This window comes from Vidua macroura, chromosome 9 (assembly GCF_024509145.1).
Source record: "Vidua macroura isolate BioBank_ID:100142 chromosome 9, ASM2450914v1, whole genome shotgun sequence".
Lineage (NCBI taxonomy): Eukaryota > Metazoa > Chordata > Aves > Passeriformes > Viduidae > Vidua > Vidua macroura.
In genome coordinates, this window is record NC_071579.1 from 1138130 (window position 1) to 1390429 (window position 252300).

General features: G+C 51.3%; 14 protein-coding genes across 33 annotated transcripts; 8 read left to right on the plus strand and 6 right to left on the minus strand.

Annotated features, from left to right (window-relative positions):
* The first annotated feature begins 784 nt into the window (after nucleotides 1–784).
* Nucleotides 785–83710, plus strand: NOTCH2 (notch receptor 2). 2 transcript variants are annotated; one of them, XM_053984758.1, is made up of 33 exons: nucleotides 785–866; nucleotides 10257–10338; nucleotides 19896–20155; nucleotides 20888–21223; nucleotides 27014–27136; nucleotides 40288–40521; nucleotides 41307–41462; nucleotides 42522–42710; nucleotides 43858–43971; nucleotides 45036–45149; nucleotides 48381–48614; nucleotides 49112–49222; nucleotides 50861–51053; nucleotides 52492–52637; nucleotides 53141–53260; nucleotides 53372–53524; nucleotides 56400–56628; nucleotides 59001–59202; nucleotides 61717–61870; nucleotides 62795–62979; nucleotides 63795–63927; nucleotides 66498–66743; nucleotides 68760–68872; nucleotides 69397–69926; nucleotides 70667–71014; nucleotides 71264–71406; nucleotides 72178–72388; nucleotides 72998–73094; nucleotides 73597–73765; nucleotides 77990–78291; nucleotides 78626–78773; nucleotides 79024–79121; nucleotides 80042–83710. In XM_053984758.1, exons 1-33 carry the CDS (start codon nucleotides 785–787, stop codon nucleotides 81380–81382), a joined length of 7296 nt encoding a protein of 2431 aa, XP_053840733.1. In that variant the 3' UTR covers nucleotides 81383–83710. The 2 variants fall into 2 exon arrangements, with proteins under 2 accessions (XP_053840733.1, XP_053840734.1); XM_053984759.1 differs by lacking the exons at nucleotides 42522–42710; nucleotides 43858–43971; nucleotides 45036–45149; ... (21 more) ...; nucleotides 79024–79121; nucleotides 80042–83710 and adding an exon at nucleotides 42080–42220 and having other exon boundaries at nucleotides 801–866.
* A 2906-nt stretch (nucleotides 83711–86616) lies between these two features.
* On the plus strand, nucleotides 86617–88412 carry REG4 (regenerating family member 4). 2 transcript variants are annotated; one of them, XM_053985426.1, is made up of 6 exons: nucleotides 86617–86703; nucleotides 87394–87501; nucleotides 87620–87717; nucleotides 87799–87936; nucleotides 88016–88121; nucleotides 88286–88412. In XM_053985426.1, the coding sequence occupies exons 2-6, from the start codon at nucleotides 87438–87440 to the stop codon at nucleotides 88357–88359; spliced, it is 480 nt and encodes a 159-aa protein (XP_053841401.1). In that variant the 5' UTR covers nucleotides 86617–86703; nucleotides 87394–87437; the 3' UTR covers nucleotides 88360–88412. The 2 variants fall into 2 exon arrangements, with proteins under 2 accessions (XP_053841401.1, XP_053841402.1); XM_053985427.1 differs by having other exon boundaries at nucleotides 86633–86703; nucleotides 87426–87501.
* A 910-nt stretch (nucleotides 88413–89322) lies between these two features.
* Nucleotides 89323–92812, plus strand: HMGCS2 (3-hydroxy-3-methylglutaryl-CoA synthase 2). Its single transcript, XM_053985377.1, has 9 exons — nucleotides 89323–89561; nucleotides 89801–90240; nucleotides 90503–90628; nucleotides 90897–91061; nucleotides 91132–91300; nucleotides 91385–91555; nucleotides 92075–92181; nucleotides 92271–92396; nucleotides 92478–92812. Exons 1-9 carry the CDS (start codon nucleotides 89449–89451, stop codon nucleotides 92582–92584), a joined length of 1524 nt encoding a protein of 507 aa, XP_053841352.1. The 5' UTR covers nucleotides 89323–89448; the 3' UTR covers nucleotides 92585–92812.
* Nucleotides 92813–93290: 478 nt separating this feature from the next.
* On the minus strand, nucleotides 93291–97019 carry PHGDH (phosphoglycerate dehydrogenase). The gene is made up of 12 exons (XM_053985376.1): nucleotides 96773–97019; nucleotides 96369–96520; nucleotides 96121–96186; nucleotides 95991–96045; nucleotides 95816–95914; nucleotides 95580–95712; nucleotides 95352–95500; nucleotides 94976–95128; nucleotides 94724–94856; nucleotides 94335–94462; nucleotides 93911–94139; nucleotides 93291–93597 (listed from the first exon to the last, which is right to left on the minus strand). Exons 1-12 carry the CDS (start codon nucleotides 96908–96910, stop codon nucleotides 93440–93442), a joined length of 1593 nt encoding a protein of 530 aa, XP_053841351.1. The 5' UTR covers nucleotides 96911–97019; the 3' UTR covers nucleotides 93291–93439.
* Nucleotides 97020–100818: 3799 nt separating this feature from the next.
* On the plus strand, nucleotides 100819–108262 carry LOC128811180 (collagen alpha-2(I) chain-like). Its single transcript, XM_053984564.1, has 3 exons — nucleotides 100819–100913; nucleotides 107465–107523; nucleotides 107709–108262. The coding sequence occupies exons 1-3, from the start codon at nucleotides 100894–100896 to the stop codon at nucleotides 108260–108262; spliced, it is 633 nt and encodes a 210-aa protein (XP_053840539.1). The 5' UTR covers nucleotides 100819–100893.
* Nucleotides 108171–136673, plus strand: LOC128811178 (myomegalin-like). 8 transcript variants are annotated; one of them, XM_053984562.1, is made up of 41 exons: nucleotides 108171–108439; nucleotides 108872–108948; nucleotides 109618–109741; nucleotides 109818–109972; nucleotides 110246–110363; nucleotides 116367–116486; nucleotides 118007–118126; nucleotides 118369–118461; nucleotides 118574–118789; nucleotides 119310–119468; nucleotides 119830–119943; nucleotides 120178–120315; nucleotides 120609–120788; nucleotides 121021–121215; nucleotides 121541–121684; nucleotides 122661–122739; nucleotides 123265–123353; nucleotides 123528–123644; nucleotides 124098–124235; nucleotides 124561–124676; nucleotides 125369–125496; nucleotides 129355–129443; nucleotides 129565–129713; nucleotides 129813–130128; nucleotides 130220–130388; nucleotides 130509–130625; nucleotides 130705–131179; nucleotides 131417–131652; nucleotides 131870–131921; nucleotides 132194–132405; nucleotides 132568–132762; nucleotides 133303–133518; nucleotides 133673–133804; nucleotides 133910–134029; nucleotides 134119–134296; nucleotides 134378–134502; nucleotides 134714–134815; nucleotides 134957–135534; nucleotides 135605–135743; nucleotides 135845–135891; nucleotides 136116–136673. In XM_053984562.1, the coding sequence occupies exons 1-41, from the start codon at nucleotides 108299–108301 to the stop codon at nucleotides 136146–136148; spliced, it is 6441 nt and encodes a 2146-aa protein (XP_053840537.1). In that variant the 5' UTR covers nucleotides 108171–108298; the 3' UTR covers nucleotides 136149–136673. The 8 variants fall into 8 exon arrangements, with proteins under 8 accessions (XP_053840537.1, XP_053840532.1, XP_053840535.1 ...); XM_053984560.1 differs by lacking the exons at nucleotides 108171–108439; nucleotides 108872–108948; nucleotides 109618–109741; nucleotides 109818–109972; nucleotides 110246–110363 and adding an exon at nucleotides 111591–112920 and having other exon boundaries at nucleotides 134957–135144; nucleotides 135391–135534; XM_053984561.1 differs by lacking the exons at nucleotides 108171–108439; nucleotides 108872–108948; nucleotides 109618–109741; nucleotides 109818–109972; nucleotides 110246–110363 and adding exons at nucleotides 111776–111861; nucleotides 111960–112920.
* A 196-nt stretch (nucleotides 136674–136869) lies between these two features.
* Nucleotides 136870–144462, minus strand: PRKAB2 (protein kinase AMP-activated non-catalytic subunit beta 2). 3 transcript variants are annotated; one of them, XM_053985542.1, is made up of 8 exons: nucleotides 144427–144462; nucleotides 141770–141947; nucleotides 141371–141537; nucleotides 140436–140529; nucleotides 139747–139867; nucleotides 138464–138597; nucleotides 138108–138176; nucleotides 136870–137764 (listed from the first exon to the last, which is right to left on the minus strand). In XM_053985542.1, exons 2-8 carry the CDS (start codon nucleotides 141929–141931, stop codon nucleotides 137687–137689), a joined length of 825 nt encoding a protein of 274 aa, XP_053841517.1. In that variant the 5' UTR covers nucleotides 141932–141947; nucleotides 144427–144462; the 3' UTR covers nucleotides 136870–137686. The 3 variants fall into 3 exon arrangements, with proteins under 3 accessions (XP_053841517.1, XP_053841518.1, XP_053841516.1); XM_053985543.1 differs by lacking the exon at nucleotides 144427–144462 and adding an exon at nucleotides 142862–143814 and having other exon boundaries at nucleotides 139753–139867; XM_053985541.1 differs by lacking the exon at nucleotides 144427–144462 and adding an exon at nucleotides 142862–143814.
* Nucleotides 144463–144756: 294 nt separating this feature from the next.
* Nucleotides 144757–149619, minus strand: LOC128811348 (flavin-containing monooxygenase 5-like). The gene is made up of 8 exons (XM_053984923.1): nucleotides 149189–149619; nucleotides 147870–148058; nucleotides 147628–147790; nucleotides 146818–146960; nucleotides 146383–146582; nucleotides 145950–146299; nucleotides 145490–145562; nucleotides 144757–145413 (listed from the first exon to the last, which is right to left on the minus strand). Exons 1-8 carry the CDS (start codon nucleotides 149558–149560, stop codon nucleotides 145059–145061), a joined length of 1845 nt encoding a protein of 614 aa, XP_053840898.1. The 5' UTR covers nucleotides 149561–149619; the 3' UTR covers nucleotides 144757–145058.
* A 337-nt stretch (nucleotides 149620–149956) lies between these two features.
* Nucleotides 149957–156013, minus strand: LOC128811349 (flavin-containing monooxygenase 5-like). Of its 2 annotated transcripts, none has more exons than XM_053984925.1 (9): nucleotides 155763–156013; nucleotides 154271–154428; nucleotides 153873–154061; nucleotides 153631–153793; nucleotides 153242–153384; nucleotides 152700–152899; nucleotides 151369–151718; nucleotides 150976–151048; nucleotides 149957–150762 (listed from the first exon to the last, which is right to left on the minus strand). In XM_053984925.1, the coding sequence occupies exons 2-9, from the start codon at nucleotides 154400–154402 to the stop codon at nucleotides 150417–150419; spliced, it is 1596 nt and encodes a 531-aa protein (XP_053840900.1). In that variant the 5' UTR covers nucleotides 154403–154428; nucleotides 155763–156013; the 3' UTR covers nucleotides 149957–150416. The 2 variants fall into 2 exon arrangements, with proteins under 2 accessions (XP_053840900.1, XP_053840899.1); XM_053984924.1 differs by lacking the exon at nucleotides 155763–156013 and adding an exon at nucleotides 154866–155256.
* Nucleotides 156014–157770: 1757 nt separating this feature from the next.
* On the minus strand, nucleotides 157771–160956 carry PLPP6 (phospholipid phosphatase 6). Its single transcript, XM_053984935.1, has 2 exons — nucleotides 160373–160956; nucleotides 157771–158576 (listed from the first exon to the last, which is right to left on the minus strand). Exons 1-2 carry the CDS (start codon nucleotides 160773–160775, stop codon nucleotides 158206–158208), a joined length of 774 nt encoding a protein of 257 aa, XP_053840910.1. The 5' UTR covers nucleotides 160776–160956; the 3' UTR covers nucleotides 157771–158205.
* Nucleotides 160957–161273: 317 nt separating this feature from the next.
* On the plus strand, nucleotides 161274–166713 carry FAM78B (family with sequence similarity 78 member B). The gene is made up of 2 exons (XM_053984934.1): nucleotides 161274–161536; nucleotides 164692–166713. Exons 1-2 carry the CDS (start codon nucleotides 161274–161276, stop codon nucleotides 165212–165214), a joined length of 786 nt encoding a protein of 261 aa, XP_053840909.1. The 3' UTR covers nucleotides 165215–166713.
* A 3501-nt stretch (nucleotides 166714–170214) lies between these two features.
* Nucleotides 170215–178418, minus strand: PRDX6 (peroxiredoxin 6). 2 transcript variants are annotated; one of them, XM_053984939.1, is made up of 6 exons: nucleotides 178254–178418; nucleotides 176440–176596; nucleotides 172004–172150; nucleotides 171440–171586; nucleotides 170708–170862; nucleotides 170409–170425 (listed from the first exon to the last, which is right to left on the minus strand). In XM_053984939.1, the coding sequence occupies exons 1-5, from the start codon at nucleotides 178343–178345 to the stop codon at nucleotides 170731–170733; spliced, it is 675 nt and encodes a 224-aa protein (XP_053840914.1). In that variant the 5' UTR covers nucleotides 178346–178418; the 3' UTR covers nucleotides 170409–170425; nucleotides 170708–170730. The 2 variants fall into 2 exon arrangements, with proteins under 2 accessions (XP_053840913.1, XP_053840914.1); XM_053984938.1 differs by having other exon boundaries at nucleotides 170215–170862; nucleotides 178254–178417.
* TADA1 (transcriptional adaptor 1) lies at nucleotides 178399–209688 on the plus strand. 7 transcript variants are annotated; one of them, XM_053984926.1, is made up of 10 exons: nucleotides 178449–178552; nucleotides 178805–178896; nucleotides 179945–180010; nucleotides 186025–186122; nucleotides 188254–188463; nucleotides 189454–189605; nucleotides 190487–190649; nucleotides 192178–193643; nucleotides 195084–196862; nucleotides 197553–197910. In XM_053984926.1, exons 1-8 carry the CDS (start codon nucleotides 178479–178481, stop codon nucleotides 192328–192330), a joined length of 1008 nt encoding a protein of 335 aa, XP_053840901.1. In that variant the 5' UTR covers nucleotides 178449–178478; the 3' UTR covers nucleotides 192331–193643; nucleotides 195084–196862; nucleotides 197553–197910. The 7 variants fall into 7 exon arrangements, with proteins under 7 accessions (XP_053840904.1, XP_053840905.1, XP_053840906.1 ...); XM_053984929.1 differs by lacking the exons at nucleotides 195084–196862; nucleotides 197553–197910 and adding an exon at nucleotides 191006–191082 and having other exon boundaries at nucleotides 178399–178552; nucleotides 192178–192281; XM_053984932.1 differs by lacking the exon at nucleotides 192178–193643 and having other exon boundaries at nucleotides 178402–178552.
* A 7195-nt stretch (nucleotides 209689–216883) lies between these two features.
* TNFSF4 (TNF superfamily member 4) lies at nucleotides 216884–229140 on the plus strand. Its single transcript, XM_053985733.1, has 3 exons — nucleotides 216884–217081; nucleotides 222929–222971; nucleotides 226258–229140. The coding sequence occupies exons 1-3, from the start codon at nucleotides 216884–216886 to the stop codon at nucleotides 226605–226607; spliced, it is 591 nt and encodes a 196-aa protein (XP_053841708.1). The 3' UTR covers nucleotides 226608–229140.
* Nucleotides 229141–252300: the final 23160 nt, after the last annotated feature.

The window sequence follows — 252300 nt, forward strand, 5'->3', positions numbered from 1 at the left end:
CCCCATCCCGGGTCCATCCCGGGTCCATCCCCGCTCCCCCATTTCCCCATCCCGGGTCCATCCCCGCTCCCCCGTTCCGCCATTCCCGGGTCCATCCCGGGTCCATCCCCGTTCCTCCATTTTCCCATCCCGGGTCCATCCCGGGTCCATCCCGGGTCCATCCCCGTTCCCCCATTTCCCCATTCCCGGGTCCATCCCCGTTCCCCCATTCCCGGGTCCATCCCGGGTCCATCCCCGTTCCCCCCATTTCCCCATTCCCGGGTCCATCCCGGGTCCATCCCCGTTCCCCCATTTCCCCATTCCCGGGTCCATCCCGGGTCCATCCCCGTTCCCCCATTTCCCCATTCCCGGGTCCATCCCGGGTCCATCCCCGTTCCCCCATTTCCCCATTCCCGGGTCCATTCCCGGGTCCATCCCGGGTCCATCCCCGTTTCCCCATTTCCCCATTCCCGGGTCCATCCCGGGTCCATCCCCGTTCCCCCATTTCCCCATTCCCGGGTCCATCCCGGGTCCATCCCCGTTCCCCCCATTTCCCCATTCCCGGGTCCATCCCGGGTCCATCCCCGTTTCCCCCATTTCCCCATTCCCGGGTCCATCCCGGGTCCGGCCCCGCTCCCGCCCCGTCCCCGCCCCTCCGTCCCCGCGGCGCGGGCGCCCCCTGGCGGCAGCCGGGCGGGGCGGGGCGCGGCGGAGGAAGCGGGGGCGGCGCGCGGCGTGTCCCTCCGCGCGGGGCGAGCGCCCAGATCCCTCCGCCGAGCCCGTGGCGGCGGGAGCGGCCGTGGCCATGGCCCGCGGAGCGGGGCCCGCGCTCGCCGCGCTCCTCGCCCTGGTGCTGGCCGTGCTCCGCCGCGCCGAGCCCGCCGCCGGTGAGTGCCGGGGGGCGCGGGGAGGGCGGGGGGGAGGCTGCGGCGGGGCGCCGAGCGAGGGGCGGCGCGGGGCGGGGGGGGGCTCTCTGCCGGTCGCCGCTCCCGCCGGGGAAGGGCACCCGCGGCCGGGTGACATCGCGCGGGGGGCCCGGGGCCGCCGGCGGCGGGCTGAGCCCCGTGGGAACGGCGCTCCCCGGAGCCGCTGCCCGGGGGAGCCGCGGGAGCCGCCCCGGGCCGCCCGTGCGAGGGATGCGCTCGTCCCGGGGAGCTGCGGGAAGGGGCAGCCCCGGAGCGGGGGAAAGCGTTTGCGGCGCCCGTCGCTCCGCATACCTGCGCAGCGAACCTTTGTTGGGGACATTCCTGCACACGCAGAGAGAATCTCTGCGTCTCCTCCTCCTCCTCCTGCTGCTGCTAATCGGTCCGGGCGCGATAAAGCCATGTGTGCACATCTGAGGGAAGTGCCGCTTTTTGCCACCGTTCCCCCTTGCACGCTGGCGCTCGCATTATGTGTGCAGCTTGTCTGGAGCGCTGGTCCACAGCCATAACCGGGGGGTTCTGGTGGGGATCTCATGGCGTTTTCCAGCAGCTCCTGCTCCCGGAGTAAAGCTTGCGCACTCCTGCGCCGCGTTAAAGCTGTCGAGGACCAGCAGTCATTGATGGATTGCGTGCCTTCTCATTCCTTCTTTTTACTCTTGAGAGGCTAGATTGGTCTTCAGATGACTTGTGAAGAGTGCAGCCATGGGAGAAACTATTAGTGGGAGTTGTTCAGGGATGAGCAAGCAAGACACTGGCATTTTCAGTACTTTTCTCGTTCAGTATGGTTTTGGAGTGGAAATCGTTGAATGCGGAGTTTTGACCGCTTCTTGCTGGTTTGGATACAGAGTAGTTGGGTCAGTCAATCGATCTGTTTTGACTTTGAAATGGTCAAATTAAAAGTGCTCAGTATTTGTCTCCTGGGAGAAACGTTGTTGGGGTTTTTTTTCCCAGTAATCCCCTCTGAAAGCCGATTTAGTTTTGCTAATATGTTGCAAGAAGGTAAGTTGGAGTTTAGAAAAAAGCTGTTTCACAAATGTGTTTTGGCTCGGTTTCTTCAAAAGGAGAATTCAAGGGCCTTTCAGGGGTAGGTGTCTTAGAAATACGCTTTTGTGGTAGCATGGACTTGTGGTGCATAGTGGCACTGTCATTTCTGGAAATGGCTTACACAGTCCAGTAAGATGGCAAAATACTAATTTTGCAAAGACTAAATGTCGTGTCCACTTAGTGAAACTGTACTTTCATACGAGCAATTTAGCAGCTTATTGCTGGCCCTTTCCCTGAGGGGCTGAGAGAAGTAGCTGTGGCATCACCTGTTGTCACTTGCCTGGGTACGCACGCCTGAGGTGGCTGAGGTCCTGCCGTGCTGCCGAAATTTTTTGCCTTGGTGGGCGAAATCTCTTCTTGGTGCTGAACAAAGGCTGGTCGGCAGAGGTGACAAATCCAGGCTGAAAGTGACTCCTGTTGTTGTGAGATACTGACCTGCATCTGGTCAGTGTCGCTCCCTGGGAGTGGGAGCTGTGGCTTCAATTAATGGGAAAGGGAAAGATGAAGTCACCGAAAGGGTATTTTCGGGTGCATATTCAACTGGCTTGATGCTCTTGTGCAAGAGAGGGCAGGTACCTGATGTCAGCCCTCTTGGTCAATAGAGAGGAGGCTCCTGGATGCACGGAGCGCTATGGTTTGGACTACTCAGCCTTGTCTCATCATGCAAGCCCCATGGTGCAGCAACTCGCTTTTCCAGTTTAGTTTTGCAAAGGGCTGCAGTTGAAGGTGCAGTAATCTGGGGTGGGGCAGCAACACCTGCGCTTTTGGTGAGGGATACTTACCTGATAATTGCTGTGAACCAGTCCCTTCTCTTCTGGGAAGGCAGGGGGATCCCGGCTGTCAAGCCCACCCTAATTACCCGCTGTGCTCTGGCTCACCAGGCTGCTGCTGCTGCCTGCCAGCCAGTGTTTCTAACAGGTTACAATCCGTTTTTAATCGGTGCTGTGCTGGCGTGGACTGCAGTCTGAGGTCTTTAGTATTCACCCGGCGAAATTTGGAGGACTTCAGACAACGCTGACAGTGCTGGTCTGCTTGATATGGATTTGCTTATGGGAGAGCAAGTTTGACTTGATTTTTTGAAGGTGTTGCCATCTATCAAATTTGTTCTTATCAAAGATGCTGATTTAGACTTTCAAAAGGGAGGGTTATGAAAATCTGGCTAACTCGCATCACTTCCTGCAGGGCATCACTTAGTCAGATTATAAATACGTGAAGATCCTCCTGCTCATGTTCTCAGGACTTGAATCCTTGGGAAAGGAGGACTCGCACCTCTGTTGGCATTTGAATCTCTTTCAGTGCATGGGTTGGGTTTTTCTCAACTTCCACAGCTACTTCCCCCCCCCCCCCCCTTTTTTTTTTTTATTTTTTTATTTTATTATTATTATTATTTGCTGTTGTTGCACTAAGTGGGTGATTACCTTCAGAAGACCCTGTTTGGGTTCTCCCATTTCCAAAACTGGCGTCTGTGCCATGAGAGAGTATGGGTGGCTGGCCTTTGAACCCAGGACGAGGAGTAGGTGGAAAAGCAGTAGCAGGACTCTGGCAGCCTGTTTCTTCTGGGAATCTGTCTTAGCATCAAAACCAAGCAGTTACAATAGTAGCTCCAGGTGTAACATCGTTTCCTTTGAGTTTGTACTCTTGGCTAGTGACTCTTCAGTGGAGCATCGATACAGTGGTTATTGTCATCCCTCCTTTGGGACACCTTAGGGAAACATCATCCGCATTGTGGCAAAAAGAGCTTTTCCTAAGCACGTGCTAAAAAGTAATTTTGTGGATTTTTTTATGTCTTCAGTTTCTCCAAATTTGCTTTGAAATCGCCTCTCCAACAGAAGTCGAAGGCTTGTCTAGGAGAAATGGTGCTTGTATCATTCTAAGCAGGGTCATCTGAGATCTGCAGAAATAATCGTTCGTTCTGTTTAGAAAATAGTCTGTTCCTAGGGCACATGTCCTTTTTTTAGCCTGCCATGGGGATGAAAAAAGAGCTTTGTATCTCAAAATGGCACGGGCGCCTGCTGTTTGTTCCATGCAGCAAGCCTTCCTCTCTCCTCTCTGCCATCACCCGGGCTGGCTGCGGAAGCGCTGCGCGGAGCAGGCGGTGGGATAACATTTCTGCACGGGCAGACATGCTCAGCGTTCACATTAATAAAGATTTAGTGCTGCAGAATGACGGAACACTTGGGAGAAGAGGCAAGCATGGCTCCCGCCTGCCAGATTGCCATGGAAACACCAATACCTCTTCAGCTCTTTAATTGCCCTCCCTACATTTTTTTTGTTGAAAACTTTTTTTTTTTTTTCCCCCCTTCTAACTAAGTGCTTTATATTGCAGTTCTGGATTTTAGGCATTTTGGCTTTGTTTGGAAAACTGCAAATGGGGGAAGGCAGAGGACAGTAGCTGGATGGGGAGATGGAGAACATGGTGACTGACAGCCTTTCAAACTGTGTGACAAGTTCATCCTAAATTCAGTATCTATTACAATGCGAGTTTTTATCGGTAGTTTTTCAGTGGCAGCAGTGTCACATGAACTGTAGCTGCATCTGATATACATATCAGTGTTCCTGCAGCTTCCTGGGCCTGAGACCCCAGTGATGAAAGACTTCAACTCTACCTGTGAATCTACTGGATGGTTCCCAGCTCTGTTCTTAGGAGGGTTAATGAGGCATTTTTTGGGGTCCTAGGTGTTTGGAAGAGAGATTTGAACCAAATGATGACAAGGCATGGGGTTCTGCATGTCCAAGAGCTTTGTGTAGTTAGATTTGCTGTTGGCATCCTCAAAAAAAAAAAAAAAAAAAAAAAAAAAAAAAAAAACCCTGATTCATTTCTTCATGTTTACAGGCTTGTTCTTCTGAAATCCACTTAAATATTTTTCTTTTCAAAATTGTTTGCACTTGTCTAGAGCATTAGTGAAGGAAACCAGTTTAGATAGTAAAGTTTTCTCTCCCAAAAGGTATAGAGTGTTGGTTGAGTGCCTTCACATTTCTCTGAGCTCTGCTTTGCTTCTCGGTTGATGAATCTTGCATTATACAATTGATTTCAGGCTTTTGTGTGTAAAAACAGTGGAGATGTCTTAATCTGATTAAAGCAATTCACTTTACAGACTGTTTCCATGCCCTGTAGACAAGCTTTGTCTTTACTACCCTCAGTGTGTGAAGTGCAAACCGGCCAGCTTGTTTAAATTCCCCAAATGTTAATGGTTTCTAAATCTGAGCTGGGTATAAGGCTTTGCTGCTTTTTCACAGTAAGGATTTTTTATCAGTTTGCTTCCTTCCCCCTCCATGTGCCTGCCATAGGATGATCTGTTCTTCAGAAAAAAAAAGAAAAAATAGAAAAAGCTATTTTCCTATTTTCAGCTAGCTGGTATTTACTAGTGGTTTCTTCCCTGCTGTATAATCTCACTGGAGCTGTAATCTCTTGAGGCTAGTGAACAGCCTAATTAGTCCTTTGTGGTTTTCCTCCAAAATTTGGTTATCTTTGGGTATTCTCCCCATATGTACAGTGCTGCTTACTCCTTACCAGCTCTTCCAGCAGTTGTGTGTTGTGCTGCTGTGGAAGCATTTTGTCCCTTTTCTGCACATGGAGGATCTTCCTACGGAACGTACCTCATGTTTCAGCATTAACTGCTTTTTTCACGCTCTGTTTTTCCTGAAGGGAATCAGCAGCTGTCTTTCTCTCCCTTGGAATTTGAGACCCCCTTGATTTGTTGTGTAACTGGTGTTTCTGGCCACGCTGATGGTTGTCCTCTTCAGAGCTGATCCACCTCTGACAAGCAGCCCTGAGCATGGGATTTTCTATGCCTCGTCTTGTGTTGCTGTTGTTTGAGGGCTCCAAATCCTTTTTCCTCCTCTCCCTTCACACATAATGGGTAGCACAGTTGAACTGACAGGCTGAGTCTCATGAATCTCAATCGAGACAGAAAATTCACTGGCTGCATAAAGGTTATAGAAACCTATTTTGTCCTTTACTTTCTGTCTAGTCTTAAAGGCGTTTTTAGCTTGACTTTTTTCCTACGTTCAAGTAGGTTGTTTCCCACCCACTCCTGCCAGAAAGCTTTTGAACCTATGGGCAAGCTTCAACCACACAGGAGAGAGGTCTTGGTTGATTTTCTATGAACATAATGAAACATTTATGGACAGAAAGAGGAGAGAGGCACATGTAGTGTCCTCCTGAGAAGAAAGCTGTACCAGCAGCTCTCTGCCAGGACATCAGTCTCCCCTTATTTAAAGTAAAACCTCTGGTCAGAGCCTGCACCTTCTGAAATGCAGGATAATCAACCACAAAGCTGCAGGAAATCAGCTTTATAATGTCTCTTTCTCACAGCATTAATTGTTTTGGTGTTTTTCATACCTATTTCTGCTTGACATTCTCTGAACTTGTGGGCAAGGAGTTTATTGGCATTGCTTTCCTTTGGGTAGTTAGAACAAAGCCCCTTCAGACTTGCTCTGGTTATGGCTCAAGTTCCCTATAGCAAAGTTCTCTCAAAAGCTGAACTCTGACACAACTTCTGATCTTAATCCTACACTATTTCTTTTAAATTTATAGCCCAGAAAATATTTGAATTTATAGTAGGCAGATGACGTGTGGAAACCAAATCACAACATCCAGATAATCTTGGCATCGTAAAAAACACTGAGGCAGAAGCAAAACCTTTCCCCCTAGATTTTAACTGTCTCTTTAGCCAAAAAGAAAAATTAAATCTAGGCATAATTGTGCCCCAGTTGTGAGCTTCAGATGTGGATGTCGAAAACAGCGGTGTTCCCTGTGGTGTATCTTGTGCTCGTTTTACAGCAGTGGTTATCTGGGTTTTCCCTCTGGCCTTGGAAAATAGTCTTGGTAGGATGTTAAACGTCGGGTTAGAGTTTGCATCTCAGTGCAGCAAGGGTTGGTACGGACTCCAGGCTGGGTAGTATCACTTAAAGTGTTCGTCTTGCCTGCGCTCAGGAGCCCTTTTCTGAGAACTCCTTCAACCTTGGCCGCAGTGGCTGCTAGAAATTGGGTGCTCCTTTCTGGCATGGCCTGCCCTCTCCAGGAGATGCCAGTCCTTTGAAAGCCAGAGAGTGTCTTCCCCAATATCCCTGTAATGTGCCTAAAATTCACGAGGCTAACCTAGCTTCTGGCAGGCTATGGCAAGCCCAGGAAACCACCCAACAAGTCACCATTTCTGTTTGTGTTAAACGCAGAAGAAAACTGTCAAAAGCAGCTGTCAGAGCCTTGACAGCGTGCTGATGCTGTCTATATATGGCTTCTAGAAAAGTGGCTTTATCTTTTCAAGGCGAGGCTGCCTTCTCTCATGCTGTACACACCAGAGTATTTCCAGTGCACACAATGCATGTAGCAAAACAAACTTTTTATGCTGGCTGAGGTAGGAGGTAGTTTCTGGCGCTTTTGACTCTTGATCTCAACATGGTCGAGTAGCAGAGAAGTAGCTTTTGAAGTGATTCATGATGAAATGCCTTGGTTTTGCATGTGTTATGAAATTTTTATGAAAGATATAGTGAAATACAGGAAGACAGTGCTTTGTGCACAGAAATGCTAATTTTACTGTGAGAACTGTAGTCTTCTATTTCCCTTGTGATTTCTTTTTTTTTCCAAGAGAAGTCACATGACTCCTTAATACTTATTTTAATATAGAATATGGCTACATTTACATTTGCTTCAGCTGTTGTTGCATTTCAAAGTATTTCTATTCAGTCTAAAGGCCAAAAAGTAAGAAGCATTTTTGTATTTGTTTTCTTAGCTTCTTTCACTACTGAATTGCGATAGGCAAAATATATCCCATTGTCTCTGTGAAGGAACTCTAAAGGCTGGTAGTAGTTTAATGATCTGCTAAACAGCAGTTCAAGGTGGGAATAATTTGTCAAAAACCACAGAAAAATTAATCATTACTTTGCTAAAGCCTCTCTGCTGTGTCTGTATTTGCCCTAGCAAAGCAAGCTGGAATCCTTGGTTGGGATCCTCTACTGTGACCCCGTCAGTCTCTTGTTCCCCTCTGTGTGGCTGTGCTGGAAGGTGTTTTTGGCCAAGTGCTGGTTAAGCTTTTACTACGTGGGTTACAAAATCAACTGGCTGCTCAGTTCTCACTGGGGACGCGGGTACTCGACGAGATTACAAAATTGTGTTTGAAAGCACGAGCACAAAAGAAATAATCCTCTGAGTATTTGCTTCACTGGCTCGACTGGTGTGAAAAGAATGGAAATTCAAGGTGGTGAGATGAGAATCCCAAGGCCGGGTCCCCTCCTGGCTCTCTGAAACGTGGCATGGCTGCCTTTAACCCTCCTCCATCTCCCTGGAGTAGCCTGGGTGGTGGGAGTCACTGGAATCCCGGCACTTTCCCTTGGACACAGAGCAGTTTCTCTTGGACACGGTGAAACCGAGCCCTGCTAACTAGAGCTAATCTTTGCTGTGAAAACAAGCTGCTGCAGTGTTAGACAGCAGCAGATGAAGTTTGGAGTCAAAGCCGTGTGGACGTTGCGGTTAAATGGGATAGAAATTGTCAGACAGGTGCAAGTCAGCCTGAGTGTTTCTGCCCGCTGCGGGGGGGAATGCCATGCAAAATCCGTGTTAATATTTCTGTCGCTTGGTAACCCTGACCTCGGGGGTTATCTGAAAGGGGCTCAGAGTGGAATTTTGTTCATTTCCTGAGAGCTCTGCAGAAGCAGCGCCATCCAAGTGCCCCCTTTTCAGAAATCAAGTTAACAGCAACAAGCATACTTGTATTGTGGGAAACACTGATAATTTTCCCGGGGATCTGGGTTGAATTTAACTGTATTCTCTATAGGGATTGCGAGCGTGAAACGTTCCTATAGTGCCTTGTAGTGCGTGTGACCTGTTTATGTGCTCCAGAGTTATTGAGAAATAACACTTCAAGCCCTGGACTGCAGAACCAGAGTCTGTTCCAAGCTGTCCAGTTGCTGGACTGAATTTGGTTGGTTTGCAGGGAGAGCTTAGTGGGACTGCTGTGTTAACTCTTCCAAGTCCCATTCCTTAGTCACCAGCATATCAACCTCAGTGGTGCTTTGCACCAGTTTTTCCCTGATGCCCCTTGCTGAGTTTGTATTGGAAATTTAGAACCACTTAAGGAAAGGAAAGCCATCCTTAAAAAAAAAAGTGGGGGGGGGGGGGGGGGGGGCAGTCAACCCTCCAAAAGTTGGCTGACAAGTGGGCAGTTTAGGTGGTTGGATATTATTGATGCCTTTAGGTGCCTTTAAGGTTGGTTAAACACTTTCCCAAGTGCAATAAGGTTGTGGAAAAGGGGTCTGTAAAGGCATGGAAGGGTGTGGGTTTGGGAGAGAGACAGAACTAGAGGCTGGGAAGAGCTTGTGACTTTTTGGTCTGTGGATAAGTCCAGGACAGGACCTAGCTGATCTGGTTCTGAGAGCTTTATCTGGTAGTTTGGTGCAATTCAAATGGCAGGCTGTGGTCTAAGTGGAATGGCTCCATTTTTGTGGTTCCAAAGTGCCCTCTGCTTCTGCAGAGTCTCCATCCTTCTGATCACTTTGGAGTGCTGCTTCAGGTTCCTGTGAAGGGAAAAGCACTTGCCAGAGCTGGAAGTTCCATCAGGACAGACCTCACTAGAGTTTCCTGTAGGCTTGGATAAAAACTGGCTGGCCCTGAGCTGTGTCATACTTAATGCCTTTTTAAAAACAGTAGCAAAAACGTCAAGTGTGAGTTACAGAGGATCTCCTTAGAAATACTACATTCTTTGCTGAAAGTTGTCAACTGCTCTGGTGTTTTCCACTTGCTTGCAAACACGATCCTGTCTGAAATCAGAGAGCCACAACAGTACATGTTGCAGCAAATTCTGGATTGCTGGTGGCAATCAGCAGGTCAGCTCATGAGGGACAGATGCCCCTGTTTCAGTGCCAGCTACCCCTAGAGACAGTAAAAAAGAAGGAAAGGATTTGAGACAAAATATTCTGGAAGAAGGCTTTGGAGTAGCTGCTTTGTATTTAAGAGAATTTCAGTCCAGAATTTTGATCAGAAAGCAGTAACTGAGGACACTTAACCCAAAGTATGCAGGTGCTGACACGAATGTCTTTGGAGCTTGCTGAAATTACTGCACACTTTGCTTTGAAAACCCACCTTCAAGAAATTCTGAAAAGATTTGGTTGCCTGATGAACAAATCTGTATTTGATTCCTCCTTCAGTCTGGCTCTTTTGATGCTGCCAGAGATGAAATTAAGCTATGTGATAGTGTCTTTGTTTTTGTTCCAGTGCTATAAAATTTTCCTTCCCCTGAATATGCTAATGAAGCTTTGACCTGACATGTATTGTAGCGATGGGTTTGATAGTTGTTTTCTTTTCTTTTCTTTCAGCTCTGCAGTGTATGGACGACTCCAAGCCGTGTGTTAATGAGGGAAAGTGCGTTCCATATCAGAATGGTACAGGATATTGCAAGTAAGTTGGTTTCATTTCTAATCAATTTAATCACCTATTTTCTTTCCTTCAGGACCTTCGCCGGTAAGGAATTGTGATTTTTTTTTTTGAGATTTTCTTACAGGGTTCTTTCAGCATAACATTTTCAGCACATTTGGTGTTTCTTTATAACACATTAGTTCTTGTGTGCTAGCTTTTTGTAACGTAATAAATCTGGGATTCTTGTTCAGTATTTGGGTTTGGATCTCGTCAGTTGGATTTCTTTGCTCCAAGTTGGGAACTGAGGCCAAACCCATCATAGAGGTAAACTCTGTACCTTGTTTCCAGACCCACAAGCTAAGTTGAAACTTGCTCTCCATCTTAATAGCTCACCTTACTTTATACAACTCCAGCCTCAATTTAAATATTTTTGAGGTTTTTCAGAACTGTTTTGCACTCTGAAGTGTGCCAATTCCCTTCTACTGCTTGAGAGCAAGTAATACACGTGAGTTGCTAAAACACACTAACGACCCCCCCAACCAAACATCCACATTTGCTTGCATCTTGTAAACTGATTTTGGTAAGTGCTGACACCCATCTTCACTTTGTTGCTGCATGGGAAGCTCATCAGCAGGAGCTTTGGCAGGGTGTGTGTTATCTGGAGAACATCACATCTATTTAAATGCAGTTCACCTTTCAAACTGCAGTACTTCGATTTTTTTTTTTTTTTTTTTTTTTGGCCAAAAGATGAATCCTCTTTGTTTGGCTGGGCTAATTTATTACGTCTGCAATAATCAGATTATTTTCTAGAGGTTGTTTACTTCATCAGTTCAAGTTGTGTCATTTTCTAGCATGCTAAGACATTATCTTAGTGCCAGCATTCTTTAAATATTAGTGAATTTTCTCCTGTTGATTTGGCTTGGCTAACACAGAGCTATGCTCCTCACACTTCTTTACACTTCCATCTTCCCTAACCACAACCTTTACTTCTCTATTAATGTGGTACGTAGAGCTCAATGTACTGAAATTGCACCTGTGGCACACAAAGGGGAAATCATAATCTAATTGGAGGTTCTCTTCAGGTTCAAATCAATCCTGAGGTACAGAAAGGCCACAGAAAAGCAAATACATAACTTGTTGTTCCCTGTAAGTCTCTCTTAAAATTTCTAACTTGCTGGTTCCTAGTCTTTTCTTTTCCATGCTTTTATATTGATGTCAGCTTAAAGGAGCTGCCCTTTTGAAAAGAGAGCAGGAACGTTTCCTGCTTTTCACTTGTATTTTAAGACTGAAACAAGAAATAGGTGTCTTCTGTAGGTCTTTCTGATGTGCTCTTAAGCATTGTTAATCTGGAGACAAAGTATGTAGGTCGCAATAAAGGTAAGAAACAACACTGGTATTGATGTTGGTTCTGCTTTTACCTTCCTCAGGACATTCTCTCCAACTTGCATGTTCCTCTTAACCATGTCTTAACAATTGTTTTTTACGGCCTCCGTTGGTTCATCTGATTAGCTTCTGCACTATTTGTAGTGCAGTTCAGATCTTGACGCATTTCCCTCATTACAATGGCAGCTTTGACCAGTGTTACATTTTTTTAGCACACATTTACAATAATAACGTTGCCTTCCTCCTTGTTGTGCAAAGCGTTCTTGCAAGGTTTTAAACAGAGCTCCCCTTCAAGAAACAGCTCAGCTCCTTTGCAGGTGCCGTATTAACTGGAAAGATTAACAAAGACCTGTATACAGAGATTAGTAAGTGTCTTTTAGTTCTGGCTCAGGAACACTTTTTTTTGCAGAAAGGAAGGAACAAAATAGCAAAACCCACCTCAATTGTGGAGTGTCTACCTTTAGCAAGCTGATTCTAAGCATCCTGTTTTGGTTTTAACTTTTTTCTTTTTTTTTTTTTTTTCTTTCCTGCACTATGAGGAACTCTGAATAGGGGAACTTTCTCTCCGGTTTAGTGACCTAAATGACTTTCTGAAATTTTGATGGTTGTGATAGTAGAAATGTTCTGCTCAGGAAACTGAATTTATTACTAAAGCAAGTGCCTTGGCTTCTAAGTCTGCAGGATCTCTCAATGATTAGCAGCATCTCCACCCCTTCCACTTTCTTAAAGTTATCTGCAGCACTTCCTTTGCTGGGCAATAAGTTATTATAACTGGCTCTCTTCCTCTTTCTGTATCTCCTCTTGGCCGAGTTGTTTGTTGTAGTGTGTGGTCGGGCTGTCCCGTCAGCCTTGCCGTCTCCTAGGTGAACTGCCGAGGGAGAACCTGCATCAGCAATAACCAAATGTGATAAGATATGAGTAAGCACTGATAGCAAAACACCTAGTCTAGATATTTGGCCCAGCAGTGGATGGCAGCATATTGCTGAAGCAGCTGCCTTTGAAGATCCCGTAGCATCTACTGCATTGAAAGAGTTTTCTGCTAAGAAACGCCCATGGTGGTGTATCTGGCATCTGTTATGGGAACAGTGATTGTCACCCCTGTGAGGAAGCTGGGGTTGGAGCTTTATCAGATTGCTCCTGCGAGTGCCCTTTAAGTAGCTCTGTTCCCCTGGTGACGCTGCTGGCCCATGGCTGTCGTTCTGTGGCACTGCTCGATAAAGTTATGACCTCCTCTGACCTTGATTTTATATTTAGACAACTACACGTTCCTGTGTTTGCATCTTCCAAAGACAGATTTTTTTTTTTTTTGTGTGTGTGTGTGAGAGCTCTTTTCTACACTCATTCAGCGACTCTCATAGTGAGGATGCAGGCTTTATTTCAGAGAATATGTCTGTATCTGCAGCAGCACTGAAGGGGACCCGTCCTTCCAAGCTTTCTTGGTCCTGCTTTGACAAAAGGCAGGCTCATTTTGGACTTTGGCTTTGCTTTGCACTGTGATGGGTGGGGTTTTTTTTTTCCCCCTCAAAGCATCTCTAGGTAGCTTTTTGCACACTGCAGTGTCAAACATGAAGGAACCTTCTTGTATCCTCTCATATCCAAGGAGAAGCAGGGTAACAGTTCCTCGTTGCTTAATGCTGATTGTGACCATCCCAGCAAAGCAATTTCTTCTCTCCCTGCTGCTGGGTGACTGGGAAGCAGTAGTGGGAAGAGTCCATGGGACAGTGCTGTGAACTTGCAGCGTTTCTGCAGTTGCAGCAGGCTGGGGAGGAAGGTGTGGGCACAGGGAGCTGTTTCAAGGACAAGCAGAGCAGAGATTTTGGCATCGCTGCCTGCTGTTTTCTGAGCACGAGGATCTGCTCCGCTGCAGGTGGATGCAGGCTGGGGCAGCGCTTGGGATGGGGCAGGACCCTTGAGCAGAGAGTCTCTTAACTGAGTTCCCCATGTTCCACCAGCTGTGGCCTCTCACAGCTTCCCACCCCAGTGGCAGGGAGCAGAAGCAAGACTGTGCCAGGGAGAGAAGCAGAAGTGGGAAGGGAGTTGACATAGGGGTGCTGCAAGGTTTAGGGAGGAAACTGGGCCTTGCTACTTGTGCTTGGCAGGCTTTGAGGACTGAATTTTTGACCTTAGGATTGTTGCAATTTGTGTATCCAAGGGATAGCTGTACCTCTGTGAAACCAAGTGCTGCTTTAACACGGAGGTCTCCTGTTACTCCTGATGGTGTCAAAAACCTTCAAGCTATGCTTAGTCAAATGGGGACACTGGAGTGCCAAAAGGACAGTCTCCTGCAGCACATCCTTTCCTGCCCCAAGCTGCCAGGGTCTGTACGGCTTCGTGTGCCTTTGTCTCTTCAGTGAGCAGTGTTTCTCTCGCTGTGTGCTGAAGTTTGTGCACCTTTTCCATGGCATGATACAGTTTGTGTCTCACGTGTAGACAGGCAACAGGAGGACCTCCAGAAAAAGCTAAGCTCAAAGCAGCAATGGCATGGCCGCTATGGGCTTCTATCTTAATTGTAGCTGCCAGTAGCTTCAACTCCCTTGCAAGATTTTTGACCTACCTTTCCTTCAAGATGGACCTTCATAAATGAATTTTAACTTGGATTCAAGAGGACTTCTGGGGCTGAAGGCAAGATCCAAGACCACAGAACTGCTTCTGGGACTGCAGCTGATATCTGCTTAGGATCTGTCTCGAGAGACTAATCACTCCTAGGCTAGTGAATGAGGAATACCCATAGGAGACCTTGTAGCAGGATGAGGTCTGAGAGTTTTCCAGAAGAGGCTAAATGCAGAAGTTGAGAAGTTGTCCCTTTCTGAGAATGGTCTGCCCTTTTCTGTTTCCTTCTGTCTCCTTCCAGAAGTTAAAGGAGACCCTTGAGACCAGGGCAGAGGAAAAAGGGGAGAGTACACACACACTGCTAGCCTAGATTCTGGGAACAGAGTAGTGATTTTCAGTCATAATTTTCTATTGTGAGTTACCCGTGCGCACAAAAAGCTCTTCAGAGCTCTGATGGGCAAGAAAATCTGAGCTAAAGCGTGTCTGCTCAGACTGTGGCTGCTGTTGCTGCGTGGGGCACTGTGGAGTGGCTCTCTGCAGAGGCACTTTCTGTGGGCTGGGAACAATAGCTGTGTGCTGCTTTAAAGGCAGGGCAGGGAGGCCGTCCCATCCCAGCGCTCGCGTTCAAAGTATGACGCATAAATGGGCGCCTTGAGACACGGGAAGGAGCGTTTGTAGAGCTAACCAGAGAATCCTGTTCTCCCTCCTGAGAGGAGGTGTAGGTGTGGGAGTCAGAACCCGGGAGCCAGAGGGAAGTCTGGTTAAAATCTGTAACAGAATAGCTGGGACCCTTCTCGCCTTAGTCATCAGAGGGAATTTTTTACCCTCTTCGATGAAGCATCTTCCAATCAAAGTGGAGGGAGCGCTGGGTTGGAGGGGGGAGAGGCAGGACTGTGAGGAAATGCTTCCCTCCGCTTTCTAAATGAAAACCATCTGCTTTCTTCTGTGCATCTCCAGATGATATCATGGGCCTGAGCAGAAAACTCCCATGAAAATCAAACATCTGGAAGCCTGGTTAAAATTGTCTATAAGGTGCATTTGAAGAGACTGTCTTATGAATGTGCCCAGGCAGACATAGTACAGCAGATGAGGAAGTTTTTCCAACAGACCAGACATATTTTCCAGAAGTCTATTGAAAGCAGGAGAGAACTAAGTTTTGGAAGGTAACTTTGGTGTAGTTGTGTGGCAGAAGAACCAAAAGTACAGCTTTTGTGAGTCTTCTACTTTGATTTGCAGCATGGGGTTGTTAGAATGAATGAAGCTCTCTGGATTTGTGGATACTTCAAATTTGGATGAATACCTTCGTTTTGTTTCTACGTCTCTTGTTTAGCCCCATGAGAGCCTGAGCTAAGGCAAATGCAGGCTGGAGCTGAAAAGGAGGAGGGGAAAAAAAAAAAAAAAAAAAGAGGCTGAGCTCTAAAGTATTTGTGCTGGAAAGTAGCCCAGAGAGAGTAAAGGAGAAGCTTTAATTAGAAGCAGCTGCATAGCTGATGCAGCCCACAGGACATTTTCCCATTTCAAACTCTAGCTTTCAGAAATCATGATTTGAATTAAGTTGTATGTGAAATTTGTTCTTAAAAGATTAAATTCCTGTTGAAGTAGGCTAAGAGACCTCATGTGCTTCCAGAAAGTGCCAGAACAAACTTCATCTTCCTGTTTCTTTTTCTGAGTGCTAAATGGAAAACTGAGGAGAAACAGTGGCTTTTATTTGGAAAAGATTTGGTTTCCTGTTCTGATCATGTCATTTGGAGCTGACACAAGCTGCTACAATTTTAAGCTGCTCCGTAGACGAGTGGGTTTTTTTTCCTCTCCTAAAGAGAACTTGAAAGAGTAGGTTGGGATGAGAGCAGAGCAGGGGTGGTGGGAAGCTAGAGCTGCTGTTGAGTTTAATCATATCCTTTAAAAAAGTCTGGACTTAGATTGCATGTTTTCAGTGTTTGCCTCTGTTCTTAGAGAAACGATGTGGTGCTCAACGTGAATCGGGAGCAAATATTTGCAGTTTTGTCTACACCAACATTTAGAACTAAATTACTAGTATTTGTGCCTAGAAATGTTTTTGACAGGAGACGTGGTTGAAAATCTGGTCTGTAGGTTTTTTGTCCTTTAACATTCAAAAAGGATTGCACTGAATTGCTGGAGGGCAAAATTGCATCACTCTGTGACCAAGCACTTCTCCAGGAGGAGAACAAAATGGTGGGTACAAGGGCCGTGGCTACCTGACCTACCATCTTTCCACAGGCAGGCAGGCGTGTTCCTCTTTCCAAATAAAAAGAGCTCAAGTTAAAAGAGCTTTGCTCTTCCCTGTCGGGAGCGCTCCCCCATGTTTTTGTGATTACCCTCAGAAGATACCAGAACAAGCCCAGTCTTGGAGTGCTCTTCAACTTTGTACCAGAACATTTGTGTACAAAATGCCGGGCTGTTTGTTTGTGGGTGATGGTTGTCTCGGAGCACATATCTCAACTTTCCTTTTAATTCACACCAGCAATACTCTTAATCAGTGTTTAGGCTCCATTCTCCCTCTCGTCTAGAGGCAGCAGCCAAATGCACCTTCCAGTGTCCCTGAGCGTTAGGGACTGGAGAGGAGACCTATTTGGGGGTTTGTTTCCTTGTGGACAAAACATGAGGTGTTCCTCTAGACTTTCTGGTTTGCTTTACAGCCGTTCAATGAAAAAGCACTTTAGACCGTGGGGCTGAAGTTCAGCTTGTCTTGACACAACCGCGGGCTGCGCGCTGATGTCCAGAGACGTGACTTAGCTGCGGTTGCCCAGCCGGCCTGGGAGCAGAGGCAGAGCTCTGTGAGCAGGCTCCGGTGCCGTGGGAGTGGAGCCCTGCTCCAGCTCCTGGCACGGCTGTCTCTGCTGGCTGCCAGCTCTCGGTGCGATCCAGCTCCTAAAAGCCGTGCTGCAGCCCGCTGGCGTTTGGACTGCTTTCCAACCCGAAGCAAGGAGAGATTCTGGATGTTGAAGGAAGCCTCTAGCCCGCGTGGTTTAGGCCCAGAATAGCCCAGGACTGCCTCTTGTGTGATGTGGCTGTGGCTCACGCTGACACACGGCCTTGGGATGTCACACTGAGGATGGCACGGGAGGCAGAGGATATTCTGCATTGCTATTGTCTCAGGATTTGCTTTCTGTGACTTTATTAATCCTGCCTTGCCCTGCAAAATCTCTCCTTTCATGTCTGCTCTTGGGTATGAAGTTGAAAGTATTAAGGTATGGTGAAAGGAGCCTAACTTGGGTGTGGGCAATGGTAAATTACAATTATGCACGTCTGACTTTCCTGCTTTAGACAGATGACTGAAGCTAGTTAATAAATTTTAACATGAGAAAAAACAGTTGTGGTCATCTAGTAATGACCCCTTGCATAACTTGGATAATAACCTCTCTGAACAGCTCTGTTTGAACTAGCGTGCATACCCTCCCTGAAACAGCCAATCCTGGTGTTCTTTTAAACAAGCATGAGTGATGGAGAAATTCCACTACAACCTTAAATGCGTTGTTCCAGTTGTTTCTCTCCGCTGCTGAGAGACTGTGTACAAGTCTGTGTCTGAAAATAAAGATACTACCCTGTTTCTAATTTCAGTTCATCTGGGTTAAAGTTTTAAATGCTCAGTTCTGTTATCCCAGATCTTGTAGATTGGGAATTACTGTTAAATCCATGTTTCATAGTGGACACTTGGAGATTTTTATTAACTGTTTGTTCCCTTTTCCCTTTGCTAAATAGACTGAGCCACCTGAGCTTTTCATTGTGGCCAGAGTTTTCTATTAATCATGACTTGGCTTCTTTGAATTCATTTGAGCTCTTCCCTCTGAAAGAGCAAAAACCAGAACTGATGTAGTGGTTGTACCAAACATTTATCAGGTGTAGCATAATCTCATTTAGTCCTTCTTGATATTTGCCATTTGTACATGTAAATTATCCCTGGCCAAATTGTCATGCTAGGAACTCACATTTATGTGGCTGTTAGGAATCCCCAGAGCAAGTATGTTGTTCCCAGCTCAGTTTCCTGTTTTGGGGGGGATGCCCTATGTTTTGTTTCTAGATGTATGACTTTGCAGTGCTAAAGTGCATTTTGGGTGCTGACTGCCTTGTTAAGAATGTTGCTACTCTCTATCAAGAACTTGTCTTCTCTCCTATCTACATATTTGACCAGCATTGATGTTTCCCATTGTTAATAATCAATAGATGTGTTGAATCGCATAGGAACAAAGGCGGATTCTTGTAGGATTCTGTTTACTACAACTTCATGTCCATTCTTTGGTTTTGCAAGTTGTGGGGTTTTGTTGTGATGTTTTCGGGTTTTTTTGTTTTTGTTTTTTTTTTTTTAATGGTGGTGGTTGTTGCTGTTGATGTGGTTGTGCTTTTTTCTTCCTCCAATCTACCATACACTTTTAAGTGCATAAGGAAAAAAGCAGTCTTTTTACTGTTACATTCCTGCTTGAGGACCAGAGACTGTGCATTTCTAGCTGTTGGAATCTCCTCCCTTCAGATATGAGTAACTCACTGATTTAATAATTGCCCCTTTCCTGATCTGAAGCATATCTAATGTTCATCTCTGTTTTTTTTTTTTTTTTTACAGTGAAATACGTGTTCTCTTGGGCTGTCTCTTGGGTTACTCACAGGTTAGAGCAGGCAGCTGTGCACTCCAGAAAGAGCTGCAAGGGGACAGTCCTGTGTGTTAGGTGTTACTTTTATCCAGTACGTACCCTTGCAGCTTTCTGCTACCTGATAGAAGCAAATGGACCTGGGCGGGGGGGGCACGGAGGTGGGCTTTGCAGGCTTGCTAGCCTGGATCCTCTGTCCCTGGAAGTTAAATGGTAAATCTGTAGTACAAAGGCCAGTTAAAAGATGGATTACAGCTGACAAGCGTAGTCAGACTGTATTGACATAAGTTTAGGTTAGAGAGAAGTAACTGCAATTATTCTGCAGTCGGAGATCTTTGTATAAAATACTGCCCTGGCTGTAGATAGTGTGTGTGTACTCATTTTTCTGTGGGAGACAGAGGAACAATGACCTTGTCGTTAGGGTGCTCGCCAGGGGCGTGGGAGACCTGACTGCAGCGCTTGTGTTGCTATTTGAGTGCAGGCTGCAGCCAGTCCCAGTCCCAGATGCACTTATCAGCATGAGGATAACAGTGTATTCCTGTCTCACGGGAGCCTTGTGGAGAAAGGGTTGCTGCAGATCTCCAGGTCCCCAGACACTGCATTTGCACGATGTTTAGAAATATTCTTGGAAGATGGATAATACCTGGTGTTAATGCCTTATTGAAGTGCTTGATTTTCTTCCAGAAAAGGGTGCTTGTTAGAATTGGGAGTAGGTGTAAGGAATTGTTACTCAGCAGTTCTTTAACACGTAGGCTTTTACTGAAGTTTTGAAGGGAAGTGCAAAAATGAGGTTCTGCATTTGATACAGCCCTGATTGAATGTGGTATTTATTTTGCAATGAGCGATTTCACCATTTGCACTTTAGTTTTCAGTGCTCTCATTTGAGACAGTCCCACAGGAAGTCCCTGTTACACGTGTGACGTCAGCCTTTAGGTTTGTTAGTGTCACCATCAATTATGGCAAACTTCAAGACTTTTGGTGGTCATGGGACTTAATTCCTGGAATCTTCCCAGAACAGCAGGGCTTCAGGTGGGACCGCTGCACTTCATTTCTCCTCTCTTGCAGGTGTCGAGAAGGCTTTCTTGGAGACTACTGTCAGTACCGAAACCCCTGTGAGAGCAATACCTGTAAGAATGGGGGAACCTGTGAAGCTGCATCCCTGATAGGAAAACCAACCTGCAAGTGTGCCCCAGGATTCACGGGGGAGGAATGTCAGTACTCAGAATCTCACCTCTGCTACGTGTCCCAGCCCTGCCTGAACGGAGGCACTTGTCACCCCCACGGCCAGGACACGTACGAGTGCGTCTGTCTTCCAGGTTTCACAGGTGGGCTTCTGCATCTGTGCCTCCAGACCCCCTCCTTTGGGAACAGCTTCGCCCTGGAATGTTCTGGGGCAGTTGTAATATGCTCTCAAACTTTCTAGCTCCAGCGCAGGAAATGAGAGGAAGTCTAAATGACTTCATGACCAAAAAAAGCAAAGGGGAATAGGGAATCAGACTCCCTACCCTTTACACGTAAGCAGAAAAATATTTGGATCTTGTGGGGTTGTCCACATGGGAAAACTGAATGCAGAATCTACTCTGGAGTGGCTATTACACTTTGAATTCAGAGTCTAGTTTCTAGGGGAAAGAAAGAAAAAAAAAAAAAAAAAAAAAAAAAAAAAAAAAAAAAAAAAAAGGCAGCTAATTTGGCCAGCAAAATCTTTCTATGGGAAAACAATATTTTGATGCTGGAGGGGAAGCATGGAAATTTATTCCTTATTTATTCCTTTCACTCTTGAAGGGGAGGTTGAAGAAGAGTGGCTGTCAGTGTGTGTAGTATGACTTCAGGTAATTTTAAAAATCATAACATTCTGTATCTTGCTGCAACCTGGTCAACGGCTTTGTACTGTAACCACAAATTCATTTCCATTTCAGGTATAATACGGTAAAATGCAGACATCAGTTTTCCTGTAGTAATGTAAAGATCTAATTCAGTAAAAATTTTGAGGCAGCATAAAAGGCATACTGTTTTCTACAGAAATAACTTCTTTGTCAATCTGCCTTGATTTCTTAAAGGAAAGGAATGCCAGTGGATTGATGCCTGCACATCTCAACCTTGTGCCAATGGAAGTACATGCACTGTGTCTGGAAATAAGTTCTCCTGCACCTGCCTGGCGGGCTACACTGGCCAGAGGTGTGAGACAGACGTGAACGAATGTGCCACGCCGGGCCTGTGCCAGCACGGTGGCACCTGTGTCAACCTGCCCGGCTCCTACCGGTGCCAGTGCAAGCTGGGCTACACGGGCCACCGCTGCGAGAGAGTCTACGTGCCCTGCTCCCCGTCCCCCTGCATGAACGGGGGCACCTGCCACCAAACCAGTGACTTCACCTTCGAGTGCAACTGCCTGCCCGGTAAGGCTCCAAGGAGCTCGGCGCCGCAGCCTTGTTTCTACACCCCTGCCTGCTCCTCCAAAGAGCTTCTCTCAGGGTTTCTGTGGGACGTGTGTGCAATGTCAGGTGCAAGGGAGAAATCTCAGCAAGGTGGGGAGCTCTGTAGGATGTTCGTTTCTGAGTGCCAGGATTTCAGGACACAAAAGGAAGGAAGGGGAAGACGGTTAGAAATTACAAATTTCTTTGGAGCCCAGTTCATTGGAGTCAGAGAATCAAATAGGTAAAGTCTACGAGGTAGATTCAAGGAGATTAGGGTGGCATCTCATAACACCCATTTGGAATGTGAAATTCCATGAACATAAGCATCTACAAGTACATTGTTTTGTGTCAGTAAAGGTCTCAGTTAACTTCAGTGTTTGAAGATTGCATGTGTCTTTTTCCTTCTCTGTCTGTAGCCCTAAGACACACTAAGTTCTGTGCTCTTATTTTTTTCTTTCTCCAGTTCTTCCAATTCTAACAGAACATCAGTTCCAACTCACCACACCCTTTTTGTCTCCAGATAAATTTTGATTGCTTGTTTTCTGCTGCTGTTTGCTGCCCTGAGTTCATGCACAGTAGGGGTGATATGCTAGCTCAGGATCAGGGGCTGCACTGGTTTTGTGTCACCTCTACAAGTGGCCATGTGCCACCTGGTTGGGATGCTGGTCTCATGCTGTCCTCTTCCCTATCCACTTCTCAGCCTTGACCACAGGGCCCTACTAGTTGTCTTTGCATATTCAGGGTATTTTTAGGCTGATTTTTTTTTTTTTTTTTTTACGGAGTAATTCAACTCCATGGGAAACTGACTGTTTGGAAATGCTTTTGCCTAGACTTCCTACTTGAGTGTATTGCAGTTTGGCACACACAGACTCAGTGTGTGGTAATCTAGAAAAGTAAACTCTCTTCCCTTAAGCATGTCTCTACTGTTATTTATGTGAAAGATGCAGCTACCCTATACTGTTTGGGATGGAATAGAGTGGCTGTGTTCTCACGAAGATAATCTAAAGTCACAGGTCTGTGTGGAAAGGGCATTTAGAACTCGTGAAAACTGTTCCCTTTTTGGAGACCCTTGTCTTGAGGTGTTGGCTCAAATGACCTTAAACATACATTGCCAACCTTAGTGTCTGCACAACGACTTTCTGGGTTGTCTGAGCAGGCATGTGACTTTGAAGAATTTTGCCAAGTTAGTCTAAAAGTAGAAGGATGGATCCTTATTTTTGAAAGCGATTGTTCTAACTATGCTTGGAGGGAGAGCGCTCTGAAAGAGTCTTTGAAAATGCAGTATCTTAACTAACCATTGCCCTGGAGGAATTTATTGCTTTTCTGCTTTGCATCTTTTTAAAATGAAATTATAAACCAAGTATCTCTGGATTAACAGTCTTGTCCAGAAATTCAGAATTTCATTTAAAGGCAGATCTGTTCATCCAATTCAAGGACTTTAAGGTCTCATGCAGGTGCAGTGTAGTGGGAGGAAGAAGAGAGAAAGATGAAGTTGGAAGGACTTGATCCTGTCAAGCTGATGAGTTTGCTTTAGAGATTTTCTTACAGGGGCACGAGACTGAGTAGGAGCAGACTTTCCCTTAGACAAGTGTGTGGGCTGGCTGAAATATTGTCAGGAAATGGAAATGAGATTACTATAGTAACAGTTACACACCTACTCTCCTCACACGTTTTGGATTATTAGCTGTCTTTTTAAACTTGTTACACAGTGTGTATTGTGGGGGTGAATTGATGTGGCTCTGAGCGCCTTTACTTTTCTATTTCCTGTATTTGTTTAAGTTGGCCATGCTGTTTTGCTAGCTTGATTTTTTTTTTTTTTTTTTTTTTTTAAACCAGTTATTTGAAAAACAGCAAAAAAGGGAGCTGTTGGAGAGGCCCAAATGCTTACATTAAACTCTCTGATAAAGGCAGGGCACCCGGCCATTTCTTTCCCCCCTTAGTGCAGAGCATGCAGAGCAGAATTTCTGAAGTGTTGGAAAAGGTTCTGTCTGGGAAGGAAAGGTCAACAGAAAGAGAAGAGAAATGGTGGCCTGTCATGCCTGGGGAGGATGTGAACAAGGCCTGCTCCTCTAGAAGACAGTGCCAAGATTATGGAGGAGAAATTCCACTTTAGACTCCCTCTCTGAATTGGAGCGATGCCGATGATGCTGTGACTATAAATGGAATTGCTCTGGCCCTTCTGGACTGCCTTCAGATGCTGCCATCGCTGAGTGTTCTGGCCACAGAGGCAGGAGGCAGTTACATCTCAAACTGCTGGAGTGGTTTTTGATAGGATTTTGCATCTCATGACCTGTAAAAGTACTTTGAAGAAACTGTGCCCAAGCAGCAGTTTAGGCATAATTAGGCTATTACTGCACTGGCCTTGAAATGGGTTCTTGTTTCCTGTAGATGTTTCCTTCTTAGCTTTTCAGTGAGTTTAATCTATTTGTAAATACAGATAGGTGAGAATGAGAGCTTGAAAAAGTGGGAAAAACCTAGAACCTGGAGCTGTGTGTCACAGCAGCTTCTTCTACTGTCACACGAGTACTGTTTATGTACAGTGCAGTCCAGCTGCTATTTAAAATTCCCAGGTTCCCCATGTCACTTGTGGATGTACACAAACAAATCCTGCATTAGGTAATCCTTGAAGTCATGTGTGTTAAGTCAGAGTTTGGTGGCAAGCATCAAGTGAAGTTGCATATATACACTACTGGTTTTGCATCTCTCTGGAAGGTAACCACATTTTTTTTATCCGTTTGACTTAATAATTTTTCCTCTGGGCTTTGTTGATTTAAGTAGGAACAGGATTGTAGGCAAGTGAGCATGTTAGGTCAGTCATAACAGTGTAGTAGTGAAAAGAAAATTCCTTGTAGGAGATGTAACCTGAAGCATTAGCAACTCCTTTGAATATAAGAATGAGCTAGTAGTTATAAGTATTTGACAAAAAAGGGCTTCATTTGGCAACTAACCTTTAATGGAATGCTAAACAAGTCAATAGAGGAAGTTCTTAGCTGGGAAAGTGATTATTCATTGTTATCCATCAAAATAATTACCCATTAACTAGGATAAGGACCCTAGGGAATTCCAAGGGCTTGTTCAGGAAGCGATCTGTCAGGCTGGAGCGAGCTGTTTGTGAGAGCTGCAGCACTTCCCGGGAAGAGGAAGCAAGCTCACAGGGGTTCCTGGCCGGGCGTCACGCCGCGCCACCGCTGGGGCCCGATGCACACGGAGCTCCCCGTGCTGCCCCTCGGGGATGAGCACCTTCCCCTGAGCCCTGGGCTTCTCCCTGGCCGCAGCCCTGCGGTTCCAGCTGAGGTGGGTGCCCCTCTGCTCCAGATGAGCAGCCCAGGTGCTACCTGGAGTAGTCCAGCTTAAGTTTAGCTCTCCATCCCTGATTTCCTGTCAGCAGGCCCTAAGTCTGGAAATAACATGACATTTTTCAGGCATAATTTCCTGTCCTCAGTCCTAACTGGCCCTGAAACCAGCCTAGAAAGTCTGAGGTGTGATTTATAGGTTGAAATAAGGCTAGAGGACTAAGATTTAGAGGGAATTGGATCAGATCCTCTGCAACAGGGTGGAGATTTCAGATGACATAGGAATAAAGTTATCTGCTTGTGTCAGTCTGTGTACTAGGGGAAGAACAACATGCTGTTAGCAGTGGGAACGCTTTTCCCCTTGAGGTTCTCATTCCTTAGTTTGATGTGCTTTGAGATACGGAGCAAAAGTCAGGATATGGATTGCAAACTGCTCTCGTGCAGGGAGAAAACACAGGACAACATGTAAGTCCCAGCACAGGGGGGAGCAGGAAACAGTGCCAGGTGTCCAAATACATTAAAACAGAGAACTCTGGCTTTCTGGAAGAGAGTCAGGTTATATAACTGCAGAATTAGATCCTGGGACCCAGCTAGAGAAAAGGTCACATATCTCAGAGCAGCTCTTTGGTAGTATAACCGGTCAAAATGTGAAAATATAGAACAGCTTGGTGAGATTTTAGTAGTGGGGTGACTTCCATGCTTTATTCTGCAAATTATTGAGCCTTTTAAAATTTGTGTGAAGTACAGTGAGAGAGTGTAAATGCCTGCTGTCAGAAATTTGTTTACTAGAAAGTAGGGCTGGTCTTCATATTATACAAACCGAAGAGATAAGAACTTAAACCTTTTGTCGTTGTGGGTGTTATTTCCATCCTGATCATGTGCTGGCATGAGTGCAATATGTGATCAGTGGGATGATTCCTCCCAAGCTGGAACACAAGCTGATAGGACACCCTTGTGTTTTACAGCTGAGCCTTTGCTCAAGCTTGGTAGCTTTATACACTTTTAAACATGGGGATCTAAAGCTAATTGTTTTCCCTGGTGGTTGTTCTTCAGCAGCTTTTGCCAGGAATGTGCTGCTGTAATGATGAGGACTCTGGGAAAGCATGTTATATTTCCTCTTTGTTTTAAGCTTCCCTACTGTCACAGAATTTCTAGGATCTTGGGTGGAGGTTGGAAGGGCTTTGAAGGGATGGAGTAATATTGAAGGTCTTGTAGTTTTGGGTGGTTTTTTTTTTTGTTTTGTTTTGTAACGTTGAGTCTGTTGTTCCTTGCTGATGCTAATGCACTTGATACAGCTTGGAGCTTCCCAGCTCTTCTGTAGAGCTGGAGAAGTTCAAGAGATGGGAATGCATATGAATCACCTCAAGTCTCTGGAGAGCAGCAGTAGTCTGGAGAAGCTGGCTCAGAGCTTTATAGTCTCAGTCTCATCTGCCACACAGCACGATCTGTGCTGGAGCAGATGTTACTGAGAGGGTCTGTGTGACTTGACACAGATGTTGTGGAAGCGTCTGGAACAGGGCATCAAAAGTAGAGGGGTTGAAGCATGATTTTGGATGAGAGAACTGTGTCATGTTAATATTGCATTCCAAAGCAGTGAAGAGGCAGAGCTGGTGTTTGAAATTAACATGTGTGTTCTGGAATCATTTACTTCATCCATATTAGCATGCATTCCACTTGTGCTTTGATAAATAGCTCTCTCATCCAGCAGAAATGGCAGGTTTATTTAATGAAGCATGAAATAAATCAGCAAGGGAAATCAATGGGAAGACACATCACTGACAGCTCCCTTCCCTAATGTCCCCACTTCTCCTTCTTCGAAAAGGAGAGGGAGCTCTAGCAAGACTATTTTGTCAGTGTGTTCATTAGGATTTTCATTGGGGAAGGGTATCTGATTTCTTCTGCTTTTCAGGCAGGGCTTAGTATGTAAGCATCACTTGGGTGGTGGCTGATTTGTTGATTGACTGACTTGTCTAACACTGAAGAGAGCCAGATCAAGACTTTAGAAACTCCTTTTCAAAGGAAGGACTTTTCTTTGAGGTATCCAAGGCAGACTGTGCTGAGGTATCCATGAAATGAATGCCAGCCCTTTTTTTACCATGGGAAAAACTTGTCCTGGCTGATGCTTGGTGGGCAGTGACAAGTTATCTCATGGTAATGGAAATGTCTTGGTCTTCACTTTGTTTGCTTTGAATGACAGTGCTCCTCAGTCACTTAAAGAGAAACTCCTCAAGCCCTTGGGGTTGTGAAAGCACAGTTGGCCATCTACCCACGGTGGAAGTGTTTTAACCGTGTCACCTGACCCGCATGCTATCAGCAAAGGCATTCAACAAAGTGGTGCTAGGTGGGGATTCACCAGGATTAGGTGAACAGAGCAAATGTTCAAGGAAAAGAAAAGGAGGGGAAGCTGCGTGAGGGGTGAATTCTCTCCAAAAGAGCTTGGAAGCCCTTTTCAGCGTGCTGTTGTTTCTGCTTTGTCCAGGTTTCGAGGGGAGCGTCTGCGGCCACAACGTGGACGACTGCCCGAACCACAAGTGCCTGAACGGGGGTGTTTGCGTGGACGGGGTGAACACCTACAACTGCCGCTGCCCGCCCCAGTGGACAGGTACGTCTGGGGGGACCAACCAGGCATGATGGCCCTGACCCCATGCCTGTGCCTGTGCAGTCAGGGCCAGCTGCCAGTGCAACCCTTCAAAGAAAAGCTGTCGGCATCAGAACCGCCACAACGAGGGACAATTTCCCCACGAGTTGCGCTTCTTGTGTGGATTTACTTTGTAAATGGAGAAGCGTTTTCCAAAAGCACCAGACGTGGCTTTGCTGTTACACCTGTGGGCATTTGCTGATACATTTCAAAGTTGGGATAATGATCATGTTGATTATAGTAATGCTGCTGAGAAACAGGGCAAATCTGAAAGGTAAGGGGGAAAGGAGGGAAGAGTAGTGTATATATGGGAAGCTTATGGTTTTGATACTGTTATTTTCCTGCTTGACTTTTTTTTATCTAGAGTTCTCTGACTCATAAATGAGTCTGAAGGGGAAAAAAGTGTGAATTTCAAGAAAGTGTTATGCACAATATAAGGAAGCAGCTTACAGGAAACGGTGTCGTATTTAGTTGCAAAATGTCTCCATACCTCAAAAATAAACAAACACCTCCGGTTTTGGGCTGAGTTTTTTTGAGTCATACTAGTCTTTCTTAGCTGACGCACTTTTTCAGCTGAGTATGGTTTTGCCCTTATTAGAAAATCATAGGGAAAAAAAAAAAAACATCCTAAAACCAGTTTTTAAAATGCTTTTTTCCTCAGAGAACATTAATTCTGGTTGTAAAAAGTTTGTCATTAAATGCGAAGGAGGCTGCCAGTTAAGAATCCTCATTAACTTAAAAGAATTATATATTCTTAAATGAAGTGAAAACCACGTAAGAGTGAAGTGCACCACAGTTTGCATAGCTCTTTGAAACCATGTGCAAATAGGAGAAAATGAGTCCTTCCCTCAATGAGCAAGTGTCCTTGCTTCTGTACTACTTCTCCATGTCCTGAAAGCCTGCAGAAAGTGAAACCCGCAAAGGAAAACATGAGAGCTTGGGTGTGGAGCAAACAAACCCTTAGTGACCCCTATAGTCTTGCTCCATCCCACAGAAATTATAACCCTTGTTATGATTTCTGGCGCCTGTCAGTAGCAAATTAACCTGTCTTGCTCCCAAGCACAGAGGGTATAATGATCATGAGCATACAATCTCCAAGGGATTATTATTCCAGCATCATAAATTTAGCTTGGCTTCCAGGATTTAGGTGGATGCCTGCTGTCAGCTAGGGATGACTTCTGCAACTCCCCTGGAAGAGACCTTGGTCACTCTACCAGCAGCAATAGGCTGTGATTCTGTTAGGCTTTGTGGTAGATTGTCTCCCCAGGCTGCTCTTTGCAATGCAGTTGTGGTGGTTCCCTCTCTGAACCTCTTATGGGCTCTGAGTGGCATTGGGAAAAGTGGTGAGGCAGCGTTGTGGCCTTTCTTGTGCCATCTTTCTCCTGTGTGGATGGCACTTTCAGAAAACCTTGCGTGTGTGAAGGATGCTTCCTTCCAGGGAAACCCTGGAAAGAGAGAGGAGCTCCCCCAGCATTAGGTCCCCTTGGCTCTCTGGCACAATTTAATGGAATGGGCTTTCTGAGAATTTCCTTGTTTGTGGTGCAGCTGAAGTTATCAGTGCAGCAGTGGATTTAGCTGATGGCTTCTCAAGGCCGTTGTCTTTCTAGGATTAGGTCAGTGTGGAAATAAAAATGATCTCACAATTTAGGAAGCAGCAGCTTGGCTGTTAGAGCAATGAAGGTTAGAACCTTTATGGAACTTGACTGTTCTGTCTGGAATGCACAGTGCAAGTTTCTAGGACTCCTCTCTGTCATCTCAGTAGCAATTTTTGTGAAAGAAGCTTTTTTTTTTTTTTTTTTTTTTTCCTGAATGGACTCCAATCTCTTCCCTGCATCTTCAATTAGAGACCAAGAGGGTGAGGAAAGCACTAAACCACTACACATCCAATGCAGAGACATGAGAGGTGACACTGAGGCAGGGCTCAAAACAGGGAGGATGGATAGAGGACTTCTGCAATAGTTTGGAGAGAAAGATGATCTTTTTTCAAGGTTAAACTGCAGTTAGTGCTGACAGGAGTAAACAATAGAACATCAGTTGTTCAGCAGTAAGGAAATGCATGAGTGCAGGTCCATCCTTTACACACAGGGGTTTATAACATTCTAAATCATCTCTAAGGTAAGTAAAGAGGGGAGAGCTGAGCAGGCAGCTCTTTTGGAGTCTGTCCTGATAAATGCTATAGCTCAACAGGGCTAAACTGTGAGAATGAACACTTCAGGAAAACAAAAGCTTCCAATGAGATCATGAGATTAGAGGACATTATGTACTGCCTAAAAAAAACCAAAAGCCCAAATACCCATACCTGTAAGGAAACATCAACCAAAAATGAAAGGATGTTAAGTTTTCTAAGAATACCTGACTGTGTAGATGTGCTGTATTTGTAACAGTCTCTGATTTCAAATACTTGTCAACTATTCTTGGGGAAGATTGAGTTTGTCTGCAGTTTTAGTCTTTATTTAATCTTTGTGCTGTGGGTGATGCTCACTAGTGTTTGTTAATATGGTTTGTGCTTCATGGCACAGAGAAAGGAGTCCCATTCCTTGCTAGAAAAATTAAGAAGTTGTACTGCATCTGATCAAGAAAAGTTTTGTGTAAAATAATATTGGAGCAACCTTTACTGAGACAGAATTTGTCCTAGTTCCTTTTGGTAACCATCTGCCTCTTGTAATTCCCTGACAGGGGGTAGGCTGGACTACGTAACTATGCTTTTTTTTTTTTTTTTAAATACTCTTTTCTTTTGCTGCTTGCTCCTACTTTTTGTGATGCTGTTTGCCTTCAGTCTTTTTTCCTGCTCCTCAAACAGAGCTCACTGCTCCTTTTCTGTTGAAGTGCCTGCCTTCTCATTCTCATTTTGCTGTTTTTTCCGGAAAGATAAAATCTTGCCTTTCAAAAACAATGATGTGAAATTCCTGCTGTCACCAGTGTTTTTGTCACCTTCAGAGTTCTCGTATTTCATATGTTTACAGTGATTATCAATCTCATAAATTTGTAACTGGCAAGGCAGTCTCGGGTGTGTTGGGGTGAAACTGCCCCAGATCTTTCCTGTTGCTGAATGTTAACTGATTGTTGGTTTGTTTGAAGATGACTTTATCTTGTCCCAGGATACTGCCTTTGTTAGAACCAGTGTTTGTTGGGTCTTTTCAAAGATGTGTAATGAAGCTCCACCTTTCCTTGGAAACAGTCCTGGGTGCTTTTGTGAGAGTGTGAAGTCTATTCCTCTGTGCATGACAGGACAGAGAATTTGGTGTAAGTGTGGTTTGAGTCAAAGTTAGCCAAAAATCCTGGCTAATATCAGGATGAAGTGCCATGTGAGGACTTTATGCTGCTGTTTTATGCTGCTGTTCTTCAGCCTCACTGTGGTCTGAGGAGGGAAGTCACCACCTTCTCTCCCTGCTCACAGACACTCTTCCCCTTCCCTTGAGCTGGCTCTGGGATTTGTTGGACTGTGCCACTTTAACTCACTAATCTAGTAAAAAAACCTGTCCAGTTTGCCTTTTTTTTTTCCCCCTTTCTTGCCTTTTTTTTTTTTTTTTTCCTGGGATCAGAAATTAAAAGTCGCAGAGCAGTCTCAAAATGACTGGATGCAGAGGGAAGTGATGGCAGTCCGGGGCTGAAAGTCGTATGGAAGATTAGGGTGTCCTTCCACACACATGAGGAAACCATCTGAGAATTTAAAGGCTACTCAGTCATTCAAGCTACAATTAATCTAAAGAAACATAGCTTGGTTTAAACTGTACCTGTTGATTCTGTTGACCTAACCTGTGCAGCTTTGGGTCTAGAAAGATGTCTTGGGTGCCTATGTGATTACCAATACTAAATGCTGTAAATGCTTACGCTTTTCTTGTATGTCTAAGAAAGACTCCTGCTCCCCTGGAAAGTCTGCAGTGTTTTAGAGGCTCACCATGAATTTGTTTTTGGCCCAAATCATGTTTCAGGAGCAGTGCACAGCACAGATAAAGATTTGTGCCCTCCATGGAGTTAAGTCTTTTGCACAGTTTGCTGCATCAGAAGCTGTGGGGTGAGTCTCTGGGTTTGGGGGACCCCGTGCCACTCTCAAGCAGGTTCTGGAAGATCTACATTATCATACTTCACTTGCAGGCTTGGCCTGCTTGCTCCCTTTCATTGTTTCTACCCCTCTGGCTGGGAAGGCAAGACTCCCATGGCAGTTATATTTGTTTAGGCTTTGTTTTCCCCTGAAAAGAGGGCTCCAGTGAACTGTATATTTTAAAATCTAGGCGACCTTTGTCTCTAAGGGAAGCACAGTGTGCTAACAGCTGACTCCACCAAAGAACTCCAGCACTGGGAGCTAGCTTAAGCAGCAAATGTTTGTCTTGAGCAGAAAAGCTCTTCAGGCAGCAGGGCTGTGCTTTTTAATTAAAATAGCTGTTAGCCTGGTCATATGCTCTTAAACACTAGCACAAGGGTTACTTTTTCTGCAGAGCTTTAGGCAGGAATTTTCAAAGTGGGCGTTAAGGGTTTGATGCCTATTTAATTAGAGTAATATTTGCTCCCTGCCTTGGTTTTCTTTGAAAGTCCCAGTCTTAAACTCTGGGCAGACGTGACTTTCCTTTTCTGAGAAGGAGGATAAACATCAAAAGGCTAATATGTAACATTTTAATGTAAGATCATATGCTCCGGTATTTTGTTTCTTAAAACTTTCTTTACCAAATATCACTTTCCTCAGGTCTTGTGTCACCACAGTACACAGTGACAAGTCATGTTAGTTGAGTGTTCCAAAAAATGCTGCCTTCTTGGAGTACTTAGAGGGTCAAAATGTAGAGGAATTAACTCTGACAATAGGTGACATGGATGATAAATATTGAACATGCCAGTCTCCTAAATCATTAAACATACATCCTTGCTATTTTACGGAGAGTGTTGATGGTTATGTGACAGAGAGCCCTGTCAGGGCTGTTCTCTTTTCCCTCCTGGTGATGTCCCAAGACCTTTGTGTGAGCTCAGGGAGGCTGGGTCATGCTCCCATGAGAACTGCAGTCATCTTCCCCAGCAGCGCAGCAGTGATCAGCTTCCTGGTGCTTTTCCAGGCTTTATTAAAAAGCAGAGTGGCCTCTTTGGTACTGGCTGGGATCTGTCTATGCCAAGCTTGACCAGTTGGCTGGTATCACTGCAGTGCTATCTCCAAGAGACAGCTCTGACAGAGGCCAAGAGGGATCATGATTTGTTTTCTTCCGTCATGTTTGAACTGGCAGATACAAAGGGAGCAGGGAGCACGTGGCAGCCTCCAGAGCTGGCAGCTCCAAGTTTGAGTGTACAAGTGATTCGAAGTTCTGGACACAAACAGACTTTATCCTGTATGTTGTTGGTTTCTCTTGTGGCCCTTGATCTTGGTGTCGTGCAGAGGGGATGGATTCCAGAGGCGTTAAAGGTTACACCCTTAGTCCTTTATCCGGTATGGATTCTGGGACACCTACCACAACCTCCTGTTTGCTTGGTGCTGCTTTTCATTACCAGGCCTTGGGTGGGAGGCAGCAGTAATAAAACACCTGAGGTGTTAACAGCTGAGCTGATGTGATGACAGAATGGCAGCATCCAACGCTGCCGCCTCTTCCTTTATGCCTTTGGTGGCTTTCCAGCTCGGGAAATACTCTGAGCAGTCAGATGTGCCAAATGATCTCTTATGGAGATGTCCTTGGGTTTTCAGTACCTCTTTTATGTGCTTGGCACTAAAACAGGATGGGCCAGACCCCTCTGGTGAGGCTGGGTTGGTGGATGTCTGCTGTGAGACCAGGCTAATAGGTAACAGTTGTTACATCTCCAGCTGACTTGTTTCTGGCAGTTTCTGTCCCTTCCCTTGTACTTGAAATGAGGTGATTTGTCTTTGGGTAATTACTGAAGATGGGTTGCTGAGATAGCTTGAGAATATGAAGCTTTCATTGTAAGTTTTGGCTCCAGCTGTTGAATTTTTTTTGCCTTGCAGATCTTTTCACTTGTTTGGTATTTCCCTGATTCACTGGATTTTCCAGAGGAGGTAAAGAGAAGGACAGAGCAGAGAGTAGTTTGGTGATATGTATTTCCTGTGGGTTACTTCTCTGTCCTGCTGCTGTCCCCAGTCATTTCACCTGCCACCGCCATATTAAATCAGTCTGTCATTAGTGCATCACTTTTAATGAATTTTTAATGAATTTTGTTCTGATCACTTGTATTACTGCCTCTGAAGAGCTTGGTCAGGACTGCTGTCTCTACCCAGTAGTCTGTGGGGAGTGATTTAGGGCAGTATTTAATGGATCAGGCCGTGCATAAGTCTCTTAAAGCCCAGAGTTTTGTATTTGGGGCTTGTAAAATCCCTTGTAAAAGCCCATTAGTTCCACTGCATGCTTCCCAGTGTGGTTATGAAATTAAACTCTTTTCTCTACCATATTAGCCTAAAATAAACACAGATGCTTGCTCTGCTCATTACAATTATAGATTCGTCTTCAAGTGTTCAAATTATGTATTAAGCTATTAAATTTTATGATTTCTTTGATGGTATTTGACATCTATTTGAGATCTAATAAAAGCAAAACCGAAACCCCAGCACCTGAGGTTTGGGAATGGCTGCTCTGGAAGAAAGATGCTGTGAGATCCTGGGGAAGGAGCTCATTTTTGAGAGCTGTGATGCTTGTTCTTCAGAAAATTCCTGCAAGGGGAAAATAGTTGACTTCAGTCCTTTTTTTTTCAGGGGGAACTACTGTAAAACTTAAGCAGGGAAGACCTTTACTAGACACACATGCAACTCTGGCAGGTGCAAACAGTGTGTGGAATTCAGTGTGCCCCTGAAGCCATCCTTGGGGATCAGAGTATCAGTGTCATTTGTTGGATTGCCTGCAGGGAGCTGTGGAGGTGGCTTGGTTGTAGGGTCTAGAACTTGCATGTGATCTGGGCATCACACTTGAGATCCCTTTCAGTATTGCCTGTTTATTGCTCAGAACATTTTGGTCTGGATAAAGACTCTCTCCTTCAGAGAAGTTTGCAGTTCTTTGCTTTGAGATATCTAGTGTCAATAAAGCAAATTACGTGACCAATCAAATATTTTCTTTTGTAGGCTTTGCCTTGTGCTGTATCCTCTCTGCAATAACTGATGTATTATGCTCCTTATTAGCTCTCTTTCTCCCTTTATGAGTCACAATTCCTTTATAAGTCTCCTAGGAAATTCTTCTCTCCAGTAGTCTGTCAGACTATGAACTCTACCTCTTTTTTATTCAGAGATGGTGGCTTCAGTACTGCAAAATGTATTCCTGTCAGAGGCTGTGCCATCACCATTGCACAACGAGTGTTTGCATTAGTTATTGTTCCTTGCAGTCAAATGTCTGCTCAGAGGTGTTTATTTTGCTGATTAAAGCTGTGATTGAGCAGAGGTCCCTGCTGAGCTCTTCTAGGGAAGCTGGTGTTTCCTCAAGGAGTGCCTAACCCAAACCTACTGCAGCAGGTCTGTTTGCCTTTGTGTTTTGCTTGGCGTTTGTGCCTCGAGCCTCGCCTGCTGTTGCACTGCCCAGCAGCCTCACTTGGTTGAATCTGTCTGAAATCCCTGGCTTCCTCTTGGAAAATATAAATGTTATTTTGTTAAAGCCACCACTGCCTACTGTTTCATCACCTTCTAGGTCATTAATTAGACACTCCAGTGCCTGTATGTGTTAAATGTTGCTGGACTATTTCAAGGAGCATGGATAGTTCTGTTGGGTTAAAGATTGAACTGAATGCTTTTACGAATGCACATTTCAAAAAGATGGGAGCTAAAGTATTTTCATAGATGCCGTTTTCCTGGAAGGCTCAATGGTTCCATGCAATTTTTCCCTTTCTGTTTGCTGAGGAGGCTCACCCAGGAGCATGAGGAAACTGTGCTTTGGGCTGCTGGATACGTGTTGGCTTACGCTGTCAATGCAGACATTTTTCTGGCGTTCCAAGAACTGGACAGAGGAGTGTCCTTCTCCAGCCAGCTGTGGCCTGCCAGCTGGCATCCTGAATAGACACACGTGTGGTTAGAGAGGAGGAGAAACTGCACGGTCCTTTGGAGTGTGGCACTGATGACCTTCTGCCACTATTAGATTTGGTCATTCATACAAATACTGGTCCTTATCTCTTAGCCCCTTCTTGAGTCTTGATAAGATGCTGTTCACCTTCTCACTTAGTAGTCCTTTGAAACTTGGATTAAAAATGCAAACAGTTCTAGTGAGCCATGCTTTTTTGAGCTACCCTGGTTGTATTCAAAACCCATACAGCAATCTTTGGAATACTTTGTGAATTAAACTACTCTTTCAAAGAGTTTTTGTCTAGATCTGGGCTATAGTTCCCAGGTAGCCCTTTCAGGAGAGCTAATGACCTCTTCCCTGTCTGCTGTGTCTGAGGTAAGTGACAAACTTCTTGAACTGCTGAGTGGATGATGGCATAAAAGCTTCTTGACACCTGATGCTCCCCTTCCAGTGAGTCTCTTAAGACCCCGAGCACCAGTTTGTGATTGTCACCAAGTTGCCTTTCCAGTATCATTAAACTTGTAAGATATTCTGACTTCCAGTTCAGTCTGAGCCCAGTACCGGGGTGGTTGTGATTTTGAGGGAAATGGGATATTGTCATCTCCTCCCAGCTCAGTTTTCAAGGAACTGATTTTTTTTTTTATTCAAGGCACAGGAAAGTATTGCACCCTTTGCCCTACAAAATATTTTTAGTGATTAAACTGTATTAGATCTGCTGTCAGGAGCTTTAGCCTCTGATACTCCAGCTGTGCATCAGCAGACTTTCCTGCTGTTAAGAGGCCAAGAAAATGTTCTCCTTTTTGGAAAGTCTGTTCTTCCAAAGATGAAGTTCTCTGCTTGAACTGTCTGATGGTCCTGCATCCAGCTGCAGGATCAGTGCAGCTGGAATTGAGGTTAATGCAAGCCCGCTAAGGTTTGGTAGGATCAGCTTTTTGGAGATGTCTGGTGCTGCTTTCCAGGGTGACTGTTTCACTGACTGCTTTGTTCAAGCTAATGCTCCTCTCTTTTGGTGTAGCATTGTTCTAATTTTGTGTGCTGCTTTACCTGTATAAATCAGGCTTTGTTTTCTTTGTAACATAAAGAAGGAGAAGGGCTGGCTGTCATCTCATCAGTGACATCTGGTACAACTGCTTGAGGGAGGCCTTGAACCCTGTGTCTGCCAAAAGAGAGGCTCCTGGAGTTCCTTGCAGTTCCGGAGGCTCTGAAAGTGGGAGCAATCAAAGCAGCAAACATGTCTGACTTACTCCATATGGCTTTTCTGAGGGGAAATATGCAGGAAGTAACTTAGTTTCATAGTGGGCAAAAAGTGCTAAGAGTTGAATGCTGTTCCCTTTTTCTACTTCTAGTTTTCAATTTTGAAATACCACATGGACTAGCTGTTTACTTTGTACAAGGTCACTTAGAACCTGAGTCGGCATTTTACTCATTTCCCAGGCTCTGCAAATATCAAGGTCAGGCTAGGTTTTCATTACCCTCTTAGAGTAAGTTGTGTTTCCTTTCTTGTTGTCTTTTATGTGTATGTTTCCACATTTCCATCAAAATATTGTACTGTAAGTATATTCACACTTCGCTAGTTCAGCCTATGTTCACTATGTGTCTTTTAGAAATGTAATTGAAACTAGTGAGAGCACAAGGAAAGAAGTACCCACACAAAGGTGCAGCTAGATGAATTAACATTCAGTAGTTGTAGCAATCAGAAGTGACTTGGGTTATGGACAAGTGTATTACACGGTGCAGTTTGTACAATCCATAATGGATTCCCTTGGAAGTTGAATTTCTGTTCTGCGAATGAAAGACTTGATTCTTCCTAAAACTCTTAACAAGCAGTAAACAAGCTGGCCAAGTACATGGCTAGAAATAAATGTATTTCTTTTGTTACAGTTAAGTCCAAGCAGCATCCCATAAGTAAATTGTTTCAGAGACCTCATCTCATTTGATTTTAAATCTAACTAACCTGGCAGAGAGAAGTCTTCAATTAGGAACAAGGTCTTTTCATTAAAATACTCAATAGTAAAATGCAATAGTTAATTGCTCATTTATACCTCTTAATATATTGACTTGGACTTCCTTTTTTTTTTTTTTTTTTTTAAACAAACTGCATTAAGCTGGAGCTCTGATTCATATTCATAATTAAACACAAATACAATTGTATTGCAAAAGGGGAATTAGAAATTGGAGAAGCCAAGTGAGAACCAGATTCAAGGAGCTCAAATGTGATATGTCTTTATAATACAGTTCAAGTGCTTGAAGAAGCTGAAGCTCTGTATTCTTCTTCTCTTGTGGAGGCATTGATAGACCTTTTAAAAGTTTATTTTAGTTTAGGGCTGCAGAAAAATGGAATAGCCAAGGACATAGGGTTATTGCAAGGACCTCAGTGATGTCACTTGGTACTTTCCTTTCTAGAAATTGAGAGTGAGTACTAGAAAAAAAATACTAAAAAAAGCCTAAGTGTTGATATTACCAGTGACACTTGAAATGGGAAGTCAGAACCAAGCCCTGATAGTTTATATGGGCAATTAGTTAGCCCATCTTTGCTAAAAAAAAAAAATCACAAAAAAAAAAAAAAAAAATCCCCCAAAAGCAAAAAAAGATGCAAATTAAAAGCATGTACTCCTATGCTCACAAAAGCCCAGAGAATGTTGCATTTCGTGTCTGGAGTTTTAGGCTGCGTTTCGTGTCTGGAGTTAGGCTGGGTTTTGTATCTGGAGTTAGGCTGCGTTTCGTGTCTGGAGTTCTGTTCAGCCAGTCAAAAGGCAAATGCTTTTTTGAGAGGCACCACACTGTGGGGTGGCGTGGCTGAAAACCTCTTCACGCTTTGGTGGCAGCAGCTCAGCCTGGCTGAGCCAGAAGGATGTGAGCACTGTGAGGGCTCCTCAGAGAGGGAGTGCTTTGATCTGGGCCGGGCCCCTCCAAGAACAGAAGGAAAATCACTTTTATAATAAGCAAATAGCACCTTGATCATTTTCTCCTGAAGGGAGCCGATCGTGTTGAGCTGCGAGATACGCGTGACTGCTCAGAACCAGCCCCAGCTCTGACTCTTTCTAGGGTGGCCACTGATAAGCCAACACTGAAAGCTCCTGAACAAACCACTTCCCGTGTGGCAAATTCATGGTTTGTTTGTTTGTAATGCGCAGAGGTGTTTCACAGATAACAATAGCAAGGGATCGAGTTCTCCCCAGCTCTTTCACTAAGCAAACCGGGAACTGAAGATTAATTCTGAAAACTCTACTGTAATTATCATTACCGTCGAAATTTTGTAATGGTTTTCTAAGTGATAAAATTAATGTTGTGAAGTAGTCCTACCAAAGAATGGAACATATGCACAGAACACAGTTGTGCAACTTATTCTTTTAATAATAATTTTATTTCTTTGCCCTTAAGTGGGAAAAAAAAATTGCAAGTCTCATGGGATCAAAGGCTAGGATTTATCTAAGTACTTTGAAAACAAAAAGAATCATGAGGATAGTGGATGGAGATGGTTAAGTTTGGACATTTTCAGATTCCTGCTCAGGATAAATGTTTCAGTTTGGTGTATTGGAGGAGGGTGTGTCTGTGCTCTCGCATCGTTAGTTCTGTGCCATTAATAAACAATGGGACTTATCAGTATCTAGTAAGTATTTTTAATTTGGCAAGCCTGAATAAACTGGAGCCCAGGTGCATTGGCAGAGAAGACCTGTGGCCTGCTCTTGAATTTCTTATTCTTGGAATACCAGGGGAATTCCATGCAAATGTAAATGTGCAGCAGATAGAGTAGCTGAGGAAGAGAAATCTTGTGGTAGAAGCGCATTTACTGAAGAGCCTTGACCCAAATAACAGAAAGCTGCTGGAAGCCAGTGAGAGAGGAGATGGTGTCAGCTGGGGAAGAGGGGAAGGTCACATCAAACAAATCAAACCTCACTCCCTGATAAAGGGCCATCTTCCCATGCTGTGTGCATCCTATCAATGTTTTAGGAAGGGTGGCAAAAGCAAGTTACCAAGAAGTGTTAAAAAAAAAAAAAAAAAGGCAAGCTTTCAGTGCTTAGAGGTTTTTAATGTAACTGAAAGGAGAGAAATAGTTTATCAAGAAGAAGATTGTGGACTGTGACCAGTACTCTGTGGTTGCACATGTGTACCCATATGCCAGCCTGGGAAGAAATGAGCTGGTGTTTGTAAGGTTTTATCTGTTCAGGAAACTCAAAATTACTTGAAACTTCAGCTAAACAATTTTGGCTTAAAAGTAAACTATACAGCTTTAATGGGGAAGATGAATAACTGTTGAAACAAAATATTATTGCAAGTGGTAGGTTATCCAGATTTTGATGTCAAAGCAGGATGGATTTCAGCAAAAAAATACTTCACTAAATGTGAATTGCAAAGCTTTCCGTAGATGTGACTGTAAAGTTCAGCATCCTCTGAAAATCATTTCATACTTACTGGTTCTTTGGTCCTTTTCCTTAAATCTCCCTGAGAGTGTACATTCGTTTTCTTCTCTCTAATATCTCTGGTCATAAGAACATTTTTAGATTACTTATTTTGTTACTGAAAAAAAAAAAAAAAAAAAAAAGAACTTCTCAACAACCAAAAAAATCCCCAAGTATTTGTGGTTGTCTGTACAATACCTGGGGCAAGGAAAGTTAGTATTTCAGGTGGAAGTGTTTTAAGAATTCTATTCTTCCTCACTGGGTAATCATCGTTGAATAACTATAGAGGAAAGAATTAAGTTCTCCTGACAAGTGTGACCTTGCTGCTGACCTGTTGATACTCCTTTGGCCACGATTTTCTTGTCATGCCATCTTTCCTCTTAGTCCCTCTGGCTGCCCTGCAGGCAGCCCTTCGTTCTTTTTGCTTCTCACCTCCTTGCAATGTATCTGCAATGTGCTGCAGGCTGCCTGCTGGCTCTCACACTGCTCCTTTTTAAAGTCATTCTTTTTAAAGTCATTCTTTTAAAGTCATTTGCAGCCCAGCTCCTGCTTTGGGGTTGTTTAGGGCTGCTGGTTGTCTCTGCCTGATGTGGTGGCAGTGCTGTGGAAGTTCTGGCACCGGAGCATGCTGGAATTGAGGAGCAGCAGTCGGGGGACAGCAGCGCTCCCTTTGGTCACGTTGTCTGTGCAAGAACCTCCTTGAGCCCGAGCGTCTGAGGTGCCATTAAACCTGCTCGTTTCTGTGCCCCAGGCCAGTTTTGCACCGAGGATGTGGATGAATGCCAGCTCCAGCCCAATGCCTGCCAGAACGGGGGCACCTGCACCAACCACAACGGGGGCTATGCCTGTGTCTGCGTCAACGGCTGGAGCGGGGACGACTGCAGCAAGAACATCGACGACTGCTTCACTGCCTCCTGTGCCAACGGCTCCACCTGCATCGACAGGGTGGCTTCCTTCTCCTGCATTTGTCCAGAGGGAAAGGCAGGTGAGGGTACACAACTTGCACAAGCCTGGCACTTCCACGGAAGGTGCTTCTGGGGGTTTACGCACTTGTTGAAAGTGGCGTGTTTATTTTACGCACTTCGCTACCAAAAGGAAAAGCAAAGAGCTGTTAAACCCCTCTAGCCTGAGACAAAGAAGTATTTGTGCCAGGCTAGAAGGCAACCTTTGTACAGTTTAGGTTGCAAGGAAAGATCTTTTCCTAGCCCTTAGCAGAATCTGTATTTGCTTGAGAAGTGTGACTTGGTCTATGCCCTTTATGATAACTGTATGAATCCAGAAAGCAAATTTAGATATTTTTGTGTGATTGTGTTAGGATCTGGCCATCCTCACTGGTATAGTGGAAAATTTTCTAGTTTAGGTTAGGTGAAAGGGTATCTCCTAACTACATGGAAATAAAAGTGATCTGCGTATCTGAATTAAAGTGAGCTTCATGTGCACCTTTTTGAATGTCAGAAAAATTATCATGCTGGTTTGAGAGAAGAGTTAGTTAACTGCTCCAAGGATGAGATTTGGATAATGGTCAGCCATTTTCCTGCTCCAGAAGTGCTGGAGACACCTCTAAAGTAACAGAATTTGTATTTGAAGATGATGGTCTATAAGTGTGTGATGAATTCCCTGTGGTAGTTCATGAGCTCGAGCCTGTAAGATACTGCTCAAATTTCTCACTGTGGGAGTCTCCATCTGAAATACCAGGGCACAGAATTTGTGTAAAATACAGTCTGACTGCTTCATCTCTCTATTTTAATAAATTCTTGGATGCTTCTTTAGGTCTTCTGTGCCACTTGGATGATGCCTGTGTTAGCAATCCGTGCCAAAAAGGTGCTCTTTGTGACACCAACCCTGTGAATGGAAACTACATCTGCACCTGTCCCCAGGGCCATAAGGGAGCAGACTGCACTGAGGATGTGGATGAATGTGCAATGGGTGAGTTCCTGTTTGCTCTCTGTGAGTGCAAGAAATACACATTTTGTCATAGCTTCTCCATATACGCTGGACTCCTTTTGTGCCCTCCCCCTTCCATTTCAATGTCTTTAGATGCATTTTAAACCTTGTGTGAGACCTGGGGCAAAGGGCTGAGCTGGGATAGTTGTCCATGTTTGAACTGGAATGTGAAAAGCAGGGGCTGCTTAACCATTCTTCCTTGAGCAAGAGGGCTTTAGCACTGTGTGGGGAGTGCCTGCAAACAGATGTGATAATTAAGCTGTCCCTTAGAACTGCAGGGTACAATGAAAGCACCACAGTTCATGTGGGAGCTGTTGCAGCTACGGCCCGGGTAGAAATATATCAAGGCTGTTTGACAGCCAGAATATGGCTGGATCTTTTGAATGCCTTCCAAGATTGGTGACCACGTGGGCTTTTAAAGCTGTAGTTCTCTGATAGCATGCTGTTGTGTTGTTTTGGGGATTAACTGGACTCTTACAGGCTTACTTACAGTTTTGTGAGTGCTCAGTCATGCTTCTAGAGTGTGATGCGTGAAGGTAATGCCTAACCAGCACATGGAAGGGTTGGAAAGAAGCACTTCTTTGAATTTCTTTCCTCAGTCTGCCCTGGACAAGAGTGCTGTTCCTTTCTGAAAACGCAAGAAGGACAAGTTTGGCCGTTTTGTCGCTGTGGCGGCATCTTGTCGGCCTCAGGAATGAAGTAAATGTAAAATGTGATCTGGAAATAAAGCCTTGAAAACATTATTGGTTCTCTAATCCCTGCTAGCTGATACTTTTCTCTGAAGAACTGTTGTTAATGATATGAAGCAAGTTACTCCTCTGGTCCCTGATGGTGACAGCAATCCTTCTTTTTGCCCCTGACAGGCCAGAAACTGCCACTGTTTTCTTCAGTGGCCTTTCCCCAGAAGGATGAACAATCTTTCCCCAATGTTACTTGCCAGAAAGGAATGCCCATGAAAAGAGCACGACTAATAAAGAATGCTGTGGCTTTCCTGCTCTGGGGAGAGGTTTTGACACGCACCCATCTACACTTTTCTTGCAGCAAACAGCAATCCGTGCGAGCACGCCGGGAAATGCGTCAACACCGAGGGCTCTTTCCACTGTGAGTGTCTGAAGGGCTACACAGGACCTCGCTGTGAGATGGACATCAATGAGTGCCACTCAAACCCGTGCCAGAACGATGCCACCTGCCTGGATAAAATCGGAGGATTCACGTGTCTCTGTATGCCAGGTGAGGGGGGGTTTTGGACAAGGATGGGACTTGCAGCAGAGGAAGAGACCAGAAGGCAGAGCTCAGGGAGGGCTGCAGCTCTGCTCAGGTGGAACACGAAGCTGCAAAGGGCTCGGGCTAAATGGTGAGAGAGAGCCTGCTGTGGTGGCACCAGCCAGGAGGACCTGGCATGTGTGTGTGGGAGGGAGAAAGCAATCAGAGGGCTGAGAAAGAAACCAATCTCTGCCTCAGTGAAGGAAGTTAGCCTTCTGAGCTGAGTATGTGTGGAAGTATTTGTTACTATACCTGGTAAAGTGCATGTGCAGAGTCTTCTCTTCGTGAAAGCAAAGCCGGCGCAACCTTTAAAAGAGCGACTGTGTTTTGAGGTATGCATATGGTGATTTCCAATAATGGTGTTTGGGGTTTTTCTTTGCTTAAAATACCCCAAAAAATGCGAGCTCCCATTGAACTGAGGAAGTCACTGTAATAAAAGCTACTTGATTGCAATTGTGCTTGTAAAATTTGCATGGGCAATGTTACCAGTGACCAATGTTAGTCTTGTATTTTGTACTCTGATAGAAAGGAGTAAAAAACCAAAAGGATGCAAGTTGCCAGTTGCACAGACTTATAAAGTACTAAAATCATAAATATAAATAAATAATTGTGACCCGTGCAGGAGATCAGATGATACCCTGACAATTACAATGAGTTTTTATTAGTATAGTATTTATTAATATGTAATATGTTTTGAAAGGTGGAACAGGAAAGGCTAGTTTCAAGTGTTTCACCCTTTTTAATGTTTTTCTTGTACTCTGCTGTTAGATAAAAGCCCTTGAGCTAAAACTGTCTGTTGTGCTTGTTTATGTACCTTTTACAAATTAATTAACATAAGCCCTTCTCAAGTGGAAGAAAACATTAGATGTGCATTTAGCATTGACTTCTGCTATTGCTGGTTAGGTGAACATCTTCAGCAACAGTGAAACGCACACAATCAACATCCCTTTTTAACCTCTGGTGTATATTCTTACTTCATAGTTTCTGTCCAGACTGCAAACTTGCAATGAAACTCTGCCTAGACTTTCAGCACTGGTATAAGAGGCAGTTACACTCTCAAGGGCACTTTCTACAGCCTTCAGTCACCTCTTCTTATGTATTTTTATTTTTACAGGTTTTAAAGGAGTTCACTGTGAAGAAGATATTGATGAATGCCTAAGTAATCCCTGTGTGAACAATGGAGTGTGTCTTGATAAAGTCAACCGCTTCCTCTGTGTCTGTCCTCCTGGTGAGTTCTTATTTCTGGAAGTTTTCCTGTTTCACCCTACCAAGAGCTCCACAGATGTTGTGCGTGATACATTTCTTGTGAGTTTCTGTTGTTCTTAGGGCAGCACCTGTTTGAGTGAGTTGCAGTCACTATTAAATCAGAATAGTTTCATGTTGGTTGTAATAATGCTGTGTCTGTAACTGGATAAGCATTGACAAGCACACAGTTGGACACCTCATCTAAAAGGGTAGCTGGCAACATGAGCTTCTGTTGTTGTGGAAACTGCAGTGAGATTCTCAGAACATTTTAAAGATCAGACCCTCTGCACACTTTTTGTCTTTTTCTGAGGTTTTTAGGCAGAAGCTGCTTTTGCATCAGGATAGTTTATGGTGCTTGCATGAGGAGTGAGATGAATTGGGCTCCACTAGAAAAGAAAAAGAGCTGAGCTGAGGGATTAATGTTAGCTGTAGAGTGAACATCTTACAAAAAATTTTGAGTTCAGAATTTACATGACAAAAGCCTGCATCCCTTCTTATTGACTAATGATGTTCAGGCTCTTGCTTTGGTTCCTTCCTCCTAGAAGATTTCCTCATGTTTTTTTTTCTCAAACTGCCCAAGGATCTGCATCACCTGACATCACCTGTCACTACTTTGTTAACTATTTCAAGAGCTGTATTGAAAGTTCCAGTGCTGTGCTGTAGCACATTCCATACTGCTGTAATTCTAGTCTGAAGGCTCTAGTGATGTATGCACTGTTATTTTTATTTTTACCTACTTGCTTTGATTGCCTTAGAGATTTTTGTTAATGGGCTCTCAGTTTTGCAGGCAGGCATACTGTCCAGTGCTGGACACCACTTGAGCTCCATCTGCTTTATTTCTCTTTGACTTGGCCATCTCAGTTTTCAGGGAGGGTTGGACAAGGAGCCAGTGGTGTGTGTGCTTCGTGGTGCCACTGAATGTAGGTTCGCTGAGCTTGTGTTTGGGTGGGCTCGAGGATTTGTTAGAGGTAATTCCTGACAGTGCAGCTGTCTAGATGGACTCCTTCCAGTGGCTCCTGGGTCTCCATGTGTTTCTGTGCCTTTCAGGATTCAGTGGGGCCGTGTGCCAGATTGACATAGACGACTGTTCCAGTACGCCGTGTCTCAATGGAGCCAAATGCATTGACCACCCCAATGGCTACGAGTGCCAGTGTGCCACAGGTCAGTCTGGTGTTCAGAGCCCCTGGGGGGAGATAACATGGAGCCCAAATACGTGAAGAGCTGGTCACAAAGATGTCACTGGTTTTGCTTTCTTTCTCTGAAATGCTGCTCGTTTGCTGCAGAACTTTGTCCACTCCTTTGTGCAGGGAATAGTGTTTAAGCAGAGAAAGGCTTTCACTTGTGGCAGTTAGGTTCACAGCTGATGGGAGTTCTGGCCTCCCTAGTTCAGCACCATCTTTTGCTTCCCAGAAGATGAGAGCTTCTTCTGTGCTAGCTATGACATCCACATATGGGAAAACATCAGTATGAAGGCTCTTATCTGTGATTTACCCCCCCTCTCTCCCAAGTCAGATTATATCGTGTGCACTTGAAAAACAAGAGATGGGCAGAGCAGTGCCACTGTGCATTCTGATTTCTGTTGCATCAGGCAATTCTGTGTCAGAAGGCTAAGACTGAAATGCAGGAACAGTCGTGGAAGAAATTTCCAAAATTTCAAAATTTGAGTGGAAATTATTTGAAATGATTTGTCAGGTACCACACAGAAATTTTGGCAGAGCTGTGGCCAGAACTCAGGTGGTTTTATTAATGCCTGGTGAATTACATATTCAGAAGCGTCAGGTTTAATTATAGGATTTTCTTATCTTCAGACCTCCAGGGGTGATGTAGATATGTTTTTATCTTCATTTTTACATCTGGTCAAATAAGAGGGTTCAGAGCTGTTATATTCTAATTCTCAGTAAGGAGCTACACTTGGTTGCTGTCAGTTAATGGTGCCTGGTACACTGCTCATGATACAGGTTCATACCTTGGCTCTAGCTCTTCCATTAAGGAAGAAGCTGAACAATTCCTGGAGCTGTCTTAGTCCCAGTAATGTGCAGTGGTGAGGTTGGTTAGATTTATGTGCAACTTTTTGTGTTTTGAATCATTCCAATAATCAAATTATTAAGGCAAATTTGGCTTCACTGCACAGAATGTAGCAGAGATTAGCCTAAAAATAGCCTGGTTTTTCTCACACGTGGTCTCCACCATTCCCAAAGTTCCTGAATAGGCATTGAATTTGTTGGAAGAAGGAGAATTCAGTAGTTCTGACCAGGAGAGGAATAATTACTGTGGTCAGAATTTTCTTTTTGACTACTTCATGTGACAAACTAAGCAGGCACTTGCAAAAAGAAGGAAAAGCTCAAATCTTCTCCAAACTTGGAAACTGTTTTAGTCTTTCTCAAGCTGGTGTGTGTTCTGGTTGCTTTCATTCACTGAGACTGCAGAGCTTATCAAGCCTGGGATGGGTTTGGGTAGTGTAGAGGAGGACAAGGTGGAGAGCTGTGCCTTGAAAAGCAAGTTCTGAATTTGGCACTAAAACTGCATAAATCACCTCAATACAGAAATTCTAGGTATGACGAGGGAAGGCAATTGCTTCCATGAAGGCAAATGATATAATGAAGCATTTTCAGGCTGGAAGCAACCAAATGCATGTTACTGAAGCAGCAGCTCTTAGTAAAATCCTTGGTTAAATATTTGACTGAAAATGGAAGAGGGGCTCTGTATTAGGGCTGTTTTCCACCCTGTCTGAAGGATTCTCATATTCTGTATTCAGATGGTTTTTTTCCTAGTCTAACTCTTGTCTGCAAAGAGAGAAATCATGTTTTGGTGAGGTATCTTCAGTTAAGAGATCCAGAAATATTCCTAATCTCTAAGTGGCTCAGTTGAGCTACAACAGCAGGCGACGTAATGACTTTTGAATGAATGTGTGCTAAGTATTATATTTAATATTGACAGCCTTCTGTAAGACTGAAATGTGGAATTCTTCCTGGGGGCAGGTCAGTTACTGGACAATAATGTCTGAGTATGTTCTTGCTCTGCTAATCTCATGGTCTGAGTGATGTGTTGTTCCCTGAATGGTAATCGCCGGCTGCCGACGTGATTGAAAACTGCAAAATGTTTGGCCAAATGCTGTACAGATAGCTCTATTTACTGCTTGCTTTTTGTCTTTTCTTTCCCTTCTGGCATTATTCCACTTCTCCTTCCCAGTGGTAGATCATGGCTTTTCTTTTCTTGGGTTGTTTCAGGTCTTTCCTCTTTTATTTGTCTCTGCCCTCTTTTTTTTTTTCTCCCCTCTGCCACCATTTGTCCCCTTATCAGTTTGTTTTTCCTCCTTCCCTAACATCTTTTTATATCCATCTCTCTAACTAGCTTCCCTTCCCTCTCCCCACCCACTTCCACACCCATTCATCCAAGCATACGTTTGCAGAACTTGGAAATGTTAGCCGTCACCTGGTATGTTTGACCACAGAAATAACCACAAACCTGTATGAAAAATGGGGAGCCTCTTATCCACTTATAATACTCAGGTGAGAACCACTCTTCAGCTGTTGAAATTCCCTGCAGCTTGGTTTGTAGCAGTCCCCGGTTGGTGTCTTGAAATTTCAAGTTCTGCCTTCCCGATCTTCAGCTGCTGGAACGCAGCGTGAGCTGTTGCTCCAAAACCTCAGCTCTGAAAGCCATTTATTTGAAATTGTCCCAGTCTTATAAAGCTCTGCTCCAGGGACTTGTTTGCTGCTCTTAGTTTCCTGAGCCCTCTAGCCCTTTTTCCCCTCTCTGTTGCTCAGGATGTTTCCCAGCTGAAGCAGAATGGAGCAGGCCAGATTGCTGCTTGTTTCATTGCTCCTAACCAAGAGGTTGCATGCAGCCTTCAATAAGTTTGCAGTTGGTGCTTGATTGCAGTTACTGAAAAGTTTCCCAGTGAAGGAGGCAAGAGACTTTCTAATAAGCAGAGCTGCAGAAGCTTTGACACGAGCCAAGGGAGTTCCCTTGGGAAGGTTTCAGCAACGTCTTTGCAGTAATTTCTCATTCTAACAAGGTCAGCCCCACTCTGTCCCCCTGCTACTGTGTAGAGGAAATAATGGCAGGGGCGTGCCTCCAGATAGTTTATAGTGATGCAAGTTAATATTTCTGATGGAGATTTACATGTTTCCTCTCATGGCTACTGTTCCAAATAACCTGAAGGTGACCACTTGCAGTGCCAGCGTTCTCCATGCATGATGCTGTTCTGTAATGCTGTGAACAGTGGAGAGTGCTGTGTTCCAGGGCTGGAAATGCACTTGAGGTGCCCAGTTACCCTTTGTGCTCTCTGCCACTTTGCTGATTCTTGATACAATTCTTTCTATACCTGCAATTATAGTCGCTGCAGCGCCCTACCAGTGAACTCCTTCCTTACTCGTGGCTTTTCCTCAGGTTTTACCGGCCCTCTGTGTGAGGAGAACATCAACAACTGTGATCCCGATCCCTGCCACCACGGGGAATGCCAGGATGGCATTGATTCGTACACGTGCATCTGCAACCCTGGCTACATGGGTGCCATATGCAGCGAGCAGATCGACGAGTGCCACAGCAATCCTTGCCTGCACCAAGGGCGCTGCATCGACCTGGTCAATGGCTACCAGTGCAACTGCTTGCTGGGCACCTCAGGTATGTAAAACACAAGTGGAAGGCTTGGATTCAAGCAGAATTCAAGCATGTAATTATTTCTTACGTCTGCTCTGGTGTGTACTAAGTTGAGAGTGTCATTTTCACATTGCTTTTCCATGCTGAACTTTGGTGTGTTTGTGTGGATTGCCTAACCCTCACTGGTGCTGCAACTGATCTTGGGAGAATTTGACTCCTCTTTACTCCAAAAAATCAGGCCTGCAGAAAAATCAGGCATAGTGTTCAAAATGTTTATTCCTTTGTTTAAATTAGTACAAGTTCAGGGTCATATTCAGTCAGCACCCAGTGGCTTGGGTGACATTCCTTGGTGTTGCAGTGCTTCTGCATCATCACCTGTTTAAGTTGTCCCCAGTGTGACTTTGAAGCAGGTGGGATTCTTAATTTGGCTATTTTGGGAAAATAGTTTTGTTGCCTTCTTTGTAAGATTTACCCTCCTTATTCCTCTAACTCCTTTATTTTTTTTTTTTTTTTAAATCCAGGAGTAAACTGTGAGAATAACTTTGATGACTGTGCCAGTAACCCGTGCATTCATGGGGACTGTATCGATGGCATCAATCGCTACAACTGCGCCTGCAAACCTGGATTTACAGGTGAAGTCAGCTACCCAAGGGCTCTGAATTGTTTTGAAGATAGTTGTCCGAGTAGCCAGGGAAGTGTTCTTTGCATACTGACTGCAAGGGATTCAGTTGGTGTCTCAGTAAATCCTTCAGTAATCTTTGGATCTTAGCTTCTTACATTACAGCCAGTTCTACCAAACAGGAAAATGGCCCGATCTGTGCTGTGAAATGCCATTCTTGTTAGGTAATTAAGTCCAATTCATGGTTCTTGGGTTTATAACAAATAAACCCACGTGACTTTGGTTTATTATTTACAGCCTCTTTCCAGGGACAGAGAGATTGTGGACAATATGGAGAGGTGTTTGATTAGACTCTGCCTTGGGCTTTGACCATGAGCAGTATTTCTGTCTCTCTGAAATCAGAGCATTAACTTGGTGTTCTCTTGAGTTGCTTCCCACTCTGAAGTCTTCAGACGAATAATCTGATTTTTTTCAGTACTTCTCTGTCATAGCATGGTCTGTTCTGTTTTCTTTTTAAACTACAAAATTTCTCTGGTACAGTCAAAGTGGGGCTGAAAAAAGAAGTGGTTAGACACCTCTGGATCCATGTTTAGAATTCTGAGCCAACATCAGACTATTTCTGATGACTAAAGCACATCTCACCACTGTTTACAAGGGCATTTGTGTTTTGAGCCATGCAGGGTAATACAAAATAACCACTGTGAGGCAGTTGGTACTGTTTATTACAGCTTTCTCATCACGTTTGTTACTGTTTATTACTGAATGATTCTAGTGAGAGAAATGCATTAGGGCACTAAAATGTTTCGAGTGTCTTGTGGTTTTCTCTTGGGGTCTTTCTAAACTCCTGATGCTCCTTCCTTCCCTCCTGTGGCTCTGGCATGGTGGTACTCTCTAGTCCTCAGAATAAGATGAGGGATGATGCTGATCACTCGTGCCTACCACTCTCCTGGGTTGCTGGCATTCCATATTTGTTATCCTGCTGTTAAAATAATTCAGTAATGTGATGAATTGGCGTATTCCAGTCTTTAAGGAGCTGGCTTGCATGGGGTCTTGTTACTCTGTCATTGCCTTCTGTTAAAAATGCTTTCGGCTTACTGCATCATTCACTCTGTTTAGCTTTCCAGCCTCACAAGTCCTTTTGGTCACTACTTCAAGGATCTTGCAGTCGTAATCAGAGGCAGGCAAAACAGGAAACGGTGTTTTTTAGAGCCCCTTTTGCGCAATAAACCACAAGAACTGTATTTACTGCAGACATTTGGGCACTATTGGTTGTTCAAAGGGTAGGTACTTCAAAGCAGAGGAGCAGGGCTACGGCAAGTGGAGCTCAAGAGGTTTGTTGCAAGCATGATACAGCTGAGTGGTTTTTGCTTTCCTAATCAATATTAACTGGTGATTTTGGTGGAGATTCTGGAGTGGTTTGTAAATACTTGCTGAGTGTAAGTGCTGTTTTCCAGGCACAGGAAAGTGCTGCATCTCTCAGAAACGCTTCTCTTGGCTTGAGTTAAAGCACGGAGGCATGTGAGCTCCATGCTGCTGCCTTGGCTTCCCTGAGCTGTGTCTCAGTGTGTGCTCTTGCAGAGGTGCAAAGCAAGCACTCTTTTAAGAAATGCCACTCAGGGAGTGTCGATTTTTCCCTCTGTTTTCCCTCTAGGCCCCCGCTGTAACGCGGACATCGACGAGTGCACGTCCAGCCCCTGCCACAACGGCGGCACATGCATAAACGAGGTGAACGGCTTTCGGTGTGTGTGCCCCGAGGGTTTCCACCACCCCCACTGCCAGTCCCAGGCTGATGGCTGCCTCAGCAACCCCTGTGTGCATGGCAACTGCACACACATTGCCACTGGGTAAGGACTCCTTAAACCTACCTGCTGCCCTCTGGGTTATTGCCTTGCTCTGTCCAGACTTCCAGCTCCCGATTTTTCTCTAATTTCTCAGAGTAGGATCCCAATTTATCTGATGCCTATGACATAATCAAAGTAAGGTGTGGACCTTCATTCACCAGCTGGTGTTTCAACATTGGTTTTTCTGTCCTGCCTTGTGTTGTTGGCTGGTTTTGCATGGGCAAGTAGTGTAGGGTGTACTGCCACCATCCAGAGGGAGGGTTTGGTGATTCTAGTGAATTGAGTGAATGCAATTAAAATAAAGAAATGGTTCCAAGTTAAATCTTAGGGGAGCAGCAGTAATCTATTCCATCAAAACCTAAAGCACTGAGTGTGAGGACCGTCTTTATTGGCTAGTGCTGTTCTTCCTAACCAAACACAGGATGAAGGAACAGGCTGGCATCTTTTGCTCTAGGGATGGATATTTCACCCAGGACACTTTGTCCACTGCTGAGATTTTGTCAGCTTTACTCATATTGTTGCATGTCTGAGAAAAGAAAGGAAAATTCTCTCTGGGTCTTTTGATGGCAGTAGTTGCTTCTGAATCTTCCCATCCAGGAAGACCAAATGCTGATTTTGGGAGCCCTAAATCAGACTTCAATTTTGGTAATGGTAAGTCTAGGGATGTTTTGTTTGTGAAAGTTCCCAACTATACATGGAATAGCCTCCCAAATATGTGCTGCATCCTGGGAAGTGTTGTCAGCATTTGGGCAGGGAAGTGATTTGTTGCTGCAGGTAGCTCTGTAGGGCAGGATGCAGCACTTTCCCTGGAGCTGGCAGGAAAGCTGCCTATAATGCTAATTCAGCCTCCTTGAAAGCTCGGAAAACAGATTTTTGTTCATCTTGTCGTAAAAGAAGCCGTGTTTGCAGGGCAGGGACAGAGGCCTGTGTGTGCTGTGTGGCCTGAGTCCAGGCTGATTCACCAAGTCCTTGCTTCTACGTCATGTGGGTGGGGTGTGCTCTACTTCAGATTTTGAAATGTGATGGAGAAGATTGCTCCTGCTCCCAGCCAGCTGTTTTCATTTGAAACCACTATTTGGTATTAAATCAGTCTAGTTATCTTTGGAACCTATTGTTCCCCTCCACTTCTTTTTTTTTTCCAATCTTTTTTTTTTTTTGTTTCTGTCTTTGTTTGAATATGTTGAGATGGTCTTATCAAAGCAGAAGCATTGCTGGTTGACTGAACACTTTGTGAAAACTGCAGCGAGGGAAGTGTGGTTTTAAGGGAGGGTTTATTTTCAGTATTTTCAAAACTATACAGCTGGGGTAAGCAATCTAAAGTAACTTAGGGCTCTTCTCAAGAGGGTTCTTCTGGTTTTCTCTACAAAACTAATCTGCAGGAGAAAGTGGTAGAGGAGTTACTTCAAAATGCTCTAAAATTACTGCTGTTTTGCCTTTCAAGGTACAAGTGTGTCTGCGACCCAGGCTGGATAGGAGATTACTGTTCAACAGAAGGGAACGAATGTAAATCAAACCCATGCCAGAATGGAGGAACTTGTGAGGATCTGTTGAATGGATACAGATGTACCTGTAGGAAGGGATTCAAAGGTGAAAATTCAGAAAAAAATTGTTATCTTTTCCCTTTTTACTTCATTGCACTTTTAGAGTAATTTCTTTTCATTAAACTTTGTGGAAATAGTAATCAAGATGAGATATGCCATGGCTGTATGAGGTTAAATTAGTCAGTTCCTGTAGACATGATATAGTAATAGAATACTTGGCAAGGGCTTGTCTAAGCCTTGCTTGGAATCCTTAAAAAGTGTCCTGTTGGAAGCTTAGCTTAATTTTTCTTTGTAAATTATGAAATTTACATAAATGCCCTGGAAATTGGAGGGTCATTAAACTCAGAATGACCATGGCTGCTTCTACACTGAGCCCATGAGGAGCGCTCTGCTCTCCTTTTCCTTCTGCTGAGATTTTTCAAAATGTGGCAGTGCTGTCCACTGCAGTGTGGGATAATCATGTGAGTTACAACCTCTTTGTTCATTCTTCCAAGAAGCACCAAGCTCTTAGCAGCACATTCTTCTGCTTTTTCCCATTCTGTTCACCAGGTGTGAACTGCCAGGTAGTGGTTTCTCCTTGTTCCCCTAATCCTTGTGAGAACTCGGGAATCTGCCAAGAATCTCCTGACTCTGAAGGCTACACCTGCCAGTGTGCCCCTGGCTGGGAAGGTAAGGTGGATGGGGGAACATGCTGTGCTTTCAGTGCTGAGCAGTGCTGGCACTGAGCCTCCTGGCCATTGCTTTGTGAGGGGTCTCACCCTTGGACTCTGCACATTTCAGGGGAAAGATGCATGGTGGATATTGATGAGTGTCTCTCCAAGCCCTGCAAGAACCATGCCCTGTGCCACAACATCCAGGGCAGTTACCTGTGCGAGTGTCGGCCTGGCTTCACTGGAGGGGACTGTGACAGCAACATCGATGACTGCTTGTCAAGTGGGTATCAGCACTTTGCTCAGGGTTTTCCAGTCTTTCCCAAAAATAAATTTGCTGACTGCTGTTTGACAGATTCCTAAAGGTCTTTTATGACCTCTTGCCAAAAGGAAAAATACCCCAAACTTCAGTTTTGTAACGTTTGAGGCAGTGAAAATCCATCGTGTTCGGCTGCTGGAAATGGACCGCGGTGTCCTAACTGATGGCAGCTGTTGTTCCCAGATCCTTAACTTGAAAAGGCCCTTAGAGTTTACATACTTTAATAAGAAGCACTGTTAAATGCAAAATTGTATTTGCCTGAAATTTTAATCCATCAAGTTAATGTGCCACTGCAGGGCTTACCTGTATTTCAACGTTCAGTTTGATTGAGGTGTGGTGGGAATCTGGGGTATAGCAGTCCTTCCTGAACTGTCTGTCTGACATTAATATTCTGGGAAGAGTGGGTCCTGTTCCAGTTCCAGTTAATCCATATTTGAAAACAAATTAAGCAGCAGGAAGGCCCTCTCTGCTGGAATAGGTATCAGTTGCAGGAGGGCAGCCCATACACTGATGAGTACTGGAACGGCTCAAATTGCAAGAAAACAAGTATTAATTTCATGTCCTTGACACTGCTGTTTATAAGGGAACCCAAATGCATAGTAGCTTCCTTTTCTTACTGGGCATATTCTGTATCATCATCAGATAAAATCAGAGTCTCCTGAGAAATGTCTCATGTTTAAAATGAGAAATGCCTCGTGTTTAAAAGTTCATCTGTTACTATTTCAAAAGTGCTTTATCAAACCTTGGAGGAGTTCACAATGCTGTAATTCTTAGATTGGCCAGGTCTTTAAAATAACCCAACCAAATGAACAGAAAAGCCCGAAACAACCACCCCAAAACAACAACCAAAAAAAAAAAAAAAAAAAAAAAAAAAAAGCCCAATCCCCTATTTGTTACTATCAGCTTAAAACCAAAATGGAGTTTTGAAGACTTTAGGCATGAACTTAGCAAATTGTGTTTTGCATTGGAAAAAAAATGTAAATTCATGACTGCTGTAGAGAAGGATCCAAAAAAGTCTATTAGCAAAAGTTACCGTGGGAGCCCCCAAAGCAGCACTCAAGAACTTCTGAGGTGTCTGGCTCGGCCTGAGCTTTTAATTCCTTCTTTCTGAGCAGACAGGTACAGCACAAAAAGTGTCACGGTGCAGTGACCCAGAGCTTTGCTTACTGAAGCCAACAAAATCATTGCCTGTCCTGTTAGTTTTTGTGTGGGTGCCTGAAGATAAAAACGTTCTCCAAGTGTTCATCTTTCCCTCTGGAACAGCTGGGACATCTCTCTCCCTCCTCCTAAGTGTTCTGAGAGCTGTGGGATTCACCCCCGTGTTGTCTTAGGCAGCACACCCATGAGGCTGAAGAAGCATTTCACATTGCTGCCACAGCTGATTTCACTTAGCATAACAAAAACCTTCCATGCCTTGAGCCAAATGTCTTTAATCTATGAAGCAAACAAACCCTCCAACAACAGGAACTTATTGAAAAGTTGATACCCAAGTCTCCTTCTTCTGTCAGTAAATGTGTGGCACAGAGAATTAATGCACAGCTTTTGGCTTCACTCATACATGGCTGACTGCCACAGACACAACATTTCATAGCTGCTAGAGGTCTTGCTTTGAATGTGCTTTTTCTCTGCAGTAGTCAAATGACCTTTAAATGGATGCAGGTGTGTCTCATAATACAAATTCTTAACATGTGAGCATATTTCTCAGTCAGAAAATGAGCTTTAATTACCTTTCACATTTCTTTTCTTCATTTCCCAGTAAACAGAATTAGCTTATGATACTTATGATAAACAACAAATTTTTGGTGCAGTCTATTTGCATTTTCAAGTTCATATTTTAGTAGTACTTAAAGTGTACTAAAAGTACTACTAAAGTAGTACTTAAAGTAGTCCTAAATCCAAAAAAAAAAACCACTCAGTAACCTATTTTTCAACCCCCTTGCTTTCTCCCTTTTTCCTCCCCCCTCCCAGTTCCCCTCTCTGCCTTCATATATTAGGCTTTTGCTCTGTGGAATGCAGAGTAGAAAAGGAATCTGGCTTCAGGAATGTGGGTCTTAAATCCAAACGTGGAAGGAGAAAAGCAGGAAGAAATTACTGAACGGCAGAAATCTTTCAGGCAGATCGGTACTTGTGGAAGCAGAAGGAATACAGTAGTAGGAGGTGGCTTAGACCAAAAAACAGTGCTATGTAAGCAGCAGGAGCATGGCAGGGATAAGGAAAATACCAAGAAATGCAGTGATTGAAGAGAATCCATGGTGGTGTAGGAGTTTGTGAGCTTTTCTGCCAGCCTTTCCCCAACCAGTCCGTGATGCTGGGAAAAATGTCAAGTGCTCAGTAATGCATAAGTGCTCATGTATGTGCTAATATACACATACACATTTGATTTTACTGGACTGCTTTCGTGCTGAAAATTAAGCACACAAGTTCTCTCTTGTGTTAAGCAGAATCTGGAAAAGAGAGGATGTGCTGAGTTCTCTGATGAATCAAACTTGGTAAAGGAAGAAGAAAGAGTTGCTGCTCTGTTTTTCTTGTATCAGTAGGCATCTGTCACAAAAGCAGTATTTGAAATTTAAACTGAGAGGCTTTGGGTTTTGGTTGAACGAATTCCAGCAGAGAAACATTTAGGCTCTGAAGGTTGGCCTTGATCCACACCTCCTTGTAAATTTCGAATTGATAATGCTTTGCAGCTACCTGTTCCACAAAGAGGCTGAGAAAAAGCTGTCAGTACTCTGTCCCACTCTGGGCTGTGTGACCCCTTTTTTTTCCCCATAGAAACGCCTGCTCTAGGCCTGGCCCCTCACTGTCACCCATTGTAACGCTCGCTGTGGTGCTTCTGTCCTAGACCCCTGCCAGAACGGAGCCTCGTGCGTGGATGGGATCAACTCCTTCTCGTGCATCTGCCTGCCCGGATTTCACGGGGATAAATGTCAGACAGACACCAACGAGTGCCTGAGCGAGCCCTGCAGGAACGGGGGCACCTGCACCCACTACGTCAACAGCTACACCTGCAAGTGCCCGCCGGGCTTCGAGGGAACCAACTGCGAGAGCAACATCGACGAGTGCACTGACAGGTGAGGCACCTGCACTCTGCTGCTCCTGCCCTCCTGCTCGGGAGCAGTTTCTGACCAGAGCAGTTCTCCTTTCCTGCCATTTGTCGCAGGCGTACTTGTGGTTCTCGCAAGGAAAGCTGGCTTGGCTGAAGCACGGTTGCCTGGTCCTCGGTTTCTTCTAACGTTCTTCCAACATGGGATGAATGTGACAGTGTTTAACGAAAGTTAAAACAGGGATGCTAGCTTATTGAAATGTAAATAATTCATATAATAACTCACTCTCACATAGGGGAGGGGAAATAACTGGTTATGAATGGTTACTCTGTTGAGAAATACAAAAGCTGCAAAAATGGAAGCAATGGCCAACTTAGAAAAGCAGCAAAAATAAATTAATCCTGAGTTGTTGACAACAAATAGTATGAAGAAGAAACCAGGAGAAACACTAAATCCACTAAATTCTGTATTGGAAAGATTTAATCGTCAGAGATCTTTTAATGCTCGCAAAAAAAAACAAAACAAACCAAACTGGATGTGGTTTAGCAGTGTCTCGATAAAACCTGAGGTCGTTCCAAAGGGGGAGGTGTGGAACTGAGTTAAAATGCTCAACAGCTGGTCCTAATAGAAATGCTTCATGTGGTAGTTTTAAGAGCTCTTTGAGCATTAAACATGTGATTCCATCATCTGCCTGCATATTTATTTTAAGCTTTGTTAGGATTGATGTAACTTCAGATTGTCAAATGGAAAAAAAAATCTAACAGTTTCTTTAAAACTTGCAATGGTTAAAAAAACAATTAAGAAGTACTCTTTTCTAGTCTAGCTACCAGAGACAAGTTATGCAAAGCTCTTGGTTTTCTCAAGTATTTTCTGCACAAATAGAAAAGATCTTTCCTTCCTTTTATAAAATAGCATTTGAGGAGGAGGTATTTCAATATCTTTTTCTTAAGAGCAGGATTGTGTCACTGATGAGGGTGTGTTTAATTTGCACAACAGTTGTTGATGGGAGTGAAGTATGCTGGGTGTTTTAGCAGAACTCCTGGCTCTTCCTTGAGGTTCATCCTGTTTTTGTTATCAGTCAGGACAGGAACCAGTCTTGCAGGTATGAATTAAGGATGTAGCAATTTTCAACGCTCTGCCAAGCTAAACCAGTCACACCCTCTCAACCAAAATTACCGAGCTGTGTTTAAGAGCACTGTGGTGGTTGGCTAATTTGAATTTGGGTCAAATGATTCTTCCGTGTGTTGTGTGAGAAGCTGCCTGTGAGAGAGTGCCCTCTCCTTTTGGTACCTGGTTTCAGTGAAACACGCCAGGTGAATGGCAGTTCCTCTGTCTTCCCTGCTTTGCCAAAAGTGGAAACAGCAGTTTGCTCTCCCTCTAAAAGAGAATTCAGCCCCCGAGACAGAGGAACTTCTCTGCTGAGCAGTTTAATGTTTCTAATGTTTGATAAGTAGGTTAATGTTGACGTCTCTACCGTTATCGCAGTCGGAATTTCAATATTTAAAACTTGCTTTCCTGCACTGTGAGTTCAGGGAGGTGATTCAGGGGCTCCTCTCGTGGAAATACCCTTTGACAGGCACAAAGCAGATAGCAGACATGAATTTGGTTCGTGTACTTGATCACACTGATTATCTCAAGTCTGATCTAGCATTATTCTCAGAGGAGCAGGAGTTCCTTTACAAGGAAAACGGAGTCAATTTTGCATGACACATCAGTTCTCCAAACTTTCCCAGTGCCTTCTCCCTAGGACACCTAATCTGGCAGAATTTCTTATGATCAGAAGATTGGGGGGGAGGGGGATAATTCCTTTGATCTGAATTCTGCCAGGGCATGTATTATGAATAGTTTTACAAATCAGGACTTAAGATTCTCATGAGAAGAGAAGGAAGGGATTTAGCAATACCAATACTTTCACATAATTTCAGTGAAGAACATGCTTGTGTTTTGCATGTTGTATGAACTTTTTCCTTGAGAAACCATGCCCCTGATTCCTTTGAAGATTTAAAAAAAAAAAAGGCCAATTGTTTTGTTTCTCATAATTTGTAATACAATTGTAATTTGTAATAAAATGTATCAGTTTGAGCAAGCCACAAGAGGTAATGTTTGTGGTCACATTGAAGCTGGGAAGGTTTCATTAAATTAGTTGCATCCATCATAATGACTCATTAAAACCCTGCTTTACTTTCTTGTTCTGCTGAGGTAAGAGTGAGCTGGAGGGCGAGCTGGAATTCCCTAGGATTGCTGTTTTCTGGTTGATACTTCTTCAGCCAGAAGTTAGCAGTGATCAAAAGATCCTGTTATCTGCTTTTCTCCCTTATTTCAGTCATGTTTATGTTCCCTTTTGTCTGTGAGCTAATTGCATTTTGTCTCAGCTTACCTTTCTTCCTCCTGCCTTGCAGCTCCTGTTTCAATGGAGGCACTTGTGTGGATGGAATCAATTCCTTCACCTGCCAGTGCCCCCTGGGCTTCACGGGAGCCTTCTGCCTGACAGAAATCAACGAGTGTGACTCCCATCCCTGCCTCAACAGGGGCACCTGTGTGGACAGCCTGGGCACATACAGGTGTATATGCCCCTTGGGCTACACCGGCAAGAACTGCAAGGTGGGTGACTTTGTTGTTTGAGCTGTCCAGCAGCAGAGGTGACAGGGGAGAGCTGTGAGGTGCCAAACATGGCTGAGCTCTTGTTCCTTCGGTCCTGGTGAGGGCTGGTTGGCCCATTAGGTGCCCCTGTTCAAAACTGGAAAACACAGAAGGGCTGGGAGAGACCTTAGAGATCATCTAGTTCTATCCCCCGTCTATTTGCAAGGAGGAGAAAAGTGGTTATTTATGAGAACAGGTGTCACTGGAACTTTCTAGATTACTTTTCTTAGATGTAAACCAGCTGTTACCCTGGAAAATGGCTCCATTTCATTCAAAGCATAAAATTGTCCTGATTGAAGACAGTCCTGTACTTAAAAAAAGAAAAAGAAAAAGAAAAGAAACAACAAACAAACCAGCAAACAAGCACAAAACAAAACCAGAATATCAGTCTGATTAGCAGGACTTGGATTTAACTGGTTCATTCTTTACAGTTACAAGGAGGTGAATTTTAATCAGGGTTGATAGTAAATCTTTCTTCATGAAAAGCCAGAAAATGTTTTGAGGCAGTAAATGACGTGCTTGTCCTATTCACAGCCTCAATAAAAATCTCCAGCCTACTTGCACACTTAAGTTCAGGCATTTTCCAGTTTTCCACAGGAGCTGCAAACCCTGTATACTGTAAATGACTGACTAGTGCCTATTAAAAACTCTGACTTGGCATGGCACAGTGGAAACAGAATGATGTTTTTCAAATCAGAATTCTTTCTGATTCTGTTCTTATCAAAACAGCAAGAATGATGTGAGACTATTTTTGCTTTTGGAATGGTAAACTCTGTATTGGCTTCCTTTACCAGCAGTCTTAAGTGCTGCCATTAAAAAAAAAAAAAAAAAAAGGAGAATTTCTTAAATTGCTGGAAAACAGTGCAATTTTGTAAGAATTTTGCAGCTCTCTTTCATGCCAACATGTCTTTGTAAAGCAGTGAGTGTCAGAAAGAAGCATTTCGGTGGCAGTGGGGGAGGTGCTTTTTCAGAAGTATGTTGCTAGACATTAAATTGTCAGGTCTGCTTCTAGGTATTGCTAATGGAGGAAGTGAATGCAAAGTAATGAAGTGATAGAAAAAAGCAACCCCTCTGCTACCCTAATTATGCATTCTGGGCACACCACTTAAACCTTATTGGGAGAATTAGCATTGAGAGTGATCGTGAAGTACTGTGAAGCTCAGTAGTTCCTCTTCTGTTACGTTTGCTTTGTTTTTACTGGAGAAAAGGATTAATGTTCCTTTCCCCAAATTAAACACTGTGCATTCTCAGAAGGTCTGCTTTGTGTTCAGAGAAGCTTGGTTGTAATGTATTACCCATTTTATACAAGGAACCAGAACTTTCTAAATTTAGATGAGTACTACTCAAAGCTGTATTGGGGAGATTTATAGATTACAGCTACACTGTAGTTCTTGTCTTAGTGGTAAACTGGCTTGACCTAATTAGCAAAGCTAAATAAGCAGCACAAAATCAGACAATGATTCATAAGTTTTAGAATTTGCATGCAAAACAGTCAGCTACTCATTACAAATGCAGAAGCAAGAGGCTCGGTGTTTTTTCTTCTTCACGCTCAACTACATGTGATAAAACTTAATTCCAAGTTTCCTTTTGGTTGCCTGTGAAAGCACAGATTTTTTTTTTTTTTTTTACTTTAATCTTTGTGAGGAGGCAGTTTGCATCTGAAAAGCAGAACTTTCTGCAATTGAAATTGCATTTTACAGCCAAAATTTGGTGCTACTCACTTTAAAAACCTCACTCTTCCCCTCAAGTCAGCTTGAAATCAATCAAATAGCTGTATTAATTTGAAGATGAAATGCTTAAAAAGGAAATGATGGTTAGTGGCTAGTTGATATTACAACAGACAGTTATTTTGGGTCTTCACTTCCATATGGTGATTTAGTGAGTTTTAGACTCTTTGTTTCTATATGAGAAATCAAGAAAAGCAATATACTTTGGCCCATCCTCAGTTCACAAAACTGTTGTGGGGTTTCAGTTGAATCTTGGAAGACATAAAAAGGCAGAGGGAACATAGTGCAGCAAGTGGGGCCAAAAGGAGGTATGGTGAGCTAATGATAGAAAGGGAAAGTGTGGATCAAAATGTGGAACACATCTGTCATCCTCAGAAAGCAGTGAAGATGGGGGCAGTTAGGGAGAATAGCTGGGAGCCTCCTGCTAACGTGGAACTAGAAAGCTAGTCCGAGATAAAACCCAATTTTCTCAAACTGAGCCAGTCAAAGATCCAACTTCATGGTGAGGTGTGAGGATTTTGAAATAATGCTGCCATCTGGGGTTTATTCCTCTATACACTTGCACTTTCCCAGGCACACGAGACTGTCAGTAAAGTACCTGGCTTAGCTTGGGAAGGACCGTCCTGCTCTTCCAGGTGCCACAGGGAACCCGTATTGCAGAACTCCCGTTCCTTGCATCTTGAACTTGTTCTCTGAGTGCTGTTTCTCCTGCGTCTGCCATGTTTCACGGGGGTTGTTTGCTCTGCAGTCTCTCGTGGATCTGTGCAGCAAGTCTCCCTGTAAGAACAAAGGCACGTGTGTGCAGACCCTGGCCCAGACTCGGTGTGTGTGCCCGCCCGGCTGGACCGGCGCCTACTGCGACGTGCCCAACGTCTCGTGCCAGGTGGCAGCTTCACAGAGAGGTAAATCAGCATCCTCTGTGCTTCAGCCTTCAGCATCTCCTTCCCCCCTGCACCTGTGCACAGCCCAGAGAGCTTTGCCTCTAGCTGGTCGCTTCTCAAGTAAAAATGCTCTCTGCCAAGGGTGTGTTTGGCAGTCAAGACTTCCTCGATTCCCCCCGTCACAAAAATATCAGAAAGGAAGAATTAAATATTATGTGAGGTCGCAGAGTTTCAGTAGTACCGTTTCACACGGACTGCCTTTTTGGAAAATGCATCGGCTCTTCATGCTAAACCTCAGGTTTCTGCTAAACCCCAGGCAGGCCAGGTTTAAGACATGGCCTTCTACAAGAAAGGCATCTTGGAACTCATAAGTATTTTTGTAGAGAATACTGATTACTGAGTGCACTATTTAGCCTTATAGGTTGTACCATGGCCCCTCAAAGTAGTAATTTTCTACTTCAGATGATGTATATGTAAAAGATTTGGTTTTTGAGGGAATTTTGTCTGGCAACATGGCTTGTAGCCCCAGGCAGATGGGCACTGTCATGCCACTTTTGTCCAGGAAATCCAGACGAGCAGATTCAGTGTCAAAGGAGAAAGGTGTCAAGCTCCCATAGTTTTTGGGGACATTCTAGGTACAAACACTGAACCTTTGTAGAGCAGCAATAGCGTTTCAGATATGAATTTACCAGCCAGTGCTAAAGTAACACAGCTGTACAAATTGTGCCGGTGTTGAACCCAGTGATCCAAAGAGGACAGAGCAGTGGCTTTGTTTGTAAGCCAGTTTTGGTTTTGATCCACTGTAATTTAAGGAGTAACTTTTCAATTTTAAACTTGCAACGTTTCAATTTGTTGGGCCTACCCATATCCATTCCTGTGTGAGCTACCCGCGCCGGCAGCAAGCGCATTTTATGTGTTTGCTCACTTGATTTAACTCTGCTTCAGGAGTCCCTGTGGACCAGCTGTGCCAGCACTCTGGTCACTGCCTCAACGTGGGGAACACCCACCACTGCCAGTGCCAGGTGGGTTACACGGGCAGCTACTGCGAGGTGCAGCTGGATGAGTGTGACTCCAGCCCTTGCCAGAACGGAGCCACCTGCCGGGACCACCTGGGCGGATACCAGTGCGAGGTAAGCCGGGGCTTTGCTGGGAAGAGGGGAGAACACCTAGGGCACAGTGAAACAAAGGCATCAGAGGAAGTCAGAAACACCTGCAAGTGGTAAAGTACCTTCAAAGAGGGGATAAAAGCAGCCTGCACCTGGAAGGAATTTTTAATTTGGCTGTAGCAAAAACGGTGCTCCTGAGAGGTTTTTAAGAATGAATTAAGAGGTGTGGTTGGAAGGAGCTGTGGTTGATGAGCGTTGCACTCTTTGTGTCATTGGAGAGGGGGTTCTTATCTGGAAAGGCTTTTTGCCTGAGATGTGGTTTATATTAAAATATTTGTAAAGTGTGTTAAAGGAATATTGTATTTTCCCTGTTGGATGGGCAAAGTATCCCTTGCCTCCCAGGGTGGGAAATGCTTTCCACTGCTCTCTGTTTCCTAACGCTGATGCAGAGAGCAGCGTAGGCTATGAGATTGCTGTATATCAGCCTCCCTAAGCTTTTTGGAATGGTAGAACACCTTGGAAGCCCATGTCCAGAGGGAAAGGATGAGTTTTATCTAAACCTTAAGCCAAAACTACTAAGCCAGTTTCAGTGCTGGAGGGTATCAGCATTTGATGTGCTCTGTTTTGCAGCAATCTAATCACTTGAATTCAGATTTGCAGTGCCCTGTTACGTGTCACAGGTCGAGCTGTGTGTTTAAGCTGCTGGCTGTGCAATCCTCGAAGTTGTTCAGCTACAAAGGCACTCCTAACCTGCCCCACTGAGGGCTCCTCTGTGGGTGTTAGCCTCTCTGAGATATCTGCTGAAGACAGACCACTGACCCTCCTTTCTGTGCCGGCAGTGTGTGGCTGGATACCAGGGTGTCAACTGCGAGTATGAGGTGGATGAGTGCCAGTTCCAGCCCTGCCAGAACGGAGGGACCTGCATCGACCTGGTCAATCACTTCAAGTGCTCCTGCCCACCAGGAACTCGGGGTAGGAAGCTCAGCAATTAAGTGAATGTTACAAGAGGGGAATTTTCCTCTCTGACTGCTGGTTTCATGAGACACAGTTTAAAGGGAATGCATTCTGTTCTTTGAAGAATGTTCCCAAAGTACACTGGATCCCTTGGGATACATATTTTCTCTTTAAAAATAAATGCTGCTTTTTTTCCTCCCTTTTAATTTTTTTTCTTTTAAAGGAATAGGTCGTGGCAGTGTCCCTTGGGAATGTATGAGCCATCTTTGGCAATGTGTATGCGTGAGATTGCTGTTAAGGTCTCTCCCAAACCTATCTGTTTTGACACAGTAAATCCAAAGTTTCTTTTTGGCTGAGGTGCTATGAAATAAGTAGGAAACTTTTTTAGCTCTTGCACAACTTCCAATGTCCTATACTTGCTTAAATTTTTGCCCTTCGTCGTCCTCTGTCCTGGAGTCTTTTGTGGAAAAGAAGTTGAGTGCCTCCAGGCTACCCTAAACTATTTCAATATATTTGACTTTTTTGATTAAAAGCTCCTTAGGGGGAAAAAAGTTGAAAAATTAAAAAAAAAAGAAAAAAAAAGTAGTCCACAGTTTATATCACTAGTTTTCAGTAAGCATGATTCCACAGCCTGTTTATTGTCAAGTTTCTTAAAACCTAGCTTTCCCTTTTATATCTTGCCTATGAACCTGGCTTCTACCTTTGAAAATATTCAGAATTTAACATTTTAACCCATCAGTAAATGCTTTCTCACTTTATGTTCTTTTTTAAGCTTATTTCTCAAGTCAGTTAAAAATTTTACATTGCCCTGAACTTTTTCTTTCTGAAGTGTGTCATCTCAATGTTGGCAAAATCTTCAGATGTCAGATAGAACTAAATTCTTGTTTCATAAAGTAAATTTAAGTACAGTTATAAAATAATATATTTGCCTCTTGCCTTTGCATATCACCAGTTCATTCACTTAAGTGTGGCTCTCAGCACATCTCCCCACCCTGGATAAATGTTTATTTAATTTTAAATCATTTCAGTACCAATTCTTCATGTATTGTTCTTAATATTATTCTTCAATTAAAAAAAAAAGTGCAATAAAACAAAAGCAGAAACAAACCTGCTTTTTTAGGTCTCTACATCCAAGAATGTATTTAGGTACCAGTATCTGCGTTGCCAGAATTTCTGTATTCCACTAAATCGCCCACCATCCTTTGAGAGGTTCTGACTGTACTGCTTTTAATCCTTCAATCTTTCTTTGTTTTTCTTTGTTGAGATGGATTACTTTCTGGATGTGACAGTTTTGTGGGTTTTTTTGTTTGTTTGTTTTGTTTTGTTTTCCTTTTTTTTTTTTTTTTTTTTTTGTAAATGAAAGGAACTGGAGGAGACTTGATACAATTATTTAGGATAGTAAAACTTAGCTTTTGTCCCTTGCCCAGTTTGCAATTAGTACTTCACTGATGTCAGTATAAGCATCCTCCATATTTGGGTGAAGGATTTTACTTGCTCTGGTTGGAACAACAGCAATAAACTTGCTCAGCTTCCTCTCTCTGCCCTTGTACAGTGAAAGCAGAACCAGCACCAGACCTTGTCCCTTGAAAGGAAATCCCACAGGGAGGAGAAGAAATTGCCCTCCCTGGCTGCTGGTGGGGGTTTGCTGTAAGTCCCCAGAAGCCAGACTGGAGAAATCAGTGTTTTATCACAGCTGCTTTTTTTGTTGGTTTGCTGTTGCTTATTTTAATGCTGTTGCTACAAATGCTCTTTGCCCAGTTCCAGGGTAGCCTGGTGGCAGCTTGTGGCCTGTCAAGGCCAGCACAGGGCTGCCAGGCTCTGCTGGGTCTCAGGGCTAAATCAAGTGCATCTTTTTTTGAGCTTGGTTTGGTTTTGTGTTTTTAATTACACCCTTAAATTAAGTCAAGTATGAAAGCTGCCAAATATCAGCACAGCCTAGCGTTGAGGACAGCCTGGATGTAAAACACATGTACCCTAAGCCTGCTCTGAAGCTGGCTGTCTGCAGAGGGTGTGGAATGTGTTAAACTGGGATCTTTACCTGCTTATTTCAGGGACTGTGTGTGACATGGCCTTAAAACTTGATAAGCAGTGCAGGTGATGCCTGAAGAGGCTCCCTGGAGCAGAGGCTGGGCAGAATTAAAGGACTAAAGTAGGGATTTATTAAAAGGCCTTCAAAGGACACACTTTGGGCAGCACAAGAGCCCGGCTGTGGTTACACCCAAGATGGACCCCAGGTCAGGAGTTTTCACACTTTTATAGGTTTTGGTCCATTTCCATATTGGGGTTAGTTGTCCAATTCCAGCTCCAGGTGATGCAATCCCATCCTCCCAGTCTGCTCTCCTCAATTCCCTGTTGTTTGCACTTTTTGGGCCTGAAGCTGCAGCGGTGTCCTTGGTTCTGGGGCTGGAAAAGGATTGCTGTGTGTGCCTGAACTGCGAGGAGAACTCGCCAACACTTCATATGAAGCTCAGAGTTACACACTAATGCAGTAGAGAATCTGGAAAACATGAAAGCTCAAACTTAAGGCATCATAGGAAAGGCAGCCACAGCACGGTGTCCCCAAGCTGTCCCTCTTTCCTGTGTCGCAGGCCGCTTCTGTGAGGAGAACGTGGATGACTGCGTCTCGGACTCGGGAGTTCCCCGCTGCTTCAACGGGGGGCAGTGCATTGACCAGGTCGGGGGCTACAGCTGCCTCTGTCCCCAGGGCTTTGCAGGAGAGCGCTGCGAGGGGGACATCAACGAGTGCCTCTCCAACCCCTGCAACCCTCGAGGGAGCCTGGACTGTGTCCAGCTGACAAATGATTATCGGTGCATCTGCCGTAGTGCTTTCACTGGTGAGTAGTATAAACATGCTTCCCATTATTTCGTGGCAGTATCTTGAGAAATGGTGGTTCTGTCCCTTCCTGGCAGTGCTGTTATCTACCCGCTTCTCTTCACAATGCCTGATTGTTTCCCTACAACATGGTTCCATTTTTAAACTGCTCTTTCTTTTAAAACTTCTAAGAAATTTGGCTTCCAGAGCTGTCTCAAATGAAGGAATCTCCTGAGATGCTTGGCTTCCAGGACTTCTCTTTCCTTGTGGTACTTTTCTTGCCTTCATAATTTCACATTTCTTGAAAGTGTAACAGTTCATGTGTCAGCTTATCTGTGACTTCTCCTTTTGCAAAGCAGCCACGTGCATTTTCTCTATAAATCAGTGTTATGGCATCATAATTTACATTTGGCCTCCTTTTCTACTCCTTGCTGCCTTTCCTCCTTGCACTGGTTACATGGTCAGGATGGAGTATTCTATGCAGAGACGGGCTGTACATTCCTAGCTTGGTGATCCTTCCACAATCCAACTTTGAATCACAACTTTGCAAGAACTTCACACTGTGCAGACTTATGTCTCACTCTCTCTAGACCTCCTCTTTGTTAGTATTGCTGCTATTCTGCTTTCTGCCTCCCACTGGGCTTAAGTTTGGTCTAATAGTCTCCAGATGTGTCTTAACTTTCAGCTTTCCATTTTCCATGTCAGTTTAACTTCTTATGCATTCAGTTTTCCTCCGTTAAAACCTTGCACTTTCCCTACTTACCAGTCACTTTTCCTGCATGCTTTACCAGCAGTTTTTACTCTTTTTCTTGAAATTTAGAGATGCTGTGATTTTCCACTAAATTTGTGAGTTTCAGATGCAAAGAAATCACAAAGATATATGTTTGAAGACTTCACATAGTAGCTTTTGAATGCATTACTTATCCTGCCAAAAGAAGTTCCTGAAAGAGTGATGTATGAGGGAAGTGGAGCTGGTGGGACACTGGTGCAGGCCACCAGATGGGTTTATTTTAAGCCTGTCTGTTAAGGTTGCCTTTATGAATTATGCCTCATGTGGCTTCTGACCCTCATGGAAGGGTTGCTGGATCTTGTGCTGCGGGGAGTGCAGGCCTGCTGCACCCCAGGAGGAGCAGAGAGAGCTGCTGTGTCTCAGACATGAAGTCTGTCTGGAAATGTTAGGCACAAAGGGGGAACATGCTTCCTCCTCTGGCTGTCTGTCTTCTCCACATTCCCCACTGACCCTTCTGCCTGGGAGGGGACAGGGTGGCTTTGCTGTGGTCTGTGACTGGTGGGGTGCCAGAACTCTGTGGGCCATCCTGCCCTGTCTGCTCCTGTCTGGAGACTTCTATTAATATTTTCCTAGGGGGTCCAAGTCATGCTGAGATCATCCCCAACTTTTAGAAGTTTGGTGTCAGCTTGACTCTGGGAGTTGCTGCAAAGCATGTGAGTGCAGTAAGATCTCTGTCTGGCGGATCAGTCTGAGGAGACTCTGCGTGGTTCTCCTGTTCACTCATGGTACATCTGGTCCTGAGGGTTGTTCCTTCATGTTACAGTGTGATTTGCCATTGGACTCATTAAGCATCTTCCAAAAAGTAAAGAAGTCTTAGGAACCCCCAAACTGGTGTGGTACGTCACTCTGTGCCTGGCTGACCTGGGGATGACAACAGCACCATTCTGTCTTTGTGCTGTGTTGTGTGTGTTCTTGAGGAGGCAGACGTGGTCAGCTGCATCCAAATGCACCTTGTGGATTCTGGGGCTGTGCCTTCCTCTTTACTGCTTAGGCAGCCACGTGGAGACCACACCTTATCCAAAGGGATGCTCCCTCCAAAAAGGTCTCACTGGGGAGACCACACCTTATCCAAAGGGATGCTCCCTCCAAGAAGGTCTCACTGGGGAGACCACACCTTATCCAAAGGGATGCTCCCTCCAGAAAGAGTGCTCAGCTTGCCGGTTATTGGCGGGCGTGTTTTGTGTGGTGATGCTTTCTGCAGTGATCACACCCAGTCTCTCTGCTCTCTCTCGCTGTGCTCCGTGCCAGGCCGTCACTGTGAGAGCGTCATCGACGTGTGTCCCCGGAAGCCGTGCCAGAACGGCGGCACCTGCGCTGTGGCCAGCAACATGCCCGATGGCTTCATCTGCCAGTGCCCCCCGGTAAGCTCGCGCTGCACGGCCTGCCCCAGCTCCAGAGCCCTCTGCCTGGGCTCTCCCTGCTCCACTGCCGGTGAAGACTGGGCGCTCTTTGCCGACATCCCTTAGTTTATCTGCTCAGTGGGGAAACCCAGGGCTTCCAGCTGCCCCAGGAGAGTGATGCTGCCTGTTGCTACCCCAAACAAGTATGGTGTTCAAGTGTCACAGCTGGCTTTTTTTGTCTTAAGTCTAGCATTAAATTACATTAACTTAATTAAATTTTTTTTTTGCAGTCCTGTGTTTTCTGTGCTTGCTGCATGCTTCCCCTTGTTTGTGGCTCTTCTAGGCTGTTTTCAAAACATAACAGAGCCTTATGATTTCCTAGCTTATCCATGAGGTTAGGTCCAGAAAGTCACGGCTCCTACAGTGAGGCTATAAGAGTTACAGGGGAGAAAGGATTTGCACATATCACCTTGCCTCCAGCCCTCAGAGTGTTGAAGAATATGTTTGTGACACTGATTGTTTTGCCTTTTTTTTCCACCCCATAGGGTTATTCTGGAGCAAAATGTGAGTTCAGCAGCCACAGCACCTGTGGACAAGTGAAATGCAAGAAGGGGGAGCAGTGCATCCAGACGTCTTCTGGTCCGCGGTGCTATTGCCCCAAGCTGTCTGTGGGAGAGGAATGCCAGACACACCCAGGCTGTGCCAGTGCCCCCTGCCAGAATGGGGGCAGCTGCCACCCTCATTCTCAGCCTCCTTACTATTACTGCCAGTGCCCTATTCACACCCAGGGCAGCCACTGTGAGCAGCCCGTAACTTTCAGCCCGGAGCCTCGAAAATGCCTGGATTTCCAGTGTGCAGAAAAAGCCAGGGATGGCTACTGTGATGAAGACTGTAACACCCATGCGTGCCAGTGGGATGGAGGCGACTGCTCCCTGACAGTGGAGGATCCTTGGGCCAACTGCTCCTCCTCCCTGCCCTGCTGGATGTTTTTCAATGGACAGTGTGATGAGTTCTGCAACACGCCCGAGTGCCTGTTTGACAACTTTGAGTGTCAGCAAAATAGCAGGACGTGCAAGTAAGGCTCGATGCTGAGAATGTTTTCTCCGTGTGACTAACATAGCTCCTGCCTGTTGCTCCCTTCTCTTGCAGTGTTTCTCTTGCTATCCTTGCTGAAAGCCTGGCATCCAGCAGTTTCTGCTGCTTTGTGTACTTCTTGTCTATTTTTGGAATTTGCGTGCTGTGCGCTAAGTCGATAACCTGAGCAATGGTAATGTGTTAACCTTCTTGATGCATGTGCCCTGCTTTCCCTGGAAGTGTAAATAGGAGGCATTTTGCTTTGTCCTAGGTTTTAAGTGTGCTGCCTGCTATCCTGAATTTTGTTCCATACCAGAAATACTTGTATTTTAATCCCAGCTGTGTTTGCTGCCTCTGAACATGTTTTCTAGCTTGTTTGTAGTGGCACTTCTTTCTCTTCAGTTATTTTTGACAAATGCTAACGGCTTTGCAGTGATGATTCTCCTTCGGTGAGGCAAGAGGTGTTAGTATCTTAGCAAACAGAATAAGCAGTTCTCTTACACTGTTACCAGAATTAAATAATAGGTTCTTGGGCTGTGCTGTGCTTCCTATTTTCGCCCTCTCAGGCTGCAAGCTTACAGGGTAAGCTGGGTAGTATTTCTTCTCCCGATACCCTGATTATGAGCGTTGTCTTACCTCAAACGATGCCGAAGAGCGTAAGACCCGGGCCCCTAGAGTGCAGGTGTGCTGTGCAGAGCACGTCAGCGCCGTGTGCTGCCCATAAGCCTCTCCCTGCTCCAGGTATGACAAGTACTGTGCAGATCACTACGCAGACGGGCGCTGCGACCAGGGCTGCAACAGCGAGGAGTGCGGCTGGGACGGCCTGGACTGCGCCGGCGACAAGGCTGAGAAGCTGGCAGAGGGCACCCTGATCATCGTGGTCCTGATGCCCCCTGACGAGCTGCTGGGGGACGTCCGCAGCTTCCTGCGCACCCTGGGAACGCTCCTGCACACCAATCTGAGGATTAAGCTGGACTCTCAGGGAAACCCCATGGTGTTCCCGTACTACGGGGAGAAATCGGCAGCGCGGAGCCGTCGGTCGCTCGTGGTGGTTCGCAAGCACAGAGAGCTGGAGCAAGAGGTCATTGGGTGAGTGGATCCCTCTGTCTCCCTCTGGCCTGGTTGTGCTGGTAGCTCTTGCTTGCAGTTGTGTGGGGCTTTCTAGACTTTCTAGGGCTGTAGGCTGTTTTTTCAAATGGGAAAATGCACCGCTATTGCAACTGCCCAGTTCGGCGCTGGGGTAGAAAGATTAAGGTAAAACACTGCTGCAGTTTGACCTACTGCTTTGGCATGAGTTTCTGTCACTGACTGCTGTGCCCTCTTACTGTGTCTCTGCAGCACCAAGGTGTTCCTGGAGATCGACAACCGCCAGTGTGCAGAGGACTCAGAGCAATGCTTTCACAACACAGAAGCTGCTGCAGCTCTCTTAGCTGCTCAGGCCATCAAGGGCATGTTGCCCTATCCTTTTGTGTCTGTCCAAAGTGAGTAATTGGAGAGGAAAAGTTGCTTATTGAGGGAGGCAGTCATCAAACTTGGGCTTGCAAAATACTCAGATTATTGATCACCATCCTCTTGTGTCTTGCTGTTCAGTATGGTTTCTGGGAGGTAATTTGTTTGTCCCCAGTTATAGGAGTATGTTTGTGCAAAGTTCACAGAGGGGGTGTCTGGTTAGTAAGGCAGGACATTTATTTAGTCACTTTAATACTTGTAGAATCAGTAATCTCTCATGCTACAGCACTGCAGTGGTGATCTCCACGCTAAAACCATTCATGTGCTTTAAGCCATGAATTCAATGGAAAAGGTGCCATTTAGAGAGAAAGGCTGGGAGGCATTCCTCATTCCAGACCACCAGATGTTTTCTCCTCTGGCAATATGTAATCTCTTTGTTTTCTGCTCCATCTCCCTCAGTCTGAGGCTCAGCTGTTTTAGGCTGGCATTATTGCTTTTCCTAGTTGGGTCATTCTTGTATCTTCATGTAGATCAGCTCTCTCTATGCCAAGTAAGCGTGGCTGGAGGAAGGAGCAAGATCTTTGATTCAGGAGCCATGTACACTAAAAAATACTTGGAGAAACCAGACCAAGGGAAGTCAAAACGAAGTGATATGTACTTACAGCAGTCTCAGTGGAGCCTAAACTCTGTAGAGACAATATGCTCCCTGTGGGAAGGACTGTGCTGAGAAAAGAAGAGTCTGTAGGTTGAAGATTGTTGTCTCCACTTTGTTAATCACACTGTGTTTTAAATGGAATTTTTAGGTGAGCCCTTGTTACCACCAAAGACCCAGCTGCTTTACCTGCTTGCTGTGGCAGCTTTGATCATCCTGCTGATCCTTCTCCTGGGTGTGATGATGGCCAAGCGCAAGCGCAAGCACGGCTCTCTGTGGCTCCCAGAGGGCTTCATCCTGCGCAGGGATCCCAGCAACCACAAACGCAGAGAGCCCGTTGGGGAGGATGCTGTTGGACTCAAGTAAGTTTGCATTTAGGCCACTGACATTGTGTTTATTAGTGGCTCGAGGATTTTGAGAATGTGGCTGAAATATGTTTCATCAAAGGCAGTTAACTCCTTAGAGGAAGCTTCCTTTTAAACTAGAACTTCTTAGGCTATTCCTATAAATTTAAAAACATCTGGTTTGGACAGAAGAATTTTAATTAACTGTAATGTATAAAATGCCAGCAAGGAATCTTTTGTTTGGTTTTCTGACACTGAGCAGTATAGATCAGCAGCCAGGCACTGTTTGCCTAATTTTCTCCTGGAATAGGTGAGACATTTTTAGGTTGATAGATGACAACAAACTTCTAATATCTCTAGCTCAATGCATCAAAAATGTGACTCATAAGTAATGGAAAGTTTCAAAAGTTTTATGCAGTTTTGGCTTTTCACTGAATTAAACAACTTTGCAGTTCTTAGTGCATTTAATGCCACTATTGGCTGCCTGAAATTTGTGATTTCTTGATTCCTCTGTTTGCAAGCTACCAAACTTACAAGCACCCCTTTGTTAGTCTCTGCAGGGTAGTGTAAGTAGCAGCAGTAGCACCTGCTCAGGCTGCAAAGTGATATTTTCTCCTTGTTTGTCAGAAATCTGTCAGTCCAGATACCAGAGGGTAACCTGGCCGAGCCTGGGACGACTGAGCACTGGGCAGGTGATGGTGGACCTCAGCCAAAGAGAGCTAAGGTAGGGAGCTCCAAGACTTAAATACCACCTGAAACTTGTTGGTGAGACAAGCATCTGCATTACCTTCCCTTGCTCAAAACCCCCCTTGGCCTAGGGATTGGTAATATGTTATTAATGGTGTCTGAGGAGCAAATCCTCAGGTTAACACTGCCACCATGGGCTGGTGGAGAAAGTCAGTGCCTTCTGTTTCAGTGTCCCCTCCCTTCAGCAGCAAAAGGGACAAGAAGGTTAATGTCATGTCTTGCAGTTCAGGCCTGATAATGTGTGGTGGGAATATGAAAGCTGAGAATGCCAAGCAGAAGTAAATGGAGACCACCGTTAACTTGAAAGAAAACAACCCCCCCCTAAAACAACAAGAGAGCAAACAAAAAACCAAAACACAACAAAAATCCCCACCCAAACCCTGAGAAACCCCACCAAAACTAAGAACACCCCAAGAACTTCAAGTGTCTCTGGCCACTTGATGGGTATTTTGAAGCAGCTGCTTGTGTGCTGTGCTCAGGCTGAGGACCAGGCCTTGCTGCCAGAAGGGGACGAGCAGATTGACCAGCGCCAGTGGACACAGCAGCACCTGGAGGCAGCAGATGTCTGTGGCAGCACCTCCCTGGCCCTCACACCTCCTCAGGCAGACCAAGAAGTGGATGTTCTGGATGTCAACGTCAGAGGGCCAGGTCAGTACTCAGTGTCTCTGTGTCCTACCAGCCTCCTCTGTCGCCCGTGGCTGGGGCTGCGAATGCTACAAATTAAATGGAGTATGCAGGAACACCAGCAGGAATTTTATGGTGCTCGAGGAAAGCACAGTGTGCGCTTCTGAAAAGAAAAGCTGGAAAGGTTAAACCATGGTCTGTAGCACATGGAATATCGTGGAGCCAGGAGGAAAAGTTCACTTAGCAAGAACCTGTAGAATCTCATTTATAACAGTATGTGCCTAAGTGATATTTGTCAGCAATTTTGAATGCTTAATTGTGCTGGAAATAACCCCCAGCTTCTCCAGTTGGTTCACTGCAGATATCTGTGCCAGACTTTTCTAGGGGCCAACTTAGCAGATTCTGTACCTGAGGTGTCTGTTACCAGTTGAGGAAGCGAGGATGGCCTTTTCCTGAATGAGATGACTTTTTGGCAGACAGTCTATCCTCATTAGCAGTGTGTGAAGTGTCTGTCCTGAACAGAGCGAGCAATGCAGCAAGATTGTTCATTATTTTTTTTTTATTCCCTGATTTATATCTTCAGCTTATGATGATCAAGTAATTGAATTTATAACAGAACTGTGGACTTTGAAGGTTTATTTAACATGCAGGCAGGTTTCCTCTCTCTCAGTTTCAAATGACTAGATGCCCTGGGAACCCTCTCCTGCTTTTTATGAGTGTAGTACTAAAGCTGTATACGCTGGTAAGGGGCTGGGTGGGTCATCTGGTAATAACTGGTCTCTGGGCTCTGAGAGGAGACAGTTGACCAAGAACTTTATTCTGGTTGGAAGAGCTGCAAACATGGCTCTTGTTCATATGCAGAGAGGTGATGCTGATAATATTGCTGCAATTCCTTTTTCTACTGCATTTTGTGGGAATATTTCCATGCAATTTAAGGATGACTGGACCCATTCTCTCAGTTCCTTTCTATTGTCTTTTCTGCTCATTGACCCGTTAGCTCTCCTAAATGCAAAGGGAAGGAGAGATTTTTGTGTAACGAGTGTGAGAACATAAACCATCAGTTTCTGCCAAATTTAAGCTTTTATTTATTTCCCCTATTGAAATTTCGAGTTGTGTGGCAGGGTAAAAGCTTTCCAAGTGCAGGCAATAATGTTCTTAAGACTCCAGACTGCTTATTTTCATGTTCACCCAAAGCTTTGTCCAACAACAGCAATGAAATTATACTGACCTGTGAGTTGTTTTCCTGCCATCCAGATACAATTGTGAAGCTTGCAGCAAGCTGCTGTAAGTTATTTCTCTCTGTGGCATCAGAAGCAAGCAGCTGTCAGGGGCAGGAGTAATTTTAAAAGTCTGAGAGATATTGGACTAATGGGTTAGTAAGGAGGGGTGGGATTCCTCACAGTTAATGTGGCTGTTTCTCTGCCCTGGCCACCCTCGCTTTTGCAGGCAGATGGAAAAAAATGGGCTCTTCTGAGAGGTAGTTCCCCTCTGTCCCAAGAAGTCTGAAAACTGGATGGTTCACAGCCCAGTGATGCTTTGCTGCCCCTAATTAATTACAAAGGGTGTTCAGGCTGACTGACTGGAGTGCAGGTGTCTGGGCTGGAGCCACCTGAAGCCGGGTGAGTTAGATCCTGGCTGCAGGTGCAGGTTGAACAGCAGAGATCTCTTCTTCAGAGGGGAGAAACATCTCGTTGTACCAAGGGTTTGTGCCCTCTCTTAACCCACCACCTTCTGCAGTCTCTCAAATTTAGGGGGATCCAAGATCTCCAGTGTCTTCCAGAAGCATTGCCTAGAGATTTTTTTCTGTGGGTTCCTTGTATCCCAGTTTTCAGTGCCTTGTGCCTGACCTTCAGGAGTACCTGTCTAGTGAACTCCTGACTTTACTACCTCACTCTGCATTTTACATGTACTCAGGGGCTGTCCTGCTGAAAGACAGAAAACAGAAGAGTTTTTAGAAAATGCTGCCACCACCTTTGTCTCCTCATGCTATTCTTTTGCTGTGTCCCCCAGAGCAGTGAGGACATTCTTTTCACTGGAGTTATTGTGAGTGTGTAACCAGGGTAATGCAATTATAGGCATAACTGGTAACACCACCTATAATTAAAATTGATGAACTGTCTCTATTATATGCCCCTCTTTTTCTCAGTTACTGAAACTTCAGTGGTTTAGACTGGAATTTTCCATGCTGGGTGTCTGCCTCTAGCTGGATGCTTTTGGGTTCTTTTCCAGCTCTTTGAGAGAACAAGCTGGAAGGAGGAAAAAAGACATTGTGTCCACAGCTTTTTTTTTTTTCTCTAGTAGTCCATCAAGCACTTACTTTCGACTGTCTAGCTGGATGTGCTTTTGCTAGCCTCATAAAACCAGCTGTGTGTGGCCAACTTGCAAGGCTCTGAAAAGAGCTGCACGTACCTGAGAAACTCTGTGGAGGGTGGCAGCTAATTATTCCAGGGATTTAATGCTGTGCTGTCCCAGTGGAGAAGCTAGGCACGAAGATCCAGGATAACTGCAATGATTGAGCAAGCCAGACCTATCCTGTGAGTGGTTTTTCCCAGAGCTGTGGTGCTGGAGGAAAGGCAAGCTCCTTTCTGTGCCCTGTCTCTCTGCTCTTTGTGTTGTGGCAGTACGGAGGAGACCACAGCCTGACTGGAATACTGAGGAGTGTTCATTTGGGACAAGGGAGCAGAGCCAGCAGTGGGAGGGAGAAGCACAAAGGGGAGGTATAGCTTTGGAGAGCAGCAGAGAAGGGTCTTCAGACAGAACTGGATCGTGGAACTGAACCCGTGCCCATACATTAACACTTTGCTGCTGTCCGTCCAAATCCTGGGAAAGGAGCAGGGTGGAAGGGAGCCTGTGTGTCCCATGGTGGGGAGCCACTAGGAGGAGCGTGCAGGCTGCTGGAGCCGGGGCAGAGCCTGCTCCTCCAGTGCCCCTGCTGGAACCTAGATTTCTAGAAAGTTTTGAGGCTGTCCTAAAGCAGAGAGCCAGGAAGACTCAGTGATCAGAAGCTGGGAATGGGAGCAGGGCATTAGAGCTGTGTGTTATTCCAGTAGGAGATATCACCTTGTTTATGTGCACAGAACCCCAGTTTGGCTTTGTGCTCTGTGATAGAGAGCTGTGCAGGTAGAGAAGCTGTTGTTTGTCCCCTGCTTGCCCATGGGATAAATCAGGTACTTGCTGAAAAAATTGTCTTGTATTTCTGCTGGCGGGCTCCAGTGGAGCGATTAGCAGAGTGAGGTTCCCTTCTGACATCTCAGTCCCTCTTGCTTTCCAGGTGCCTCTGAAGGATGTGCAGGGAAGCAGTAAAATCAGCAAGGAAGCCTCACTGTCTGCAGCTGCAGTTTTGAGGTTTTAGGGAATGTCACGTAACGTTCAGAGGCTGCTGGAACTGAAGCACTCAGCAATTTTATGCATTGCTGAAAATATATGGAGATGTTTTAAATCTTAATTATCCTGCATCAAGGAGGGTATAACAAGGGTGAAAAATCAGCAGCATGAGGTAGTCTTCCTGCACTGTCCTCTCCGATTGGCAGAGAGGGAGATTCATCAGAGGGAGATAAGTTAAATTAGAAGTTTGTAGGAGCCTTTCTCCTTCCACTGACAATGCAGGGATCCTGGATGGATGAGTGTGACTCTAGCCTTTGTGGACATCCCATCACTGGAGGCTTGAGAAGAGTAAGATCAGTATTTCCCAAAGTACTCAGACTGTGTGAGAGTATTCATCCTGGGGCATTTGTCAGCTTTGAGTGCTTGACTGTCACAACTTCAGGATCCTTCTCGTGGTAACCATGCTATAGATTTGAAGGCTTTTGTCTGCATTTCACTTCAGGTTAATATCTGAAGCAAATGTCAGCTATGTCACCAATAATCAGTGGCTAGTTGTTGAATAATTTCTCCTTCAGCTGTTTCTCTTCCTCAGGGATGTGATTAGAACATCCGTACGAACAGTTACACTGAGTGGTCAAGTTACTTCGATTCTTCTAGCCTTTGCTTCTTTCAGCTAGCCTTTACTTTTTGTGGAAGTTTTTTTTTGTTTTATGATGATCTTAGTCTTTAGAGGAATATCTTAAGTTCTGTTGTGTTTGCAGTAGGTTACTCATGCTTGGAAGGAAGACAGCTCGCTAACTGTGGGGCTTTAAGAGGTGTGGGTTAAAGCAACTGGAGGGATTGTCTGTAGCTCAGGGGAGAAGGGTTGTAGGAAGCTTTCCATGCCTTTGCCAGGTTACTGTATCCCCATCTCCCCCTCTGCAGATGGCTGCACTCCGCTGATGTTGGCATCTCTGCGTGCGGGCGGCTCCGACATCAGCGAGGATGATGAGGACGGGGAAGACTCCTCAGCAAACATCATCACGGATCTGATCTACCAGGGGGCCAACCTGCAGGCGCAGACAGACCGCACCGGGGAGATGGCTCTGCACCTGGCAGCCCGATACTCCAGAGCCGACGCTGCCAAGCGGCTCCTGGATGCCGGGGCCGATGCCAACGCTCGGGACAACATGGGACGGACCCCTCTGCACGCAGCCGTGGCTGCTGACGCCCAGGGCGTCTTCCAGGTGTGGCCACTGGAGAGCTCTGTCTTTATATGAGCCTGTCCAAGCTGAGTTCTGTTCACTCACAACTCTCATGCCTTCCACAGTGTGGTGGTGAGGCAGAGCTATTTTACATCCAGTTTCCTCGGGTATTCACAGCTTGAAGAGCTCAGCATGCATAAATCGTCTGGCATGTATTTATTTGCTCCGTTTGCCGCTGTCACCTGCTTTCTGAGTCCTTGCATTTCAGTGCTCAGGCTGCTTTGTAAAATTGTAAAATTTCTCTTGAGAATCTGCCAAATCCTCAGTTTTGGTATGTAGTGGTATTGAAAAACATCCATCTTCCCCTGTTGTCCAGATCCTGATCCGTAACAGAGTGACAGACTTGGATGCTCGGATGAATGATGGGACGACCCCGTTAATTCTGGCTGCACGTCTGGCTGTGGAAGGGATGGTGGCTGAGCTCATTAACTGCCAGGCTGATGTGAACGCCGTGGATGACCACGGTAATGTGAACACTATGTGCCAGGCTGGGCAAATATTTGCCACGGTGTGAGCAGGGAGGGGTGGGTTCTGCTCTCCCAGAGTGGAAGCTCTTCATGAGTTCTGTAGCTAAATCACACACTGGGCTCTCCTGCAAAGTCCTCCAGTGGTAATAAACTACAGGTCGCTGCACAGTGGTTTGGTTAAACAATCCCGGAGGAGAAGTAAAACAGCTCCTTGGTTTGTTGCTGACGTTGTTGTGTTTCCCTGCAGGTAAATCTGCTCTTCACTGGGCTGCTGCTGTCAACAATGTGGAAGCAACACTAGTGCTGCTGAAAAATGGAGCCAACAGAGACATGCAGGATAACAAGGTACAGTGTGGCAGTGCTCAGCAAGCCTGTGCTTCCTATCTCAAAGCTTCTCTTCACTGTTGCTAGTGAACTAAGTTCAGATTTTCTTAACTGGGTGCTCAGTGCAGGTCTTCCAAACCCGGAGTGTGACTGGAGCTCTCCCCAGGTGCTGAGTGTCTTACAGGGTTTCTGATATGGGAGAGCAGTTCTCTTCCTCGCTTGGGCAAGTGCTGGGTATCAGTGGTGTCCTGCTTTCCCTGCAGGGAAGGAATGTGAGAGACAGTCAGTGGTGTGTGAGAGCAGCACGTGACGTGCTGCTGCTGTCAAACAGCTGGATTCCAGTTAGCAGACAGAAAAATACCCGATGGCACAGCAGCAGTGGTGTCCTGTGACATTTCCAGGGATCTCAATGCAGGGTGGAGATGGGGGACAAGCCCCTCTGTTTGACAGACTGTCTGCACTGTGCAGATGTTCTGTAGCTTCACTGTTAGTTTTTGCTGTGTCTTAGTCCTTGATTTATCTCCTCTGCCTAAAGCATCTTTTTTGGATTATTATGTATGGCTCAGTGGATTTTAGAGCCACCAACAAGCTCCAGTTCCTTACTGGGCTGTTTTAGCCTTTTGTGTCTTTCCCTCATAGGAGGCAATAGGAGAAAGGCACCAGGTGCTTTCATGGTTCCTCCAATGATCTAGGGCAGAGCAGTGCCCTTCCTGGTGGGAAAGTTCAGCCTGTGCTCCGCTGCTGTCTATGAAATTATCTGTAATCTGCCTTTTTCCGTGGGCAGCTCTCAGGGTGGGTGGCTCTTGGAGGCTGTTAATGTGACACTGCATTATGCAGTGCTTGCCAGTCTGCCACACCATAAGGGATTGTGAGTTGTAAATCAGTCCCCCCACACTGAAGCTGCTGAAATATTTACTCTCCGTCAATTTTAAACTTTCCAGGAGGAGACTCCACTCTTCCTTGCTGCTCGGGAAGGCAGCTTTGAAGCCGCAAAAATCTTGCTGGATCATTTTGCCAACCGAGACATCACGGACCACATGGACCGGCTGCCCCGGGACGTGGCCCAGGACCGGATGCACCACGACATCGTGCAGCTCCTCAACGAGTACAACGTGGCCCACAGCCCTGCCGGGCACCCCGGGGCCATGCTGAACTCTGCCCTCTCCCCAGTCATCTGTGGCCCCAACAGGTCCTTCCTCAACCTGAAACACGCGTCGCTAAGCAAGAAGTCACGAAAACCGAATGCCAAAGGCATGCCCACCAGCCTCACCAAAGATGCAAAGAGGAGAAGGAAGAAGTCCCTCAGTGAGGGCAAAGGGCAGTTTTCAGAGAGCTCCGTGACCCTGTCACCGGTGGATTCCCTGGAGTCTCCCCATGCTTTTGCATCTGAACCGACCTCTTCTCCTGTGATGCCGTCACCGGGGGTGCTGCACTCGTCGCCCAGCTCGCTGCTGACGGCTCCGTCGGTGCAGGCTGCGCACACCATGTCCTTCTCCAACCTCCACGAGATGCAGCCCCTGGGGCGCGGGTCCAGCACGGTGCTCCCGTCCGTCAGCCAGCTGCTCTCGCAGCACAGAACCACCCCTCCCAACAGCGGGCTCGGCAGGCTGCGGCCAGGCAACGTCTCCAGCGAGTGGATGAACCGCATGGAGGTCAACGAGTCCCAGTACAACGAGATGTTTGGCATGGTGCCCCAGGTGATGCATTCCCACCCCAGCGTTTCTCAGCAGAGTGGCTTGGTTCAAGCGGACGCGAAGCACCTGGGGGTGTCCAGGGAGTCTTTGCCCCCCATCATGACTTTCCAGCTGGTTCCCAAGGGCAGCATAAACCAGCAAGCACTGCCACAGCAGGCCCAGTCAAACTGCGCTCAGAACATGGCTGGCCCTCTTAGCTCCATGTACCAGATCCCAGATCTAGCCCAGCTGCCCAGCGCCTCGTTCTCCATGGCTGCCATCCCTCAGCAGGACGGCCAGGTGGCTCAGACGGTCCTCCCGGCCTACCACCAGTTCCAGAGCTCGATGGGCAAGTACCCCACGCCTCCCTCCCAGCACAGCTGCTACTCCTCGGCCACAGAACGGACTCCTAGCCACAACCGGCACTTACAAGGGGAGCACCCGTACCTGACTCCGTCGCCCGAATCTCCAGACCAGTGGTCAAGCTCTTCCCCACACTCTGCCTCTGACTGGTCTGACGTGGCAACCAGTCCCAGTAACAACCAGCGCGGGCCAGCGGCCGCCCACATGACGGAGCAGCAGCGGAACAACATGCAGGTGTACGCCTGAAGGCTGCCCACGGTGCAGCCCGACTAAAGCGGACTCCAGAACTCATGAAGGTCTTCCAGGATGGAAATGAAGAACCATTTTAGTATCCAAGAGTCTTAATGAGCCCCGGATGTTCTTTCGTTGGAGGGACTGTGGTCGCTGTAGACTTGTATGCTTTCATGCTAAATGTAGAAGCTGGTGATGGAGAAGACCAGCTGGGTCGCTTCTGACCAACTGGACGTGACTGCTGTCTGCACTGGGTTCTCCAGTCTGCTTTTAAACACGTTCCACCGTTGCTTTGGGGAGACAGCTCTTCAGCTTAATACATCTTGTGGTCATTTCTCCAGAAATTTAGCCAAAACCAGCTTTGTATCCTTATTTTGTTACTCCTCCTGTTACCCATGTAACCTCTCTCTGAAGCACCTTCTACTAGTTCTCGAGTTCAAGTTGCCTTGTCTCGACACAGCTCAGAGCTGCACCCACATTCCCAGCCCTGCCCCTTCCCTTGTCCACTCTCGCTCAGCAAGCGAGCTGGACCTCCCAAAACCACCTGCAGGTCAAGTGACGCCTCCTGTCGCGCAGCTTCACCCTTTCCTCTTCAGGAGTCTTTGCCTTGTAGAGACCCACTAACACCCCTTAGCGTTCTCACTGCCTGCTCCCCAGGTATTATGAGATTATATATACATATAGTCTTTTTAGGTTGTTTGTTTTGTTATTTTCCCCTCCCGAAAACGCTGGTCTGGCCTGGTCTTCCCACCACGGCGGCCCGTGGGCCCATCTCTTCCCCGAGACACCCCTGACCATTTCGACACACTACCCTCCCCGTGCCCCTGTCCTGCCAGGAGTGTCCATGACTGCCTCCATGGGCTCCCATGCCAGAAGAGATGCACTGCAACTGATACAGGCCTTTTGGGATGAGCGCGAGTGTTTCAAAAACTGGTAACACAAGCTCCCAGCGTTCTTGCACAGTAGTCCCCTCCCCTCCATCCAAGGGTGGCTGTGTGTCCTGTCCTCCAGATACCATATGCTGCCTCCTTATGGTATTATCAACAAGCGTCAAACGTGGTTACGTGTTTGCGGTGCGTGCCCTTCTGCGTCAGGAACCACGTCCAGCCCTTTGAAAAGTGTCTCTGTTGCTGCAGCCCTGGGTCAGAGCTGCCTTGTCTTCCCCTCGCAGCGCACGGAGGCCGGAGCACCGACTGCCCAGCGGGCCTCCAGGAGCTGGGCTGTGGCAGCAGACCAAATAGCCCAGAAACCATTGCCTCCTGCAGCTTGGTGCACAGGCTCGGGGCTGTCCTCTGCTCTCAGCTCCAGCATGAGTGGAGATCTCCCAGCCGAGGTGGCCCGCGTGCTCTGTGGGACAGTAGGGCCGCTCGTGCCGCGGCTGCCCCGATAGTTTTGCAGCTGTGGAAGCCAGCTGTCGTGACCTTAGGCAAACAGCCGCTCTTTCTACTTTGTCCGCAAGAGCAGCGCTTCTCCGAAGGGCTCCGGACCAGCCAGCAGACGAAGTGAACATTTGTGGGGATGGTTTGCTCCTACCTCTTCAGGGGAGTGCTGCAGACACGTCTTCCAAAGAGCTCGGGGGGCCGGCTGCTGCCAAAGGACTGAAGGCCGCTCCCCTGCGAGCAGGCCATCCAACACCCTACCGTGTACAGTATTGTCTCTGGTGTTCCTTTCCATTCTAATCACGAGTCAAAATTGCTTTTCTTCTTCTCTTTTTTTTTTTTTTTTTTTTTTCCCCAATTCCACTCAATGGTACATGAAGGCAGGGCCTCAGGAGGAGCTGGTTCCCGGGGCCGTCGCTTTGGGCTGAAGTTTTGAGCTGTGTGTGAAGTTCCCGCTTTTCACGGCACACACAGCGTTCCCCGGCACGCTCGCTGCAGCGCGGCCGCTGGAGTTCAGCTGCAGCTGACTCAGACCTCCGGGGGGTCTGTCCAGGTACACGTTTCACTGCAAATAATGAAGTGTTGCTACATCGATGCTAAAGAAACAAAGGGCTTTTGCTCGTTAGCTCCAAATAACCAAGTGCCTTTTTATATATGTGGCTACCTTTTACAAGATGAGTGCTTTCTGTGGAATGAAGCAGGTTCCATGCCTGGCTGTTAATATGATGGCCCTCTGCCTTTCTTTTATTTTTTTTTTTTTAACTACTTGTAAAGATAATATCTCCTTAAGGTGGTATTTTATCTCGTAAGTTGTAGAGTAACCATTCACACAGCAGCATTTTCCTATATTAATAATGGAAAATATTTGCTTATTTTTACATTTTTTATAAAAGTCTTTTATGAAAATAGTTGCTGCCAAATGTATAAGCAATTTTTATCCCCAGAATAAAAAGTATGTGCCCAGTCTCTGTGTGCTGCCGTTTTCATTTTGTTTTCCTGGCTGCCTGTGGCACAGCCACGGGCTTATAAATGAGTCAGGGCTGCTCTGTCTCAGCACCACATGAACCCCACCACTTAGCTCCACCCAAGGGAGCTGCAAGCAGCCTGGTGTGGGTGTAGCAGATGGAATTTTGGGTCTCTTGGTTAGCTGAGAAGGGGGCAGTGACCAGCAGGCAAGCAGCTGGGCATAGTGGGAAGGATGGGGAGGGACTGGGATGGGTCCTTTCCTGGGCACTTCGGGTAAGAGCTCTTGCTTGCCTGTGGGAGCCAGGGAAGGCTTTTAGGCAGGTGGTGAGCGAGCAGTGGGCAGTGGGCAGTGGGGCTGTGGATTCACTCGCTCTCTCAGGTGCTGCTTGCTTCCCTTGGCTGTTTCCTGTCCTTCCAGTAGGGAAGAGGACCCTCATCTACCCTGGAGCTGGGGCTGCCTCCCTGGCTTTGTCTCAGCAGTTGATGCCTGGAATCCTTAAGGGTGGAGCAACCCCCTAAAATCATCGAGTCCAACCTTTAACCTGGCACTGCTGTGTTCACCCCTCAACCATGTCCCCAAATGCCACATACAGATGTTTTTGGAGCATTCCAGGGATGGTGATTCCACATCTTTCTGGGCAGCCTTGATCCCATGCCTAACTGCCCTTTCATTGACAAAATTTTCACTCGTATCCTACCTAAACCTCCCCTGGTGCAACTTGAAGCCATTTCCTCTCATCCTTGTTGTTTCTTACCTGGGAGAAGAGACCAACCTCCACCTGTCTACTGCCTCCCTTCAGGTTGTTGTGAAGAGTGATAGAGTCCCCCCTGAGCCACCATTTCTCCAGACTAAGAGCATGAAGATGTGTGATTCTCCAGCCTCTGAAGCAGGGAATCACCACTCCTCTGGGCCGGTCTCATGCTTGAAGAGCTTGGCTTGAGCAATCAGAAAACAAACTGTCAATAGCTGCTGAGCTGTGTTTGGAGCACAGAGGTGCCACTGAAGCCTTGGGCTCCACCGGTGCTCACCTGGCTGCTCTCCAGCTCTTGCTGTGGGCTCTGATGGAGCCAGTAGCTGAATTACGATGCTGAGCTGGGGTAAAGTTGCTGGGGGCATTTTAAGGGTTTAATATTCAAACAGGGCAGCTCCTTTATCCCCTGGTAGAGCCAGCTGGGCGAGTCCAAACCTCCGGGAGGCATTCATCCATGTTCTCCCACAGCTTGCACATCTGTGCCAAAGTTTAGCGAGCTCTGCCGAGCCCCTGGCGCAGCAGCATCGAGCTCACTGGTGCTCAGGCTGAGACTTGAAGCTGTGTCTCCTCGGGGCTGCTCGTGCCTCCTCCCCGGCCTGGGATGGCCAGGGGCTTGTGAAAACTTGCTGTGTTGCATCCAAACTGAACCATCCAGGCAGGAGCTGCCGTGTCCCTTATCTAACTGAGGAGTAGTGGAGGAGCCTCAGGCTCTTTGGGGGAGCTTTTTCACTGTTTTTCCACAAATCAAGGGTGGAGTCCTCTTTTCTGGGGAGTTGCTATGTTTGCAGAGTTTTGCCATTGATCAGGGCAGCTGATGTGTGGCAGGTTGTTTCTTTCAGAACTGATAGCAGGCAGCAGCTGTGTTTGGACACGAGAAGGTTTCACCCCTTGGATCCCAGAGGACGCCTAGCAAGCAGCAGCAGCTCTATCACACTGTGTGGGTGAAGGAGAGAGGTCTGATCCTCCTCCCTGCCCAGGGTAGAAGCCAGACCTGCCTCTGCACGCCAGCAGGGAGCTGCTCCCTGTGGGAGTAGCAGCGTTCACCGGCTGCGTGTTTCAGCAAATGCTGCTGCAGAGGAGAGCCCACGGCAGATCCCGTGGCTTGAGCCTGACAGCAAGCTCTCCATGTGGGGGGAAGCAGGGCTCAGCCCTGGGCCTGGATCCTCTGCAGGTAGCTGCCTCCTTCCCACTGCCTCCACCAAGGGTTTTGGGGAGGGAGAGCCAGGCCTTGGCCGGAGCTGGTGGCAGCAGGATGATCTTTCCAAGCCGCTCTGGTCCATCGGGAGCCAGTGAAGTGACGCTGCAGAGCAGCGTGGTGGCAGCAGGAACGTGGAGAACTCCAGCTGCCTCCCCCAGGTGCAGAGGTCACCCCGGGGCGAGGAGCAAGGACCATGGCAGAGAAGGCTGTGCCAGACCTTGCCGAAGGGCTCCGGCTGCCGGGAGCTCATCCCAGTGGCTCCATGCCGGCAGCAACCTCCCCGGGCTGGGGCTGCAGGGAGCCGCCTGGGGCAGAGGCAGTGAGGGGCTTCTGCTGCGGGAGCTGCCCCTTCCTCCCGGAGGGACACAAAGTGACGAAGGCTTGCGTCACGGCCAGGCCCGAGGGCTGGGCATCCTCCCCGCTATCTGATGGCATCGCCAGCCCCCGGCTGCAGGCTGTTCCCACATCCCGGCGTCCCGCATCCTGCTCGCAAACATCCCCCGGCAGTTCAAACAAGGGCGGTGCGTGTGGGTGACGCATGGCAGAGCCGGGCAGGGCGCGGGGCCCGGCCGGGTGCCACCCCTTGGATGGGGACAGGGGCAGTGCCAGGGGGTCGGACCCATGGCCCGGCCGCTGGTGGCAGGGATGCCCTGGCCGGCATCGGGGGATCCTCCCCGGGGCTCATCCCCGCCAGCCCCGGGCAATCGAGGGCTGGCCCGGCGGGCATCCCTGCCAGGTGCCAGGCTGCTCTGGGCTGACAGATTATATCTGTTAATGATGATTGCAGGGGGTTTATTGACCAAGTAGGACAGGTTCTTCCTGTCTGTTTCTGGAGAAATGCAAACAGACTGGAGATCTGGGCAAATTTCCAGCAAAGTGGGGAGGATGGAGGGGGGTCAGCAGTAAGATTTTTATGGTGAGAATCACCTGAGGAGGGCAAACAGATGCTGGTGAGCACCAGGCTATAAAGGGCAGCTCCTCTCCTCTCCTGAACCGGTGACCCACGACCAGCCGCTATTTCTCACCATCTCCGGACAACAGGTGAGGAAGAGGACTCTCACACGGCAGGTGGGGCCTCGGGATGCTCAGAGCTGGCTCACGGGCAAACAGGAGCTGGTCCCTCTCCCCGGCAGCTCCCGCGGGAGCTGAGCTCTGCCCTCGCTGGATGGGGCAGGCTGTGATGCCGCATTTTTCAGCCCTGCGCTGACTTTTGTCGCTGCTTCTTTGAGGGGAAGACGAGCTGAATCTGCAAATCGGCCCCAGTGCCCAGGGATTAGCCCAGATAAAAGGGAACTGCGCTGATGTGGCCGATTTGCCTCCCCAGCCTGGGCAGCGCTACGAGCTCAGGGCGTGAAAACGCCGCCGTGCACGCAGTGCCTGCAGCCCCAGCTGTGCCATTGCCTCGCTGGGGTCCTCCGGCCCGTGTCCGCGACAGCGCCCTCCCCTTGTCCCCACAGAGCAGCTTGTCTCTCCCGAATGAGAGACAAGTCCCTGCCGCGTCTAGGACTGGTGGGGCCAGGACAATCTGCTGCCACTGTGGGCTGGGCACTCCAAGCCATGCCTGGGGCACGGGGTGCAGGCATGGGGCAGTGACCTGTGCCGGGGGGCAGAGAGGGAGCCACAGCCTGTCATCTCCTCCAGGCGGCTCAGAGGGGCCAGGTTCAGCCCACAGCGGGGCAGGTTTGCACTCTCTGGGCACAGGTAGTAGGGGCCTCCTCTGTCTGTCCCAAGGGACCTTGTGTGACCCTCCCGAGCCTTTCTAGGGAGCAAGGAGGATGGCGGCTGCGGGCAGACTTGCCCTTCTGCTGCTGGGCTGCGTGGGGCTCCTGCGGCCAGTCGGTGAGTGCCAAGGCTCGGGGGGCAACTGCTTTTGTAGCTGGGCCAGGAGGGAGCCACGCTCTTCTCCAGGCAGCGGTGCCGCCTGTCCTCATGCCTGCCCGCCCCTCTCCCCAAACAGACGGCAGGTACATAAACTACTGCCCCGACGGCTGGTCCTACTACAAGCTCAGCTGCTTCAAATACTTCCCCGAGCCCCGGAGCTGGGACGAGGCTGAGGTAAGCCCACCGGGGTACGCAGGGGAACAGGGATCCCCCCATCTCCCCGAGGTGCCCTGGCACTGACACCTCTCCCTGCAGAGTCGGTGCCAGGACGTCAAGAAAGGCGCCCACCTGGCCTGGGTGGAGGACGCCCACGAGGCATCCACCCTGCAGAGAACCATCTCCTACCACCAGCGTGTGCAGCCCGTCTGGATTGGACTCCAAAAGAGTAAAGAGGTGAGGTGTGGGCAGCAGGGGTGATGGGGGGCTGGGGGACAGCAGGGCCATGCCTCTGAACCCCCCTCGCCCCGCACAGAGACAGGCCTGGCAGTGGATGAGTGGGAAGGACTACAGTGCCGCCAGTGAGATGCCTGGGAACGGTGCCCGCGGGGGGAGCTGCGCCATGCTGACCCATCACAGCGGTGAGCGCCCGGTCCCCGCACCCACCTCCAGCGCCTGGGCTCGGCCGGCACTCCCCTGCCTCCGTCCTCCTGCAGGTCCCATCCCCTTGCAGGGTTGCGGTGGGCACAGCTGGTGCCCGTCCTCGCCGTGGCCCCCGCCAGCCCCCTGCCTGTCTCTCCCGCAGGCTTCTCTGTGTGGTCTAGTGCCGACTGCTCCCGGAGGCATCACTACATCTGCAAGTTCTACCCCTTGCACTGAGCACAGCCCTGGCGCCGGCGGCGTCCCTCCCGTGCCACCTGCGTGTCTCTCCCCGCAACTGCTATAAATACATCTTATATAAAAAGAAGCATGCAAGTGCTGTGTGAGCTTGGTGCTGGTGCAAAGCCCTGGGCTGGTCCGTGAGAGAGAGAGACGGGCTCTGCCTCGGCTCCCCGAGCTTCCCGGCTTCCAGAGGCTTCTGTGCTGCCGGTGTGGGCAGAGCTGCTTGGGGATGAGTCCCCAGGAGCTGCGGGGACCGTCGCTCTCCTGGCTGGGCACTTGGGTTTGCTCATACCAGCCCTCGGGTGCCAAACACCACAGGCGTCCCTGGGAAGCAGGTGGGGGGACAGGAGTCTCCACGGAGACCTGGGACACAGATGTGGGTGGGGACGGGAGCTGCAGTGGGTGTGCAGGTATGGGGACAGGTGGTCCCCACAGCTCCACAGGGATCCGGGGCCAGCAACGCGGACCTATGGCCATGTTGACAGCAGCACCAGGACCAAAGGTCCCTTTTGTGTCACTGCTATCTTGCCACAGGCATCACGTGGCTGTTTGCTCTGCTGCTTTGAAGATGGCTCTGCCCCCACCCAGCTCATGGGGTTTTTACCCCCCCGGAGCTGCGGCACGTGTCAGGCGTGGACTGCGCCCCGAGCAGCGCGGATGGTGCCGGCACCAAAGCCCGGCCGCCCTCTGCTCCCTGCCCGGGCCCGCGGGGGCAGCCGGGGAGGCCACACGGTGACCACAGCCGTGCCGGCGAGCCTGGCACCGGAGCTGCCGCTGCCCCAGGGCAGCCGGGGCTGCGGGGCAGCCCGTCCCGCTGCTCAGCCCCGGCTCCGGCTCCGTGTCCCCAGGTTTTGGGGCACACAAGACGAAGACACCTCGCAAGCTCCCCCCTCCGAAGCTGCGCTGCCCCTGCTGTGTTGGCTGGCGCTCGGTGACCTTTGAGCGCCAGGGTCCGGCAGGCTGATAAAGGCCGGGAGGGCTGAGCCGAGCTGCCCACGCAGTTTATAAAAGCACTCCGCAAGGCCCATCCCGCTGTCCATCTGTCCGGCCGGCCGTCCCTCCGTCCGCACAGTGGCCGGGGCGAAGATGCTGCGCTTGGTCGGGCGCGCCGCGCGCTGCTGGGGGGCGAGGTGGGCACAGCCGGGGCCGGAGCGGGCACCCCGGGGCGCCCAGCACCCCGCGGCTTGGCAGAGGGCATGGTGAGCACCCACACGGGTCGGGGGGGCTGGAGACATAACCAGGGTAGGGCTGGGGAGCTGGCTGAGCTCTTAAACCTTGATGGGGAAGGGGAGCCTCTCCCTCCTCCCTGCAGCACTGCCAGGCACAAGGAGCTACCAGGGATTTGGGGTGCTCCCAGCCTGGGCTGCTCGCTGGTGGCATCTCCACAGGGCCACCCTCTGTGCCCAAAGGGATTGTTGCCACTCGCTCTGTCCCACAGCCTCTCCAGTGCTGCTGGGACTGGTGCCTGGCCCAAGGACGTTGGCATCCTGGCCCTGGAGGTGTACTTCCCTGCCCAGTACGTGGATCAGGAGGAGCTGGAGCGGTTTGATGGCGTGGAGGCCGGCAAGTACACGCGAGGCCTGGGCCAGAAGCAGATGGGCTTCTGCGCCGCCCACGAGGACATCAACTCCCTGTGCCTGACCGTGGTGCAGCGGCTGGTGGAGCGCGGGCGCCTCTCCTGGGACGCCATCGGCCGCCTGGAGGTGGGCACCGAGACCGTCATCGACAAATCCAAGGCCGTCAAGACCGTCCTCATGCAACTTTTCCATGACTCCGGCAACACTGATGTGGAGGGCATCGACACCACCAACGCCTGCTACGGGGGCACGGCCTCGCTCTTCAACGCGGCCGCCTGGGTGGAGTCCAGTGCCTGGGATGGTGAGTGCAGGCAGGGACCATGCCGTGGGGCTGGATGCTGGGTGGGTGCTGTTGGGATAGGGGAAGGAGGCAGGAGGTGGTCTGAAACCCAAAGATGCTCCACCTGCGAAGGGAGCCACTGTGCCTCCAGGATCTCCGTCACCCCTGTTTCTTGCCCATCTCGGTGCGACACCTGGCAGCATGGAGATGGGAACGCCCAAGGGCCATGGGATGGAGGCTTCCACCCGCTGGTGGCTCTGCCAGTCCCTCTGTCCTCCCCCAGGTCGCTACGCCGTGGTGGTGTGTGGGGACATTGCTGTCTATGCCACGGGGAACGCGCGGCCCACGGGAGGTGCCGGTGCCATCGCCATGCTGGTGGGACCCAACGCCCCGCTGGTGCTGGAAAGAGGTCGGTGTCAGGAGGCCCTGGGGGGGGTGAGCTGATGGGTGCTGCCCCTGGGGCCATGCATCCATGCCCCAGCCCTGGGCAGAGCTGCTCAGCCAGACCCTGCTGGGTACTCCAGGGTGCTGGATATCCACATCCCTGTGGGCACCGTGGAGGACTCAGGGAGGCTGCTGGATTCCAGGGGTGGCATGGCAGGCAGCACCCTGGGTGTTTGCCCCCGGGCTGGGACCTCCCAATGCTCTCTGACAGCTGGCTCTCCCTGTGCCCCCAGGCCTGCGTGGAACCCACATGGAGCATGCCTATGACTTCTACAAGCCAAATCTGTCCTCTGAGTACCCGGTGGTGGACGGGCAGCTGTCCATCCAGTGCTACCTGCGGGCACTGGACCGCTGCTACGCCGTGTACCGACGGAAGGCGCAGACCCAGTGGCAGCAGGGTGAGTGGCAGCGCCCCTGAGGTGCCCAGCGCAGCCCCCTGAATACTGACGGCCCCGTGTTGCCTCCCAGCTGGCGTGCAGAGGCCATTCACCCTCGATGACTTCAAGTACATCATCTTCCACTCGCCCTTCTGCAAGCTGGTGCAGAAGTCAGTGGGACGGCTGCTGCTGAACGACTTCTTGGCCTCCCCCAACCCCGACACGGCCTCCGGTCTCTACAAGGGGCTGCAGTCCTTCCGGTGGGTGCCTGTGCTGTGTCCCTGTCCCGCAGCCCAGCCAGGGACGTGCTGGTCTGGGGTTCCAGCTGGTCTCTCTCTGGGCAGTGGTGTGAAGCTGGAGGACACCTACACCAGCAAGGAGGTGGAGAAGGCATTCCAGGCAGCCAGCCAGGACATCTTCAACCAGAAGACCAAGCCCTCCCTGCTCCTCTCTTCCCGCAATGGCAACATGTACACGCCATCCATGTATGGCTGCCTGGCCTCCCTCCTGTCCCAGTGAGTCACCCAAAACACTGGCTTGGGGAGAGGGAGGAGGTAATTCTGGGGAGGGCACTCCCTGGCTGGATAGAGGGGCAGAACTCATCTCCCAGGCCTCGTCTCCCCCTGCCTCAACAGGACCTGATCCTTTCATTGCACACAACCCTCAGTGTGGATGCATCCTGCTCCAGACCATCTCCCTGCCAGACTTTTCATCCCAGCTTGCTGGAGTTGGGCCAGTGCATAAAGCCCTTCTGTCATCACCAGGAGGATGAAAACCCTTGTTGTCATGCCCAGTAGAATGAGTGACCCCATGGGAAAGGAGTCATGGGAACAGACAGGCTCTGAGGGGAACAAAAGCCTTGTCCTGGGGCTTCCTGGCACCACTGCACTCCAGGGCTACACTCCCTCAGAAATGTGGCCCCAAGGATCTGCCTGCCTACAAAGGAGGCAGCCCCCTACCATGCCCCCACAGCCCTGTATCCCCATCTCCCCCTCAGCCCAAATGTCCTGTAACCCCCTCACGTCTCGCTTCAGGTGCTCAGCACGGGACCTGGCCGGCTCCCGGATCGGTGCCTTCTCCTACGGCTCGGGACTGGCTGCCAGCATGTTCTCCTTCCGTGTCTCAGAGGATGCGGCCCCAGGTGGGCCCCAGGGGAGAGAGGGACTGGGAAGGGAGGGCAGCGTGGCGCTGTCAGTGCTGCCATCTCACACACGGGGTGCCCCTTGCCAGGCTCACCCCTGGACAAGCTGGTCTCCAGCCTGGCTGACCTGCCCGCTCGCCTGGACGCCCGCAAGCGCGTGGCCCCGCAGGACTTCGCCGAGATCATGAAGCGACGGGAGGAAACCCATCACTTGGGTGAGTGGGGCTGGGGGGGATCTGAGCCTGTCCCGCTGGGACCCCACAGCACCCCGGAGCATCACTGCCCTCTCCCCACAGCCGACCACGCTCCCCACGGCTCCCAGGCGGATCTCTTCCCCGGAACCTGGTACCTGACCCGGGTGGATTCCAAGTACCGCCGCGAATATGCCAGGAAGCCCATCTAGAGTGGGATCACCAGAGTGGTGAGCCCTGGGGAGGGGGATGCTCTCTTTCCTACTCTCATCCCTGTTCGTTCCCCTCATCCGGGGCTGGCCTTTGTGGGGAAGTTCCCTTTGTATGGGTGGGGAATGGCCAGTAGTGGCTCGGGCCCCAGAGCTGTTGGAGATGGCAGCATCTTCTGCAAACACCTGGGCAGTGCAGGGGAATAAAGGTGTGGATGGGAGGGGGCAGCAGCCCGGCTCTGGCTCCTGGTCTTGAATGGTCTCCTCCCACCCCAGGTCCCTCTCAATTAACAACCACCAGTCTGGATCACAGCTGCTTACAGGATTTATTCCATGGCCACTTGCCCTGTTAGACATGGGAGTATGTCCTGACAGCCTGGGGGACTCAAGTAAGCCTCAGCCTCCAGTCGCCAGTTTACGGGGACAAGATGGCATTTTCCCCATGATGTCATTAAGCTGAAACATCCTCATGGTAAAACCTGTGGGCAGGAGGACACAGGCGAAGCGGTGGCTCACGGGGGTTCTCATGCCTCTTGCAGTGCTGCTCTCTGGGCCGTGTCCCATCACGGGACTGTAGCCAGACAGGACCTCGGCAGCCACAGGAACCTTTGCACCCTTCAGCAAACAGCAGCAGGGCTGGGGAGCAGCAGGGGCAGGAGGGAGGGGGTTTGGGGTTGACAACAAAGGACCACACAGACAAGGCACCACATGCTCTCTTCTTCTAAACCCTTTATTGAACATGGGCCCACCCCAAACCTTAGTGGGGGCGGTCAGGGATGACCATGTGCAATGATTCCCCAGCGTGGGGAGGGTCCAGATGCTGTGGCTGTGGGGAGAGTCCTTGTCAGCAGTCGTGGTCTACGGCAGATGGAGCTGAAAGATTTCTGTGACACGTGGCTTTAGCTCGCCGAGGTTGGACAGGGGGGCTGAGAGCCCCACGACACTCCACTGCTCCCCTGCCACCGTGCTGGAGCTTTGGTAGGACAGGAGCTGGGCCCCTGCCTTGCTCAGCAGCCCTGGAGAGGAGCACAGGAATTAGGGACCACAGGCTGCCCACTGGCCCAGCACCCTGCAGGGAGCTGAGCCTCTGCTCGCCTCAAACCCCGCTCAGAGGTTCATGATGCCATTTCTTCCTCCACCCCAAGTCCTTTGCTCAACATCACACAACCCCCTGCCCAAACCCCCCATCCATCCATCCATCCATCCATCCATCCATCCATCCATCCATCCATCCAGGCAGCATCTGCTGCAGCAGGGGCTGGGTGCGGGGGTCGGGTGCGGGGGTTCCCCCGGCTGTCCCTGCAGCTCAGGGCTGACACAGGGACTCACCGGTCAGCGTGGCCAGAGCACTGGTGTCAGAGGCTTTGGCTCTGTAGATGAGGAGAGGGCCAGACAGCGGGGCTGGCAGCTTGAAGGTGGCCCCGTTGATCTGCCGCAGGACCGGCGTGCTGCCCTGCACCGTCCCCGTCACCTGGTGTGGGGTGCCCTGCAGGGACACCTGCACCAGACCGGTGATGCTGTCGGGCTCGGGGGCCACATCGCTGTGGGTGGTTGTGACCTGCCAGAGAGACACGGACACTCAGTGCCCAGGTCCTGTGTGTGGCTGGGGTGGGGAAGGGATATCCTCGGATGCACTCCAGGGAACACCCAGCGTCAATGCTGCATGAGCAGCGTGGTAGGGTGTCTCCAGGCTCATGCTGCTTGGTGGGGAATGCGCACCAGGCTGGGGTGCAGAGCCTGGGTGTCCACGCACCTTCAGCCCAGCCTCCTGGGCCAGCAGTGTGGCGTTAACCAGGGTCACTTCCTTCTGTGTCCCTCCAGCCAGCATGCCCGCGGCCACAGCAGGCGTCAGGTAGCTTCCAGCCTCCTTCAGGGGTGTCCCTGGGGTGCAAGGGAGGAGGTGTGCATGAGCCAGCAGCAGAGAGGTCAGGCCCACAGTGGAGTGGCCAGCCCGGGGCTGGTCCTTCCACCCACCCAATCCATCCATCCATCCATCCATCCATCCATCCATCCATCCATCCATCCATCCATCCATCCATCCTTCCCTGAGTACTCTAGGGCTCCCTCCAATCCCACTGTTAACCACCCTCCTGTCTGTCTGTTCTCCTGCCTGCCCATTGGGGTCCCCACACCCAGGCTCACCTAGGGTGCAGACCTGCACGCTGCCCTGCACTTGCTTGCCGGCCGTGCACAGCACCGTGCCCAGGGCCTTGGCCAGGGTGATCCAAGGCTTGGTCTGGGGTGCAAAAGCCTTGCTGAGAGCCTGCCCATTAACCTGCAGGAGAGAGTGAGTGGTGAGAGCCTGCCAGGGATCCCCCATGGAGCATTGCTCCCAGTGCACCCATGGGTTACAGCTGGGGTAACTGAGGAGGTCAGGTGCTGCAGGGGACTCACTACGCCGGTCAGCCCCTTCCCCGTGGCCATGTCCACAATCTGCATGGCGATTTCCTTGCCGCAGCGGCTCTGTGCCTCCCGTGTGCTGGCACCCAGATGTGGGCAGGAGATGACATTGGGATGGTTCACCAGGTCACGGTCCTTTGGGGGCTCCTGCAGACACAGTTCCATCCTGCCATCGGCTCCCAGCACCTACCTGGGAGCTCGGAGGGAGCAGGGGGCATTTACCCCCACCTCCTTTGCAAGGAGAGAAGCTGAGGGCTGTTCCTGGTCCCAGCCCCACAGGGTTTGCTAGGCTGCCCTGCCCCGGTTTGGGCAAAATTAAGGCGGTGCTGAGAGAAAGCCAAGCTCGGGGGGTCCCCACAGCCCCACTCACCTGTGTGAAGACATCAAGGGCAGCCCCACCACACTGCCCCGACTGCAGCGCCCGCAGCAGTGCGCCCTCATCCACGATGCCACCGCGGGCACAGTTCACCACCTGCACGCCACGGCGGCACTTGGCAAAGGTGCTGTCGTTCAGGAGCCCTGCAGAAGGAGGGCTGTGAGCAGAAGGAGGCTGCCCCAGCTCTCCCCAAACCTCCCTGTGACCGTGCCCACTCCATACCCGTGGTGGAGGGCAGCAGTGGCGTGTGCACCGTGATGAAGTCGCAGCGGGGCCAGATCTGCTCCAGCGGCAGCTGCTCCACACCAAAGGTGGCTGAGACATCAGCGGTGATGATGGGATCGTAGCCGATGGTCTGAGGCAGAGCGGGCGCTCACTCTTACAGCCTGGCACGGTGGCTCTGGCCAGGTCAGGGAGGTCTATGCTCCCCATCGTTCCTCCCTGCCCCATCTCCTCACCTTCATGCCAAAAGCCTGCATACGAATGGCCACCTCCCTGCCGATGCGTCCCAGCCCCAGCACGGCCAGCGTCTTCCCGTTCAGCTCCATGCCCATGTACTGGGGAGTACAGGGAGAGTGAGTGAGCACACCCCACATGGACACCCCCACCCAGAGGTGCTTCACTGCCTCCTACCTTCTTACGGTCCCACTTGCCCTCCTTCATGGAGGCAGCTGCCTGCGGGATCTGCCTGAAAAGGAGGCTGTGGTCAGTGCAGGGTAGGGGGCTGTAGGGCACACCTGTCCGCATCCTGCCTTGTGCTCACCTGGCCAGGCACAGGATCATTCCACAGGTGAGCTCGGCGGCGCTGAGGCTGTTCCCAGTGGGCGTGCTGGGGATGGAGAGAGGTGTCACTGGTGTGTGTCCCCCGGGCTGACAGGGAACTGTGTCCCGTAAGGACAGAGGCACACAGGGTGGTGCCAGGGCTGCCATGGGTGGGGAGGGCGCCCTATTGAAGTCCCCTCGGCCTCCCCAGGATCACGGGCACGGATGTCCCCACACTCCTGCTCTTACTTCATGACCAAGACGCCTTTCCTGGTGGCTGCCTCCACGTCCACATTGTCCACGCCGGTGCCGGCTCTGCCCACCACCTGCAGCCTCTCTGCCGCCTCCAGAACCTCGGCCGTGACTTTGGTGGCCGAGCGGACGATGAGCCCATCGCAGTCCTAAGGGGTGACAGACACGGCGAATGGGACCAGGTCGGGGTCGGTGGCCCCGGGTGGGAGACGGGACGGGGACAGCCGCTGCCGGGGTCCGGGATCTGCCGTGCGAAACCGGCCGGGCTCTTGCATCAGACGGGAGGCGGGGACCGGTCGAAGGGGTCCGCTGCCACCCGGGACCGCCGGCCTGCATCTGTGCCCACCCACCCATGCACTCGCCCACCCACCCACCCGCGCGTGGGTGCAGCCCTGCCTCACCCGGATCTCCCGCAGCAGCTCCTCCTTGCTCAGCCCGGGCTTCTCCGTCACGCGGAGCCCGCCGGCCTGCAGGATCTCCCGGCAGCAGGGGTCCAGGCTTTCGCTGATCAGCACTTTCTGCAGCTTGCCCAGTGCCATGGCGGGAGCGGGCCCGGCGGGACGGGGAGGGACTGGACGGGACGGGGGTGCCGGCTCTCTCCGCACGCCGCCGAGAGGCTGCTACTGCCCCTCCGCCGCGCTAAAAGGGCTGCGAGCGGTGCACGTTTTTCGGGCTCATTGGGTCCCGTCTCCATAATCCCACCTCCTTCCCCTCCCCGCCCCAGCCCGCCCGGTCCCCCCCTCATCCCCCCCGCCCCCGGGGGGAGGGAGGGAGGAGGCGAGGGGTGCGGGGCCAGGTCTGGGCCGGGCCCCCCAGCAGCCCCAGAAAAAAGGAAGGAGGTGCCCTGCCAGGACCCCGTGGGTCGGGGAGCCACGAAAACCGGGGCCAGCGTGTCCCGATCCTGCGCACCGCGTCCGTGCCTCAGTTTCTCCGTCCCGTATATGACAGCTCAGTAAGGCAGGAGGGGGACGGCAGTGGCAGCCACGATGGCGCGGGTGGCTGCCCACAAAGCTAGGGGTGCCGCTGGCAGGGAGCAGCCCAGCCCATGGCGAACCCAGACATGCCCTCCCCAGCTCGCCCAGGAATGGGGATTCCCCAGACGCCCCAGCTCAGAAGTGAGGCAGTGCCGCGGCCCCTGCCCACCCCCGACTTCGTGTCTGCTGTTGAGCAATGCCCCTGATAAGGCGCCGGGGACACGGGCCCGGCCCTGGCCCCTGGCTCCCAATGCCGTGGGGTGCATGGGAGCCACCCAGCAAACGCCCTCCACGCGGCAAGAGCCAGGCGGCTGCGTCCAGTGACCTCGCAGTGGGAAGTGCTGGCCCTGAGACACGATGGTGAGGGGTCCGGGAGACCGGACATGTGGATGGCAAGGGATGCGGCCAGACCTTCACAGGGCACCTGGACCAGACACAGCCCAGATCCTGCCCATGGGGAGCAGGGGCTGGCCCTGCCTTCCACCACTTTCCACGCATGGGGGTGGGCAGAACCCACCCGGTGCTGCCAAGCCAGGTCCTAATGGGATTGGGCCCGTCCCCAGGCTCTGCGTGCCCCAGGCAGCAGGTCTGGACCAAAGTGCCCTGTGTGAGACCTGGGTGGCCCCGGAGGCTGTTAAACCAAGCAGAGCCCAGTGACGGACCTGTCCTAGCAGACAGGAGGTGGCCAGAAGAGGATGACCGTCCTCGCCACAGGCAGCGCCGCCGCGGTGGGAGAGCCCAGCACTATGTACAGCCTGGAGCTGTGCAAAGCCTGGCACCACCTACAGCCGGTGCTGCCCTGCAGCCGCGGCCAGGGAACAACCGTGACGCCAGAGCGGGGAAAGTCCAGGGCGGCCGGCACGGGGTGAGAGATGCGGTCAAGGGCAGCGGCTGGTGAAATCTGCAGCGATCCCGAAACGGCCCCTCGGCAGGGAACTGTGACCCGGGCACCGCGACAGGGCAGCCTCGCCACGGCCTCCCGCGTGGCGTGGGCTGGGGGCACCCGCTGGGGGGACCTGCTGAGGCTGGGACACGGCCCGCGGCCCCGCAGCCCTTGGCGCAGCCGGCGCCGGCCTCTGTTTTAGCCATTAGGACCTTGCTCCAGGCGCCCGGAGGACACACCAGGACCTGCCATCCCGGCGCCCTGCTCCCCGAGCCGGCACCGCCCGGGCTTGCCCTGGGCCTCAGTGGCTCCTCTCCCACGCCTGTGGCATGTTTGTGCGGAGGACACGCGTGGCCAAGCCAGCGCTGCCTGTGGCAGCGCATTTGCCGGCTTTTCCCGGCCAGCTGGTGCCCTCTCCTGGGGATCGTGGCCAGAGGCACAGCCCCACGGCACCCCCGGGCCTCGCCGCGGGCCTGCTGGGACACTGGCGGTGCTGGCGGGGTGGCTGTGCCAGCAGGCATGTCCCCCCACTCCCGGGCACCCAAAGGCTGGAGGGGACCCAAAGGTGTCAGGGCCAGTGGGATGGGTGCCGGGGGACTGGGGCTGTGGTGGCTGATGAGTCACAATGGGGATGAAGTGGGGAGGACGGGGGGAGGGCACAACACCCCTCTGCTGACCCCATTTGTACCAGGTGTTGCATTTAGAGTAAGAAATTTGGCAGAAAATAAACCCACCTGTGTTCCAGCTGCTCTTCACAGATCAGAGGGCTGGGGACAGCTGAGCTGAATTTCTGAGTATAACCAATTTGGCACTATGGGTCTGGCCGTGTTCAGCAGGAAATTCCATGAGTGCAGCTTCACAAATAGCGCAGCTTATTAATTCAACACCATAGATTTGGTCCCATTCCATAAAAGCCTTCATAACCACAGATTCATGAATAGTGCAGTATATGGGAGCAGCAGAAATACAGATACAGAATTGCTGGTGATAAACTCACCAGTTGCAGTAGAGTTTTAACAGTAACAATAATGTTGTGTGATGATAATAACAATTGTATGCAGAAACTTACCACGAAGGTGTCCCCACTAGGGAGGAGGGAGAGGAGAGTAACCCATTCTGTCTCCCAGGTATTTTTGGGTCTTCCTCCTAATCAGATAAAATTCCTACCCTCCTTATATCCAGCCCAAACTTCTCTCCCTACTCCTCTGTTATGTAGAGCACAACCTAAGTGGAGAGTATGGAGCTATAGACGTGGTACCATGTACCATTAAGCTTATTAGCATATGCAGGGGGTGTGTGTTAATATTTAAATGGACCTTAATCAGACAAAAGTTACTTTTTTTGGCCACCGTGTCCTCCAAACTTCTGGTCATATGTCTTTGATCCATTTGTCAGAGCCAAAGCAGAACCACCCCATCACCACAGGACCTCCTCCTTCTTTCTTGCCACCAGCTCTGTGGTTCTCCATCCACACAGGTAACACAGAGGGTATGAGAGGAACCCTGAGCCCTCCCCCGACTCCTTGGTCATCATTCCACACAAGGGCAGACTCTGCTTGGTGGCAGGTGGGTGGCCATGGGGGACAGCTGGTTGATGGGCTGTGGTGGTGCAGGACAGAGGAGAATGGGGCCAAGCAGCAGGGAATTAGGGGGAGGGTCCCTGCAGAGAGAATGGGGCTGGGGAGGAGTCAGGGGCAGTGCTGGTATTGGGGTGTCCAGCAGGTAAAGGAGTTGGGGCTGTCAAAGGGGACGGGGGTTATTGGAGCTGGATGGGGAGTGGCAAAGAAGAGGAAAGGGGTGGGGGAGATTGGGGGTGATTGGTTGGGATGGTGGGTGTTCAAGGGGATTTATGGGGATCAAGGGAATGTCCCGGTGGAGGACTGGGCAGTCATGGACAATTAGAAAGCAAGTGAGGGTGTTGAGGGACTGGAACAGTACCCGGGGACTCATGGGGTTCTGGGGCGGCAAAGGGAATTGGGGATGTCACGTTTGGATGGAAGCATCCAAGGACGACTGGACAGGTAATTGGGGTGTCAGGATGGATGTTTGAGGGTGCCATGGGGTATCTTGACTAATCGGGTGTCTTTTAGGGAGGCCTGAAGTTGGGAGAAGGACTGAGAGGGGAGAGGAAGGGATCATGGATTGTTCTGGGTGACTGAAGTGTGAGGAAGGATTGGGGCTCAGTCCAGAGGAACTGGGTGGAGTGGGGAATTGGGGCGGGGGCTTGGATGTGTCAGCCGGGACAGGATGGTGCCTGGGTGAGGGACGGCTGGAGAGATTAAGGGTGGATGGAGAGACGGATCAGGGAGAAGGCAGAGGGAGGGAGAGGGGAAGGAAAGATGCAGGGTCAGAGGAATGGATGGAGGGAGGGAAGGAAGGATGCGGGGTCAGAAGGAGGGAGGGAGGGGAGGATGCAGGGAGGCAGGGAAAGATGAAGGATGGAGGCAGGGAGGAGGAGGAGCAGGAGGGGAAGCAGAAGCGGGCGGAGCCCGCCGGTGCCGCAGAGCCGCCTCCCCGGCGCACGCTGGGCCGGCTCGGCAGCGCCTGCGGGGAGCCGGCGGCCCGGCCCGGTGCCCCGGTGGCCGGCCCGGTGCTGGCCGGCCCGGTGCCGCCGGTGCGTGGCCCGGTGCCACCCGGCCCGGTGCGGCGGAGCCCGGCGGGGCAGGATGCGAGCCCCGAGGCGGAGGTGAGGAGCGCGCGTGACATCCGCGTGTCCGGGGGGATGCGGGTCGGGATGTCCGCGTGTCCCGGGCACGCGGGGGCTGCGTGTGCCCACGCGGGGCTGTCGTGATGCCGCGACAGGTTGAGGCCCAGGAACCCCCGGCGCCGGTGCCGCCGGGATGCGGGCGGGATCAGAGCGTGCTCCCTCGGGGCTGTGCAGGGCCGGACGCCCCCTGGCCCAAGCCCCGTTCCCTTGGGTCGTGGATGTCCCTTCCTGCTGCTGGGGTCCCGCGGATTGGGACTAGTGGCGAGGCTTTGGGACCTCGGGTTGGTGGCTCTCTGGGCCCTGCACCAGGCAAGCCCAAGAGAACTCGGGAGCCGCCGGTGTGCACGAAAGGGAGCAGGAGTCCCTTGTCCAGCACTGGGGACTGGTGTTCGCTGCCCTGTGCCACGGGGAGCTGTGGGTGTGGGGGCAATGCGTGTGCCAGATGAGAGGCCAGGAGCTGTAGGGTGCTGTAGGATCCTGGGCTGGATCCTGAGCCTGCACCATCACTAAGCTGTCCTCGGTGCGCTGGGCATGTGAGGTGTGCTGGGCCAAGCACAGCCCTGCGGGAAGGGCTTCAGGGTGCTGGTGTTGGTGCGGGGAGCTTGGCTTGCCCCATCTCCCCAGCCCCGTTTTCATGGCCCCTGCTCTTGCCCCGGTTGTGCCCATGCCCGACTCCGCGCCGAGCCGCTGGCCTGCCCGTTTGTGCCGGCAGCTCTCCGGGGCTGCCGGGCCCCGGGAGCTGCTCTGGCTGCCACGCCTGCGGTGCCGCGCCGGGAGCCGCCCAGCCCGGAGCGTGGGTAGCGCCAGCCGCAGCTCCCCCCGGCCGGCCGTGCTCAATGAAGACCTTGTTGCCGTGCCCCGTGCGCAGGTCGGCGGGTGGCCGTGCCGTGCGCTCCGTGCTGTGCTCGCACACTCAGGCAGCCACCGTGTCTGGGGACGGCTGTCCCCGCTCCACCTCCTCCGTGGTGGCACTCCGCCCCTGCTGAGACATTTGTGCCGACGAGTCAGCGGGGAGCTGGATGGGCCACGCTCGGCATCTGAGTTGCCACACTCTCCCTGGCCTTTCCCGGCCCTCGCCACAGCCCCTCTGCCAGCCTGGAGCCACTGGCACACAGTGGCTGCTGCTGAGCACGGGGCTGGCGCCTGCCGTCCATCCCTCCATCCATCCCTCCATCCCTCTGTCCATCTGTGTCCCCGCGGGCGGTGATCCAGCAGCAGAAGGAGGTGAGTTGCTGTTGCTGGGTTCTAGTACCCGGTGCTTTGGGAGTGCTTTACCCCGGGATGCTTTCCCCATGGGCAGCAGCCACTCTCACACAGCCCATGTGCCCCCGCGCTGGCTGCCAGCCCTTCGTTGTCCCCTCTCCCCGATGGCAGCCCGGGGTGCCTGTGCTGACGGGTGGCTGCAGTGGCCCTGGTGTGATGCCGTGGAGATGCTGTGAGTCAGTGAGTGCTCTGAGTCAGGGCCGCGTGGTGCCCCTCGTGCCAGGGCTTGGAGGTACATGGGGGTGGGTGGGCAGTGCTGCCCAGTGAGTGGGGGGCCCCAGGGCTGAGCCCCCCTCGTTCTGTGCCGTGCCGGCAGCTCTGCTCTGTGCTCCAGGCTGGCATGAAAGGGCTCTTGTCCTCCTGCAGCCTCAGCAGCACAGCAGTGGCCTCCCCTTCACAGCAAACAAATTCCCAGTGTTGGGCACGGGGAGGGGGGAGCCCCCACTCAGCCCAGCCAGCCGTGGCTGTGGCAGAGCCCTGGGCTCCTGCTGGCCCAGCATCCCATGGCCAGGCATGGAGCTGCCGCTCTGGCTGTGTGGGGCTGCTGGCTGGGCAGCTGGACTTTGGGAAAGCGGGAGCCCAGAGCCCACAGGCAGCCACTGCCCTGGGATGGCCCCGCCTCAAGGGTGGCCCGGAGCAGTAATATTTTGTTTCCCAGGCATAATGTTATTTTTGGGTTGTTAAGACCACTGCCAGGGTCCCAGTCTGAAGCATTGTAACCAGCACAGGATGGCCTGGTATCAGTCAGTTGGGTATTCCCCCGAACAGTCTCACTCTGTCCTTTCCTTTATTCTTTCCTTATCTGTTCCACATGTGTCACTGCCCCACCAGGGACAGCAAGCCCTTCTCTAGACAGGAATATCTTGTTCCAGTGTCACTGAAAGAGTGGCAGCTAATGTCTAGTGTTCTCTCTGTCTCTTCCAGCCCGTTTTGACACAGATTAAAAAGGGAACTGCGTACACTGAACCCCCATTCCCCATAAATATATATGGCATATATTTATGGTATATGGTACCATAGGTATATGGGAACAAGCTGATGGCACAACCTCAGTTCTCTTAATAATAATTCTAAAGTTCCCAGAACTTGCTGTCGCTCCTTTATGTTAGGTAGATTCTGTCCATGTTCTGTTTCTTCTGGGGTTTGCAGGAGTACGGAGGTGGCTTCTTTAATCCAATAGACTCACAGGAACTTAACCTCCTGCTTGGGCCCCTGATGCTGGCACGTAGGACTTCTCAAGGTTCGCATTTTTCCTTGTGGGCAAAACCACCAAAGGGTACCCAGAAAGGGTATTCTCCAACCAAGTTGATTAGAGAGATGGAGCACCTCTATAAGGGAATTTGAGAGAATTCTCTCTGTGTGACAATTTGGCTTCTTCAGCCTGGAAAAGAGAAGGGTTCAGGGGCACCTAATTGTGGCCTTCCACTACCTGAAGGGAGACTTTTTACAAGAGTGTGTAGTGACAGGGCAGGGGGAATGGCTTCAAACTGACAGGGGGTAGGTTTGAATTGGATAGTAGGAAAAAATTCTTTACTGTGAGGGTGATGAGACCTGGCCCAGGTTGCCCAGAGAAGCTGTGGATATTCCATTGCCAGAAGTGTTCAAGGTCAGGCTTGATGGGGCCCTGAGCAATGTTGGCTAGTGAAGATGTTCCTGCCCATGGCAAGGGGGTTGGAAGGAGATAATCTTTAAGATTCCATCCAAACCAGGCCACTGGGATGATTCAATGAGGATGATGACATCATTGATCTACTGATAAATTGTGACCTTTGGTGGGTCACAGGTGTGGCTAAGACTTTGCCAGGGCTTTATGAGCAATAGTGGGAGAGTATTTATACCCCTGGAGCAGCCTATTAAAAACACACTGCACTCCCAGGTGAAGGTGAATGAAGCCCTGTTGTGTTCCTGGAGTGGAATCACAAAAAACATATCTTTTACATCCAGGGTTGCCATCCATGAGTGGGGCACTCCCTGAATTGAGTTACCAGTTCCTCGATATTTGGCACAGCAGTGGTTAAAGGCTCAGCATTGGCATTGGCATCTCTCTTTTCTCCAAATCTGGTCCCACCCTATCTATGTGCCAGTAATCAACAGGTAACTGCCATCTCCCTTCCAGTTTTTAGCCAAACTGGTGAATTTCTTGGGGTGAAAGTTTGGCAAATTATCAGTCGGTGAATTACACAGGGAGTGGGCTCTGGAGCTGATTTGTATATTTCCAAACCAGGTGTAACTTCAGGAGATCAATTTCATGCTGCAGCAGAGAATTGTGTCATGGTACATTGGCAGCTTTTGAATGAGGGAGGGTAAGCACCCTGTGGGGTGAATGTGGGATCTAGATTTCTTTTAGAGTCAGGGTTAATGGGAGGACCAAACGTTGCTCTGCATCAGCTGCCAGGTTTGGCTTCTCAGAACATTGAAACCCAAAATGTTTTCATTGTGATCTATTGCTACAAAGTGAGGGGAGGACATGTGCTTATCGCCTGGGAGCCATAAATTAGCCTTGGTGGTTTGGCATGTAGCACTCGTTCTGTTCACTCCAGTGATTTCAACTCTGTCCAGTTTTTCAGTGTCCTGCTCTGTTAATACTGGAATTTGTGTTCCCTTATCTATTAGAAATGTCATTAATAGTTGAGGAGGCCCACCTGGAATCAGAATGTTTGGGCTGTTATTATGGGTGCACTGATAGGATTCCACCTGCTGAATTTCAGTCCAGCCTGGCTTATGGCCACAGCACTTTTCAAACTGAATCAGATTGAATGGGATTGTTTTTCAGCTATGATTTCCCACAATTCCCACAAGGTTCAGTTGTCTCTTCTGTTTCTATAATGCATCTGCCTTCATACTCAGGGGGATTTGAAGGAGACAAAGAATCATCTTCTCCCAGTTTTCTGTCATTTGGGTCACCCCATATGTCTCCATCCTGTTCCTCAGGGAATATGATTAGTTTTCTAATCTGTATGATGTCAGGGGGATCAGGAGCTCACATAAGCATCATCTCTACCTTTTCTTCCAATTTTTTTTTTCCTCCTTCTCTTCCTCCAAATGTTTCTGCAGTTGCTTTTCCCTATTTTCAGCTGTGGCCGAGTACGTTTTAAGTTGCTCCTTTTCGGATTTCAAAGCAGTGTATTCTACATCTGCCATTTTTTAGGAGAGAGGGTGCTCTGATTTCCTTTTGTACACAAGATGAGCGACCCTGCAATACTGTGCCAACAATTACTTTATTGCTGTTTTTCCAACATTTTTGGGCCCATTCTATGCCCTCTCAGGATGGTGCACACTTGTGTTAAGCCAAGTAATAATAATAATATGCAGAAACTTAGCAAGGTGTCCCTGGCTTGGGACAAGGGAGAGAAGAGTAGCCCATTGACTGTATCCAAGGTATTTTTGGGTCTTTCTCCTAACCAGGTGAAATTTTTATCCTCCTTATGTATAGCCCAATCTTATCCCCCTCCTCCTATGTTACATGTGGCATGATCTAGGTGGAGAGTTGAGTAACAGAGTTATATACGTGGCAGCATGTATTTCATTAAGCTTCTTTGCCTGTGCAGTGTTGTGTGTTTCATTATTTAAATAATCCTTAATCAGGAAGAAGTTACTTTTTTGGTCATGGTGTCCTTCAAAGTCCCAGTCATAGGACTTTGATCCACTCTGTGCAGTTTTTCAGAGCCAGGGCAAGATGATCCTATCTCACAGGACCTCCTCCTTTGCCCAGCTCATCCTTTTTTCTGTCAACTATTTTCCCCATCTGCAAACAGTGTAGGCTGTAGATGACAAGCCTTAGCCCTTGCCTGGCTCCTCAGTCATCACCCCACAGCAACCCCAGGATTTGGGGTGTTGAACTGTCTCCATGGGTATTCTGCCTCTGGGCATTGCGTCTCCTTGTGCATCAAGTGTTTGGCTGTGATCCCTCCTTGCTCGTTGTGCCTCTGGGTATTGCCCTTCTGGATGTGAAGCCTTGCATATTGTGTCACCGGTTAATGTGCCTTTTTGGGTATTTTGCCTCCAGGGATATCATGCCCCTGAGCACTCTGCTTCCTTAAGAGTTGTGCATCCTTGTGCATCCTGAGTGTTGGATGTTTTGCCTCTGGGTGTCACAGCTGGGGCACTGCTCCTCCTGGGGTGTCATGCCTCCAGAGTCACACCTCCCTGGACATTGTGCCTCTTGATCTCCTCAGGCTTCTGGTTATTGAAATTTGGGTGCCTCTGGGTTCCACACTTCTGGGTAAGATCCCCCTGGGCACTGCACCTCTGGCTGCTGTGCCTGCAGGTACAACACCTCTGGGTGCTTTGTCTCTGGGTATCACACAGATTATGGTGTCTGGCAGGGCACACAGCCATGCCTGACCAGTGCTGGTGTGTTTAAAGTCATCGTGCCTCAGTGTCCCCTCCATGACGGGCTGTTGCTGCAGGGTCTGTGGCACCCTGTGTCTGCCTCTCCTGCTCCCTGCCAGGCTGGCGGTGCTGTCCCTTGCTGCAAGGTGCTGGTGTGGTGTGCAAGGCTCTGGGGACATGGTCCCAGGGGCCCTACCATGGCTTGTGCCACAGGAACGTGCTGGCCCTCCTTGGCTGTTAGGGCTCAGGCTCGTGCTTGTGGGCAGGGCACTGTGCCCACACTGATGCTGGGACAAGTGCCCACCTCCCTGGGACCCCACCAAAAAGTTGTCAGGCTGAGATTAGAAAATAAACATTCTGATTTCTTTAAAAGGAGAAAAAACCCCAACGATACAGGGTTGTTTTTTTTTTGTTTGTTTGTTTGTTTTTTTGGGTTTTTTTTTGTTTTGTTTGGGTTTTTTTTTTTTTTTTTTTTATTTGTCGTGTTTCTCTTTCTTTCTTTTAAATCACGAAATGACTCACACTTCTGAGCTGAAAATAAACCGGATTACGAGCTGGTGAGCCATGACAGCACGGAGGCACAGGGTCCCTCCAAGAGCAGCCAGGGCCAGCCGTGCCTCCAGATCCTCCCCTGGGGGCTCTGGGGGGCTGCTCTGGGGGCTCAGGTGGCCCTGACAGGGCTGCTAATGGAGCTAAAGTGCTGCTGAGGGGACACTGCCATCTGCGCAGCCCCCAGGGCCTCGTGTCTTTGCACTCAGAGCCTCTGCCCGGCGGCTGTGGGGACGCACACGTGTGTGTCCCCACGTGTGCGCAGACACCAGTGGCACCCGTGTCACCCTCCCCGGCCCCTCGGGCACAGCGCGGGGTGGCACAGGGGGGGCCCGGCCCGGACCCCCGGTGCTGTGCGTGACACGGCCGTGTGCTGCTCTCCGCAGGGAGCCCTGCAGCAGTGACACTGTGCCAGCCGCGCTCCCCGGAGCCAGACGCATGGCGGGTAAGGCACCCCGAGAGAGCCGGTACCCTGCACGCCCCGTCCCCGGGCTCCGCATCGCCCCGGGGGTGGCCGAGGGCTTTCTGGGCCCCGAGGCGTCCCCTTGTCTCGCCTCTCCTGGGACGCACACGAGGTGCGGAGCAGCCACTTTGCTCGTCTGACTGCTGCTCGCCCTTGCTCCCTGCCAGGTTCCCAAGAAGGGCTGTGGGGTGAAGGTGATGAGGACGCTGTGCCAGCCGAGCCGAGGGGGTCCAGCGGCCCCCCGGGTGCCCAGCCCCAGCCTGACCCCTTGGTGCAGACGTGTCTCCTCCGGGATCTGGAGATGGGTCCCCTCGCCCACACGCAGACCTTGCGGGACTTTGAGCAGGTGAGACCGCGGGGCGCTGGGACCCCGCATGGCACCGCCACGGCCCTCCCGGCACTGCCGGGCGCTTGCGGGATTCATGCCGGGTCCGCTGGTCGCAGCAGCGGGGTGTGGAGCGCAGGAGGGGCGGCGGGGCAGGCGGTGGTGGCAGAAGGGGCCGAGCCCGGCCGGGCGCCACGCTCCCCTCACCGCCCTCACGGCTGCGGCGCGTGGGGGCCTCCGGGGCTCGGGTTTCACCAACCCGCTGTCCCCGCTCCAGCGATTCCTCAAATAGCTCTGGGAGGCGGAAAAAAAAGAGGAAAGGGAGAGCAGCGGGGCCAGCGACGGGAGCTGCGGGCGGGCAGGGAGCCTAGGCTGTGTCCCGGCGGCGCCATGTGAGGGGTGCCGGGATGCCCGCCTCATGGAGCGCCGGCCATGGCTAACGGGTACCGCACGCTCTCGCAGCACCTCAATGACCTCAAAAAGGAGAATTTCAGCCTCAAGCTCCGCATCTACTTCCTGGAGGAGCGCGTCCAGCAGAAGGGCGAAGACAGCCGGGATGATGTCTACCGGCGGGTGAGTGCCTGTAGGGGACGGGGTTAGGGGGTTTCCTCTCTTTTCTGGGAAAGAATGGGGTGAGGGGAGTGTAGTCGTGGGGCATGCCAGGGAGGGCTTCGGGCACTGGGGTTGGAGGAGCTGCTCTATGGGAGTTTGCCCCTCGTTTCCTTTGACAGGAGCCAGGAGAGGGTTGGGGAGGGCGTCTCCAGCCCGGTGGGGTGCCTGGGGTGGGTGGCAGTGCAAGTTTGGGGGCACACATGTGGAGTGGGTACACCCCATCCCGGCGCCAACGGGCTAAAATACCACCTGTGCCACTCACTGACAGGAGCACCCAAAGCCCTGCCATGGTGTGGGGGTCCCCCACACCACTTCTTCATTCCCGTGGGCAGTGGGGCTGGGGTGTCCAGGCAAGCGTGAGGGCATCCTACCCACCTCTTTCCTGCTCCACAGAACATTGAGCTGAAGGTGGAGGTGGAGAGCCTGAAGCGAGAGCTGCAGGAGAAGCAACAAGCCCTGGACAACACATGGTGAGTGGGGCTGGCCAAGCCCCTCACCCCGGGGCAGACGTGGTGCCCGTGCCCCACCTGTGGTGGGTTTGTGGGCATGGGCACGAGGGATGCCTGCCTGCATCCTGCCCGTAGCAGGCAGTAGAGGGGCCTACAATGGGGCTTGCAATGGGGTTTGCAATGGGGCTGGGCACCCACAGGGCTCCTCTTACAGCCCTGGCGCCGGCCAAAAATAAAAGACAGCACCTGTTTGGTGGGGGAGGGCAGCGCTGTGCCCAGGGGCCACGGCATGGGTGTCTCACCGTGAGGCACCGATGGCGGGGGGCCAGTGGCACAGCAGCTGGCGAGGCCCTGTTTTTGGGAGTGTGTGGGGAGTGCTCTGGTGGGTCAGAGCCTAAACATGGCCTGGTGCTGCCAGAGCAGCGGTGTCCCCGGGGCAGGACGTGGGGGGAGCCAGGCTAAGGGCGCCCAGAGTGCTACAGATCACCCAGCCCAGGTGGTTTGGGGTGGAAGCTGTCACAAAGGCTGTGCTGTGCCGTGCCGTGCCATGCTGCACACTGCCAAGCCATGCCGTGCTGTGCCAGGCCATGCCATGGGAGATGCCATGCCACAGCAGGCTGTGGCACACCGTGCTGTGCCAGGCCATGCCATGCCATAGCAGGCTGTGGCACACCGTGCTGTGCCTGGCAGGGTGGCTGCGGAGAACCAGACAAGCCGCAGCCAGGCCGCGCTCCGGCAGCAGTATGAGGAGCGGCAGCGGGAGTCGGAGCACGTCTACGAGCTCCTGGAGAACAAGATCCAGCTCCTGCAGGAGGTGAGTCTCAAGGAACGGTGGGGACCAGGGAGGAGCCAGGGGCTGCTGCCTGGGGGCTCACCCTGCTGCCATACAGGAGGCCAGGCTGGCACGGAGTGAGGCCGAGCAGGCCACGGCGCTGGCCAGAGCTGAGGCAGAGAGATGCCGGGAGCTGACAGAGAAGCTGAAGGAAGCGGCGAGGACAAAGCAGGAGGACAGGAGCGACAATGGCTGTGGCTCCATGGCCCAGAGGTGGGTGTCCCAGATATGTCTCCTCTATGCTGCCAGCCTGTGTGCTGTGCCAGTTCTTGGGGACCACCAAGGGGCTCGTGATGTGCGTGACTGAGGGGCTGAACATATCTGATGGGATGCAGGGGTCACCCCAGTGGGGCAGAGCTGGGCTGTGGGGAAGGGAGAACAGTCCTGAGGCTGCTCTGCTTTGCCCCAGATATTGATCTCTGTCCCCAGTGTCATCCCATGGCCATCCCAGTCCCTGAGCATCCCATGCCCTTTTGTCACTTTCAGGAGGATCGAAGAGCTGACCCAAGAGCTGGCCGCCAGCAACCAGCTCGTGGAAATGCTGTCAGCAGAGAAGCGTGACCTGCAGCAGTTCCTGGAGGGGTCTCCGGTCATGGAGGGGCAGGCAAGTGGGCAAGGGTGGGGAGACCCCAAGGAGGAGCACATCCATCCAGGGCCTGCCTGGTTGTTGTCGTCCCTGTCCCCTTTTGGGGCTGTGGCCAGGGCTGTGCCGTGTTCAGCCTGGCAGGGTTGGGTGATTGCCAGGAGCTGGGAGGAGCTGTGGGGCTCAGAGGGACACGGTGTGAGCTGTCAGGGGACAGGCCACCAGCCTGTGCAGTCCTTCTGAGGGCGTTGGTGCCACTTGCTCCCGTCTGCCATTTAAATCCCAAGTCTTAAAATACTCCTGGCAGCCTGGCATGGTGCCAGGCAGGATTTTGGCGCTGTGAGAGATCAGAGCGGCATGTTCCTGGCAGCTGCACAGCTCTGGCCGTGCTGGATGTTGGTAGCACGGCGCTGTCCTGTGCGGTGCTCCTGCAGGGACCCTGCTGTTTGCCCACCAGGTGCCATGGGCTGCTGTGCAGGTGCCGGTGGCACTGCGCTGCGGGGACGTGCCCACCCACGCTGCCTGCTGGGGCTGGGCACTGGGGCACGGCACTGCCACTGGCAGGGGCTCCTGGTGCTGGGACAGGCACGGGGATGAGGATCCAGCACTGGGACAAGGATCCGGCACTGGGACTGGGACAGGTGCCACACTGGGACGGGGATGTGGCACAGCACTAGGGTGGGGACCTGGCACTGGGACAGGCACAGGCACTGGAACGGGGACGTGGCACAGGCACTGGGGTAGAGACGTGGCACTGGGACAGGCACTTGCATTGGAGCCGAGCACTAGCGTGTGTGTCTGTGTGTGTGTGTGTGTGGCTCTGGCACTGAGACTGGATCCCTGCGCTGTCGCGTCGCGGTCGGTCACTGTCGTCGTCTCTGTCGCGACCCCCGGCGCTGCCCGTGTGCCCGGGTGTGGCACGGGCCGCCACTGCGCTTGCGTAAGCGGGCGTGGCAACTACATATTCCGGCAGGCATTGCGGGCCGTGCGCATGCGCGAGAGGCCGGGCTTGGCCGCCATCTTGAAATCTGAGCCAGAAGCCGGGCGCCGCCGTGGCAGGAGCATCCTCGGCTCGGGGCGGTGGGGCCGGGGCGGGACGGGCTGGGGCAGCCCGCGGTGAGGGGCAGCCCCGGGGACGGGGGCTCTGAGGAGAGAGGGGGCAGCATCGGGGGCTCGAGCTGTGAGGCGAGGGAGCAGCATCGGAGGGGCGGGGGGGGCCAGCCTGGACAAGGGGGGCAGCCCAGGTGTGGCTGTGAAGATGTGAAGGAGGTGGCGTAGGGTGGGATCTTTCTGTTGCACCACGCTAAAAAGAGGGGATTGGTGCGGTGAGACGTGCCACCGGGCTCAGGGATTGAGGGAGATGTGCTGACCTCGGGAAGGTCTCCTGAGAGCCCGCAGGAATAGGTTTGGATGCCGGGAGGGAGGGAGGATGAAGGATAACTGCCGGATCTGCGGCCGGGAGCTGTGCGGCAACCAGCGGCGATGGATCTTTCACACAGCGGCCAAGCTGAATCTCCAGGTGCTGCTCTCCCACGTCCTGGGCAGGGAACTGTGCCGGGACGGCAGGTCCGAGTTTGCCTGCAGCAAGTGTGCCTTCATGCTGGACCGCATCTACAGGTTCGACACCGTCATCGCCCGCATCGAGGCCCTCTCCATCGAGCGCCTGCAGAAGCTGCTGCTGGAGAAGGACCGTCTCAAGTTCTGCATCGCAAGCATGTACCGCAGGAACAACGATGACTCCGGCACAGAGGACAGGGCTGGGGAGGGGACTGTGGACCTTTCCAATCTGCCTGATGCACGGTACGCTGCCCTCCTCCAGGAGGACTTCACTTACTCTGGGTTTGAATATTGGATGGATCAGGAAGAGCACGGCCCGGAGCCGCACAGCTGCCACGGCTCCGAGGGGGCAGGGAGCCGCCCGCGGCGCTGCCGGGGCTGCGCTGCCCTGCGTGTGGCCGACGCCGACTATGAAGCCATCTGCAAAGTGCCCCGAAAGGTGGCCAGGAGCATCTCCTGTGGGCTGTCCAGCCGCTGGTCAGCCAGCATGGGCAACGAGGAGTCGTCTGTGTGTGATGTGGCCGAGTCCACCAGCTCCAGGGTGGCTGTGGATGGGGACAGCATGGAGGAAGGCACACCTGCATCCTCTCTTGAATCTCTGGACACCACCGTGGAGGCCAGCCCTCCGCAGCAGAAGGATGAAGATGCAGATAAGGGGGTGAAAGGGAATGGGAAATGTGACGATTTCTCAGATGATCGCGTGACCCCGAGCTCTTCACTGAGTGGGAACAGGCTGGAGCTGGCCCTCAATTTGATCAAGACTTTGGACTACAAACCCCTTCAGAGCCCCCGAGGCAGCCGACTACCTATTCCTGTGAAGTCCAGCTTGCCCCCTCCCAAGCTCAGCCGTGACTTGGCAGATGGCAGTGCTTCTGCTGGCTTAGCATGTGCTAGTTCTGCCTTCCTCAACGCAGACAGAAAATCGTTTTCCAGAGCTCCTTTGGGCCTTCCCCTGGAAATTTCTGAGCTGCAGGAGCTGTGGGATGACCTCTATGAGGATTATATGCCGCTGCGGGTACAGGTAGAGGTCACAGTGCCGCCCTTCCATTCAGCATTGTCCTCGTGGTCCAGTGCTGAGCCCACTGGGGATTCTTCTGTGCTGAGATAATGCAGACAGCCACGTGTGGCTGATCGGGGGCTAAGAATAGGCAACTCGGTCCTTTTTAGGTGTGCTGCCTCTCAGTCATTCTCTTGTCTCCCGTTTCCTCCCGGTGCTCTGGGAAATGAAGCTTCCCCCCCTCCCTCAGCCCTCCCTGACAATGCAGCCTGCTAGGTGGGTCTAAGCTCTTTGTCATTTTCCTACTGAGAAAACAACAGTTTCACTTCATCTTTAGGCTTAAAGTCGGTGAGGCTTTTATCCACAACTAAAGGGAGTATTTTAAGCTTCTGGGCATGTGTTTTCCAGCAGATGTGTTTTCTTTGTGCCTGAGTAATGGCTGGAGTGTGGGGAACGCCTGCCTCCAGCCCTGCCTCTGCAGGTCAGGCCTCAGACCTGCCGAACGTGCAGAGCCACCCAGGCATCTGTGGCGTGTGCCCTGAGGAAAAGGTGTTTTCCTTGCAGGTGGATTTGTGCCAGAGGATGACTTTAGGGTTGGTATTCAAGATAATTGGTTTATTTTCTGATCCTTTGAAAAGATCTATCAATTAGTGGCAGGTGTTGCTGAGAGGGGATGAAAGCTCCTGCTTTTGGGATGCTGTTATCTCTCTTGATAGCAGTCCTAGCTCCAGGTTGCCTCTGTTTTGCTTGCTTTAATGAAATGTTCTTTAGTATGCAGTCACAAAGCCGGACTCCTAAGTTCTTTACCACTTCCAGTTAATGAATAGAAGGCTTCAGTCAGGTTCAATTCTGGAATAACCGTGTCAGCCTAATTGCATTCCCGTTAGCAGCCTTAGTGCTGCCTAATGCTGTAGGTAGCCCGGGGGATTAGGAAAATGCTCGTTTATTACTATGGCAACTGTGGCAGTGCTGAATTGCTCTTGCTCTTTAGCCACCGGCTTGCTGTCCCATCTGCTCAGGCGTTTCCCGGAGCTGTGTGCTTTTTTCCATAAAAGCCTGCTCGAGAAACGATGCTAGGGAGGAACGCAGGAAAACTAGTTTTCATCTGGAGCACAAAGGCATGGCGCTGGCAGCTGAGGATGTGAGCCAGGGCATCGTGTCATTTGCTGATGGTTCTCACTGCTAGGGGTGTGTTTGCAGGACAAAAGTGGGCTTTCTCTGAACAGCGTGGCGTGTTTGCAGGTTGGCTTTGTGTCACACATGGCCATCCTCTTCTAGGAACTGTATTTTGAGGAGTTTCTCCAGCCTCTGCCATCCGACCGGCCCTGCCAGGAATTTATGCTGCAGGATATTTTACTGCCAGTTCCTTGCCGTGACAGCAGCAGCAGCACTTCAGTGCAGGGTCTGGCTGAAGGGGGAAGGGCTTAATCCTTCGGATGGCTTTAAGAGCAGAAGTGGGAAGGCAGATGCAGCTAGTAGGCAGAATGGTTCTTGCACAAATGATTTTTCTTTCGGTTTGTAAAAGCAGCACCCTTCCTGTAAGTCAGATGCCGCTGCTGTCCAGCGATTCCTGCGCATAAATGTGAAAGGAATATCTAGAACATATAGGACCACAGTTCTCTTACTGCTTTTGCAGTTCTTTAAATTTATGGAGCATTCTGGTGTCAGGGCATGTGACCTTGTAGGTACCGTCTTCCCGGGGGTTTTCTTGAACCAACAATTCCTCCCCTTCCCCACCACAGCCCCAGGGAGGTGGCACCAAAGGGAGCCTTTGTGAGACACTCCCGCAGCTGCAGCTGCCTGCAGTGCCCTCCTGACAGCCAGGCTCTTCCTCACTGTGCTGGGCAGTGTGAGCTTGGCAGGCTCAGAGAGTGCTGTGATTATTATTTTTTAAAGAAGTGTTCTGTTGGAGTCAGTGTGTGCTGGGGCTGCTGGGGCTGTGCTGAGGAGAGATTGGCAGTAAAATGCCGATGTTGGAGAAGTTGACATGGCTGCAGGGAGGCACAAGGGAGGCAGCTTGGGCTTTGGAACTTTGGACTCTGGAGCTGGCTCTGCATTTCCCCTGCCTGCTCTTAGCTCTTTCCAGGTTTTCTGCCTTTTTTCTTTTTTTTTTTTTTTTAATAATGTGAAAATTGAGGAAATGTGTTTTCCCTTTTGCCCCCTCTGTTTTAATCAACCTTATTTCAAAATAGCTGCTGTGACAGATTCCAGCAGCTCTCCCTGTCTCATCCAAAGCCTTCTGGCAGAGAAAATTTGTAATCACCATGACTGTAAGTTTTCACTGAAATCCTAACAAAACATCAGGGTAAAGGGAGGTGTTATTTCTGTCTGTGAGAGGCAGTGCACAGATCCGAGGGAGCTCCCCTGTGCTGCATGGATTCCCCACAGACAGCGTTTCTGTGGCCACTGAGGATGAGGATTCAGCCTGACAGGGCTAATTGGAACTGACTGTTGTGGCTGTGCTGCACTGCCTGGAGCTGGTGCTTGTGCTCCAAAAAGCCCTGCCACAGTTCCACGGCCTCCGTGCTGCATCCCTGCAGCCCTTTCCAGGGCTCCCTTCTAGAGCAGGCACCAGTGCAGTAGTGCAGTCAGTCTTGTGTCACTGATAATACTTAGGAATACTGAAGGAGCCCTGTGAGGGCTACAGAGGGTGACTGGGATGGAGTGCTGCCCTAAGGAGTTAACTCACTGGGCGGGGGACAGCAAAATTGTAAGGAGGGATGACAAGGGATTAGTGTTGTGCTCAGCCAGCCGGCTCTGGCAGGCCACGTGTCACAAAGTAGGCTGTTTACCTTCCCAATAAATGGGTATGTGTCGTGAAAAAAAATCTTAGCTGTGGCACTGAATTTGCTCCTGTTTGAGGAGCTGCAAGGAATTGTACACGGTGTGGGTGCTGGAACACGGGAAGTGGTGAAGGAGAGCCCAGAAGATCACAAGTGGAGGGGTTCAGAGCAGGATTACTGCTAGGTCGTGGCAGGAGGGGAGCTGGCGGGAAGGATTTAAGGTTGTAAGCTTGATAAAGACACAGAAGCTCAGCAGAACATGGGAACCATTTCAGTGCGGGTTTTGAAGCTTTTTTAAAATGCCAGCAGGGCACATGGGAAGGAGAGCAGGTTTCAGGGATATGGCTTGGGTGTGGGGAGAAGATCCAATATTAGCCCACAGACAGTGGTTAGAGCTAAACAAGCTGCTGGGCTCGTGGTGCAGCAGTGAGGAGAGACAGGGAGCCCAATCAGAGCCTTGGGGCACCAGGGCACATGTGGCAGATGAGGCAGAGAGCTGCCAGGTGCCAGCTTGCCACCCCGGTGAAGGGAGACACGAGCAGAATGATGTCTCAGAGCCAGCTAGAAAAGCACACAGGGCGTGTTTAAACCCGTGCTGCAGGGTCTGTGATGGCTGACAGCTAAAGAGAAGAAGCCAGTGCAAGAGTTGATCCATTCTCTCATTTTTTACTGTTTCTCTCCTTTCAGAATTTGCAGGATGAACAGCAGCAGCCAGCTCCAGGTAGCACTGCAGCAGGGGAGCACGTGTCCAGTGTGCATACAGCAGAGCTGCAGGGCAAAATCCAGCACTTTGAAGCTGCCAACAAGGTATTTCTTCATGAAGAGCACATCCAGTGCTAGTGAGTCTGATGTGGTTAGTGTCAGAGGGTGGCTCCTGGCCTGGCTGGAGGCAGGTACCTGCACCTCTCTCCCAGCAAGGTTGTGTGATTCACAGTCACACAATTGTCTGTCAGCTTCAATTAAAGGCATTTGCCTTTTTTTTTTTTTTTTTTTTTTTTTCTGCAGCTGGGCTGTGTAAATTTTCCATATTTAATTTTGCAAATCATTATTTTGAAAGAACTTTCCACTTGCCTGGTGAGTCTTCCAGAAGCTGGTGAAGGAGATGCACAGGGCTGTTTCCTTGTCTCTTGGATTTGCATGGGCTGAGCGTGGTGTAGGAGAGAGGGAGTCCTGGTTTCATTTCCATTTAAATACTTGGGAAAGAAACATGTATTTGAGTTCTCTTGAGGCAGATCAATAGTAACACATGTTGAGAAGGGTATTTGTTCTTAATTATGCTCTTGAACTCTAAGGTAAATTATATCCTCTGGAAAAATGCTCAGGTTAAATATGGAAAAAAAACCTGGGATGGAATATTTCTTTAAATCTGGGGATGGCCATAAAGTGCTGCCTGGACTGCAGAGCTTGACGGAAATAGAGACCCAGGGCCCAGTAATTGCAGTTAGAAGTGTTGAAACAGGTTAGGGGGAGTGTCTCAGAGCAGAGATAAGAGGACAGGTGTATCAATGGATGAACAACAGGAGGAAATTATGTGGCAGCTCCAGCTCCAGAGGTTGAGTCCTGAGTAAGTTCATAGGAAGAAGTGTATCATCAGCTTTGAGACTGCCAGCAGGCAGCATGTTTAAAACTGCTAATAAGCACTTGTTTAACTGCACAACATGTCCTGTGTCATGGGCTTTATGGTGAAAGCAGCAAACTGTCCTGAAACTGAGTGGGTGGTGTTCTCTTAGGGTGAGAGTGTCAAAGGCAAAGGTTTCTCAGGTCATAAACCAGCCATGGAGACTGGTGAGAGGTTCCCCTTTGCTTTGCAGCCATGCTGTTGGCATGCTGGCAGTGGCCAGGGTCTTTTGTGCTGAAGCCAGAGCTTAATGCTAAATAAGCCACTGATTTGATCAGTGAGTGTGGAGCTTCTTCCTGCTGATACTTTGCTTTCAGATTTTTGGGGGGATTTTAGGCTGAAGCAGTCCCTTTCCTTTGGAGTAAAGAGAAACAAATGATAGAAACTGGGAGGGAGGGCTGTGGGGCAGCCTGAGTGAGACTCTCCTGGAGTGTGTGGGAGGCAGTGTGGTCTGTGAACCTAAGCCTGGAACCTCTGCCCTGCACCTGAGGGAGCAGAAGCACTGCAGTAAGTCCTGTGAAGGGCCTTTGTGTTTACTCACCGGTCCCCACCCAGCTCCAACCGTGTTTACAGACTCTAGAGGGAGCCACGTTGATCTCGATGTGGTCAACACCAGGGCTGTATGGAGTAAGGCGTGGAGGGAGTCTTAAGGGTGTTTACATAGAGCATTAAGCAGGATTAAATAAACTCAACCTAATTCTGTCTTTAGTTGTTACAGGAAAAGCTGAATGAATTGAATTTCGAATTAAAATCTGCTCAAGAAACATCACAAAGGCAAGACCGTACAATCCAGAGTCTGAACGAGGCCCTGAAGAGCAAAGAGAGTAAGGTAATAGTTTAGGGTGGGCAGGGTGGTGCTCACAAAAACGCTGTGAACTGTGCTCTAGCCCTGTGGGCAGTGGCTGAGAAGGAATGCTTGAGCCACTGCTTGGCATCCTGCATCTCAGTACATTATTTCTTGCAAAGCCTCTTTCATGTGGTGCTGAGGTGTCATCATCCAGGCTGGAGGCTTGGGATGGGAGAGTTTGTGCTTGGTTTGCCACTGACTGGGCTTCCTGTGCTTGGGCTCAGACAGAGGAGCTGTACCACATCATTGAAGGGCAGAATGAGACCATGGCCAAGCTGCGGGACATGTTGCACAGAAACCATCTGGGACAGCTGCAGGTATGTCCTGGAAGGCCTCAGATACATCAGGTTTCATTCTGCAGGGATCCTGGTTTTTAATCCCTCACGTAAAGAGAAGCTCTTGAGTTTCTCTGAATCCGCTTTTTGGTAGGTGTCAGAGAGCCCACTGTCACCCCAGGAGCAGCAAATGTCACCGCTCGATCTTCAGAACACACTTTTCTGCACCAAGCTGGAGGTGCAGAGACTGAAGAGAGCTCAGCACCAGAAAGAGCATCAGCTGGCTGAAGCCAAGAGAGCAACCCAGCTCCTAGAGACCACAGTCCATGAGGAAGAGCAGCAGAAAGAGGCAGCCTGGAAACACAATCAGGTATGGCAGGCACTTAGCCTGGAAGTTTCTGGGTTTACATGACTAAGAAGCACTGAGGTGGTCAATACTCCGCTCTCGTTCATAATTCCTGCTGACAGCAGACTGGGCACACTTGCCTAACCCCTTGTCACATGTGGCAGGGAAAATTCTCCAGCCTCCTTAGTGTCATAGCTGAGGATTAAGAATCAGCAAAGACCCTTGATAGTGGGTATGTTGTCACTTGAACATCACTGGCAAATGTCCCATGGTGCAAATGTCCCATGTCTTTTTGTGATGTTCGTGTCCCCTGCTGCACAGCTTAGCTGTGATTGACTAAAGCTCTGCCTGTGGCCACAGCATGGGGTTTAGATGGATGGATACCCTGGGCAATGAAATAAATTCAAACACCATGGCAGTGTGTTTTGAGATATGAAAGTTGTAGCATTGCAGATAGCTGTTCCCACAGCCCTTCCGCAGACTGGCCTACTGTTTATGGTTTTGTGGATGACTGAATTCCAAGATATGTGCCTTCTCCTTGCAGGAGCTGCGTGCTGTGGTACAGCAGCTGCAGGCAGAGCTGCAGGACAAGGCTCAGCAGATCGAGACTTTGGAGTGGGAGAAGAGCCGTGAGCTGCAGGCCCAGGAGCAGAGAGTTCAGCGTTTGACTCAGCAGCTGGCTCACAAGGAGCAGCTTCTGCAGGTGAGATGCAGAAAGATCTGAGTTGAGCATAATTAAATGGAGTCCCTGATCCTGCTTTGGTATTTGGCCATGCAAAAGTAGCTTTCATGCTTGTCCTTTGAAGAAAGGAAGTAAGGAGAGGCTTCTGGGCCCCCAAGGTAAGGAATAAGGCACAGGTATCTGCGTACCTCAGCCCACAGCAATGCCTGGTGAGCCCTGGCAGGGGCTAGTCAGCCAGCCCCAGGTGCTGGCACTACCACCCTTTAATATGAAGGCTAGAGCAAGCATCAGGTGGAGGTAGTTATCCCTGTGTGCTGCTCTTGGGGGTGGGGGAGATTTCTGTACTGTCAGTTGTACTAGGGGGTGTGTGTGTGATCTCTAGGAGTCCAGGGAGCTTCTGCAATGCCAGCAAAGCTTGGAGAAGAGCCCCGCAGCCATGAATGCCATGTTGGAGAAACTGCAGCAGCGTGTCAGTGACAGGGATGCTGCTCTGGAGGTGAGCACATATTGTAGGTAATGCTTCAGCTGTCCCTGAGGCTCAGCCTTTGGCTTACCTTCAGCCCCAGGCTGACCCCAGGGGCGACCATATCTTCTGCATGCTCTTCATGGCTCATCCTGTGAGAGGAGTCCCCCTGGCAGGGCGAGCTGAAGCCTGTGGAATCCAACATACAGAGAGTGTTGGCTGCAGAGCCCCACCACCCCATTCTGAATGATCCCCTCTGTCACACAGCGAGCAGTAGATGAGAAGTTCTGTGCCCTGGAGAAGAAGGAGCAGGAGCTGCAACAGCTGCGTGTGTCCATGCGGGAGCGCGGCAGTGACCTGGAGAGGCTGCGCAGTGTCCTCCGCAGCAACGAGGCCACCATCCATGTGAGTGCTGGGACCTGGGCCTGCACAGCCCAGCCTGCCTGTGGGGACGTGGTGTTAAACACACCTTCCTGTGAATGCCCTGGGGACAGTGTCTGCAGGTGTTTGGCTTCCTGGCCCTGTGTGTGGGGCAGGTTCCTGAGGCACTCTTGTTTCTGGGCTGGGCCTGGAGGACACCTGGAGCAGATGGGTGAATCTGTGTGACTCTGCTAGCAGTAGAGAGAGTATTTCCAGTTTTGTTTAATTCAGGATTAAGTTTCTGTCCCTGCTTGATCTGCTTCTGTTGTGGTACTCAGAGCCTGGAGAGCCTCCTGAAAGCCAAAACCCTGGAACTGGAGCAGGTCTCAGCAACCTGCCAAAACCTCCGCTGGCTCAAAGAGGAGATTGAGGCCAAATCTGGCAGCAGGCAGAAGGAGCAGGAGGGGATCATCCAACAGCTGCAGACCTGCCTGCATGACAGGAACAAGGAAGTGGAGGTAAGGCCTCAGCTTGGCTTCCTGAGCCTTCAGCCAGTTTGTCCATAGGGAGAGCGGCCCCAAACCAGAGGCTGCTGCCTGCCTCACCTGAAGCTGCGCTCAGCGTTTGGAGGCTGGCTGCTTCTGGCACTTGGACATACCTGTGCCTGCTGACACTGCTCACTCGGCTACACCCAGGCTGGAGAGTCCTTGAGCCACTTCCAGTCTCACTCCTTTCCTCCCCCTTGCTCAGGAGCTTACAGCAACTCTGCTGTGCAAGCTGGGCCCCGGGCAGAGTGAGGTAGCAGAGGAGCTGTGCCTGCGTCTCCAGCACAAGGAGAAGATGCTGCAGGATCTCCTCAGTGACCGGAACCATCAAACCACGGAGCATGATGCTGAAATTCGGGAGCTGCTGCAGGCTCTGAGCACCAAGGAGCAGCACAGCAGGGTGAGTTTTGTGCAGTGCCACAGTGGGAGGCTGAGGTGGGTGGCACTGACTTTTGTTAAGCAAAGAGAAGCCCTGGAGAGGACTGAGAGAAATGGAGGAGTTTATTCCTCTGTACATGAGAGGCTGGAGAGCAGAAATGGGAGGGCTGCACTGGAGTGGGTGTGAGGGGCCAGGAGCAGTGACTACCAAAGCTGGTTTGCAGAGCACTTGGAGTCTCCAGTGACAGATAAATATTGAGATGGTTTTCCTTAGTCTCTAAGGAAAAAGAGGGACCAGGACCCTACCCCTGGTCATGGCCCTATCCCTAATTTTTCCCCTCAATCAGGTGGCTGCAGAGAAGATGGCTCAGGCTTTGGCTGAAAGGAGCTGTGAGCTACAACTGCTGCGCCAGCACGTGTTGGGGAAGGACCCTGTTGGGACCCAGTCAGCTGGTGCTAGGCCATTGAAGCAGGACAAACAACCCATACAAGTAAGAATCATGCACTGTATTTCTCTGCCTGCGGCCTTGGGGCTTCAGAAAGAACTGATTGCCACAGAAAGAAGTAGGAGAGAGAAGAGCACCACAGAGAATGATAGAAATGAAAGTGGGATTACTGAAAAGACTTCCTATAGGAGGAGAAGAAACTGAGGAGCAGGAATGCTGCCTGAATGTTCTGATCTTGATTTCACCAGCCTTTGTCACTCAGTGTCTCTTTTTGTTTTGATGGAGCAGTAATTTAATCCCTGGGGCATGTGAGAGTATGAAAGATATCCACCCTTTGACCTTCTAGCATTGACCCACTCCTTCCTTGGGTTGGGCTGCCTTGCTGTATTGTAATCCCCTCCCTGACACTGTCACATTCTGGAGGGCACAAGAGAGCTAAATTTAGGTCCCACTAATTCTTGGCAGAGCCTGCTGGCTGTTTGCTGTCTCTTCCACAATTGGAGTTGGTATTTTTAAAGCAGCTTTGCTAAAACCCCCTTTGAGGCTGAACACAGCTCCAAGGCTGCATATGCCATGGCTCCTACTTGAGCAGCTGTTAATGGTTTATTGGTGAGCTGACATGTTGAATGTTTTTAAGCAGCTGTAAACAGGTTTCTATTCCCAGCCCTAGAGACTTCCAGGGATGTGTTTTCCTTCCCGCCTGGTCTCTTTGGGCTGCATCTGAGATAAAGATGAGTGTCAGTTGAAAGATGGGCTTGCTGCAATTGAGTGAAATCTTTAATCTTTACTGTGAAGACACTTGCTGCCAGCAGCTTCCCAGTGCCAAATAAAACAAGGTCCTCTTCCCCACACATACAACTTCTAGGTGCAATTCACTTGTTCCTGCTGCCTGGCTATATCCTCTTCATTGTTTTTTCACATTTTAGAGGTGTCAGCAGAACAGCCAGCAGCTTTGCTGCAGTCCTGGGGAAGCTGTGTGTTCCCCATGAAAATGCAAACCTGCAGACTTTTATGTTTCCAGGAGATACTGCAAAGAGCTTGTGGAGCTACAGCCATTGCTGGATCCCCGCAGGAAGACAGCAGCTGCAGGACAGAGGGAGGTGAGTGTGGGACAGCTTCTTCTGAGGTCCCCAGTATGACTGGGGCTTTCTGCTGTGGGGGAAACATGATTACATAAAACTGTGGAAGAATAGAGAACGTCGAACAAGAGAATTTTGAAATAGAGCTCTGCTTCTCTTCTGGGTGATGTCTGAGAATGGGAGTAAGGGAAAGAGAAAGGTTGCTGTTGGGTTTGAGATGAGGTGTTTCTTCTCAAGATCTGATGCTGTCCACTGGAGAGTTTTTGACTTTGTTTCAGGCTGAGCTGAGACAAGTGTTTAACTGTTTTGGGTTTTGCCTTGGAACCAGACACATGAACTTTGCCAGGGGTAGCACAGCAGGCCTGGTTTTGCTGGTTTTTTTGGCTGCTGTTGAAAGATCAAGCGAGGAAGAAGAGCATTTACTGAGAAACAGTGTGATGGAGAGCACAAGCATCAGGGCCCTGTCGTGCCAGAGAGGGACTGTGTGTGATCCTGGGGTCTGAGCTGGCACACGGTGTTCCTGCAGTAAGCAAGTTGTCTTTGCAGTTACAATGTCAGCAGCAGAACTGGAGAAGGATCTTGTCAATGCCAAAGAGGAGCTGGAGCTAATGGCGAAGAAGGAAAGGGAAAGCAGGGTGAGCTTGTGATGGAGCCTGTGCTGATCTCCTTTGCTTTTGGGAGACCTTAGGACTACCCCTCACTGGAGGTTTTGGACCCTACTCTTGTGAGGGTACCCCCAGTGAGAAATGGGGGCCAGCAGGGGGTGTTGGCTTTCAGAAGTCTCTGACGGGCTTCTCTTCCCTCTGCAGCGGGAGCTCACTGCTCTCCAGTCTGTCGTGGCCACACAGGAGGAGGAGCTGCAGGTGCAGGCCTCAGATATCGAGTCCTTGACCAGAAGCATCCAGATGAAAGAAGACCTCATCAAGGTGAGATGCTGTGCTAGACTGGGGGAGTTCCACCTGGGAAGGCTGCAGAGGAGTCTCTTTGTCCCCCACATCCTCAGAGCAACGTGGCTAAACCAGGTGCTATTGCTGCTGGCTTGCCTACTGCTCTCTGGGTTCCTTTGGCCAGAAGGTAAAGGCCCCAAACTCCCAGACTGTTCTTATTTGGTGTTTTTGCTCTTTCTGTACCAAACACCCTCCTTCAAGTCTTTTAATCAGAATGCACCCTTCTTGTGTCCCTTCTTGGTTCTTACTGAGCACTCTGCTCTGTGCCTAATCCACTCTCGGTGCTTCGGCATTTTTTTCTTAGAAGACCTGGATCTTTCTAAACAATGGAAACTTCTGGCAGTTGCATTCCAGGGAGGTTTGCAAAGGCCCAGCTGTCTTTGTTACTGATCCCTTCCTCACTGAGCTCTCCTACTGTTCGTTTGGTTTCAGGATCTGCAGATGCAGCTGGTGGATCCTGAAGAAATTCCAGCCATGGAAAGACTGACACAAGAAGTGCTGGTGCTTCGGGAGAAAGTGGCCGTAGCAGAGTCCCAAGGACAGGAGGCTACTGGAAACAGAAGGCAACAGGTAGTGTGCCAGCGGGGCAAGCTTGCATGTGTTTGTATTTCTGTTGGCACTCGGTTATGAGGCTTTGTTTTCAGCCTTTAGATAGGCCAGGATGTGCTTGTTCTTGGAAGCTGGCTGTGTGTGGTTGTAGGAAAACAGAGAAGATCAGCTTTCTTTAGCACTTGTCCAAAGAGCAGAGGCTTTTGGGAGTCCAGGGATGACATGGATCAACTTGGACACAAGCAAGAGAGGAAAGAAAAAAACCCCAGTTTGTCAGGGACAGCTAGATAACGTCCTTTGATTTCTGTCTCTGTTTAAGAGCTGCACCTTGTCTCTTCTCTCCAAGCAGTTGTTACTGATGCTGGAAGGGCTGGTGGCTGAGAGGAATCGGTTAAATGAGGCTCTCCAGGCAGAGAGGCAGCTCTATGGCAGCCTGGTGAAGTTTCACACACACCCAGACAGGTGAGTGAGGCTGCCTTGGCTCTGTGCTGCCCTGCTCTGCCAGTGGGGCAATCCCTGAAGCAAGGATCATTCTGCAAGTCTTGAGAGTTTTCAGTGGGGGAAGAGGGAGTCTAGGCAAAAGATCAGCCAAATACCTCTTTGAGAGTCCAAGTTTTAGGCTGCCTTTTTCCCTTGAAGAGGCTGCAGCAGCTTTAATGGCTCCGTAAACTCCCCCCATTGCCATGGGGTTTCCATCTCTGTTCCTTGGCTTATCTTTTCCCAGCTCAGTTTCCCACCCACACTTGGCCACCTTTCAGAGACTGCTGTCAAATTCTCAACCAACTGTTGGGTTGATAAGGATCCCTCTAGGTGCTTATCCAGGCAGTTGCCTGCCCCCTGATTTAATCCCCTGCCCTTCACAGGGCTGCAGCCTCTGGGATATTTGAGCTACCTGATAGCAAGGGAGCACATAAGTGGAGTGCTTGGGAAAGTACTGCAGAACAGCTGCGACTCCAAGCCCCTAGCACGGGCTGGGACCTTTTTTGGGGGTGGCTGTGCTCTGGGGAGGTTGGAGGTGAGGCAGGAGGTGGCTGAGCTGCCTGGGAGCCCCGGCGCTGTGGCTGGCTCGGTGTCCCCGAGGGCGGGGCCAGTGCGGGCTGCTCTGGCTGCAGCCGGTCTAACCCTCTTCCCTCCTGTGCCGCGCGTCCGCTCAGCGCTGCGAGAGACCACGCCCTGCAGGTGGAGCTGGAAGGCGTCCACGAGCTCCGGGGACAGCTGGAAGAAGCTCTTGGAAGAAGCTTGGAGTGTTTGAGCAGGCTGGAGACACAGGGCGCCATAGGAGGTGGGGAACAGGAGCGTGTGAGAGTCCTACCCCAGCATGCCTTCTGAGCACTGGCGCTCGCCCGCCTGCCACGGAAACGGTTCACTAACCTGTCTCACTGACTCTGAGCTTTGGTACTTAGTGATGGTACGATAGAACTGGTGCAGGGCTCCTTTTTTTTTGTTTTATTTTTGAGCTGCTTTGGAAACGGCGATCAGTGCAATCCACCTGTGTCTCGTGTATGTTCCTGTCTGACCCACCCTGGTGGCCACTGATGTATTTGCACATTCAAATCATTCCATTTTAGTTATTCCCCTCTATCTCCCTTCTCTTCCCATCACCATGGGCCAAATAAAGATTCCCTATCTCTGAAGGAAACACCAGATGTTTTCGATCATCTCCCAAGTGCATGAGTGTGAGTTTTTGTGTTCCCTCACCATTTTTCTTACCCAGTGACACCCACGCCTTGGGTTGATGGTGGCTGGCCCACAGGGAGACAGTGTATATGGAAAAGTGTGTTCCAGAGATGGAGAATTCAAGACCTGGGGACACTTGCCTGGGCCTTTTACACAAGACTTGAGTGTAGAACCAGCAATTCAGTTTATGCTTAAACCAAATCCTACTCCAGTGTTGATGGTTTTACTGACTGGCTCTTTTTTCCTAATTGTTAGTTGTTTAAACCTAACTTGCGAGTGCCTTCATGGGAGAGTGTCCTCCTCTTTTTGACAGATGGTTTCAGGGGGACTGAGACCTGTCCCTGCTCCCAGGGTCTGGGCTGGGTCTGCTCCCTTACTCGTATGTGTACATATCCCTTACATGCTCCCTGTGCCCCTTGGGCCATGGACACGACCCTGTTTCTGAGGTGCTGGGGTCTGTCCCCCTCGGTGCCACCGCATACCTTTTCCAGGCCCTCTTCCACCTTCTCTGGGAATGTGGGAGCTCGTGTGAAAGCTGAAAAACACTAGGGACAACCCTCCAATGACCAGGGCTTCCAGTGGACAGTGGATCTGCTGTCTTGTACTCAATCACTTCTCAAAATGGCAGGAGCAAATTTTGCACCTCTGAGCACCTGTTTTTGCTTGCTGGGGAGGCTGAGCTAGGGGCAGGTGGAGCAGAAGAGCTCTGTGGTGCTGGGCTGCACATTTGCACCTGAGACTGCTCTGCTGCATGGCTCCTTGCAACTGCTTCAGCTGGCACCGCCTGTGCCGTGCCTTGTGTGCCCTGAGGGCTTCTCCTCCCTGTGCCCGCGGGGTGGGAGGCAGCAGAGCTCCCCTTTGCCCCTCTGGGTCAGCACTCAGCTGCGTTGTGGCCACAGCAGTTCCCCTGTGGCTTGAAGGGACACAGCTGGGAGCTGCTGGGCAGCTCTGAACTTTGTTAGCTTTTCCTTTCTTGTGTTTCATCTCATTCCCTTCTTCTCACTTCTCCGTGTAGCACTATCTTCTCTTCATCCTTTTGCTTCTCACTTTGTAGAAGCCTTTGTGTCCCTGTTCTTTCCATTTTCCCTCTGCCATCCTGGCACTGATGCCCAGCTGGCTCCCAGTCCCTTGAGCACCATGGAGCCTGGGACCCAGCCCAGACTCACTGGCATGGCCTGAGAGGAGTCTTGGCTGGTGTTCAGGCATCTCCCTTCTCCACCTGTGTCTGTTTTGCTGTAGGTATGTCCCTGCCTCTGTTAGCATCACTGCTGTGAAGTGCCCCTTTGGGGCAGTGTTATCCTAGGCTCAGGTGCTCCAGCTTTTCTGGCCTGTTCTTTAAGGCCTTCTCTTATCCCTTGATAGTCCTGGCTGAGCATTCCCTGCCTGAGATCACCCTCTGTCAAACTGTGCAGTGCTTTGTGCTGTCTCGTAGTCTTTGTGGACTCTCTGAACTTTCCCAAGGATCTTGCTTCCTGTCCCTTATTCCCAGCAGCATGAAGGCTCCTGTGCAGCCCATGTACCCGAGCGTCCCGTGCTCGTGGGCCGTGTACAATTTGCAAGTGTGTAACTAATTCTCTGTGCCTTCAGGCTGGGCTGAAAGCGGGAGGAGTCTGTGGAAAAGTAGAGCTGTGGCTGCATCTCTTGTCTCCTGTGCTGGTGGCACACACAGAGCTGAGCAGCCCGGTGTGCTCCTGCTGCGGTGGGGAGTTCAAGCACGTGGTGACCACCAGCCTGGGCACAGCTGCCCTGCGTGCACACACCTCTGCTCCTCAGCCGGCTCCCTGTTCTGCCCCGTGGTTTTAGTTGGTTTTGGGGTCCATTTTCCTTGAGAATTGCGCTCCCTTTTACTCCTCAGCCCCGGAGCGCTGGGGGCCGCGCGGAGCTGTGGGCAGTGGTGAGAAGTGGGATGTTGTGCCCTGGCACGAGAGCTGGCTCTCCCATGTTCCCAGAGCAGCTGTGTGTCACCCTGCTGTGGTGCCTCAGCCACGGTGACCCACCTTGAGAGCCTTGTGGCCCTCAGCCCCCAGCAAAGTCTGCGGCCCACGGTCTGCATGCCCTCACCCTTCCGGGCCCCAGAGGCACTGCTGTCGCCCTGGCTGCTTCAGCAAGCAGCAGGTTCTGTCCCTGGGGCTCACGGGGCTGTGCTTTGGCTGTGCCCAGTGCCACCTACAGGAGCTGCTTCCCCGCGCTGCTGCTGTCGCTGAGCGATTCGCTCCCCGAACAGCTTTTCTCCTTGTGTGACAGTGATGGCTGGCCTTGCTCCCGGGGGCAGTGATGGCTCTCTCTGCTCCCCGGGACGCTGCTGCTTCCGTGGACAGGTTCCACTACGCAGGGTGATGCCTACCCAGGTTCAGCAGTGAGGTGCCCCACATTTTTGCAGCCTCATGGCACACGTGGGTCTCGTGGGTGTGTCCCCATCTATGAGCACAGTGCAAAAGCCTGCCCTGCTGCAAGGCACGTTCCTGGCTGGTCCTTGGCCATTCTTCCTGAGACCCAGATGCATCCCTGCTGGCTTCCCCTTCAGCAGTGATGCTTGGCATCTGTCCTGACAGCATCTCTCTGTGTTTCCCTGCTCTGTATTCTGCCTTGCCTGGCAGTTCCAGAGTCGATGGTGATGGATTTGGCCGCGGGCAAAGCAGTTACCTCTCCTTTGGTGCACAGGCAGCTGTGGAACCTGGCCCTTCACAGCCCGAGGGATAGTCTTGGGCCCTGTCTAAGCATCTGTCCCCCTGGGGAGAGGAGGGATTGGGGATACAGCCATCTCCCAGCTGCCCGGACAAGGGGTTTGAGTCCTCACCCAGGGTTTGGCACCAAAGGAACAGGAACAGAGCTGTGTGCAAGCAGAAAAGCATGGCCCCAGCTCCGCCCAAGCTCCCCATGCAGATGTAGGGATACAAGTGTCCCTTTAGCTCTGCAAAGCCAGCACAGGGCTTGCAGGGAGCCCCAGGCTATGCCTGACAGCACGGCTTGGGTGCTGTGGGGAGGGTGGCTGCTCCTGAGCTGCCCCTGCCTGGGCAGGTGGTGGTGGTGTGTGCACCCCAATCCTCCCACCGGCTTGGGGCAGTCCAGCAGGGCTCCCTGCCCAAGCTTGTGCTGCTGCTGCTGCTGGCTGTGGCTTGTGAAGCGGCTGCAGGGTGGGTGGTGCGTGTGCCTGTCTGTCAGGGCAGCAAGCAAAGGCATGGATGGGGCAGGAGCCATCGCTGTGCTCCCATCCCCGGGGCTGTCCCCTCCCTCAGTGATGGGCCAGCACGGGGTCCAGTGTGCAGAGAGGGGGTGGCAGCACCCAGGGACAGCAGGGAAAGCCCGGTCCGGCCGGGAGTAACCCAGCACCAGGGTGTCTGAGAGCAGATACGTGCCCTGGGGCTGCCCGCAGTGACCATGGGCACCAGCAGGGAGGAGAGGACAGAGGCAGCGCTGCCAGTGCTGCTGCTCTGAGCGCCTTGTGTGCTGTGCTGTCCCCTAGGTCGGGCCGCAGGCACGCACACCGATGCCAGCACCAACTTCACCGACAGCATGAAGGAGGAGGCAGCCCGTGGGCTGGCAAGCCAGCAGGTGAGTCGGCGCAGCGCCACGCCGGGAACAGGGGTGGCGGAGCTGGGCATTGCGCCACCGCCAAACTGCGTCCTAGCCCCTTGGGAAACGTCCCTGTCATCCTCTGTCTTTGTGCCTATAGAGCAACCCCCGGGCCCGCAAGGAAAGTGGGGGCACCGAAAGGAGCACAGCACCCACCGTGCGCGAACGGGAGCTGCGGGCTGAGGAGGAGCTGCGGGAGCTGAAGGCGCAGCTGGAGGAAGCCGGCTTCTCCTCTGTCTCCCACATCAGGCAAGAGCTCCGGGGCTCTGGAGCCAGGGGGACAGTGGCCGGAGGGGCCACCCTGCATCCCGGCCTCTGCCTGTCCTTTACTGTGCCTCGTGCCCCCAGGAAGGCGATGCTGAGCCTGTGCCTGGAAAACGCGGAGCTGAAAGAGCGGATGGGTGAAGCCACGTCGCTGCTGGAAAGCGGGGAGCAGGAGGAGCCTGGGCTGGGCAGCCCTCTGGCCCCTGAGCCCCGGAGGCTGCAGCGGAAGAGCCGCGGTTCCCTTGGGGACCGCCCGGCCGGAGGCAGCGGGGATGGCCAAGGGCTCCCAGCAGAGAGGGGAACGGTGCCCACCAAACGCCCAGCGCTGGAGGCTCGAGCCCAGGATGACATGGCCAAGAGACCCTGCCCTGGCAGCCTGGGCGGAGGGGACGGGAGCCATGTAAGTGCACAGGGAACCAGGATGGAAATGAAAATAGAGATGGGGATGAGGGTGGAAATGGGGAGCTGACAGCCCATCTTGCCCCCGGCAGGTGGAGGGCTCGGTTCCCGGCAGGGGCTGGCCAGGGCTGGGCGCAGAGCTGCGCTCCCAGGTGGCACAGGGCCAAAGGCAGTGCCAGGAGCTGCAGGACAAGCTTGCTGCCTCCGAGGCCACAGTGCGGGCACAAGCTGAGCAGCTGGAGAAATACCACGTCCTGCTCCGTGAGTTAAAGGCCAGGGTGGGGTGGGGGTGTGTTCTGAGCCCTGCGCACCGTGCTGTGCACGGCACAGGGGTGGTGAATCCTGCCTGGGGGACCCTGAGCTGATGGTGCTGCCCAGCAGGTGAACCTCAGACACAGCAGCTCAGCAAGCAAGTGCAGGTGGACTTCCAGGACCTGGGCTATGAGACCTGTGGGCGCAGCGAGACCGAGGCTGACCGTGATGAGACCACCAGCCCCGGTAGGGAGGGCCAGGGTTCCAGGGATCCCTGTGCTCTGCCCCCCTGGTGTAGAGAAGTGACACACTGTGCTCTCTGCAGAGTGTGAGGAGCCAGATGTGTTCAGTGAGACCAGCCTGGGTGAGGAGCTGGGGTCCCTGTGCCAGCCAGGGATGTCTAGAGTGGGCAAAATTGCCCAGAAAACCATGGCCCTGGAGGATGTGGAGGCCCTGCACCAGCACATCCAGGACCTCAAGGCCCAGCTGCTCAATGCCAACAAAGTGATCCAGAGCCTGCAGCGCCGTGCCCGCTCCATCTCTGTCACCAGCGGCTACACCTCGGGTGCTGAGCGGCCCCTGCCGGCTCCCAAGGTCTTGGCGTCCCCAGCCCACAGCCTGACGGACGAGGACGAGGGCTGGCAGTCGGATGGCCACGGCACGCTGTGCCCGCCCGCCCTGCGGGCACACCGCGACCTGCAGAGCCTGGTGCACCGCGTCGCCCTGCTCGAGGCACAGCTGCCCACGGCCAAGCATGGAGCCACCTTGCCCAAGGAGCTGCAGTCTGCCACTTGGCCAGGGTATGGCCCTGGGGGCTGGGAGCCGATGGGGAGATACAGGGATTTCCAGGAGCTGCCCGAGGCTGGGGGCTCCTTGTTGCATGGTTTTCCTGCAGGCAGGTTCCTGGGGTGTTTGTGCGGTGGGGCAGAGTCCCAGCAGCGGATGACGCACGGACTCCCTCCTTGGCACTTCATCCCTGCTGTGTTCTCAGCGAGTCTGGCTGCCCTGTGAACACCCTGCTTGCCCATCTCTCCTAGGAAATACAACTCTTTGATCCAGGCACAGGCTCGGGAGCTCTCCCACTTGCGGCAGACGCTGCGGGAGGGCCGTGGAGTGAGCCGCAGCCTGGCCCAGCACCTGCGGGATGCTCTGCGCTCCTTCGAGGACCTCCTTCGGGGCACTGACATCGACTACTACCTGGGCCAGGGCTTTCGGGAGCAGCTGGCCCAGGGCAGGCACCTGGCTGAGAGGCTCAGCGACAAGCTGGGCATCAGTAAGCACCTCTAGGGGGGCAGTGGGGCTGGATGTCATGGGTGTGTGATGGGTCAGGAAGGGATGCTTTGATGGCTGAAGAGTAGGAGATACTCTCACATCGTGTGCTGTGTGGGACACCCGCTTCAGTTTGTCCTGTCCTGCTATGGCTCTGTGTAGGACCAGGTGTCCGGGGGCACAGAGGCACTGACTGGCTCTTCTCTGGCTTGCTTTTTCAGGAGATCGACAAGACAGGGAGGATAAAACCAGTCACGAACTCCTGGCACAGAGGTACCTGTTCCCAAGGAAGGGTTTGTGGGACGTGTTTGGCACAGGCACCTTGAGGTCTATCACTGCTCTTGGGGTGGGGGCCCAGGGTGCCCTTGGGGTCTCTGCCTCAGGTGGATGTCCTGGGGCTGCCTCTGCTCTGGGCATGGCAAGCCCCATGGGCAGTCCGTATCTCTGAGCAGCCTTGCATCACTAGTGGGACATGGCATGTGGGGCATCGTGTAGGAAAGGGCTGTGGGATGGAGGTCAGATGTGGTGATGGGCCACCTCTGCAGGCTCAGCCGGGAGCTCCAGGAGAAGGAGATTGAGAGCCTGGAGGTGAAGCTGCAGGAACGCTCTGAGTCCCCAGGTAGCAGCTGCCCACCCTCGGAGTCATCCCACTCTGCCAGCAGCTCATCCTTCACCTCCGAGGGGCTGGAGCCCTGCTCCGATGGGGATGCGGCCAGCGAGTACAGCCAGTGCCACGAGGAGCCCACCCAACACGCAGGTGCTGCACGCTGACCAGGGGCCACAACTGCAGTGCCTCTGGTCACAGGGACTTGGCTTCTCGGGGTGTGCCATGGTCCCCAGAGCACCAGGGAGAAGGGGTCTCTGCCAGGCTGAGTCAGAGCCACTGTAACACCTCTCTCCGTCTCTCTCCTGTCTCTAGGCCTTCACTTTGACTCCTTGTCCAAACCCGTTAATGCCCCCCTGCCTGCCCTGGCCCCCGGGCTGTCCCCCTTCCTCCCTGCCGGGGCCCCTCCTCCTGCGGCCCCGCCACTCCTGGGCTGCTGCGGGAATTCTGTCTGCTCCCTGGCTGAGGCACAGCAGGAACTGCAGGTGCTCCGGAGGCAGCTGGGAGAAAGTGAGCACACTGCCTCTTGGCTTGGGTTTGGTCCTGCCTGCCCTGCATGCTGTGCTGTGAGACATCATCCCCCACCCTCTCTCACCTGCATGTCCTGCCCTTGATCTTCTCCTTCTCAGGGCTATGGCTTTGAGGTTGAATCCCACTGCTCTGGCTGCAGGACAATGGGAACATGTGGCTTTCATGTAGAGAGGACCTGGTGGGTTGGAGGGACCCATCCACAGAGAGCATTAGCCCTAGATGTAGACACTGGCATATTCTGGGTCTTCTAGGAAAAGGCTGATTTGGTAAGGTGTTGTGTAGGAGTGGGGCTGAGACCCTCCACCTTGTGCCATGTAGTCATCAAATCCTGGGAGAGCCCCTGCTCCTCAGCGGGAATAGGCTTGACTGGGACAGGAGGTCAGTGATGGGGGACACTGGATTGGATTGCACTGTTGAGCAGAGCAAGAAGGGGGGAAAAAGCAGATGGAGTGTGTTGCCCCATTCTTCCAACCTGGTCACCGTCCTTCTCCTCCTCCCCACTTTGTCTTGTGTGTGTAGGTGTGACACTGCCCATGGCACCAGCAAAGCCCACAGTCCTGCCGGGCCCCTTTGGAGAGGGCAGCAAAGCCCCAGCATCGTTCTGCCAGCACAGAGCCCTGCAGGGCCCGGCTGAGCTCCCCGCGGCCTCCGACAGCCGCGGCCCCTGGGACGTGCCCGGCCAGCTGCTCTGTGGGGCCCTGCCGGCGGGGTACCCCTCCGGCCAGAAGCTGACAGGTAAGGTCCACGCTGGAGAGCACAGGGGCATCCCACCTGCCTGTGGGGTACTGGGCGGAGATCCGGCACCACAAGAGCTGTGGGACAGGGCTCTGCTGTGGAGAGAGGCAGGCACAGCCTTTCCTGCCCTGAGCCGTGTCCCTGGTTGTGGCAGGGGCAGACCTGCTGGAGGAACACCTGCTGGAGATCCGCAACCTGCGCCAGCGCCTGGAGGAGTCCATCTGCACCAACGACCGGCTCCGGGAGCAGCTGGAGCGCCGCCTGGCCTCCACCGGCAAGGCCAGCGGTACGGGGCGCACGGTGCGGGGGCCAGGCCTCTGCACATCCCTCTGCTCGCCCCGAGCACAACCGGGCACTGGGGAGAGACACTCAGCACCGGTGCCCTCCACAGCATTGCCCAGTGATGTCTATGCCCAGACACCGGAGCTGGGGCTGCAGCTGAGCAGGGAGAACCAGGCTCTGCATGAGGAAAACCAGACCCTGCGGCTCCAACGTGAACACCTCTCCCAAGGTGGGGCTGGGCTGGCACCCTGGGGCTCAGTCCCAGAGGGCACTGGCTGAGTGGGGTGGTGGTGACACCTCCGTGCTCTCTGTCCCCAGAGCTGGCACGGGTGCAGGAGGCACTCATGGCTGCCTGCTCCCGGGCACGGGAGGCTGAAGCAGAGCTGGGCCAGAGGCGTGGGAAGCAGCGGAGGCTGGCGGAGGAGCTCTCCGAGTGCCAAGAGAGTGTCCGGCAGCTCCGGGACGAGCGGCGCTCTCTGCAGGAGGACAACAACAGGTAAGGTTTGGGGCGTGGTAGCCTTGGGGCCACAGGACGGGGAGGGATGGCTGGCACCAGACCCACGTGTCACCTCTGCAGGCTGCAGCACTCACTGACACTCCTGCAGCAGCAGAGTGAGGAGCAGCGCCTGCTCCTGCAGACCCTGCGTGCGGAGCTGCACGTCTACGAGAGCCTCCCTGGCCCCTCTGCTGAGACACGAGCAGGTACGGGACCCATGCAGAGCACCCCTGCCCAGCTCCTGCCCTTGGGGTGCCTGGTCCCTCTGCAACCCTTGGGTGGTCCCAGACACTTCTCCTGGGGCAGCAGGTTGCACACAGTGGCCCTGCTGGCAGGCAGAGAGGGAGGGCAGGACCCCAGCAGGCCCAGGCACGGAGCCACATCTATCTACAGGGGCTCAGATGTTTCTTGTTCCAGGCTGCTTCCCATCTCCTCCAGTGCGCGATGTGGGCACTAACTCAGCAGCTCCCCTCCTCTCCCCACTGCCCTCCGGCATGTCGGTGCTCCGACGGATGGACGGTGGGTTCTGATGAACTCGTGGCAGCACCCTTGCTGAGCAAGACTGGAGAGCTCAGAGCAGAGTCAAGTGCCCGGGATGGGACAGGGTGGGTCACGAGGGGAGCGGGCAGTGGTCCTCACCTAACCCACCTTGCTCCACAGAGCCACGTGGGGCAGACGTGCTGCTGAGGAAGAGCGAGGGACTGACGGGGGCTCACGTTGTTGGCCGTCTGGACACGTACCGAGCCCTGGAGCAGCACATCGTGGAGGGAAAGGCCTTGGCCCGGGAGCTGATGTGTCTCACACGCCCAGCACTCGGGCTGCCCAACTCTCCGCTCCCAGGAAAGGAGGTAAAGCGTGGGCAGGACGGGGCAGGCAGCAGCTGGGGGCCAGACCCTCAGCGCACCGTGCATTACGTGGTTCCCGAGCCCAGAACCGGCCCCGAGGGCTGCAGGGGCAGCTGGAAGCAGGGAGCCTCCAGCCCAGGGAATGCTGCCGGCACTGCCCTGCTGCACCAGGCTGAGCACGGCGGCTCCCCGGGTGCAGCGGGATGGGGCTGCCCCAGCAGCACCTGCTCCCGCACCCTTCTCCCGCAGGCCCTGGGACGGACAGGCACGGGGCAGGGGCATCTCTGGGGCAGCGCCAGCACCCTGCACGGCATCCTGGAGGAGTGCGTGTCTCTCCTCACTGCCTTCTGGAGCACCGTGCTGCCCGTGAGCCCTGCCCAGCACCAGGGCAAGGTGAGCAGGGGCTGGGGCCGGCAGGGCACTGGGCCGGGTGCTCGCTGCTCATCACCCTCCTCTGTCCCAGGAGCAGGTGCTCCAGGGCGAGATCGCGGCGCTGCGGGCCCGGCTCTCCGAGAGGGAGGACGCTCTGCAGAGCACGGCCAGGCGGCTGCGCAGCACAGCCCAGCTCAAGGACAGCATGGAGCAGTTCATCGTCAGCCAGTGTACGTGCTCTGGCGGCACAGCCAAGCTGGCCTGGTCCCCGTGTGCCCGATGTGGCTCCACAGCACAGGGCCCTCACTGACCCCATCTCTCTCCCCTGCAGTGACCAGGACCCACAATGTTCTGCGCAAGGCCAGGACAAACCTGGAGGTGAGTGTGCCCTGATGGCCGCGGTGGGTGTCCCAGTCCTGATGCCCTGGGGATGGACACGGATGGCACACGCCCTGTGGCTGTCGTGGAGTGCTGAGGGCTAGCTGGGTGAAGTGTGTGGGGGACACAGGGACACATTTTCCTTGTCTGTCCTCAGCTAGCATGTCCATGTCCCCGGGGCACAGTAGTGCTCGTCCTTATTGCCATGTGTTGTCTCTTGCCAGGTGAAGGCCCAGCAGGCCCTGCCTGTTGCGTGAGCCCCGTGCAGGGCAAGGAGCAATGGCCAGCATGGAAGAGCTGGCTGCTGAGCCATGCCATGCCAAAGGGCTGGAGTGGACCCTGTCCCTGCTGCTCTGAGGGCTGGGGTGAAAGGGCTCTGGGGTGTCCAGTGCTACACAGTTAGTGGGTTTGGGCTGCTGTGGTGGTTGCATGTCCTCCACCAGCCTTTGCTTGGCATGGCAGCAGCAGCTGCTGGTTTGGCCTTTGTCTGGCCCATGCTTCAGCACTTGCTCCCTTCCTCAGTGCTCAGTGGGGTGACACAGCTCCCCACGCTGAGCACACCCTGCCCTGGGACCCGGTCCCCTCTGTAACCCTGATGAGTCCCTGTCCCTGCTTGTGGATGTATGTATATGTATATGTATATAGACAGAGGTATTGGAAATGCGTTTTGGGGACTCCGCACATGTCGGGGCCCCAGCGCAGGAGGAAGATGTAAGAAATGCCATATTCTGTTCAGCGGCTGAAGAGTCCCCAATAAAGCTTTCCTTTGGGTGGTGGTGTTTCTGGCATGCCTGTCTCTGCAGCTGTGCTCCCCCTCCCCAAACCACCGGCAGCACGGGGTGCCAAAGGCCCCGGCTGTCCCCAGGGGGTGGCTCTGTGCCCTACCCTAACAACACAAGGGAAGCTCTGTGCCACACTGGGTGCTCCCTGTCCTCCTCTTCTAGACCCCCTCTCCAACACCAGGCAAGCAGCACCGAGAACAATAAATACTGTAATAAATAGAGAACCCCCTGTCCCACGGCACTGCTGCGGCAGCAGGCGGTGCAGCCAGGGTCCTGGAGTGCCTGCCCGGCTCTGCTCTTCCCAGGCCCCTCCAGCACGGGCACGTGCCAGTGGCCCTGTGGCTGTGACAAAGTCAGCCCTGTCCCACAGAAGCAGCTGATATTGGGGACAGGGTGTTGCAGTCCTTGATGGTGCTCTCACAGCAGCAGGTAAGAGTGGCTGTGTTCAGCTGTACCGTCCATCATGCTGGCTCGATGCTGAACCTCGCAGAGGTTCAAAAAAAGCTGGGGGGCAGCCCCACAGCCAGGGCTGTGGAACAGGGGGCAGGTGTCAGGCTGGAGTGTCACAGAGCCCCTAGCAGACAAGATGGCCTTGGAGATTCAGCACCAGGGCAGCAGCACAACCTTCAGAAGAACAGGATGTGCTCCTGGAGCCTGGACTGGGTGCAGTGCCAGGACCACCTTGAGGCCCTCACAGGCTGGAGAAGACAGGCAGGGTGAAGCCCTTTTCGTGTTGGGCGTGAGGAAGGGCTGTTCTGGTGAGCAGCAAAGTGGTCCCAGAGACTCAGAGAAGCCAAGGGAAGCTGCAGGTGGGTGGAAACCAAGGGCTGAACCACGCCGGTAGGATGGGACAGCGTCACAGGCCCCAGTGGCCCTGAGCTTGTTGCTGGGGCCCGTGTCCCTGCCAGGCTGGAGGCTGGAGCCAGTGGCCAGTTGTCACACAGTCCCGTGGCCCAGTGTGTGCAGACAAGCGGCATTTCGTGTCCTGCGTGGGGAGCGTGTGAGGCCCCAGCTCAGATGGGCTTGTACAGCAGCGTGGTGACGTACTTCTTCTTGTAGCGGTGCGTGGCACTGAGCACCATCACGCCATCCTGAGGGAGACAGCGTCAGCACGTGGGGCCAGGGCATGCCTGGGGCTCGGGGAGCTGCCCCTGCTGTCCCCAGTCCCACAGCCAGTCCAATACACAACAGGGCAGCGGGGCAGAGCAAGGGCAGGGTCTGATACATGCTTAGCTCCCCCATGCTGCAGGGAGGCAGCTGAAGGGAATCGTCAGGAAGTCACACCCTCTTGCCCCTGTGCGTGCCACCCCCTCACCAGGCAGCCAGCTCCCATCTGCACCCCCCAGATGAGCAGGTTCTGCTCCCTGCAGGTGCTGCAGGCTCCTGGGAGCCACAGCAGCTCCTCACCTGCAGCCCTGCAGGACCTGCGCTTACCTTGATGGAGAGCGCGTAGAGGTGATTGAGCATGACGTGGTTGGGCTCGGGCAGCAGCGCTGGGTCACACTAGGAAGAGAGGAGTGTCACAGGGGAACCGCAGAGCCCTGATCCCCCAACCCCTGGCAGCTTGAGCTGCCACCGCCTCTGGCTGTTCTGAACAGGAACAGCTAAGCTAAGCAGGAGGAGCTAAGCACCAGAAGGCCAAATCAGTGTGGTAAATGGGAAAAGTGATGCCTTTCCTAGGAAATGCCAAGGGCTAGACCCCAGTCAAGGGGAGCCCAGGCTCCCTGCAGACAGGACTCCCTTTCCAACCCCAGTGTGGCTCACTCAGTGAGCAGCATGCTGGTACACACCGAGATGTTGGTGTCCTTGTTGAGGATGACCTGGAGGAGGTGAGGCGGGAGGATGGGTGGGGATTTGAAGCGCTCCTCGGGCCGGTATACGTACATCTCCTGGCCATAAGGTCCCGGTGGGGAGCTGGATAAATCTAGAGAGACAACAAAGGCAGAGAGACATGAAATGACTGAAGCAGGATGGTCAAGCACAGAGCAGCTCCGAAGAAGCTGAGAAGGACTCATCAAGATCTTTCAAACACAAACATCCTCTACAAGCCATGCACAGGGATTTATTCTGTAGCAACAGGTCAGCCTTTTCACAACAGAAAAAGCAGCTGGGCGAGCCCATGGCAATTCCCAGCAGGGCTGTAAGCTGGTACATGCACTGACACAACACAACCCCATGATACCCAAGACAAGACCCCTCATGCACAGCTCTCGGCTCAGCCAGGTCTCTCTCCCCGCAGGAAGCAGCTGGCTTGCTCCAGAGCTGTGGGCACAGGGAGCAGGTTGCTCTGGGTGCTGCCTGATGAGGAGGTCCAGGGAAGGCAAATAGGAACTCTACACTGAGCAGCTGTTCCCAACGTGGGAGGGACCTGGGGAGCTCGCGGTCACTGAAAGCTGGACTGGCTGCTACATCTGATCTGAACCTTTGGGAACAGGCAGCCCCCAGAAGGGCTCCATCTCCTTGGGCTGCTGCTGCTGGCTGGCTTCTCTCCAGCAGAGCATCTCTTGCCCAGGCTGGGAAAGGACATGGAGTTGAGCTGTACCTGAGATGGGGCTGCACCAGGGACAGACACACAACTGAGCTTCCTGCCAGCATTTCACACTGCTGCCTGTGTGGTAACCTAACCTGCTGCTGTAACACAAGCAGACAGGGAGGTTTGCAATGTGCTAGCACTGGTACAAATTACCTTGGCATGAAAACCAAGAGTAGCTGCTGAAAATAAACTGGATCCTGCTTTCACCTAGCTTGTACCCCGGATCAAATGACTTACAGTTGACCAGACAGAAGGGGCTGATGTTCCTGGCATTTCCCAGTATGAAATGGCTCCATCAGCTACACACTGCAGCAGCTCTGCTCTGGGATGGTGCTAGCACAGAACAAGTTACACCAACACAGCCCCTCCAGAGAGACAAGGCCTCAGCTGTGGGCTGAGGAGGACACGCTGCCCAACACTACTCACCCCCAGTGAAGGCCCACACCTCTGCCCAGGGGGTCTGTGCACCCAGAGCAGTGAGTCTCAGAGCAGAGAAGGTGGAAAATAGCACATGCAAAGCTGTAATGCCACAAAACTCACCCCGACCTGAGGTTTCTGAGCTCTCCAGGGAATCCACCTTCAATGCATCAAACACCTCGAAGTCAGACTTCTTGACGTGGATCAGGTTGTTTATCGTCCCCATCTGGCTGGTAACCACAGGCTGGAAAGAATTGGGGTGAAAATATTCCTGTGTTCACCTCCAACTGAGGCACATTCAGTGCTTCCTAGATCCTCCCAGCCCAAGCTGTCTTTGCTGCAACACTACCTCCAAGCACAGGTGGCTGGCGTCCCTCTCTGCCCTATGCTTGCAGACCTCTACTGTTTACCCTGGGAGGATTTTCCATTATCACAGGCTCCTACACCACCTCCTATTTCCATCCTCCATCCTGCTACATGCCCATGGGTCGGTGTGTCGTCCTTCCCATGCTGCTCCCCCACGATTCAGTTTGGAGAACCTGTGAGTGCTGACTTCAGGGCCCACCCCCCCTTTGCCAATTCTCAGTGGGACCTGAGGGCCTTCTGGCATTTCCCTGCCCTTTCCCAATGCTTTCCCATAAATCATGACTAAGTCCAGAAGAACCAGCCGCTAAAATGAGTCAAGAGATGGAGGTGTGCCTTTTGTTTCAGGAGATAGTCTCTGCTCTTCCTGTTCCCCCTCTGCTGCAGTTACATCCTGTCTAGTTCCCTGAAGAAGACAAGATCTGCAGGGATAAAGCTTGGAGCATTACCTCAGATGGATCATGGACCCACTGGCCATCCACAAAAAATTTGTACTGGTGCTCTCCTTCTGGAAGGTCCAGGATAGCAACGAAGTCATTGTGGCTGTGCAGAGAGAACAGATGTGCAACAGCATCAGCCTGTTGGTGCTCTGAATGCTGCTCTTCCATAGGGCCCCAGGAACCAGCACTGCCCAGCCCCTCTACCCCAACACCTTCATGCAGGGTTAGGCTTGCTCATCATCAGTGACCCAAGGCATGGCCATGACAGGCACAAGCATTCCAATGCTTGTTTGAGCATTCCATGGCTCAAACCCCTGGCGGCCCAGCTGCAAGGGCCAGTCCTCTGTGCCCCAAGAAAGTGGACGTGACAGACACCATGTGCAAGCCAGGCTAAGAAGAACACATGGGCAAAGCTCCTGCCCTGTGCTGGCACAGCAGGACAGGAGCAAGTGGGACAGCTCTGTTTGTCAAGTCTGAAATTGAGATAAACTCATTCCAGATTAATTGCTAGAGTCCTACATGAGCTTCCATGTAAGTCACAGATGTGCTGCAGAACAGTGAGAACATCATTAGGGCAGGAAGATACGTGAGGGACAAACAACTAACACTCACTGGCAGCCATACAACTAGGCATGGGGTAATGCTGCAGCCAAGGGAAGAGCTGACAGCTTCCAGAGGACTGCTGCATACCTGGGCAGGACTCTGCTGCCAGCACTGGCTGCTGCGTGACATCCAGCTGGGCAAGCAAAGTGGCCTGTCCTGTCCTGTCCCTGTTTCACAACTTCCCACTGTCCCTGCAGCACCATGCAGGGAAGGAGCTGACTGTGTATTTGACTCAGACCCACAGCTTGAGTGAACAGAGAAAAGCCAAGAGAGCAAAGGAAAACGTTCTCTGCACTGGAGCAGACAAGAACATAGAGTAAATGACTTGAGGGACTGGCTACCTCTTGATGAGTGGGATCTTGGTGCTCCAGTTGTTGAAGGATCCAGAGATGAAGACCTCCTTGCCTCCATCAGCCCAGCGTATGACAGTCGGACGAGCCTGTTGGGATGGTTTCACTGACTCCTCCAGATCTGGCTGCCACGACACAAACTCCTTGTCCCCAGGAATCTGGGCAAAGAAAACCAGAGAGATGTGACTGAGACGCACAGACAACTGTGAACACATTCACACAGCTGGCCTCTACACCTGGCCTCTACCAGCCCACCCGCACATCACACACAGGAGCACCACAGAGCTCCTCCAGGCTCCCAGCTCCCCAGAGACCCCTCGCATAGCCCTACACAGGCAGTGTGCCGAGGCTCTGCAGGCCAGGCAGGGAAAGGGAGCAGCCAGCCCCTACCTTGGAGTCGTGGGAGCTGAAAACGCTGGGGTCATCGGTGCTGCCCACCATGATCTTGTGCGGGTGCTCCTTGGCGGGGTGGGAGGCACCGGAGCCGTCCGAGCGGTGGGACTTGGAGCCATGGCGCTCCCCAGACACCCGCTCGCTGGTGGTGTTCCCCATGACAGCTCAGCAGCCCCTGGGAGGGAGACACAACAACGCTCTGCCTTTGCCCACGGGCTCTGGCAGCAAGGACAGGAGCAAAAGAGCTGTCTCCCAAATGTTCTTTGCCGGTGGAGATGAACAGCAATCCTAAAAAAGGCCCCAAGTTCATTTCCACTACCAAGTTTGGGAGCTGAATGGGAAATCAACAAACAAGACAGCTTGGCCTAATTATAGCCACATCCTTAAGAACCATCATTCTAGTTAAGCTCGTAATTGTTAAGACTCCAAAACCAATACAACTTCACCTGCGTCCCACATCAGCCCTCGGCAGCCAACAGAGTAGAGCTGACGGGAAAAAGAAAGCAAACCATTATTGGCAAATCAACTGCCTGGCGCTAACAGAGCCCCTTTCAGAGTCCTGCAGTCAGGCTCTACAGACAACCCGGCAAGAAAACAGCCAGGGAGTGAAAGTAGCAGCTGTTCTCCAGTCCCCAGCAAGTCTCCAAGAGCTCGCAGGCAGAAGAGCAGAGCCTTGTGCCTGCAAAGGCGACAGGGAGCATTTAAAGTGTCCGAATGGAATCGCCCAAGCTGGAGCTTGTCCAAGGAGAGGGCTAACGCTGTCGTGTCTGCAAAAAGCTCAGCTCTCAGCAGCATTCACTTATGATTCACCAGGCAAGTCACCGTGTCGGCTGCCGCACAGCACACCAAGGAGGACCATTTGTTGTGACTTAGCCAGCACCTGCCCAGCTGTCTGGAGGGACACGGTGAGGGAAGGGCGGCTCTGGCCACCTCAGTGTCCCTCTGCAGCTGAAGTTGGGCCTCCATCCCCAGTCTCACCCAGCTCAGAGAAAGCAAAACAGGAGAACTGACCAAGCCATGAACAACTACACACCTTTTAGGATAAACAACAAAGCCACTGCAAGCTACACAGGACTCTTCAGGCCTTACCCTCTTTCCAGGAGCCAAGATGGACTGGGGTTTTTGCCCACTTCCAGGCTTATTTTGCAGCTTTCAGCTTACCGTGGGCTCTGCAGAGCAAGCAAGGGGACAGCCAGCCTTGCTTCATGTGCTCACTTGTGACATTTGCAGGTTTGTTTAAAAGATCAGGTTATATGAAGGGTGCCAAGCGAGGCTGCCAGCCAAAGCCAGGTTTTAGAACATTATGGAGCAATTACTACGGTTATTTCTTAAATCCTGAGGGCTAAAAGGCAGCTCAAGTGGGCAGCTAAGGCATACCCCCACCCCTCTCAGTGAAGATCAAGTATACCTGAAGATCCAGGTCAAATGAGCTACACCCCTTGCTCTGACATCTCCCCCCTCTGCTCTGCATTGGCTCAGACAGCTCCCCACAAAAACTGCCCCTGTACCACCAGATCTGCTGTTGAGGAGTTTCCTCTCCAGTATCTTCACTAAGGCTCCCTTACTTCTCATCTACAGGGAGGAAGGTGGGAAAGGCTGAACTTCCCTCGCAGCAGGACAGACCGGGGAGATATGTGCAGGTGTTAACAGGTGTGAAGCTTCCCTTTGCTCTCCAAGTTTCCTAAGTGCTCTCCAAGCACTCCCTGAGGTTTATCCCAGGCGGTGGCTCCTGTCTGCCCTGTGCCATCTGAATCCCCTGCATCACACACACAGGCACCCGGCCTGTGCCAGGACAGGTCTTTGTGCACAGCCTGCAATACCTGGCTTTGCTGAATTAACTTTTACAGCTCAAACCCTCCTGCATCCAGGCCAGCCCTTGGAGCATTAGGAGATGGTGTGGCACAGGTACACCCAAGTAATGGACGGAAATGCTGCCCACGCCACAGCCCCAGCAAACCTCCACGGCATCTTGGCACATCCACCCCCAGTCTGGCAGCAAGCCCCTGCCAGCCGCAGCGCACAGCAAGGTGGCTGCCTGACTGCCCCATCACCAGGGCCCCTCGGCCCTTCCAGCCAGCCCCGGCTGCTCATGTGGAAAATGACATGAATTATACCCATTCCCCTCCCCGGGATGCGCCTCGCTTGCTGCCTCTCCCAGCCGGCCAGTGACCGCGCTTTGAGGGTCCAGCACCTCGCCGGGCTGACACCGCCCAGGGAAGCCTGATCCGCCCGGATCACCCTCTTTCGGAGACTGAGCTGAGCCCCTGAGGTCGCCGTAAGGTTAGGTAGGGGGATGAGCTGGGAAAGCGGGGGCGGAAAATCTCCCTCCGAGCAGGCAGGGCTGGGGCTGGGGCTGCGGCTCTGCTCGGCGGGGGCGGCAGCGGGGCTGTCACGGCGGGCTCGGCCCACGGGCACCCGCGGGTCTGCCGCGGCCCGGGGGAGGAGCGGGACACACCGGCAGGGGCCGGGCCCTCCCGAGAGGCCGCCAGGCGGGGTCTGCACCGCTGCGGGGTCCGGGACACCGCTACACCGCGGGGACGCGCGGCCGCGCCTCACCCACCGCCTCCCGCAGCGGCGCCGGGGAGCCGCCACCCTCACACCCACCCGCGACACCCGCCCCGCCGTCCCCGGGCCCAGGCCCGGCCCGGCCCCACCTGCCGCCGCCGCCGCCGCCGCCGCCCCGCTCTCCGCCTCCGTCCAAGATGGCGCCACCCCCCGCCGGCCGCTGCGGGGCGCTCTGACCCGCCCCCGCCGCGCTCCGCGGCCGCGCCCCGCCCCCGACCCGCGGCCCCGCCGCCGGGCACCCGCCATGTTCGCTGCGGGCGGCCGGCCCGCCGCTGGAGCACCGCGGGGCGGGGGCCGCGCCGCCTCAGCCGCCGCCAGCCCTGTCTATTGCGGGCAGGGCTGAAGCCGGGCGCGGGGCCGGGGGGCTGCCCGTGGGCCGGCGGGACCCCCAGCATGGAGCTCACACTGACGCAGCCAGGCACTGTGGGACGAGCTTTATTGCCATTTCCCGAGGCGCCTCGTTTGGGTGTGTTCCCAGTTTCTGCACCACTCTGTGACCTAACCCATAGATAGAGCTCGTGGGGCTGCCGGGCCAGGACTTAGGGAGCTGTTCCCGCGACCAGACTTGGTGGCATCACAGCGGGAAAGCGCAACAGACCCGGCTGCACCTTCAAGGAACGGCTCCTCCGTGCTCCGGCGCGGCTAGCGAGAGACAACAGACACAAGCCCAGGGGAGAAGGAGAAGACTGCCGGCAGGACCCGCTGTCTCCTTCCCTCTAGGCTAAGGAGAGAGCAAGACGTAGATGAGGGTGGCCACAATCACGGCGACGCTGAAGAGCACCGTGAGGCCGTGGGGCGCGGCGCTGGGGCGGGCAGGGCGGCTGGCCCGCGGCTGCAGGGCCCGCACCACGCGCTGCCGCTGGCTGAGGATGGCGGCCCTGGCTCCTGCCCACGCGCCCGGGCCCTGCAGCCGGTACTGGTACGGCGTGCAGGGACCGAAGGCCACCTCCACGGCCAGCCTGGGGTCCCTGAGGAACAGGGAGAGCAGGTTGGGCTTGGCCCCCAGCTGGCAGGCGAGCTCGTCCATGTAAGGGATGTAATCCACCTGGATGGTGTGCCGCTGGCTCTTCACGTACCTGCGGGCAGGGAGGGTTTGACACGGGGAGCACCGGGGGGTAAGGGTGGCAGGGCCGTGCTGCGCCGGGGCCTTACCGCTCAGCCATTCTCTGCTTGGTTTGTGTGATTTCGGCCAGCATGTCCGTGGGCGGCGGCAGGCCCTGCAGCCCTGGGCAAAAGGAGGGTGGGCTGTGCTCCTGCCATAGTCTGGATGGCTCTGCAGCCCAGCCTGGCCTCTGTTTGCACGTGGGGCTTTTGGGATGTGCCACCACGTCAGGAGCAAAGTGAGAGGGAGACATGGGCAAAGAAAGTAACAGCAGGAAAGGAAAGGGAGAATGTGCTTGCATGCAACAGGACCAGTTAGTGGCCCCCACGAGAGAAGAAGAGTGCGAGAGTCATAAAAAAAACGCAAAGCAGGATTTTGTCCTCATGAAGAAGTAAAAGGAGGATAAAAAGGTGAGTGTGGATAGGCAGCATGTGAGGGGATGCCACCAGCAATAACTCAGTCTTGGCGTGGCTGTGGGAGCCCAGCTGCACCCAAACTGCCCTGACTTACCTTTGAAGACACGGGTGGCCCAGCGACACTGGAGCTCTGAGATGGGCATGATGGCTCCTAGGGGCTGGACGAGGCCGATGAAAGCCAGCGTCGGCTTCTCCAGGTCAGGGGGGAACACGAATTTGTAGAGGGAAATCTGGTTCTCCACCACCTTCACGCAGCCCTCGAGGAACGGGAAGGAGAAACTGTATCCTGTGGCAAAAACTACGGCATCGACGCCTTCCCTGGTGCCATCCTCAAAGATGGCAGATGTCTCTGTGAACTCCTGGATGTTTGGCTTCACCTGCACCCTGCCCGAAATGATGCGGTTGGGCAGGTCATCGTTGATGGTTGGGTGCTGGTGAAAGACCCTGGAAGGCACAGATCGTTCAGGCCCTGGCAGGGGGATGGGCGTTGCTGGAGCAGGTACCTCGGGTGCTGCTGGGGTGCTCACCTGTGCTTGGGCTTTAGGCCGTAGAGCGTGTGGTCAAAGCGGGCATTCAGCTTCCGCTCCAGGAAGAAACTGATGATACTTGGCGGCAGCAGGTTCTGGAGGAGCTGCGTGAAGCGACTGAGGTAGCTGAAATCAAAGGGGTACCCACTGTCTGCCACGCGGTGCATCACCCAGGACCCGTGCCTGGTGCTGAGGAAAACCTGGAAGGAAGGCGAAGGGAGGTGGTGGCATGGCAGCATGCTCAGACTGGGCTGGGCCCCTGCTGTGCTCCAGGGACAGGGAAGCAAGCGCAGCTGCTGGGACCACAATAGCCACGCCCGCAGAGAGGGGACAGGGTGCTTGTGCCAGGTGCTGGAGGTTGGGGAGCCCACAGGGGACGGTGGGTGATGATCGGTGCCCTCTGGGGTCCTGTCCCTGTGAGCTCTCCCAGCACACCTGCTTGGCTGCATGGCTCAGCTCCACTGCGATATCGATGCCTGAATTCCCAATGCCAACCACGACCACCCGTTTTCCCAAAAAGGGCTGAGGGTTCTTGTACTCCCGGCTGTGCAGGTACCAGCCCTCAAACTTTTCCAGCCCTGGAAGAGAGAAGGAAGCCATGGTGGGCTGGGTTGTGGAGCAGGAGGGTGGCTGCCCCTTGTTCAGACTAGTGGTGTGTTTTGGGAACAAGTTAGCACCAGTGTGACCAAGTGGAGTTATGCAGCCCTGGGGTAGTTGCCCAGAAAGGTGGTGGCATCACCAAAATGTAAGATTCTCTGTAGCTCTGAGCGTCCTGCTCTGGCTTTGGGACTAGCCTGTCTTGGAACACAGCTTGAACTGGAAAATTCCATTGCTTCCATGCCAAAATTCTGCTGCAGGTCCTATCTGGTGTCATGCGTTGCCAGTAGAGGAACAACCAGGGTTTGTGCCATCTTGCCAGACCCTGGTGACAGTGTGCTCCAGCCTGTTCCCTAGCCAAAGAGGGTCTCCACAGCTGAAAGCTCTCCAGGCATTTTCCTCTGGCACCCAGAGGCAAGACCACCACCAGTGCTCAGCCCTCCAGCCTTGGTGAGGAGCCAGAGAGCCCAGCAGGTGCTTGGCCAGCAGTGTGGAGAGGGAGCCTGTGTCAGGTGGGAGAGGCACGCTGGCAGCGGTGATATCTGCCAGCAGGATGCTTTGGACACTCATGCAATCCCACCTGGAGCGGTAAAACTGCAGAGGCATTTAGAGATGTCAGGGAGCAGGCGAGCAGCCCACAGGCAGTACCTGGGAAGGAAGCGAGCGGGAGATGAGCGTCGGTGTGGTGCCCACTGCACACCAGCACGGCGTCGAAGACGGCCGCCTCCTGCTTCCCCTCGCTCTCCGTCACCACCTCCCACTGCCCGCTGCTGGCGAAGTCGGGGCGCTTGGAGACGCGGCACACGCTGGTCTGGGCGCAGGGGGAGCGGTGTCAGGCACCCTGTGCCCCCGTTCCCGCTGCCACCTCCCCCTCGGCCCCCAGCCCTCACCCTGAAGCGGATGTGGCGGAGCAGGTCGAAGTGCTGGGCGTACATGCGGAAGTACTCCATGATCTTGGAGTTGTGCATGTAGTTGGGGAAGTCCTCGGGGATGGGGAAGTCGCTGAAGCACATCATCTCCTTGGAGGTGTTGATGATGACGGAGCGGTAGATGCTGGCACGGCCGTCCTCGGGGTGCTCCTGTGGGAGCGGGGCGCAGCTCAGCGCTGGCCGCGGAACGATGGGCCACCTGCCTGCCCTGCCTGGCACCTCCCCCGTGGGTGCAGGATTAAGCCACGGGTTGTTGTAGCACCGATCCCTGCACCCTGCAACTCCCCTGTGGTTGAGATTCCCCACCCCAAAAAACAGGGATGTGTCTCTGGACTTGGCGGGAGCCAGGCAGTGGTGACAGCGGCTCATGGTGGTCTTGTGCCTCAGTTTCCCCACTTCCACTCCTTGCCCCTATGAGGTAGCGCATTTGCAAAGCTCCTGTGGTGCCATTGCCCTGGCTGCACAGGTCTCACCAGTTGTGGAGCCAACTCCAGTGCTTCCTGCTGAGTGGTTGCTCCTGCTTACAGGTCTGTGCCTCGACAACTGGATGCTGCTGCTCTGGTTCTGCTCCACCAGCCCTGTCCCTGACCCATCACAGGTAGAACTAGTGGACTGTGATAGATCCACCCCAGACCCCACGCTGGCATGATGCCACCTGTGTCCCCCCAGAGCTCTCCCACACGCATATCAGGGCATGGTGGGAACACTGGTCATTTTGTTGCTGGGTCTATGGGATTAAAGTCAGTAGCCTCGTTAGGTGGGGCAGAGATGAGCTCCAGGATTGCTCCAAGGCAGGGAGAGCCAAGGCACAGAGAAGGCAGGACACGGCGTCTCTGTGTGGGTGAGTGGCACGGAAAGAGGAGCAACCGTGATTCCAGGAATGGGCTGGGCAGGACAGGGACAAACAGTGGGGTCAGATAAGACAAGATAGGAAGGCAAGGGCTAGGAGTGACCAAGAGCGAAACGGAAGAGGAAGGTGTGGATGAGACTGGGAAGGGAGGAATGGGAAAGGGGAAATCTGCGCTGGGGGAGCAAGCCATGGAGTGAAGTCCTTGGGGAGGCTTCATCCTGCTGCTGGTGAGCAGGGGCTGGGTCCTATGTGCCTGGCACACCAGCTGACACCACACTGCCAAATCAGTTTTACTTTCCTTGATTTTCCTTGGAAACCTGCCCGCTGCACGCACGCGAAGCAGGGGAGTGGCGCGTCGTTATCTGCCAAGGACCGATCCCAAGCCCATCCGTGCTGCTGCCAAGGAACAGGCTGGCTGCACGGGGCTTACCTCGAAGCGCCAGAGCCCCCCGATGTCCTTGCTCCTCTCAAAGCAGGTGGGCTCCAATCCCTCATCCAGGCAGCATTTCAGGGCGCACAGGCCGGAGGCACCGGCGCCGATGATGGCTACTCTGCGAGCAGCCATGTCCCACGGTGTGCTGGTGGCAGGGATGCTGGAGAAGCTGTGGCCAGGAGTTGCAGAGCCAGGCGTGTCCCTCAAGGGAGGCTGCCCAGTGCTGCTCGTTTTGAGGGTGACGGTCCCTGTACTTCCTGTGGGTGGCCAAGGCGTCACAAGATGTGTTTCTTCCAGACATGATCTACAGGTTTCTCTCACCTCCCTCCCACACCTCCTGGCCTGCCCTGCCCTTTGCAAGAGGCACATTAAGTTCTGTAAGCGCTTGATGATGCCGACATTGCCCCAGGACTTCCTGGGCAGGGCAGAGATGTGGCTGTGCTTCAGATTTCGGCAAGTGGTGTCATGGAAAACAAACCTAGGGGATGGGGAGGGGACTGGCAAGACCAGCCCAGGCATCTGATGGACAGGACCCCCATCCTTTACCCACTCTGGGTCCCCAGCCCACCCAGCCACCTTCTGGAGGAGCTGTGTGCAGGTGACCAGGGTGGCACTGAGCCATGCCACGGTGACCACCAGGACCCACTGTGGTGGGACACACCTTGGGAGAGGCTGTCTCGCCGTGGAGCGTATGTGTATGTCAGCCAGTGCTACAAGGCCGAACTCAAACCTGTGAGCATTCCCACAGCACGCAGAGGCTCATGATGGTGTCAGTAACAGGACAGACACTTGGCTGTTTAATGCATTTATCCACTTAGAAAGTGTGCTGTGCCTTTGCTGCTTAGCTCTGGTGCACATGTGGCAAAATTGGCATGGCTGGGTTACAGGGGACAGAAAAGCCCGGAGCGCTGGCTGAGAGGGACTGGAATTTAGCCTGCAGTGAGCAGGTCTCCTCCTCTGTCCATGACAGCATTCCCCAAGGGGAGGTGCAGAGCAGGAGCCCAAGCATTACTTTGGCAGCTGGGGAGGTTCTGTGCATCCCTAGTTCGTGGTGTGGGCACAGCTGGTCCATGCCAGGCAGGAGGAAGGTTTCTGCCACCACTGGGGTGCACAGGCTGCCAAGGGGCCAGGGGTGGCCAGCCAGTCCCACAGCACATTGCAAAGCTGTCCTGGTTTAGGGAGTCACCCCAGGACAAAAGCCACCCTTCTTGTGCTTGCAGGGCACCTACAAGTAAGCAAAAACAGCTGCCAGGATGGCCACGGCCCCGATCAGCTTGAAGATGAGGGGCATGGCAGGGGCTGAGGTGCTCTCTTCCACGTGTCGTGTCTGCAGGGGTTTGAGGATGCGCTGCCGCTGGCTGAGGATGGCGGCCCTGGCTCCTGCCCACGCGCCCGGGCCCCGCAGCCGGTACTGGTACGGCGTGCAGGGACCGAAGGCCACCTCCACGGCCAGCCTGGGGTCCGTGAGGAACAGGGAGAGCAGGTTGGGCTTGGCCCCCAGCTGGCAGGCGAGCTCGTCCATGTAAGGGATGTAATCCACCTGGATGGTGTGCCGCTGGCTCTTCACGTACCTGCGGGCAGGGAGGGAGGGCAGGTAGGTGCTGGAAGCAGAGCTGGCAGATGCCCTGCACACCCGGGAAGGACTGTGGATAGTGTGGCCAACCACATCCCTGCCCTCTGTTGGCACACACAAAGGTGCCAGGACGCATCCATAGGACAGGATGGATGCCCACGAGCAGCTGTGCCGAAGGGAGCCCCTTGGAGTGCTCCTGCAGGGATCTTACCGCTTTGCCATCACTTCTTTCTTCTGCTCAATGTCAGCCTCCATGTCGTGCTGCAGGGGCAGCTCGTTCAGCCCTGGGGAGGATGAGACACAGTGGCCACTGTAGTGCTGGCCTTGCCTGCGTGCTGTGCCTCTGCCAGCACCACCGTGGTGTGCGGTTTCGCACCTGAGGAATGTCCAAGTGCCAGGGGATGGGAAGGAGCAGCCTGTAGAGCTCAGGGTAGGGATGTGCCTGTGCCTCTCAAAGAGGCCATCTCACCATGACAGCCACAAGGCAGCCATGCCATCACCATGGCCAAGATGGCACAACCAGCTGCTGCCTTCTCAATGTGGCTTGGGCACCATCTGCCCTCACTGCAGGACTGCATCCACAGGGCAGGTTTGCCTGACTTACCTTTGAAGACACGGGTGGCCCAGCGACACTGGAGCTCTGAGATGGGCATGATGGCTCCTAGGGGCTGGATGAGCCCAATGAAAGCCAGCGTCGGCTTCTCCAGGTCAGGGGGGAACATGTATTTGTACAGAGGAATCTGGTTCTCCACCACCTTCACACAGCCCTCGAGGAACGGGAAGGAAAAGCTGTATCCTGTGGCAAAAACTACGGCATCGATGTCTTCCCTGGTGCCATCCTCAAAGATGGCAGATGTCTCTGTGAACTCCTGGATGTTTGGCTTCACCTGCACCCTGCCCGAAATGATGCGGTTGGGCAGGTCATCGTTGACGGTTGGGTGCTGGTGAAAGACCCTGGAAGGTGCAAAAAGCCATTAGGGCACTGTGAAGGGAGTGCCTCTGCTCCGTGTCCTGCTCCAGCTGCTGCTCCCTGCTCTGGGGCAGCTGCCCCTACACTGCTGTCTCCAGGAGGCCTTGGAAAGGGCAGTGGTGGCTCCCTCAAGCATTGCCTGGGCACAAGAAAATAATAACCCTGTCCAAGCACAGGGAGAAGGGAATGGCAAGGGAATGGCACAGGGAGAAGGGAATGCCCAGATTGAAAGGCAAGATGTATTCCATTTGCCATCTGTATGACAGTTGTTTTCTGTTAAGTGGGCAGTTTTCCTTATCTCTTCCACAACCAGTCCTCTCTCAGGGGAGACATCTGCTGACAATGGGCCATTGAATGTCACTGCAGGACTGATAAGAACTGTAACATCCCATTGGGAGATGCTCTGCCCAGAGGGAAGAGCCAAGCATTCCTACCTGGATACAATCTTGAGTTTCTGGAACACCAGCATGGTTTTTCCTGCACTGGATTTCCCAGAGGAACAGCTGCTTCTTCCGCTGCAGGAAGACTACACCCTTTTCTACAGGATCACTGTTCCAACAGAACCACACCTGACACCCCAGGAGGACTGCAGCCATAATTGCAATTGCACTGCTGCCAACATCCTGTACAACAGGGTGTCAGGTTGTATTCTGACTCTGTCAGTGTTGTTTTGGTTTACTGCATTGTTTATTTAATCTTTTTATTTTCTTCCCTAATAAAGAACTGTTATTCCTGCTCCCATATTTCCGCCTGAGAGCCCCCCTTAATTTCAAATTTATAACAATTTGGAGGGGGGGGTCTGCTTTTTTTTTTTTTTTTTTTTTTTTTCCCATTTCATTTCAGTAGAGGCTCCTCCTGCCTTCCTTAGCAGACACTTGTCTTTCCAAACCGAAACAAATGGCCAAGCTGGGCAGGACACAGAAGCAAGCAGATGATCCCTTCTGGGCAGGGGGAGTGTTTGGTACCTGTGCTTTGGCTTCAGGCCGTAACGTGAGTGATCGAACCTGGCATTCAGCTTCTTCTCCATGTAGTCACAGGCCACGGATGAGCTGAGCAGTCCCTGCAGGAATGCCTTCAGGCGGGTGGTTAAGATGGTGTCGATGGGGTAGCCCCGATCTCCAACGCGGTTGAAGATCCACGCGCCCCGGCGGGTGCTGAGGAAGACCTAGACAAGGAAGAAGGATCACTGGCTGAAGGCAGTGGTGGTCCTGGGAGGGCTGCCCTTGCGGGGGACGTGCCCTTGCCCTGGGATCACTCTCCTTTTTGCTGCCCAAGCACTGGGTAAAGACCCAGAGGGCAGAGGGAGCTGGTGACTGGCATCTTGCAGGGGAGCGGGACCAAGTCTCAATGGCCTGGCAGCTGGGATTGGCAGGAGCCAGCATTGCCAAACACAACAAGTGCTGGCACGGAGCACCAGCTGTGCAAGTGCCTTGGTCCTGGTGTCCCTGCAGAGCTGACGTGGTCCCACAGGGGCAATCCTGCCTGCCGGGACCCTACTCCTGCTTACCTGCTGGGCTGTTTGGCTGATCTCGACAGCCAGGTCTGACCCCGAATTGCCAATCCCGATGACAACAACCCTTTTGTCTGTGAAAGCCTGAGCATCCTTGTAGTCTCGGCTGTGGAGATAGCGGCCCTTGAACTTCTCAATTCCTGTGAGCAGAAGGAGAAGGGATGCTTGGCTTCCTGCTGCCAGGTTGGAGGATCACCCCCTAAAGACTGGAGATGCTCTCTTGCCCCACCAAACCACTTCTGGGGAGCACAGGAGCACTCCTGGAGTCAAAGCACGGCAGGGAAATGTTGGGGCCAGGAGGGAAAGCAGCAGGGAGAATAGGGACTGGCATAGACTACATTTCTAGTGTCTCTGGTGTCTCCTCACACCAGGGTACAGGGCAGTACCTGGGAAGGAAGCGAGCGGGAGATGAGCGTCGGTGTGGTGCCCACTGCACACCAGCACGGCGTCGAAGACGGCCGCCTCCTGCTTCCCCTCGCTCTCCGTCACCACCTCCCACTGCCCACTGCTGGCGAAGTCGGGGCGCTTGGAGACGCGGCACACGCTGGTCTGGGCGCAGGGGGAGCGGTGTCAGGCACCCCGTGCCCCCGTTCCCGCTGCCACCTCCCCCTCGGCCCCCAGCCCTCACCCTGAAGCGGATGTGGCGGAGCAGGTCGAAGTGCTGGGCGTACATGCGGAAGTACTCCATGATCTTGGAGTTGTGCATGTAGTTGGGGAAGTCCTCGGGGATGGGGAAGTCGCTGAAGCACATCATCTCCTTGGAGGTGTTGATGATGACGGAGCGGTAGATGCTGGCACGGCCGTCCTCGGGGTGCTCCTGTGGGAGCGGGGCGCAGCTCAGCGCTGGCCGCGGAACGATGGGGAAGGGTGGCTGGGACTGATGAGGTGCTTCTTTTCACGGAGCCCCTGCCCTCAGTCTGACCCAGAGGATCCTACTATGGCCGGCTGCCACCCCAGCAGCCACCACTGACCCCTGAGGGCCACCGTGCTGACCCCAAGCAGGACACGTGGCCAGCAGGAGTTTACCTCAAACCTCCAGAGGCCTCCGATGTCGCCAGTCCTCTCGAAGCAGACGGGCTCCAGCCCCTCCTGGAGGCAGGCTTTGATGGCGCACAGCCCGCTGCTGCCCCCGCCGATGATGGCCACCTTCTTCGCCATGCTGCGCTCCACCACCGGGTCTCTGCCTGGGGACAGCGCCGGACAGCGGGGCTGAGCTGCCAGGGGTGCAACCGTGCAGGACTTTGACCCTGGTCAAAGAGGTCCCAGGCAAGAGAGGCAGCCCCTCAAAAGTTTGTCCGGGGTTGCAAAGCTACTGCTGTCCCCCGCCAGGTGTGGGCCTGGCCGGTGCTGGGTTTTGCACTTCTCTGGTGTTGCCTCTAGATGCCTTGAGGAGAAATCCTACCGAGTGACAGGGAGCCTCAAAATCTCCCCGCCGATGCCAAGTCCCGGCGACGGAGGTGCCCTGAAGTGCTGTGCCCTGCTGTGGGGACCGACGGCTCCCTCCCGGGTGGGTGACAGCCCCTCTGCCTGCCCTTTGCCCTCTCCCTTCCCCGGGGATTCCTGTTGTGCTGTCCCGGTTGCCCGCTGCGTGCCGGCAGCTCGGGGGACGCCCTTCACCGACCTGCGGCCGTGGGATGAGCAGCCCAGGGAACGCTTGCGACAGACTCGGGGCCGTGCGAGGGTCTCTGCCGGGGTGCCCCGAGCCGTGACGCCGCGTCCGGGAGCGGGGCCTCCCCCTCCGTCACTCCTCCCACGGGCGCGGGGAAAGGAAGCCGGGAGCCGGCTGGCTCCGGCCGCCTGCACGGCTGTTCCGGCAGCGGTGGCGCCGCAGGAGCCATCCGAGGCGCTGCGCGGGGACATGGACACGCAGCCGAGCCCTGTGGCTGCGTGCCTGGTAAAGAAACGCTGCCCTGCGCTTTGACCCTAGGATTATCGGGATCGGCCCACGCCCGCTCATTCTGGTACCCGGGGTGACACACGGCTCTGGCTGCTCCAGTGGCAGCCGGCACTGTAGCGCCCACATCCCCTGTGCCCCTGGGCTGGGCATGTCGGCACAGTGTCCCTATAGCCACGGCTCACCCCGGGCTAGCAGAGTCCTTGGGGCCAGTGGAACCCCGGCGACAGGAGCACCATACTGTTGAGGTGTCCCTGAGGTGAGGGTGGTGGGATCAGCAAGGAAAAGGTTGTCCCTCACAGCAGGAGGCACAGACCAGGTGGATCCAAACTTGCTGCTGGCTCCTGGCACACTCGCAGCCAGACAGCCCCTGAGGCTGCAGGGGAAATTTGCTCTTCCACATACAGAGAACTTTGGTGCAGAGCTGAGCAAGGCAGAGGGGCCAAGCTCCGCAGCTGAAATGGTTTTAGCCTTCCAAAACTCGTAACATGTTTGCAGTAAGTTTAACAGAGCTCTTTCTGTCCTTTGCTGTCGGCAAGGGCTGATCTCTGTGCAGGGCAGAGATGCTGAGCTGCCGACCCACACTCTGTGCCTGCCTGTCAAAAAGCATCAAAAGTATCTTACCAAGCACGGGATCGGCACAGGAATGGAGAGGTGGCAGCACTGGCAGTGCTACTCTTCCTGCTCTGCTGTCAGCTGGCTTCTGGCTCTTGCAAGCTCTGCACAGACTGCCCAAGTGCAACGGGTACAGGGGACCTCTCTGAGCTCTCCACTGCTCTGCTGTTGCTATGAAACCACTGTGCAGGTTGCCTCTGAATTTGCCCTTCTCCCTGCAGGAGGCTGCATAGCCCTGAACTTTACCCCCCTGTAGCTGGACTCAGTACAGACAAACTGTGCTGTCGGGCGCCAGGCTCGTGCCATGACATTTTGGTTTAGGTTGGTATTTTGTTGGTTGATGTCTGTGGAAGTTCACAGTTCCCCACACCTGGCAAGCACCCAGAATGTGCACAGCAGCGTCTGCTGTGCAGCGTCTGCTGCGCAGCGTCTGCTCTGAGCTTCCAGAGCAGGCAGAAATGCCATGGGATGAGTGGAGCAGAAAGCTCCTCTGTCCTGTCAGTGGGCTGCACCCATGCTTGGAGGTGACAAACACAGGAGAGCAAAGGTCTCTCTGGTGGAGCTGCAGAGCATAGAAGAGGTGAGAGGGTGGCCAGGCAGCCTGTGACCCAGCAGGGCTGTGCAGTGGTGATGGTGGGTGCTACCAGGACCTCATGGCGTGTTACGCAAGTGAGTCAAGAGCAACTTTTTGGCACACGCACATGTGTGGGAGCCACAGATGCACAGGTTGCTGCTGTACCCTCCACGATGTAGAGAGGAAGACCCCAACAGCTCTAAGAACAGACTCTAAGTGCAGACAAAAAACACACACTGTGTTTTGGAAAAGGTAAAGCAAAGATGTTTCAGCACAGCACAACGAGCCCTGCCCACCCAGAGTGTGCCACCTGCCTGTGCTCCCACAGCCACCACAGGGCTGCTCTCTGCCTTGGGGCAGGAGGGCTGGCCGGAGCGTCCTGGTGCTGCTGTGCAAATGCCAGACTGGCCCAGCTGGCTGCCAGGCATGCAGTGCAACCCAGGGGATTATTTTCTGGTCACCGCAGCACCGAGCCAGACCTGGACGCTTCACTGGCTCACCCTGTCAGTGGGTCAGGGCTCAGCTTCAGGGGAACCTCGTCAAGCACTTTCATTTCAGCCCCTGTACAAGTGACAGTGACAGGGTGCTCGTACCAGCAGCCATCAGGCTGCTCCTGCACACTCCACCCAGGAGAACAGCACACTTAAAACATTGCCTGGTTTTAATATGGACTTAATTGGTGCTTTCCAGGGCCTGAGTGCACTAATGGACCTCAATGACCACAAAGAGCCTCACCTGGGCCCAATCCCTCTACCCACATGCCAGGAGCACTGTTGATTATTTGAGCTTAGTCTATAGCCCTCACTCCCTGCCTGGCTGTGGTCCCTGATGAAGCGCGTTCTAAGATTTTTCTGGCTCAGTCTTGGCCCCAGCTCATTACAGAGGCTCCTTGTGGTCCTCTCCTGCCAAGGACCAGCAGCCCCCTGTGAAAAACAGGCTGCCAGTGGTGCCAGGGGAGGAAAGCCAGCCTGCCTAGAGCACAGGGAGCCGTGACTGTGGTTGGCAGAGCCAGGGCCTCTTGCTGCAGGAGGTGCGAGCAAGGCTCAGACCCGGGGCTGGGTGTATTTCTGGGCTGTGGGAAGGGGCTGGCCCTGCAGGACTCTCTCTGCAGCCTGGAATACGCTATCGATCGGGAATTGCTGTGAACGTGTTTTACCCCTTGAGAAACTGAAAACCCTGTGGAGGGAAAAAGGAATTGGGGAGCTCTGGACAAGACCTTCAGGAGCAGGCTGCTGCTGGGAGTTGCTCACTGAACGATGAACCCTTCAGTGCCACCATCCTTCCCCAATGACTCTGGGAGCCATGTGCTCGACATCTAGCCTTTAGTGCAGCACTTAAATTGAGAGCAAGAGAAGAGATTGCCTAGGGAGGCAAAGCTCTGTCTAACCCTGAGGAGAGACCCCCGTGGGTCCCCTCCAGGCAGATGTTGTAGAGCAGGCTGTGCAGGGTATGCTTACGACAGCAGCATGATCAGTGTATTTATAGGATACAGACACAGGGGTGATTGTAGAGAAACCTCTGCAGAGTCACAGCCACCACATACACCATGGGCTATTGCAGGTGCCCAGCGAGAGCATGCAGATTCACAGTATTAGCAGTGAGCTGCCGGATGGGTGTGCTGAGCCCTCCCCAGGCTCTGCAGAGACTGGTTTTGGTCACCAGGGAACAGCCAGCGCTGACCCCGCCTGACAGCCGACAGGAGGGCAGGGCAGCACCAGGCATCTGAGTGCAGGCCCTGGAGCCTGCAGCACCGCTCGTGTGGAAGTCTTGGCCGGACCGCTGGGGTTTAGGATGCCAGTTCAGGACCGGAATCCCCTCCCTGTGCGCGCTCAGAACACCAGCACGCGGCCCCTGCTTCGCGCCGAGGCCGGCGGTCGGTCAGCGGCTCCAGAGCGCGAAGAGGGCGGGCGCGGTGGCCGGGGACAGCCAGCAGTGCTCCACCACGCCGTAGAGCGCGTAGCCCAGCAGCAGCCCGAAGAGCACGTCCGTCATGTTGTGCCTGCCCAGCATGACCCGGGAGATGCTGACGACGAGAGCCCAGAGCACCACGAGCACCCGCAGCGGGACGGCCAGGACCAGGTGGCGCAGGACGAAGCGGCAGACGAGAGCGGCCCTGGTGGCGTGGCCCGAGGGGAAGGAGTACTTGTCCACCGAGATGGTGACGAACATGTCCATCTTGTTGTGCGTGGGCCGTGGCCGCTTGACGAGCCCCTTCACCAGCGCCACCATCACCAGGTCCAGCAGCAACGCTGGGAGAGACAGGAACAGGAGGTTACTGAAAGCAGAACCATCAGCTAAGGGCCATCGCTGTCAGAGCTGCCTGAAGGGGATGGTTTTCCCTACAGCTGCAAGACCCGGGCAGGGAGAGCACAGCACACAGCTGCTCTTGGCCTTCTGCAGCAGAATGAGCACATCCTCAGCTTCTTCTCCCCTGCACCACCAGCCCCTTGGCCTGCCACAGCCGAGAGGGCTCTGCCCAGCCTGCACCCCAGGGCTTTTCTCTCTGTGCAGAGCCTGATCTTGCCATGACTCGAGGCCCAGTCTGCTCCTCAGTCTGAAGGCAGCAGCAGAGGCACTAAGTCTCCTCAGCTCCCTTCCTGGCAGTGCTGACTCTGCACTGCTGTCTGCCCTGGTGACGGCAGGTCAAACCGACTGGGTGAATGATCAACCCGCTCCACTCTGGCACAGGTCAGTGGGAAATGCTCAGAGCTGGTGTGCTGCCAGGGCTCCTGGGGTCTGCCTTCTCCCTGTTGCTGGGGGAAAAGTTAACCCTGCTTTGGTTCTCAAGAGATGAATCAAGGCTAATTTATGGTGGCTTACCCCATGAGAGCTAAAGGCTGTTGTCATAGAAGAGGCAAAGTACCTGTGATAAATGTTCAGCCAGTGTTTGGCAAGAGCAGCTTGTCATGTAGGGCAGAGGGTGCTTCCTCCATCCCTGTCAGCTCAGCTTAGCACAGCACTCACAGCTAGGGCTACTTCTTGTTGTGTAAGAGACCAACTCCTGTTTGCCCTAAGACACATTTCTGGACACTAATCTTTTGGTCATTTCAGTTCATTTCCTTTGGTTAATCATTTAAGACCAAATTTTCTTTTTCTTTTCCACATGTAGAACCAGATCAATTGCTTTCTCTCTTTCTACACAGGATCTGGGAGATTCAAGTTGGACACGAGGGAATCCTCCTTCCCCGCATGGGTGCTGCAGCAGATCCCCAGGGAGGTGGGTGGCTCTCGCCCAGAGCACTGAGAGCTGGACAAGGCCCTGGTGCTGGGACAGATCTCCTTGGAGCAAAGGTTAGGCTGGAGTTCTGCTGTGGGGCTCCAATTTAACCAAGTGCTGCTAGATGAGAAAGATGCACAAACCTGTGTTTCCCACCAAGAAAATGTCAATTCAGAACTGAACTGTTATTTGCAACTTAACGCAAGAGTAACAACAGGGAATCTGAGAAGGTCTGGTGCCCTGGAGCTGTTACAGTTTCTAAACGAGCACAAATGAATCCCCTTAAATACACCTAGGCTGCTCTGTGCGTGTGTGAAATACTGCACCACGTGGGGCTAAAATTCGTGCTTTAAACCAGGTTTCCTCACTGGCTGGCACAGAACAATCCACAAAGGCCCTGCCTGCAGGGAGCCGAGGGTGGACGTCTGTGGTGCCACAGCAGCTTTTCAGGGAAAGGGCTGGCGTCTCAACAGGCGGCAGCTGCGCCCGGAATGCGCTGTGGGGAGCCGAGAGGCTTCAGCCCCGAGGGCGTTTTGTAGCCTGCTTTAGCTGTCGGGAGACTGCCGGTGCGTGGTGGCAGCTGTGACAGGTGACTCGGGAGACTGCCGGTGCGTGGTGGCAGCTGTGACAGGTGACTCGTGCCGGTGCCACCACGCCCTTAAGCTGCAGGGTCACTCCTGTGCCACCAGGCCTCCCCCGCGAGCCCGCACAGCTCGCTCAGAACCAGCCGGCGCTCTCGGGGCTCCGGCTGTGCCAGCTGTGCCCCATCCCTCGGTGCCCCCTCCGCAGCCCCTGCCTGCGCGGCCCCGCGGCGAGCCCCCGCCTCACCGAAGAGCAGGTTGAGCAGCACCTCCCTGGCCGCCGAGCTGTCACTCTGGCAGAGCCCGTAGAAGGTGCCGAGCAGCCAGGGGATGCCGTGGCCCGACACCTCGATGACCTTCATGAGGGGGCGGGCGCTGCCCCAGGCCGAGCCCTCTCCAGCGCACACCCCCAGCCGCTTGGAGGCCCAGAGGTCGACGGCGAGCAGGGAGCTGAGGGCGATGCCCACGAAGGACGGGTTCAGCTTCATGCAGTCCTCCTCGGGCAGCGGGGCGGCCGCGGCGCCGGCGGGCTCCCTGCGGCGGGAGGGGCTGTCGGGGGCGGCGGGCCCGCGCTGGCTCAGCGACAGGAACTCCGGGCGGCCGCCGCCGCTGCCGCCGCGCCGCTCGCGGCCGCTCCGGGGGCTCGGCATGGCGGCGGGAGGCGGCCTGCGGGAGGCGGGCGTCGGTCACCCGCTGCCAGGCCCGCTCGGGACCCGGCATGTCACCCTGCCCGGGGCCGCTTCCCTCTTCCCCCTCTCCCCGCGCCCTGCCCGTTATCCCGCGGTGCCCCGGCTCTCGGCGCGTCCCCAAGGGCGCGGCGCGCGCGCGCTGCCCCCGGTACCGGGCGGCCCCGGCGCCGCTTCCGCTTCCTGTTTCCGCTTCCTGTTTCCGCTTCCTGTTTCCGCTTCCTGTTCCCGCTCCCGCCCGTGACGCGCGCGGCGCTCCCGGCGCGCCCCGCCCACCGGCGCGCACGTGCCCGCGGCGGCCGGCGTACGGCGGCCGGCGAGGGCCGGAAGAGACGCGGCGGCGCCTTCGCCCTGCCGGCGCCGGTGCGGGCGCCGTGCGGCGGGCGGCGATGCGCGGCGGGCGGGCGGCGGCGGGACCGGCCGCCCCCCCGGGCCCGCGGTGACGGCGGCTCGGCCGCGGCCATGGGGTGCCTGCAGAGCGTGGCCTGCAAGGCGCGGGTGCGCCGCGAGCAGATCGTGGTGTCGGACGTGTCGGCCACCATCGAGCCGGCGGCCACGGCCATCGAGGAGAGCTCGCCGGTGGTGCTGCGGTACCGCACGCCCTACTTCCGCGCCTCCGCCCGCGTCCTCATGCCGCCCATCGCCCGGCGGCACACCTGGGTGGTGGGCTGGATCCAGGCCTGCAACCACATGGAGTTCTACAACACCTACAGCGACCTCGGCGTGTGAGCACCGCGGGCGGGCACCGGGGCACGGCTCTGAGGGCACGGGGCTCCGGGCGGGCCCGGGCTGGCAACGGCGTGGGCTGCCCGGTGCGGGCCCCTGTCCTGCTCCGCCCGCAGGCACCGGGTGCTGCATCCCGGCACTGGGAGCTGCATCCCAGCATTGGGTGCTGCATCCCCGGCATTGGGTGCTGCATCCCCGGCATTGGGTGCTGCATCCCCGGCATTGGGTGCTGCATTCCCGGCACTGGGAGCTGCATCCCGGCACTGGGAGCTGCATCCCAGCATTGGGTGCTGCATCCCAGCATTGGGTGCTGCATCCCGGCACTGGGAGCTGCCCCCCGGCATTGGGTGCTGCATCCCCGGCATTGGGTGCTGCATTCCCGGCACTGGGTGCTGCCCCCCGGCATTGGGAGCTGCATCCCCGGCACTGGGTGCTGCCCCCCGGCACTGGGTGCTGCATCCCGGCATTGGGTGCTGCACCTCCAGCATTGGGTGCTGCATCCCGGCATTGGGTGCTGCATTCCCGGCACTGGGTGCTGCATCCCCAGCATTGGGTGCTGCATCCCTGGCACTGGGTGCTGCATCCCGGCATTGGGTGCTGCACCTCCAGCATTGGGTGCTGCATCCCCGGCATTGGGTGCTGCCCCCGGCATTGGGTGCTGCATCCCTGGCACTGGGTGCTGCATCCCCAGCATTGGGTGCTGCATCCCTGGCACTGGGTGCTGCCCCCCAGCATTGGGTGCTGCATCCCTGGCACTGGGTGCTGCATCCCCGGCATTGGGTGCTGCCCCCCGGCATTGGGTGCTGCATCCCCAGCATTGGGTGCTGCATCCTGGCATTGGGTGCTGCATCCCCAGCATTGGGTGCTGCATCCCGGCATTGGGTGCTGCATCCCCAGCATTGGGTGCTGCATCCCCAGCCTTGGGTGCTGCCCCCCGGCATTGGGTGCTGCATCCCCAGCATTGGGTGCTGCATCCCGGCATTGGGTGCTGCATCCCCAGCATTGGGTGCTGCATCCCCAGCCTTGGGTGCTGCCCCCCGGCATTGGGTGCTGCATCCCCAGCATTGGGTGCTGCATCCTGGCATTGGGTGCTGCATCCCCAGCATTGGGTGCTGCATCCCGGCATTGGGTGCTGCATCCCCAGCATTGGGTGCTGCATCCCCAGCCTTGGGTGCTGCCCCCCGGCATTGGGTGCTGCATCCCGGCATTGGGTGCTGCATCCCGGCATTGGGTGCTGCACCTCCAGCATTGGGTGCTGCATCCCCGGCATTGGGTGCTGCACCCCCGGCACTGGGTGCTGCATCCCCAGCATTGGGTGCTGCATCCCCAGCATTGGGTGCTGCATCCCCGGCATTGGGTGCTGCCCCCGGCATTGGGTGCTGCATCCCGGTGTTGGGTGCTGCCCCCCGGCATTGGGTGCTGCATCCCTGGCACTGGGTGCTGCATCCCCAGCATTGGGTGCTGCATCCCTGGCACTGGGTGCTGCCCCCCGGCATTGGGTGCTGCATCCCTGGCACTGGGTGCTGCCCCCCGGCATTGGGTGCTGCATTCCCGGCATTGGGTGCTGCCCCCCGGCATTGGGTGCTGCATCCCCAGCATTGGGTGCTGCATCCCCAGCATTGGGTGCTGCACCTCCAGCATTGGGTGCTGCCCCCCGGCATTGGGTGCTGCCCCCCGGCATTGGGTGCTGCATCCTGGCATTGGGTGCTGCATCCCGGCACTGGGTGCTGCATCCCTAGCACTGGGTGCTGCATCCCAGCATTGGGTGCTGCATCCCTGGCACTGGGAGCTGCACCCCGGCATTGGGTGCTGCCCCCCGGCATTGGGTGCTGCATCCCGGCATTGGGTGCTGCCCCCCGGCATTGGGTGCTGCATCCCTGGCACTGGGTGCTGCATCCCAGCATTGGGTGCTGCATCCCGGCACTGGGTGCTGCATCCCAGCATTGGGTGCTGCATCCCAGCATTGGGTGCTGCACCCCCGGCACCCTGTGCTGCCCCTCTACCCCGCCTCTGCAGCCACAGCCACACACGGGCAACACCTTCACCCCAGCCCTGCTCCCCACCCCACAGTTCCTGCTCCTTGTGCCCCACAGCTGCTCCCGCACTGTCCCCCCGCTGGCCCAGACCTCGCCCTTCCGGGGCCTTCTGGCCGCTGTCTCCCACCAAGCATCACTTCTTCTTTGGGACTGGGACTGGAGCGCGGGCAGTGCTGGCGGAGTTGTCCCCTTGGCTACTGTTAGAAGAGGGAAGGGTTGCGGTGCTGGGCAGAAGTGGCAGCCGGAAAACAGCCTTTACCGAGGCTGAGCGTGACTTGTGGGGATGCTGAGGGGCAAAGCTGTTGGCTTTCTGTCTGTGTCTTCTGCCTTTGGAAAAGAGGGGAGATGTCCAGAGGGGTCTGTTCTGCAGCTCGCTGGTGGACTCCTGCTGCTGGTGCCCCAGGTCTGTGGGTGCTGGGGGAGCAGCAGGTCCCTGTGCTGCCTTGCTGTGTGTCCTTGTGGCACGACAGACTGGTGTGCGTGGGGCACTGGAGCACTTGGGCACGCTGGAGCGAGTGGAGGTGATCGCTTGGAGGGAGGGCAGAAGTGTGGCCCCAGCCCCTCTGCTGCAAGGCCGCTCCCGCGTTGTTGCCGCGCAGGCCTCGCCGTAGCCGCGCGGTGTTGGTAGCGTGGCCGGAGATTTGGGCCGAGTTCCTCCCCCCCGGCCATACTGCAGGGATTTCATCGTGCCGGTGGCAGGTGTGATTGTGGGATTCAGTTGTTGCAGGTGTCTGGGTGTTTAAGGCAGGCCTCCTCCTGCAGGAGGGGGCTGCCGGTGGGCTGGGCCCGTGCCCTGGTCACAGTGCTGCAGCTGGGGGACAGGGAAGGCTGTTCTCCAGCACAGGAGCTCGTTAAGGAGAGAGTGACCCCACAGAGACTCAGCAGTGGGTTTTGGCCCAGTCAGTTTAATTGCAGGTTAATTAAAATGGCATTGTGTTGGCGGAGCGAAGGCTCGAGCTGGATGTGCTCAAGGAACCAAAGCTGAATTTGTTCTTCAGGATTGTCCCTGAGAGTTTGCTGCAGGCAGGCAGAGGGTCCCTGTGCTGCTGGCTTCCCCATCCCTCGCCAGGCACTGTTGCTGCCATTTCCCTGCTCATCTTCCTCTTCCTCTTCACTAGGTCAAGCTGGGAGCTGCCCGACCTGCGAGAAGGACGAGTAAAAGCCATCAGCGATTCGGATGGGGTGAGCTACCCCTGGTATGGAAACACCACAGAAACCGTGACCCTGGTGGGGCCCACTAACAAGATCTCCAGGTTCTCGGTGAGCATGAACGACAATTTCTACCCCAGCGTGACGTGGGCCGTGCCCGTGAGCAACAGTAACGTGCCGCTGCTGACCAGGATTAAAAGAGACCAGAGCTTTACCACGTGGCTCGTGGCCATGAACACCACCACCAAGGAGAAGATCATCTTGCAGACTATAAAGTGGAGGATGCGAGTGGACATTGAGGTGGACCCCATGCAGCTGCTGGGGCAGCGGGCACGGCTGGTGGGCAGGACTCAGCAGGAGCAGCCGCGGATCCTCAGCAGGATGGAGCCCATCCCACCAAACGCACTAGTGAAGCCCAACGCCAACGACGCCCAGGTGCTCATGTGGAGACCCAAGCGAGGGCAGCCCATCGTGGTGATACCTCCCAAGTAGGGCAGGGGAGGACCTGGGTGCCCCCAGCCCGCGGCAGACCAACAGGGTTGCCGAGCCAAAGCAGACCTCTCGGGTTCTCCTGCCTTTGTTGTTGTGGTTGGAAACGTGGCTCCTCCTCGGTCAGAAATAGAGCCTGGCTGGCACAAGGGCGCGCAAGAGGGTTCGCTGAGCTGGAGGATTTCCCAGGAAGCAGAATGGAGTACTTGCAGCTGGCGCAGAGGCCGTCTGACATAAAGGACTCGACTTTTCTTGCAGGGCAGCACGAGGAGCACGAGCGTGGTTGAACCGTGCCCGTGGCAAACGCTGCTTCCCACCCAGCCGCAGGGAGAAGCGGAGGCTGCTCCTGCTGCCAGCGGGGGCTGCCCTGTGTCCCTGCCGTGTCCGTACCTATGCATTTCAGATGGATGATCCGCCCCTCGCCTGCCCGCTGGGACCGGGCGGGAGGGCCGGCAGTGGGGTGGGAGGGGGCAGAGCCCGGTGCTGGCTGGTGCCACCACCCAGGAGGGGTTTTCCGCAGCCCGGCGGGAGCGGGACACGTTTTGCATGCGTCCGGGTGTGTTTGGAGTAGTTGTGAGTGTAGGAGATGCCATAGCTCTTTTCTGTCTTGGAGTGAGGTCTAAGGGCAGGTTAGATGTCCTTTTGTTTTAAGGTGCACTACGTCTTTGCATTCCTCAGCCTCCCCTCCCGAGTCCCGCTGGCCCTTCTCTTACGGGAGCAGAAGGGGTTCTCAGCCCAGTGGGAAATGGGGAGCGGTGCCGTTCTCCCAGCCCGGGTGCTCTGTGTGTGTGTGGCACCAACCCAGCCCAGAGGTACCCCTGGACTCGCTTCGCTTCACCGCACACCCCACTCCCTTGCTAGAAGTTGGGTGCTTGCTCGTTTTCCACGCAAATGCTGGCTCACGTGGAGGCCTCTTCCCCAGCCACCCATGGAGCAGGGTGGCTACTGGCTGAGCCACCAGTGGAGGGGCCAGCACGCTTTGTGGTACCTCCCCAAGCTCTGTGGAAGGCAGGGATGTGAGTGGATGCTGTTCAGGGCAGGCCTGGGTTTGCCTGGGAAGGGGGAGTTGAATGTACTGCCTGGGGGCTGCCTCCTGCTGCTGCTGTGCCTGGGAGGGGTCGCAGGGGGATTTACTTGCCTTTCTCCTCACTCCTTGCTGCCTGGATGGCTGGCATCAGCTGGTCCGTGGGGCAGCACGGTGCTGTGGGATGCAGCTGGCAGTTCCCAGGATCTCACCCCGGAGCTGCAGCAGAGGCATAAACCATGGCTGTGCTGCTGCTGCTCTGGGTGCTCCATCACTCCTGGGCAGGTGGTTACAGCTTTTGCTGCTTTCTCTGCTCTGTCCTCCCCGGCAGCAGCCCTGCAGCTCCTCCAGCTCCTCCTGCCTTCTTCACACTGCGGGGAGGTTGTGCTGCCCTGGGGATGCAGGCCATTCCTGCTGGGAAGGTCCATGTGCTATCCCACTGGCAGGACAGCCTGGGGAGGAGCGCTGGGTGACACTTCCGTGCCAGCACAGGGGTTCCCGAGGCATCTTAGACCAAAAATCCCTGTGAAATCCCCGTGCTATTTATTGCCCTCAGTAGTGTTTGCTGCTGATCCAGTTCTTTATTTATTTTTCCTCTGGGAGCGTTTCCTTTGGATGCCTTGGTGCAACATTTCCCTCTGGCGGGGCCAGCGCTCCTGCTCTTCCCGCCCGGCCTCCTGCTGGGCTGGGAACCTGCTGCTTTCCGTGCCTATGTCGGGGTTCTGCAGGGGCTACAGCCTTGCTGTGGGGCGGGTTTGGAGGGAGAGGGGGCTTTGAGCTTTGGTTTGCTGTGTTTTCTGCAGCAGAGCTCCCACAGGGAGCTTGCTGGTATGGGAAGATGTCCTGCTCTTGTGAGACTGTGGTTTTGTCCTGGTGTGGGACTGATGGCAGCTTTTGCCATCGCTGATGTTTTGTTTCTCAAAAAGTGTGTGTGGAGAGGGGCTAGAAACTTGAAATACAATTTTCCTTAAGGACTGGGGGAGGAGGGGTAAGTACCTTTTGGTTTGCAGTAAGGCAGGTGTATACTTTTGACCCAGGGGGACAGAAACATCTCTGGCAGCATCAGAGCTAAAATGCCAGAGGAAGGGGTTCCCCAGCAAACAGGTAGGCTTCCTGCTGGGAGAGGATGCTGTGTCCAGAGGCTGGGTGTGCCAGCTCCCCAGAACCCATGGGAAGTGGCTGCATGCTGCTGTCAGCCTGGGGAGCTCCTGTGGCACTGCCGTGGCTCCAGTGTCTGGGAGAGTGGGGACGCTGCTGCAGGGATGCTGTTGAATTCAGCATCGCCACCTTTCGGGATTTGCTGGCCAGCCTGAGCCTTGGCACATGGCTGATGCCATGACACAGAAGTAGCTGAATTTTTCTCCATGAATGTCTGCAACATCCTGGTGCCAGGGTCAGGCTCCATGCCTGGCTGTAGCCGTGTGCCTGACGCCCCAGGGCTGCCCCAGCCTGCAGGCAGGTGTTGGCTGAGCCCCAGGGCCGTGCCTGTGTTCACCTCTCCAGGCTTCTGCCAGGCTCCCACTCCCGCTCCTCTGACAGCTGGATTTGATGCACTTAACTCGGTTTGGTGCGTGGGTTGTCTTTGTGGGCATTTCCCCATTAAAAAAGAAGGGGAAAAAAAAAAAAATTGCAAAAATTGTTCGCAAAGAAACACGTGCAAACAGCGTTTACAGAAACGTGCAGGCATTTTGCATGTTGGAAAAGGTGTGTGTTCACACCTGGGTGGAGACGGAGCTCTGGGGCTGTTGGTGCTCAGAGGAAGGAGGGAAGGTGGTGGGGGAGAGTTCCCATGTAGGAGTCTGAGTTTGGCTCGTTCCCTGCAGCTGGGTGAGCACTCAGACCCCTGGGCTTCACCCCATGGGATGCTTTCCCTGTGCCCCCCTTCCCCACCAGCACCCCGTTATCTCAGGGAGGGGCAGCTCATGGAAATGCCCACCCTCACGCTCCCTGTGCCCTGAGCCTCGGGGTGCCCCTTCCCATCCTCGGGTCCCTTATTTATTTATCTATTTATCTATTTATTTATTTAAGTTATTTATTGGTATTTATTGACAACTGGAAGTCGGGGGGGGGGGGCTCATTTCTGCTGCACAGTGGGGGCAGCTGGGTCTCCCCCACACCCAGCCCCCTGCATTTTGGGGTGCTGCTGGGAGCACCTCTGGGGAGAGATGCTTGTGGGGTCCCCACGGTCCCATCCCCTTTTTGACAGGGAGGGGAAGCAAGGGGGAACCACTCCGGTGCCTGCAGGGAGGGCACCCGGTGCTCGCCCCCTCCCTGCAGAAGCTTGGAGCCCCCGTGCTCCCTCCCCTGCCCATCCCTGTTTACTGACCCGGCCTCCTGGTGCTTCTCCCGCTGGATTTGCTGTTTCCAGCTCCTGGAGAGGGCGGGAGGAGCCAGGATGGACGAATGTCACTATGGAGAACAGACCAAACCAGGTATTCTGCTGCCGCGTGGGGAAAATCAGAGAGAGAGGAAAGCTGGTTTTGCAGAGTGCCTTAAACACAAATGACTTTACCTAGTAGGGGGCTTGGACTTCTGTCTCTGGATGTTATTACCAACTCGAAAAATGTTGCATTTCACTTCTCTGGGATTAAAAGAAAACTACTCGAGCTGTACTGGAGCCAAACCTTGCGTTTGCTTGAGTGTCTCTGGCTGGTTTGTACCTCTGGGGCCATGGCAGGGGAGCAGTACCGGGGAGCAGGCAGGAATTCATGGAATATCAATCAGCCCCTGCCTGCCTCAGCAGTGGCACCAGTGGCTGTCCCTGCTGGCTTTAAGCCCTTGGGTCTGGTGACAGGATTTGCTCCACTTTGTCCTGACTTGCAGGTGGCTTCTGTGGCGTCTCAGAGAGGTTGTGCTGGCCCTGCCAGTGCCCTTCCCCAGGGGGATGCTCTGAGCAGGCTGCTGGCACAAAAGCTGCCGTGGGGCTGTGTCCTCACACTTCCAGAAAATTGGGCAGTTGGTTGGAAAGCTTGGAGGGGGCAGACATTCCTTTTTCCCTTAGGAAACCAGGTCAAAGTGAGGGAGCAGCAAGAAGCCCAAAAGTTCATGCGGCCCAGCCATGGGAAAGCTGCCCGGCTTGATGAGGCTGAAAAGCTACACTGAAAAAAGATGTTTCCCTTTTGAAATTGTAGATTCCCTCTCCCCTTTCTTGCAGAGTGGAAGAGCGAGGACAAAAGTCAGCCCAGAGACCAACTGTTCCTATCTTCCAGTCAAAATAATACATGGGAATAATATGGAGTTTCATAATGAAGGTTCATTTAAAAGCCATTTGGGGAAATACACCAATATTCACTGCATAATTCCTGAAGGCAATTAAAAATTAATAAATTTTTTGGGGGGAGGGGTAATGAAAGAGGGTTGTGGGTGCTGGCTGAGTTTTAGTCTAGAGAGGGATCTCATTGCATTCAGTGCTTTGCTCACCTTGAACATCAAACCCACCAGTCCCACTTGCTGGGGAGGGTACATTTGTGCCCCAAGATAGCTGCTTTCTTTAACAGCTGCTCCTTTTGAGCGTTGCTGGCTGTGCTGGGCACTGAGGAAAGCTGGCAGCCACCCTTTGAGCTATTCAGTGAGCAGCCTTCTTTCCTACTGTTACATTAAAAAATGGCTCATTTCTTGACAAATCCCTGAGATGGAGGTGTGGGAGAGCAGGCAGGAGTTTGCATGGCTCCTGTTGTGCCTGCTCACGCCCTAGGAGCAGGGAAGGACCCTCTGCCCTGCAGCCAAGGGCAGGCCAGGCTGAGGCACATTCTTCCTTCCCAGCAGGGAAAGCACAACTGCCTTGTCTGAGACCGTGTGCCCTGGGACAAGCTGTCTTTCCAAAACGCCTTCTTTGCAGAGCAAGAACAAGGGCAGTCTGTGCTGCTGCCACCCTCCTCCAGAGCCCGGGCACCAATCCCAGCTGCGTGGCCGCAGGGAACACAGCAAATGCTGCAGGGTGCCGTGGGGGCCAGCAGAGACAGACAAGGGACACTGCAGGTAGTACTGAAGGTCAGTTTATTTGCTTGATTCCCTCTTCCACAAAACCTGGAAACCGTCACCTTCCAGCAAGAGACGAGAAAGCAGTTAAGAGGTGAGAGATCTGGCTCTGCAGCTCCTCCCCTACTCATGGGACCAAAGGTTAGATGGCTACTCTGAAAGGCACGCAGCAGCTTGGAGCCTCCAGAGCTCCCTGTCCCAGCAGGACACCCCTTCTCACCACGCCTCGTGGCTGGGACTAAACGGGAGAGACACCACAGCAGGAGCCCCAGGGTCCCCAGTGGCCTGCCCATGTCGTCCTGGCAGGGCTGGTGCGAGGCAGGAGAACAGCCAGGGTTTGGTTCTGAGGGGGCGTGGGCTGGAGGGGACGGGAGGGCTGGTTTAGTGCTGCCATGCAGCAGCGGCGTGACGGGACGAGGCCGTGGATCGTGCGGTGTCGGAGGGGCAGGAGCTGGGCTCGGGGAGGCTCCGGCATCCCAGCAGGATGGACAGACAGACAGACAAACAGACAGACCCCTCACTCTGGCTGCGGGGTGTAGCGCAGGTACTTCTTGCCCGACGGCAGCTCCTTGGTGAAGACTCCTTTGGGGAAGAGCTTCCTGGCTTCCTCGTCAGGTAAGGTGGGCACGACCATGACGCTGTCACCGGGCTGGGGAGCGGATGGGGACAAATGGGGACCGTCAGGAGCTGGCAGGGCTGGACACGGGTGGCACTGCCTCCCTGTGAGCGCTCAGCCCTCGTGCCCCAGGCATGTCCCCTGCCTGGAGCCAGCAGTGAGGGCGGAGTGGGAGCTGCACCAGGAGACATGGGAGATATCCAAAGGGGGAGCTGTGCCATCTGCCAGCCCTGCCAATGGCATCCCACAGCCATGGCACTCCCATGGGAACAGGGAGTAAAGAGGGGGGAGTTTGAGCCTCTCTGCAATGCTGGACAGAGCACAGCTTGCCCATGTCTGCTCATCCATTCCTATAGTTTAGGCACCCCTGGACAGGTGCTGCCGGCTCCCCCCTGATTCCAACCCTTGGGGAAAGATCTGCTTTCCTGGGAGGTGGGCGAGCTGTCCCAACCCACTGGGAGCTTACGCTGCAGGAAACAGGAGCCTTCAGAGGCAAGGCTGCCTCTAGCTGCTGCTTCCCCCAGCCTGTGGGTGCCTCTCCAAGGGAGGCTGGCTGCCATTTCAATGCCTGTTTCCAGTGCCTGGCTGTGCGCTTTGCCCTGCTCCTCACCTTCCAGTCCACAGGGGTAGCGACCTTCTTGTATGCTGTGAGCTGCAGGGAGTCCACCACTCTCAGGATCTCATCAAAGTTTCTCCCAGTGGTGGCTGGGTACAGGATAGAGAGTTTCAGCTTCTTATCCGGGCCAAAAATGAACACCTGAGCACAGGGAGACAGTGTCAGTGTCAGGCACATTTGTCCGACTGCTCTGCTGGACCTGCTCAGCCCTGATGCTCCTTCCTGTCCCAGGAGCTGCTTGACCACAGGTGTTGGGGATCTAGAGAACAACTGATGCCCAGGGAATGTGCTTTTGCTCTGGGAGCTCCTGTGCCCAATGCCAGCTTGTTTTGCTACTTGTGCCCTTCTAGTGCAAGCAGGTGATGGGAAAGGGAAAGTCCAGCAGATCAAGCGCTGACAAAAACTAGTTTGGGACAGGCACGATGAGGATCGATGGGTCGCCGTGACAGAACCCATGGTTCCAGCCCAAGGAAGCCATCCCAGCTCCTGAGGATGGCCATGCCCATCCAGGCAAGCTGCCCCACAGCCACAGGGCAGGATGGCAGGCCAGGCACTCACCACACGAGCGGTCAGGGGCATCCCGTCCTTGTCCAGCTCGTCCGGGTCCAGCATGCCCAGCTTGACGGACAGCTCCCGGTTCTTGTCAGCAATGATGGGGAAGGGCAGCTTCTCTGCAGGCTGTTCCCCGTTGTAGGCATTGATGTCCTGCAGGGACAAAGCCATGGGATGTTCCTGTGGCACCAGCACAGAGCCAGAGGCCAGGCAGAACCAGGAGCTCCCGACCCGCTTGGCCCCAAGGCCTCAGGCCAGGACAGCAGAGCCAGGGGCTCATGGCCTTCCATGAAGCTTCCAGAAAGCAGGTGACAAATCAGAAACCTTTGTGCCAGGCTGGGCTTGTTCTTGTGCCTTGTTCTTGAGGTCAGTTCTTAGGCTGTCTGTGCTCACAGCCCGTGCAGCAGCTCCTTTGCCCAGGCAGTGGGTATGGAGCAACAGGGAATTAATTCCTGCCCGTGCTAGTGACACAGAGAGGTTTAACCACCTTTCACTGAGAACTGAGTCCCCCTTCCAGTTCTCTCCCAGCACTGCTGACAGGTGTCGCAGCTGAACTGGACTGTGCTCCTAAGGAGTTGTTTCTCTAGTGGCAGAGCAAACCAGCAACGCTACAGCTGACAAAGAAAGGTCCAACACTCCACAGGTCTTGTGCAAGGGTGTTCCATTCAGTGAGTCACTCGCAGCTTACTTAACTAAAGGCTCTCAAAAAACTACAGTGGAAGCCTGAGTGCAGGTGCTGGGATGCTGCTCACTCCTTTCTGAACCATGCCTGGGACAGAAGAGAAAACCATCCCCTTCCACAGCCCTGAAGGCTCTGCCTCGTGACCATGGTTTATGAGGTTGTACTGGTCCAAACTAGACCTGCTTCACAAATACACACACACACAAAAAAAGTATTTTGAGCATCTCCAAACTTGGTCTGGACTCGACTAGAGCATTTAAGTTATCCCTGGAGTCTGCAGTACCACCCTCACAGGTCACACTGGGCTCAAGGCAGCCCAGGCAGAGCAGCTGCCAGCATCAAAGCAAGCAGAATTCAAGGCTCCTGCCCCAGAACAGGGCAGCCTGTTCCTTCCACCCTTTCTCATGCTGCAAGGAGACAAAAGTGGCTGCAATGCTGCTGTGAGCCTCCCTCGTGCTGCTGTGCTGCATTATCAGCTCAGCTGATAACTCAATGTACAAACCTCTCTGCCTTCTCTAGGCCCTGAATGTGGGGGAGCAGGCTCAGAGGGAACTCAGGGAGGGCAGGGTTGGAAATGTTGCCCCTTGGCTCTGCTCAGAGCACACCAACAGCAGCAAGAGCAGGCAGGCCCTGCACCCCTCCTCAGCCCCCCATGGCTGCTGCTGCTGCTGACAGAAGGGGCTGTAGCCCTGCCCCTGCTGCTCAGGATGCTGCAAGCAGGTCGAGTGGTGCAAACGTGGCCAAATGTTTCCTTTCCAGCTTTGCTCTTTGCTTGTTTTCTCCCCAGGCCTTTCTGTGTCACCAGGGCTCTGCAGAAAGGGGCCACTGATGTCAGCTGGGTTGTGGTCAGGCCTGCCTCGGAAGGAAGCAGGAAATCAGTTCTGCTGTCCTGCAAACCTGCCTTGGCAGAGCAGAGCAGGGAAGGGAAGCAGAGCTGGAGAGTTCAGCTGAGGAGAAATGCAGCTGAATGCTCCACAGAGTATGGGAGGCTGCAGATGGACATCAGCAAATGAGACCCACCCCCCACCTCTCTTTAGAGCAGGGCTGGAGGATGAGGAGAGTTTCTGAGAAGTATTATCTGAATCCTGTGGAGTGTAACTTGTTCCAAAATGCACGTAATTTCCTGGCCTGGGGAGCTCTAGAAAACAGCCTCACAAAACACACTGTGTTGCAATAAAACACCCATGACTCCCTTCCCTCGTCACTAATTTTCTTTCCAGCGTCCGAGCTGAAACCAGACATCACTGGAGGGACTGATTCACCACCGACTCACCAAGGTGCAGGTGGCCAAAGAGAGCACTGAAACCTCTGACAGGCACAGCACGTGCCAGGCAGGCCTGCTCAGGGAGCTCAGGCATTCACCCAGCCCTTGGAGAAGCAGCAACCTCCTGCCTGGGGAGGTGGGAGGGTGGGATCAATCCCTGGCTGAGCTAGAGTTCCCAGTCCTGGAGCAAGCCTCTGTTTCGTGGCTAGGGATGGCTAAGAATAGCTGTGACATCTCTGGCTGAAAGCACAGCTGCACAAAGTGACAGGAGGATTACTGGCTGCACTCTGGCCCCACCTCTCCAGGCAGATCTCATCTGCCCACTGAAATTTGGCAGCAGAGCAAGCAGAAGTCTCTTTATTGTTTCATGCAGGAATTCAGCACCCCTCTTGCCCATTTGCTGCCTTGCAGGCTGTGCTCCAGGTAAAAGCAGCTTCATCCAGACAGAAAGCAGAGGTGTGGCTGGGAATGCTGCACAGAGGGTTCTGCCCAAAATTTTGCTCACTCTTCTCAGTTCAATCCAGTGAAACACAGGCTGCATGGAACGCTCCAGCCTTCTGTGGATTTGCCCTCACCAATTGGATCTTTACCTCTGGAGGATTTTCACCTGTTTCTTTCTGACAGGTGCTGAGCTGACACTTCCAAACCACTGTCTCCATGGCTTCTCCCAGCCTCACAGAAAGCTCCCCACAGCTTCAAAGCCTTTCTGTGGTTTTTCTGGAAGGCTTTCCTGCTCTGCCTCTCCTCAACCAGCACCAAGGCTGTTCTGCAACTTCTCCTGGTCTCACCTGAGGTTGTGCTGTGTAAATAATTCCACAGGATCAGCAGCGTCTGCTCATTGTTCATCTCTTTTCCAGATCACCTGAGTCTGCTGAACCCCACACATCCCTGCAGGCCTGAGAGCTCAGCACTTCCCTCCCTTTACACAAATTCCTGCTTTCCTGCAAGAAAGAGCCTGCCCTTCACAAAGCTGACTTCATGAAAAAGCTGCTTGCAAATTCAAAGCCTTTGCAGAAGTCAGCAACACCCTAACATTTCAGCTTTAGCCAACCAGCAGATGAGTCTCCCTAACAAAAGCACAACACAAACTTTCTGTTCTAATGACATGTTATTTGCTAATTTGACTGCTGGTTTCAGCCAGTTTGAGCAGCACAGAAATCTCGTTTACTGGGATTTGCACATTGCTTTTCCCAGGCCCTTCTGTGGCTTGCTGGGACATGGGCCATGCACCACTCAGGTACAAAGGTCGATTTAAGCAATAAGGCAATTAGCTAATTTCTAAAGCCAGTCAGTCACAAAGTAATGTCCGAATGAGTGTAGAAATTTCTCACCTTTAATGCCTCTTATTGCATGCAACTCTTACCCCTGGAAAACATTTGAGAACATCCCCAGTTTTAAGAGCTAAGAGAGTGGCAGGTAACTCACCCAAGGATTTTTACACTCTGTCTGAAATACTCATTTTAGATCCCTGCCACCTCTAGCCCTGGAACCATTCTCCCTGGTAGCACACACAGGCTGCCTTTGAAGTTTTTCTTTAGTTCCTTGCAAGTTCCTTCACTGAGTTGTTCCATTTCCATCTTTTTTTAATGCTTCCTCATGTTCTCCTATTTGTGGTTTTATATTTAACATGTCTCTGTTTGTCCTCTGTTTTCTCCTCCCTGCCTGAGCATGAACTGCAATTTTCTCCTCACTTCTAATGCCTCTTTTCCTTTCCTGTTTTATTACAGAACTTCCTGAGGGTCTGTGGGTAGGCCGCCTTCCTCTGAGGTTCTGGCATCACCTCCATGCATTTTAACCCTTTCAGCTAGTGGTGGGACACCAGTAATATTGTTTTCCTCTTGTATTGATGCCTCAGGTTTTAGCTTTTATATTTTTCTGATTCAGTGTGTGGGTCTGAGCTCCATATTATGGGATGGTGAGCTCTCTGCACAGAGCAGGGAGACAAAACAATTCCTTCTCCAGCTGGGGACCAGGGACAAATGATCCAAATCTCAGGCCCAAGAGCACAAACAACGTGGGCTGGAGAGAGAAAAACAAGAAGGGTGGGACTGCATGGGCTAAAGCTGGAATTGGACAATTAACCCCAATATGCAAATGGACCAAAACTTATAAAAGTGAGAGACCCCATGACCAGTTGTGCATTTTGTGACCATTTTGGTTCATCTTGGGTGCAGCCCTGGCTGGGCTCTTGTGCTGCCCAAGATGGATCCATTGAGGCCTTTTAATAAATCCCTGCTTTATTCTTTAACTCTGTCCAGCCTCTGCTCTAGCTCAGCCTTCACAAGGCATCAGCATCAAAGTGCAAAGAGCACCCTGGACTTTGCGGGGTGCTCCACGAAGATGGAGAGGACCTTCCCCATTCCTGCTCTGAATTTCAGCCCCGCCACGCTTTGGGACGTGACACTTGTACCTCCAAGCCTGCATGGGCGTCTCCTGCGGCCTTTGGAGCGAGGCAGCAGCACAAGCTGCCCCCCGAGGCCTCCCCAGAGCCCGTACCTTGCACCAGGAGAGGTGGTCCTGGACGCTGTCGATGGAGAGCGCGATCATCTTCACGTTGCGCTTGCTGAACTCGGGGGCCAGCTTCGCCGCCCGGCCCAGCTCCGTGGTGCACACGGGGGTGAAGTCCCGCGGGTGGGAGAACAGGATGCCCCACCTGCAAGGGGAGGGAAGCAGCTGCTGTGAAGGTCAGGTGGCGTTCTGATTTGTGCTGCAGACAAAAAGCCGTGCAGACTGCACGGCGTGGAGCGCAGGAACAGCTCGTCTCTCTGGTGAGGAATTCCTGCCCTGGCAACTCTTCCTTCCCTATCACTAGAAACTTCCACGAGCTAAGCCCCACTCTGAAAAACTCCCTGCACCTCTCTCCCCACCCTCCCTCCAGGATCCTACAGCAGATGCTGGAATAGGCCATGGTTCTTCACATGGAGGTGGACACCGTGCCATGTGAGGAAGTTTGGGGGAGCCACGTGTACAGTGCAGCCCAGAGACCCCACGTGTGAGAGGGGATGGCTGGCCAGCCTGCCAGCCAGGTTCTTGCAGAGATGGTCACTGATTCACGAGCCTGGCCACTACCCCTGCACCTCATCTCCATGAGGAGACACGCACAAATGTGTATTATGCAACTCGAAAGAATGGGATAGGACCAAGCCCTTAACCCAGGCCAGAAGTTAACATCACATTGTGGCTCCTGTTACAATGACACAGCCACCTCGCTGTTGCCCACAGCTTGGCAGCAATGGATTTTGAGTTTTTAGAGCGGGCAAACGCTAATCCTGCAGCTCCCAGGTAAGGTAAGCAGTGCACAGAGAAAGGCAGCAATGCAGCCCAGCAGGACGAGCTGGAGCAAAAAGGCTCCCAGGATTTCCCAGGGGCTACAGCAAAGCCACCCCCAGCACTTCAAATTCCCTGCCAGGGACTCGTTCCACCATTTCTCGGCTCAAATCACACAGACCTTGCTGCAGCGACCTTCATCCGGACCCCCAGCACCACAGCAGGGGGGAAAGTCCTGTCTGAGAAACTTGGGAACGCACTTGGAGGGGTCAGGTGAGGGCCCCTGCAGCCCTGCCAGAGCCGTGTGACTGCCACGGGTCACCAGGAATTTATGGGGCAGCGACCTGGCCACTGGCACTACGAGGCTCTTCCGACAGTAACTACACTCCCTGAGCAAACAGCAGCAAACAACCGAGGAGGAAGGTGCCCGCTGTGTGACCAGGCCGGAACAGCCGGTGTCAGAAGGGCTGAAGCTCAGAGGGTTCTTTTTTTCCCCCTCTGCCCAAGCTCACAATGCCGGCGGAAGGGCGATTCAAGCCTGCCAAGCGTTGCCGGGAGCGAGTCCCGAAGGCGCCGTGCCCGCGTCGGGAAGGGAGCAGCGGCTCTGCGGGAACGGTGCCCGGCAGGAACCGAGCCCTTTGTCACCGCACACCTTCGCACTCGTCCGTGACGCCGAGCCGGCCCCCGGGACCGCCCTGGGCTAAGCGCCGCTCCGGCAGGCCGGGCTTTGCCGTGCCGCGGGCGCTGCCTCTTCTCCCTCCCCGGGAGCTCGGCTCGCCCTCCGGGGATGATGGGGACGGGCGACTCTGCCCGCCGCGCTCCCCGGGAATCCCGCCGCGTCCGGCCCCCGGCTCCACGAGAAAAACCCACATTTTGGAGCAAGCCCCCGGAACCGTGCCGCGTGCCCGGCGGTGACACGGGGCTCGCCGGGGCGGAAGGAAGGAACGCGGTGAGCGGCCCCGCTCCGTCCCGGCTCCTCGGGATCCACCGGCGGCGCGGACATCCCACCCTGCCCCGCTCCCGCCGCATCCCCAAGCGCTCACGAGTCTCCCAGGAAGTCGTGGAAGCGGATGCGGCCCTGCGTGGTGTCCGCCTCGAAGTTGGGCGCCTCATCACCCAGCAGCAGCCCCGGCATGGCCGCGGCTCCCGGTGCAATTCCCGGTGCGATTCCCGGCGCTGCTCCCGGAGCCGCCGCCCCCTCTGCGCCTGCGCGCCACCGCCACCGCCCCTCCGCGGGCACGTGACGGCCGCGGGCGGCGGCGGCCGTGATGGCGACCTACGTGAGCGAGCTGGAGGCGGCCAAGAAGAGCCTCAGCGAGGCGCTGGGCGAGAACGTGAAGCAGTGAGTGCCCTCGGGGAGCGGGGGGTGCGGGGCTGTGCGACCCTCCCGGCCCCTCGCGTTCCTGCCGTGTCCCTGCAGAGCCTCGGCGCTGCTGCCGCTGCGTGTGGGAGCAGCGCCCTTCCTCCGCTGCGCCTCGCCGGAGGTGCTCGAGGGAAGAGCCTGGTTGACACGGTGGTGTGGAGAGGTTGGACTCGGTGATCTCGGAGGTCTTTTCCAACCGCATTGATTCTGTGGTTCCCTGCTCTTCCTGAGGTACTGGGCCAACCTGAAGCTCTGGTTCAAGCAGAAGATCAGCAAGGAGGAGTTTGACCTGGAAGCGCGCAGGCTTCTCACGCAAGACAATGGTAAAGTAACACCTGCGGTTCGTTTCCCTGTCTGGCCTGGGAAGCTCCTCCAGGCTCCGCGGCGCTTCCCGAGCGGGGAAAGTGCTTGTGAGGGAAATAGCAGCGGCCAGGGCTCCGGCAGCAATGGGGTTAAATGGTGGGAGGCGCCCTGGCCTGCATGGGGAAGTCCCTGTGTAACCCCGGCACTGACAGGCAATTCGGCGTTGCGGAAATGTATTATAAAAATGTAGAACATGCTGTTGGAGCAACCAAAAAGCCGTTTTTAATGTCACCGTGGAGGCACAGTCCTTTCTGCGCTTTCCCTTTGTAGCTGGAGTAGGGGAGGGAGCCCTGGGCTCACCGGGGTGCGCTTGCAGCAGGCAGGGCCTTCCTGGCCTTTGGCACTGGCAGGTGCGGGTGCTGAAGGGCGAGGCTCCCCGGTCCTCGCTTCGCTGTGTGTCTGCACACACGGGTGGGCATTGCTGAGCTCATTGTGGGGGCTCCTGGCTTCCACGTTTGTGATTCCTGTAGGGAAAGGCAGGGAGTTTTTTTGGTGCTCAGACTCCAAAGAGGATCCTGTAGCCCTCTGAGCCTGCCTTGGAAGTTGTTTTCACTTTCTCTTGTGCACATTTACTCTATGTTCCAGAAAGCCTCTGCAATGAAGTTCTGTTTTGTTAGAAGCTATTTGAGTTGACTTCATCTTTGTGGTTCTCATTTTGGTGTATTTTGTAGCAAAACCAAAAGCACTGCAGTGGGGAGCCTGCATGGCAGGAGGGACAGCTGCTCCTCTGACTGGCTGCATACACCAGGCTTGTCAAGCAGCTCCGTGTGTAACACTGAGAAGTGACCTCATTGTTTCTGTGCTGTGTGTATTATCTTCTGTGTTGTTCTCACAGTAGCAGATTCTCAGCCCAGTAGAAGAAAACTCTCAAAACAACTTAAATTGAAAATTGACTGAGCAGGTGGGGAGAGCACAGCAGTGGGAAAGCTTAGGGAGCTTCTGTAGGATGGCTTTGAGGAGGTGCCTCTGGGCACTGATGTGCTGCTAATGAGCTCTGTCTCTCCACAGTCCACTCTCACAACGATTTCCTCCTGGCTATTCTCACCCGATGCCAGATCTTGGTTTCTGCCCCAGGTGAGTCCTGAGAAGCCTCATTAAACACTTGGTGTAACACTGTGCCTGCCACTTGTGTGTTTGAGGTGTGTGTGCACAGTACCCCAATGTTTTCAGCCTTTATATTCATGTTTTTTTTTTTTTTTTTTTTTTTTTTTTTTTTTTTTTTTTGCCACACAGGTAAAAATGCAGCAAAATAATGTTTCAGTAGAGATGCTTCTATGACTAAGCTGTGTGTGCTTGGTTAGAGGCTGATGCTGGATTGCTGCCTGTGATAATCTGGTTTGATTTCTGGGTTGGTGTCTGCTGTGAGCTGAAGGGTCAAGGCAGATGCAGCCTTCTCTTTGATGTGCTTTGCTTACCTCTTTCTCTCTCCTCCCGTCGTTGTGGTGAGCTGAGCATTCCTGACTCATCTTGATTTCAAGTACATATCTGATAGAAAAGTGCTTACAGGGGGCCTTGGTTGAGCTCTGACCTATTAACCCAGTCATCTGCAGATAGTTAACACTTTAACTTTGTGAGCATCTAGAATAACATTTTACCTTTGTGATGGGTGTCTAGAATGGCTGTCCTCAGGGTTGCAGGTGTGCTTTGTTTGGCCTTCAAAAGAGCTCTCAACCCAGAGATGCAGCACGAGCAACTGAGCTGCAGTTCAAGATGTGGAACTGCTGTGTAGGAAGGGAGAAAAAATGGTTACAGCTCACATGGGCTGAGACCTGAGAGATGAGTTTTTGAGAGAATACCTGTTACTGAGGTGCCTGTTGTAGCTAGAGAAAATAATGCCTGCCAAATCATGGCTGCCCAGGGGTTTTTGTGTTGGAGCTGGTCCTGAACTCTACCAGCTGTGCTAACATTTAATAAATGTTCATTTTCCCCCACCTCCAAACTTGCTTTGTTCGCTCTTGATTAAATGACAAAAACACCTTGTGTTTTTAATGTCACCTTGTGTTTTTGTCCTAAACTTGTTCCCTTTAGGGGTCTGGACTCATGTAAATCAGAAGGTTTATGTCTGAGTCTGCTGCTCCTTGCTTTTAACTTTGAGTAGTTAATTACAGCTGGATTATAAGCAGAACGCACAGGAACAGTGATTCCCCTGATGACCACCTGGAGCAGCTGAGTCTAAACGAGGAGGGGAGGGAGGCAGTGCCTGTTCTCTGAGCTCAGCAGTGAGCTGCTGTGAGTGTTGGGGTGCAGGTCACAGCTCAGAGGTCGTGCTTCTCAGAGGCAGTGGTAGGCTAGGGCCTCTTGCCATGTGCCTGAGGTTGGGGTTTGCTATTCCTGTGTGCATGCTCTGGGCTCAGGTGTTCTGAATGTCACTTGTCTCTCTGTCCAGTCTCTTTATGCCACTTAGTCGTGGCATGCAGCTGTGTGGTCAGGATTCCTCAGCACACTCTCTCAGGTGTCCCTTTTCCAAGGCTGTTTAGGATTGTGTGGAAGGCAGGAGCCCCAGCACAGAGCAGGGTGCTGCTCCACAGGTGCTTTCCATATGCTCCTTATTTCCTGCCTGACCTTCTTTAATTTCCAAGTCCCTGGAGGTTGTTTTCTCTTGTCCCATTGCAGCTGCTCCCCTCAGAGCCCCCGAAGAAGCCTGGTTGTAGTGGTTCAGCAGGAAATGGCCAGCTGGCCAGGCCTTTCCCAGTGCTGGTCACCTCCAGGGCTTTCAGGCAAGCTTTGGCTGCCTCTGTGTCCACAGACTGCATAAGCCAGCTTGAAAAAAAGTCAGTTTAATCATGGGTGTGTGGTCTTAAAGGTGTGGTTTGGTGCTCTGGAGCTAACAGTGGATTCTGCTAGTCCCTTCCAGCAGCTCAGCTGCGCTGTCCACAGATCAGTGCAGAGTCTCCCAATGATCTGGGAGCTGATCTGTGCTGAGGTGCCTCTTTCTGGGCTATTGGTAGATCTCTTATAGGCAAGATCTCCCTGTCAGCTGTGTGTGGTGTAGGGTTGTACGTGCAAACCCAGGAAAATACAGTATCAGTGGAACACTAGCTTTTAACATCTAGATTTGTTTTTCTTCCCATAGATACCAGTCTGACACCTGCTAGTTGTATTTTTTTGTGTTGTGGTTTGGTTTTTTCCTCTTTCTTTTTCCCTCCTCCATGTAAGAATGGAAAGCTAACAGGCTTTTGTGTCTACCACTGTCTTTTGGGTAGAAGGTGTTTACTTCATGATTCATGGAAATAAGTAACTTTAAAGAAGTGTTTTTGAGGCACTTGGCACACCGTTGTGAGGGTTACTGATGCATGTACTTTCCACCTGGGTGTGAGAGACAAGGGGAAAGAGCCATCCTTAAAATGTTATTTTGTATTAAAAAAGTAACCGTATGGTCAGTGGTAAAATTGTACTTGATACTGTACCCTGTTGGAATAAGAACCCTTGGGGAAGGTATTTTTCAGGAGTGATTGTAATATATGTTGAACCATGCAAACAAACCCATCTGATCCCAATTTTGCTGCACCTTGTAGTAGTGGTTCCACCTGGGATTTAGGGGAGCACTTGGTGAATGTCACCCTTTTTGAGGATGCTTTGCATTTCCCCCTCTCACCCAAACAACTTGAAATCCCAGTTGCCCAGCCTCTCTGTCATGGGATTTGGTGGTGCAGAGGCAGGGAGGTGTGTTGTCTATTCTGATGTGAAGGATGACCATTTGGGGTCAGCTCTCCTGGCTGTGTCCTGTCCCAAGTCCTTGTGCACTGCCAGGCTCCTAGCTGGTGGAAAGGGGTGAGGAGCAAAAAATCCCTTGGCTCTGTGCTCTGCAGGAATGAAAACATCCCTGTGTTACCAACATTGCTCTTGGCACACATCCAATACACAGTCCTGTGCAAGCTACCATGGAAAAAATTAACCATCTTCCACCCCAAACCAGCACGCTGGGATGTTTTCTTCCCCAAGAAAGTCCTTCAAGAGGGACTCTGGCTTACATCCTTTCTTAACCTTGCATGGACAGACCTTGTTTTTGGACAGTTGCAAGCACTCAGGGTAGCAAGGTTTCTTGAGTTAATATGTATCTTGCTTGAAGTGTTCCCTCCTTTCTTAGCTAAATGTTAGCAATAAAACTGAGACAATTGCAAAAACCTGAGTTAGCGATGTAAGGATTTAATTTATTTAGTAGTACTCGGAAGCCAATTAAAAGATGGTTCTGTGAACTAGAACTCATGTGGAATAACAGGAGCATTTTATTTCATCAGATTTGTCCACGGGCTTGCTTAGAGGGCTTGCAGCTGTGAGATTGGCTCAGGTTGCTTGTGTTTGCTTCTCTCCAGGGTACTGAGAAGGGAGGAAAAGTAAGAAAATGGGAGTGTGAGTTTTTGGCAGAGGAGAGTCAGCAGAATATCAGCCAAATATCAGCAGAATACCTTGTTCCTGCAAGAAAATTAAAACAACCCCCTCCGAACTGAAGATCAAGTAAACAGGCGTGGGAAATGTGTGTTTTCTCTATGTCTGCTTCTCTCTGTGGTGACTTTCTCTGAATCTTTGTCCTTTCCTCATGTAGCATGTCAGGCAAACCTGACAGGCTCTGTCTGGACTGGCTGGTGCCATCATGACGATGCCATGCAGAGATGTGGCAGGTTCTAGAAAAATGTTTTTATCTCTTGCTGATCTTTGAAGGCAGAGCAGCAGTGGCTTGTTAAGGTCCAATTCCTTTGCTAGCAAGAATGAATAAAAGCTGCATTCATCTCTGAAGTTCCATGTCTGAGCCAACCCAGCCTTGTCATTTGTGCCCAGGAAGGCAAGTACTGGTTTCTTAGAATGCTAGAGGGAAATTTTGCTTTCTTCATCTAGTGCAAGTCAGGCTTGGTAATATGAAAACCTGGAAAAGGAACCAAAATTTGTGCCATGGGCTCTTTATAGTGGGGAATAGGAGATTGTATCTCACCTTTTCCTTGTTTTAAGCTGAGTTTGGTTAAGTTCTTGTTAAATGTGCACGTTGAGATTCAATGAAGTTGCATCTTTCAGATCTGTCAAAGCCTATAAATTTAGTTGCCATTTAATTTGAAACCTACTGTATTATTTTTCTTAAAAAAGGTATTTAAAAAATTCAGACTTGGCTGTAACCTATTATATCTGTGGAACATTGTCAGAGAAAAGAGTGTTTGCAATTTCCATCTCCATCCACTGCACTTTCTCTGGTCACAAATGAGGCTGTGAAGGAGCTGTGTGAGACTTGGTGTGGTTCTTCACAGTGGTTTCCTATGCTCCATTATTAGGGCCTCTCCTGTGATGTATTGATGAGCAGTGACACCAGCCTTGCAATTTTTGGGGAGGTTTTATTTATTATCTTTTAATTTCTTAAATTGACCAGTGGATTTTGACAACAGGGTTTGTAGGCTATGGGTTTCCACCTCTCTAATAGGATGTAACTAAACTTCTTGGTCAAGTTTTTTTTTTTTAATATAGGGAGAATGTGCCATCTCTGTGTGTGTAGGTTGTTTCTAATCCCTTCTTAGCAGCTGACCATTCAAAAACTTCACCTGAATCCTCTAGCTGAACCTGATCCTGTTGGAATTTTTTTTTTCCATAGCAGAGGACATGGTGCTTGTGCTCCAGCTGGGAGTGTGGGAAGCTCCCCATAGCCAAGGACTTCTAGCCAGCCTCATTCCTTACAAACAGGACTGTGGTACAATTGTGTTTATGAGCTCCTGACTACAGCAAATTAAACATAGTTAATTCTTGATTACAGCAAATGAAGCATAGTTGGGGCAGCCAGAGATAAACCCACGGATTGGTGTGAAGCTGGTGAGAACTGTGGGAGCAGGACAGAACCACAGATGGGTGTTGGTCAGCGCTCAGTGAGGCTAGCTGGGCTGTGGGTGCTGAGATGCGGAAAGGCTGCTGTCACCTCTTGTCCCTGTCTAGAGGAAATGGCAAATTCTGGCTGAGGTGTGGCCAAGATGTCCAAGACATTGCTGTGCTGTCAGAACTGCCTGGCAGCAGAGCTCCAGCTCTGCTTTGGGGGCAGCTGAAGTGCCTTCAGAGCTGAGCTGTCCAAGCTCCCTGAGGTGGGGCATGCTCAGGGCATGCTGTGCTCCAAAGGAAGAGGATGCTCACCTGCAGTGCCAAACTGGGGCAGGAGGGTGCTGGAGGCACGCAGCACAGGCTGCTCTGTAGCCACGAGAGGGCTGCCTAGTCTCTGAGTTGTGCTTGTTCCCTGCCAACAAGCACACACACACATCCAGTGCAGTAAGCACACACACATCCAGTGCAGTGCAGCCAATTCTCCTGAAGGAATGAATTGCTCACAGATGCTGTAAACCTGTCAGCAGGAAATTTGCTAGGCTGTCCTTGCCAAGAGCTGTGTGATTATCACGATGTGGTTTGGCCTGCTGTAGGGGTAGCTGTCAGACAGTGTTCAGTGGACTTTTGAGCTGATGATATGACCAAAAGTATTTATTTATTGGTACTAAACAAGAACCTCTTTTTCAACTGTTTGCTGGCTGGTCACATTAATGACATCCTGCTCCTGGGCTCAGTGGCCTCTGCAGTTCTTCCCTCCTCTCCTTCTCTTCAGTGTAACAAAACAATCAGCTGTGATGTTTAATAAGGATCCTTGACAAATCTTGCAGAAGGAGATCTGGGGAGTCAGGCTGCTCAATTCAGATGGTTTAGCATCTGACCTGATCCAGGAGTGGGTGAGAGGAGAACCCACTCCAGGTAAGAGCTCCAGGCAAGCTCTTACCTTCCTGATGGAACAAATGGCGTGTTCCTTCCTTTTGGATTTTCTTACAGGCTGTGCTTATCTCTCTCCTTCCACTATGGGTTTTGTGTGGTGTGTGGACAATAAGTCATGGGTGTTGTGAGTGAGTCAAAGTTGCAAGGGGCTGACAAAGGAAGGGAGGAGCTACCAACTACCAAAAGTGTTCTCCCCTCAAAGGACCTTCCTCTTTGCTATGGCTGTTGATTTTGGGTTGAGGCTTAGCAGGTGGCCAAATGTTAAGGGTTTCATCCTGGCCTTAAATCAGCAACACCAACTGAGTGGGTGTTTTGTGGGTTTATTTTTTTGTTGTTTGTTTTGGTTTCTTTTTCTTTTCAATTTGTAGAAGGTGCTGGATCTCTGCCATGGCCAGGTGGCTCTGCAACTAAGCCTGGAAAACCCAAAGGGAAGAAAAAGATTTCTTCAGTTCGCCAAAAGTTCGATGTAAGTGCCTGTGGCTCACTTTACAGCTACCAAATTCTTAAAACAGGTGATTTACTGTTTATTCAGGCAGTCAGATAGAATTCTCTGACTAACTCTCAAAGTGTTAGAAGCAAGATCCTGGGTGTAATGTTTTCAGAAGGTCAAGTTGTTTCAGATCTGAGAATGCCTTTTAAAGGTGCTATCTTCTGGTAGGTGGCACAGAAATGTGCAAGATCCGGTTCACTTTGCAGCAGAGGCTCTGTACATCCACCCAGTACTGTCTCACCCCTGTTCTGCACTTGTTTCTGTGCTGCCAGAGCAGTGTGGAGGGAGCCTGGTGTGACAGATTTGGGATGAGGCACTCTCTTCAACAGGCAGGATTTGATAAGGTGCATACTGCCTTTCTAAGGACTTTGATTAGGCACTCCATGTGTGCTTCAGAGACTAGTGTTCCGAAGGCATGCAAGTCCAGCTGGAGGCTTCTTGTATTTAGGAACTGTCAAATTACTTTGCAGTGCTCACAGCTGCAACCTGTATTGTGGTGTTCTGAATTCAGACTGTGTTATCTTGCTTGTCTTAAAACTTCACTGTAACTCTTCAGTTCAGCAGCAAGTAGATGAGAGTTTGAGAAGCAAGTTGTGGTGTAGTGGAAGTCTTAGAATTTGATTTACTCACTACTCCTAGGATATACCAGATTTCTAGTGTGTGTTTGTGCACGTGTTCAGGAATGCTTGGCAGTAAGCACTGTATGAAGTGCATGTTATGATTAATGGACTTTTCTGGAACTAGTGGAATTCCTGAGTAGTGTGAACTTGGAAGTGCCTTGGTATTTCATAATGTTTTCCTCACTGGTGAGAATAACAGCTGTGAATGACAACAGGTCCATTCCAGTTGGCTTCTGCTCTCCCAAACCACATTCCTCTTGAGAGTTGCTTACGTTTTGAAGGTCTTTTTTTCCAGGCATGTGACTTTCCTGTAATGAAAGCATAAATCTTTAGAATTATGGGGAGGGAAACCTGCTTTCACACATCAGTGGGTGGATTGGTTTTTCGCTCTGAGTTAAATGCCACACTGTCCTTTGACTAAAGCAGCCCCCCTTTCTCCCCTGAAACTAAGATGTGAGAAATCCACTTTGCTGCATATTCATTGTTCATATTTAAAGTGTGTTGGTCCTGGTGCCCCATAAGAGCCTTGCAGCAATCTCCATTCCATAGACACTGGAAAGTAGAGAGAGTGTGATGAGTCTGTTTCCTTGTGGGTTAGAGTTGGGCCAAGCACATGGCTGGGCTCAAGGATCAATAATTTCCATTTGCTTTGTTCCCCCTTTATCTGGGGACTGAGGAGCCATCACAGGCACTCAGAGCTTGAGACACAATGCAGCCAAGGATTTGTGCTGGAATACATATGGCTTGGGAAATGCCACCTTCTAGTATGAATTCCTGTTCTGTAATGAGTTTTTTTCTTTAAATAACTAAGTCAGTTCTGAAAGACAGTCATAATCCATCTCAGTGGCTGTTCTGTAACACAGCTCTGCTTAGAGTAGTGAAAGTACACAGGGAGACTGGAGTATGAAATTGGTGCTGGAATTGGGCTAAGTTTAAAGCATTAGAAAAATGTAAGAATCAATCACTCAAGTTTAGGATCATGGGTTTTAATCTGGAGGGTAACTGTACAGATAGTAAGTAAAAATATACCCTTCTGTACAAGAAATTACTAAATACATGAGAACTCTTCAACATAGAAGGTGTCTGAGAGATGTGAAAGTCCAGTCACTGGTCTGGCTGGTGTGAAAGGAAGTAAAAAGGACAGTCACTGACCACATTTGAGACTCCTAGGAGAATCAAACAAATCTAGCAGGTGGGGAGGTACAGAGCAGACCAGAGCAGGTGAGTCTTCATGTGGTGTGTAGAATTTCTCGCTGCAGTGTGTTGTGGATACCCAAATTTCAGGTGGTTTGGGGTGCTACTGGACAAGTCCTGTGAAAGGATACCAACACTGACTAACCAATTTCTTCAGTCACAAGTCATTGGGGAGGATTTTTAAAGGACTTTTTATAGGTGTAAGCTTTCTGAGTGGAGAAGGGATGGCCCCTTGATGAACCAAAGGGTCTGAATGGATATTATCTTATGCTTTAATGTTGTGTTCCTGACAGCACCGGTTCCAGCCTCAGAACCCGCTGTCGGGAGCCCAGCAGTTTGTGGCAAAGGATCCTCAGGAGGATGATGATTTGAAGCTGTGCTCTCACACCATGATGCTCCCAACACGTGGCCAGCTGGAAGGAAGGATGATTGTCACTGCCTATGAGCACGGGCTGGACAATGTCACCGAGGAGGCAGTGACAGCCGTTGTTTATGCTGTGGAGGTGAGGCTGGGCTGGGGGGCTGCAGTGGTCTCATAACAGCAGCAGCAAAAGGCTCTGTGTGCAGTGTGGGGCGTTGTCCCCCAGTATGGGGTGGAAATCTGCTGCTCTGATGGTTCTCCAATTGCCCTTTTGTCCCCTGAGTGATGTGAGAATGGAGAATCTCCTGCCCTAGATGTGAAGTCTTGGACTTCTGCCTGCAAGTAGAAGTTTTGATGTACTTGTACAGTACCCCTGGCATGCTGAAGTAGCTGTTGTGGAAAATGCTCTTCCTATCACTTAAAAGCAGGGACAGAATGGGAATGTCAGTTTGACCAGTTCTATAAAACGCAGCCTGTTACAGGCACAGTGTCTGGCCTGGCCATGAAGGAACGGGATCAGGTGATACCTGATCCAGGTGAAGTCCTGGTTTGGCTTTGGCAATTGGTGGTGCGTCACTGTACACATCCCAGGAATGACACAGCCACTGCTTGGAGCATTGATGTGTGGATGGTTTTCTGCACTCAGCATGTGGAGGCCAACCTGGGTTCCCCATCTGGAGTGAGGCCAAATGAAGAAGTTGTCTGCTTGTTTTTTTTCAGCCTGTTCCTTCTCCAGCACTGTTCAGGCAAATGAAAAAGATCAGTGAGTGGCTTTTCACTGTCATTTCAGGGTGTGTATTTCAGTTCAAGTGTAACATCTAGTGTCAGTTACAAAATCTTAACCTTAATCAGAGGTTGGGAATTTCCTAGCATTTCCTTGAAGACACCCCTTTGACATTTGAAGCAGGACATCACATATTAAAATATAGTTCACAGGCTGATGCTTACAAAGTGCCATGTTCTCTGTATCCAAGTGTTGGATAATGAAAACATCCTGTCCAGGTATTGGTTCCCTTCCATCTTTAGGTCCCTGTGGTCATAGCAGCAGTGCTTCTGTCTTGCCATTTGTTGAGGCCCTTCTATCCATGAGTGAATGTATCAGCACATGTCACAAGAGTTGTTTTCCTTGCAGAACCACCTTAAGGACATTCTGACCTCTGTGATATCCAGGAGGAAAGCCTATCGTCTGAGGGATGGCCATTTCAAGTATGCCTTTGGAAGCAATGTCAACCCTCAGCCATATCTGAAGAACAGTGTTGTTGCTTATAACAACTTAATTGAGTGGTAAGGAGCTGGCAGCACACTGATAATGTACATGGATTTTTCTAGTCTTGGAATTATTCCATGGCTCAGCTGCTTCTTTTATGTGTGTTGACGGTGTCTTGCTTTCACACACTAGGAAGGTGTTGGTATGGAGGATTGTACAACTAAACAGGGAGTGAGGATATGGGGATTTCCCAGCACTGGACTGTAGGGACAGTGTTACATATCTCTCCCTTACCTCTGCTTGTCCAGCAATTTATTACTGCTTTTTGGAAATGTGAGTAACAGGGCAATTCTCTGCCTTTGTGGAGGCACGGCTGTTGTGCCATAGGATTCAAATGTCAGTGAGGACCTGCAGGATACTGCCATCCTGTCATTTCCTGCATGCAAATGTGTTCATGGTTCTTTGGCACATCTTTGTAGTTAGCAGGGCTTTGAGGTCCTCCAGTTTGGAGTCTCAATGTCAAAGAGTTTGTGCAGTGCATCTTGGCAGTGCTTGTGTACGAGAAGGCAGTTTTGTCTTTGGCAGCTGCTAGCAGTTGACAGGAGGTCGTGGGTATTTGAAGATTTGATTGTAGCACTACAAACAACTCTGCCTAAGGGCCAGTGTTTCAGCTCAGTGTTGTGTGTGCCTTAATTTTTATGCTGGGTAGAGACTATTGGCTGCGAGTAACACAAAGTTGCACAGCTGAGACCATTTAAGCAGGGCTGGAGCACGTTGAGGGTCAGTCCGCACTCCTCGTTAAACTGGAATTTAAAAGAAATTTTTATTAGAGCTGAAATAATTTTATGTACCTATGGGCCACACCAGGTGGTGCAGTGCAGCAAGGCTCCTGCTGTATGACAGCCACAGCTGGTGCTGGTTTTGTGACTGGGGTTTTTTCTGCCTGCTCTGCCCCCAGCCCCCCGAGCAGCGCGACGCCCTCGGCGGGTCAGAGCCTGGCCGCCCCGCCCGCTCCTGATGATGCTGAGCAGCAGGCAGCCCTGCTCCTGGCCTGCTCTGGGGACACCCTGCCAGCATCCCTGCCTCCAGTCAACATGTATGACCTCTTTGAGGCACTGCAGGTAAGCTGGTCATGTCACACCTTCGTGCCACAGGCAGTGCTGCCCTGGGTGCCAGATGCCAGTCTTAGGCGTGGTTTATGTGCATGGAGGGGGATTTGTTTTCTCTTCCCATAGTCTCTTTCCTTCTTTGGCTTTGATTTGTTCCCACGGTTAACTCCTGGTTTAATGCCCGTTCTGATCCCCTTGGTCACAGAGCTGATGAGGAAATCCCTCTCTCACAGCTGTGCAAGATGGGTGAACTCTTCCTCTGCAGTGATTATATCAGAACTGAGCTGGACAGATTTTGACAGTGCTGCAGCAAAATACCTTACCTGTCATGTCCCTTCTTACTCCTCATGTTCCACCTGGGTACTCAGAGGAATACTTGGTCCTGGCATGCAGGCCACTGCAGTGGGTTGGCTGTGATGACCCCAGTCCTGGGGAGGCATTTAAGGTCAGCTGGCTGAATTTTCATTGGCAATGTATGGCTGTGGTTCCCTCCCTCTCTGGCAGCTGTGGGGGCATTGCCTACTTTGAATGTCTAAAATTAGTTGTTAGAAATTCCCCCTTGATGATCTCTGCTGTTGTGAACAGGCCTTGGGATTTTGTCTCACAATTGTGGATACAGACCACAGAGCTGTAATCAAGCATTCATCTCATGTTTAGTCAGAATTGTTATTTCTGTGGTTTTGATGATCAATTATTGATTGTCACCCCAAGAGCAAAATTACTATTTCCTTACCATGGCACTTGTGGGGGTCAGCTTGTTGGGACCCCAACAGTGTAAAAGTCCATTTCCCAGCCCGTCGCAGCCAAAGAAGGAATCTGGAATGCTTCGGATCGTGTTCTCAAGGCTGTTTACTTTTCCTCACCTAGAACATTCTTTCTCTGACCTGCTGAGCTCTGGCTAGCAAGGAGGCCATGGCAATCTGCTCTGCCCTCTCAGGCAGTGTTTACCTTTTATATCAAAAGTTATGTATAGTCTGTTCACAATAACATGCCAATATCTAACACCTATGTTGGACAGCGTGTCTCTACCTTAAACCGATAGAAAAGTGTCACCATCACACCAAGACATGGAGGACAAGACAAAGGAGAAGAAGGCTAGGACATGCCCAAATTCCTCCATCTTGACCCCTGAATCACATTCTAAAAATCCCAAAGTTCTACTTTTCCACCCTGTGTTAATTCAAATATCACACTACTCAAACCCTTGTGGCTTGTAATTTCCCACACAAAATCGACAGTCTTCCACGGGCCAAAATTGAAGCCACAGGTGTTTTTGACTTCATGCCAGGGTCTCAAGACAGCTAGGGCAGCCAGAGGGATGTCCTGGACTCCGACAGGCACTCCCTTAGCAAGTGGTGTAAGAGGTGGTTGTGCTGTGCTGGCCGCTGTGGCAGTGCTGGCAGGGAGCAGCTCTCCCTGTGAGACTCCCTTTGTTCCCACTCTGCAGAGCTGGCCCCTGCGGTAGAGGGAGGTTATTCCCTGGTAACATGGGCAAATGTGTATGGAAGTGTGCAGCTTGTTTCCCACCATGCATTTCCAGGTGCACAAAGAAGTGATCCCTGCACACACAGTCTATGCTCTCAACATTGAGAGGATTGTCATGAAACTCTGGCACCCGAACCACGAGGAGCTGCAGCAGGACAAGATCCATCGGCAGCGCCTGGCCATGAAGGAGGGCCTCCTGCTCTGCTAGAGCTGGGCAGCCCTGCCAGCCCTCAGGTGGCTCCAGCCTGCTCCTGGGACTTGTCATTCGGATGCTCCTTACAAACCTGTGTCAGCATCTCCAGGATGATGTGATTTATGAGTCAGCTTTTCCTATGGAAATGGGACTGAGTTGTGGGACGCTTCCTCTGCTTCCCCAGAGTCACGTGCTGTGGAGTACTTGCAGCAATGTCACTGAGTTGGGAAAGAGAAACAAGACACATTTGCAAGGACTGTTTTTAGGAAAAATAAATGTGGGAGTGGAAAGAGTTGGTTTTAAATAAGGTGTGCTCTTGTCTTCTTTTGTGAGCATGGAGAATCTGCCTCCTTGCCCTCACCTCTCAGGTAGTTTCCCTCCTGAGCTCAGACTCCAGAGCCCTTGTCCAATTTCTGTTGCAGTTGGTGAGAGCCTTTTCATTAACTGATTATGGGGTGGGCTCCTGTGAATATGAGCAGTTCTGTTAGCTGACGTTGTTCCTCTTCTACCAGGGGAACTTCTGATTAGAAACTGTGACAAAACAAGGCAAAAAGGGAATTGTCTTGGTGTTGAAGACTCCTTGGATTTGCAGCATGAACAAATCTCTATCACTTCCTTGTAAAAATATGCAGTCTTGTATTACTTCATTATGAAATGATGCAGCCGCACCTCTCCACATGGGAGATGTGCAGATCGCTGTGTAAAAGGAGAAATTCCACCTTCTGGGTTTCAGGTATTAATGAGTCAGTTCTGGGAATCAGCTTATTATAACAAGAGAATTCCATTAAAGTGTCGTACTTACTACATGACCTGGGTTTGACCTCAAACATGAAGGTACCTGCTGAAGTGCGACTCGCTTAGTGTGCCTCCAGATCAATGGAATTGAAACAGCTTCTTCTGGGGGAACACGAAAGGGGAAGCTCATGGTTCCACTTCATTCTGGTCCTCCTCTTTGGAAGGTATTTGGATGGGAGACTTGTCATATTTCTCCTGAAGTTTTCTTCTCTGCTGTACCCCCGGGACTGAGGAGGGTGCAGATCCCTGATGTTTCTTCACAGTTACTGTTTTTATAACTTCCTTTCCTGACCCCTGTGACTGTTCATGTTGCACCAGCATTGTAATAAGGGGCAGTGCAGCTGTCCCTGTGTTCCTGCCTTTCCTGCATCCTCCTTCAGGATGTGCTGTGGAGTCAGGCATAGCAAGAGGCAGTGTCTGGGCAGGTATTGGTGGCTCTCTTCATGAGAAGATCACTTTAGGATTATGAAGAAACTGGGAAAGGCAACAACACAAAACTGCAGCAGGGCCTGGCAGGATGGGAGCAGTTGTAGGTAAGTCTGGCAGTGTGTGGTTAAGAGGGGAGTTAAGAGGGAGAAAAGATGGACAATTCATTTTGGTCCCCTTCTTTTGACTGTTTTGTTTTTCTGTTGTTAAGCTGGTCAGAGCGAGCCTGAGCTTAAAAGTTGACTCAGTGACTTTTACATGAGAGTTTTTAAAAGCAGTGTTTAACCTTACTAACTGTGTGGTAGTGAGATCATCAAGCCACCCAAAATACAGCCCTTGGGGTGTGGGAGGGAGATTTCCCAGATAGTTGTGATGCTTCTGGTGTAAAATGAAAGCATTCAGTTTGTTTGCTAGAAACTCTGGGGCAGCTCTGAGGATCTCAGATCTGAAGAAAGCATCACAGGCGGGTTCTGAAACAAATTGCTAAGTGTGGCACTAGAATGTCCCTGCTGTTTGCCTGAGCTGTCTTCTGAAGAGCCAAGTCATCTATTCCACCCTGACAAAGTTGGGTGTTTGGTATGGCTGCTGCACAGCAAAGGCTCTGACAAGGAACTCGTGTCAGCTGCATTTGCAGAGATCTGAAAACTGAAAGGCACATGTTCTCGAAGCATTTGCCATGGAGTGTGAATGTTTGTGATAAACAATGCTTTACAGGCTTCTTGGGTCATGGAGCTGCAAGGGATCACGGAATATTCTGAGTTGGAAGGGAGCCACAAGGATCAGGAGCCCAACACTTAAGGGGAATGGCCCATATGGGCATCAGACCCATTATGAGCACCGTGCTCCAACCAACTGAGCTAATCCCTGTGGCTGATTGGAGGCTGCTTTTCCACCCCCTGCTGAAGGAAGGGCCAAGCTCAAAATTAGAGCAGGTTGTTTATTTGCAGAGATGAGCCCAGACAGGCAGTGCCATCTCCAGTTCTGGTGTGTGAGCATGTGGACAGTGGAGGTTTTCCCTGGACCCCTGCCCTGAGAGCAGGATGCTGGTACTGACAGGTGTCACTGTTAGGCTGTGACGTGACATGTCTGTCTTCACTACAGTAGTTAGCCCTCTAAAATGAATAAGTAACACTGCTGAACTTCAAAGCAGCACAGAAAATAGTTTGGCAGGGTCTGGCTTTTGCCCCAAGATCCACCCAGAACCTGCCAGCTCTGTGGCAAGCTAAGCTTGAGCAAAAGTGTTCCTGACAGGTGTTAGCTCAGAAACCTTCAGTGGAACTTCAAAGTTGCCTTGGGCAACATGGTGTGCTTTTTAGTGGCCTTCACCATTGAAGGCTTTTTCCTCTGACCCCTGCCTCTTGCTGCAGGCCTGGAATTTGTTACAGTCATGCCAGAATATGGAAAGACAGAAGGGAAGGGATAAGACGTCACCTGCCATGTCCTCAAGAGTGAGAATTGCATCTTATGCTCTTAACCCTATAGGAGCTATGCAGTGTACTGAAAGTTGCCACTTTTGAAGTTTCTATTGCTTCTGCTTCCACTTCTAGATCTGTAATGAAAAACCACTTGCCAGCTCATGAACAGAGGGGAAAGAGTGCTTGAGATGTTCACCAGGCTTGCTTCGTGGCCTGGGTTGGGGTGAAGTTGTTCATCTCGTCCTAGAAATGATCAATGTGATCTGCATCCCTGCGAGTGTAGCAGTCAGAAAGAAAATCTGTTACTGTTCAGACAGTTTCAGCTGCCAGACCTGGCTTAAGTCTGACCAAACCTTTGCAGTTGCGTGCCAAGCAGGATGCCAGGGATGTGAATGCGGCACTCATCAGCACCCCCAAACAGCCAAATCCTTGCTCCCCAGACTTCGGTCTTGCCTCACTGGGGCTGTGTTGGTTATAATTAAAAAAAACACTGTTTCCATTTGAATTTCTGAAACCAGTTTCCCAGCGGTAGGCTGGGTTATAGTTAATTAAAGGCTCCCACAATCAGATATCTCCTTCTGCGCAACGACAGCCACTTCTGAAATGTCACTGTGGTGAGAGCAACGAGCAGGAGCTGGGGCCACTTCCATCTCACAGGAAGGGCTTCTGGCCTTTCCATGGAGCACCCTGTAACCTCTTTGAGTCCTTTAAAGGCTTTTAAACCCTGGTTGGGAGTGTGTCAGCAGGGCTCCTGCCCAGGTCCTGGCAGCCGTGCGTGTTCTTCCCTGCTCGTGTCTCCATGTGCACAGCTGGCCAGCTCTGCATCTCAGGAGGTGATTTGGTCCTGGCTGAGCAATCTGCCCTGTACTTCTATTTATATCTCACAGGGATGCTCCAGATGGATTTGGCAGAGGAGCAGCAGGTCATTGTCTGTGCAGTGTAGCCTTTCTGTGGAAAGTAGGCTTGATTTTCAGATATTTATAGTTCGTTGGTGTATTGTTGATGGGAGCAGCCACTCTGTTTTTCCCTAGAGCAACATAAATATTTCAGACTTCCTTTTTCCACTGAAACTTTAATTTCTCACTAAAACGCTGTTTTCCCACCACAAAGAAAGCAAGAGGCAGCTCAGCCTGCTTTATTTTCACCTCTGTCTCTCGTGTCTCCAAAACTTCACCAGAAGTTTGTTCCAAGCTGTCAAATGTGGATTTTAGCTCTATAATAAATAGAGTATTGAATGACTCCATAATAAAAGGCTTCAGAGTAATTATTATCCACTCTCTGCATTCCCTGAAGACAGGAAAGGGGGGAGCAAGAGCCTGGCTCTGCTCCTGTGCTCTGGGAGTGCCTGGTGCAGGTGCAGCCCTGCTGTTTCTCTGATGGCTCACTACAGGATTGATGCTGCAGGCTCATTCTCCTTTCTCGTGTGTTGGAGATCCATCTCTGAATTCCTCCTGCTCTCTGCTCTGCAAAATGTCTCAGCAGGGCTCCATGGTTTCCCCTGGAACCCGTGAGAGGGGATGTGTGAGAGCAGGGCTGGAGCTTCACTGTAGGCAGCAGATGCTGCAGTGTGTGATTCCCTTATTCTGCCAGTACAGCCCCCAGCAGTGGAGGGAGCAAGGCAGAGGTGTCTTTGTCTTGGTGTCCCTTCTGGAGCTGTCACAGGCTTTGCACAGAGCCCTGGGGAGCCATCCTGGGGAACAGCATCAGCTGTATCTCACAAGTCTTTGTGTTGGTAGTGCTAAAAAATGGGGTTGCAAAGCCCTTGGAGCAAAAAAATAAAGTATTTACTCTGTTGCCCCAAACCAGCTGGTACACACTGGTGCAGCAAGTCCTAAATCCTGTCAGAAGAGAGCCAAACCACGTGTCCTTGCCCCTGGGACAGCAGGGCCCTGAGCAGCACATCCCAGTGTGGTGAGGCTTCTTTTTTTTTTTTTTTTTTTTTTTTTTTTTTTCTTCATTAGAAATGTAGGAAAAGCTAACATGGGAAGCAGACAGGAAGGAAGGCTAGAACCCAGTCTCCAAAGCCCAGGAAGCGTTGAGGCAGCCTTTGCTCAGCCAGCTGGGTGCAGGGAGCAGCACGGAGCTGTGCAGCAGCTCCTGAGGTTTGCTGACCCTGGGACCTGCCCTGCCAAGGATGTGGGGAAGGCTGGGAAGCCCATCACCATTACCAAAACAGTTTTGCAATTTTCCTGGAGCTTCCCAGCAAAACACAGCAAGCAAGGCTTGATTTCGGGTTTCTCTCAGAGGAGACCCCTCAAGCCACAGGTGCAGTCTCTGTCAGGGCAGCTGCTCCTCTGCCCTTGTGGCTTTGTGGGCTCCAGCTCCCCTCACCCTGCTCAGCCACTGATGGGTTTTGGGTCATTTGAGTCTTCAGCATGCCCATGAGTGGGAAAAACAGGAGAGGCAAAGACAGAAGCCCAGCAGCAGATGCAGACACGTTGAGAGACCAGCTGAGCACAGCCCAGCCGTGGCTGGTCAGCAGCAGTGGGTGACACACACCACCGTGTCTGTGCCACTCTGAAAGTGCTGCTGGAAGGCTCAGCCTGGCTGTTCCCTGCTGCGTGGGGGCTGTTACAGCTCATCCCAGTCTCCTGTTTCCAGCTCCCGAGGACTTGGTATGGACATATTGACAGCTTTGGCCTTGTAGAGAGCAATCCGTGCTCTGGATCCCTGTAAACTGGCCTCCTCCCCACCAGTGCTCAAGGGAGGAGCTGCCCCTGCACGCTGCTGATCTCATTAAAACTTAACTTACACATCCACAGCCAAAAAATAAAGGAATAAAGCAAACAAAGTCTGAAGTGCGTCATTAATACAGAGCTGCCCCAGCTATTTGGAAATCACACTTTGAAATACTGATATTGAGTCCCTCAGGATTTGAACCAACTTTGCTATTTTGTTTTTTTAGTCATTAATCAGTGGCTATAGCTACATAGTTATCATTAAACAATTGCACTGTGAACCTTTTAGACTTGGCTGATCTTTTGTTTTGAGAAAAAGACAATCCCAAGATGAATGGGCTGTCTGGACTAGAGACACCAGGAGTGAGCTCAGCAGGACTGAGCAGTAACTTGGGGAAAGGTAATTCTGACCACCAACCCCTGCCCTATCTCGCAGAAATGACACGAAAGTGTGAGCAGAGGAAGGAGCAACCTCCCAATGTGTGGCCTCCACCCAAACCCCCACTGGCTCCTGGGAAGGTGGTGATGGACAAGCTGGCCCATGCCCCGGTGTGTCACCCTGCTGCTGGCTCGGCTGGCACAGGGGGAGCAGGGCTGTGCCTGGATGGCAGTGATCAGCTCACCAGAGAGTGCTGGGCACAGCTGTGCTCCTGCCTAAAGGGCAGCTCCAGGCACCCCAGGCAGGTCCTCACTGCGACACCAAAGCGCCGAGGAATGCAAATGGGCTGCACCTCAGAGCTGGTGCCCAACCACAGCTGGGCCTCTGCTGGGCTGTGGCAATAATCTGGCGGGTCCCCTTCTGAAGCTTCTTGCTTGACCCCAGAGGTGCTCAAGTGGGCAGAGGTGCCAGGCCAGGCGTGGAGGCAGCATGGTGGAAGCACATCCTGCATGTGCTGAGGGAGGGTGGGAGAGGAGCAGGCAGAGCACAGCTCCCATGGGTGTCTTTTTTGACATCACACATCTGCTTCCCCAAGCACTTACTGGCTCTTGCTTTTGCTACTACTAAAAGAGAATATGTGACAAATAAAAGTATAGGCCTGACTGCCTAAACACTAGATTGTCCAGGCCATGGAGGAGCATCTTGACTCTCCCAGCAACCCTTCACTCACTGTCTGGTTTCATCCCTATTCCTGTAATTGTTTTTCATCCTGATATAAACTTGGAGGAAACTTGAAGACCATTAGTCACAGCTTCTGCTTTCTGGGGATTTAATTGTTTATTTGTTAATGCTTTCTGAAAATGGTAACCGCAGGGGAAAATGTGGTCCTTAGCCAGAGGCTGTGGTGAACTGACTGCAATGATTTTGACTAGTACAGTTTTTTATGAGAACAAGATCTCCAGTTCCTGCAGAAATAAATCCTTGGTCTCATGCTCCCCTCTCTGCTGGGCTGATATCAGTGCTCTAGTTGTGCCCCACACCTGTGATCCCAGCACCCTCCAGCATGAGAATGCCCTGGGCATCCTCTGTGCTCCCTGTCAGTGTCACGGGTGAGAGGAGCTGGAGCTGCTCTCCAAACTGAGACTGAGGAGCAAAAGAAGCACAAAGGATTTCTGTCAAAGAGCAGAGTATGAAGGCATGTGTGGGCCCTGTGTGGGCCGTGCCTGAGGCACATTTGCTCTGTGGGCAGGGTAACAGCACTGCTGCCTTGTGCTGCTCTAGTGGAGCAGGCGAAGTTTAAAGCCTGGAGAAGTCCGGAGGCTGAGGGAGCAGCAAGAAGTGCTCCTGCTGGCAGCCATGCAGGAAAAGGCTGTGGGCAGTGCCCATGCCTTTTGGGAGGTTCACAGGGAGCTGGGGATCAGGGAGGCTGCAGCTGCTCTCCTGTGGCACAGGAGGGGGTTCCAAAAGGCCCCTTTTGCTGCAGTGCCCAGGTGGGAGGTGGGGCTCAGCCTGTGCCTCTGGAGCGAGCAGCTGTGTTCCCTGAGCCAGTGGTGTCCTTGCTCGCAGCAGCAGTCCCAGGGCTTGTCGCAGCTGGGCAGTGCCTTGCAGCTGCATTGACCCAAAAAACCCAGGGGCAGGTGTGGCCATCACTGCCAAATCCAGAGCTGCCATTCCAGGGACCCCAAGCCATTCCAGGGGCCAGAGAAGTGGTGGGCACACAGGACAGCGGGGCACAGAGGCAGAGGGAGGGAGCAGCCACCATCACTGAACAGCTGTGGAAGCTCTGGGCTCCAAACCCGAGCACCAGAAGCGTCTGTCTTGGATGCTGATGCCACATGACATCTCCTCCCAGCCCCTGGGGGTGCCAGGGTATGGCCAATGTCTCCCCTCCATGGTGCACAGCTCGCTGAGTGGGCACCGTGGGGCCATCACCAAGTGTGCAAAGGAAAGCCCGCAGCGCTGTGGGACCAGCCCATGCTGTGCTGCTGCTGGAGGCTCCTGTGTGTGCTTGGGTCTTCTGGAAATCCCCTGGCACTGTGGTGGCTGTGTGAGCCTGGCAGAGGCTGAGGTGGGGGGATAAGGGAGACTGGGAGGGCTGCGGCTGCCACCACATCTCACTCTGTTGGGGAAATTCCTTGGCGGTTTAACAATATCTTTGCATCATCCTTATCTATGGTTTTCTGCTCACTTCAGGAGTGAGTTTTCTATTTAAGGCACATCATCTAAAGTCTAATTCCTTCCTAGGATCACCAGGCAGAAGCCCATCACCCTTCAAGCACAAAGGCTGATGTGTGTCCTTGGTCCCAGTCCTCCAGTTCAGAGCTTGCCTGGGGAGGGGGTCTGGCATCTCGCATGGCGTGAGGATGCTGCTTTTCCCCCTTGCTGGGCTGGGCACAGTCAATTACACGTCCATGGACTAACAGAGAGGATTCAGTAGTGTCTGGGTAAATAAGATCTGTGTGTGCCTCCTCCTGTAGGGTTTGTCACCAAATCACAGCTTCAGTTCGGTCGGTGAAGACCTCTGAGATCAGCGAGTCCAGCCCATGACCCAGCAGCACCACCTTGTCACCCAGACCGTGGCACTGAGGATTCCACCACCTGCCAGGGCAGCCCACTCCAGTGTCCAGCCACCCCTTCTGTGTAGAAATTCCTGTCAATGCCCAACCTGAACCTCTCCTGGCGCAGCTTAAGGCTGTGTCCTCTTGTCCTCTCAAAACTAACCTGGGAGAACACCCAAACCCCACCTGGTTACAATCTCCTTTCAGAGATTGGTAAGGTCACCCCGAGCCTCCTCCAGGCTAAAGAACACTGATCCCTGGGGACACCCCTGATGTCTGGATGCCAAGTGGATGTGGCACCAGTCACCACCACTCTCTGGGCCTGGCCATCCAGCCAGCTCTTAACCCAGCCAAGAGTGCTCCTGGCCAAGCTGCAGCTGTTCCAGGGAATGCTGTGGGGGACAGTGTCACAGGCTTTGCTGAAACCCAGGCAGACACATCCACAGCCTTCCCTGCATCCACCAGGTGGGACAGCTGGTCATGAAAGGAGATGAGGCTGGTGAGGCAGGAGCTGCCTTTCCTAAGCCTGTGCTGGCTGGCTCTGCCCCCTTGGCTGTCCTGTGTGTGCTGTGTGACTGCACTCCAGGTGATCTCCAGAACCCTCCAAGGCCAGGCTGATGGGCCTGTCGTTCCACACATCCTTCTTGTGGACAACCTCCAGTCATCTGGGACCTTCCCAGTTACGCAGAATTGATCATAAATGAGGGAGAGCTCATTTCCTCCTGCTCCCTCATGACTTCAGGATGGAACTGATGCCTTGAGAGGCTGCCCTAGAACAGAGACTAAACAGAGTTAAAGAATAAAGTAGGGATTTATTGAAAGGCCTCAGTGGATCCACCTCGGGCAGCACAGAAGTCCAGCCAGGGCTGCACCCAAGATGAAGCAAAATGGTCACAAAATGGACAGGCGGTCGTGAGGTTTCACACTTTTATAAGTTTTGTTCCATTTGCATATTGGGGTTAATTGTGCAATTAGAGCTTCAGGTTATGAAATCCCATCCTCCTTGTTTGCTCTCTCCACTTCCCCGTGGTTTATGCTCTTGGGCCTGAAGCTCATAATGGTTGTCCTCAGTCTCAAGCTGGAACAGGATTGTTTTGTCTACCCACCCTGCGAAGAGAACTTCCTAACACTTAATATGAAGCTCAGAGCTCCACACCTAGGCAGCACAGAATATGGAAAAACATGAAAGCTGAAACTTAAGGCATCAAACCCACCCAGTCCTGCTGAGCACTTGAGCTCAGTTCATCTCGGTGGGTCACGAAGCCACAAGAGTACAGGAGAGTCACCACCTGAATGGGCCCTGCTGGGGCTACCCCTGGCCAGGTGCTCTCACAGCCCCTGGCCAGTCACACGTGGTGGGAAACGCTCCTCCAAAGCCTGAGGAAATGCAAATACCTCCCTGGGAAATTCCCCCAGGCCCACTCTCACAGCCCATCCTCTCTGGCCATGTGCAGCCCATCAGGACTTTGCTCTGTGTGTGTGGAGAGCTGGAAGTGACAATGGGGATGCCTGGGGGGAAAAGGGCTGAAAAGGGGGAACTGCAGTCGGTTCTCTGAGGGCTCTGCACCCATGAATAGGGTCCACAGCAAGCCTCATATGGTGGATGCATGACAGAGCAGTTGCTCTCCAACCACTGCCTCTCTGTGAGCTCATTTCCTGCAGTTTGTCTCCTCTTGGGCAACCTGTGTGCTGTAAATTATAGAGTCATTCAGCTTGAAAAAGAGCTTTTTAAGGTCAGATGTTAGCTTGGCAATGCCTCAGAGAAATGTCGCATCCAGTAACTCTAATGAGTTAATTTTGTGGGAAGGCACAGGAAACCTGAGAAATGCAGAATTGTTTCTCCTGGAGTTAGCACCAGCTGGGCCATGTGAGCTGATGCTGGCTGCTGGCATGTGTAAGGCGCAGAGAGCAGATGAAATGCTGTTCCCACAGGGGGTTAAGCCATTACTGACTGCAGAGCTCTGCTGTCAGTGACCTGGCAGCCCTAACCCTAACCCTGACACGTTGGCTTTCCAGCTGTCAGTAGCCAGAAATCCACTTTATTAACTCGATTCCCTCCATTCCTCCCACACGACCCCTCGGAGCAAGTCATGCTTCGTTCACCAGGCAGTCACCAGATGGCGAAGGAAGCTGACAAAATGGTCCCAAGATTTCTCAGCTCGTGCTGATTTTGAGCCAGGGGAGGGCACAGGCAGCCAGCCCAGCAAAGCCACCCAGCCCCGCCAGGGTTCTGCAACCACGGGTGCTGCCATGTGGCACTTAGCAGTCATTAAATTTGTTTAAGCTGATTATTTGCTGGATTAGCAGATTGCCAAGAGACTTTTTGAGCCCAGGAGGCATCAGCTTGAGAAGAGGTCTAAAAGAAAACCACAGAGATCTGGACTGGTGAGGAGGAGAGGGGAGACAGGCGGGCTCAGTTCGTGGTGACGTGGACAGAGCGCAGCTCACAGGGCTCGCTCCGGTGGTTCCCCTGCCACTCTCTTTTGCTGGGGGCATCACTGGGTTATGGCTCCAGGGAAATTTCTCCCTGCTCCCTGCATAGCAAAGCTGCTGGTTGTGGAAACCAGCTAGTTATTCTTCCTTCAGCTCTCATGAAACCCAGCAAGCACAGAGACAGAAGGACCGGTGTTTCTGCAGAGGCAAGAACTGCTCAAAAATAAAAACTGCCCAAGCAATTTGTGGTTTGAGACAGCAAGTGCCTGTGGCACCAGAGAGCTGCAGCTCAGATGCTCTGGGCTCCCTGATCCTCCAGGCAGCTCTGGCTGGGCACGGACACCAGTTCCCTCAGCTGCTTGACTCCTTTCTGAGGCTTCAGAGCAGCGCTGGGGCTCCTCACAGGCTTTGAAGCCGACCTGGGGCAGCCCCTGCAGCGAGGGCAGGGTGGAGGACAGCGCTGGGACAAGGCTGTGTCCCTGCTCCACAGGCAGTGCTCCTCTCCAGGAGCTGGTGGCCAGCACAGAGAAACCCTCTGCCCCACAGGACTGTCAGCATCTGACAGGCTGGGGTTTGCTTTTTCATCTTTAAAGATTTCAAAAGCCTTGAGGATGCCAGCACTGGGTTGCTTGGACTTTGGGGAAATCACAGCCTTAAGCAGCACATTTTTACCCCAGATTTGACTGCATGCAGGCTGTGTTACTGAAGGCCTACAAAGGGCTCTCACAACTCCCAGCACCAAACCCCCCTGCTCAGCTTGAGGGACACTATGCTGAGACAGGAGGGACCACTTGGAGCCCACTGTCTCTGGGGTGTCTGCCTGAGAGTCCTGTAATGGTTTGGTTTGGAACCTTAAAGCCCATTCAGTTCCAACCCTCCTGCTACAGGCAGGGACACCTTCCACTAGACCAGGTTCTCCAAGCCTAGGATGGGACATTCATATTTCTGCTGGGCAGCCTTTGCCAGTGCCTCTCTGCCCTCACAGTAAACATCTTTTTTTTCCCTAATATCTAGTCCAAATGTACTTTCTTTCAGTTAGAAGCCATTCCCCTCATATCCTTGAAAAAAGTCTCTCTCCATTTTCCTTGTGGGCTCGTTTCAGGACTCTTTTCAGGCTGAACACTCCCAATTCCCTCAGCCTTAGGGGAGCAGTGCTGCCCAGGGCTGTCAGGTGCACATTTCTGTACCTGTAACAGAGTTAGCCAGAGGCTGACAGAGCTCCTGGCCTGCATCTGCCTCTCTGGCAGCCCCACAAGCACCTGGCTTTCATTTCAGCTGGAGGAGAACCAGCCATCTCCATTTCAGAGGCTGGAATCTCTCCTCCACCTCTGCTTTCTCCGTGCCAGGGTGTCTCTGTTGGGGTTGGGCTCTCTCTGGCTGCTGGGGTTTTTGCACTCGGGTGTGGCTCTCAGGCAGGGGTGGTTCTGCAGCTGGGGCTGCCCACTGTGGTGGGCTCCTGGGAGGCAGCAGACACACGCTCTGCCTAAAAATTTCCAGCTGATTTGAGCAGTTTCAGTTTTTCCATCCTATCTCCTGCCCAAGTCAAAGCAATATTGATGATATCTCAGGGTGGGGAGACATGACTGCACTGCTCCTGGCACTGTGCAGATGGGACTCTTCCACATTATCAGATGAACTCCTCTGGGATTTTTTTTTCTTTTATCTTTTTCTCTTTTTTTTGCTTTATTTAGCCACCCAATACCAGAAGAATTTTTCCAGGAAGAAAAAAACAAAACAAAACAAAACTGATTTTTTTTGCAGTTAAGCCTAAATCCAACCCTAAACCCATATCAAGCTAATGCTAGAAAGCAAAGGGACCAAAAGGAAGCTCTTCAGACACTCCTGCTGGCATGATAAGATCCCAGGCAGACAGGGGAGACTTTTAAAAGTCTCTCTTTCATTCCAGTGTCCCTGTGGAAGGCAGGGTGGAACATCAGACAGGGCTAAGAGCATCACAACCTTGGGACAAGCGTGAGTGCCATGGAAAGCCACGGGGGCTTTATTTTCCAGCACTAACCAACATCTCTGCCCAGATCTGCAAGGCTCTGTAGATGGCAAGTGTGCAACTACCAATGACTCATAACCACAAATATTTCTATCCATTAGCAAAATTAGCCTGCCAGGATTAATGTAAGCACAGAAAAATCAGTGGAGGGAGCAGAAAATTGGCTGGGAGAATCTTTGCCTAAAAGATGCCTAAAAGATGGGCACGAAACCTGGCAAAGCAGAGCCAAAAGCCTTTGAGATGTGATGTGTTGCAGCTGGTTCTCCTGCCACAATCCACCACCACTGCAGGATGGCAGTGGCCTGCCTTCCCCTCTGTCCCAGCGCCAGTGGGCTCGCTCCCAGCGGGACTCACAGGGCTTTCAGTGCCCAGGGGATGTGCAAGAGCAAACCTGAGCGAGGACAGGCTTCCCACCACTTCTCCCTTCAAACCGGGCCTGGCAAAGGTCACAGATGGGCAGAGCCCGCGGCGTTCAGAGCAGAGAAAGCCCCGCTGGCTGCCTCCTGCCCCGTCACCGCCGCCTCGGTGACCTAGTTGAGTCATGGGGGGATGGCAGCCGGAGACATCCTGCACTGTGGGCGGCACTGACACCCTGGGCAGAGCCAGGGGCTCCTCCACAGCCCCACAGAGGTGGGGAGCAGGGCGAGAGGGCAGCCCGAGGCAGGGCCAATCCTACTTGCACCCATGGCACGCCAGCCTGCTCCCCATGCTGCAGTCCAAGAGGTTTTTGTGATTTATCTTCCTCTGGCCAGAGTGGGGGATGCAGCTGATGTGTGGGAGAGATGGCGCTGATGCCTTGTGAAGGCTGAGCTAGAGCAGAGGCTGGACAGAGTTAAAGAATAAAGCAGGGATTTATTAAAGGGCCTCAGTGGATGCACCTTGGGCAGCACAAGAGCCCAGCCAGGGCTGCACCCCAGGTGAACCCAAAATGGTCACAAAATTCACAACTGGTCACAGGGTCTCTCACTTCCATAAGTTCTGCTCCATTTGCATATTGGGGTTCATTGTCCAATTCCAGCTTTAGCCCATGCAGCCCCATCCTTCTTGTTTTTCTCTCTTCAGCCCACGTTGTTTGTGCTCTTGGGCCTGAGATTTGGATCATTTGTCCCTGGTGCCCAGCTGGAGAAGGAATTGTTTTGTCTCCCTGCTCTGTGCAGAGAGCTCAGCATCCCATAATGTGAAGCCCAGACCCACACACTAAAGCAGCACAGAATGTGAGAAATATAAAAGCTAAAACCTGAGGCATCATTTCCCCCATTTAAAGGCTCGACAAGACCTTTACCTTGTTGAGTCTCTACTCTAATATTTACTAATAATAGGTATTTAATAACAGATGAGTATCTAACAATAATAAACAAATATCTACACAAACATCTAATAACAGATAAATATCTAACAGTAAATGTCTAACAACAGTAATGTCTTGCACAGTCGGGTATCCTGCAAAGAAGAAGAATGACTGTCGTGAACAGTTCCTTGGGCACAGAAGAGGAATCACTTAAAAGAGGTTTTCATCTGCATTAGTCTCTGCTTTCACAGTTGTTTCAGGCACAGCACAGGCTGAAGGCACAGGCTGGGGGTGAGGACAGGAGCCAGGCTCTGGGTGAGCTCCTGCAGGGCCTGGCTGGGTGCTGGCCCCTGGTTCAGCACGCTGAGCCTGCTCAGATGTGCGTTCACTGCTCGCAAGTGCTTTTCTTGCTCGAGTTTTAAAGGAAATACATCCACGTGCTGAGCTGTTGAGTCATGGCTTGGTGTTTCATCAGTGTCACCCCATGGAAGCCATCCCATTCCCACATGGAACGCCGCCTCCATGGGGGCAGGGCACGCTTGGCCTCGGCCGGGGCTGTCTGGCCCTGGGGCAGCGCTGCCGCCCTGTGCCCTCCCAGCACCCCCACGCACAGAAAGCATTTCCTGGGAAAAAAGCGCATATTTACTGCTGTTCTTGGCACTAAAGGTTGCTCAGAATTGCGAAAGAAAGGTTGAGACAGACCTTTTTATCTTCTTAAAATTTTTTTTTCCCCTGAAATGTCTTTTTTTTTTTTTTTAACGTGCGCAAACTTTTTTTTTTTTTTGCAGGCTGAAGGCCTCTCCAGCTATAAAGGGAGCGGGGCTGGGGCTGGGGCTCTTTCTGCCTGGGGCTTTCTCTGAGGCACGGGCAGGACAGCGAGGCTTCACCTCACCTCTGAGGTGCCACAGGTGGGCTGCAGGTGACCCCTGCAGCCGTGCCCCGCTGCTGAGCTGCTCCCACGGGAGCTGCTGGCTCTGGCCAGCACTGCTCCCTCCCTGCCTGGCACCGACACCACCAGAGGAGAGGAGATGCTGGGAAAAACAAGGTAACCTGGGGCTCTTTCTCCCATGCCCAGCCTTGAAGGGGACCGAGAACATTGGCAAGGAAAAGTTGTCTTAGGAGAAGGAGCAGCTTTCCTCGGATCTGAGAAAAAAACTGTACTGAAGATGCAACTTGAAAGAATTCGTTTTTCTAGATTCTGTGAAGCTGCAGACAATGAAAAAGCAAAGAGTCCCTAAAAACAAGATGAGGAACAGGTAAATTATCAAGATGGAGATGTTGTCAAATCCCTGAGTTAGGATTTTGCAGTCATGCAGTGAAAATATTTAAGAGCCGTTCGATGCCAGCGTGGGAATCTGTCTGGAGGACCTGTCGGAAGGAAAACGAGAGGCATCCAGTGCTCCAGGAATCTGTTCCACATGTGAGCTCTGGTGGCCTGATGGGGAGAGGACACTGCCTGGGTTAGTGCATGTGCCGTGGTGAGGAACTGGGAAACCCTTCCCAGCTGCCAAGCAAGCAGGACGATCAGCACACGGAACTCATTGCAGGATGCTGGGAAGAGCCCTCAGGACTTGTGGGATGTGTGGGGAAAGGGATGAACCAAGGTGGGAGGAACCAGTGGGGGAAAACAGAGGGAAAGGGGACAAAAGGGACTGCTCAAGCGCCTGTCTGGCCTGTGCCTGGTGGTTATAGCACATCCTATCTGCTTTCCAAGCTCTCTTTAGCTGTTTCCCTGCTGAGGGTCTGTGCACAGGCATGTGTGGAGGTTGGGGTACCCGTGATGGGAGGGACACCATGGGGCAAAGCACCCTGTGTGCCAGGATGGCAGCATTCAGAGAGAGGGGGCTGTGGGTGGCTGTGTGCGCTAGCAGTCGGTGAGCCAGACCAGCTGGAAACCAGGACAAAAGGCTCAGGAGTCAGGAGGATAGAGTGCAGAGACTCTACATCTAAGACTAGCAGCTGGAGGAATTTATATTTTGGGTATATCTCTTCTGGGCTTTCATCCTGGTAAGCCGGGGAGGGGAACAGGATGAGGCCGCTGGTGTTGCTTGGGTGAGGATTGTGCATTTTCTGCCTGTGGCACATTGGTGTGAGCTCCTACCTGCCTGCCTGCCTGCTGAGAAGTGTCCCCTCTCATGCTCCCCCGGGGGATGCAGGCAAGGGAGCCCCAGCCATGCCCCTGAAGCCCAGATACGTCTGTGCCCAGGGGAGAAACTCGGCTGGGCTATTTTTCACTAAAGGACCAGCGAAAGTGGCAGATGGAGAAGAGAACAAACGCAGAGCCGGCTGCAGACACCACTGGGGAGGGGCTGATGCTCAGCCTGCCCGGATTTCACCCCGCTGGCACCCCTTGCGCTCCTGCCCGTGTCCCCGGGGGCCGGCAGCGTGACACGGGCAGGCAGCCAGAGCCTCGGAGATGCGGCCCCGCTGTAAAGGCTGCCGAGCACGGGTGCTGCAGTGTGTAAAACAGAGAAACCTCTGGCCGGGGTTACTCATCTGGGGCTCTCGGTGCCGCCCGGCCGCGCCCCGAGCGGGGAGCGGGCGCACTCATCCCTGGAGCGCAGACACGGGCAGGGCTCCGCAGCACCCACGGGCTGCTCCTGCTGCAAACAGCGCACACGGGCTCTGCCTGCCGGCTTTAGAGCCCGGGCAGAGCGATACAGCAGCTGGGAAATGCTCTGCAGCTGCACGGATGGAATTGCCTGTAACAGACCTCTGAACCCGGCCAGCTTAGTTCACTAAAGAATAGAAGTAAACGAGGCCGTGGGTAAGACAATGGTAAGTTAGATTGAAACTCAAACAGGGGACCCCAGCCAATCTTATTTAATCGTGAATGCAGACATCTAGTTAGTTGGTGAGCTGGGCAGGGGTGAGACTTCCACTAATTCAGTGTTCAAGTCTGGGAATTTTGAAATTCCCCACGCTATAAAAGGGGGCATCGATTAATGAACATTGGCTGTTGTGGCATGACCTTGGCTTGTTCAGTCGTGTGGCCAAAGCTGCAACTAAGTGTAACAAGGGGCAAAAACACCCAGAAGAAAACAGAATAATTTGAATTTGCAAGACTCCCTTGCAGCCTCTGGTTTGCAGTTCTCCAGGCCGGAGGCTGTCAGCGATGGGTTCCCTTCTCCAGGGAGGAACTGGCAACAGCAAATCAACAGGACTTGTTCTGGTATTGAGAATATAACTGTGCTGCTGGGCAGTGTGCAGCCAGTGAAGACTGAAAGCCTCAAGGACTGATCTGCCAGGGGCACCCTTGGGAAAGGGGCCAAGGACTGCCTGATTTTTGGAGATTATGGGCCCTTCCTCATCTTGCCCAAAAGTAAAAGTTTAAGCCTACAGAAACCCTGTTGTGATGATAGCTTTTCAATCATTCATTAAAGCTGCACCTAGATAATCCAGTGTTTTGCAAATAAAAGGATTAAAAAGAGAAGACTGAGCCCTTTTTTTTTTTCTGTGTGCTGTGTTAAAACAGAGATTGGCACCAACAACCCAGCAACCCTCCCCCTGCAGGGTGTAGAGAAAGGAAAATCTCCATCAGGCCTTGTGTGAGACCAAGGAGAATGTTGGGAGAGTTTACAGTGGTTTCAGATGGACATTTCCTAATATTGAAATAGTTACAGTGGAACTGTTATCCTGGATGCAAGTGCTACATTTGGTGGGGTTTTAAGTGCTGAAGTTTTTTAATTGCTGAAGAAGTGGTCAGGGCTTAAGGATTAGTGACCATGATGTGACTGTAGTCAGTATGAGCAAAAGGAGGGCAGCCCCAGCCAGTTATACAGCTACTAGATATTGCAAAAGAGCTAATATAAGTTAGAGGAAATTATGAGCCAAACTGACCAGGTGGAAAGAACAATAGCTAAATGACTGTGAATGGAAAGTTAATTACCTCTTTAACATGCATTTGAGAGACAGAGAAGGAAACAATTTAGCCAGAAGCTTAACCTGACAGTTGTTAGAAATGAGAAAACAATGTTGAGAAAACAGAAAAGGAAAGAGTTCACAGTGTTCATGAAGGTGAAGCATCACTCTAATCAGTGTGGTTTTATTGACACCAGATCCTGACTCAGCCTCTGAAATTCCACAGCGAGTGGATTAACCTTTGCTGGTGAAGCTGATGGTGAGACTCAGGTGAAGTGGTATTGCATGCATCCTGATCAGCAAAGGATGCTGAAATATCATCCCAACAAAACACTGGCAAAGGGGTGAAGTGTCTTAGGCAGGAAATGGCACTTAGGCAGGAAAGTGCTTGCTGGGCTTGGCTCGGGCAGGGATAACAACTTAACTCTTCTCCACCTCTGCAGTGCAGCAGTTTGCAGTAAATGCAGGGCCATCGCCACCGATTAAAAAGCACAAGTCACCCCAAAACAGAGGCTGGGATTTGCAGACAGAGCTGCTGCAGTCTCCAACATGTCTCTGTCCTAGAAAGGCCACCAGCTCTTAACTCCCTTTCTTCCTACTGCAGTCTCTACCTGCCCACCACCCAACTGCTCATGCTTCAGCTATTTAAGGGAATTAATAAGGCTAAAAAAAGGAAGTACCTCTGCCTGCAAATCCTTCCCCAAAATCTGCTTGCAGTTCTTCTCAAGTTAAAAAGATGTGAACAGGTTAGAAACACACAGGAAGACTCAAGAGCTGCAGTAAAACCTCATTTTTGGAAGGGATGACTTTGAGACCATCTTTGCTGGCCAAAAAACTCCCACAGGGGTGATTAGGGGAAGCAGTCAGGTGAATGATGGCAGGGCCAGATAGGAAGAGAAACCACTTCCTTAACCCAGAGCAGAGCTGTATCTGGGGCATCAGGGTCTTCATGTCCCTCCTGGGGATTTCTGACACCACAGGAATGAGTGGGAATGGAGCTGGGCTACCCAGATACCTCTGCAAGAGCTCCATTTCTGAATGTCAGCCGTAGAATTCTTTATTTTCTTGTCACAGATTGTTTATTCTCTGTACCAGAAAAATGTCAAAAGATGTATTTGGTTTTTCTCTGCCAATACCTCACAGCAGGACGGTGAGTTAGGGTGGGATTTCTGGCTGAAGCAGCTGTAAGACAAAGGAAGGAAGATGTGTGTGACTAAGTTGACCTCGACCTTTCAGAGGTGCCACACTGAATGCTTATGATGCCTTAACTTTGAGCTTTTGTGTTTTCCAGATTCTGTACTGCATTAGTGTGTAACTCTGAGCTTCATATAAAGTGTTGGTGAGTTCTCCTCGCAGTTCAGTCACACACAGCAATCCTTTTCCAGCCCCAGAACCAAGGACACCGCTGCAGCTTCAGGCCCAAAAAGTGCAGACAACAGGGAATTGAGGAGAGCAGAGTGGGAGGGTGGGAACTGGACAACTAACCCCAATATGGAAATGGACCAAAACCTATAAAAGTGTGAAAACTCCTGACCTGGGGTCCATCTTGGGTGTAACCACAGCCAGGCTCTTGTGCTGCCCAAAGTGTGTCCTTTGAAGGCCTTTTAATAAATCCCTACTTTATTCCTTTAATTCTGCCCAGCCTCTGCTCCAGGGAGCCTCTCAAGGCATCCCTTAGCCCCAACCCACTCAGCTGATGGCTCATAAGGGAAGTCCACTCCCAGGAGCAGAACAGCACAGAGAAAATCAGAGCTCAGGGCAAAGACCAGCAGCAGCAGTGGGAAATCTCCTGTCACATCCAAAAAGAGCCAGCAGCTGAGCTTTGGACCCCAACAGCCCTGCTGTGGCTGGTGGTGGCTGCCAGCTGAGGCAGTGCTGGGAGGGCTGCACTGCTGCCCCTGGGGCTGTGCTGGGAACCACAGAGCTGGCCTGGAGAGCCACCACTGAGCACCAGGCTCTTCCTGGTGTCCGTGCACAAATCCCACCTAGCCAGGCACCACAGCCCCTGCCAGCACTGCCAGGGGGGCAGCTTCTCATCCTGCCTGGCTTTGCTGTGCCCAATGCACCTCAGCATTATGTCCTCTTGTCCCTTCTCTTGGCCCAGGGACTCTGACAAGCAGGAAAAATGACTGTGCTCACAGCAGCTGCTGCAGGTGTGCCCTGGGGAACCCATCCACTGCTCATCTCCCTGCTGCCATAAAGCAGCTTCCTAGGAAAACCACCAGGGCAGCACTGCGGGATGGGGCACAGTGGGATTTACCCCAGAGAGGTGATCGTGCTCCTCTTTGGGGATATCTCCTCACAATCTTGGCTCTGCCTAAATGTCAATATTTTTATTGGTGATTTCACAGCATTTCCACATTTTCTGTCTCTAATTTACACTGCCAAAACGAGCCTGACTAACAGGAATTCCTCCTTTACTGGCTCAGTGCCTTTGCTGTCAGAAACCCTCGACACACACGCACATCAGCCAAAAGGTGGCTGTACACAAAGGAGCAAGGAAAAGCCACATGGCAGTGTAATCAATCACAGAATCATAGAATATCATGAGTTGGAAGGGATCCACAAGGATAACTTAGCCCACCTCCTGAATTTTTAGAGGGACCTCTCTACCTGCCACCTCCAAGAATAACTTTTCAGCTCAGATTCATAATCTATTTTAGCAAAGGAAACATATATAATATTTTTTTCCAGTTTAGCAACTAAAATCAGCAAGAAATCATCAGATTCTCAGTGTGCTGAATGTGAGAGACATTGGTGTCTTTTGTTCTGATGATCAAGGGAGACAAATAGTTCATGTGGTTCAGAGACACTGGAGCAGGACCCCACAAACCTTCTAGGCAGAAGTCCTTGACTTTGACAAATGAATCTGTCTTAATTATACAACACTTTATTTCTGGAGTGGACAGAGACATTAAAAAGCAGTTGCTGGGGCACACAAAAACCTTGCCTTCATAACAGTTTGCTTTTCTCCCCCTCAAAGGCTTCCTTTGCTATTCTCTACTGTTTTACTAAATCAAACCATGACACCAGTTATTCCTTGCTGGAAGACAGGCACCCACACACAAGAGGACAACCCAGCATCCAGTGTGAGCTGCATTGCTTGACTGCAGCTGAAATGACAGCTAAAAGGTAAATTATAGGTAAAAGCTGCCAGCAGGAGCTGAGAGGCCAAATCCCACCTGTGAGCACGCCCCCCTTCCTGCTTGGCCTGCCAGAGGATCCCCAAGGAAAAGGGCACACTGCAGAAGGGCAGGTCCTGGGGCACAAAGTCCATCCTTCCACTTCATTAAAAACAATTGTTGATTAGAAAATCCATTATGCACAATTAAAAATCACTCCATCACCTCCCCACCTGCTGAGCAGCCGTTTCACACAGACCACGCTTCACAGGTATTATGAAAAAGAGAAACAAGGCTATTGCTGAAGATGCAGTGCATTCCCACAGCTGCTCCTCTGCCCAGGAGTTTTCCTTGCCCCACAGGCAGCACCCGGTTTTGTTCTTGGAAGTCCACACTGCTTGCTACTCGCTTTCTTTTTCCTTGTAGCTGTTTGCAAACAGTTTAATTGGTTCTTCCACTGTTCTTCTGGGAAGTTAAATTCTCCTGTATTGTCTTACCCTTTTCCTGACTCAGAGATGGGGCAACTGAGAGGCACTTCTTATCTCAAAGTTTACATACAAATACATACTGTGCAAACCTTCCATCAAACCCTAAAAGCTCTCTACAAATCCATTTCCTACACTGTGTAACTCCCCAATGCCTCCTTTTGAGGAGATGAGAGCACTTTCCCTTGAGAAACGGGGGTTAAATGAAGGTGGGTGCCAGTAAGGGCTGCCCAGCCCTGGTTAAAGGCTTCTGCTCTGTGACTGTCACACACACAGTGTCCCCGTGGGCCAGGGGCTCTGCTCCGTGCCCCTGCCCAGTGATCTTGGGCACTGCCAGGCCGGGGCTCCAGCTGAGTCCTGGTGCAAGCACGACACTGCAGGATTTAGCCTTGACTGTAACCAACGCCCTTCAGCCAACGTTTAAAATCACTCAGCTCCCCAGTCTGGGAAAGCCCAGAAATGACAGACTGATGGAGGAGATATTGGATTGTTGTAAAAACCAAACAGAGCAGCATGCCTGGCTACCAACCTGCCCTGGTTTCCTTCAGTCCTTGCTGGAAGGAAGCTCCTGCGTGTGCCACCGAGAGGCGTTTCTTTGGAAAACTGATGAGGCGACCACAGCACCAGCATGCCCAAAGCCCTCCCTTTGAGCCTGCCTGCTCACCAGAATGACCAGCTGACTGCAAAACCCCGAGAGACTCCAACTTTAGGGCCCCTGTGGAAGAGGAACCAAAATAATTCTGATGAATTATTCTGTTCTGATGAGCACAGCGGATTTTGGGAAATGCTGAGTGTGTGCAGCGGCTCTGGGATGTGTTGGGATTCCAAAAGCCTGGGAGGTTTCAGAGGGAGAGCAGGGCCTCTGAAAGCCACCAGGTAGCATGCAAGCTTCTCCTCCTGTGCAAGGCAGGAGGAGAAGCTGAAAGCAACCAAAGCCACGGAAGAGTCTGTGCAAGGGTGTTTGTGATGTCTCTGAATGTGCTGTCCTCTCTCCTGTTTTGGATACTGTGCCAAGGACAAAATTACTTGAAATGCAGCTTTCCTGCTGCCTGTGCTGCTAACTCAAGACACTTGCTCTGGGGGAGTACAGAAATGACAAGACAATTCCAGAAATACATAAGCACAACCTTCACACAGAGGGTTTTTTTAGAGTTTTGGAAAGAAAACCAGTACAAAATCCAGGGTCAGGGAGAGAGGAGACCGAGACCGGGAAGAGCTCGCATCTGGTTCCAAGGCATGAGTGTAAAATGGGAGAATCACAAGGGTTGCAAGGGGTGTCTTAGCTCAGCATCCTGAAGTTTTTGCAGAAACTGAGCAGTGAGCAGTGAGCCCAAGTTTCTTTTCCTGGAAGGAGTAGGTTGGAACCACTCAGAGCAGCTTTCCTGGGGACCTCACCGTCCCTAGACATGACACTGCAGATCCAATGAAGCAAACAACCCTCTTCACATCCCTCCAGCCCCAACAGCCCTCTGCAGCACCTCAAGGCATCCCTTCGTTCCTCTGCAGGGCTTGGCCAAGCCTGGGTCCCATCCCAGCTGGGGTTCCCAGGTGCTGTGTGACCCAAAATGCCAAACTCACACTCTGCATCCCAGGGAGCTGCTCTGGGGCAGCCCCAGCCCTCCTTGCCGTGTGCAGTCGTATTTCTGGTGGAGGAAGGAGGGTGAGGGCTGTTCCTGGGGCCTCTCATCAGGCTGGGGCTCAGGCAGGAGCTCCAGCACGCCCAGGCAGTGACCAGAGGTGGGAAGGGAACGAGAACTTCCATGCCCTTGGAAGATGTGGAAGCGGAACCGTCTTCACCAAGCTTCCATGACCTGTGGTGTGTTCTGCAGCAAGCACCAGAGTGCATCCCTGGCTCAACCCACCCTCAGCTCAGCGTGGGGTGTCCTCACAGCAGGTCCCACCCAGCTGCTGCACTCCCCTCTCCACCTGGTTTATGTTGACAGGAAATATCCTTGCCTAGATGGGAGAACACATCAAAGAACATCGCTCCTGCTTCCTCTGCATGCAGGTTACATGTCAGGACATGTGCCTCATGACAGGTTAAGAGGGCACGTTTTGGGGAAGGGAAACTTTCTGACAACTCATCCCTAGAAGGCAGGCAGGTAATTATACTCCCAGTGGGCTCCATCCTCACCAGGAAAAGGCAGCACCTGACTTTGGTCATGATTTGGTAATTTACAGCAGAAAAAAGTCCAGCAAAAAGAGCAGTGGAAAGGGCAGTGCTGGACTGCCCCCAAAGAGTGATGCAAAGTCTGCTACCCAAAATAAGCACAGGAGATGGTCCCTGCTTCAACCAACTGATATTTGGCAGCTCTGGGTGTCACAAGCAAAAGTCACAGAGACCAGCCAAAGGCATCCCAAGGGACAGGCTTCCCTTTGGAGGCATTTTCTGGACTACAGGTTTCCAAGTGTGCAAAAGGGGAATTTGTTCTCAAACAGTTCTCAAGTTTCTCCTTCCTATGCTTTGCACAGCATCCCAAGGCTTTAAAACCGGAAGAAAAACGTGAAAAGGGAAGAGCCTGTTTTCTCTCCAATCCCTTATGCTATCCATGTGTCCCACATCCTTTCCTATTCATTGCTTCTGGGCAGAAAAGAGATTTCGGGAGCCTTATAAGATGCTAGAAGGGGAGAGAGGCAGCCCTGTAAACTCCCCACCTGAGGGTGAACAGAGTGGTGAGAGTTTTTACTGACAAAAGATTGAGTCAAGACAAGCACTGTCCACCCAACTCTTCGTTATTATTGGAAAGAACACACATCCACAGTTGAAGCTATGAAAGAGATAAACACCTCTCCTTTGAAAGGCCCTTACTCAAAACTGAACTGGGATGCAATAAATCAGCCCCCACATTCACACAGAAAACCAAAAAAAAAAAAAAATTAAAAAAAAAAAAAAAAGAAAGAAAAGAAAGAAAGGAAGGAAGGAAGGAAGGGGAAATTTAGATTAGTCACAAAGAAGTTCCCCCGCCTGCTTCTCTGTGCATAAAGCAATCTCCTGAAGGCACTGTCTTCACTTCACCTCCTGGGACGGGAGCTCACAGCCCCTGCTCCCCACGGGCTCCTGCCCTGCTCCTGGCCCTCCCCCAGGGCTGCTGCCAGAGGGCTGCGATGGAAGGGGGGGCTGCGATGGAAGGAGAGCCCGAGGCTGAGCCAGGGGCTGGGGAGCAGCTGGAGCACCAAAGGCAACGTGCAGAGGACGAGTGGAAGCTCTGGCAGGGAGGACAGGTCAGGAACACGCTGCACCTGGTCTCCGCCGTGGCTCAGTGGATTTTACTGCTTGCCTGCCTGATTTACCTGGGTCTACATTTTCTGCGGCCCTCGAAGGTAAGAACTCGTGTTCAACCCTCTGTCTGCTGGCCTGCAAAGCCAGCAATATGGGCTTATTTTCTTTTTTTTTTAAGAAAACAAAAAATCTTTTAAGTTTATCCCTATCCCTATTCAAGTTTTTAATCCCTTCTGTATGTAGTGCATTTTTAAAATTTATTTTATTTTTATTTTAATTGCCTGTCCTCAAAATGACATTCAGTGTTGCCAATGCAGGGTTGGAGCCCAAGTTTCCAGGACAGTGACTGTTCCAAGAATGCTCTTTTCACTGATCCCTGGGGAAGGGAGGTCTGACTCCCTCCCAGTCTTGCCCCTCCCTGCAGTGACTTGTGCGCATTTCCATTTAATTGAATAAGATCGAGTGCGTGAACGACAACCCAGTGTGCTCATAAACACCTCCTGGACTTTCAGAGTGTACTGAATGGCAAGCAGATGTGTGAGAAAGCAAGTCACCCTTGTGACAGCTCTAGCAAGACCTCCTGACACCTTTGGGTGCTCTCAGCCTGCCCATAAAGCAGGGTTAGGAGCAGTCGTCTCCTTCTGTGCCTGCCTGAGGAAGGCTGGGCTGCCCAGAGAGAGTTCTGTGTGCCCACAGCACCAGAGCAAGCAGGACAAATAACAGAAATGCTTGGGGCTCACAGTGCTCCAGAACAAGCTGCAGCAAATGCGTGTTTGCCTCTCTCACTGCTTGCAGGCTGCTGGATTGTCAACAACCTCTCACTGCTGCTTCAGAGCTGCTCGTGCAGCAGCAATTTCTCCTCCCACTCCTTCTCCAGGAGCTTTGCACCACTTTAAAGCTTGTTGTGCTTCGTTTTACCCGAGTTCATTCTTTCCTCTCACCCAGGCTCGGCACAGAAGCAAGCCAGGCATGTAACCGTGGCCTCATGCTCCAGGTCCTGTGCTGCTTAATGAAACCTTTGTGCTCTGCACAGCTTTCGCTGACTTGAGGCTCACTGTGGCTATTGAAATGCAGAATAACGATCCTGACAGCACTGAAAGACAGCACTTGTCATTCAGGTCAATCCTCTACTCCTTCCCCTACTTTGGGAGAGAGGTTTTGAGAACTTTGCAACCTTTGGGAAGTTGTGCTGTAAGGCAGCAGAGGACTGCAAGCAATCCCAGTGCTCAAGGGGCAGAAACCTCTCCCAGGTCACACTCTGGCCGTGAAGCCTCATGTTTCAGCATCTGGCTCTTCTGTAAAAATGCTCCTCTTCCAGAGGAGGATAGCAGGGCCTGGCATTGCTGCCTGGGAGCCTTACAAACCCAAGGGAGCAGCAGCAGGTGGGGGGGACACAGTACATGTGTGGAGCAACATTCCTCAACAGAAATAACTGAAACAGAGTGCTCGAGGGGCAGCAATGGCAACAGATGAGAAGCCCAGGTCCTGAGAATCACCAAAGGACCTTTTCAGTTTTAAACACTTGGTAACTACAGGGTTAGGACTATTATTTCTATTATTTTAACAGATAACCCTGGTGTCTTGTTTGGAGTGCCCTGCTCTGTGCAGGAGTGGTACATGGGGAGATTTCATTGCAGTGCAATCACAGGGCTCAGCTGGATAATCATGAACTGGCCAAATAAATGACTCCTGGAGAGGCAGCAGCACGGATCTGTCTTGACTTTTGGGGCAATTTAGGGATATTTATGGAAGTAGGGGCACAGCAGCGTGAGAGTGGCCCATGGGAATGAATGAGTGGCTCTCCCTATCCTTGGCAAGAGTCTCCTGCTCTCCAAGGTGCAGTGTCATGCTAACTTTATTTGCAAGGGAATAACTGGTTTTTTTTCACAGAGAGACCATATTTGATTCCTTTCAATTGTCCTTGTGGAAACATGGCTCTTAAAAAAAAGCCCTCCTGGACTGTTCTGTGAAAACAGAGCATAAATAATGTCATGGCACATCCTCAGTAGTCAGCATCTGCAGCCTAGACTTTGCTAACAAAAAGGGACAGTGATCTCATTTCTGTCATGATATCGCTTGGAGAACAAACCTCAGCTGAGATTTCCAAATGAGGAAGTTAAAAAAAAGTCAGTGATAGTCTGCTTTTGCATCTGCAATTCCCACCTCTGCTGGAATTGCCTTCTCTTGCCACACCTTTCCTCTTGCTTGGGAGGTAAAATCCCTGATCCTGGTGAGGAGAAGGTACAACCCACTTCCAGAGGACGGTCACCTGCCACCCGTGGGACAGCTCCACGCGTGATGACACAGGCAGTGCCCTCAATCAGCCTTCTGAGGTTTGCTTTGTGAGGTCCAAACTTATTCCTGAAACTGGTTCCAGGTGGCATGGTCCTGGACACAGTGTCCCAGCCAGGGGGAAGTCCCCTGTTCAGGGCAGGCAGAAAGGAAGGGTCTGTGTGTAAATGCCATGGGGAAACACGAGGCTGTCAGTAAGAAGCACCCTCGTGTCCTCAGCCCTCCTGGCACACTGTCCCACATTCCATGTGAAGGCAGAGCAGAGAAAGAGAGGTCACTCACTTTGCTGCGAGCTCCCAGAGCCCTTCCAGTGCCAGCAGCACATCGTGTGCTCAGCAGGATTTACCGGTGGGTACCTGCACAGTGCTTTGAGATCACACAACGACTGCAAGAGATGTGTGAAAGGCAATTTGCATTCGTGACAGTGGCGTTGATGTGAGTGGCTGGCCCAGGCTGCCAGTGTTGAATACACCCTGTCCATCAGTGGCCAGATCACGCAGATTCTGGCAGACCTTGTTTGACCCCAGACACGTGCTAAGTGCTTTGCTCTTGTCTTGTTGAGAAACTACCTGGAAATCCCGGCTGTGTGAGCCAGCAGAGAAATCCTGTGCACTCAGGAATAAGACCAAGCATGAGATTCGAGCTGAGGCAATGGAAAAGGGACGGTGGTGCCAAGGGAGACAGTTCGATGAAAGCTTGTGTTTGCCAGCGGCGTCCGGCCCTGCGGGCGCGGAGCAGCAGCCGTGGCAGCACTAGAGGGTGCCAGAGCAGACCTTTTCCAGCTCCAGCTCCCACCTGGGCCCCGGCACGGAGCGCTCCGAGCTCCCGCAGCCTTCCCCTGCCGCCCGCCTTGCCCCGAACGTGCCGTCTGCGCTCACTCCCTGCGCGGTCCCTGTGCCCCCGTGCCACCGAGCCCAAAGCCATGGAAGCCAGCCCAATCTCACCTCACGGGCACACCTTCTCCCTCAGGGAGCCTTTGCCACAGGTAAGGAGAAGAACACAGAGTGCTGAGCCCAAGATTCACTCTTTAATCAGGCGAAAGGCTGAAGATTTGCGGTTGGGTAAAGACTGCACATTTGGGTCTCCTGCGGTTATGACGAGAGACAAGTTGGAGATGCCAAGTTCAGGTTTAAAAATCCAACGCAGAAGCTTGGTGTTTTGCATATCTGGCCAGAAAGACACACACTTCTATATTTGCATTCACTTTCTCTGTTACATTCATAAATACAAATCACAGGGTCACAGAATGATTTAGGCTGGAAGGGACCGTGAAGAAAATCTCTTTCCAACCCCTCTGCCATAAGCAGAGAGGGACACCTTGCACTGTCACAGGCTGCTCCAAGCCCCTTCCAACCTGGCCGTGAACACTTCCAGGGATGGAACATCCACAGCTTCTCTGGGCAACCGGTGCCAATGCCTCACCACCAAAATTAGGAAGAAGTTCCTCCTAATATCTAACCTAAACCTGCCCTCTGTCATTTTAAAACCATTTCCCCCTCCATCACTACTGCAAGCCCTTGTCAAAAATTTCTCTCCAACTCTCCTACAGCCCCTTTAGGTACTTGTGAAAAATGCATATTTTATGATTGGCTTTTCACAATAGTTACAATGAATATTATATGTGTAATGTTGGAAAGTTAGGCTGTATTAATTCTCTCAAGTAGTGTGTTGAATGTATTTTTAGGTTATAACACATTGTTAAAATAGAAACCATACTATGTAAGATACTTTTTAACTAGCTCAAGAAAGAGATGAGATAATCAAGGAATTCTTTGCACAAAGATAACAATTACAGAAACCCCTAAATTTTCCAGAGGAGAGGAATTTATGGTTTTCCCTATCAACAGAAACGAACTTCTTCAAGCCTGACTTAGACTCGAAGGCACCTGGGAATTAACAGAAACTTTTTGACAAGTACCAGACGAATTTCTTGTTTTAAATAAAATATATGCATCATCATGAAGTGTTTTGTATATGCAACAGGCTCTTGCTTTTAAGGTGATTCCTTTGTTCACAAGGCATGCTTGTCGTGGCTTAAGTGCCCGAGAGCATCCGGACGTCTGTAATTCTTTGCTTTTTATTGTCTTGTAATTGTCCTAACTCTAAGTTTTTATTACTCTAATTGTATTACTGTTTTTATGACCATTTTATTATTATTAAACTTTAAAAATTTAAAAAACCAAGTGATTGGCGTCTTTCACATACTCAAAGGTGCTTTAAGTTCTCCCTAGTGCCTTCTCCTCTCCACACGGAACAGCCCCAACTCTCTCAGCCTGCCTTCGTAGCGGAGGTGCTCCAGTCCATTTTAAACCCATCCCAGTGCACTGAAGAGCCTCGGAGAGACCCACACATGCAGCAAGAGCCCGACCCAAAGTGCAGGGAGCCACAAGGGCAGAGGCACCTCCTGGTGCCCTGCAGGAGGGTGGCACAGCACGCCTGGCTCCTGCTCTGCCAGTCTGCCACGTGCTGCACGCCGGGCTCCCGCACAAAAGACTCTGCACCCCAAGGTCCTGAGGACATTTTTTTTTTTTTGGTGGGGTGATTTCTTAAAAGCTTTGTGTTAGGAATGAGAGATGGATGGGAATTTTGGTTTGGTTTATTTATTTATTTTTTGGTTTTTAGGTTACTGTTTATTATTTTTTTTATTAGAAGTTTTGTACGTTGTTTACATTTTAGATTTAGTGTATAAAGAGAAGGTATTAAAAGTTATAAGATTTATATAGATTTAATTTTTTTAAGTAAGATATAAGATCTAAAAGTAAGATAAAGTAAGATATAAGATATAATCTATATATATGATATATATATATATATATATTCAAGGTTTATATATATATAGGTCTCTATATATATATTCCAGGTCTGTATATATATAGATTCAAGGTTTTTTAATGTTTTAATTTTGTTTAATTAATTTTTAGAATTTTTTATTAATAATTAACTTTTTGTTCATGTAATATTTACACTGTGGTTTTTTTCAATTAATTATTTTGCCTTTTTAATATTGTAGAAAACTGAGTAGATGAAGAATATGAAGGAGATTAGATAATGTTTAAAATTTCTTATTTAGTTTTTCATTTCTTTTTATTTATATTTATTTATTTTATTTTAATATTTATTATTTTTATACGGGGTTTATTATTTATAAATACTTAATATATTTTATTTATATTTATTATATTTATATTTATTTAAAAACTTTAAAGTTTTTTTTTTGTGATGTTATATTATTATCTATTTTATATATTTGTAGATTTTAATTTATTTTAAAGTTTTGGAAATTTTTTTTCCTTAATGGATGAAGGTTATAAGTAGTGGGGTTTTTTGGCGATTAAGATATTTTAGGATAGGTAGAGAAATAATTTTCGTGTTTTCCTTGCTGCTCGCGCTGACTGGATGCACACACCAGTGTGGTTTTCTAAACAAAACAAGCCGGGGCGCTCTGGAGGGCTCAGCACTGGGCTGGAAGCCGTGCTGGCTGGGAACCAGGCTGAAAAGTAATATTCTGGAATAATGATAGGAGCTCGAGCCCACGTCAGAGGCGGCTGGCAGCTCTGCCCCTGCCGGGGGGGAACGGTCCTGGCAGGGAAATGAAAGCGGTCCTGGCAGGGAAATGCCCAGCCCGCTGCCTTAACGAGGATTTCTTTGTTTTCCAGACCCAGAGTGACAAAGTGCTGTGGACCCACATCCGCTACACAGGTGAGTCGTGGGCTGGGGGGACCCTGGGGGGACCCTTGATGACCCCCCAGCGCAGCATCCCCCCGTCGCACTGGGAGGGCTCCCCACCCTACCACAGTCCCCAGGGACCTCCGCGGCATCCTGTGAAATGAGCAGGGCTAACGCCTTTATTAATGTTCAGCTCTTTATTAAAAAGATCAGCTGGGCAGGGGGCTCAATGCAGAGCTCGCCCCCGCGGTTGTAGATTTCCCAGGCGGCCGAAAGGAAGGAGGCGTGCAGAGTCTGTCACTGGAATCCAGAACAACAGCTGTCCCCGCTCCTTCCCTGGTGGCAGCACCAGGATTCTCTCTGTTTTTCTGTCTCCTCTTCCCACAGCCTATTCTAGTCTAGTCTTGTAGGGATGGTGATGGGCAAAAGTCGATCGGGGGATGTGCTTCCCTCTTCTTCAGCTAGGGCATTTGTCTAGACCCCTCTGGTGTGTTTAGTTCTTTATTTAGGGGTGTCTTTATCTCCTAAAAATACTCCCATCATCCCAAAGGGGTTTTTTAATTTGCCTGTTAGTCCCAGAATGGCAGCGGGGGGGGGGGGGGGGGGGGAAGGCCAGTTATCTCCAGGTAGTTTAGAGAAAACAAACAGAGCAATTAGCTAATTAACATTTCGATATTGGTATCCAGCTAGAGTTAGTAATTGTTTCAGTGTTGCCATGGGAACTAGGCAGGCCCTGCCCGTGTTCCAGGAACACTGGGAACTTTGTCCATGACATCCTGTGGCCCCTAAAATACCCGAATGGCTCACGTGCCTGGTGCCACAGTGGTGGCTGTTTCTTCTGATGGAGCACAGGTGCCAGGAGAGCTGTCAGGGGAGAGGGGCCAAGCCTGCCCCAGTGCTGCAGGGGGACAAAATGAAACAAAATCTGGGTTTTCCCAGATTTTCCCTGAAAATCTGCGTGATCCCTGCAGCCCTCACCTATCTCCTAAATCACTCTTTCACTCTGTGAATGAACAAGAAAGGCATTTTTTGGCAATTTACTAAATGCACACGGCACGCTCTTGGGTTTTTCTGAAACGAGTCAATGGTTTCCTGATTTATGAAAAATGTAAATGATTTCCTCAGGAGGAGAGGGTGAGAGCACACCCTCTGCGTGGCAGCTACACTGGAGGTTTGTCTGATGTCACACCTCAAAGATAAAACCAATCAGTAAAACTACTAAAATAATACTGAAAATATTATTGACAGTTTTACTTTCAGTTAGGAGTGTGAGGCAGCAGGGAGTCTAACCTAATAGAAACTGTGAAAAACACCAATCACTTGCTTTTTAAAATTTTTAAAGTTTAATAATAATAAAATGGTTATAAAAATAGTAATACAATTAGAGTAATAAAAATTTAGAGTTAGGACAATTACAAGACAATAAAAAGCAAAGAATTACAGACGTCCGGATGCTCTCGGGCCCTTAAGCCACGACAAGCATGCCTTGGGAACAAAGGAATCACCTTAAAAGCAAGAGCCTGTTGCATATACAAAACACTTCATGATTATGCATATATTTTATTTAAAACAAGAAATTCGTCTGGTACTTGTCAAAAAGTTTCTGTTAATTCCCAGGCGCCTTTGAGTCTAAGTCAGGCTTGAAGAAGTTCATTTCTGTTGATAAGGAAAGCCATAAATTGCTCTCCTCTGGAAAATTTAGGGGTTTCTGTAATTGTTATCCTTGTGCGAAGAATTCCTTGATTATCCCATCTCTTTCTTGAGCTAGTTAAAAAGTATCTTACATAGTATAGTTTCTATTTTAACCTTGTGTTATAACCTAAAAATACATTCAACACACTACTTGAGAGAATTAATACAGCCTAACTTTCCAACATTACACATACAATATTCATTGTAACATTTGCGAAAAGCCAATCATAAAATATGCATTTTTCACAGAAACTCATGTTTTTCAGAGGAAAAGCTTGAGAAATGTGGCCCCAGCCCAGAGGGGCTGTGCTCCCTGCCTGGAGACCTTCTGGCTGCCCTGCTCCCAGGGGTTTCAGCTGGTGTGCTGAGAACGCAGGGGCACAGCAGAGAAACATGGCCAGCAGAGCCTGGGAACTGTTACTCTTCATTCCACCAGAAAACCTTTCTTGCCAAGTTCCAGTTTAATTTCTCCTTTTTCTACTCTGTATTAATTAGTTCCTTCTGCTTCTGTCTCTTTGCTGCTCTTTCATCTTGTTTTCTGGGAAAAAAAAAAAAAACAAAAAACCAAACAAAAAAAAACCCAAAAAAACAAAACAAAACAAAAAAACAAAAAAACAACAAACAAACAAAAAACCAAATCACCAAATTCTAAGAAAAGGGCTTATGTTACCAGTATCTGCATAGAAAGCACTTTTTGTCTTCCAGCTCTGGATGCTTCTTCATCTTATTTACTTTTTTACTTATTTACTATTTTACTTATTTACTTATTTACTTTGTCTTCATCTTATTTACTGTCTTAATTTTTCTGTTCTTTTTTATGAACCTTTTCTTTCTAAACCCACAGTGATGCTTTACTTGCTGTATTTTTCTGTAATTTAAGATACAGAGTAAGTAAAGAGTGCATAAATAAAAATCTGGAGGAGCAATCCATATAAAGCATGTGCCAAAAGGCACAGCTTAGTTGAGAGTGGTAATCTGTAAATTTCCATGGGAGATGATGTCTGGCTAGGGTAGATTATATTCTAGCTCTGGTCTGTTGGATTAAGCTTTTTTTTTTTTTTTACTTAGAGATGGGGTAACTGAGAGGTGTTTTGAAAATTTTTATTTTATTTTTAGTCTTATGTGAAGGGTGAGACAATTTACATTATAATTAGAAGTTAATTATTTCTTAATTACAATATATTAAAGGTGTTTCTTGGTTTATTAGTTTTTGTTACACTATGTTGTAAACGTTTTAAAGTGAATAATCTCAAATTAATCTGTGGGTTTTACTGCTATGTATTTTTCACAGTTTTATTTCTCTCAAGTATTTAGTCTTATTTGTAAGGCTATCTTTTGAAACTTGTTCTATTTCTTTCTCAACAATGTTTGTCTTATTCTATGGTATTTCTAAGTTAGTATTTTTTATTTCAGAGTTTGCATACGGATGTATACTACGTGAGCCTCTTGTTAGGCTTTGAGAATTCTCTGCAAATCTATTTCTCACATTGGTCTGCCCTGTTCTCTAGTTTACTCTCCCCTTTTTTTTCTATTTTTCAATCTTCCCTGCAGTCGGGTGGTGCAAACCAAGCCATTTCCCAGGAGACATTTGTCACCACGGGACCATCTTTGCTTCCTTCCACTCCAGGTGAAAGCGCGGAAGGAGCAGCCGTGAACCTCACTGCGGAATTAGGGCCCATCCAGGTCAGGAACGGCTCCATCCTGGTCCCCTGCGACGGCCTGTACCTCGTGTCCCTGAGGAGCTCCATCTTCCTGCAGAGGGCCGGCGTGGAGCTGAAGCTGTCCCTGCAGGTCACACAGAAGACCATCAGACATGTGCCGTGGGAGGAGACTTTCCAGGGCAATGAGAGCAGGGTGAACCTCAGCACAGTGCTCTACCTGTTCGAGCAGGACAGCATCACGCTGTGGACCAGCTCCAACGCCAACATCTCGGACCTGACCTTTAGCCTGGTGTTAGTAGGCGAGAACAAGTCCTAGCTGCAGGAGCTGAAGAGCAGCACGGAAAGCACAGCCTTCCCCACCGAGCTGTAGGTTTTCTACTTGTACAGGCAGGTTGCTCCAGAACCCCTCCGTGGGGCTGTGGAGGGCTCGGTGGGAGTGCAGATGAACCACAGGTTTTATATAGTGCATGCAGGATTCGCCTCTTTGGAGCTCTCTGCAGCTGATTTGCTACCCAGGATGGATCTTTCCAGCACTGGGGAAAGGGATGCGTGAAGCTCTTGAGAAGAACAGAAATGAAAACCAAAGAAAGTCACCCAAGCTTAGCTCATATTCGGAGAAACCCTGGGTTTCCCTATTTACTTAACAGTATGTGCATATAGTAGAAATGTGTTGTGTTTTTTCTCAAATAAAAGTCTGGTGAGTCAGGAAGATACCTCAAGTGTCTTGAAGCCCCTTGGAGTGGGAGAAGCACAAATCTGCCCAGCAAGATGGCAAAGAGGGAAGAGGCAGCAGGAGATGCCTTTGGAGCGAGCCAGATAAAGGCTGTGTGAGAGGGAAGGGCCGTGAGAGAAGGTGGTGTTTGGAAATGAGCTGACAGGACTGCACTGGGCAGCAGGAGCACTGGCTGTGGAGTTTTGGGGAGCAGCCTTTGAGAGCGGAGCCCCACTGGGGCTGTTCCAGCTGTCTGCAGACTACTGATGCCCATCTGCTGGGACATCCACCTCTTGAGATGTAAGGCCTCAGAGGAGAACCTCCTTCAAGCACGCACACGCTGGCTTGACCCAAAAGTGATCCAGGCACACAAAAAGTTGGGCAAACTTGTGGTGAGCTCTCTCTAACGGGCCAAGGGGAAGCTGCAGGTCTGCTGTGCAGCCTTTCCTCAGGGAGGACTAGGATGGTTCTCATGACTGCCCTTGGCTTTGTCCCACAGGTGTGCTCCAGAGGTTCCCAGGCACGGCCTCCACGGGGCACAGCACACCTGCCTGGCTGCTGCTGCAGTCAGACCTCTCTCAGTGACCCGGGGCTGCTCCTGCCTGCTCTCATTGCAGCTGCTGCAGACAGGTCCTGCCCATGCTGCAGGCAGCCCCTGACCCCAGCACAGCCAGCAGCTGGGGGGTTTTTGCTTGCAGCAAAGGCAGATTTTAACTACGTGTCAGTTTTTGACCTTGTGTCTCCCAAGGAACTCCATCAACGTTTCAGCGTGTCGCTGCTGGCTGCACACTCCAGTGACAAAAGTCTTCTGTCAGAAGTATTTATGTATTTAAATGATGGGCATAAGAATGTTACCCCAGATTGCTCAGAAACACTGGGAAGGGTTCAGAGCAGGTTGTCAGCACCAAACTCCTCTTTGAAAATGCTTCCAATGCTCTGGGCTGTTCCTGCTTTGCAGGACTGATGCACTCATGGCTGCGCACTCCAGCAGGCTCAGGTGCTACAGGCAACTAAGGACATTCTGCAGGCCTTGCAGAGCTTTCCTGGGCTTTAGGCTAAGGAGCTTCCCTACCTGGGCCAGGCCAGAGCCTCAGGGGAAACTGGCTGAAGCAGTCAACTCATGTAGTGCCAAGAAGCAGCTTCTCTCCCCTCAACTGAGAAGCTGTGGCTGACTTGCACCCACAGGATGCTCATCATTAAGGGATATTTTGGGCTTTTATCTCACCACCAGGGGAACTGAAGGCAGCTGCACCCTGCCCCGAGGCTGGGGATTGTCACTCCCCAGCAGAAGTGAGAACGTGTTTCTCTTCCTAAAAAATAATACATTTTTCCTTTGCAACATTTGGGCTTGTAGTGTCCCTTGGAGGCAGAGGCTGGTGGAGAACAGCTCTATTCAGCCAGGCCAGTGCACCCAGTGTTTAGGCCACCCCTTGAAGAAGCTTCAGAAATTTGCATTTTCCTACGCCCTTTGTACCATGGCAGAGGTTTCTTAAGTAAAAGGTTAAGATTCAACAAATAATTCTACAAGCTAAAATTTAAGTGCTTAATTCATTTTGTTAACTCAAGTGAACTCCAAAAATCTCCATTTCAAGTGCACCCAGGGTTTAGGCCACCCCTTGAAGCCAGGGCTGGGGAAGTGCAAGGCTGGACCAGGCAGTTGCTGACTACAGAGGGGCAGCACATTCTTTTTCCTGCGCTTCCAGTCACGGAAAGGAGACCTCGTGGTGTGTCCTCTGTGATGGATGAGTAATTGACTCTCACAATTAACAGACAAATATCATGAATATTGACAAATATCATGTATATATGTTAAGAAAAGTCTTATAGATTTATAGTTATGTTCTACGCCCTTGCGTTGTTACCAAGGGACAGCCGCGGTTGGGACATTTGGGAGGGTCGGCTTGTCACTATGGTGACATCTGACCTCCAGTCAGGATTTAAGGAAGTGATCTCCACCACTGGGCAGCGAAGAAGGAGTCGATGGACTTTGGGAGGGGCTAAAGGGTTAAAAGGCGAAGCCTCCGTTCTGTGCTTGAGCACACGGTGGGAAAAGTCCTCTGCTCCCAGCGCTGTAACATTTTCTCTATTCAGCCTTCTGTTGTATTTTTGATAAGGTTTAATAAACCTTTCTAAATTTCTGAAAGTGAGTAGCATTTTCTCAATCTCCCTTCCCACGAGGCCGTTTCACGGGACACAGCCATCAGCTGGGTCATGACTGACGCCTGGGTGTCCGGGCTGCCTCTCCCACTGCTGTGGTTTTGTGTCCCACATGCTGCTGCACAGGCTACAGAGCCGCTGTGTACTCCCTCCCTCCTCCCTCTCCTTTCCCATCTCTCCCGGCTCACGTGAAGGATGACGGAGCTGATGTGAGAGCCATGGCCAGCCCTGGGGGAGCAGCTGGCCTCGCTGCTCCCAGCGGAGAAGGAGCCACGCAGAGCAGAATGGGACGGAGGCCGCTTCTCCTGACACAAATGATGCTGGGAAACATCACAGTCCATTCACACCCGTGTGAGAATGACCTCATTTTCTACCACACATGGTTATCAGTAATAATGGCTAATAAAGCCTGTGGTTTTTCAGACACCATTGACATTTAGTCAGCCAGCCTGAGTCACAGCTATTGCCTGTCAGCTTCACTGGAGAGAAGGAGAAAGCCGAAGTGTGCTTGGCAAAGTGCAGCTGGCTGCTGCTGCTGCAGAGCCGGCGCTGCGCAGCTCAGGCAGCAGAAAACACAGGAATTTCCTTTCCTTATTCAACAATCAGGAAAGCATGACACAGACTCGAGCAGCCTCCTGCAGTAACTAGTTGGGAAGCTTTGACTTATGAGACTTTTCTCAGCAACATCTCGAACTTCAGAGCTGGTTTTGAGCTGGCAGTTGGTTCCTGTTTTCCAAGGGATCCAGACAAGCCCCAGAGATGCTTGCTTCCAACTCTGGGATAATAAGCAAATTGAGCAACACGCTCACTGAGGACTGGGAGGAGTTGGTGCCAGGCCAGAAAAGGACAGTGGTGAGCGTAGCAGAAGGATTTGTTTGCAGCCTTATATGTCCTAAGGCCAGGGAGGATCAGGAGGTTGTTTGCTCATTCTCCAAGTGGGTGAGGAAGGCAGTTAAGGGCTCCATTCTCCAAGTGGATGAGGAAGGCTGCTGAAGGCTCCGTTCTCCAAGCAGGTGAGTGAAGCTCTTAAGGAGCAGAGAGCTGAGCAAGCAGAGTGGAGGCCGGGGCACATCTCCCCATGGAGATGCCAGTGAGGCAACTTTCTGACAGCTGTTCAGCATCCCAGGGCAGAACACGCCCCACACGCTGTGCTGGGAGAGGCTCCCTGTGCCCGCTGCACCGGGAAGGAGGAGCCCGAGGACAAGAAAACCCCCAGGCCAGGGCAGGAGGGGACAGTGGGGCTGGCTGACCTGTCCCAGGGCAGCAAGGATGCCAGGCACAGAGCCCAGGCAAGCACAGGGAAGGAGAGCTCAGGGGAGATGTGAAGCTGCTAGGGGTCCATGGACTGACTGTCCTTAGGACTTTAGGAATGTAGGAGAGTCGGAAGGCAGGACTAAAGGAGTGTTTCTCCTGTGAGCTCACTCTCAGTGAACCAAACCTCTGCAAACAGCCCAGCACAGCCACTGCCTCATCGAAGAGCCACTTCCTCCTTGTGAAAAATGCATATTTTATGATTGGCTTTTCACAATAGTTACAATGAATATTATATGTGTAATGTTGGAAAGTTAGGCTGTATTAATTCTCTCAAGTAGTGTGTGTTGAATGTATTTTTAGGTTATAACACAATGTTAAAATAGAAACTATACTATGTAAGATACTTTTTAACTAGCTCAAGAAAGAGATGAGATAATCAAGGAATTCTTTGCACAAAGATAACAATTACAGAAACCCCTAAATTTTCCAGAGGAGAGGAATTTATGGTTTTCCTTATCAACAGAAACGAACTTCTTCAAGCCTGACTTAGACTCGAAGGCGCCTGGGGATTAACAGAAACTTTTTGACAAGTACCAGACGAATTTCTTGTTTTAAATAAAATATATGCATCATCATGAAGTGTTTTGTATATGCAACAGGCTCTTGCTTTTAAGGTGATTCCTTTGTTCCCAAGGCATGCTTGTCGTGGCTTAAGTGCCCGAGAGCATCCGGATGTCCGTAATTCTTTGCTTTTTATTGTCTTGTAATTGTCCTAACTCTAAGTTTTTATTACTCTAATTGTATTACTGTTTTTATAACCATTTTATTATTATTAAACTTTAAAAATTTTAAAAAAACCAAGTGATGAGCGTTTTTTGCACAAGTACCTTTCCAGCAGGACAGCTGTGTACTCGTGCTCACCTGGTGCCCCAAGGGGCTTAGGAGCCCCACCTGCTCACAAGCACGAGAGCACTCCCGTTCCTGGGCCTGTGCTTTCTGCTGCCTCTGCATTTTGCAGGGGCTGGCAGTCCATGCTGTTCTTTGGTGGCCAGCCAAGGCACAGGACGATGTTTGGGGCATGTGGAAAACACCAATCACTTGTTTTTTTAAAATCTTAAAAGTTTATTAGTAATAAAATAGTTATTAAAATATAGTAATAAAGTTAGAGTAATAAAAATTTCGACAATGAGGATTAGGACAATTACAAGACAATAAAAAGCAAAGAATTACGGACGCCCAGATGTTTTTGGGCACTGAGCTGCCAAAACCATGCCCTGTGAACAAAGGAATAACCCTTAAAAGCAACAGCCTGTTGCATATTCCTATATCTCATACATGATGCATAAATTCCTTGCAAATTAAGAACTTTTTATTACTATTTTTATAACTATTTTATTACTAATTAACTTTTAAGATTTTAAAAAACAAGCGATTGGTGTTTTTTGCACAGTTGATCAAAAAAGCAGAGAGAGACAAAATCACCAAAGGGTGAGAGGAAAAGGGTGAGCAGGGAAAGCTCTGGGGGGGTTTCCAAGCAGATTGTGAAGATGGCTTTGCTGAGAGGCAGCTGGCTCCTCCACGTGTGTTGGGTGCAAGCTCTCGACCTGCAGGTGAGCTGGGAGCAGCTCCTGCACACAAACTCCCCAGGACTGTGTGTTTGGGATCCTGGGGAAACCTCTCTCACACACCATGTCCATGAGGAGCACTGTACTTAGCCCTGGAAGGCTTCTGGGAAGCCACAGGCTGGGACAGCTCGTGGCTTAACATTTCCCCAGGGCAAAGGGTTAAATCGTACAGCACCAGGAGTCTGTAGCACCGCTCACCACAGCAAATGCATGGAAAGTCACGTTGTTTCAAACAAGAATTGTGACTGAAAAACAAGCTAGCTTAGTCAGAGGACATAGTCATAAGTCATATGGAAAGAACTTCTCTCAAGTAATGAAAAATGACCTTATCTGTTGAGGGCCACCAGCACATTAATTAAGGTGTTTTGTTCAGCACTGATGCTATCAGATGTCTCACTTCTTGTGCTATTTCCTTGGGCCTGAGGCTGTACTATAACCCCACCCCGAGGGAACATTTTCTGGCCTTGTACTTCTGGAGCATAGCTCTGAATGAGTGGCTTTGTCTACACCAGTTCTATCCTGGAGAGCCAGCACTATCTGGTCACTGTGGCCCCAAGGGCATGTGAGCGCATCTTGGCTTTTTTCCTTTGTCATGTTTTGCACCCTCTGTCCCGAACTGAGCACAGTGAGTCAGACCTCGAGGTCTGAAACTTTTTCTCCTTGTCCTCCTGACCACGATCATCAAAAGCATGAGTATGTTAAAATACTTAAATGAAAGTACATTTGGTCTCATTCTTGCAACACTTTTACACTTGCACTTTCTCCAAACCCAGGAAACTGCAGCTACAAATTAAGACAGATTGAGCAGGGATTGCGGTTACGGGTATTGTGTCACAAATATCTGAGGATTGCCCATCTCAGTTTAGCTATTGCTGAGTCTGTTCTGCAGTGCTTGCACACCCTTCTGTGAAAAACGCTAATCACTTGTTTTAAAAATTTATAAAAGTTTAATAAAAATTAAATGGTTATAAAAATAATAATACAAGCATAGTAATAAAAGTTAGACAGTTAGGACAATTAATGAGACAATAACAGCAAAGAGTTACAGCCCGGGCTGGGTACCTTTTTCTGGACAAAAACGAGCCAGAAAAAGGACCCCGTTAAAAGAGAATTTACCCCTTAAGAGGGGTAACCTGTTGCATATACAAAACTCTTCATGAATATGCATATATTTTATTTAAAACAAGAAATTCATATGGTACTTGTCAAAAAGTTTCTGTTAATCCCCAGGCGCCTTCGAGTCCAAGTCAGGCTTGAAGAAGTTCATTTCTGTTGACAAGGAAAGCCATAAATTCCTCTTCTCTGGAAAATTTAGGGTTTCTGTAATTGTTATCTCTGTGTGAAGAATTCCTTGATTATCTTCTCCTTTTCTAATAAAAAGAATATCTCACACACATAGTTTCTATTTTAACTACTAAAGCTTAATTTTGATTACAAAGCTACATTTACTATATTATTAAAATGTTAATACAGCATAACTTTCCAACTGAGCATAATACATATAGTAAATATCTGCGTAGAGCCATATAATATGCATTTTTCACCCTTCGCACAGGTGCAGCTATGCCAGGTGTGCCACGTTTTCCTCCCAGCTCCTGTGAGACCAACTTCAGCAAATAGCAGGGCATGAATTCAGCAGTGTGGTGGGAAAATGAACATCAGGCCTGGGCTCACAGTTTCGTTTGAAATTGTGAAAAATGCATATTTTATGATTGGCTTTTCGCAAATATTACAATGAATATTATATGTGTGATGTTGGAAAGTTATGCTGTATTAATTCTCTTAAGTAGTGCGTTAAATATAATTTTAGGTTATAACATAATGTTAAAATAGAAACTCTGCGATGTAAAATACTTTTTAATTAGCTCAAGAAAGGGATGAGATAATCAAGAAACTCTTTGCACAGAGATAACAGCAACAGGGCCCATGAAGAGTTCCAGCCTCCTTATCAGAAAACACAAACATTCTTCCACCTTCTCTCCATCTTCATGGAACCACCAGGATTAAGGGGAAGAAGTTGAAAAAAAACCAGAAAAGTTATTAATTTGCAAGGAATTTGTGCATCATGTATGAGATATATGAATATGCAGCAGGCTGTTGCTTTTAAGGGTTATTCCTCTGTTCACAAGGCATGGTTTTGGCAGCTCAGTGCCCAAAAACATCTGGACATCCGTAATTCTTTGCTTTTATTGTCTTGTAATTGCACTGACTCTAAATTTTTATTACTCTAATTGTATTACTATTTTTATAACCATTTTATTATTATTAAACTTTTAATGTTTTAAAAACCAAGCGATTGGCGTTTTTCACAAAATGGTCCGGAATTGCTGGGGTGGCTTTCTACAGCTTGAAGTACCAGACTGGCCGCTGGGGGGGCTGCAGGAATCGCTGGGACACAGTTCGGAGGGCGGATGGAGAGTTTTGCTCCCCGCTGATGTGGTCCCAGCCGAGGGATGAACGCGGCAGGAGGTGACACAAGAAGGCAGTGGCAGGAGGCAGCCTCAGACAGGGGTTAGGGCTGGTCCCCATCTGCCCCAGAGCAGCCAGCACATCCATGACTCCACGCACAAGCACAGCCTGCAGCCCCTAAGCCAAGGAGAGAAAGGAGGGTCAGGATTGGAGCTCTGGTCTCTGCTCCTGCACCTGGTTTTGGTGCTTACCCAAAACAAGCCCTAAAGCAAAATCCACGAGGGATGTGCCACCCATCTCAGCCTTGTAACCGGAGCTGGGGTCCCTCTGGCTGGTTCTGCCTGCCCCATCCCTTTGCAGGGTGACACAAGCTCAGCAGGAGGGTCGGGGTGTGCGAAAAACACCAATCACTTGTTTTTTAAAATTTTAAAAGTTTATTAGTGTGAAAAATGCAAATTTTATGATTGGTTTTCGCAAATATGAAAATGAGTATTATATGTGTGATGTTAGAAAGTTATGCTGTATTCATTCTCTTAAGTGGTGTGTTAAATATAGTTTTAGGTTATAACATAATGTTAAAATAGAAACTCTGTGATGTAAGATATTCTTTACTAGCTCAAGAAAGGGATGAGATAATCAAGAAACTCCTTGCACAGAGACAACAGCAACAGGAAACCTGAAGAGTTCCAGCCTCCTTATCAGAAAAGACAAACATTCTTCCACCTTCTCTCCATCTTCATGGAACCACCAGGATTAAGGGGAAGAAGTTGACAAAAACCGGAAAAGTTCTTAATTTGCAAGGAATTTGTGCATCATGTATGAGATATATGAATATGCAGCAGGCTGTTGCTTTTAAGGGTTATTCCTCTGTTCACAGGGCATGGTTTTGGCAGCTCAGTGCCCAAAAACATCCGGACGTCCGTAATTCTTTACTTTTTATTGTCTTGTAATTGCACTGACTCTAAATTTTTATTACTCTAATTGTATTACTATTTTTATAACCATTATATTATTATTAAACTTCTAAAAATTCTAAAACCAAGCGATTGGAGTTTTTCACAATTAGTAATATAATAATCATAAAAATAGCAGTAAAATTAGAGTAATAAAAATGTGGACAATGAGGATTAGGACACTACGAGTGAGAGAAGTCTCATCGTGGGGCCAAGTCTCACCCAAGGCTGAGCGATGCCTCTTGCTTGTCTTTCACATGGGATTTTTTCCCCGTGCAAAAGCAGGCCAACGTCACTAGCAGAATTCAGTCTTTGCCTGATTTTTCAAGTTTCCCTGTGTGAAAAATGCGTATTTTATGATTGGCTTTTCTCAAATATTAAATTGAATACTGTATGTATTATGTTATATTGATTAGAAGTGCTGTATTGACATTTTAGCAGTATGGTAAATGTAGTTTTGTAGTTACAATAGAGCTTTTTTAGTTAAAATAGAAACGATGTACATGGGAAGAAAGGAATGAGGTACTTGCATCGAGATAGCAGCCACAGGACACCTAAATCTTCCAGAGAAAAAGAATTTATGGCTCCCTAATTAGAAGAAACTAACTTCTTCCTGCCTCGCTCAGCCCTGAAGGTGCCACAGGATTAAGAAGAAGACGCTGACACTGATCAGACAGAGCTCTTTGTTTCGACAGAATTTATGCATCATGTATGAGATGTATGAATATGCAACAGACCATTGCTTTTAAGGGTTAATTCTTTGTTCACAAGGCATGCTTTTCTTGGCTTAGTGTCTGAGAGCATCCAGACATCCGTAATTCTTTGCTTTTTATTGTCTTGTAATCGGCCTAAATCTACATTTTTATTACTCTAATTGTATTAATGTTTTTATAACCATTTTATTATTATTAAATTTTAAAAAATTCTAAAACCAAGTGAGTGGCGTTTTTCACACCTGGGAACGAAGGTTTAGGTTAATTCCCATCTCCATCCACATTGTCACAGAACTTGAGCAGGGTGAGCAGAACCCTCACTGCTGGGCGCGGGCGCATTGAGTCATGTCAGGGTGACAAGATCAGCTGCCCAGGGAGCAAGAGAGAGATTTCTAACGACAGTGCATGCCAGTGAGCTTGGGCTGGAAAAGATGCCTGGGCTATCCCTCCGTTCCTGAGGTCTGGGTGTCTCCTGATGCGCTGGCAGGCGGCGCACACACGGGAAGCGGGAGCTCCGATGCGTGGGGGAAACATCTGGATCTTTGCCAACAAAACCAGCACTGTGTGGGCGTGGAGGTGGGAGCTCCCAGGGCTTTGCTGCAGTGAGAGGGAACGTCAGGGCCCTGCCAGCACAAAACCTTTCTGGCAGCAATCTCCCGGGGTGGCCTGAGGTCCGAATTCCTGCAAACACAGAAACAGCCCTCCTTTCCGGCTGCACCTTCCCTGCCTGCTCCTCCTCGGCTGCCCTCACCTCAGCAGAGGTGCACCTCCCTGCAGCACATGAGATCACATGAGATGCCCTACCCTGTGGGCAGCTGAGACCTGTCAGCAGCCTGTCCCGGTGGCGAGCCCGTAAATGCTATCTCGCCTCACCAAAAGGAGCAGGGAAGAAGTTTCAGTTCTTTTGCCCGGGGACGCTCACGGGAGCGGCTTTCAAAGCGGGGTTGATGATTAAGCGAATGCAACAGCTCCCAGCTGGAAATGCCAGCTCATCAGTTTCTGGGCTGGGCAAAAAAAAAAAAAAAAACTCACTCTGGCTGCAAAACTGTGAAAAATGCCAATCACTTGGTTTTAGAATTTTTAGAAGTTTAATAATAATAAAATGGTTATAAAAACAGTAATACAATTAGAGTAATAAAAATTTAGAGTTAGGCCAATTACAAGACAATAAAAAGCAAAGAATTACGGACGTCCGGATGTTTTTGGGCACTGAGCTGCCAAAGCCATGCCCTGTGAACAGAGGAATCACCCTTAAAAGCAACAGCCTGCTGCATATTCATATATCTCATACATGATGCACAAATTCCTTGCAAATTAAGAACTTTTCTGGTTTTTGTCAACTTCTTCCCCTTAATCCTGGTGGTTCCATGAAGACGGGGAGAAGGTGGAAGAATGTTTGTCTTTTCTGATAAGGAGGCTGGAACTCTTCAGGTTTCCTGTTGCTGTTATCTCTGTGCGAGGAGTTTCTTGATTATCTCATCTCTTTCTTGAGCCAGTAAAGAATATCTTACATCACAGAGTTTCTATTTTAACATTATGTTGTAACCTAAAACTATATTTAACACACTACTTAGAGAATGAATACAGCATAACTTTCTAACATCACACATATAATATTCATTGTAATATTTGCGAAAAGCCAATCATAAAATATGCATTTTTCACAAAAGTGACTTACTTTTTTCTTCTGCCCGAGTCTCAATCAGCTTTTCTGTTCTGCTAGTAAATAGACAAGGCAGCTGAATGAACAGAGAGGTTTGGCTTTCACTTTCCACCCTCCAGGCACCATCAGGTAAGCTGCTGTTCAGCTACTTGGCCATGTTCCACCACCCTGAGCTGTGCTGGGGGATTGCCTCGTCTCCCTGCTCCCGGCTCCCGGCTAAAACAAACTCCTGAACTGGTGCCTGCATCGTGGTAAGGGTGTGCAGAAGCCAGGCACAGGTTGCTGTGAAACCTCCCAAATAAAGAGATGATCCCAGTGGTGAGAAGAGGTCAGTGAGAGGGCTTGGAGTACACAAAGTACTCAAGTGGCAGCTCTTGACACAATCTCTCAAGCATCCTGCCTTTGAAAGGTTAGATTTTAGGATAAGGTTGGTGACTGTCCCTTATTGGAGGAAACATACTTGATTTGAGTGAAAATCCCTTAATTTCAGCCAAATTCTCCAAGGAATGTAAATCAGTAGTTGGATAAAATCAGTTGAAGGGTTGGACTCAATCCTATTAACTCTATTTTGATTCAAATGAAGGCACATTCCCACAGGCAGTAATTTTCTCTTGATTCCTTTCAAGATTGTTTCCATGTTTCATATTAAAAAAAGGCTTCATTTCAAAAATAACACTGCTTTTTTCAAAGACAAACAAATAAAAGCCTTAAGAGCAAAACAAAATATTTTGCTTACATTTGAACTTGTAACATTTTTGTCTGCAAGGCCAGATGTTTTTCCTTCTTGATCTTTACAAATTTTCAGTTCATAAACCAGACAGTCACACACTGCCAGGAAGGCTTTTCATACAAGCCATGGGATCTGTCCAGGATGTCTCCCAGATGTTGGGACGTCTGTGCAAGGAAACACAAATCTGGGGAACATGGCAGTGATAATGCACACAGGTGTCTGAAGGGATGGGGCTTTTTTTCCTTGCTTCTGGTCTGGGCTGAGGATGACTCCTGTTTTTCTAAGCCTTGCTGGAGACAGCAGTAGCAGGAGCTGAGCTCTGGGAAGACGTGCAGAGAGGGTGGGCAGCGACCCAGCTCGGGGGGCAGAGCTGGCTGAGCTCTGGGAGGTCAAACACTGAGCTCAGTGTGTGGATGCCTCTTCCCTGGCTTCTAGGCAAGCACGAGGGGAGAAGGGGCTGCCTTGGGTGGTTGAGGGGGGTCCCCAGACTGCTTTCCTCATGGCATTTCCACTCTGCTCGCCGTCCTCTGCATGGGAAGGAGACTCCTGCTGAGGAGCTCTGACACGGAGCCACGGGTGTCTGACAGCACAGCGGGGTCACAGGCTGCCAAGTCAGAGCAGCTCAGAGCAGGAGAAGCTGCTGAGGGTCCCAGCCCAGCAGCCAGGGGCTGGTCACGGTGTCACAGGAGCCAGCCACGCGCGTGTGCTGCTGTCCCCAGGGAGCAGAGGCGGGATGAGGGACGGGCGACTGGCACGCGCCTGCTGCAGCCTGTGGTCCTTTTGGAGCATGTTTGTGAGGGTGTGGGCCACAGCACAGCATGACTGCTGAATTTATGACATGGTTTGCTCACCACAAATTCCACAGGAGGCACTTTTTGGTCTTCTGGATGGTGCAATGCTATGGATTCAAAAAAACCCTGCACTGGGGTTATCCTAACTCCTTATTCCAGAGATTTTTCTCCACCAGATCCCTGCCTCTGTCCCAGGATCATGGATGGTCAGAGGAGAAAGGAGCATCCTGAGCTGCCTCACTCTGGGAAGACCAAAGAGGACCTGCAGCTGCAGGACCCTCCATGGACCCTTGGACCCAGGAGCATCAGGAGGGTGACACAGGATCTGTGCTGGCTGCTCCTTACAAAGTGAGCTCACATAGAAGGGAGCATCCCGTTAAATGAACAGGTAGCGGGATTAAACGGAAAACGAGGACTTCTAGAAGTTTTTTTTCATGCAATAGGCCATATAAAATAACCTGCTGAAGTCACTGCCGTAAGAAGAAGCTGAAAGGTTGGACAGGTTCAGAAAGCAGCCCGTTCACACACAAGGAATCCCTCGGAAACTGCTGAAAGGAAAGAAATAGAGCACACATCAGACCTGGTGTCTAAGGCAGGACACCACACAGGATGGGCCCCTGAGCCCACTCAGCTCAGCCACTGTTCTACAAGGCTGAATGGGAAGGGCAATACTCCAAAAAAATGGGTCCCCAGAGCTGAGCAGCCCAGGCACAGCAGTGGCAGGCCAGGCTGTCTGTGCCCAGTGTGGGCTGCTCCATGCCACGTGCCAGGGCTGGGTGTCCCTGTGGCAGTGCTCGGCACCTGCTGCCCTGCCAGGGCAAAAAATCCCCTCTTGCAAAGCTCATGTGGTTAAAGGCAGGGAGTTGTGCAAGGCAGCACTGGAGGTGCTGATGACACAGCCCCAGCTCCATCGTAGGGCTGGTTCTTCAAAAGTGGTTCTTCAAATGCACGGAGGAAATAAAAGCAGCATCTGATGATGCAATGGGAAGAAAGTCAGCAGGGGGAAACTATAAAGACATCCATGCACAAGGAGAAGAGTGTTTAATTAGCACAGCCACCCTCGAGCAATGGTGTGGGGAGCAGGGACAGCCCAGGGCAGGGGCTGGGGGCTCACCCCACAGCTGGGCTGTGCCCCTTGGGGGGCACTGGGGAAGGCAGGAGGTGCCTGGCTCACACTGCACAGTGCTGAGCTAAAAAGCAACCCAGGTTTTCAGCCAACATTTTCAGAGCTGCGTTTCTTGGCAGGCTGGCCCAGAATGGACACGCGGCTCCAAGCTGAGTGACAGCAAGAGCAGGGCAGTTTCATTTTACCAGGGAGGGCAGGAGCAGAGAGAGGCAGGCTGCCAGATGGTGATGCAACGTGAGATTCTGAGCTCTAAGTCTTTCTGACAGATTAGAAGAAGAAGAATTTCAGTGTCTGGGTGGGTGATGCAAGCCCTGGGCTGGGAAAGAACCATGCCAAGGCTTCACAGCTTTCAGAAGGATTTCTTCTTTCCCATCTCAGCAATCTGGGATCTCTGCCAGAGGAGGAGCAGGATGGGTGAATAAACAAACTGTAATTCACTTTCCTAAAGCAATTTGTAAGGCAAGTGAAAGAGCAAAATGAGGCAACAAATGCTCTTTTTCCTCCACTCCTCCCTCTGGGCTCCTTGCCACAACATGCCCTGGGTATGCCAGGCACCCCTGCACTCCACAGCATACCCAAGAGCTCAGAAATGTCACACAAAAACCAAGTCCCATCCTTCTGTACACAACCTCCCACACTGGAAAAGACATTGCTACATACTTGTTCCATGCCAGAGCATCACCACCCTCACGGTAAAATATTTCTTCCATATATCTCATCTGAACTGACCTTCTTTTAAAACCATTTAGACTAATGGCTTAAAACCATTACCCCTTGTCCTGTCTGTCTGAAATGTCAGTCCTCACCTTTCTTATAAGCCCCCAATAAGTACTGAAAGGGCTCAGTGAAGTCTCCCTGGACCCTTCTGTTCTTGAGGCTGAACAACCCCAGCTCTCTCATCTTTCTCCACTGGAGAGGTGCTCCATCCACCTGATCATCTTTGTGGCCCTCTCTGGACTCACTTCAACAAATCCATATCTTTCCTGAGCTGAGGGCCTCAGAGCTGGATGCAGACTCCAGAGGGGGTCTCACCCCAGCAGGGTAAAAGGGCAGAACCCCCTCCCCTGGCCTGTTGGTCACACCTCCTTTCCTGCAGCCCACATTTTCCCCAGAATCCATTTGCATTAATGTGCTATGTGCAGGGCTAGGTATAGAAGTGCACATGTCTCAAGCCTGGGCACGAGAGCAAGAGTGTCACAGAAGGGCAGGGTGAAATTCAAATGGTCTGGACAGAGTGCCTGAAAAAAGAGACACAACTGAGGAAGAAGAAGGTGCAAGTCCCTACTCTGCACAGGCAGGAATGACCTGCAGTAGAACTGCAATAAGGAGTGAATAGTTTGTGAGGAAGGCACCTGGGGACTGCAGAGTCCTGGGGCCAGCTGAAGGTGACACTGGCTGGAAAAGGCAGAAGTCACTCTGTACGAGGAAGCTGGAAGGTGTGTGTGGGAGGGCTCAGTCTAGAAGCAAGTATCCCACTTCCTGAAAGGGCATGAATCAGTCATGAGCAGAAGGAAAACTGGGATATTTGCAGATGTGGGAAACATCTCCCAAGAGTCCCATTGTCCTCTGGAAAGATTTGTCCATAAATGACTGATGCAGAGAGAAAGGAATAACCTGACCACGCTGCAGAGGAACGGGGCCAAGGCTTAACCTGGAAGCCCATGGGAGACTGAGGACAAGCCCCAATTGTTAAGGAGAATGAAGACCTAGAACAGAGGGCCTCCTTGGGGTCTTTAGTTGGACAATTTCCTTCCAGCTACCATGCCAGAAGCAGCTGGTGCTCCTGCCATGGGATGGGGTGGGGTGAGGGGGCAGAGGACCTCCCTGGGCACATGGTGCTTGCAGCTGAAGGAGAGAATAAACATCGAGTTTCTGCAACAGCTCTACTGAGAGCTGGAAAATGAACTCACCCATCAAAATCAAACAGATTTTCTGAGACCGGTGCAGAACCACTGTGATTTTCCAGATTAGCCATGACCACTGGTACTCTCTGGGTGAGGAGAGTGCAAATATGTGAACAACCACTTCCCTATTTGATGTCTTTGGAAGACCATAATTAGCACTTTTTTGTCCTGTCCCATTCACACTGTTTCCACTTATGCTCTCACACCACAACTCCCCCACTTTTGCAGCAAGAGGCAGCAGAGAAGAGGTTGCACTGTTGCACTGCTTCCTCCAACCCCAGTGACAAGGCCTGAGAAATACTTTTTAGAGTTTTGAACTAGGCAAATCACTCTTTTCCTCCAAGGTGCCAGACAGAGGACTAGCTCCCTCTCTGAAGTCCTCTGCCCCTGTTTTGGTTTCAGTGCAGGACTTGGGCAATTGGAATGAGACTCTCAATCTCTTTGACAAATCTGCATTTGCAACAGGACACCCAAAGTGTTGTCCCTGCAGCTCTGACAGCTTAGATGGCCCTGACATCCTTCACCCAAGCAAGAACTGCCAAGAGCCTGGAGCAGGTCTCCCTCCACTGGCATCCCTGGCCCAAAGGGCAGCTCTCACCTGTCACTAACCCCAGCACATGCTGAAAACACGGCCAAAGACAATATTGCTCCACAATTTCTCTGGGTTTCAATCCTTTTCATTAGGCTGATGAAGACACTCAGCCCTTGTGGCTAAACCCAGATGGCAAATTTCCAGGATCCCATTTAACACGAGCCCGTGCCTTCAGCCACCCCTCGCTTCAGTCACGTTCAGATCACAGCCCTCCTAGCCCAGCCTAGCAGCCAGGGGCTGAGTGGAATACAAACAGATAGAAAACAAGGGCAGACAATGCATGAGGAACAAGCCAGGACAGGGTGCCAGAGAACTCCAAACACTTCCTTCACTCTTAACACCCAGGATTCCCACCGGGGCCCTCACCACTGTGGTCCCCCCCTCTGGCACTGTGCCTGCTGCACAGCCTGTGGCCCTGAGACTGGGACTCAGAGTGCCCAGGGGCTGCCCCAAAGGCACCCTGCCATGGCATTTCCCCCATGGAGCCCAAATTTGTTTTTTTTTTTTTTTCCATTTTAGCCCATTGATATTGTCGTGACCCCAAAAGACTCAGTTTGGGAGAAACAAGGGCAGCAGGAGTGCCCAGACACAGGGTGCAACAGAGAGACCTGAAATTCAAATTAATCAATCCTTCTCTTTCTCCTTCTCTGCTCCTGTAGACTAGGGCTGAAACTCCTCTAGGGTTTTCCTATGCTTCTTAAGCCTCTCTCATATCCCTGGAAAGCTGTGGCAGCTGGAAACGTGCCAGCCTTCCCACAAACACACAGAAATGCAGGCTGCACCACAAAGTAAAGACAGGGCAATCTTTGTTTTGACAGAAAACCGGCTGGTCACGAGTTGAGACACCTACTTCAGGGTTAAAGCAAACTTCATACTCATACCAGTGGTGCCTTATTTGGTGAAGAAAAATGCAGATATTTATGAGGCTTTGGAAAGCAGCTGCCCAGAGGACAGGCTGCAAAGCCCAGAGTGCATCTGAGCCAGAGGGGCTGGGACAAACGTGCTAACGAGGGTTGGCACAGTGCCACACAGAGTCATGGAAAGTTCCTGCCTGAAAACGCGTGTGGTAAATTTGCTGCTTCCAGTTTATGCCTGAGACATTACCACAAGTCCCCAGGGCTGGGCTTAGGCAGAGGAAGGAAGGTCCCCAGTGAAGCACATGATAGCCCCTGTAATCATTTGAACAGATACTTTGGATTAAGAAACTGGCAGGGAGTCAAACACCTGCACCTACGCACTCCAACACAATGGACATGCAAAGGCAGAAACGAGCTTTGTGTATTTGGAGCTGTGGCATTGCCGGTGTGAAGCCTGCCAAATGCTCGTGTTCTAAAGAGACCACAGAAGGGAAGTAAGGGCAAAAAGGCAGGTAAGAGTCACACCCTGCTCCTTAGAATCATTTAGGTTGGAAAAGAGCTCTAACATCCTGGAGTCCAGCCATGAAACTAACGCTGCCAGGTCCACCACTAAACCATGTCCCTGTGTCCCTCCATGCAGAGCACAACTGCTCCTACACTAAATTTCTTTCCATATCTCCCTAACAGACTGTGAGGAGGGAGGAAAAGAAAAAAAAAAGAAGAAAAGGAAGGATGAAAACAACATACAGTGGGCATCCTGTCAATTTACACACTGGTTGCAAAATCCCATTCCGAGAGCTCAGGCTGCTTTTGAGAAGTGTGAGAAATGAGGAAGAGAATGGGCCCAAATCTGGTTGTGATTGAATATTCTGCTCTGCTTAGCCTGAGTCCTTTTTTTTTTTTTTTTCTTTAAACTGAGAGCAACAAGGTTAAATACTGGCTGAACAAAAACTGCTGGGGTCTGTAGGCAAAATACAGTTGAGATGCAGCCATAAATATTCTTGCAAGTAGAGAGAGAGCCTTAATTTAAACAGTGATTTCACTGCTCCCAAGCCTGGCTGAGGCTGGTGGGACCTGCAGAATAAAATGCTGCTTGCTGCCTCCTGCACAGGGCTTGTGGCATCACTGGCATGCTGGCACAGGGCTGCAGTGCCAGGGCTCTCTCCCTGGCAGTGTATTTACAAGTAACACCATGGAAAGGCAGATTTACAGTCCCTGGCCACTGCCCTCCAGTGCTGCCCCTTAACACAGTGGGTCACATAGGCAACTGTATCCATGCCAAATGTGACATGACATCATGGATAGAAAATAAATATGATACTAGCTGGACTCAAGGTGGAGTCCAGCCTGTCCAACATTTGGAAACATTCAACTCCAGACCCTTTTTGGTCCTGTATGATCCCGCCCTTGTGTGATCATTCCCATTTAAACCCTGCATTTATTGACGTAACTGGCAAATTTTGCATCCCAGGACTGGCACTTTCTGCCCCGAGCTCTATCTGTGGTAGCAATAATAGCTTTGTGTTTGATCAAAAGGTCTCCCCACAGAGGCCAAGTCCTTAAATGATTTCCTTTGGAAGGACTTTGTGGAAAGTACCTTGTGTCCTTGCCATCAATCGTGTGAAATCACTACCGAGTCAGGCAGGAAACCTCCACAGGCTGTGGGGGTGACACAGGAAAGTCACCCCGAGGCTCCCCTTTTGCACAGATTGCCCTAAAGCTGCCCCCAAAGGGTGCCCTGAAGGGCAGGCAGCCCTGCCAGGGACCAGCCCCAAGCAGGCAGCTCCACACAGATATTTAATTTTGGTTTTATGCAGCCAGAAGAGCTGAGGTTTCACCCACAGGTTGGGAAGAGGCAGAGAAGAACCAAGAGTAAAGTTTATAAAGTTCATTTCTTATGCATTCCATCCCCAGAAAGGGAGTGCAGAAGAGCTGGCAGAGATCTCTCAGTGACATCTTTGTGACATAAGAATTTCTTTTCTAAATAAACACCAATGAAGAGCACTTTTTCATATTAAAAGAAAACTCAAAAGAATGTGCAGAATGTAAGAATCAAAACTGCTTTAAAGGTTGACAGTTAAAATATTTCTTTTAGCTGGTGGGGTTTTTTAGTTTACATTTAGTTTTTACTTCTCAAGTCTATTTGGGTTTTTTTTTTAACTTTTTTTTTTTTTTTTTTTTTGCCTTTTCCACGCTTTAATCACAGTTTTGTTCCCACAATACAGAACTCAAACAGCAGGTAAGAAAAAAATATAGAACCAGGAAAAGCTAAAATTTATTTCAGGAAGACCTTGAAAAAAGCAGGTAAGAAAAAAATATAGAATCAGGAAAAGCTAAAATTTATTTCAGGAAGACCTTGAAACGCAGTTCATTTCAAACTGCAAACTGAAAGCCATCTACAAAACCCCAACCCTTTTCCTACCCTTCCTTGTCCTTGAGTGGCATCAGGGGGAAGTGGAGGCTGGCAGTTGGATTTCATCTGCTGTTCCCTTTTGCTGCCAAGACTGTTGCGTGGCGTCACGGTTTGGAGTGAGTGTGGTTTCACTTTTATTGCATGCATCATGTCCCCAGGGAAGTGGAAAAACGCCCTTCTGTCATCAGCTCTGCTGTCACGATGAGAACCAGATCCCATCTGCTGCCAGCTCCTCAGCCAGCACAACGCAAGCACGGGCACCTCCAGAGACAGCAGCAGGTAGGATGAGGTTCCTGTGCTTGGCACCTCATCCCTTCATCCCCCATCCAGTGAACTCTGTGCTCCCTGGAGGGTTTTTAACCTTGACCCCTTGCGCTGGTATTCCGAGGTGATTTTTGGAGCCCGTTGCCGGTTTCATTTCAGGCCTCCTGGGCCAGGAGCCAGCTGAAAGCTCCCTGCTTCACTTTTGTGAGGAAGTGCAAACTCACACTGCTTTTCAGCCTGGGCTGATGATGAAACCTGGTGGCTCCTCCTCTTGGCCTTATTAGCATGGGGAAATCACCAGCATAAAATCCTGTCCATGTCCTGCCGTGGCTACACGGACCTCGGGAATCCCGGCAGTGCCTTCCTCAGCACTGCTGCTGTTTGCATCCTCATTCTCCCCTCCAGCTGTACCAATGTCAGGCGTCATGGAGGCACCAGCCATGCTGGAGAATGGGAAGAATGCGCCAGAGAAGAGGAGATCGCTGGTGGCTTTTCATGCTCTCATTTTTGTGTTGATTATTGTCTCAGCCCTGGTTCCCATCGTCTTCTGTTTGCTCCATCATCAGCAGGTAAGGACAAAGCAAAATTCTTAACTCTGCAGCGTAGTATTCCTGATTATTAACTGTACTGTGTTGCTGCTATCAGCTAACTCCAACTCAGCTAATTCTCTCCTCTTTGAAGACTCCTAATGCTTTAGGTTTCCAAGATTTCAGCTGATAATGTTTTCACCAATCCCTTATTGTCTCACCTCAATGTCTTCAGTGTTTTCCCTTCATTTCCTTCAGCTTAAAAAAAAGAGTCAGGTTTTATTTCTCTGGTTTTTCTTCTCCTGCACCCATGATGTGCACTGTTCCAATCTGGTATCAAGTGATGATGCTCTGTAGGGAACACAGAGGCTGAGAAGTCATGGTAATTCACCAGGCACAAAGCCTTTTCACACTTGGTTTTTACAGTCTAGCACAAAAAACAGTTACTGAACCGAGTTTTGCTCTGCATTTCATGAGCTAATCCCAATGAGCTTTTTCTCACTGTACACACAGTACTGAACAGAAATACAGGGTGAGCCAAGTGACTCATGGGCTGAAGATCAGCTTCTTATTTTCTGCTTTCCAAAATGTGTCCTGGAGGAGCCAAGAAATAATTTGGGATGCCAGGTTGATCCCGCTGTAATGTACCTCCCTCCAGTTCCAGTTCTTCAGGGGAAGACACAAGGAAAGAGCCCCCTTCTGTTAAGAGGAAGGGCGGTTTGTTCTCATGGTCTGGGAGCTGCTTGGGGCATAACGATGCCAGGAACCCCTCTGAGGACTGATCCTACAAGGTATAGAAATTTTAAAAATAAAATATGAAGTCTGCTAAATTCCTACAAGAGAGAAATGTTCTCTGCACCTTATAGCAGGGAAACATAAAAAACCCAAAATAAATTATTTGCTTTTAATCCACTTTTAGCCCCAAACCCACAGCTTCCATCACGCATTTGGGAGCTGTGAAGCACCAGCTCTGTGAGCTGCAGTTACAGCTGAACCCCCCTGATGGTAATGAGCACACAGATGTTCACACATATTCCACTCCTTCCCTTCTTTTTTTTTCCAGGAAGGTTTTTCTGTTTACTAACTTTCTGTTAGTAAGCAGAAAGTTTCTTTAGTAAGTGAAAGGACTGCTTTCAGTCCTGTTGATTCCCGTTAACTGGGGAAAGCAGGGCAGGGCAGTGAAAGCCTTTCCCTGCAAGGCAGCCAACAACTCCCCAGCACTCAGGACAGCAACCTCCTAAGGAAGGAAGGACGTTGTGCTCCAAGAGCAAATTCAAGCATTTCTGAGCTTAGATGTGAGAGGAGTGAGGCAGAACCAGGTGCCTGTGTCTGTAAGCTGATCCCAAATCTGCTTTCTATGGGCTCTGCCGGAGGGAGAGCCGAGCTGCTGTGTAGGAAGAGCTCCACGAGCAAAGCCCAAGCCGTGAGTCACGGAGACAGACTGAAATCTCTTGCCACTGACACTTTCCCACCAGGGCACCCATGGAGACACCTCCTTCCCTGGGCTGCAAAGGCACTGCAGAACTGACTGCTGGATCAGAAAGCCCCGTGCCTGTCGCCCTGAGCTCAGCATGTGCAGCAGTTAGAGGGAAGAAGACTTCAAAGCCAGCAGCTGTCCTCCCTGCTCTGCCTGGCTGCTGTGGTAGTGCTGATTTTATTTGCCTGAGTCACTCCACACTGCACAGAAGGAAAGGTTCATGGGTTTAATGAGGGTGAATTAGCACAGTGCTGTGCAGCTTCCCACGTTTGTGCACTGGCTTTAAGTCAAGTCCTTGGCCACAGAGCCATCGCTTGTGAGCACCCACAAGAGCTGAGTCCAGGCATGGAATGAAATCCTGTCACCCAAGATGAATGTAGAACTTGTACCAGGTCTACTACAGGTCACTGCTGATTGCTTGTCTATTTTTTTTTTTTAAATTTTTAATTTATTTAAAAAAATTTTTAATAAGACCACCAAAATGCATATGAAAAAATTGACCTATTTTAAGCATTTCATAACTTCGTTGGAAAACATCTGTTTTTTTGTAACAAAACAGTGCTTGCGTTTGCAATGGTGGATAGAAAAATAACTTTTCTTTCTGGGAGAATGCTTTCATGCTCTTGTAATGATAATGCTCCTCTACTGAGCTCACTGATAAATGGAAAATTACAGGAGAAAACACTGACCAAGCCCTCTTCTCTCCACAGGCACCAGGGTCATGCTGGGCACATGGATCTTGTAAGTATGGAGATTCTAGACCTGCTTTCTGGCTTGTGCTGTGACACAAGATGACAGTGTCACAGGCCTGGTGCTGTTTAAGGACAGGGGTCAGCACTGACAGAGTCCCCAGGGCACTGTGACACACGGAGCTGCCCAGCTCTGCACCCAGGGCTGGCAGCCAGCAGCTGCCTCTCTCTGTGTGAGTCAACTGCACCTCCCCAAATATAGCCTGTGAAACCCACAGTGATGCCTTAAGTTTGAGCTTTCGTCTTTTCCAGATTCCGTACTGCATTAGTGTGTAACTCTGAGCTTCATATAAAGTGTTGGCGAGTTCTCCTCACAGTTCAGGCACACACAGCAATCCTTTTCCAGCCCCAGAACCAAGGACACCGCTGCAGCTTCAGGCCCAAAAAGAAACATTTAGGTTGGAAAAGAGCTCTAACATCCTGGAGTCCAACCATGAAACTAACGCTGCCAGGTCCACCACTAAACCATGTCCCTGTGTCCCTCCATGCAGAGCACAACTGCTCCTACACTAAATTTCTTTCCATATCTCCCTAACAGACTGTGAGGAGGGAGGAAAAAAAAAAGAAGAAAAGGGAGGATGAAAACAACATACAGTGGGCATCCTGTCAATTTGCAAAAAGTGCAAACAACAGGGAATTGAGGAGAGCAGACTGGGAGGATGGGACTGCATCACCTGGAGCTGGAATTGGACAACTAACCCCAATATGGAAATGGACCAAAACCTATAAAAGTGTGAAAACTCCTGACCTGGGGTCCATCTTGGCTGTAGCCATGGCCAAGCTCTTGTACTGCCCAAGGTGTATGCTGTGATGGCCTTTTAATAAATCCCTGCTTTATTCCTTTAACTCTGTCCAGCCTCTGTTCCAGGGAGCCTCTCAAGGCACCAACAGGGCTCATCACTTTTACTGCTGCTGGGTGTTAATCACCAGCTCTCCAAGCAAACCCCAGGGCAGTTCTAAAGTAACGCCCGTAGAGTAGCTGAGACCTTCAGAGAGGTTTAATTAATTCAATGAAAAACTTCTGCACACATAGAATTTCAGCCAATGACTGTTCCCCTCCTGAAGTGCTATAACCACAGCAGCCAGCAAGATTGCTGTCATCCTCATCATCCTCAGATCCAGCTGAAAGTCCACCTAGGAATTTTTTGTTATTAGAGACCAGCTCAGACCCAACCCTCAGTCTTGAAGATCCCCCCTCTCCAGGGTGCTTTCCACAGCTAAGCTGTCCTGGCAGCGAGCACCTCCAAGCCACCCATAGCCACAGAGGTCCTTCACAGCCTCTCCTGGCAGGCTGAGAACCCTTTCTAGCGCTTCTTAGAAGTCAGTAAACTCAAAAAGAATGATCAATAATAATTACAATAACAGGAAGTAGAATAACAAGTAAATATTAATTGTTAGAAAGTCAATAAGTGAATGGGGAGTGGGAGAATGGGAAACAGCGATAAAACAGGCTCACGTACAGAACAAGGTTATCATTGGACATAATTACTCACCACACCATTTTGTCTGTGCTTTCCTCAGTAAAAGAGTCTTCTGCACAAGACCCAGGAGTTTTGATCTGGAACTGGAAATTAGAGCACTGCAACGGGATTGTGCAGGGCCAAGGGCAGTACCTCATCATCCAGCAGAGTGGCAAATACTTCATCTATGCTCAGCTCTTCCGCAAGGAGACACTCAAAGAGCCTTTTACGCTGATGCTTTACAAAAACAAAACAATCGCCCTCAACAATGCTGTGGGACATGAGAATGGCACAGTAAACTTTGCGAGACCCTTTTTCCTGCAGAAGGGAGATAAACTGGACTGTAAGAAGAACGGCAGGTCGGATGACAGTCTGCTAGAGAATCAGACTTATTGGGGCCTGTTTAAAATGTAGCAGGACTGCTCTGAGTCAGCTCCTCCCTTATTTCCTCCAGGAAACCTTAGGTCGTGGATGAAGAATCTGGAATGTCTCTTTGGGTGAAATTCAGCTTGCTGGAATACGTGCCACAGTAAGCTTGTGTCCTGCAGTGACAGTGAACAGCAAACTTTGGTAATGATGAATGGATGCTGATAGACACAAAGTATGAGCAAAAGATGGAGGAAAAAAAACCTCAATGCGTTGTGGGGTTGACTCTGAGATCCTGGAAAAACAAGCCCCTGTATTCAGCCTGTTCTGAGCTGGGGAGGAGCTCTACTCTGCAGCTGGCTGCATTTCAGAGCTGGGTCCCTTCTAACCAGAGGTGCTACATAAAGACAAGATATTTTATATCCTTCCCGCACAACCTGCCAGTGAAGCAACTTGTCCACAGCAGAGGGACAAAATGGTTCAGAAACAACACAAGAAAAGCTTCTCAGCCCCCTCCACGGCCTTGCCACTAGCAAGGGAAACACGCCAGGAAAGCTCCATCTCCACGGGCAGTTCAGAGCACAAGGAGCTTTCCAGCGAAGTTCAAGCAGTGCGAACCCAAGGCAGCTCCATGGCACGGTGCAGGCAGCCCCAGCACAGGGAGCCTGGGGTGCAGCCCAGGCAGGTGCCACGGGGGATGGATCACTGCTGGCTGAGCAGCACCAAGCCGAGGTTGCTGAGTGTCACAGAGGTTGTGGAGGAGAGCTAATGGCAGAAGAGAGTGAGCACAGAGGGGAGACAAGAGGATGGAGGCTTGGAAAGCCGTTCCCAGAATTTTCTTTTCTATGCTGTGTAGTGGGTGTTGCAGGCAGGGCAGGGCAGACACGGTCCTGCCGTGAAATGAGGAAGGGCTGAGCATCCCCCCCTTCCCACAGACACAGCTCTGACATCCAGCACAAAGCACTGCCAGCACCACAGCGGGGAAAACGTGAGCCAGCAGGGAAACAGGGCATCCTTCACCTGCTCACTCCAGGGTCTGTCTGCTGTGCTTCCCCAAATGAGCATCGGGTCACCTGCAGATCACAGAACACCTCAGAACCTCAGCAAAGGCCAAGTGCTCTCCGAAGAACAGGTGGCTGTGGCTGCAGGACAGCCCAGCTGCCTCACAGCCTGGTTCCTCCTCTCCCTTGCCTGGGCAGGCTCTCCCAGGGGCTCTGGTTTTTGCTTTCCTGCCTCCTGGACCTTCGTGGGTTACTACTCCCACCAT

Bases quoted from the DNA above. Each gene is read 5' to 3' on its own strand.
- LOC128811348 (XM_053984923.1), bottom strand. From the start codon at position 149,560: ATGTGCCTCTTGCAAAGGGCAGGGCAGGCCAGGAGGTGTGGGAGGGAG. The intron at 148,059-149,188 runs GTAAGCCCCGTG...CCGCTCCCACAG, and splicing joins GGGGGCTCTGGCGCTTCGAG to GAGCACCCCGAGGACGGCCG. The intron at 146,961-147,627 runs GTACTGCCTGTG...TCTCTCTTCCAG, and splicing joins CCCGCTCGCTTCCTTCCCAG to GGCTGGAAAAGTTTGAGGGC.
- PRKAB2 (XM_053985542.1), bottom strand. From the start codon at position 141,931: ATGGGGAACACCACCAGCGAGCGGGTGTCTGGGGAGCGCCATGGCTCC. The intron at 138,177-138,463 runs GTGTGTACCAGC...CTCTCTTCCTAG, and splicing joins ACAAGGACACCAACATCTCG to TGTGACCCAGCGCTGCTGCC. The intron at 137,765-138,107 runs GTAAGCGCAGGT...TGTCTCCCTCAG, and splicing joins TCTACGCGCTCTCCATCAAG to GATGGCGTGATGGTGCTCAG.
- NOTCH2 (XM_053984758.1), top strand. From the start codon at position 785: ATGGCCCGCGGAGCGGGGCCCGCGCTCGCCGCGCTCCTCGCCCTGGTG. The intron at 52,638-53,140 runs GTGAAAATTCAG...TCTGTTCACCAG, and splicing joins CTGTAGGAAGGGATTCAAAG to GTGTGAACTGCCAGGTAGTG. The intron at 73,766-77,989 runs GTCAGTACTCAG...CCCCCTCTGCAG, and splicing joins TGTCAACGTCAGAGGGCCAG to ATGGCTGCACTCCGCTGATG.
- TNFSF4 (XM_053985733.1), top strand. From the start codon at position 216,884: ATGGAAGGAGAGCCCGAGGCTGAGCCAGGGGCTGGGGAGCAGCTGGAG. The intron at 217,082-222,928 runs GTAAGAACTCGT...TTTGTTTTCCAG, and splicing joins ATTTTCTGCGGCCCTCGAAG to ACCCAGAGTGACAAAGTGCT. The intron at 222,972-226,257 runs GTGAGTCGTGGG...CTTCCACTCCAG, and splicing joins GACCCACATCCGCTACACAG to GTGAAAGCGCGGAAGGAGCA.
- LOC128811349 (XM_053984924.1), bottom strand. From the start codon at position 155,082: ATGGCTCCTGCGGCGCCACCGCTGCCGGAACAGCCGTGCAGGCGGCCG. The intron at 152,900-153,241 runs GTAAGCAGGAGT...TTCCTTGTCTAG, and splicing joins TCAGCCAAACAGCCCAGCAG to GTCTTCCTCAGCACCCGCCG. The intron at 151,719-152,699 runs GTACCAAACACT...TGCACCTTCCAG, and splicing joins GGCCTGAAGCCAAAGCACAG to GGTCTTTCACCAGCACCCAA.
- PRDX6 (XM_053984938.1), bottom strand. From the start codon at position 178,345: ATGCCGGGGCTGCTGCTGGGTGATGAGGCGCCCAACTTCGAGGCGGAC. The intron at 171,587-172,003 runs GTGAGTGCCTGG...CCCTGTGCTCAG, and splicing joins TGCCCCTGACCGCTCGTGTG to GTGTTCATTTTTGGCCCGGA. The intron at 170,863-171,439 runs GTGAGGAGCAGG...TCCGCTCCCCAG, and splicing joins CTACCCCTGTGGACTGGAAG to CCCGGTGACAGCGTCATGGT.
- LOC128811180 (XM_053984564.1), top strand. From the start codon at position 100,894: ATGCGAGCCCCGAGGCGGAG. The intron at 100,914-107,464 runs GTGAGGAGCGCG...TGCTCTCCGCAG, and splicing joins ATGCGAGCCCCGAGGCGGAG to GGAGCCCTGCAGCAGTGACA. The intron at 107,524-107,708 runs GTAAGGCACCCC...GCTCCCTGCCAG, and splicing joins CGGAGCCAGACGCATGGCGG to GTTCCCAAGAAGGGCTGTGG.
- REG4 (XM_053985426.1), top strand. From the start codon at position 87,438: ATGGCGGCTGCGGGCAGACTTGCCCTTCTGCTGCTGGGCTGCGTGGGG. The intron at 87,718-87,798 runs GTAAGCCCACCG...CTCTCCCTGCAG, and splicing joins GGAGCTGGGACGAGGCTGAG to AGTCGGTGCCAGGACGTCAA. The intron at 88,122-88,285 runs GTGAGCGCCCGG...TCTCTCCCGCAG, and splicing joins CATGCTGACCCATCACAGCG to GCTTCTCTGTGTGGTCTAGT.
- PHGDH (XM_053985376.1), bottom strand. From the start codon at position 96,910: ATGGCACTGGGCAAGCTGCAGAAAGTGCTGATCAGCGAAAGCCTGGAC. The intron at 95,713-95,815 runs GTGAGGAGATGG...GCTCTGCCTCAG, and splicing joins TGCAGGCTTTTGGCATGAAG to ACCATCGGCTACGATCCCAT. The intron at 94,140-94,334 runs GTGCGTGGACAC...TCTCTCTGGCAG, and splicing joins CCCAGGAGGCTGGGCTGAAG to GTCACAACCACCCACAGCGA.
- LOC128811178 (XM_053984555.1), top strand. From the start codon at position 111,772: ATGAAGGATAACTGCCGGATCTGCGGCCGGGAGCTGTGCGGCAACCAG. The intron at 122,740-123,264 runs GTGAGTGTGGGA...TTGTCTTTGCAG, and splicing joins CAGCTGCAGGACAGAGGGAG to TTACAATGTCAGCAGCAGAA. The intron at 123,645-124,097 runs GTGAGATGCTGT...GTTTGGTTTCAG, and splicing joins TGAAAGAAGACCTCATCAAG to GATCTGCAGATGCAGCTGGT.
- FAM78B (XM_053984934.1), top strand. From the start codon at position 161,274: ATGGGGTGCCTGCAGAGCGTGGCCTGCAAGGCGCGGGTGCGCCGCGAG. The intron at 161,537-164,691 runs GTGAGCACCGCG...CCTCTTCACTAG, and splicing joins ACCTACAGCGACCTCGGCGT to GTCAAGCTGGGAGCTGCCCG.
- HMGCS2 (XM_053985377.1), top strand. From the start codon at position 89,449: ATGCTGCGCTTGGTCGGGCGCGCCGCGCGCTGCTGGGGGGCGAGGTGG. The intron at 91,556-92,074 runs GTGAGTCACCCA...GTCTCGCTTCAG, and splicing joins CTGGCCTCCCTCCTGTCCCA to GTGCTCAGCACGGGACCTGG. The intron at 92,182-92,270 runs GTGGGCCCCAGG...GCCCCTTGCCAG, and splicing joins CTCAGAGGATGCGGCCCCAG to GCTCACCCCTGGACAAGCTG.
- TADA1 (XM_053984928.1), top strand. From the start codon at position 178,479: ATGGCGACCTACGTGAGCGAGCTGGAGGCGGCCAAGAAGAGCCTCAGC. The intron at 186,123-188,253 runs GTAAGTGCCTGT...TGTTCCTGACAG, and splicing joins CAGTTCGCCAAAAGTTCGAT to CACCGGTTCCAGCCTCAGAA. The intron at 190,650-192,177 runs GTAAGCTGGTCA...ATGCATTTCCAG, and splicing joins ACCTCTTTGAGGCACTGCAG to GTGCACAAAGAAGTGATCCC.
- PLPP6 (XM_053984935.1), bottom strand. From the start codon at position 160,775: ATGCCGAGCCCCCGGAGCGGCCGCGAGCGGCGCGGCGGCAGCGGCGGC. The intron at 158,577-160,372 runs GTGAGGCGGGGG...TGTCTCTCCCAG, and splicing joins GCTGCTCAACCTGCTCTTCG to CGTTGCTGCTGGACCTGGTG.